Genomic DNA, 288,358 nt, shown 5'->3' with positions numbered 1-288,358 from the left:
GATTCTGGCTTTCTTGGCTGGACCGAAGAACCAGAAGGCTGCTCCCGGCGTCCTTCTTGCTTCCACTCCAGGTATCTGCAAAGAGGTGGCAGAGAGAGGAGAGCGCGGCAACGCCAAGACTAAAGCTCCTGCTCAGGGAGGACTCGGTGACTCCTTTCCCCCGCCCCCGACACGTTCTGCCTCTGGAAACACGAGTAATCTTTCGGCTTTCTTGCTGTCTGGGGTTGTGAAATTTTCTTGCTTTGGAACCCTACTTCCCGTTCATTATTCCTGGCACTGCTTGCACAGGCCTGTCAGTATTCGCCGCATGTGGGGATGATGGGGCGGCAGCTGGCGGCTGCCTCTCCCCTGCTTTCCTCTTTTTTCCCTTTTAAGTCTGGGATCCGAGGCCCTTCACCTCCTGCAGCCTCAAACAAGCCAGGGTAAGAAATGCATCCTGTTTCTGAATTACGAAGACCACTGAAACATCTGTTAAACACCCACCATCAGCAAATCACATCTGCGCTGCGCACCTGCCCGGACTTTAGGAAACTACTGGGGAAGCACGGAGGGAGCTTGCCGCAGCCTGCATCCGCTTCCTGGTGCTCTTCGGAGGAAAGGAAGGGGAAAGGTAGTGGTGAGTTTTCTCCTGCTAGACAGATAACGTTTTGGACTGTTACTTGCACAGAAACAAGAAGTTTTCGTCTTCAACAGACAAAACCCTTCCAAGGGGTGCTCTTAGGGGCAGTTGGAAGGGGCTGTTTTCAGGGCTACGAGCATAGCAGTGGACTGGCCTGACAGCCAAAGTAATCCTTGTTTGTGCAGTTGCAGCAGAGGGAATTAGTGACTTTTTTTTTTTTTTTTTGAAACGTTGGCTTCAGTTGTCCTACATAACATTTAAGCCACACAGCACAGAGTCCCTTTGTCCAGCTTGTGCTAGAACCTGCATGTAGCTAAGGTACAACTGCTCTTTCTCTTGCAAATAGTTTCTCAATTATAAAATAGATGTTCAGTTCCATGGTTTAGCAATTTCAAATTGCATAAACTTCGGCGTAAGTCCTGTATCTGACAGGATTCCAGAAACAGGCGGTAATGTAAGTGTCACTCATGAACATAGAATCCAAGAACCATAGAATCATGTAGGTTGGAAAAGACTCTTAAGACCACCAAGTCCGGCCGTTAACCTAACACCACCAGGTCCACCATGGATGTACCGCAGACACCGGGGTTTGTTCCTTGCATACGTGGTGCACCCTGCCTTCCTAATAGTGGTGCTCGTTCTGCGGATCACAGGGACACGCTTTGATCTCTAAAGGAACAGGCGAGAAAGGCTGGTATTATTGGGATTTCGTTAGCACAGACATATCCTTTGCAAGTGAGTATGGAAAGGCAACGTATCCTCATAGGGAAGGCAAGCTATAAAGCTTCAGCTCCATTTAATTGCCACCAGTTCACTTGCACCTGCCAAAGCCGAGGTGCAACAGCAGCGGTTTGCTTCCTCAAGCGGCTGCTGCTCCCGTGCAAAGCGACAGTCCCAGCAAGGACTCCAGTTTTGCGCTAATCCCATGCACAGCTTTCAGAGCAAGAGGATAGGTTTTCACTTCTGCTGTTTAGGATCCTGCTCTTTGATCACAGGAAGTTAAATGTGCTGTCTGGCAGGAATCGTGCACGCCTCTAAAGAAAACATAACCAGAGCTCTAATTGCCCAATAATGGCTTATATTAACTACGTAACTGTGGCTGATCATTGGGGTTTGTATGTACTTGAAGGGTGTTTGTAGCTCTGCGTACTTTGACCTTGTTTCTGGTGTGACAGACTATCATACTCACCAAACGCAGGCTATCCCGTGAGAGTGAGAAGCAAGCGCTGCCAGACTCCATCCTGTGCCATGTCCAGCTGCACCAAATCAAGTTTCCGGCTTCAAATTCAGATGGAAGCTCTGTAAAACTACAGGCCATGTCCTTTCTTCCTTGCAGCAACCAAGATGCAGGCAAGCCTCTGGACAGCTGACTCGTATTTGCTTTGAAGAAGACAATCAAGTGAAAACCAGCATGTCTGCATTTAATCTAATTGTGCCTAACTGTGCACAGCCTTTTCTTTGTACAGCGTCCCTCAGGCTAATTTTCAACCCCTGCACAACTGGCACTAGCGATGCTTCAAGGCATCATCTAATCTACTACATCGCAATCCGCCTGGATTACCCCTGAGCCCAGCAGACAGCGTCCTATCCACTGCCTGGTTTTCTCAGGCACCAGCCCCAGGACGTTTAAGGCCTGGCAGGGGAGGCCTGATCCCTCTCGCTGCCTGTCTTGCAGAAGCCTTGTGTCAGCGTGGGTCTGGTCGTGAGCTGCCTGCCTTCTGCTGGGTCACTGGAGAAGTCAGGGCTTTCCCTCAGTACGCGTCTTCCTGAGCCCTCACCTGGGCAAGTGACCAGGCTCTGAACCTGGCTGAACCTCAGGCTTCTAGTCAAGGAGCAGAAGCCTCTTTTTGTTTTGGAACCATTGCACTTGGGGAGCTCGTAGTGCACACCGGCCAAATTAACTTGGTTTTCACATGCTGGAGGAGAAAAATGTGTCTATCTATCTTGAACACAGCCAGAGAGACCCACTCTGAGACACATAAGCAGAAGATGGCGGGGGGCGGAGCTGCCATTCCAGAGCAAGTCCTTGCCATGACTAGGCTGAAACACTGGACACGGAGTTCATTCAGTGTGTGGTTGGCCGCACAAGGTGACCAGTGGGCAGACCCCGTCCCCTTGTGCCTTCTGCCCCTCTGTACAAGGCAACACGCTGTGGCGGGGAGCAGAGGCTGAGCCCCGCGACATAGGGAGGCTCCTGGGGGGTGCAGAGGCCATGTGAGAGGGGACGGCTTGGGCTGAGCAGACACGAATCAGGTTCTCCATGCCATGTGGCCGGGCAGCAAGTCTCTCAAGGCACAATGGCTCTCGAGGCAATAGCTTCCCAGCCAACTGACAGGCAAAGCTCCAGGACTTCTTGCCAAAGGATCTTCTGGATGCGTAACATTTACATGGGTTTGAGGCAAGTCTGGACAACACTGAGGTTTGTTAAATAGGTAACGCCGGTATGTAGCCTAGGACGAGCTAGAAATTATGGGAGGCCAGAAGAGTACTTGGAGTATCCTAAATACCTGCTCTGGCCTTATGCTTTCGTTGCCACCTTTTATGGACAGTGTTGGACACAGGACACTCAGGTGAACAGCTGGTCGGACCGAGTACAGCCCTTTTTATTGTTGACCCTCCTTTTCCTGTCTGTATGTTGGTCTCCTTCCTTAGGCTCAGTTTGTAAGACTCAGACATCCCTAATAGGGTCAGGCTAAATATTAAGTGTGTGTCACCTGCCTTACTTTGTGGACCCAACTGCACAGGTTTGCAGCCAGCGCTCCCGCTGCAATACATGGACACCACTTCCACTGAACTTGTTTTTCCCTTCTTTTAAACAAAGCAGACCACGTAGTCCAAAGAAACAGACTTTACTTTTTCCAGAAGCATTTCATCAAATATCTGTGTGGAGCAGCAGGACCTAAAGTCTTGCCTGGGCTCGGCACAACCCTGCTGGCATTTCCTAGCGGCGGGCCAAGACCGGGCTCGGTCATGGCAGGGTGGCAGAGGAGCGCAGCATCTGCAAGACGGTACTACAAGAAACACACTGACCAGACTGAGCGTTTTTTCAAGGGAACAGCGTGATCAAAGGAAGGTTTAAATATGCAGCCTAGAAGAGCTGTCTGGATCAACAGAATCAGTCTGGGGAAGGGATGACTTGAAAGGGGACACACAAGAGAAATTAGTAAAACAAAGAGGAAGGCACTAGGTAAGAAGGGATGTGATTAGATAGGACAACGCTGCCAACTCAGCTAAAATAGTAATGAGGTCACAGTTTGGAAAAAGAACTGGCAAGCCTGGACTGTGATTGATAGTAGATTCGGTGAGAGACACTGCAGCAGGAGGGCCGGAGCTATGAGGGGGAGCCTTGCCGGGTAAAACCAGTAAAACCAGCGCCTTCACTGTGCCTGCACTGGGGCTTCAGTGGCTGGCTTCTCAAATGACTGCTTGTGTCCACAGAGAAGGGTGTTTATGAAGTCTTTAATCCCAAATGTTTGCTCTTTTCAGGAAAAAGACATATTTCACTTCATGAGGATTAAATGCAGAGATTGCTAACAGAAATGTGAAGATTTCAGGAATGGAAACCCCTTCTACTAATATCCCCCATGATTTTACAAGGCGCAAATTAGTACATCTGCAGGTAACTCCTGCAATGACTGAAAAAAGCAATACTAAGCTACAGGAGGCATCGCACTCGTAGGCTCTCGTCCTGCTGGGGGACTTCAACCACCCCAACGTCTGCTGGAAAAGCAGCATGGGGAGCTGTAGGCAATCCAGGAGACTCCTGGAGTGCGTGGAGGATAAATTCCTGTGCCAGGTAACAGACAACCCTACCAGAGGGGATGCCATACTGGACCTGTGGGTCACCAATGCATGTGAGCTAACTGGCAACGTCAAGATTGGAGGCAGCCTGGGCTGCACTGGTGGAGTTCACAGTCCTGAGGGATATGGGACAGGACCCTGAATTTTAGGAAAGCAAACCTCCAGCTCTTCACAGCATTAGTCAACAGGACCCCCTGTGAAACTGCCCTCAGGGACAAGGGAGCTGAACAGAGCTGGCAGATCTTTAAGGATGCCTTCCATGGAGTGCAAGAGCTCTCGATCTCCAGGTGTAAGAAATCAGGAAAGGAGGGCAAGAGTCCGGCATTGATGAGTCAAGACCTGATTGAACTAAAGGGCAAGAAGGAAACGCGCAGGCAGTGGAAGCAGGGACAGGTATCCTGGGATGAGTACTTGGTTGTGTAGGGATGGGGTCAGAAGGGCTAAGGTTTGGCTGGAGCTGAACTTGGCAAGGGACACAAAGAATAACAAGGGCTTCTACAGGTAAGTCAGCCAGAAAAGGAAGTTCAAAGAAAGCGTAATCCCCTTGATCAGCAAGACTGGCAAATTGGTAACAATGAATGAGGAGAAAGCTGAGATACTCAACAACTTCTTTGTGTCAGTCTTCACTGGCAGTGTCTCTTCCCACACCTCTCGAGGGGATGGACTGCAAGACGGGGACTGGAAGAGCAAGGTCCCTCCCATTGGACGACAAGATCAGGTTCGAGACCACCTAAGGAACCTGAACGTGCACAAGTCTATGGGACCTGATGAGATGCATCCAGGAGCCCTGAGGGAACTGGCTGATGTAGTTGCCAAGCCACTCTCCATGATATTTGAAAAGTCCTGGCAGTCAGGTGAAGTCCTTGGAGACTGGAAAGAGGGAAACATTGCACCCATTTTTAAAAAGGGTAGTAAGGAGGACCCTGGGAACTACCAACCTGTCAGCCTCACCTCTGTGCCTGGGAAGATGATGGGACAGATCCTCCTAGAAGCTATGCTTCTAGGCAGATGGAGGGCAGGGAGGTGAGTTGAGACAGCCAGCATGGCATCACCAAGGGCAAGTTCTGCCTGATGAACCTAGTGGCCTTCTATGATGGAGTGACCACATCTGTAAGGCCTTTGACACTGTCCCCCACAACACTCCTCTCTTCAAATTGGAGAGGTATGGATTTGATGGGTTGACTGTTTGGTGGATGAAGAATTGGTTGGATGGTCACATCCAGAGGGTAGTGGTCAATGGCTCAATGTCCAGATGGAGATCAGTGATGAGTGGTGTCCCTCAGGGGTCCGTATTGAGACCAGTGCTCTTTAGTATCTTCATCAACGACATAGACGGAGGGATCAGCTGCACCCTCAGCAAGTTTGCAGATGACACCAAGCTGAGTGGTGCGGTTGACACGCCTGAGGGACGGGATGCCATTCAGAGGAACCTTGGACATGTTCCAGAAGTGGGCCCATGTGAACCTCATGAGGTTCAACACGGCCAGGTGCAGGATCTTGCACCTGGGTCAGGGCAAGCCCCAGTATCAATACAGGTTGGGGAATGAAGAGATTGAGAGCAGCCCTGCTGAGAAGGACTTGGGGGTACTGGTGGATGAAAACCTGGACATAAGCCGGCAATGTGCGCTTGCAGCTCAGAAAGCCAACAGTATCCTGGGACGCATCAAAAGCGGTGTGGCCAGCAGATCGAGGGAGGTGATTCTGCCCCTCTACTCCACTCTGGTGAGACCCCACCTGGAGTCCCGCATCCAGCTCTGGAGCCCTCAGCACAGGGAAGACATGGACCTGTTGGAGCAGGTCCAGAGGAGGGCCACAACAATGATCAGAGGGATGGAACACCTCTCCTGTGAGGACAGGCTGAGGGAGTTGGGGTTGTTCAGCCTGGAGAAGAGAAGGCTCTAGGGAGACCTTATTGCAGCCTCCCACTACTTAAAGGGGGCCTATGAGGAAGATGGGGACAGACTTTTTAGCAGGGCCTGTAGCAATAGGATAAGGGGTAATGGTTTTAAACTAAAAGAGGGCAGATTCAGTCTAGATGTGAGGAAGAAAATTTTTCCAATGAGGGTGGTGAAATACTTGTTGCCCAGAGAGGTGGTAGATGCCTCATCCCTGGAAACATTCAAGGTCAGGTTGGACGGGGCTCTGAGCAACCTGATCTAGTTGAAGATGTCCCTGCTCATGGCAGGGGGGGTTGGACTAGATGACCTTAAAAGTCCCCTTCCAACCCAAGGTTTCTATGATTCTGTGATTCGATGCCCTGTCATACTTCCAACGACACTTTTCTTTTCCTTCTCCTCCTCTTCCTATTCCTCCTCCTCCTCCTCCATGCCCTCCCTTCAGCCTCAACCTCTAGTTTCCTTGGAAATGGTCACCCATTCCTGAGGCTTCAGTAGCCAAAAAGCAAACAGCTGGGAAACAGCAGGGAGAATATGCCATGCATGAGCCAGCTCTGCAGGGCACTGTGCCTTCCAGGTAGACACAGGACCCTTCCTTGCCAGGGGATGTGGAAACGCTGAGGGCTGGGACTGCACAGCCAGTGGTGGCCTGAAGAGAGATGCTGCAGCCTCCTGCTGCTCAGTGCTGAAGAGAGATACAGCCCCTTAGCTGCGGCCATCTTAGATTATGATTGCCCTGATGGAAAAAATACCAACTTGATATAACCAACTTAAAAATAGAGAAGCTGTAAGAGTCTGGAGAGCTGTGGCGTGTGCCACCCCAGACAGTCTCCTATTAATACCAACAGCAGCAACCGTCAGCTAGCTGACCAGGCAGCCGAACTGCAGAGCACAGGAATCGGCTCCAGCTGATGCTCGGTCCTACCCATTGCAAAGCTTGCTCTGAGTAACTGGTGGTTTTATTTTACTCCACATTTATTACCTTGAGTTAAGGGTTAAGATTGAATCAGTTTGCAACAGCATGTCCTGCTACCATTTATTTTTTCTGGGTGTGGGCTTCAGGAAAAACCCAAGACGACAAGGTATGCATTAAAACAGGCAGTGTTCTGGAAACCCTAATTCAGTAGTGCAGAGTAATCCACTAAAAGCTACTCAGCAGTTTCTAGCATTACGATCCATCTCCATGATCTGAAAAGAGGTGACGCCGACAATCTGTGCATTAACAGGTAGCCTCAGACATTTCTATCATCGCTGCTGCAATCTCTCTTCCTCACACCCTTCTGCCCACCGTCTGCTGGAGCCACTGACTGCCAGCGCTAGGACCCTCAGTCAGTTTTCGCTGTCAGTACTTATGCGTGTTGACTTCAAAAAACCTGCTCCTTGCACAGCAGCCTTTTGACCCTGAGACCTGAACGGAGCAAGGTTTCACCCAGATTTTTTCCCATTACCTTTTTGTAGTTGCCCACAAGGTTCCTGCCTTGCTTAAGCAAAGGAAGAGCTGCCAAAAGACAGGTGAAAGGGGATGTGCTGACCAGAATTGCCCATTTAACTGCCCGCTGTCCTCCAGACATGCAAGCCTGCGGTGCAAACCCTGCTGTAAGTCCTGGGGAACGTGCACTGCACTGCACTTTTTTTGTGGTGCTCAGACGTGTGTGATAACCTTTCCCTGCTTCCTGTGTCATGTCTTCACGCAACCGTAACCTGTGGTGCAAGCTGCCGTGAACGCAGGGTCGCCTGCAAGACCGAACGGAAAAACCAAACCAGAACACTGTGGCCAAGGCCGGGGGGGGGAAGTGGGAGGTGGGAGTTAGCAAGGGGAGACATTATCTAGTTTGGTTTTCCCTAAGGAAAATACTCATAAGTTTTTAATAGTTTTAAGTCCTTCGGAGTGTCCAGTTTGTGCCTTGGTTAAATGTGGGAGGCACTGCTCCTCATCAGCAAGCCTGCTCTGAGCACTACGGGTGCTGTGTGCGTGAGGTGGCTTGTTCATAAACCCTCTAGCAGCAAGCAGCTTTACCAAGAAGTTGCTTATAATGATTTATTTTTTGTGAGGCAGCTTTCCAAATCAAATTTGAAGAAATAGTTGCTTTCCGGACAGAGGAGCTCCTTCACAAAGGACAAAACTCCTGGCATTGGACGGTCTCTTCCTGAGCCCCGTTTGCTGTCCATTAGGTGACCACTCAGTTTTACTTCGTTGATGTGAGCAGCAAAAAGCATCTGGTCTGTGCTCTAAAGGAGGATCTTCCCTATCACCCGTGTTTGAGCAGGAGGGGAGTGCTAACACATCAGTCCTTCAGGGATTGGAAGGGTTTGCTTCAGGAACTCCAACCACTAGGTTTTCAAAACATTGAGTATGGTGGCATTTGAAGCTAGCTAAAACTCGGGTTGAAGACAGGTCTTTTACTGTACTTCCAAGAGTGTGTTTAACCCTCCCTCGTCGGAAGAAATGCTTTACAAAACTTGTGGCTGGCTCGATTACATGCTATTGATTTTATTCCCAGACCTGATGTGGAACAGCTGCAAACATCAACAAAGTGAGCGAGCAACATGTAAATTTTTTTGTTAATGCTCAAAGTCTTGAAGCCAGATGTTTGAGCAGCAGCAGAGGGAAAAATGAGTTCAGTTTCCTGGCAGGGATGTAAGCCTTTGTGTCACGGGATCTTCTCCAGTCCTTTGAGCCATCATTTGTACAGTTTTCTCTAGAGCTTGTCTCAAAACAAACAGGAGCACCTGTAAGCTGAGGAATGGCTGTCACATGGAGGAAACCAGAGCAGATAAAAAGGGCTGACCAAGCATGCTGGCTTCAGCAGATATGCAGACTGTCTGGGCTGGAGGCTCCACACCCAAGCAAATGAGCCCTGTTGAAGTTCAGCATCACCACCTAGGTTGCTTCCCTGGTACTCGCTTCCCCAGGAGACCAGTCTTCCCCGCGATGGGCTCTCCTTGGCAAGCACAGCAAGGGACAGCCAGCTGCGGCACAGGTCACAGGCAGAAAGGACAGCTTCTACTTGGCAAAGCTGTGCCTCGGCAGACTCCCAGTTTCTCCAGCAGTACGCCACTTTGGAGCTAGGAGGCTGGATGTCCAGATGTATTTGGGGACTTCAGGATAATCTTGGCTAATTTTTGAAATATTTGTAAGAATTAGGTGTTTCAGAGCGGGGGGCTGCCAAAGCCAGCTGCAGAAAACTTTTCTTTACAGCCTAGAGACCCTTAAATTTGTGGTCAGAATACAGTGTCTTTTGCTACTGTGTTTTATAGTGAGGTTCCTGCTGCTGAAGAGAGAGAACAAATTCTTCTCTCAAGAGAGCCAAGCAAAGACCATCGTTCCCCCCACCCCCATGAGAGGGGCAGGGGTGCAGCCATCACTGCCCCATGTCTACTCCGGCACACAGCAGTGGACGAGTAGCTGCCCAGCTCAGGGTTTGGTCTCCCTGCTGTCTTTGAGAGTGCCTCTGTGCTACGTCAGGGGTGAGACCCTCCTTATCTTCCCATGGTGGCTATTAGTAGCAGAACTCTTTGATGTGGAGATTGTCTGAGAAGGAAAATGCATGTTTAGTTGTCCTAATGGGCAAGGCATTCACATCCAAAGCTGCAGGTCTCAGTCCCAGCTCCCAGTGCCGTTTCTGTGCTGGGAAGCAAACACGCCTTCCCAATCCCTTCTCAAAAAATTTGGCATCAGCAGATGCTGCATGCCGAGCACCTCCAGAAGGGAGGACGTGGAAGGCTGTGTATTGCAGGCTTGGTGTGTTTGGGATGAGCATGGGTCTGCAGGCTAATCCTCAGGCTGAAGAAGACCCGTGTTTTGAGTAGTCCCAGAAGCAGAAGCTGGTGAACCTGGAGAGCTTTAATTTGAACGTGCGTAGGCATTTACATTTTCAAAAACCTGCAGGGTTAGTTAGCGGCTGAGCAGGAATCCTGCAGAGCACAAATCCGGATTTGGGTATTTAAATCCCCCATAACCTTTCTGTTTGCCAGAGCAAAAGTAACTTCAAATGTATTTTGAGAATAGAGCTTCCCAAACGTGCAGCAAAGGCTGCTAACTCTAGCTTTCATGTTCACTAACTGGAACAGGCTTTATCAAAACACATCATGTTGGTCTGAGAGCCTTCGGTTTACCCTGATGGATTTTCTCCCCGAGGGCTTTTATACCCAGACACTTGAGCAAAGTGACCAAATTGCCCCTATGCAATCAGTAGTACTTCAAGGCTAAATACACTTAGCAAATAGGAAAAATTTAGGTTTTCAACTTGGGCTCAAAGCAATCTGACACCTTGTTATTAACCAGCTTTTCCCACGCTTGAATGAGCCTCCTCTCTCCAGCAAAGACACATTTCCAACCCAGTCCCAAGCTAGCTAATTTCAGCCTCAAACAAAAACATGGGAGGCCACTCAGCAAAGTGAATGGAGGGGAGAGGAAGCTTTTCCTTCAGCTTGTAGCATGCTCACCTCTTCTAATGCCAGCTGTACTTTCAAAAGCAGAATGTAAATTTTACCTTAGCCTGCTCTGTTGTAAACTGATAAATTATAGTCATTATGCAACCAAAGTAATTTCACATTGCAAAAATACGTGTTTACAAACACTTCCTATCCAAAGAGAAACAGAAGGCGTAGCTATAAAAGAAGCCCAGAGACCAACATTCGTAGCAGCTCTTAAGGCCAAAAATGTCTCTAACTGGGGACACAAGCCACCACTGCACTAACCATTAAACCAAAAGGTCTTTGCTAACCTAATAAATCACTGTAAGACTTGGTAGATAACCCGGCTTCTGCTAGGGTGGCATTGAAAAGAGTGTTAGTCTGTAGGCATTGGTGTATTTGACCTCACTTCAAACTGGGGACAATGTCCTCTGAAGCTTTGGCTAGAAAACAACATGGTATTTGTCTTCTACATTCTTCAAAGTTACTTGTCAGCTTTGAGGTTATCATTTTACCTCATCTGGTATAGAGCAAATGTAATACCACCGCTTTTGAACAAGCTGTAAGATGGAAAAAAATAGCTTGTAGACTTCTGCTGCTTATGAGCTTTTCTCCACAAAGACCCGCGTACAGCAGGACAACAGAAGGGCCTGTCTACTGCAGATGGCATTGTCTCTAGCCACCAGATCACAAACTGTAAATCTCTAGGAGAAATCTCTACATGGTTTTTTTTATTTTTAATTTTATTTACAGTCTGTGGAAACTCACATACTGCAAAAGTTCAGAAGAGAGCATTTGTCAGACTCAGACAAGGTCCCTTTGTGTACTTCATGGTTGCTTTTTAATTTGTGCAGAGACTTGGCATGTCTTCAACACAAGGATGATTTATTCACAGTGGCTCAATAACACTAACTTCAGACAAATTCTTCTGGTTCACGGTTGTTTGGTTTGGTTTTGTGGCTGGAGCATCTGTATACTCCCAGTATGTGGGAAAGGTCCCAATTGCCTGATAATTTGAATGCTCCTAGGCTAAAAACTTTGAAAACTTCCTTGTAAAACAGACTGAATTGGGAGCCGTTTTGTCCAGTCTCTTCCACTCCTCTCCCTTCCCTTTTTGAAGGGCTCATTTAAAAACAAGCAAACAAACAAAAAGGAATGCTGCCCAAGAAATGCAGGGTGTTTTCTTAATTGCCTCACTTGGAAGCTATCTGTCTTTACCTGTGCTGTAGCCAGAAATTACTTCCAATTTACACGCTCCAATGCCTGAAAACTTCCACAGGCAAGGGCTGTAGTTGTGTCACCCAAGTATAACCGCTCACTGGAGATCCACTCTGCCCCGATGTCCACCAAAGCGTGAAGAACACCAGCTGACCCCTTTGCTACTGCCTTTAAGCTTGCTGCTCTTGCACGAGTAATTTCAAGTAAGCGGTGAACGCAAATCACCAGCGTCGAGGTGAAAGCTGGCAACACAGTTGCTGTGCTTTCTAGATTTAAAAGCTTGAGGACTTGCAGTCACTTGTAAGTTTAGTGTGACCAGCCACGAGCGAAAGCATGAAGGAAGGCTGCAGTGATGTTTTGTTTTCAAACCATTGCTAGACAAAGGTGCCGGAGTGGGAGGCGATCCCGGAGTGATGATGAGTCCCAATGTGGGTATGATCATTCTCCCCTTTATTGAGCAAAATGCACAGCTTTTATAGGTTAACATACTGTCCACGCGCCAGACATCACCCCCCATTGGTTACAAGCATCTGATCACGCGCTGTCCACGCGCCCCTCACACAGTCAGGATTCGCTGCTTGCAGGTGTCCCTGTTTTTCTTGCTTCTTCTTAGCTGTTTACCACAGCTCCCTCTTCTCAAGGCCGAACCGTGCAGATATCCAGCTGTTTACCAGCTTCTCAATGCTGCAGCTCCTTCTCCTTAAGGTCGAGCCGTGCAGCTCAATACCACAGCTCCTTCTCCTTAAGGTCGAGCTGTGCAGCTCAACACCACAGCTCCTTCTCCTTAAGGTCAAGCCGTGCAGAGTGATCCCAACATCTCCCCCTTTTTGTTTTTGTATAAACAAAACCTGATGGATCATTTGCAACCCAAGGACTGTGAGGAAGATGGACCCTCTGTACATTCTTGTATCATTCTGTGCTGTGAACTCAGCCCAGCAGTTGGTAGGTGCCAGCTTTACGTGGGCGTCCCCACGGAGGCAACGATGGCCTTGCCGTACACCGGCCCACTGCCCTTCAGGAAATCCCGGTATTACACATTTGTAGAGGAACGAGTTTCGACACACGTGGCCAGCGAGTGTTGGAACTCACCTCAGTTGTCACCTTTTAACACAGGGAGCCTATGGCGTATGCGCCCGCAGGCCCGACGTGCTGCACGCGCCACAGCCATCCCGTCTGTTGGTTCGTAGGCTTTGTTCACACGGCATTTTTTCATAACCCAGCAGTCACATATCAACTTATGCTTAAGTCAATAGCAGAATATTACAAAGCAAAACAATTCTAGCTGTACTACTTCTATTGATATAAACTACTCCTAGTGATAGAAAAAAGGTACTTGTATAAGGCTATGAAGACCAATATTATATTTTACCAAAGCATTTGTAGTTATAGAACACTTTGCCTCAAAAGCTTTCTACGTTCATCTCATGATACCGCAAATTTCAGTGTGATTTACCCCTACATTTTCTTTTGGCTGAGGTGGCATCCAGATTGCAATGACACCTGATAGTGTCAAGATGTGTCCGACGATGACGATGGTGACTGTTTCACCCATGGTTTTATCCATTTTGCGGGTACCCAACAAGTTCCAGAATCTGTAATGACACAAGCATAACCTCATCCCCAGGTTAGCAGTTGAAAAGGTCCTTTCTCCTTCCGCAAAGAATTTAACACATATAGGCTTTATTCAAACGTTCTTAGGGTAATGTGGTAGCTTCTCCCCCTTTTTGTTTTGAGCGTGTTTATCTAACAAAGCTCATTCATTGGGTGTGTAAGATACTCGTTTGAGTTATTAGCTAGCCAAGCATTCTTTACTACCTTTTGAACCATTCCTTGTATACAATGCAATAAACATGGTACAATAAGCATTAGTATTAAGATAACAAGTCCTATAACAACTGCCCCTTTTACTAAGTCTTGTAACCATCCGCTTAGGCCCAAACTTGACAGCCATGATTCGAGGCCTAGTGAACTTGTCTGTAACCTGTCCATTAAGTCCTTCAATTTTCGCAATTGTTGAGTTACCAACTGTGACGTATCTGTTAAATTCATACAACACATGCCATCAAACTCCTCACACCTGTGCCCTTGGGCCAAAAGTAGGAAGTCGATAGCTGCCCTATTTTGCAATGTCACATACCTTATTGAGTCAGTTTCCATTAACAAAGCACTGAGTGCTGCAGAAGTAGCATTGGTTTGTTTCGCTAGCCAACATCCCAATTTATTTAAAGTAGTTAAACCTTGGGCAGCAGCAACCCCAGGGGCAAGGAAAGAGGCTAGTATGGTTTCGTCCGCAGTCCAAAAATCCAATTGGTCATTGCACCCTTCCTGATATTTTCGAATCTGTCGTCTTATTCTATGCCGTCGGGTAAGGTTCAATATCATATAAGTGTTGGGAGTTAGCAATGTCAGGCGCTCCAATGTGCAAGGACCACCTCTCAAACGGGAGGGAACACCTTGCTATGCACGATCACCACAAATCAGAAATATTCCTTTAGGGAGTCTTATTGGGACAAATAGTAGAGCACGAGATGTTGCTCGTTGTATAATTACACCAATTGGTAGCATTCTGAAAAACGGCCAACGTGGGGCTTACATCCTGTGACCTGGTATCGTCCTGTCCTGTATAGGGGCTGTAATGCATCCTAAAATATCCAACTCCTGCGGTTCCAACAACTCCTGTGGTCCGTGTGCCACCCATCTGTCCCTAAGGGCAGACCAACCAAGCATGTTGTAAACGGATTCTCAGCAGTGGATATAGATAAGCAAAGGTGGCCTTGGCCCGTTTGATTAGCTAGTGTAACCCAGATATTTTTTCTTGGTTGAACGGAAAACCACGCCTGAACCTGGCATATCAAACACGTGACTATCAAACTCACTAACAACTTTCTTCCCCTTGTGGAGAGAGGTGCGCTCGCCATGGTCGAAGCCATCGACTTGGAACCCATCTCACTCCTCTATCTGTAAGAATACAAGCATAGCCTTGACCAGTCATTTTTAACTCTGCAGGTCCTTTCCATTCTCCAGTGACCACATCTTTATACTGTACTAAAATTCTTTCCCCAGTCTGGGACACCCCAGATCGTAGACTTGAAGCATGAATCACCATTGGAGGGTCTTCCCTGTCTCCCGTAATAATTTAACACATAAACCGCCTTTGCAAGTCGTTCTGTCATGTCCAGCACGCTTTCCCCTTTTTGTTTTTGCAAAAGCGCTTTCAATGTTTGATGCGCCCGCTCCACGATAGCTTGCCCTGTAGGGGAATGCGGAATCCCTGTAATATGTCGAATGCCCCAAAGCTGACAGAAGTGGGAAAAATTTCGAGACACATACGCAGGCCCATTATCCGTTTTTAACTGTAAAGGAACTCCTAAGGCCATACTAGCAGCATGCATATGCTTGATAACATGTCGCGCTGTTTCTCCGCCTTGTGCGGTAGCCCAAATGGCATGCGAAAAGGTGTCTATCGAGACATGGACATATTTCATTCTCCCAAATTCTGGAACATGTGTCACATCCATCTGCCATAACTGTAACGATTGGAGCCCTCTGGGATTGACCCCTATACCAATGCCCATCCCTGCTTTCTGGCAGCTGGGACAAGACTGGACAAAGCCCCTAGCATCAGTTACGGGAATATGGAACTGTTTTGCCAACGTCTTTGCTGACTGATGAAAAAAGTCATGTGACAGCCTAGCTTGTTCAAATGTTTTTACCGCAGGTGCGGTCCAGGCTGGAGCTACGAGGTGATCAGCGTGGGCATTTCCTATGGCTAAGCCCCCACAGTGCTGATGTCTACGAACGTGCGTAATAAAATATGGCTGCTGTCGTTGGTTTAAATACCTCAACAGCTGCAGCAATAAGGAATATAATACCGGATTTTTGACTGCTTTAACCATGCCATGTTCAAGTCGTTGTACCGTGCCCACCACATATTGAGAATCCGAGACAACATTAACAGCCTCTTGAGACCATTTTTCGAATACCCAAAGGACTGCCCGAAGTTCCATAGTTTGTAAAGAATCTCCACATACACCAGGTAACAGTTGATGTTTCCATTCGTCATTTTCCTGCCAAATGACAGCCGCTCTATGGGATTTGCGTCCTGCGTCGGTAAAGACTGTCATCCCGTTCACTGGGGTCTCCGATCGCATAGGCATTTCTTCAAACTGTTGATTAGCCAACAGTGACAACAATCTATCGGACGGATAGCTATTTGTAACGCGTCCTAAAAAATCAGAGACTGCGATCTGAAACTCCAGAGAACTGGCCAACAACCAATCTAAGTATTTTTGAGATACAGGAACATAAATTATTACGGGTTCTAATCCAGATATTTCTACAATTCTTTGTCTTCCCTTAATAATGAGTTGTGCAAATAATTCATATCTAGTGACCACTGTTTTTCTGGGTTGATAGGAGAGAAAAACCCATTCCAATACTTTCAAACTGTTTGCCGTATTTCCTAACTGCATGATCAATCCTAGTGGATATTGCCGTTCCCCTCCTGAATTAACTATCATAAGCGAGATACTCTCAGTAGGTGAACATCTGTGAGCATAGGCTGTTGCTATCTTCTCAGTAATTTTCTGCAACTCGTGCAGTTGACGTCGCTCTGGAGCCTCCACCGAAGACCCCAGGAGCGGCATCAATGGCCTCAGATCATCATTAGTAATTCCGCAAATATTGCAAACCCACTGTATATCCCCCATTATTTTTTGGACATCAGAAAGATTTTCTCTTTTCAAATTAATCTTTATTTTTTGTGGGCGGACCGCTCCCCTGGTAATAATCCAGCCCAAATATTGCCATGGTCCCTTCTTTTGAATTTTTTCCGGCGCTATTTTTAAACCCAGTTTTCCTAAATCATGCTCTAAGTGCTGTAGAATATGGTCTGTATTCAATTGTGTCCCTGCTATTAATATATCATCCATATAGTGATACATTATTAAATCTGAATACTTTCTCTGCACCGGCTCTAGAGCCCATGCCACAAATGTCTGACACATCGTAGGTGAATTTTTCGTTCCTTGCGGTAACACTACCCAATGATACCTCTTTGCTGGTTCTCCTTTATTTACTGATGGTACCATAAAGGCAAACTTCTCTGCATCCTCAGCTACTAAGGGAATGGTAAAAAAGCAGTTGAAATATATTCTTTGATTCCCTGCAAAAGAAATGATACATTTGTGACAATAATTACAACGACATAGAACAAAGCCACAACACCGTTTTACAACTATGGCATATTGAAGTTCCTGCTCTTGACCATCCAGGGAGAGCCGCTGAGACGGTCAACGAGCCGTCATTCCCCATACAAAAGAGTGAAAGCGTCAGCTGGCGGTACATTGGAGTTGACTGCGTCCATGGGACGTGTGACAGGATCTTCTGGTCTTACTGCCGGCCGTACCGACCTGGCTGGTAGCCACTTCGCTCCATTCCCTCCCCCTCTGCCAAGGCCCCGTGTCTCATGCCTCACCAGTGTTGGGCAGGGTCGTATCTCGACTTGGGGGAAGGATGGCCCCAGGCAGCCCTCTCCTGTTGCAGCACGGGCGACCAGTGCTCATGATCCGGGTCAGGAGGCAGGGGCCAAGGAGGACTCGCCACCTCCGTTGGTTGCGTTAGCGAGGGGGGCGGGCGGGGGTCGCTCGTTCTTATCATCCCCAGCTCGGCCTCCCTTCTCTCCCGGGGCTGTGGCAGCGGCAGCTGCCGCCCCGCCGTCCGCTCTGATTTTATCACCTTTATAGAGTCTCCGACTAATCGCCAGGTTGTTAACACTTTCGCAGCCGTATGATCCTCTTTAGAGGCTGCCTCAAACACCAATTTCCCTGCTTTCTCCCAGGTAGGTAACTCAAAAGCTGTTGCAGAGTCTGCTGCTAGCCCCTGGCTCTTCAAAACAGTCTCCAATAGCAATCGCCACGTTGTTGCTAGCTCCACTGCTTGCCCATCTTCTTTCGAGACTCACCCCATTGATCTTTCACATGGGCATACAGGGGAACATTGAGTACATTGTTCTGGGCAACGTTGTCCCGTCTTGCCCTCACATACATCATCGTAGATCTGTTTCTCTGACTTATCTAATGCAGCCGGTTCACCCGGTGCATCTGGCACCTCAGGAGGTGCAGTCAGAGTCGCTGAGGGTCCTGGACCCTCTGACTCGGTTAAGAAGGGATTGGTTGAAGGCGGCTTAACAGCCTCCTCCATAGCAGCTGCAGCTTTTCTCTCTGCCTTTAAGGCTTTTAATGTGGTTAATATCAACTTCCATGCCGTCACTAACTCTGCAGCGGTTTTATCTCCGTTCCCAATATGTTCCTATAACATTTTTCCTATCTTCTCCCACGTCTCTGCCTTAAACGCCACAGACGGATCGGGGGGGTACCCTTTTCGGCACCAAATTGGAAGCCTTCTAAGTGTATATTCATCATATTTCAGTCCTCTCTTAGAGAGCAGATGTGGCAGGAGTCTGACCATCGCCCCTTCTTCATGCGATGCGTTCTGCCTTTAGTTCTTTTAATGTCTCTAGGATCAACCTCCAGAGTGTCAGAAACTTTACACTGTCTTTGTTGCCTGTGCTGACTTCCTCCCACAGTGCTGCGCCAATTCCTTCCCAGATCGGATCTCAAAAGCCTCATTTACTGAGGGAATTAGTCCTTTTTGCCGCACCCATACCAATAATCTTTTTAGGCCGGCTTCCTCATACTGTTCACCTCTCTTGCAGAGGATATGTTGGAGGAGCTTAACCACTGCTTCTTCCTCTTTTGTTAGCGTGGACCCCATCTCCTCCCCAGCCGCTCACCTGATGAGGGTGAGATTCCAACAGTTTCCTCGGTTGCGCGAGCGACTTCCAGGCACCGGGGCAGTGCCTGCTATGGCTGGCTTCCGCACCCCCTTTGCTGTCTCTGCTGTCTTGCTTGAACACCAACAACTTCCGCTTTTTCTGGAGAAGGTGACATTCTCGACGAAAGCGGGGAGCATAGATTATCTGGCTCTTTCGTCCCCGAATCCTGCTCAACTTTATCACGCAACTCAGCTACAGTCTTACACGTAGACCCCGTCACCCCTTTCACAGCAGGTAGCCCAAAGAACCGCGCGATCGGCCCCGCCTTGGCTTCCCCGTTTTTCGCTTTCTCTGGCATCAGACCTGGAGTTAGCATCTGAGCAGCCGCACATGCAACTTCTCGTTCCGCTTTCATAGCCTTTAAAGTTTCTATCACGTCTCTCCACAGTTCTCTCACAGACTTTATTTCCTTTTCCAGCTTTTCATCTCCTTCAATAAGCTTCTGCCACATTTGTTCTCCTAACTCTCGCCACTCCGTTATCGAAAACAATGTGTGAGCGTCTTTAAAATGTCCCAAGTGCTGTCCTAATTTAATCAGCTTAGTAAGCTGTTTCACCGTTGTCTCGATCCCTCTCTTAGAGAGTATACTTGCGAGCAACGAAGCAGCTGCGTCACTCTCCATGATGGCAGCTCACCCTCTGGGAGGCAGTTAGCTAGACTGCTCCGTATCTGTCCCCACGCTTGAGGATTACAGTACCTCTCCCAGTTGCTTGTTTCCCACTCCCCTTCTCTCGCTGCGCTTACCGCAGTCACGAAGAATTGTAGCACGTAACCATCCTCTGCTACCAGATGCCGGAGTGGGAGGCGATCCCGGAGTAATGATGAGTCCCAATGTGGGTATGATCATTCTCCCCTTTATTGAGCAAAATGCACAGCTTTTATAGGTTAACATACTGTCCACGCGCCAGACATCACCCCCCATTGGTTACAGGCATCTGATCACGCGCTGTCCACGCGCCCCTCACACAGTCAGGATTCGCTGCTTGCGGGTGTCCCTGTTTTTCTTGCTTCTTCTTAGCTGTTTACCACAGCTCCCTCTTCTCAAGGCCGAGCCGTGCAGATATCCAGCTGTTTACCAGCTTCTCAATGCCGCAGCTCCTTCTCCTTAAGGTCGAGCCGTGCAGCTCAATACCACAGCTCCTTCTCCTTAAGGTCAAGCCGTGCAGAGTGATCCCAACACAAAGGCATTTGGAAGGTGAGGGTTTTGAAAGCCTCCCTGGAAGAGGTTTTAAGAGGTAGGAAGCTAATGTAACTAAGCAATGGGGTTTTTTAACGGTGTAGTCCTTCAGTGTTAAAATTTAACGCAGGCAAACTCCACCACAAGGGTGCAATGGTAAAGGCAGGCTTCGCTGCAAGTGGCAGAAAGCTTTAATTTGCTGCTCTTATTCTAAGGGGTCAGACAATGATCTTTACATCAGTACACCAAAGGAAATAATTTGAACATAATTAACTTGAGCCAGCACTGAAACTCTTGGGAACATGGCAGTGTTCAGTGCAAGGGGGGTTTTAACTTGCTCTTTATCAGGGATGCAATATTACTGTTTGAATTAAGACGAGTCTTAATTAAAACTTGACCTAAGTGAGAATACAGTTGGGTTAATAATATTATGTTTGCTCAGACTGTAGTTCTAGTATACTTTTAGAGTGGAGAAGGACTAAACTATTGTTTTACTAAGGATTAAACTTATTTTTATAAATGCTGTGCAACTTCTCCATTGCTTATACCTGGTTCTCACATTCTTGTTTCAGTAATTGTTTTTTTTTGAGCATGTGTTATAAATCCACCTTATTGACATTAAGCTTTGTTCAATTAGTAAATGGGTTATATTATACTTGTATACCTTTTCCGATAGGCTGTAGAGATAGCTGTTTTGGGTTTTTTTTTAAATTATTCTTATTTAAAAACAAATGCACGAAACACTAAAGCAAAAATCCCTACAGCAAGACTTTTGAGACACGAGTTAAGGAGAAGCTTAGAAATTAAGTGCATTCACATGGATCCTGAGAGACTGACAGCTGGATGCAATATTTGAAAAACAGTACTTTCACCTGGGACTATCAAATTAGAATATATTTTGGTAGTTCAGATGAAACTCATCTCCTTTTGTCTGACTGAAAGGACCATGCTGGATGCTATGCCTCCTCCCAACGTCTTTAGAGTATGGCCCTTCATTCCACAAAACCCAGGCTAGTTTTTTTGAATGTTGCCTGATTTTTCCAATGCAAGAAGAGACAAGAGGAGGGAGTTTGGTTGTGTAGCTGCTTCCGAAAGAAGCCATTTGCAGCTTCGGAGCAGATACCGATTCCCTCCTCCCACGTGCAGTCAGTTCCCCCTTTGCAAACTGCAACTGCAAACTGCAACCATCTCCTCTGCAAGGCTCTGTGGAAAAAAAAAAAAACCCAAAAAAGCCCCAAAGCAGAGCCAGTAGCCCGAAAATGGCTTTATCTTTTTTTCAGGGTGTTAGGTGCTGGAGGTGCTGCTCTCGGGTTCCAGTCGCCCTGGAGGCCAGCCTGCAGCCCGCGGCACAGAGGGTGGCCTTGCAGAGCGCACCCACCTGGTGGCCCCACAGAGCCACCGGCACCTGATCCAACACCCACCCAGTCGAGAGATGAGGGTGTAACGCCCAAATTATCTGTATTCACAGACCAAAAACTGAAACCTGAGGGAAAGATTATATTTTCCCCAGAATTAGCTATTTAACAGATCAAGTAACCTTACAATTTATGGTGTCTAGGTGCAACCACTTGAAAATCAAGCCATCTATCCAGGTGCCACATCTTTTTCACAGTAGCATGCAAATGTCTCCTACAGTTTTGGGGCAGTATCTTGCCGAATTGGCCGCTTCTGCTTCTCTCCTGCTCATTGAACCAAAAAAGGTAGCCTTTTGTGTATTTTGGCAAGGGGGTGAAGGAAGAAGCAGATGAGAGTTTTTCTATATGGATCGAGATGACCCAAAATGAAAGCAGTTGTGCAAGTAGCCAACTCCGAGGTCTGTTCCCCTGACCTGTGCTGCTCACACACACCAGCGTGCTGCATGTGGCCCTGGGAAGGAGCACACAGCGTGTCCCAACTAAAGCTGGCTAGTCCCGTTGGACCTACTCAAGCATACACTCTTCTTTTTTTTTTTTTTTCCCCCCTCAACTTACAAAACATTTCCCCCTCCAAAAAGCTCTGTGCCCCTTCCCTGCACCTAACTCTTTCAAGCAGCTCTCTCCCCTTGCAGGCGACTTCCAAAAAATCCCCTCTGCAGCCTGTTAGGCATAATTGCTCTTGCTCTGAATCATCGCTCCCGTGCAGAAAAAAGCATAAGCTGGAGTGTGTGGGCACTCCCACCCCTGTGGCACCTGGAGGAGGGCAGTTAGGGTAAGTCCCTCCAGGTGTGGTGTGTGTGGTTGCCTGCTGCTGCCGGGAGCAGGGCGGGCTCAGCTCTGAAAATCCTGGTCAAGGCGAGGCTGAATTTGCCAAACGGACTGGTAAAAGGCAGAAAAGCAGAGTGCGACTGCAAATCAGAAACCGAGCAGTTTTGTGCAATTAAAACAAAGGTGAGGCTGGCCTGAGTTTAGCCTTCTGGCTGCTGGTGGGAAGGTGCTGGGGTGCTGCCTAGGCTGGACGTGGTGTTTTGGTGGGCTGGGGCTGTGACGTGGCCGTGTTGGCATTGCCTTGGCAACGATGAGAAAGCCCTGCTCTGGAGGCTGCTTTACAAATGGCTGCTTGTGGCAGCAGGACATCTGGAAACCACGTGAAAGCTGCAGATGGTGGAAATACGGTGCGTGGGAAGCATGTGAATTGCTCAGTAAGCCTCTAGGAACTGTGATGGAAACTCCTACGTGGTAGAGATCTTCCTTGGGTGTCTTGGGAAGGCACTTATCATCAGAGTCCAAGCTAGAGCTTACCCTCACGCAAAAAATATCAACGTTATTTCTGGATAGGGAGATTGAGTCACCTTTCAATTTTAGGTAAATCTGATGGGCTGTTTGTGTGATGGAGAAATGGGAATGGAATGGTATTTGTTGGTCATGTAATACCATCCTCTACAGCAGGTATAACTATAGCATCAAGTCTTGTTGACAAAGCAATCTCACCTGGAATTTAGAAGCTATTTTACTACTTGAAAATTGTCACAGTAAATGTGATTCCTTCCTCAGAATATTAGGAGGTATGTGAGCCAACATAATTTGAGCTTTTTGTTTTGTCTCGTTTTCCCCCAGTTTTTAGACAGTGATGGAGAAAAAGACAAATCCTGTAACTTAAAATTAGATTAATCCACCCCCCAATTAATATTTCCTGTTTAAGGTTGAATCATTTAGGTTGAAGTCCCCTAAATTAATCCAATACTGCCAGTCTACCACAAATTTCATTCTCAGTATGAATTGTGCTGCGAACTCAGAATGTTCTATGCTTTAGTCCTGGTATTTGTTTAAATTTGTTTCATTTTCCTTTGCACTAGTTGTCCTTCTACTAGTTGTTCTAGTAGAATCTGGACCCAAGAACACTTCCATGGCAGTCTTCTACTCAAACCTGCAATAGGTTTGAGAACCAGCTGTAATTCCCAGGTGAGGGGAATGGGAAGACAAGCATCTGTAACTGGCAAGTCTGTACCACAGAGGCTGAAGTCTAGCATGTTTTCTTCTGCAGTCCTGATCTCTGACTGAAGGTGAGTCATTCTGGTAATGATTCAATATTGTGTCACAAATCATAGAAAAGTCTAGATCGAAGACCTCCTTATGCGGTATAACTGAGGCTTTGGGTGGCCAAAAGATTGGCACCTCTTGAAGATGCTGGAGAATGGAATTAGTGCAGCAACTGTTTCTGCAGGCATTACCTCTCACCTCTTTGACAAGAAGAGTTAAGCAGGGCAGTTCTCCTAAAAAGGTGGTTTGTGCCTTTCCTCCAAAGGGGGAAGAAAAATCTCCTTGTGTGGTCTCTCATTATGTGACGTGGAGAAGGAACAGCTGAAGTGTTGTCTATGTAATCTCTGTAACATTTAGAAGCAACTGATGTTCGTTATTTTCCTTATAGATACACTCCTTTACCTTGGTTTACTTCCTGTAGCACCTGCTGGGAAATGTAATGTTTTAGACACATGTAGTAAGTATTCTGATTAACCAGCTAAGAGAGGTTTTTCAAGCTCTGTTGGCCACTTCCCAGTTCCCAGATTTTGCAGGAAGTCAGCATTTTCTCCTGCTGATGACTTGACAAGAGTGTATCCCCACGCCTTCCTGGTGGGGCCTGAAAGCGGAAATAAAATCAGTTGCCGGGTTTGCAGTTTCTCTCTTCAGAGAGGACGAGAAGAAACAATGGGGAGAGAAAGCTAATCTGTTAAGAGGAAAGATTGGCGCTCCAAATGAGGGAACACCAGCAGGAGAAGTTTGTGGGGAAGGACTGTTTTCCAGAAGCCTTCACCGGGTGTTTTGAGAGAGGAGGTTGGCTCACGCGGTGACAGCGAGTGTGTAATAACACCCAGGACTGTCTTCTGTCAGAGGTCCATCAAATTCCCGAGAGTCCTGCACTTGGTTTCTTACTGCTGACAATGTACAAAACTATCTGGTGTTTTGAGGAAGAAACGGTCACATGATGGAGGAGGAGGAGGCAGGGGAACAGACAAGGGGATTAAAATGAACGTGCAAGCTAGTCTGTGTGCTTTTTGATAAGTTGATTTAAAAAAAAAAAAAGGTAAACTTAAAATCCTGCAAGGAAACTGCTGCCTTTCATACCCAAGTCTTATTTTCAGATATGTTATCCATTAGCAATAAAATAAATCCATGTGTTAACTACAAACATCTTTGGGGTGAATGCACGTCTGGCAAGGTAGTGTTCAAACCCCATCCTGTCTGACTGACCTGTGTGGCTGGCTTGAACTTCAGAAGTGGATTACAGGAAGCTGTGACCACTTTTCTGCCTCAAAAAGTATCGTTATAGACTGCGGCTGGGGCTTAGGTTCACTTTCAGAATGAACTGTCACATTTTACGTCTATGTTGGGACGATAGTCCCAACCGGGTGTTGAGAGAAGAACTCATCTTTTTAGGCAGTATTTTTGTATGAAAAATATAAATAGAGAGAGTAAGGAAGCTGACACCCAAGTACTGATTTGGGGGTAGTTATGCCACGAAGAGACGTGATGTTGCTATGTGGCTTCTTCCACGACTTTTGGCTACGTATCCATTTCACTTATCAAAAAAACCACTTTTGTCCAAAAGCCGGTTGGCCAAAATGACAAAACTATACAAAGCCAGCAGTCACTTCTACCCTCCTGTGACTCAAGGTAAAACGTCATTTTCACATATTTAAAGTAGCACATGCTAATGTATGGATGGACAGTCTGCATAAATTCATGGAAAGCTAAGTCACACCAGGAAAGCACAAGTCAAATTATTTAAAATCTATTTCTCAACCCTGCAACAGAGGTTTTGCAATGCACAAGTACACTAAGCGACCATTGTAGGCTGCGAGCTAGAATATTGTGGGAAACCAGTTGGGGTTGTAAGGAAATTGTATGGTGTTGCAGTAACATGGGCCCAGAGACTAACACATCTAGCCACTCGAAAAGCACCAGGTAACTTCTGATCGTAGATAGCAGGAACTGTGTTTTGTTATCCTTGAGACCACACAAATACGCCCATGGCTGTAGCTTATCTCTACTTCACCTCTCTGGACGCTGGATGTCCTGTTTATTTTAACCTGGTGTTTTTCTACTTTTCTCAATATGCAGACTCCTGAAGAATGATCCAGTGGAGATGTGGACCCAGTATACTGGGTTTAAACCTACTGACAAGGCATGGCTCTTTCCAGTCATGTTTCACATGGCTTGCTCAGAAGTAGCCCTTGGCCACCTAGCAATCTACTACAGAAAATTCTTATCATCTCCTTTTGGAATAATCAACGGTTTGGCTAATAAGAAATCTCTTTGGATCACCTAGCCGATGGGATACAATTATTCCACTTGGAGAAGAAGGACACATGGAAAGCGCTTTTGTTTGGAATGCAATGCCCTTCCCAGACTGTAACTTGAAGGGAGACCACCGATGTTGATGTTAACAAGGCTGCCACAGGCACTGACAAGATTTTTTTTTTGTTTGTTTCTTAAAACTAGTTTTATATGATATGGTTAATAATATTAGAAGGGCTTCAAGTTGCCTGATTGGTTCATGGGCAAGGGACTGTCCATTTTAAGAAATTACTGTAGTTTTAAGAAATTACTCCTTCTCTACAGTAAGCTACGTACATATCTGAAAGCTCCAGACTCCCTCCGTGTACCCCCACTCAATTCTAATGATGTTGAAGAGGAAGGGACTCCCAAGTTCTTCCAGTGCAAGTTTAGTCATAGGAGGATCTAGCTCTGTTCTGAATGAAACTGTAGGTTTTCAGGAACAAATGCGTATAAAGTGGCTGTAAATATATTAAGGCTAGGAATTAATTCAAGAAGTATCTTACTATGGAAAGGGTAAGTTTTTTGGAACAGCCTTTCAGCAGTGACATCAAGTTTCATACAGCTCATCTAGTAACTCTTCCTTTTTTCCACAGCACTTTAGTAATTTAGCCAAATGGTTAACCTGGCTTGTTGTTTTCAAAGTAAATAAAAGTAAACAGTAAGTGATAATAAATATTTTTAACTAACATGTTCTTTGTTAATTACCTATCCAGTCTTTGAAAGCTGGAAAAAAAGCAGTCCCCTAGTGATTTAGGAAATGAGGGCATTCTAAATTTATTTCGTCTCACGATTTTCTGTACTTACTGAAGCCTGTGCCATGACAGACTCAGCTTGTCTGCAGGTGTGCATAACACAGACCTGTGGTGGGAAAAGCTTTGGTTGCATCAGTCGCTCCCTGGAAGAAAGTTAGCACTGGATTTGCATCTTGATAAATCAGGTAGATAGTTTTGTTGAGTGGGAAAGTACATGTTAAGGCAGTTATGAGAAAGCCCCTTTAAGTTATAGCTCTGCAAATCCCTTTTCTTTCCTTGTAAACATGTTCCTTTTCTTTGATGCTCTGCGGAGTTGTACAAGAAACCCTTTGGAAGACTCTTTGGTCCTTAGATTGTTCTGTGAACTTGAAGCTCTTCTTGGATTAGAGAATCTTCCTGGGAAGATACCACCTGATGGTGGTGTGGGAGTTCATCTGCCTGCGAGTAGATTGCATGCCTGAGGCTTTGTGACCACTTTGTTCCAAAAATGACATGTTTATAAAGAAATGAGGTACGTAACCACTTCACTCAGTTTTCTTCCGGTGGGAAGTTGACTTGCAGGCCTGGTTTTTTTCCTACGCCTTGGTCAAGGAACAAACAAATAAAAGTTCACAGAAAGAGCTATCTTTATTACTGCTATGTCTAAAATAGAGAAATGTATGGGTTTTTATTTGATCAGTCATTTCAATCTCTCCAAGCTACCATTATGGCTTTATCTGAAAGCCTGTAAAAATAAAAATATCTGAGATGAAAATAACACTCCCTCATTCTAACACCATGGAGTGTGTCAGTACATATTTGGCACAGCCCCTGAGGCTGTATCAACAACAATCCAAAATAGGCTGCTGCAAAAGGCGAATCATAAAAATAAGCGGTGTTTAGTGTCTTGTCCTGTATCCTCTGAGGCTCCTGACGTGCACTGGCTGAAGTATAATCTACAATGCTCATAAGTTAAAATAGTGGACGTTAGAGGTTGTGCAGTGACTGTCAAGGTCGAAGTCAGTTCTGCAAAAGAAACGCATTAAATCCTTTTTCTGTTAAACTTTTTTACAAAACCTGATAGCAAAGAGCAACTTTTTGGTTCTTTTTCAGATGTACTGCATAGATTTCAAGCTTCTTCTGATACACAGTAGTAAAATATGTACATATAGGGTTTGTGGTAGAAGAGCATTTTGCAGTCTCTTGGTGTGAATATGCATAACTTCATCAAAATAAACAAGGTATATGTTATTCTCAGACCTAAGGGACTTGGTTTTAGGAAAGATGGTTTTAAACAACCTGCCTTAAAGACTACATTAATACTTAAAGATTTATTTCTCCTCTGGGCAGACCACCCTAAAATGCACTTTTTCAGCCTGTTTGTTTTGAGGTTCAACATGTGCCTTCACAAGGTAGTTTTTCATATGCCATGCAGAACGGTAACACCTTTGAACAACAAAGAGACAACCGGGGGTCTGCAGGACTGAACAGCAGGCAGCACTGACACCACTGCAGGTAAAGCATACCACCAGGATAATCCCCTTCTTTTTTATTTTTTTAACTTTTAAAATTTCTCCGGAGGCACCAGATGGCAGCATTTTCCCTCACTCACTCCGAGCGTGATCTCATCCTCTTGGATTCACTCCTGGACCAAAACCGCACAAGGACCCCAGCTGAACTGCACCTTCTCTGTCGCCCCTTGCTCCTTTTCCCACTTCCATTGGACGTGCGGAGTCACATTGAGGTGGCCTGAACACAATCCAGGCCCTTGAAATCATGGTTTGCCCTTTGCCTGTGCAGATCCGAAAGTCCAAAAGAATCATTAGCATACAGCCATGTAAGAATTTAGACCCAGTGAATATGGCTCTGAGCTCTCAACTTTCCATATCCTCAAAATATTAAGTAGCATGCAGTTTATTTTATTTTCTTTTTTAAACTACCCGCTCTTTCCCACGTACATGCATGCACAGTGTAATTCTTGTTTACAAGCAAGATTTGTGTGTGTTCTTTTCTATCAACACTTCATTCTTTGAATCCTGTAATAGTATTTCATTGTACACCAGTTATGTATGACTAGTTATGTGTGACTAGGCTTGTAACCTCTGTAGGTCCTGCACAAATAATCCAAGGCAGGGCAGGGATTTTGAGAACTTAACTTTGCAAGCTATGGTTCCTTTTACCGCTACAGATGTGGCCTAAAGCTTTGTGGGCTGGGAATTCTGTTGTCGCGCCATCCTCTGTTCTGCTTCTTCCCCTCATCCTCATGTCCTTGCTTATAAATCCAATGCTGCTGTATCAGTGGTTTTGCCATAGAAGAAAAAATCCCACATTATGTTCAGCTGTACCAAACTATTCATAAATCGTCCGTTTTGAACTCTGAACCTGCAGCACTGGGATGCAAATGTTTATTTACTTGAACTATGTGACTAACATCAACACACAGCAGAAGAAAGGCTATTTATCTAAAAGGGGGTTGGACTGCTGGGCCCCAGAGGGTGAAGGAGGAGTAGTCCTGGCTGCTGCTTTCTTCAACTGTTACTCCACCGAGTTGCTGGTGTTTCTGCTGTGGTGACTCTGTTAATGCTTTACAAATGCTATGAGCTCAGCAGTAGACTATTTGTGGATTGTTTAATTTATTAACTTCTGACAAGCAGCCCATTATTTTTCTGAAAAACATATGTGACAAGGGGTATTATTTTTTTAATTTTTCAAATTTCAGCCAAATTCAACATAAGTGTCACAGGACAGGGACACAAGAACCTCCACAACTCCACCCTTCCTCTTATTTAATACCAAAAGTTATCTACAAACAAGCAGGAAGGAGGGAGGGAAGAGCACTTCTCAAAGGAATTCATAAGAATCTTGTATGATGAAAACGTTAGGCTGTGTAAATTTGGAAAACAGTGTTATTTTCTAAAAAAAAAAAAAAGGCTAAAATTCCCTCAGTTTTCTTTCACTTTCTTGTAGCAATTTCTTTCCAGTTCTGGATTTGCCTGTACTTTGATATTAGCTAATATATGCAAACAGGGCAGATGTAGCCCAAGATGTAGGAAATAAATGCAATGGGAGTATGCTAGCATCTCACCCGAAAGCCACGCGGCATGGCACCACTGAAAGACAATTGTGTTGGGTTTGCCTTACCTTCTAATAAAGGAGGCAAAGAATTTTAGATATATCTATCTCCATGGTTTTTAATGATTGATGCAATCCCAGTTGCTTTGCAAAGTGGAAGAAAAATTAACTGTAAATACTTTCTTTTGTCTAATTATAGCACTGTAATTACTAACTACACCTTCTCTGAGAAAGATAAGCAGGTACCCAAGATGAGATTTGCAAGAGGAGAGGAGATGTTGAGAAGGTAGAAAGAGTGGCTGGTGTCACTCCATATGGATCATTACAGCTTGCCATTATTTCTTTTGGAACTGTGACAACCGACTGAAACAGGGGGACTATAAATAGGAATGCAATGAGCATTAACTGTGCAAGAAGAAAAAAGTGATATAACTTGGCACACAGCAAAACTTGTATCTGGCATACAGCTGTCTGTGCAACTCCCACTGCCATCCTGGAGGATTTTTGTGATTTCCCACTAAGTTTACCTCTACCAGTAAAGAATTAGGAACAGCACCATCTCTGTAAGCTTTGATTCTTACTCGGTAGAGCTGGCTAAGATAGATCTTGTTAATCCTTTACATATGAAAGATGCAAGTATCCTCCTGCACATGAATTACAGCGAGAAGATTTGTTTGTTTTGTGAAGTGTAGCTGCTATGTACCATTCACAGACTGCATCTTGCACAGTAAGGGAAATGACAGTAGGAACACGCTGATGAAATCAGTGCTTCCCCTTGCTGCAGTCTAGAATGAAAATAGACCAAACGGGGACAAACTCTGCCTAGTAGCCTGCACTGGTTTCGCTGCTAGACTGGCATGGCTTACTAACCAAGGAGAATGCACCTGTAAAAGTTCAGGTGCGCCACGAAACGAGCATATTGGCTTTGAATGGACCGAGATACAGACCTCGGTTATTTTGTAGCACAAACACATTCTCCACCGACTTTGTGCTTAAGCCTTCAGGGGCAAATTATTTCAGTATGGTGTGTGATAGAATGTAACTCAACACACTTCTCTGTGTATACATTACTCCAGATATATACAAAACACTGTGAGTGCCCTCAAAAGGCATCCCCTGCAAGGAAATCCATAGTTTCATGTTTTGACCGTCCTCATTTTACCTTCGTATTCTTCTAACATTTCTCATATGGCCTTAGCTGTAGACAACCCTATTTTTTTTTTTTTTTCCATAGCAGACAGTGACTATTACTTCTGTTAGCATGTGCTGTGGGAAGATGAGGCTGCAAACAACAGTTGGGGAAGAGGTTAAAATGCTATGTGTCCAAAAAGTGGGGTAAAGTAGGCATTTAGTTAGGAAGGACAAAAGATACACATGGCATAAATTTTATTTCCCGAGGACACAAGAATACCAACTGTCTAAGAGCTTCTGCCACTGATCATATTACAATTGCTGTGATGGGAGTATGGCTGACATACTGTGCGTGATTTCTCTCTATACCTAATGTTCACCGATTATTCTGCACAGAAAGAAATACAGGTATTGCAAAGGACCAGTCAGCCCCATTCCAACCCAAAATATAGCCTGGGCTGTACTCCTGAGTTGGGCTAAAACTTGCTCCTGATCATACAGTGAGTTTAGGGAGGTCTGAAGACACCTTTATCAAGTAAAGGTTGTGTAGGCAAGCAGGTAATAAACTTGTCCTTGTTCATTTTGTTTTTCAGTTGAGAGAAGTAGGGTTGGTTTGTTCGGAGTTACGCTTTTGTCTTCAGTGAGTGCTCCTTAGCAGCTGAACTAGAATTAGCCTCACCTCAAACGTCCATGAGTCTTAAGCAGAGACTGCCTCCACCTAAACAGGAATGGGACGATTTCCGCTGCCAGCTGAACAGCAGTACATCAGCCAGTAAAAGCATTAAGTGGATTTATGTGTTTGATGCTAATGGCTGGAGAAGGAAGACTGGACAAATGGTGTTTACTCCATTTATGCTCAAGTACAACAGTGTACATGGCTTCATTTAATAAGACCCCTACCAGAAGCATGAGGCAATGGTGCTGGTTCCTGGTGCTTGTGATAATTTGTCCATGAAACACAGAGGTCTCGGATGGTTTGCATATTGTTTATTGCAGTTTTACCCCTGCAGCCAGATTTTCCAAACTGCTATTTAGTCTTTTCAGTGAAGATTTCAGAAGGGATTTTGTAAATGAAAAAATATCCAAACAAAACTGCTAGGGTGTGAATGGCTGTTAGCAGCTGATTTCTTGAAGGACGTAAATTTATAAGTGACTGGAAAAAGGCAGAAGGGTGTCTGGTCACGCACGTGCGGACACACCTTTGCACTGTTCCCCAGGAGTACCTGAAGCCTGCCCCAGGGTCGCAGTGACCCTCTGCGCTGTGCCCAGCATGGGGCTAAACTGACACTTTGTCCTGCTGACAAAAAGGAGTCCTTCGGCCGTTGGGAATTTAACTGAACTTCTGGCTTAATTAGGAAAAGAGTAGCTATCTCTGCGTTTAAACATTTGGATCGTACGGATGAGATTGGTTGGCCGACACAGATGCACAGTCCTCTTTGCAGTCGATACTAGGGATATCCAGCGGACTTTTCCTAAATGTCGAAAAAGCTAAGGGAAAGCACCTCAACCCCAACTCCAAGGTGGCTTTGCTCCTGCATTGACCTGCGTTTCCTTCCCCCCATCCCACATGCAGGCTCCTGGCTGGGACCGCTTCTCCGCTCGGCAGGCTGGGTAGCGTGTCAGCTGCTCGGGCCCGTGGTGTGGGGGCTGGTGGCGGGGACAGAGGGGAGAAGACACCGGCTTTCAGCGCCGGAGGAGCGGGAGTCCTGGCAGAGAACGGGGAGAAACCAAACCCATCAGGTGTCTGCCCTCTAAAAAGTAAGATAAGTGTAAAAAGCCCCAGAACTAAGAAGGGGCCTGTGCGTCTGTTGAGCCGACCTCGCTCTGGGCGAGGAGAGGAGCCCCTCGGCGCCCTGCCTTCCCGCTGAGGGGAGGGGGCGGCGGGCCGGTGCCTGAGGGACTGCTCCCGCGGCCCGCCATTACGCACCGGCTCTCCTCAGGCGGCCTCGCCGGGCCGCGGGAGCGGCGGCGACCGCAGCCAGCCGGGAGGAGGAGGAGGAGGAGCGGAGGGAGGAGGCAGCGCTGGCAGCCGGGCGGGGAGGGGGCACTCGGCGCCGCGGAGGAGGAGGACTAAGATGGCCACCAGCCGCCGCGGGGAGCGGCCCCGCTCCCGCCGCCCCGCCTCGCGCGGCCCCCTCAGCCCGGCCCGGCCTTGATGGGGCCGGAACGACCCCAGCGCCCGGACGCTGCAGCGGCGGCGGCGCCTCCCGCCGGAGCCCGCCCGGGCCGCAGCGGGGGAGCCGCCCTCCCGGCCCGGCCCGCACCGCCCGGCCGCGGCCACCCCGTCGCGTAACCCTGCCCCCCGCGCCGAGCCGTGCCCGCGGAAAGGAGCGGAGAGAGAAGAGAGGAGACGAGAGGAGAGGGAGAGGCCGCCTGCTGCCCCCTTCCCGGCCCGGCGGGCCGGGCCGGGCACAGCGGCACCGACGGAGACCCCCCCCGCCAGCCGCCTCCCGGTGAGTGTCTGGCGGCGGTGCCCGCCGCTCCCCGGGCCCCGGCGCTTTGTTGCACCGCCGCCGGGCCCGGCCGCGCCGCGGGGAGACCCGCCGCCGCCCCGCGGGCCCGGCGCGGGAGGCTGCGGCCCCGGTCCCTGCCGGAGTGCTGGCCCAGCTTGGCTTGTCCCGGCCGCAGGCCGCGGCGGCCGCCCCGCTCCCTGGGGATGCCGTGCGGGCGGCCGCCTCCCTCTGCCGCCGCCGGGTTGGAGGAGGGGGCGGCGGCGCAGGTGCCGCGGGTGATGGATCATTGTCACTGCGCGGGCAACAGCCCCCTCCCCCCGGCCTTTTAATGCTTTATTTCAGCGGCCGCTCTCTTGCCGCGGCCCCCGGGGCCGGGCTGCGAGGGGTGGCCAGGATCTGTGCCGGGGCCCCGGCCTGGCGTGGCCGTGGTGAGGCGAGCCCGAAGGGGACGGCGGAGCCCCGCGGGCGCTGTGGCGGCGCTGGGCCGCTCCGGCGGCCTTTGTTGTGGCTGGGGAGGACGGTTTTCCGACGGGAGCCCCGGCGGGGTTGGAGGTGGGGGGCCACCGGCCCCAGTCCTTGGGTGCCCGGGAGGGCCGTTGGGGAGCCGGGCTGCGCGGGGGGGCCGCCCGCCGCCCCGGGCTAGCGCGGGGAGTGAGCCCGCCTCGCAGGCGGGGAGGCGGGTTGCTTCCCCACCCCCCCTTTTTTTTTTTAATTTTTTATGTAGTTAATTATTTTGACGGGAGTCCTCGAGCTATCGACCCCATGGTGCGGCAGGGACATCCAAATGAACGTAGCCAGCGGGTTTCTCCTCCTTGCGTCCCCGGGGACGGGGAGGTTTTGGCTCCCGCGGGGTCTGGAGCATGGCGTGCGGGGATTTGCGGGGGTGCTGAGGTACCTGCTGCTTGTCTTCGACGTGGTTTTTGCCCTGCAGTTCTGGGAGGTGATCTGCATAGATGAAGAGTTTTGCACAGAGGCCAGTCAGTAGTGCTGAGTGCTGAGAGCCTGTGTGTGATGTTCACCTTGAAAGATTAGTACCATTATTTGTAGCTGTGCTTATGTACAGCTGCAAAGAGAGAGACTTACGGAAGAAATGTTGCAGAGGACTAAACAGATGTGTTGTGACCAGTGGTTTCATGAATAATCTAACTAAATTTCTTGCTTAGTAAGAGTAACTTCCAGGATTTCAGTGTAGACCTATGACTCTGGCCTTCTTTTAATGATTGAATTTTGGTTATTTGGCAGTGTAGGTTTGTGGCAAGGTCTGTGCATGTCCATGTATTGGACCATGAAATTTTACCATGGAAAACAAATAGTAGGTTTCCTCTTGAGAAAAGTAAATTTTGCATGTTGTAGCAAACAGCTAAATCATAAACTGCACCAGAGCTGTGTTGCTACCTGGTGCCTGTGCGTGCCCCTGTGCCCGCTTATGGCTATACAGCTACGTGATGTTCCTGAGGTCACAGACTCCCATGGATCCAGGCTGGTTCTGCAGAGAGCCAGCTTGGTTGCATACTTAGCCTACTTCAAGATACTGCTAGCTTGTCACCAAAATGTGCTATGTCAAGAAACTGTATCGTTTGTGTGAACTGGCGTTTGCTGTGTTTCATTCCTCCTATGCAATGTTGGTAGATTCACAGCATTTGCAAATACAAAACTTAACTACTGTATGAATTGGTCAATCGCAGTAAGCCAGCCAAATCCTTCTCCATGCTTTTAGGTTATAGGCAGGCATGTTTATGAAGCAGAATGCATTGGGTGCTGGAAATGTGCACCCATGTTAATATGGCATTGTGCCTTTGCTTCATGATACGGGTCAAGAAGTGCTGGTAATCTAACTTTGGCTGCATATTTGGACTACAAGTGGGTATTTCCACACTATGTGGTGTGGGTCTGTTGAGCTCACTTGGAGCCAGCTCTGGAATATTCAGCACCGCTGGTAGCAACATGCTTTGGGTAGAAGAATGCCTCCAACATCAGTGGTGGTAGACTAGAGATCAGTGAATGGTATTCTTCAGTTTGCTATGTGTTTGCTAGGAACTGGACATGTTTGCTTGCTTTACCCATTTGCCGGGCAGTTTTATGCTGCTAGACTTGAAATGAAAATGTAGTATGTTTTGGGTTATATGCTTAAAATTACATTGCAGCTCTTAGCAAGCTGATTATCATCTATTGGATTCAAATTGAAGAAAGTTAAGCACAATGCTGCTGTGATTTTTTTAATATCTTCAGCACCCATTTAAAAATGAATTACAACATTTCTATATGAAGGTTTAAGTAAGGGTTAGTATGTCCAGTTGATTTGTTTATTTGCAGTTTGGTGCATCAAGATCAGCTACTTGATAGTATTGTGTGGTATCAGTACTATGGGAAAGGAACTCTTTCAAAACAGCAATAGGAAGATGCTAAGTAACAAAATTATAATAATTCTTAGTATTTTCAACCTGCATATAACAAATTTAGTTCAGAAGGCTGCATTATCTTGTTGCATCTTGTTACATGAATTGTCTGAGAAGCTATGCTAACAGCCAGCTGGGTAGGTATGAAAGCCTTGGTATTTAGCTCTGGTTTACTGGAGCTAAACTGCCAGAAGAAGTATCCAAGGTGAGCAGGTCTTCAGGATGCACTGACGTGTGTTGCTGTTAGAGGAATTCAGCAATGCATTTCACATCTGCCGGTCTTGCAGAAAACTATGAAATAGTTACAGTAACTGTTCAGTTGGATTTTTTAGCATACGGAAAACTTCTGGGATGCTTCATATGCAGACTATGTGGTGAGTGTGGGCAGATGTTCTGCTTACCCTTTGAAATACTCAGGACTGTCATGTGATTGTTTGGAAACTTTGGTGTTGGAACATGGTGTTTCACTTCCCAAATGTTGATGTTAACTGTTGTGTGGCATTCGGTTGTGGGGATTTACTTGGGTTTCTGAAGATGTGCTAAGCTGAAGAATGTAAAGAAAAGCAAGTAGTTCCTTCTCTGATGGTTAAATTGCTGAAAGACTGATCTGCTGATGTTGATTAGCAGTTTCGTTCATGTTCATAAGTGATTTCAAGTTCCTGTTGCAAAACAGTGGAAATACTGTTTTAGCAGTGGCCTTTGGTTTGCAGGACTTCCTGCTATAAGGAAGTCTTGTATGATTTGTCCAAAATAAACAGATTTTGGAGAGGGCGGATATGGTATGCTGTGAGAAACCATACATCTTAGTCACAATTTACCCCCTACTGCTTGTCTTTCTGATAATTAGAACTGTGGAAGTCTGTTCTTATGATATGTTACTGGAATGAAACTTTCATTTTGAAATGGGAAATAGAATCTTTTGTCAATCCATAGCACAATTTTTGGATATGTGAAGCTTTTAACTTCGCTGTTGTCCTCCTTGATTCTTTTGTTGTTGGTGGTGGTGTTGCTAATTGTAGTAGTACAGAATTTAAAATGCTCAAGTTGTAACAAATACTTACACTCTTCTTTGAGTTATTGGCAATGATGATTGTTTGTAAAAATACTTTTTTTTTGTTACTTATGTGTCCTGAGGGACCTACAACTTGAGTTATAACCGTAAGCCTTCACGCACCCTTTAGCGCTGAAGGGACAGAGACGCGCTGACGTAAGATTGGCACGTCTCCTGGAACAGCTCACTTCTTTAACCTTGTAATTTGGTTTTCAGTTTTCATCTTGTAACGAACAGTTTCACTCTTGTATATCTCCTGTTATCTTTTATTGGAGACTTTACATCCTGCTGCTGGGCTGTTCTCACCTTGTCCAGGCTGGGTAGGAGAAGACAGGACACAATTAAAGGCCCCAATGCACGTTTGTTTTAACCAGCTGTCCTGCAGACAGTATAGAAAATGTTGCCATATCCTGTATTACTGTTTGCACTTTCATTGCCAAAGCTTCTGATGTTAGTACAGAATTCTGCTAACGGCTTCTAACATTTTAACTGAAGTCACTGGTGCGGCCATGAGAGCAGTATCTTGGCTCAGGTGATAGCACTGCAAACTTTGCAAGACTGAATATGCGTTATTGGTGACCTGGCCTTGAGAGCGTCTGTTTGGCAAGCAACCCGTGTTTTGTGATGCAGTATTGCAAGCTTTTGCTTGTTGGTCGCATTCCCTGTTCTTCTGTGATACTACATGTAAGTGTGTACAGCACCTTTCATTTTTTTGATAGTGGAAGGTAACACAGTACCTACAGACGCTTTGTGTTTGGGTCACCCATCAGATGATGGAGATGATTATTTAAGCAAAGTTAGATGGTCTGTAGCACAGTTGTTGTGTATCTTGCTTGATCTTTATGCTAATACTGTCTCAGAGCTCAACAGGTGCAGGAGGAATAGGAAATACTGTATAAAACTGCAGAGTTAGTATAGTGGAGCATTTTCTGACTCCAAGTGGCTTGTTTAAACCCTCTATGTTGATTTGATACTCACCTGTAATTAAAAGGAATTTTTGTATGAATGGTGAAGAGGGAACAATCTTGAGCTAATTTGATTGTAGATACATGCCTGTGAAGTGTTTAAATACGTAACTGTAAGGGTTGCAGGAACTCGGCTTTTCTACGTGGTCTTTAAGGTAGCTGAAGGGTATTGCGGAATTTTTGGTTATTCCCCATGCTCCTTGCCCAGCTCAACATACCTCCTTTTTCATGAGGGTTTGTCAGAATGTACCAAAGGTTGCGAGTTACTCAACTGAAATAGGATTTCACATATTGGGCACCTTTTTCTTCCTCTCTGTATCTAGATGTTGCTACAAAAAGGGACTTGATGACTGCGGTGAGGACTAGATAGCAGCAGCCTGGTGAGGAGGCCATGGCTTTGGTCTCAGGTGCTGGTGTCACTGTTAGGGGAACTGGCTTAGACTTGCTAGGAGCTCTTGGCTGGTGCTGAGGCTTTCAAACAGGTGTGAAGTGCAGCTTTGTCCAGTAGCTGCAAAGAATGGAGAATAGGTCTTGATCCTTTTTTATTTGCTTGGCTCTAAATGTGCAGGAGGTGGTGTTTTTTCTTTCCCTTAAGTCTGTTGTGAGTAAAGATGACAGACATGTTTTGTTTTTTCCCATGAACAACTCTGGGGCAAAATTTTCTGATTTCTGTTCTGTGTGAAAATGTGCAGTTGACATAATATTTGAGAATTCTGCTGATGTTTTTGGAATTTTGAATAACAACAGGGGATCTTATTGGCTTTTTTTTTATGGTGTGGTGGTTTCTTTTTTCTCTCACCTGTTGAGCAAAGCTGTGTGTCTGTGGTGAGATTTGGGAAGAAAACTGTTTGACGATTCTTTGGAATTGGATTATTCCAGTGACAGCTACATGTCATCTTTTGGGATCTTTCCCTTTAAAGAGAAAATGGTTTTGACTGCTTTGCTGGTTTTGGTGTTTCATCAATGTCCTGTCATGGATTTCTGCCTGTCTTAAGCATGTGACTTCTAATGGTTCTGTCGTATTGCAGAATAGGAACAGATTTGCAGAACTTACTTTTTTCACATGTGCAATAGTATCTTCTAAAATTTCAAAAGCAATGGAACAATGTTATGCTAGGAGAGAGTGAATTGTGCAGCAGAAATGAAGAATAATGGATGTTGAATGGTACAAAGGCACATAACTTCATATTCTTGGGCAAATATTAAGAAATGTAGGAGAAAGATAAGATGGATATATCTGAATTATAACAATCAGATACACGTCAGAAGAATGTTTAGTTCTTATACCTTCAGAAATATTGTTATTTCCATGTCATGCATTTTATTACAATACTACAAGGAAAAAAAAGCTTTGAGCAGGTTGGCTAACTTAATGTACAGACAATAATAAATTTGAAAACATATGGAAGAAGTGCGTTCTCCAGATGGCTTATTTCATCCCTTTCTCTCTTGCTCTAGAGAAATTGTGTATTACACTGGAAGTATGTCAGAGTTAAGCTCGTACTTTTTCAAGTTGGGTGGGTATTCATCAGTTACATGCCCAACTTAAGCTTCTTATTCCAAGACACGTATCTTAGAGAAGGCAGACCCTTTATAGTTGGCTGTTGCCTACTTTTTTCCAGCAACCTTTTCTACCAACTTCCTAGTTGGTGAAAGAAATTATTCCCTCTCTTGAATCATCCATTTTCTTTCTAATGGCCATGCCAGCTTTGATTTTTGGATGTGCATTTGAGGCTTTGCAGTGAAGGGTTTCAGACCAGGGTGGGAGTTACCAAAATCAATGCTTAACTTAAAGGAGCTGCATCAGATAAACATGTGGAGAAAAGCAAAACCTTTGGAGATGACAGTTTGGTAGCGATGAGATATACACGTGGCTAGAAAGGGAAGATATTCCCACATATTCCTTAGATGTTTTTAGGGTCCTTCATTTTTGGAACGGCGTGGCTTTAGGGAGAATGTGGATCAGGAGCTCTTGAGAGAAATGTTCATCTGAGTTTCTGTTTCACTACTGGTTTTGTCAGAGGTATCACCATGCATTGGTTATTAGAGAGTAGCTCTACCTGTATTGTCTTGCTGTTACTTTTCTCAATATCATTCTGTCAGGTGGCATGTGGGTGCAAGTGAACCATGTTTTATTTTCTTACACTACCAGATGATTTATTATTTTCAAATGAAGACATGGTAAAAGTCTCAGTATAATTCAAAGTAGGGTGGTTTGATTTGTGTAAACTAGTAGCTGATGGGATGTTGCTTCAGAAAGTGGACTGTATTTGAATGCCATGGTGTTAAATAGAGAAAGAAAATCTTAACTCACAGTTAAGCTATAATAAAAAGAGGGGATTTGTATACCAGGGGCTTCCTAAAGTTTGTGTTTGGTTACTTGGCACTGTAAGTGTATCCTTTTTTGTATAATTTGAGTTTAGGGGAATAGAAAGAGAAATTGCAGGGCTACAAAAATGCTTAGGGTGTCCAGAAGGTGCACTGTTTAAAAGAAAGAAAGAAAAAAAAAAAAAAGCACACAGAGAGAATGCATGCGCTTTTTCATTAAAAATGAGACAAAAATATCAACTTGGCATGGTAACAAAACTTTTAAAAGAGTTTTCAAGTGCTTGGATGATGGATAATCCCAAAAGGGAGAAAGACTGTTCAGAATGCCTTAGGAAGGGTAAAGATTGTTAAGAAGGTTAATCACATAGAAGTGCACTTGGCATAATCAGCCTCAGCTTCAGTTTATTAGGCTGGCGTGGAGTATTGGCATTTGAGTTGTTCATAGTAGGTGGACTATACTAGTGGAAGCTTCCCCTCCCCGCTTTGGCTGGATGATGTGGAGCTTCAGTGGCAATACTAGTTGAAGCGGTTCCTGCACCCAAACTGTGGAGAGCAGGGGGCAAGTGCTGCATGGAATTACTGCAGCAAGCTCAGAAATGATCCTTAATTTTTGAAAAAAGGAACAAAGCAGTTGTCTGAGCACAGCTGGGAATTCCCAGCTCCTTCAGGTTTAATACTATAAGCCTGTGTGTCTATCAAAGTTGTCTTGTTGTAGGACCAGGGCCTTACTGTTCTGACAGTGGAAGAAACTTACAGGACTTTGGGTTTTCCTGTGCGTGTTTGTTTTAATGCCACGAGCTTTTGAATCTCCTTTGAATGGAGTAGGGTGGGCTTTAGTGCTCTGACTTTGCAAGAGGAGAGAAGAATGCAGGCTGATGATAATAGCACTGCTATCTACTGGTTTTGCACTAAGATTTACCACCTCTGTAGCATTCAGAGTGTCATTGATGGTCTTAGGACTTGTCTCTGCAGTTGTGTTCTTGCCAAGACTTATTTACTTCTAATAGGGTTTTATGGAGGTCCTTGGGTATTCATGTGAGAGCCAGGGATGGGGTCAAGGCCTTGCTTTGCATTTGCGTGAATGCACAGAGTACAGAATGTATCGCATGGTAGAATGACAGACAAAGCAGATAACGAGTGTGTTTCTTAATGTAAAAGTTGAGCCTTTTGATGTTTTCAGGGTTGCTAACCTAAGAGTTGAAAAGTCATGGTGCAGGCCCTCAACTGCGAGATTGACTCAAGTTATGGCTTTTAAAGCATTAAAAGAATGAAATAAATGGATTTCCTTTTTGATTTTTTTTTTTTGAGCCTTGAGCATACAGTTGTCAAATTTTTCCCACAACTGTGAGGGCTGCAACGTTTTTGGAATTTTCACATGGCAAAATGCTTGGAGTTGGGATGCCACGAGTATGATGAGATTGAGAAGAATGTGGTCAGAGCTGGCAATACTCTGGTATTCCTGTCTGATAAAGTGACTGAAGAGTAGTGAAATTTATTTTATTTGGGAGTTTCTTTACACTGACAGAAGAAAGGATGCACCTCTTAACAGGCAGAAGTAAACATTCTTTATAAGCAGTCGTGTGGAATAGGCATATAAACAGTTTTGGTATTGTATCACAAATTAAATGCTAATACTTGAGTCAGTAGCAGTTGAGCAGTGAGCCACAATAGAAATGTAAAAACAAAGTCTCTGTGGATATGATCTAAGAGGATGCTAATTTGCTTGTTAATTAGGTTTGCAAAAGTTTCTTTTTCACAGTTCTGAGCGGTGAGGATAAGCTAGTGAAGAATATTTAATTTAGGTTTTGAGTGAGTCATGAAGTAACCAGGGAGTATCTCTTCAAGCTTTTCATTATTAGCAAGTGTAAAGGTACAATAGCAACACTTCTTACTTTGACCATAGTAACTTCTGGAGACAGAAATATTTTGCTTTTAGTTCCTTACCAGGAACATAACCGTGTTCCTAGCAGTGTTGGATTGATGGGGGGAGGCTTCCTTGCTCTCTGTTTGAAATCCCTTACAATTTCACTGGTGATGTCCCTGTACTTAGGGAGATGGGAGTCTGGATTTGCTATACTAGTATCTGGATTTTTTTTTTTTTTTTTTTTTTTTTTTTCTAGTTACTTGCACAGTTTCTTGGTATGAATTGGAATAACCTACTGATTGGTTAAACCACCTAAAGCTATAACCTATTTTTATTTCAGTAAAGCATGTGTGTGTGTGTATGTATCTATGCTTCAAATACACATGTTGGTCTGAACGTTTGGGGTTTTTTGTTTTTTTGTTGTTTTTTTTTTATAAATGGAAGCAGAAGAGGTATGTGTATTGCAGTATACTTGCAAAAATGTTTTTTTTTTCTAGCTATAAGTGTATTTAAATTGTTATCTTTATAAAAGGCGATCAATATAGTTGAAGTAGATTGAGTAGAAAATATACCAAGGTGAGGGTTTAGCTTCTTCTGGCACAGTCAGAATAAATTTGAAAGATGAAAATTCTCCTCTTTCCTGCCCACTTTCTTTTCCATCATTCTTTGAGGAATGAAGTTGAACTTGCAACTTGAGTAAGGACAGACATTTAAAATGGAAATATAATAGCACAACACATGAGAATAAGCGTATCTAAATTGCTTAAAAAAAAAAAAGGGATACCATCGTTAATAGGTGTTCATGTTGTGTGGAGTTACTTCAGGTCTGTCTTGTTGCATTAAGCTGAGGGTTGTGGTGATGAAGTCAAGATCCTTAGAAGACCTGCTTATTGTCTGCCTTCTGTAGTACTCCTCTCAATGCTGCCTTTGAGTAGGAAAGTGGAGCACCTGAAACACTGGGGTCATGGTCAATTGAAATATGTCTCTTGACTTTGGTTCATTTCCAAATAGCTCCACATTAAGTTACCAGAGAAGCTAACCAGCCTGTGAATCCATATGATGGAGAGCCAAATGTTCTGTGTCCAGAAACCAAGTCTCTTTTTCTCTCTATTGTTTATAAGAGGATGAAGGTTACTTCTAGGAACTTTCTTGAAATACGGTGTCTTTAGAACTCTTTCTGGGAATAGTTGTAATAAGTTACACAGGATTTGGCTACAGTCTCAGACTGTTCTGGTGTCTATGTGGTGAGAGAGGGATGGATGGATGTCACAGCCTGCCTCTGTAAGCTTATTCTTAAAAGTGTGCTTAAAGAGGCATGGTGAACTTCTTGCCACTTCCAAAGATGCATTTAAAAATTATTTTATGTCTTGGGCTTTGTCCAAAATGCCCAGCAAAACCAGATGTTTTTAGCAGTCCTATTTTGTCATGTATTCTAAAATTGATTTCTCTGATAAAGGCTCTTTGGTACCTGTGGGTATCAGGACCATGTTGAAGGGTTTATTCTGGCGCTTAATGATGGGGCAAGACTTGGGTTCAACAGAATAACTGCTGCTGTCCTTGAATACTTATTTTTATAATGTGTTGGGAGGAAGAAATCTTAAAATTCAAGTTCATCTAGGACAGTCTGAATGCATCAGAGAAATTTTGGTTAGAAGGTACATCTAGTCATGTTTGAAGCAGGACATTTGCTAGGACGTTTTAGTTGGGAGCATGGGGTTTGGAGGCATGACTTCACAGGAAGACATAAGAGGTGGTGGGTTTGGGATGAGCTTTTTATGTGCTTTAGGTAGCAAATGGAGACACATGAATCTTTCCGGTGCACTGTGAAGCACTGTGGCACTTGAGCAGAGGGCGATTTGTTTTGTTTTGTTTTTTTTTTTCCTTTTATTTTTTTGATGTGAAGCTGAAGATAGTAAGATCATTTTGTTATTTGATGGGATATGGAAGTACTGGATATTTTACTATAACTGTTTTCCACCATTGGTCTTATAACTTGCTCTATTAGACTTCTGCTGCATTTGCTTTTGGAGAGGTGGGCAGCGGTGAGTAGCATTAGCGGCTGTGAGGTCCTGGCAGTGGCTAATGTAAACCTCGGTGGAAAGTTAGCACAGCATGTGGAAGGCTCCTACCTCTGCCGAGGAGAAAGTGGGCTGCTTTGGTGAATTTAAACAAATTAATTATAAACAATAAGTGTTCTTTGACCCTTTTCTTTGCTCAGGGTGTATGTTCAAGGAAATGACTCTGTAGTTAATTGGGCGGAGGGGGGTAGGAGTTCTATCAGGAACACCCTGACTTGATTGAAAGTTTAGTATTAACTTGGAACACAGAAAGAACATTGGTCAGAAGTCACACTTTCTTGTTAAAGCATTAAATAACTTTTGTGAAGAAGTCTCTGAATACCCCAGGTTTTTAGAAGAACTGCATTGCTTGGGATTAAATGGATGGTCCTGCTATTTAAAGGAAAAAAAAGTCGTGGTAGGTGCACAGTATTGTGTTTTCTTGTTAATGTATGAAACTCGCCTTGAGTAGTTTTCAGTTTGTTTCAGGAAGATAGCTTTATCTACATGAATGGAAAATAGAGTCCTGATGAAGACTTATTACTTGTCTGTTATTTTCTCATCAATACAAGTATTGCTACCATTTCTTTAGACTGAGCAAGAGGTATTTGTCAGATATCTTGAAGAATCTTGTAGAATTGTTTTGCCAGGAATACTTGACCTATTTCTTTTTCCCTTTTTGTTAATGACTACTTCTATGGCTGTGGCCAGTTTGACAGTTAACAAGTAAAATCTACCAATAAAAAGTAAAACCAGCAAAATAGATCCGCTTCCCTCCTCTCCCAGTTTCTTTGGTAACAGCAATTACGTATTTTTATAGGAAAGAACAAAAAAGCAGTCTGGCAAGCAAGTCATAAAGATTTTGTTTGGACCAGTTCACTGTGACTCTGTTAGGCTAAAAAATAAATTTTCTGTTGTCCTTCAGCTGTCTCATCAGGTGCTGTTAGAATAACGCTTAGGCTGAACTGTATCGAGAGAGAAGAATGGCACTTGATTGCTATACTGTTCAAAAATACACACTTCTAGGCTTTGCAAATTAGGGCAATAATATAGGGAGGTATGTGGAGCACGGGTCTTGCTGTTGTTCGTGACCTGTTGGGCAGCCGTGAGTCTGATGCTGGCCAACCCCAGAAGATTCACAGGCTGGAGGAAGGACAGTTTTTGTGGCTGATAGGTGAAATCACTTGCCCCTAGGGGAAGCTTCTGCTGAAGTGACTGGTCTCCTCAACACGTGAGGGTTTATAGTTGTGTTTAAAACACTGTTTGTTGGAAGTATGGCAGTGTTCATTGTGTCCAGTGGAGGAATAATGCTTTTCTTTAATTATATCAAATTCAGTAAAAGTGATAGTGAGTTTCATTACATGAGTTTCTTCTTATTTATCCTTGCTGCTTTCTGCTTATTTTTAGTGTCTTCCCCTTGCTTATTTATGGACTTTATGTGTTTATGTGTATTGCCATTCCTTATTTCTCTCTTAGAGAAAGAAAGAGGTGTTCTCACCCTCCCTTTCTTTTTTTCATTGCTATGCTTAGGTGTTTTGATATTGGTAAGCTTCTCACTATTCTTTATACCGTTTGTAATGAGTGTTCCTGAGATGGGATTTCTAAGACTTAACAGAGTATTTTGAACAGGGCTGGGAAGAAGATGATGGCAAAACTTTATTGTGAGCTGGAGGCTTGTACTAAAAATAAAATACTGTCTCAAAATTTATACCTCTTAATAGGTTATTCTTATTTTCTGCTGTTAGTTGTGCAAGGTCGTGTTGGTTCTTCTTGAAGAATAGCTAGCCTTAATTTTTTTTTTTTTTTTTCTCAATAAGAAGGCATGGAAAAGGAGGAGGAGAGTAAGAGAAGGGGACAGAGAACATGGATGTTTCAGAGTGGGATCTGAAAAACATGTACTGGAGCAGTATGATTACAGTGCCTGACATCTTTTCACTCTCTGTTGTGTCCTTTCTTAGTTAAAAACAAGTCTTTTGAAGAATCTGGTACTTCAGTGGTGATCTTTGGATGATTGTAATGGTTTTTACAGTAAGAAATTACTATCCTTCCACGTAAGCAGTGACACATCACTGCATTGGTTGCAGTATCTTTTAGTTGAATGCAAGTGTCTCTCTTAGAAAGATGTCCCATGTAATGAATGGCTCTGAGTTAGGGGGAAATCTTACATGGTTAGTAGTCTGTTCTCCTGGCCAATTATCACGCTTCTGCAAATAAAAATCTCTTAGACTGAAAGTGAGTTTACTTACTCATGTAAGTAACAATGCATGTTGTGATACAATTATCTACTAGGTCAAAGAGCCCTGTGCTATGTAAATATGATCTGCATACAGAGAAGATGACCCAGTCTCTTTTTAACTTTCTCTTGACCTTCAGTAATAAATTTAGCTTTCAGTGATAAATAAAATATAATTAAGTGATTGGTAGTAATTATTTGTATTCTAGTTGTCCTCTTGATCTTAAGATCCTTTAAGAAGAATGACCTTTAGATGTCTCAGGGTAGTCTGTTGGCATTCTGGTATACGGAGTAATATTTCTTGCCTGCTTTTAAACTCTCCTGTCCTTCCCCACCCATCTCCCCCAACTTGAGGGTGCCTCCCACTGCATCCATGGGTCATGTTGCTGTGGGCTTGTTGGTTGTCCTTTTGGAATTTGTACTTTATGTACTCCAATCCCTTCTTCTGACTCTGGTTCCTAGCATGTAACCATACATTTGACAGTACTAAAATGGATGACACCTGACCTTAGTACCAGGGAAAATTATGGAGCGGTTCATCTTGAGGGCGCTCACAGGGCATGTGCAGGACAACCAAGGGATCAGGCCCAGCCAGCATGGATTCATGAAAGGCAGGTCCTGCTTGACCAACCTGATCTCCTTCTGTGACCAGGTGACCCCCTTAGTAGATGAGGGAAAGGCGCTGGATGTTGTCTACATGGGCTTTAGTAAAGCCTTTGACAGCATCTCCCACAGCATTCTTCTAGAGAAACTGGCGGCTTGTGGCTTAGACAGGTGTACTCTTTGCTGGGTAAAGAACTGGCTGGATGGCTGAGCTCAGAGAGTCATGGTGAATGGCGTTAAATCCGGCTGGTGGCCTGTCACAAGCAGTGTTCCCCAGGGCTCTATTCTGGGGCTGGTCTTGTTCAATATCTTTATTGATGATCTGGATGAGAGGCTCGAGTGCTCCCTGAAGTTAAGTTTGCAGATGACACCAAGTTGGGTGGGAGTGTTGATCTGCTGGAGGGTAGGAGGGCTCTGCAGAGGGATCTGGACAGGCTGCATCTATGGGCTGAGGCCAACTGTATGAAGTTTAACAAGGCCAAGCGTTGGGTCCTGCACTTGGGTCAGAACAACCCCATGCGACGCTACAGGCTTGGGGAGGAGTGGCTGGAGAGCTGCCCGGTGGAAAAGGACCTGGGGGTGCTGGTTGACAGCTGGCTGAATATGAGCCGGCAGTGTGCCCAGGTGGCCAAGAAGGCCAACAGCATCCTGGCCTGTATCAGAAATGGTGTGGCCAGCAGGAGTAGGGAAGTGATTGTGCCCCTGTACTCAGCACTGGTGAGGCCACACATCGAATCCTGTGTTCAGTTTTGGACACCTCACTACAAGGAGGATGCTGAGGTGCTGGAGCGTGTCCAGAGAAGGGCAACAAAGCTGTTGAGGAGTCTGGAGCACAAGTCTTATGAGGGGCGGCTGAGGGAACTGGGGTTGTTTAGTCTGGAGAAGAGGAGGCTGAGGGGAGACCTTATAGCTCTCTACAACTACCTGAAAGGGGTTGTGGCGAGGTGGGTGTTGGTCTCTTCTGGCAAGTAACTAGCAATAGGACAAGAGGAAATGTCCTCAAGTTGTGCCAGGGGAGGTTTAGACTAGATATTAGGAAAAATTTCTTGATGGATAGAGTGGTCAAGCATTGGAACAAGCTGCCCAGGGAGGTGGTGGAGTCAGTGTCACTGGAAGTATTCGAAAAACATGTAGACGTGGCACTTCAGGACATGGTTTAGTGGGCATGGTGGTGTTGGGTTGATGGTTGGACTTGATGATCTTAAAGGTCTTTTCCAACCTTAATGATTCTGTGATTCTGTGAAGCTGCCTTGTCTACAAAGAGATCCAGGCAGTGGTGTCAGTCAGCGGTTACCATGTATCCCCCCTGTACGTACATCCATGTGCATGAATTATTGGCTTCTTGGTAATATATTGGTTGCATTAGCTGGTGTACCTTTAATGTGATTAAAGCGAAGTTGCTGAGCTAAAGGTATCAGTTTAATGATGCTGAACAGCACATACCAGCTATGGTAGTGAATGAGTATATTCATGTGAGGAGACCACATTTATCTCAAAATGATGAATTTAATAATGTGAATGAGATAGCAAATATAAATGTGAAAGATGACTGGAAAATCTGAACTAATATAGCTTGTCTAAACAACATTACCATGATAACTTAGAATTCAGTCTCAAAATGGCAGAAATTTCATTACTCTACCCAGTAGGTAGGGGCTTGGAGGGGCTTTTTTTTTTTTCTTTGTTTGTTTCTTGTGGTTTTTTTGGTTGTTGTTTTGGTGTGTGTTTTTTTTTTGTGTGGTGGTGTTTTTGTTGTTGGGTGGGTTTTTTTGTTGTTTTTTCCCCAATAGTTTAAGCATGTCAGAGGGTTTCAGAATATGAGGTCCTCACAATACTGAACCAGTTTGTTTCTCTTTGGCTTCCACTATGTTGGCTGTGTTGTCAACAGGGCAGGTGAAGACAAAGCAGTCCCATTTGTGCCATGGTAGTCCTTGGAAGACCATTTCTCTTCTGAGCTTTCTAGATAAACTATCCTGCTGGATCTACAAGCCTAAGAAAACTGTTGCAGTCATCATGCAGTACTCTTTTCTCATCCTCTTTCAGTTTAGGAAATAGCAGTAGTCATTCTACCTTGGACGTAGACAGAGCTTTTGTCCCTGCTCTTTAATTGGAGGAAAAAGTTTGGGGATTTGTAGAGGGAATATTTGTTTTCCACCTCTGACGCCGTTTGCTCTTCAGTCACCCTGAGTTTTTATTCCTAGTCTTCATTTCCTCCCTCCTTCCTTCCCTCTCGCTGGTTAGTGGTGCCCTGCCCTCTTGTTACTAGTCCCTTTTTGGGCACCTCTTGCTGGATGGTAGGATTCTTCCTTTGAGTGTCACCACTGCTTGATAAAGGAGGAGGTGCTGTTTGAATGTACACGCTACATTATCAACATCATTATAACAGTTTCAGCTGCTTCCGAGTGGTATGCTGACAAGTCTGGCCAGGCAGACGGAAGGAATGTGTCAGCTTGCCACAAGTTAGAGAACCCAGGTTAGTGACCCATCCCCGTTTCACAGTTAGTGTTTCTTTTGCAGTGTCTGTTGTTGTAAGTCTGGCATATGTGCTACTGTTGCTCCTGGGAGCGGTTAAATGAAACAAATGCATTATTTCGCTTTGCTTTTTTGGTTTGTTTTGATATTCTGCTCTTGCAAAAAGCTCCACTTATGAGACTGAGCAAGGGAGAGAGAGTATGTGTGTGCCCTGGTTCGCCAGAGCATTCGTTTATCCTTTCTGCTGGTTTTGGGGGGTCTTTTTTTGTGTGTCATAATCTCAATTGTATGTCCTTCCTGATCTGCCCTTGAAAGAAAATTCGTCTTTCAAAATTGTTTTGTGGACTTTCTATAGGTCCATTGCTGATGTAGTCTGCTGAGCTTTGGTTTCCAAATGCTTTGGATTTATGCCAAAATATTGCTTGGAAAAAGATTGCTGCAGAGAATGCCTCCAGTGTCCTCCTGGAAATGCTTCAGGGCAGTGGAGAAACCACAGATAGTAGCATGGGGCTGATACACTCAGACCCTTTTCAAAACTTGCCCCCCTCTCATGTGTCCCTTTTTTTTTAAAAATATCAAGATCTTTTTAATTATCACTAAAAATCAAAAGGAGAACACACTGAAGACTAAATAGAATTTTTTTTTCCTTAATTCCTTCTGATCATTTCAGTTCATCTAAACCCAAGATATCATTGACATTCCAAATATTATTGCTTTTTTTAGACTTGCTGTTATTTTTCTTTCAGTGTATACAGGCACAGGTAATTTGGGATCAGCATAATTGTTTCCATTTCAGAGAATCTGGATTGACTCCCTTTTGTCCATAAGTTTGGCTGTCAGTGAGTTAAAGGACTTCAGTTATATGTAAGATACGTAAATCCTAATTTTGTTTGTCTGTGTTAGTTTCTTAAATCATCTTGACTGGGATAATGTAAGGATGAGTTTGTTTCTTTTGCTGGGCAGGGCAGTAGTTGATAAAACTTGCCAAGTTTAGGAAATAGTATGTTCATGTTTGTGTTCTTTTTAGGGCAAAACACAGTAAGCTTTGGGATTTCCTAGAGCATGCTACTCACAAAGCAGGCAAAAGCCTTTTCATGGTATAAAGGGAAAAACAAATGACAGTTATTTTCATTACTTTATGCTATTGCTGCTTTAATTTTTTTGACCTCTTCCCAAACTAAGCTTTAGGGTTAGGGTTATGAAGCAGGAATAATCAGATTTGGACACATGCATTTGATGCAACCACTTCTAATGGTTTAAGTAAATAGGTTTTCAGGACTCGTGTGTCCACAAAACTGTAGTCTGTCTTACATTTTGCATCTCCTTCATGTCTTCTGGATGTATCTCCTTTTTTTTCTCCTGCATCCAGAACTCACCCGCTCCATTTTGTAATTTTTCCATGTTGCTGAAAATAACTTTGCTTATCATCACTCTTCCTTTTTTTACTTATTTAATTTTTCTCTTTCCTTCTAGTTTGTTCCTTTCTCTCTTCCCCCTTTGAAGAAAGAGATATTTTTTAATTTAATTGGGAAGATTTTTCAGGACCCAGAATGAGTCTCAATTATATTTGCAGAGCCTAAAGACAGATTATCTGGATGTAAAAAGCGTAGTGGCTTAGGAGGAGTTTTGAAGTATGTCTAAGTTAGTTGTCTGTCTATCCTTCCTTGAAAACAACATTGTTACAGACCTGAAGTATTTTATAGCGGATAGTGGGTGACTGAGTTAAAAGAAACTGCTCGTCAACTGAGCCATGCAGCAGGCAGAGTTCACCTCTAAGCGTGTGGACCCAGCTGTCCAAAATCAAGATAGATGTGTAGGATGCCCTTGTAGCCCTGGGGAGGAAATAATTGCCTTTTGCAGGTACTTGATTCCCATTACCTTAGATGCTGGTTTGAAGATCATACTCCCAGAGAGCTGTTTAATCAGAAATCATCAACTACAGAGCAACCCTAGACACCTAAACAATGAGTCAGTGAAGTTGATTATCTTTTAGATGTGTAAATTTACCAATAAAATACATATTTTTATGTAAACCATTTCCTTGTGCATTAGAAAGTGGTTAGCACAGTTAGTAGCATTGGAAGCTTGTCAGTGAGCTTGCTGACTTGCTTAGTTTTTAGCATTTAGATATCTATCTTGTAAGTAAATTTATGAACAGTGACAGATTTTGCATGTTGGAGTCCTGGAGCACTTCATGCTTGTGGCTTTTGTCCTTCTCCTCCTTCCTTAGCGCCAAAACCAAAAAGAATGGGTGGAGGGATGCAATTGTCAGATCTTCTTGTCTTCCCCACAAGGGCATTAGTCCCTTGATCCACAATAGCTGTTCCAGTTGCACTCGGATTAGTGTACAGTAGTGTCTTAAGGGTGGGCTGGAGTTTCTTTACTCTTTGAATGTGTAAAATGGCTCCCCTGACTCCTGCCTGAGTCCTGAACGTGAGAATTATTCACAGTATTTGCCAGAGAGCCAGGAGGGGAGTGAGGGGACTGGTGATGAAGTTGGTCTAAGGGGCACTTGGTGCGGAGCAGGTCATTAATCAAACTTCTGAGTTGTTGCAGAAGCATTAGGAAAGTTAAGTGGCTTATTTAATTCAGAGCTGAGACATTAAGGATAAAGCTATGCTGCTTTGTAGCATATTCACAATAAGGGGCTTTAAGGATTGGATTATTGCTATCTGCAGCAATCCCTAATATGAAAAAAAAAAAAAAGTGGAGTTTGAAATGTGTTTCTCTCCTGGTAGGGTGGTTGCTAGTGAAATGTTGCTGTGACCTTGCCACTGCTTCTGAAATTGTGACTGGTCAAGACAATCTGCTGCAGGTGTAGTGACAGCAAGAGGCTAGTTTGGCAGAATAGCATCTGTATCATTTTCTTGAGGCAAGTTCAGGGCTGATGAGTTAAGCAGAGAAGAGTGGGCATTTCTGCAACTGCTGGTCCCTGAATATCTTGGATATGCAGAATCAATGTTGTGGCCAGCATATTCATTTGTGCAGGCTTTCAGGTTAGAAGCTTCTCCCTTTCCCTTGACTAGAGATGGTTCCGTTCTCATCTGTCTACTTACCCAGGAGCTGACAAGCTGGAGTGGTGGCTTATGGGGAATATAGGTTAGGTGACTCCCTCTCTTCTTAGATTGATCTGTGCTTCCACTGCAATACAGATCCTGGTATTTCCACTTCTCTTCAATGGGAACTGCTGATTCCTGCAATTGTTGCTGGAAGTGGCCTGTGCTGAGCACGGGGTAATGCTTGGAGTAGTAGGGGTGAGCAGAAGAGTGAGTGTTTGTTCTGTCTTTGCACAATCCATGAATTTTGCAATATTCTGGACACTAGCTAGGAAATAACAACAGGGCATAAAATGGCCATGATGGCCATCTTAGCGTCATTGTTGTGGCTTTTTATTTTTTCTGAAGTGCCACAGGGCCTCTGAGTTTTATCTGGATGGCTTTCAGGGTTTGGCAGCGATGACATGTACTTCCACATCCTAAGAAATTCAGGAATATTGCTGCATCGTGTCTTTGCTGACTCTGCAATGCAGCAGCATTGGGCTGTGAGCCCAAATCACAGTGGGAAGATACAAATCTTCTGGCCCAGAGGTAAGAAGAACCAAATGGACAAGACTTAGAGCAGAAAAGAGATAATCATAGAGAAATGCAAATTTTAGATGAGGAGGTAAAACTTTTGTTCTTTTGGTCCAAGTCCTTAACAAGAGGGCTATAATTAGGCTCGAATTATCTTTATGGATTCAGTGCTGGCAAGCAAAAATTCAACCGCCTCTTAATCAGCATGCAGTATCTTTGCGGTCTTTCACGCTTGAGTCAAACCTCACTTTCACTCTTTGTGCAATGCCACATTGTACAGGTCTGCATAATACATAACCACTCAGGAAAACCTCTTTCCCGCTTGTTCCTCGTAGGTTGATTTGTCTTCATTTCTCTTATGAACAATTTGCCAGTTCTGCTGTAAGTATCTGCAAAATATCCAATTACAGAATTAGAATTGTGTTAGTGTTTGGGATTTTTCTGTAGTTCATGATTCCAGTTCAAATGTCATGATAGCCACAGATTTCACCAAAGTTTTGCAGCAGCAGGAGAGGTCATGTTTCATGCAATTTAGCCTTAGAGAGAGCTTTCTCCAATGTGAACATGTCTTCTGAGAGCAGGACTGGAAAAGCCAGGTGGTAAATTCTTGTGGCTTGGCACTGGCATTAGGACATGTTGCTTTTAGGGGAAATAAGATGTTTTTAGTAAGGGTTAACATAGAATTTAATGTTTTATATTCCAGTAAGCTAAGAAGTAATGTTTGAAGCTACAGAGGTCCTTCTCTTTAGTATGATTTAACACGTGGTATTTCATTTATTAGTTGCTGTGTGCTAAAAGGACTTTTTTGTTGCTTGTTTGTTTTCCTAATGAAGAGAAGGGTGGACATTGTATAACTTCTCAGGCAGCAGCGATTATGCAACTGATCCTGTTATTGTGGAGCTGAAGTCCTTCCTAGTCCCTGAGCACCAGCTGCTTCTGTTCTGGTTGCTGCTTTTTTTTTTTTTTTCTTTTTTTTTCTTCCCCCCTGCCCCCCTGCTTCATTTGTGAACAAGTTATTTTCTTTCCTGTGTTGCTATTTCCTTCTCCCTCCAATGCCAGTGAGACAGTGGCTCATTTTTGTTTATTCTTCAATTCAGTATGTTGCAAAATCAAACTGCCCTTGTATGTCATGCAAAATATGAAATGTATAGAGAAATGAATTTTTTTCAGGAGAAGTAGAATTGCTTGATACTTTATGGGTATATAAGAAAAGGCATTTACTTGGATCTAAATGAAATGTTATTGCCAATGGCCTTTGAAGCTAAGGTCAAAAGTTACAAGTTCATGTTCTCATGATACTAGGAGCATGTAAAAAGCTGTTTGTTTGGGGTTTTTTTCTTCCTTCAAAGGATGGGCCTGAGAAATTTTTATTCTCTTCCCACCCTCCTCTCACCCTACCAGGGATCACATAAAATACAGTACTCCTGTGTCTAAGATGAGGTAGTTGTAAATCTCATACTTTTACAGCTAAGTGATCTCACTGCAGTGTAATAAAGGCAGCTGATGTAAAAATGCTGTACATCTTACCCTATTCACACTTCATTTTCAGTTCACAGTTTCATGTCATGCTGTTTCCATTTCAGGTTACGTGGCTTCCCGTGAGGTTAAGCCACTGTAGACAGGCTGTTTTGATTTGTGATAAACATTCGGAAACCTGCCTGTACAATACTGGGTGATGGAACGAGAGACAGTAGCCTTTAGACTGTAACACTGTTCTCTGCTTACAGATGAACTGAGTATACCATATACTGAGTCCCAATAGAGAAGAAATAATAGTTGATCTGTGATACCATGCTGTTTGCTACATTGCTTGTGTTTCCATGTCAAATGTGATCTGTGTCAGTCATAAATAGACTGTAGTGCTAAGTGTCCTATACTGGGAAATACATTGGAGATAAGGGTTAAAGGTCCTTATTTAATTTGTAAGTCTTATGCTAAACAAGTTCTAGGGAATGCAAAGGATGCTGCGGGACGTGCCAGCTTTTGGAGGACCCTCCAGAAATACAAGCTGCAGTGCCCTGTACCCAGACACTTACCATGTAGAGGGCTGTGAAGATTTGGTTGGACTTGATGATCTTAAAGGTCTTTTCCAACTTCAATGGTTCTGTGATTCTGTAATGCATTTTCTTGCTCACTGTGTCTGTACTGTGGATCAGGTGTTTGGGGAGGTTGGAATTTTTTTTAGGATTTGTAAAGGTGCTGTCATTTGTAAGAAATTGTGGTCCTTTTGGTCTGAGCTATTTTTGTTGGAATTTCTTTTCCTTCAGTGACAATATGCCTCAGTCTGCTTTAGATAGACCAGGCTTGCGGAAGACGTTCTCTTTTGCAACTGAAAGACTGCATGTTTAACGTGTATACTTCAGTCCTGTCTATTCATACCTCTACCCCCCCTGAATTTCTCGTGGCAGGAACATTGAGTTCTGGCTTAGAAGATACTGTGTTTCTCAAGTATAGCCTCTCCCAGCTGTGCATGGTCAATCCATTTTTGATAGCCATGTTTGTCACTCAGTTATTTAATTATTTCCATTGCTGTTGAAGACTCTGCTAGAGTTCATACCTCAGCCCCGAAGTTCTGGCACTAAGAATGTAGTTGTACTTTATCAGAGCTCCTGATAGTGGGGGAGCCGAGAAAGTAATGATGAGGAGAGAAGGATTGTAAAGATTTTTCTGGAAAAATACCCCAAACCCAACAAAACAGCTAGATATCATGGCTGGCTTTTTGTCACCACAGTGGTGGGGATGCCCTGGTCTAATGTAGTGTTCCCAAAAGTAATGCTTGTGTAAGACCCATAACTTAATTGAAAATTTTGAAATAGCTCTTCAGAGCTTCTCAGCTGAGGTGTTCTGTGGTCCTAATTCCAGAGTTCTTCTCAGTGACCTGGGAACTTCCCAAAAGCCACAGAAATCTGGCTTGGAGAACTGTCATCTCTGGTCATGAAATAGATGTGGGTTTGTGGGTTTTTTTTGGGGGGTGGGGATATTTTGGGGTGTTTAAATAAAGGAATGGAAGGAATTTGGAAATTGGTCTGTAACTTAGTAGCTAACTTGTAAAAGGTCAGAGAAGACCTGCCTCAAAACATTTAGTTTGGAAAACATGTTATGACCCAGCATAAAGCATCTTTCTGAGGTTTGTGTATGCAGTATTTCCAGGAACCAAAGCAAACACTTGAAGGACAGTGATATTGCAGTAAAGACACATGGTTTAACCTGGACTTGAGAGTAAGTGAGATGCTTTTTGAAATACTAACCTGTTAGTTAAGGAATTTTCCCAAGAACTTACTTGAATTTCAAAACAATAGTGATTCTTTAAAAACATACAGTGGAGTGATTTGTAAGGAATCTCTGTCTGGTCTGCTGCAGGGAGAAAGGTGATTATTTGAATCTGTGTGTTCCTGGAGTGTTTATTATTTGCATCTATGTCTCTGCTTTGCAGTTGATTCATTTAGCATTATGCGATACCATCCTCGAGAAGGATTTAACCACTTTTTAGCAGTTTCAGTTGAATACATGCATAACTTAGTGTGTACAACTACTCCGGTTGTAGTGGTGTGTTTGACAAGGTCCGATATGGATTAGTAACTTAGAAGGCTTTTTTTCTTACTACTGGTTTCCAAAATACTCACCAGCTGAGCCAGAAATCTTAGAAATTGAATGATTTAGGAGGAAGATGTTTCCTTGCTGCTTTGGAGAATATTTTTTTTTCTTTTTAAATCTGGTGGTTTATCTTCCAAGTTGTAGTTGCCTAAATCTCCCCTTTTCTTTTTGAGCCTTAGTGCACTGTTGAATTTGGTTATTGCAGCATTTGTCTTCTGTTGAAGGCCATGGAAAGTGATAATTTTACATATGCTTCTACCAAGTTGCACGTAAGAGTTGGTACCAATTTACAATGGTGTTAGGAACACACTGGCAATGAACAACAGCTCAAGTTCAGTAATACTCTTGAAGAATTTCTTGATCAGTCTGTAATGTCTCTCCTATTAAATGCTGTTTGAATTTTCTACTTAACTAACTACAAAGAACGTATCCATGAAATGTTAATCCTCTTTAAAAGAGAGCTCAAACTAATCTGTCCATCGCACCTTTATTCTTACAAGAGTAAATCTCAACTGTGTTACCGAGTAAGGAGAGACTTGAGAAGAATTTTAATCAAGGATGGTACTTGATCACACTATTTAAAGGCTGTTTACACTTCAAATCTTGATCAGGAAGAGAACCAAGGTGGTGATGTTTCATTGCAAAGAAGGCAAAATATTATTGCCGAAATTGGTCTCTTTAAAGAAACTAACTCCACCTTGAGATCTCATGACAGACTTGCAATATGAAAATCTGTGGTGTTTGGAAGTTGAAAAGCATGCAGGTCTAGTACCTTGGTTAAGCTTTAAAAAAAAAAAAAAGCGAAATCCCTAGAAATTAGGAAGTTGGTGACATCAAAAAGACAAGCCATTCAGTTTAATGTATGGTGTTTCCTGATTCTGTGATACCTTTCTTGATCTCTGTTTAAATAAATACCAATTTATAAACGTGATTATTCTGGTACCTTGTGGTGTTCAACAGTGCTCCTTGTTTCATCATAGCAAACCTTCTGATTGTGTTGTGAAAAGCCCAATTCCTTCAAAATAACACCACATAAACTTTGGTTTATTATGATTATTTTAATAATATGGGCAGCAAACCAAATGTGACATTTCTTGATAGAATTGGTAGGAATCTACAGTCATCAAATTATGGTTAGCTACTGTCTTTAACGGTATTTATCAAACTAACTCTAAGGACACTTTTTTCCCCTGAAAAATAAATCTGAATAGAAATAAACAACAGTTTAGATAGTGTTAACAGACAGCTTTTATACTTCATGAGTTTTTAGCTTGCTTTTTACTTCATGTTCACTTATTTTTGATGTAGTAGAATGGTAATAAAATTCTATAGTATTGGGTTGGGGTTTTCTTTTCTTCATTATGGACTTTTTTTTTTGTATGCTTTGGTTGTGGCACAAATAATTTTAGCCAGAATCATGGTTTTTTTTCTGATTTACCCTGATATTTCTAGTGCAGAATTTTTGAGAACTTTTAACTTTGCAGTAGGAAAAATAATTGTGACCAACTTAAATTGCATTTAGTAGAAGAGTAGTAGGATTTTTTCATTTGGTAAATACTTCAGACAGAAAATAGAGGAAGAAATTGTGAAGGAATTATGTTGTTGGTGGCTCACAGGCAGAGGAAGAAGAGATTCTTCAAACTATATTTGGACCAAGTTGAGTAAGGATGTGTTAAGGGGAAGGAAGGATCAAGCTGTATCATCAAGTAGCTACTATATTCCTCTTCCTGAATGTTGTCCTGTCTCCCTCCCTCAGCAAAAAAACCAAAACCAAACCAAACACCTCCCTCCCGCAAAAACTCAAAATAAAAGTTCAGATGAAAACTTAAATTTCATGTATATGCAAACTCAATAACTACAAATCCGTTAGAAATAGTTACTAATAAAGATACGATTCTGTGCCTACGGTAACAGGGAGAACTGGATGACTGTGGAAAATGAGTTAAAATTATGATCTGTTGATGCTTTTCTCTTAAGATATCTCTTCATGGTTGACCTTACAGACCACTCAAATAATGAGGTTACTGGATGACTGAAGAGACATCATAATTTCATGTTGGCAAGTGACATTTCCCTGACTTAAGTCATTCAGTGTCTTTTTTTTTTTTTCCCCCCTGTGTTTTAAAACTTACCTGTTTGGAATGGTCTGGATCTGAAACTTGCTTCCTACTGAGTCTTTCTTACAGATCTTGTGCTTTGAAGGGAAGGCTTTAATTCACCCATGGTTTTTTGTGTAATACATGTCTGAAGTCTTGGCAGGACAAGTTCTCTTTGTGTGGAATACATGCTTGGACAGAAAGAAAAGGTTGAAAACTAAATCTGTTATCTGCATTCATCTACTTTCAATTTCTTAAAGTACATCAAGTTACACTGTTCATTAGAGGATAAAAATGGTTATTATTTAGTGGTCTGAATCTCATCCAAGTTAATAATGATCAGGAGTGTGTATTATGAGATATCTTTGTTGGCCTAGGATCTCTCTGATCTCTCTCGGATCTAACATCTCAAAACAAAGGAAAGAAAAATGCTGAATGAACTGAAGAATGAAGGGATTGGGGAAGACACTAAGGAAAGTAGGTTTGAATTTTGAATGTGGTTTAACAGCACGAGATCCACTGTGTGGAAATATTTTAAATATGCGCATGATGAAAATTTAGCTCTCGTGCCTGAACAAATTAAAGCCCATGAGTGTTCCGTTGAGCTCTCCCAGTTGCCAAGTCAAGTCCTTTTGAGAAACTTAGGCTAGTGTGTTTCATGTGCTGAGTGCTACTTTCTGGAAAAGGAGAAAGAAGCAGATGGTCATAATTTTTGTGGATGACTTTGAGTGATTCCATTTAGACACTTACTTCTTTTTAGGACTTGATCCGCAGTCCCTTAGATTCCTTTTGGCTCAAGAAAAAGGAAAAATCAAGTAGCTTAGTATATTAAGTGCCAATGATGAGCCACATGGTGAGGTCTGACCCCCCCAAATGGCTGTGGGAGCTAGTCTTCTGTTCACCTTGGGTATCACTAAATGAAAAGATGACTTTTTACTTTGGGAACTCTTTGATTTCACACTGCATGCTGAAACAGTTATTGGGGTATTAAGTATTGGCTTAGTCTGTTGGTGTTTGTTGGGAATTTTTAAAATTTTATTTCTAACGTGTTAAGCAGGTCAAGACAGGAAAGGTTTGTTTCAAAATGAGATCCCTGGCAGCTGCCAAGGAGGCAGAAGCCAAAGCTGCAAGGGTTTTGCAGGCAGTCTGCAGAATGACCTCTTCAACAGAGCCTGAGTCCCAGGAACATGGTAAATAATCTTGGACAATATTTAGAAGGTCTCTCTCCTATCAAGATGGTGGCAGTAGTTCAATGAATTTCTTTGTTTCCAGGTAGTTACTGGAATAAGGCATCATCTCATTTACCACCAGTATCCGGTAAACTGTGCAGTAAAATAGAGAGTTATGGAAATTGTTGTCTTAATGTTCCTTTTCTAACATGCCTCGTTACTTCAGTTAAGTTAGAAATTACTTGGATTTGGAGAGAGCTGTCTGAGTATATGCTAGCCTTGCAAACTCGGGGAGTATGAACAGCTGGTTACAGATGGGAGTTTGAGGAGCTGAGTAAAAAGACTTCTGTGAGATGAGAATCGGAATTCTGCAGCAGTCTTCTGAGAGGTGAAGATTGGCAAATTGTGGTGAGGTGGGTAGTGCCGCAACAGCTACAGAAATGTTTTGTAGCTGTACGTGTGCTTTGGAAACAGAGTCTGGGAGCTGAAGATTCCTGGTGTAGCGTGTGATGGAATAAATTCATAAACCTTTATTGTTAGGATTTATGTATATCATCACCTTCCACTTATTCAGTTGCTACATGGAACAGAATCTTTAGGATATACATAAACATTTAAATATATACCAATCTGTACTTTTGGTGGTCAGGCTGCCTATTGCCTTAACTCTGTCTGAGCTGGCAAAATTCTCTAACAAAAAGAGATGTGACCCAGAGACCTTCTGAGAACAGTAATATTTATAGCGGAGAGGAAGCAATTTCTTGGAATACATGCGCTTCAAGTCCAAGGTCACTGACAGAAAAGAGTTCTGGTAGAACAGAAACAGATAGCCGGCAGCCGCCTCTGCAAATCTGTTTCTTAGCCCTGAGAATACCTGGGCACCAAGCAGGGCCGCAGCACACAGCCTAAAAACGGTGTGCTTAGCCCAGGGCAGGAGGACTGGTGGGAAACATGTGCAGCCTGGATAGTTACCTGGAGGGCTGCTTCCTCTTTGCCTGCTGCCCTAATTTTCCTTTTACTCAACACAGACTGAGCAAGTGGCTGGGTGCTGCCCATGTTGCGAAGCCTTGTTCTAGGCTTTTGGGTGAGGACACTGTTGAGGAGATGCATGTAGGCTAGAGCTGCTGGCCAGGAAGCACAGCTATGTCTCCATTATCTTTGAGGCAATTTCTCCATGTTGCAGGTGGACAAAAAACACAGATTCACAGATGCAAGAGCTAACTTGATACAAGGTCAGCTCTTGCTCGTATGAAAATGTTACCTGAAGTACAGCACTATGCAAATAGCTCTGCTGTTGTCAAAGGCAGCTCACCAGGGCAGCTGCTTTTGGGCAGTACCCTGGACTTGACTCCAGGTAGGACCACCAAAATATTTCCATGGCATGATTCTCTGTGAACCTTGTTAAGGAAGGGGTGTTAGTGCAGGTCAAAATGTTGCCCTCACACTGGGGGTGCTGGAGGAAAACTTGTCAGAGGATTCATGTGCTGCAGGATGTGACAGCTGGAATGGCTCTTAAGGAACCTGCTTGGATCTTCTAGGGCTGGACGCAACTCAAATACAAAAGATTCTGCTAGTCAGGAGGTCTGTATCCTTGGGAGGGCCTGTCTTCTGCCCAATATGTCCTGTAGTATGTCTGCTTTCTGCTCTCTTCCTCCTGTTTTTCATTTACTGCAGACTTAATGACTGTTATTCTGGCCCGCAAGCAGATGCCTGGAGACAAAACTATGTCCACTGGTGGAAAGGTTACCTTCCCTGTTGTAAAGTAGCAGAATGGGCAGGAAGCTGAAGGCTGTTGATCAGAGTTAAAGAATCCATACAGTTGAGAGATTTGGGAAAGCAGAGCAGTAAGTCAACCGGCTTTGCACATTAAATGTTGGAATGGGACGCTTGGATTAAGACTCACTCTGTATGTGACGGTGGGGAAGATAACCTCTCAGGATCTCTCAGGTAGGAAGAAACCTCGGCAGGCCTGTAGTCCAACCTCCTGCTTGCAGTTGGACCAGCTGTGAGATGGGACCAAGCTGCACTGGGCTTGATCCTGTTGTGTCTTGAAAACCTCCAAGGCTGGAGACAGCACAGCTCCTCTGGGGCCCATCCAGTGCCTCTCTGTCCTCAGTGGAAAAATGCTTCTCTTTATATGCAGTCTGAACCTCTCTTACATCAATTTATGCCTGTTATCTTTCATCCTCCCACCATGCAGTGCTGTGAAAAGCTTGGCTTTATCTTCGGTTTGCCAATAGCCTGTGGCACCTTTTAATATAGGTCAGCCTTCAGTCCTTGCTAGGAAATTGTAACTTTGTAATTAATGAAAGTAAATAAAAATGAATATGAGCCTGGAATTAATGACAGGAATAGCATAGTGATATATCGATTAGGTTACGCAATATAACATCAGTGAGTATAGCTATATTGAGCAAGCTAGCATATAGGCACTAATTAACATGGAAAAAAATCTTTATTTACTTTTGAATGTATTATATGGAACAACTTACACAATTCTCTTTATAAAGGAATGTCGTGGTTTAGCTGAAACCAGGACAAGGAAACAAGTAACTGTCCCCCCATTACCAAGGCAATTGAACATAGTACTTAAAATTGTGGTTCAAGCCTCCAAATATCATAAAGGTTGCTGATCTGTTGTTAGGAGTACCAGAGCATCTGTCTTCCAGGGAGGTATCTGACCTTTGGATTTCAGAATTTTAGATACCAGTGATTTAGATAATAAGGATTTGTCTCTGCATCCAGAGGGTTTTATTAATTTCTGTGGAGAGCTAAAGGATTAGCAAGGCATTAGCTTACTGAAATAAACAGAAAACCCCTCTCTAGTTTTTGTTTCTGATTTGGTGAAGCAAAATGTTACCTGTGTTCACAAAGGTTTATTTTATTCTTTCATAAATAAAATAATAGCTTGTATCAACTATACAGACTCACTATTTGAATGTGTATTTGATCTGAATAAGAGCTCTGTCTTGATTTTTGATCAGCTTGTAAAGTGTGTACATGGTCACTAATCTTTATATTAGAAGAGATGACCACTGTAGAAAACTTGACTATCCTTATCCTCTTGGAGATGCACAGGGATAAGATGAGAGACACTGGACCCAGGCAGAAACAAAGTAGATTACAACTAGGATAAAAAATTTACACCGTGAATGTAGTCAAACACTGAAGTTGGTTTCTCAAAAAGGCAATGGGTTTTCCATCTTTGGAGATGCTCAGAACTTGCCTAGACCTCTGAGCAACCTGATCTAAGCTAACCCTGTGCTGAGCAAAGTTTAGGCCACGTGACCTTCATAGATGCCTTCCAGCCTTTATCGTTCTGTACTTACATGTAAACAACATCCAGTATTTCCATGATAGGAATGCTAGTGCTGTAACATTAAGACACAATTACTTAATTTGCAAACCTCTACCTAAAAAGATAATGCTTCTTATTGAGCGATTTAATTAATGAAATTTTATGTCACAGGTGACCTGCAAGTCAGTTCAGCATATCTATGTAGGGAACATCTTAAGTTTAATGCTGACAGATTGGGATTTATTTCCAATAGCAGAAGACTCTTTATGAGTGACTGTGGATTAATGCATCCTTGGCAAAGACTTTTGTAAATTCAGGATTGAGTACAGTAGATGAGAATATTCTGAAGACAACTTGAAATAAATTTTACTAATCTATTTAAATGTACATGGTTTTGATGGTTCATTTGGAGGGGGAATTAGCATTTATTTCCACTTGGAGCATCAACTTATAATAGTAGATATTATCAAAGCATGCAAATTTAATTAGGAAGTAATTAAAGAGCAAAGTAACATCAAGTGTGTGCAACAATTTTCTTGTTCCTTTTTCAGTCTAATTTTGGCCTTGACTTAACATAAATGCACAGTTTATGGAGCACTTCTTTCCAGTGGCATAGAAATCAGGGGTTGCATGAAGTCTTCAGGACTCTTCCAAATGACTGCGGTCAAGACTTGGGCTCTCCGACAGAGCTTGCGTGCAGTAAATGAGACTGTATTTATTTCCTTGATTTCATTGTCTTGCTTTAAAAAAGCTTGAGTTGTTGATGTTAAACTTTCCTTGCTTTTAAATTCTACCCAGCGCCAAATTGTTGAAGCTCTTTTTTGGTGTTCTGCCTCTTTGTGTATAGGATGCTTCTAGAGGAGACGTGAATGCAGCTGCAGCTTAAGCAGTTTCTCTAGGGTGATGTGTCTTTCTATTGTACCTGGCTGGCACTTTGTATATATATCTTCTCGGTGCTTTGCTATGTGGAGAAGAATCTGGCTGAAATGCAACCGATTAAAGACTAGAATTTTTCAGTAAGAAGGGACTGTTGTCTGGAAGTCATAGAAGTGCATGATGCCTGAGATATCATCTGTCAATGGTTCTGTAGTTTGATTGCTTTTAGCTCTTGGATGACTTCAGTGGAAAGGGGCAACATATAAGAGTTGTATCTAGTCAGGTAGCTGTAATGATCTGTCATTATGACCCCTTTCATGAGGATCCTCCCCTTTGCTGTTGCTCGTGAAGGCATGTACGTTTTGAGGGTTGGCATGGGACTTAACATATTGTCTCACAGAGTAGGATATCTCTCCCTCCCCCCCGCTTTTTTTCCCTCGTCTCTAAAGATAGTTAGTTGTTGGGAATATAAAATAAAGCATTCACATTGTTTTAGCTTGGTTATAATTGGGATTGCCCACTCAAACATAGTGTCTATCATTATGTGTGAGAAGTTTCATCTGGTTAAAGTGCTTATCTGTTCTTACGCATTTCTGGAGCTTGGAGGCAAGATATCATCTGTGCAGAATTTCATGCCCTGAATTGTGCTTTTTTAAAAAATAGTCATAAAGCAGAGACATTTGTAATTGAGATCACTACATATAAGATCTTCCCCCTCCATGTCCAGAAAGTTGTGTTTAACATGTGGTGGTGTTTCCTGCCCACCCCCCAGCTGGTATCATCTTTCTAGCATTGCTTGCTTTCCAGGCTGTGTTACACTTGCTCTTGGGGACAGTAAGAACACAGAATTATGGATGGTCATATTCTGTTTTAAGTTGAAGAGGGATGGAATAATAGTTGGTGTAAATTTTTTAAGCAGTCTGTGGTGCCAAGTGTCATTAGACTTCTGTGTGTCATTTTTGCTGTTTTCTACTGTGAACCTCTGGGGTCGATCTATGAGAAGGTGAAGTGTGTGCCTTAATGCATTTCCTTCTTCATCTTTCTTGAGTATGAGGAGGTTAATGGAGTCTTCGCTTGGAAGTCATTCATTTGGAAGTATGACAAGAATGCCAATAGTTGGATTTAAAAACAAAAAGCAAAGGAATCCAGTAATACCTGTGAGGAGAAGAATGTACCCAGGTTGCTGGAGTTGTGAACTTTATTGAAGAAAACAGATGTGGTAGTTTTACTTGTCCCTGTATTCCAGTTTACGATGCTAAGAGCTTCATTTAGCAGAAGTAGTGAAAATAAGCAACAGTAAAGAGAGAGGGCTTTGGAGGGAGCCAGAAACTGAAGTACTCTACCTGATTTTTTTTTCTGTGGTGTTTTTTTTTTTAAAACAAATGAGGCTGACACTTCTGTGGGCTTTCAAAGTCTTTTCTTTATCAGAGGGAAACATCTGGATCTTTCAACCTGATCTTACTGTTAAAATAGCTGTAGGTACTCAGACAAGGTATTGCCCACATTTGTATTCCTCCTCTCAAATTCTGTGTATGGCAGAAATATAGTTACCTCACTTATTTCTCATCACTGTAGACAGTGTGAATTCTGATAGCAGAATTCAGCTCCTGCTGGTGATATATGGTCCTGACCTCTTGCTTCACCTGGCTAAAGATCTGCTTTGTCTTCATGTCCTTTGTAGTGCATCTGAAAGTGCACCAGTCATCTAGAGAATGTGTGCTAAGCACACATCTCTCTTAGAAAAGGCAGAAATTGGTCTTGGGTCATGTGATGTTTATGATTTCTTTCTATTAGAAGCAGGATTTTATCTCTATTGGACATGGAGTAAGCACTAGCACTCAATTACTAGTAAGCTAGTACTAAACTACATAATTCCTAGCAGCAACTCTTTTGGCCTTTGACATCAACACCTTATTCAGCTTCCACTGATGTGTGTTTTGTTTCTATGTAATATCGTCTTCAACTTCTCTCTGATATAACATGTAAGTGAGTTTTGTAACTTTGCAAAATATGGAAACAGATAGGAAGATGTCTGGGTAGGTCTGAATAGGTTTCTGCTGAATACCTGTGGTGTATAGCACAGAAGAAACCTGATGCTATTTTAGGGCTTTTATTTTTTAATATTCTGATGGCACTGCTATAGTATGTGTAAACTTGATAAACATAGTTTATCCACAGACAAATACTTGCAAAATATCTTAAATGAGGGAAATACAGCTAAGTTGGAAGTCTCCATAGCATTTGTATTGCTTTTTCAGAAATGAGGCATACAGAAAACCAGATTTTATGGTGTTACTTTATCAATTTGTTTCTTTGCAGGAACCAAGTAGTTTGTGACTGATGAGAGTTGTTTTTCAGCACTTTTTGTGGGATGTCTGGTGAGGGAAGCAATCAAATTCTATTTGATTTGTTAAACTCTAGAAACAGTGCCTAGAAGGACTGAGATATTCAGTCAGAATAAAAATAGAGACCTAACTAAAACTCCTGGTGGAATATGGGATGCAGGAGTGCAAATGTTTTATGTTACAGCAAACCAATTATTTAAATGACAAGGACAAAGGAGTAATGGCAGCTAAGAAAAATTAAATCACACATACAGAGTATTAGAAATTGATTTAAACTTATCAGCATCAATTCTGAAGGAGAATGTTTGGATAAGCATTAGTCATTAACAAAAATATGTTTATAATAAAAAAGTGCATTTGTTATAAAATATATGCTGACCCAATGTATTATGCAGTTAAAAAAGCCAAAAGCTTTTATTCACCTGATGGAAAAATATTTTTTATAATCTTACATAATTACACAAGCTACATAAATAAACTTTTCAAGAAATGCCTGTAGATTGGGACTTGTCTGAAAAAGAAAATCTTTGTTAAACTTGATAGTAACTGCTATGAAGTGTTGCTTATGTTTTTATTGGTCGAGCTCAAGCTGGCCACCCTAATACTATGTTTTGAAGAAACAGTTGCAAATGACATGTTCTAACTCTTTGAACCAAAGGAAGCCCTTCAGTGCAGCAGGGAGCTTTATGTAAGCCGTGGGTGGGGGTGTTTTTTGGTGACTGAAACTTGTTTTCTGAATGACACTTGATTTCTGGAAAATAATAGATGTGGCTGCTGCCAGAGTTCAGTGGTGGGTCATGAAAATGAAGTGACTCAGAGCAGGGAGCCGGCAGCGTGGCTTCTCAGTTGTGCTGGTGTCTGCTGAATCACACACTGCCTGTATGTGCATCAGTGCAGATTTATTCTGGTGGATGAGAAATCATGAAGGTATTTGTTTTGCACAGCAAGTGGAAACATGGGAACTCTTTGTTATATTTGTTACTTGTCATTTACTTTTTCGTGAGGTAATTGCCACTTGATATGCTTTTGAAATGGTCATGAGAAGACACCTAACGTGAAATGGTTCTTCACTATGCTTCTCTTCCATTATGGGGTTCAGCAGCCTCTGGAGAGTGTGGGATCTGCAAATGGGAAAGCCATTAGCCAGAGAGCAGGGTGCCACATATCTTCTTACTGTGTGTGTGGAAAGGTGCAGTCTGATTCAGGGTGAATTTGTGTTCGATCCCGATTAAGCAGGAGATAACCAGCTGCCCCCTTGGCATTGACCAGAAGGGATTCTCCTTTCTCAGAACTTCAGCAGGTTTTTGTCCGAGCATAGCATAGTTGAAGGACATACGTACACTAGCTGCCGTTTCTGCCTGGGATGCTTCTGAGCCTTCACTAGGTTGGGGATGCGAGGACACTGGCATTGCTTGAACTGTCCTGGGTGCCTCCAGAGTTTTTCTGTTTGTGACCAGTGGGTTCAAAACTAAGCTATTTTGTTACATAGCTTAGTTATAGTTCTTTGGAGGATGTCAGTCTTCAGATACTCAAGGTTGAAAACTTCGTCCTTTCTCTCATTGCTATAGTATAAATGGGGTGTGCTGTTGGCTTTGCAGCCACTTTTGATAACTTAGCTGATGACCACAGGGAGGATTTAAGCTTGGGCAGTACTAAAGATTAGTTGATGTAAGTGAGGTAGGAGTGATTTATTTTTGGCACTAAGGCATTTAGTTCTTGTTAACTATGTTTAAACAGCACCTCCTGCTGTGTTAATTGGTTTTGAGACTGCAAGTCAAAAAAACTCATTTTTTGAGTTGATGAAGCTCATTTTTTGAGCTTTTGATGAAGTATTTCTCAAGCCATTGTGACCCTAACAAACTTAAAATATGGAAGTAGGATAAATGTAAGGGAATCAAGACTTAGAGACAAGGCATTCCAAGTGTGCTGTGGGAATATAGATAAACTAGATGGTTCAGGTCCCAAAAGACTCAGCTGGAGGCATGGTTCCTTAGTTCTCCCACAACATTCATTCTTTTTACTGCACCTAGTTTCTGTTAGACCAAGTAAATAATGCATATGAAAGAGGGTTGCAAGCTGTCTTCAAGGTTTCACTTTGTAACGGTGTTTTTTTACAATTTTAGCTGAAGAAGATGCTGATACTACCCTTTGATTTCTGCTCAAGAAAACTTGTGGGTTTTGAGTACTTGTAGTGTAACTGGGCATTTGAGCTTTGCAAATATAGTAAGTGTTAATTACGTTTGGCTTAATGGCCGTCTGATCTGATTTGGCACCCATTGTCTGTATTTAAAAATAAAAATCTATCATTTTGAACTATTGAATTATCGTTCTCTAGAACTACCTGAAAGGGGGTTGTGGTGAGGTGGGTGTGGGTCTCTTCTCCCAAGTAAGTAGTGATAGGACAAGACGAAATGGCCTCAAGTTGTGCCAGAGGAGGTTTAGACTGGATATTGGGAAAAATCTCTTTACGGAGAGAGTGGTCAAGCATTGGAACAGGCTGCCCAGGGAGGTGCTGGGCTCATCATCACTGGAAGTGTTGAAAAAACATGTGGACATGGCACTTCAGGACATGGTTTAGTGTGCATGGTGGTGTTGGGTTGATGGTTGCACTTGGTGATCTTAAAGGTCTTTTCCAACCTTAGTGATTCTGTGAACCTGAGTTTGTGATCTAATAAAGTTCTTAAGAGTGAAACGCAGTAGAAGGTAGCAGAAACTACAAATCCCTATTTGTGTTGAGGTTTACTGCCAAACTAGTCCCAGTAACTGTTCCTATGACAAAAGGACCATTTATTTATCCTCTTAGTTTAAATATTTACTTGCTTCTGTAGAGGTAAAAATAAAAGTACTTGCCCTACTTCTTGCTTTTCTGAGTTTTGTGGTCCAATTTCTACTGCTTTACACGCTGTGCACTCACACAGTATTTGGTACCAACTACTGCCTGCTTATTTTTCCCCATGAACAGTTGCACGACTATGAGATGAAAGTGAGGGGAGATGATATGGATAGAAGTGGAGGATGAAGGCCTTCCATGGGCATGTCGTGCCAAATAAGGCGAGGATACTGTAGGGTGGTTCTCTGGGCTTGATTCTGCTTGGCAGCGTGTGCCTGTGGTCTCTCACCCAGGCCTGGTATGAACCTGGACTCTCGCACTGGCAAAGCAGCATCTAAGATGCTGCATCAAGTGATGGGCATCGATGCAGCGACACGTGTGAGGCTGGATTCTAGAATATCTGCTGGCCTGAGTTTATCTAGTTTATTTTAGTTATGGTGACCACTGCGGGTGGGTTGCTGGAGCTAATCTCCTGAGAAGATAATTGTAAGCGGATGCTGTGTGGCCTGTGGGTAGGAGAGGTAGGTGAGTTGAAGTAGCGAAGGTGCTGTTGAGAATGCTAGTGGGGTGAGCGCATGAAGTGCCAGTGTGGATGGATCCCTCTGGAAACTGAACTCATTAGCCCGTCATCCTGTGTGGTGGGGGAAAGTTGGTGTATTTTTAGAGTTTGTTGCTCAGATGCCTTTACAATTTCCTAGATTAAAATAGGAGTATTCTTTCTAAAAGCAGGCTTCACTCAACAAGCAAGGGTCCTGAGCCTTGCAACGAAATAAACACAGTTTAAAAACTCCTGAGAGTCCCAAATGGTGTGCCTTGTTAATTGACTTCCCTTCCCTGTCATAGGACTAGCAGAGGGTTTTATGGTCATGGAGGGTGGAGTTAGAAGAGAACTTCTTGCTTTAGCTATTAACGCTGAACTCCAGCACTTGCCAGCAAGTTACTTAAGTTTTTAGTGCATGCAACAACATTGTAACAAAAAGTTTTATTGTTATTAAGTGCTGCAACATCTTTCTGAGAAAGTTGGTTGCATTAGTGCTGCCATTCTCACAAAGCCTTTCTAAAGTACCTGATATTGTGCTGCTTTTTTTGACCTGTGTCGATTTCCCCCCTGCTAAAATCTTCCCTGCTCCTTTTAATGTACAAAATAATAAAACAACAAATGATGTGAACTGTATTATAAAGTTTCATAGTTGCTTTGGGTATGCTTGTGCTGTGTAGTGCACTGTACTGTGGGAACACCTGAACTACTAGTGCGGAATGGGGCTGACTGGGAATCAGAAGTAAAATAATGGTCTGCCATCTCATGGCTAATTAACCAAGGTGCAGCATTTCACGAAGGTACCTAGTTGTTTGCCAGGCCCAACAGTGAATAGTGCTGTTTTTGCTGCCTCTGCCACCTGCCTTGGGTTAGTGGGAGGATCTCGTCGTGATGGATTCATGGAGTCATGCTGAAGTGAGCGCAGACTCAGTGCCCCTTGTTGGCTTCTGTGTGTCCACTTGTAAATTCCAAGATAAGCATTTTACAGCTCTGAAAAAAGAGGCAGAAAAAACTAGGGGAGAGGCCAGGGAAAGCTAGGTGCTTTCAGTAGCTTCACAGTTCGGTTGGGGTCAATGCAACTTAGTTCTTATTCCCCTTCTGTAATAATGAGGAATCACTTAGTTCCTTGTAGAGATGCTTTTGCTGATCACAGGCTGTCGGTGCATTAATTACTGTGCTTGTGCATTATAGTAACTCTTTTAGCAGTTCACGTGCTCTCAGTGAGTATCATTTAATTGGGAAGATAATGCTTGTTTAAGCTGAATGCTCTGTGTTGATTTCTAGTTTACTACAGCGTCTTTCCCAGGAGCTATTTAAAAGATTTTTTTTTTAGGTTTGTGAAAGTCCAGTTGCCATAGGAGTGACTGCTCTTCCATTTCAAAATGGCAAAGCTCTGTGATATTTTTTTTTTTTTTATTGTCACATGTATATTCTAACCTGTTTCCCTTTTACTTTACCTAGTGGAAGAACAGCTTTGGTGTTGAAGAGAAACCTCAGAAAGGAATGGACCCTGTTCTCTTGAAGCTGTTTGCCCTGATCCAAGGAATGCTGTAGAGGTTGGTGATGCGGATGCTTAAGAGCTTTTGTTGAAATTGCCTTTTGATTGTAATTGGCACACTCTTCAATAAATTCTGTGTGTAGCAGTTCATTTGCCTGTCACAGAAAGAGAATTAATTCAGGCACTGTCAGAACACTGTCAGTTTAAAATTGCTCAACCCAAACAAAATTTAAGGGTTTGTTTATCTGTGTGGATGCTATAGAAATACATAACTGGGTGGTCACAGAAAGTTGTGTGGTGCGATGCAAGCTGCATTAAACTTGGAGGTTTTAATTGATACGCTTCAAAAAAAAAAAAGCGAGAATGATCATAATACATGAGATCATAATACATGATTTTTTTTAGTTTTTCAAGTCTCAGATTTTTACCTTGAGAGAATAATACTCCTGCTCTTCAGTAGAATGACAGTCTGGGTGAGGTTCATTCTGTATCCACACAAAGGTAATGTTATCTCTACTTTTGCCCTGAGTGACTTGTATTTCAGTTTTATATCCTAGTTTCTTTGGTTTATGTACAAGCTGGGTAGACTGCTTGCTGTGAGTGTCTTTTCCAATAGCTATACAGTCCTGCTACAAATACTATGGTCTACAAGAGGCATCCTCTTGCAAGCAGAATATTCAACCTAGTTTACTTTCACATTTCTTGTAATGCTAAAGAGGATTAAATGGATTTATCACCTGATGGATTTTTTTTTTTTCCTTAACTAGTGAAGTCAAAAAAGCTTGTATAACTATCACATTCAGTAATGCTTTGCTTTGCTGATGCAAAATGAATGTAGCAAGTAAAATTTGTTGGGGAAGGGGAGGTAGGCGTGTTGAAGTGCTCCTAAGCAAGTAAGGTGAATTTCAGTAGGAGCAGTTGAGTTAAAATCTATTAAACCTGTCTGGTTACTGTAAAGGACGACTAATGTCTGTTAGCTTACTTTAAAAGCATAGATGCATATGGTATGGCTACTGAAAAATAATGTACAAGCTTTGCTAGGACACCCTTTAATATATAAAGCCTTTTGGAGCAAAAAGAAAAAAAAACACAGTGGAAAAAATGCTGCAGCATGTCACAGACACAGAAAGTGAAGAGGTGACCCAGTGGAAAAAGACCTGTTAGTACAAGGAAGTGCTAGTTGGCCTTGCTCTTTGAGGCTACAGCTTAACCACTGTTCTTGTAACTGGTGCCATTTCTTATGGAGAGCTTTAGTTATTCATATGTTCTCACCATATTTATCTTACCTGGTATAAAATGGAGAGTTGCAAAATGTTCAATGGGAGGCATCATTTCTAATTTAATAAAAGCACACAGAAAGACAAAAACCCCAAAACACATCCTTCCATATGAAATCCTGCATTCCAACGTCAATGCTTTCATTTTTGCTCTGTGCTGCTGCTTTAGTTTCCAGTGCTTTATTAATTAATAATAATAAAAATCTGTCCACAAGGGCGTCCGACAGAAATATGCCTTTTCTTACTTCCATAGAAAATACCTTGCTCCCTTCAACATATTGTGTTGAGATTTTTTTTTTTTTTAATGTATTCTGCTTTATGGAGAATAAAAAAAAGATTAAAGGCTCATCTCTCTTGTTAGCCTCCCTCTTGACTTAGTAAAAGCACTTAGTTTCAAGCAGACTGAATGCAGACTGTTTTGTGAATCTGTGAAGACTTTCTTCTTAGTGTCATGATCTGCTGTTCAGATACTTATGTAGGAAATCCTTCCTTGGTACTGTGTACATCCTGTTCTTCCAGTTCTGAGGACATGCAAGAACTGGCAGAGCTTATTAGCTTGGGGTTACTGCTGCTGTGGTTATATTCCTTTCAGACCTGAGCCTGCTATATTTGATTCAGTCAGGCTCTCTGTGGGGCCACGTTGAGGTTCTTTCCAGCTGTGGCATGACTTACCTGCAGCTGCAATGGATAATAGTAAAAGTTGTGATGTGGTACATAAACACATAGAAGATAATGAGATAAGGGAAGACAGCCAACCAACGTGAATTTGTCAGGGAGAAAATTATGTCAAGCTGATTATTTTGCTTCCTTGACAGATGAATTGGATTACTGCATAAGGGAGGGAAGGGATAGAAGTGATACAACTTGAAGTGTATAAGGTTTTGAAGGGTTTTCTTTTGAATTTAATACATGTAGTGATTTTTTTTTTTTAAATGGGATCATCTTTAAATCACTGTACTGCATGAGCTAAATTTATTAAAAATGGTTCAGTGGAGCAGTTAACAGGGATTTAGGATCACCTGGAAAGGCATTTAAAATAGGCTTCCTTACTAGCTTTGCCATGCCTGGATTTGTCAATAATGGCATCCGTGATTTAGATGATTGAGTGGAGTCTACTTACAAAATGCACAGATGATGTAAGTTTGGGAGTAGGCAGTATGGACACCACAAAGGGTTTATATTAAGGTGTTTGACTTTGTAATTGGGGTAAGCTAAGTGTTTGTGTGTGTTCGTTTGACCTGACTCACCCAATGTTTATTTGTTATACCAGGTAACTCTGTGTATATAGCTTAAGTACATCGAGCTTGCTGAGTTGGATGGCCTCTTCCAACACTCCCTTGTTTGTGGTACTTTTCTATCCTTCAGTAAAAATACAGCACTGAAAGCTAGTACTTGAATGGAAGTGGTTGTTACATTAAAAAATGGCATATCTGGATTTGAGATTTCGGGACACAGCTGCGTTACACCTGTTGAAGGTTAGCAACACTCTTGGAAAGTCCCAAGACTTTCTGGTGCCGGAGGTCCAGAAGGTCAGGCAGAGTAGAAGCCTGCAGGAGCAGCTGCCTAGCAGTGCCACCTCCCTGCCTTTCCGCTGATGGCATAGCAACAGATCCAGTTAGGCACCTAACACCAGGGTCTCTCTGTTTGGTCTCCGTCATGCAGCTAACGCAGCTTGTCTGGACTCTGAAAGCAGGCTGCTCCTGCAGCCCCCCTTCTCCTTCCGCATTTCTGTGTGCACAGCCCGAAACATACGCTGCTGTCAGAGTGGCTGTTTCAGGTTCAGGAAGGATGGAGGGGCAGGGAGGGTGGGAGGAGCAGTGCTTGAGGTGTTCGTGATGTAGATTATTGTTTGGCTTGAAGATGTACATGAGGGAAAAATAACTCCTGTATCCTTTTTGCTAGGTTGCTGGAGGAGTTATCAGTGCTTCCCTCAGCACCTCAAGCCTTTTTCCTCGCAGGACTTTGCCCTGATGTTGTAGTTCCTTTAGTATGCCACAGAGAGAAAATGAATGAGTAGGGAGGAGTGACCATATTTTTTTAAGAGCCTTTCTGGAATAAGATACGAAACATGGCAATAATTGTCATCTGGGATGGTGCTAGAGAAGTCTGTCATACTGCTTTGTTTTAAGCTCCCTGTGATAGAAAGGGGTGTTTGCATGCCGTGCTTTTGCATACACGGTACACTTCCCATAGCTGTCAGGTTACTCTGTAAGATTTATTTGCTGACTCCCTTAGAGGTAAGCACTAATATGTCACACTGGGCCAATTTTTGATAGCGATAGATTAATGCCTGAAACTCCCTTTGACATGTTCCCTTCCATTGGTGATGCAAGAGTCTCTTATGGATGTGAAACACAGTGAGGGGAAAAAATTACCTCTACTGAGGTTAATTCTGTGGAGGTGCTGCTCTCTGGTTCTGTAATCCCTATGGCTGTTCTCCTGAGTTTTTGGAGTATGGCTCTCGCTCTTTTGTATCCTAGCAAATGTTTTTCTAGGAAAGCCTCAAATTAAGTTGATAATAGATACAATTTAGCAGCAGAGACCTGGTGCACCAGTGGTGTCATTGGAATAGCAAGAATGCTGTGAATGTTTTGTGCCCCATCTTATGTCCCAAATAGAGGGTACTGGAAGAGCTACTACTGATAAGTGATAGCCTGTGAAACGCAAGCCCTAGGCAGTTCCTTGGAAAGACTCTAGGTCCCATGAATTGAAACAAACTGGAGGCACAGTAAAACTTAGTTTTAGAACTTTATCTTGTTTGAGTATAGCTTCAAAAAACTACCTGGAAGAAATCTCAAAGGCATGTTCCTGTAGATGTAGGAATAACTGTTAAAAGTACTCGAAGATGAAACTGTGATGTGCAGCAATTTTTAAGTGAGGCAATAGCAATGGAGAAGCGGACTGCTGTCTGGCTGTATTGCAGTAAGGGTTTGTTAGAAATACTGCTTACTCTTCAGTGTTGCTAAAAGGTGACCTTTTTTTTTTTTTTTTACTTTTTTTAAAAAAAGACAGATAAAAAAGTCACCCCTGTAATACCCATGTGAGAGAAGTGCTAGCAAGAGGCTACTGCTCTCTGCTTTGTTTCATGGTTCAGGATGATAAAACTTTTTTACACCGGAGTGCATCTTTGCTAATAAGTTGACTTTATTGCTTTGGTGCAATTTGTCAGAGTTGAAACAGTGACTCTTTTGAATGCCATTTCTTGAACTTGATAACAAGAGTGAAGTTGGCACTGTGACTGTGCGGTTACTCTTGTGCTGAAGGCTGTTGTTACCGGGATAGGTTGTGGGAATGTGTGTTTCAGTGCATATACATTTTATGTAATACATAACAGTGATTGAATAAATCCCTTTACTTCAGGTACCTGGATATTACTATCCCTCTGAGCTTTGTGTAAATTACTTGGCTTTTAGAGCATCCTTTCTTTGTGCAAATAACAGCTGTTATCAAACAAGTTGATGTAAAAAGCCCAAACACCTTCCTATTTCTCTCACTCCTTATTCCCAGATTGAGCAACCTGGAGTGCGTACTTGAGGGAATATCTGCAAATTCTGACAGAGAAGTAAAATCAAATTAAAGAAAACAATGTATGGTAAAAATGTAAAGGAATATATGGACGTATGAAAGAAGAAGCCTTTGCTGTGGTACTGTTGTGATTAAATCCTAGCATTGAGCATTTATTTACCTAATTTTTTAATGTGTTTTTGTTTGGCAATATATTGCTATTTTCACTTCATTTATTGCATTGTGTTTGTCTTAAAAATAAATAAGAGTAGTTACCCTCATTCTGTTCATTGCTTAGTGTCAAAGCTTAAAAGGGACACAAAACTAGAGAGCAGGCGTTGAAAAATTTTTGTCACTTGTGGAGAGCAAGTTCTGTCCCCAGGTTCTTCGCATCTAGAAATGGCCAAGCACTCTACTCTGCAGGATGTCCAAGTGAGTCCATATACTTTCACCTTTCACGGGTGCACTGCAGAAGACAGGACTTGTAATAAATTAGTAGTACGTAATTTCTGTAGCTGTAAATGACATTGCAGCACATTTAATGTATAATTACTGTTGGTTTGGGGTTTTTTTTGCTTGTTGATGTGAGTTTTTCCTTCAGCAAGGAAGAATATTTCCTTAGTGGGTATATATGCAAAAGAATCCAAGGGGAGAATGGGAGTAAACTCTGCTTCAGTAGTTGTGCTTTTGCTACGTGGATGTTCAGGCTCTTTTCTGGTATAAATTTAGTTAAAAAGTAGTGACCCTTTTTATTTTTCTTGAGTTGTTTGAGCACCCTTCTGTGGCACTGGGAGAATTTTTTTCAGAGAGCTGCAGCTTCGATTCTAACTTGTTTTCTGTACCTTTGGTTATTACTGGAGAAAGGGGCTGGTATGGTGGTGAGACATAACATGCAAGTAACCATAGTTGTTATTAATGGATTTCCTTGGGAAATCCTACCACTTCTGAATAGTAGTTGTTGTTGTTGGTGGTGTTATTAAAACAAAACAAAACACCTGGCAGTGTTGATCTGAACCAGCTGTTACACATTGTACGGTGCTGTGCATGAAAATAGCATTGCAAGCTAGAATAGTAAACACTATTAAAAAAAGAAAAAAAAAAAGGCAGAAAATTTAAAGTTAGGAAAACGCACATTGCATCTGATCTAGATTCTGATAAGAAGTGTCTCTTGCTCCTTTTATTTTTCCAGAATAAGTAGTTCTATTGTAACTGAAATTTAAACTTTACTTTTTCTATGGGATAAGAAAAGCAGGAGAAAATGTCACCTTGCAAATTCACTTGTAAGCTGTGATACACCATTCTCATTTGCAGTGACTGTGATGCAGACCAGATATCTTTTTACTCAAGCATACAGTTTTTTTGTCTTATTCTGCTGCTTGTGATTTTAATTGATTTTTGTAAAGCGGCTGTATCAGTTACTGTGGCCTGGATGTTGTAAGGCAGAAGTCCCTTCCCCTCAGCTTCACGGTTCCTCCTCTTCCCGCATCCTTGTGCTCGCCGGGAGGGACCAGCTGCGCCCCACAATCAAACGAGCCTGGGCACTGGTACAGCCGGCGCTGGGGGATGGTGGCGCAAAGCTCGGGAGGTCCGCCTGACTGCCAGAAGGATGTTTACTAACGATGGGCTGGCATTGGCTTGTAGGCAGAGGAGCTTGCTGTCTCCGATCAGTACTATCTTACAAGGAGAGGATTTGAAAACTAAGATGCTTGCACTGAACTTCAAGAATTCGAGGTAGGATGAGACATAACGAATACAAACTACTGGTGTTTCTTTGCATGATAATTTTTCCCCTGTAGGCTAACATTTAATTAGATGACTAGCTTCTGTGGAGTTGTACTTCTTGTTGTCAGACTCTTGTGGAGTTGTACTTGCTGTTATAAAGAGAAACTGAACCAAATGACAAGCTGAGATTTAGTCAAAATGTAGTGGTATTTTGAATAATGTACGTAATGTAACTGTGCATAATTTTCTGTGTTTAGGATGTTGGCTGTACAGAAATAAGTGAAAGAATAGGTAGATTGGATTCATCATTCCACTTAAGGAAGAAATTAATTGCTTTTAGTTTGTCATGTGCGTAGTTTTCAAAATACAGCTAATACAAGCCTGTTCATGAGTGCAGTAGTTCTGCTGTAAAGCAAGCTTTTATAGACTTGTAGTAGACAATGTTAATGGAAATATAAAGAAGTTGGAGAAGAACCCATCATATTAAAATAGTAATTTGTCTGTCTCTGAATGCTATAGGCTTCATTTTTTCTCTCTGAATAAGAGAAGCTCACTTGTTGGGGATTTTTAGCTGTCGTATTTAATCTTGCAGTATACTGCATAGACTTCTGTCAAGTAAGCATTTATTCACTGTGAAATATATGTTTCATTTTGGCATTATTGCCAAGCAGGGGTAGAACATGGGTAATGAAGAGGAAAACAGAAATATTTTTGAAAGTAGTTATGATAAATAATATATACACCAACCCCATTACTGGCAATAAAAAGTAAGGTAAATAAGCATGGGGTTTTGAAAATGTGGCAGCTTTGTCCCTGTATGAGAGATTCCAACTTTAATGTCCAAGAATATCTGCACCCACTCCAGTCATTTAATGAGCGTGCTAGTGAACACCAGAAAAAAAAAATCAGCAGTACTAAATACTTGATTGAAGACTGGGGAGAACTGGAAGAATGCATTTGTTTGAGCAATTAATACTCCTTTAAAAGTCTGCAGTTTTAGACAGCTTGTAGGTTTGTGTTTGTGTTTTCTTTTTTGTTTGGGGTGGGTGGTTGTGTTTTTTTCCTTTTTCCTGTTTAATCCTTTATCTGACACATTCACTGCTAGTGACGGAAGTCTTGTGGCTCTGATGGGGTACTTCTAAATCAGAAGAGCTGTATCCTGCCTTGGTTCTGTCCCAGTCTTCCTCTGCAAGCCTGGTAGCCCTCTTGACAGACTCTACCCGGTCATCTGGGAGCAGCAGTGTCTCTTGTGTGTTAGTGGCAAGCTAGAGCTGTTTTCTGTAAGGAAAGATTCACAATAAGCTATTTTTTGTCTTTACTCTTCACTCCATGTGAGGCTGCTGAGAAGTGTCTCCATGTGCAATGTGAGGAGGCTGTTTCCAAAGCCAGGACTGAGAGCTCAAGGTGAAGTCTAGCTATGCCTGAAGTCCTCAGGGCACAATGTGGTGTTTGAAGGCTGAAGACTATCATCCCCAGAGGATCTTCTGCCAGCCAACAGAGAGGGGGCAGGGGAGGAGCAGAAGAGAGGGAAGCTGAGGAGAAAAGACAGTGGTTTTCCCCCATTGTTACAATACTTTAGTTACATGAAACATAGGAATCTTTACTGTTCTTCCCAGTGGCAATGCATCTGCTGGAGCAGCAAAGCTGGTGAAGGGTCTACAGCAAAAATCCTATGAGGAACAGCTGAGGGAACTGGGGCGGTTTGGCCTGAAGGTCCTCTCTACTACCTGGAGGTTGTAGTGAGGTGGATGTCAGTCTCTTTTCCCAAGTAACAAGTGATAGAATCAGAGGAAATGGCCTCAAGTTATGCTGGGGAGGTTTAGATTGGTTATTAGGAAAAATTTCTTCACCTAAGGGGTTGTCAAGCATGGGAACAGGCTGCCCAGGGTTGTATTTAAAAGGTATTTAGAAGACATGTAGATGTGGTGCTTGGGGACGTAGTTTAGTGGTGGACTTGGCAGTGTTATGTTAGGTTTACGGTTGGACTCGATCATCTTAAAGGTCTTTTCCAACTTAAATGATTCTATGATTTTATGCTGTATGGTATGTAGCGCTTGGTTCCAGTGGAGCTCAATGGATGTCTTTGGACTGTCCTAGTTTCAACATAGGGGAATCCCATCTAAGAAAAGTCAGTTCAAGAGTAGTCCATTAAAATGCCATTGGCCACGGTGCCCAGCTTCCCCATGGTGTTTATAGAAGGACCTTTGCCTGGAGGGGTGTAGGGGGTGGTCAAGTTCAGCAGCTTCCTGTTGGGTACAGACACACAGTGGAATAATGCAGTAGCTGGAAGAAGTTCCTTACTGTTTAAAAGGCAGTAGTGATGTGTAAGCAGGTATTCCTACTGCATTTCCATACATCTCTGGTCTGAATTACTAATTACAAGGTCTTGGGCTGTTTTGTTTTGTTTTGCTTCACACTTAGGAGTGCTATGAACATGCAACTTAAAAGAGGTTGTGATCATTCACCCTTAATGTGCTTCCTATTGCTTCAGAAATAAACAAGCATTTGTGTCCAGGGTTTAATGCTGATTTTAATGCTGATACGCTGCTGTTTCTGTTGTGCTCTTTCTGACTAGATGGTAGCAGAGAGAGGAATTTTGTTACATCAGCCAAAGATGTGCTGGTAGGATCATTTTGTTGTTTTTCTTATCCAGGTTTTTAGAAGCAAGGGCAGCTCTATGGAGACAAATTTTATGCATGACAGGTTTCTACTTACTGCTCCTTCATATGTAAAATTCCTAAAGGCAGAAGAAACATTTTACGTGGCTGGAGAAAATTCACGCCTTAGATTGCTGCTGGGAAGAAAAAACAATACCACCACCACCACAACAAATGGGGACCCGCTTTGCATAATACCATGCTCCTTTTAAAAAAAATCTGGTGACTTTTTTAGCTAAATGTTAGAACTGTGCTTAGACTTACTATTGTCATTACTGAACATGCTGTTTGGGATTACTGTGTTTAGTGCATGGCCGTACTGCTTAGGTGTAACAGCCTGTCCACTGTTCCGAGTTCACAGGTTTCCTTCCCCATCTCACACACCACCACTCCCCCTTCCCCTTGCTTGGAAAGGCAAACAGACCAAAGCACTCTTCCCCTTGCCTAATAACGGCTCATTGTTTCGTTGTTGATTCTAGTAGAACTTCTCTAGGAAGGCTTTTTTTACTTCGCTGTTTACTGCTCATGCAAGAGCCACCCTCTGGAACAGGGTTTTTTTTCCCTATGCCTTTGTTGATGTCTGCATGCTGACCAAGCACACACTTGTTTCTTCAGATCCCAGATTAGTTTGCTTGTTTATTTGTTATTTTGCCTGCCCCCCCGCCCCCCCCCCCTTTTTTTTTTCCCCAGGGGCTTCTTAGCAGCATTTTCTCTCCTGAATGGCATGGTATAGTCATTGCCATGCAGTTCAGGTTGGCAAAGTAAAATTTCAGTTCTACTCTATTCCCAACGTGCTGTAACTGGCATTCTGTTTGTTCAGTTAATGCAAATCAGTTTATTCAGGCCTTCTGCAAACAAAAAAACCCAAGAAAGGCAGCATTCAAAGATGCTCAAGATACTTCATCATGGAACATAGCAAGAACTCATTAATTAGAATTTTCTCTCCAAAATATTGAGGAAGCAAATAGCCCATTCTGTTTTGGTTTGTTTTTTTTAACCAGTTGTTACCTGTCTCTATAGTATTCATCAAACTTTTCCTGACACTGCATAGATTAGTTGGTTTGTAAATTTTCGCTGTAATATTCTGAATCTGAATATTCTATTGATTTTTTCCCTTTCAGATGATTTTGCTGAGGTGCAGATGTTTCTGAGATGTTCAGTTCTTCCAGTGTGTGTTCAAAACTAGAACGATGTTTCAATACTTACTTTCCTCCAGTGTGTTTCAGCTGTAGATGTTAATAGCAGTACTGAGGTTTGCAGGGTAATTTGAGTTTGCTTTTCTATTGTCTTGCCAGCTAGCACGTGTGAATGGGGATCATTGACACCTGCAAGACTGTCCAGTTACAAAACTCCAGATTAGTGTTAATCTGGTAAATTTTAGTTTCCAAAAATAATCTGCTGTGTTTATTATGTGTGCAGACTGAGAATACTGAAAACCAGAACTTTTATTCTCTCAGTCTGAAACTTAACTTACTAGGCACTATTTTCCTATAAATGATTCTTCCAAAAATACACATCTGTGGAGAAATTTCTCCTATTTTTGTCGTTATCTTTTGTGTCTGTGCTCTAGTCAATTTACGCTTTCCTTCTCTGCCTGTCAGGGTTTTTGCATTGCACACATTTTTGTCTCCTCAGTTAGTACATTTCTCTTGTAAATAGTGTCCTTTGCGTTCCTTGAAGGAGAGGAGGAATTGTACACCCAGAACTAGTACAGACTTTGTTGCAGTCGGGTCTGGATTGCCGGTTTGACACTGGACAGGTCAGAGGAGTGGAAACAATGCCATAGTAGTATGATTGCACAAGCATGAGCAAATAGCTTCTCGGAGCCTCAATGTCTATGAACGAACCACCTGAACATGCTAATGCAGGTCTTTCTTTTCTAACATAATACCTATATAGAGCCACTGCTTTGATCTTTACTGTAACCGATGATTAGGGCTAATGAAACATGGTAAGTTGTGGGGTTTTTTTTTTTCCCCTGGAGCGACCATTCCTCATCTCCTAAAGCAGAAATGCTTCTTTTGCACATGAAAAGTTTTATTTGGTCCTCAGCCCTGCAATGGCAATATATTTTGCCTTGCACAAACTATTTAAAACCTTCTTCTGGCATAAATACTACCTTTTTTTTCCCCAAACTAAGGAGATGCCATAGAGCAAACAGTTTGAAGTATGGATTTTCAGACTTCCTTCATGTCTAGTAAATCCAAACTGGTTTTTGGAGATCTGTGTTTATGTGCAGATAAAGACTTTGCATTGAAATTCACAGATGAAGCTGTTAGAACCCAGCAGTTAAATGTGGATTTTGGGTAGCCTTAAAGATGGACTGTATTTCTTGGTCTCTACTGTTATAGGTACCTCAAAGATGAGGTTTTCAGCACCTCTTAGTTGGACATTGATGCAATATTTATTACATGCTATTTGTCTTCTGAAATGTGAAAATTAATTGTGAAACTTTTTCAAAAGCCACTTTGAAACAAGTGGTAGATGTATCTTTTCAAGTGCTTACAAAAGCAGAATTACCTTTTGGTTCTCGGGGTAGTGTGTGGTAGTTCAAGTGGAAATGAGAATTTGTCTTTCATTTTAGTTGAAAAAAATGTAGAGTAAAAATGCAAAGGCAGAAACCTTAAATGAATATGTGTGGTCAGTCTAAATAGCCTTTATCTGAGCTTTCTGAGAGTTTGATTTGTGGGCATTTGCATTTCTTTAGCTTGATTATCAGTTTATTATTGAGCTGAAAAATGGGAGTCCTTAAGTTTTATTAAAAGTTTGCTTAAAGAAGAGCAGTTCTGAGAATTGTGTTGGTGCTGGTGACAGATCCTAGTGTGTACTAAATAAAGATGTAGGAAGCCAAAAATTGCATTCTAGATGCTATGTGGACAGTTTTGCTCCTGCTAGGAAAAGACGGCACACGTGCTTGCTTCCTCGTGCACTGTCTCTTCTTTGCTCTCTGTAAAACTGACCTGTAGCTTCTTCCTGTTTGATAAAGCGAGGAGTTCTGAGCACCATACCTAAATATGTATGAACAATGGTTTTAGTTACATCCTTTACCTCCATATGTGCATCAGTAGTCCTTCATGCTAGGTAATGGTCGTTCTGTGCTATTGCACCAAAAAATACAGTTGAAGTAGGCTCTTCAGTTGCAAGGGCATAATGGATGTTGGGTCTGCACTTGAGATCTTAAAGTTGTCTGTGCTTTTTGTGTACAGAAATAGAAGCGAAGAAAATTGATGCAACTTGAACTGTGGTTTGAAGAAGTAGTACATATTGTTTTCAGCTGTGGTAGGATTTAATACTTTGTTTTATGGTCATTATGTTTCAGAGGTGGTGGAAGAAATGTTTGTACCTTGGAAATATTTTATTGAAGTACTGGAAGTAATTTGGGGAAATACGATTCTGTGGTTATTAATTAAAGAATTAGAAAATGCAGTGGTGGGGTTATCTTCTAGGCATAAGTTATATATTAGTAAGTCAGGAAAAAATAGGCTATATGCAGAAGTAAAAAGCAGTATGTTATTGTCTTATTTGAACAAAATGAGGTGCGAAAACTTGATATAACTGAAGTTCATTTTCATTTAAGTTAATACTAAAGAAGAAATACATGCATTATTATTCGTTAGTGAGGCAGCTTTCCTCCATCGCTGCAGCATAGGTCAAAAGTATCACTGTTATTTAATTGTTGTCCTTTTTCACTGAATATAAAACATTAACCTTCAAGAGGATACAAACCACAGGAACTCTTCTCTATCAGCACTTGCTATTATGTGTCATTATCATGAATAATTTGTGTGAAATGGACTTAAAAAGAAGACTGATAGTCCTTGTTTTATATCTGCATCTTTCTCACTAACCAGTTACTTAAGTTCCTCATATTTGTTGAAGTATTAAGAATTTTCATTTGCAGTGATGTCAAGGCATTAAGGTCAGACTGAGCATAAGAATAGCATTTCTAATGTTGCAAGTAACAAAGGGATTGTATCTTTAAATACCCATCTGATTCGAGTTCAGAGAACAGGAAAAACATGTCCTGAATTAGGATAGCAATCCTTTTTTTCTTCTTTTTCCCCTCTTCCCTTTCCCTTTTTTTTTTTGAGACCTTAAAGCAAAAAACAACTGCATTGACTTCTCCAGTTTGGACACCACCTGTGTAGTGAGAGACAGAGACCTCTAAGCATCTCTTCAACCTGTAGAAACAAAACAGTATTTCCTTAGTTTGGCCTCTGCATTTAAGTTTATCTTAAAAAGGGAAGGTTAAACTTACAGGTGATAATATAAAGTTCCTTGAGATAAGTTTTAAAATATTTCAGTGCAAAGGGGAAAAAAAATAAATAACCAAAACACAAAACCCACAACCCTGAAATAGTCGTGTGACCTGGCAAACCCTTGCCTGCACACCTTCCTTAATTAATATTACTTTGCAATACAAAAATTGGAGTGCGAGTTGATAGTGTTTTCCTGTTGGGAGGATTTCTCAATGAAATAGTTCCTGTTTTAACCAGATGACTAGCTGTTTAACAAGAGGAAAACTTAGTGCAGGAATAGGCATTTTTATTACTGAGTCAGCACACTGGTTTTGCTCCCGGTCCTGCTTTACAGGGACGAGGTGATATGCCCCAAATGAGCACATGCTGTTTAAGTCTGTCAGGGAGAGCTGATGGCTTCCTTTTCAGCAACACAGCTTCCTTGTACATGGTTGTCTTTGTGTGTAAGTAGTTGGTTTTTGTTTGGTGGTGGTGGAACAGGAGGAAGTAGTTGTGTTCCTCACTTCCCCTCCTGCTGATGTTTTTGCCTACAAAGAGAATTTATTATTCCTGTTCAGTTCTAAGGACAAATGGATGTGTATCTAGCCTGTAACAGCTCTTTATTGTTTCTTTTGAAGGCCAAAAAAAGGTCCTTTTTAATAGTGCATATGATCATCTTTGGAATGTTAAGATTTCCTACCCATGTAGTTAATACTAAAATCAGGAAAGAAACAACAGATGTAGCGTGGAGGGAAATAACAGGTGTGGAATTTACTGATTGTAATGGACTTCTGAGATTCATTGTAGTAATGAGACATCTTAAGTTTCATTTTCCTGAGCTGGTTGGGATGGAGATGTGTGCTGGCGTCCCATTATAACCTCCAAAGAAAGAAATTGATTCCTGTTTCACTGCTAAGCTGCTGATGTAATACCAATATAGTGCCTGGAGATTGTAATTACAAAGCAGATAATTACCTAGCTGCTTATTTAAATAACACGCTTTTGGAACTAGATGCACAGCTTGGTCCTATAATAGCTATTGTGAAAATGTGTGTTTCATGCAGCTTCTGTCTGCCTGCTTTTTTTTCTTCACAAATGTTTTGATAGCTCTAGTAGTATTACCCATACATTATCATACCCTAACTTGTGTTAATGATTATGTGTGCATGTTACATTTTTCTCCCAGTGTCTGTCTTTGAGCTTTGTAAGTTGCTGGCGTTTTATGTAATATAATTTATGATCCTTTGTCCAACAGCTTCCATTAACAGTAGAAAACACTTCAAAATATTACTTTAAAGGCTAGAAGTTACCTCTTGCAGTAACTCCAGTGAAACTTCTTGAGAATCCCATGGGTTCATCTTCTAGGACTCACATTTAAATTTAACAGAAAAGTGAAGAACTTGATGAATGGGTTTATATCAGAGCTGCTCAAATGTGTCAACTCTGTTTATGCTTACGTGTAAATGTGCAGCCATCTGACAGCCAGTGGAAGAAAACGAAGGGGTTGTTTAAGGATGCTCATGCAGTGCATTTATGGCTTGCTTCATTTGTCTCTGCATGGAGACTTTTCTACTTCTACTACTAGGAGAAAAACAGCAGTGTGTTTTACAAGAGCAACGTTTTTACTGTTGCTGTCTTTGTGCATGTTTGAAATCTACTTGTCAAAAGTCTTAATTAAGTTTTGGTCCATACAGAGCATGATGATGTGCAACTGCCATTAATTCACCTTTTTAGCTCAAGTAGTGGCAGATGAGTGCAGTGGGTCGAACTGCTTCAACCATATGCCTGTCACTGTGAGGCTGCATTGTAGAGCTTCTGCTTACTTGGTTTGCTCTTTCTTTCTATCTAAAAAAGCCAAAGACTCAACAGCTGGAGAGTCCAACTCAAAGATTCCCTATGAGGAGTGTGCCTGCTTGGACCTGTTGGGTGAAGTAACTTGTCAGGGCTGTGTAGTAAAGAATGTGTGGCTGCACTGGTCTGTACGTACAGGAAGAGGGGACACAAGGCAGGGAAGAGCCTTCTCTGCTGAGAACCAGCTTCAGTCTTTGCCTTTTCCACAGAACTCCTCATGGGGTTTTCAGAGTTGCTTTCTAATTGCATCCTTTGTGTACTGGGTGTCTAGCTTCGAGATCGAAAGCTGATGGGGGGAAGGACATCAACTGGTCTCTAAGGGGTGCAGCGCAAGCAAGCAGAGAGATTCAAGCATTACAAGATGCCGTGTAGGATTAGCTACTCTCCAAAGTTTCTTAAACTAGATATCCAGATTATTAGCACCAATTTTAGTGTAAGGGGTATGCGTCTGTTCATTGTGTGTATATTGAGGCTGTTAACATGCCCATGCTGTGGCGCAGATTTATGGACGTTGATTTAATAGCTGTGAGGCATTCTGATCTGGCAGTGATGAGTGGGACAGAAGAACCCATGAGGAAATGCATCGCACTGTGTGCAGAGCAGGCTTTCAGTCTGGGTTGAGTAACCTATGTGTAGCATCACACTTGGAGGGTTGAAGTAACAAAATATAAGCAGTGGCTCACGAAGCGAGGGCTGTGTCCAGCCCAACTGCTGAGAGAGGCAGGAGGCTCTTTGGGGGACGATGGGAAGTGAGCGTGCAATTAAAGACTGTGCTGTAATGCATGCGCAGAGCCAGGCCAAATTTAAGCTCTACAAGTGATTACAAGGCAGGTATTCCCTACCTTGTGAGTTTCCTTCTCTTAAGGTTCTTTTGCTGTTTAGGGTGCTTGATTGTCATGTTCTATAAGCATACAGTTGTGAAGAGGTGACTTTGGTTGTTACTGAAAATACTGGAATCCTTTCATTTTTGGCATTAAGGAGACTGCTAGGCTTTAATGCTGAGTTCAAGTCATGTGTGGTGGTCACAGCTGACTGTGAAGACATGCAGATGCTTTCACTTAGAATAGGAAGGTAATTTCTTTTAGACTTTTTTTGTTTGTCGTAAGAGGTCTAGGTGTACTGCTTTCTCTTTTGCAGGCCTAAGCTTAAACAAAAAACCTCGGTCAAAATGTTTATATAGACCATAGTAGCAACATACGACTGTCCTTTTACTCAGTGAACATGTGTAATGTTCTGGTGTTGTATTTCTAATGTACAGTTCCTCTGAATTTTTTTTCTTAATAGATGAGGTTAAACATCTCAATGTTTTCTTAGGATAAGTAAGTTCTGGTACTGAGATTCACAATGAGGAAGCTTTTGCCCACTGTAAACCATGAATAATCCTTCTTACATGTCTAAGATTTGGGCCTAATGCTGGAATTCCCAGAGCCCGCAGCTATCTTCCTTGTATTTCCATAGATAATCTGTGCTATGGTAGTAAGAAAAAATATCACTGTATTTGGACTGGCAAAAATAAGTTGGAGAAACTCTTTCAGGTTTCACATACAATATATTTTGGATGATGTTGCATGGAACCCATGCTAGCCTTTTTTCTAGTAGGACAGAGACAGAGTAGGACTCAACTCTGGAATAATTCCACAAATACTATCTACTCTACTTGAAATTAATACACTGCATACATTTGAGTTGATCTGCAATGTAATCAAGGGTAGACTTTACATGATTCTGAAGACTGAGAATGAGCAGAAAATACTGCCAGAAAAAGGTGATCCAGAGGGCAGATAACATCCTCAAAGAAAAGCAGCATATATTGCAAAGATCTCCATGTGTAAATGTCAGTGTTACTCTCCCCATCTTCACTTTGTACAGTGCAACATGGACTCCATATCTGTGAAGAACATCAAAGTGAATGCTTCATGGTAGGGGATATTCCCAAAGCAGTGTCTTCTAGGAACATTTTTTTGAGAGTTGTAGGGCCCTCTTTGGGACAGAAATCTGAAATTCCATGGCATTGTGGTGTTTAGGTGTGGTGTTTAGTTTTTGGGTTGGGTTTTACTTTTTTTTGGGGGGGAGGCGAGTGCTAGAGTTCCAACTAGATTAAGTACACATGTGGAATATATAAATTTTCTAGTGTCTTTTGTGTTACTTGGACATTATTTACACCATATTACACCCATTCTCCCCTCCTCTCTGCCCTGCCTCTTATACTGAGGTTGAATACGTGATTGTACTGGGGAGTAGGCAGGAGGGACCGTGACTGTGTTGAGAAAGTGAGGACTACTTTAATTGTTCTCTGCGTTTGTCATCCCTCTGGGGTAAAACTGCCCCAGTTGTCGTAAATGGATCGCATCTTGGAGACATCATCCCAGTAGGCTCCTGTTACACTGGGAAAACAGCATATAGCGTTTATTTGAACTTCTCTGACTATAAGAAAATTGTAAGATCTAGAACTACAACTGTGTGGCTGAAACAGTGCAAATTCCTATTCCTGGTGTGCGCTTAGGCTGAATGAAGCAATGTGATTTAAAAGAAAAATTGGCTGTGCTAGCAGAAGTCTACAGCAGTGGTGGATTCCATGACAACATGTGTTTTGTGTGTTGGATTTAGTGAATTGTAAAAAGAAATTTTAAATAAGATTTTATTAAAAGAAAATACAGACTTATGCTGCTTAGGCAGTGAAGTTTTGGCTCGTTGAGCTCAAATGTGGTATTCTGTTTTGCATTTTGGTTAGTTTACGTGTTACTACAGAGAGAGAAGAGTTCCCAAACTGAAGAGTTTGGGAAAAGGTGTGAGTTTCGAGAGGAAACACCTCCAGAAACTGTGCTGTTTCATTTTTAACTGCATGAATCATGCAGATTTGAAGTCTGTTACCTGTGTTATTTCTTATGGATAATCCACCAAAAAAGATACTCAATTCTGTCTTATTCTTTCTCAAATGTGAAAAACTAATGCAAATTTCAAGCGTGGGCTGACAGTTGCTAGCTTGTACATGAACTTAGCTTTTTTGATGACTTCTTGTTTCATAAATTGATTTATTGCATTGTACCAAAACGTTTGTTAGCATCAGTTCCAAATTTTCTTGCACATTAGTAAAATGCTGTTTTATGAACACATTCCAGGCTAGAGACTGTTAATGCTTCTTACTAGGGGTTAATTATCTTAAGTTTTAAAAGTGTAGTCGTTTTTTGTAGCTGGTGTTGTTATGCTGGCATTAGCACACAGCTGCTGTCCTTCCACACTACTTAATCTCTGGGTTTGAGTTCTTCAGTAATGGGCATTTTCCCTCCATTACTGTAATCACAGCACCTTTGGAACTAGCACTTCTCCTTTTAATAATTGACCTTTTATGGTAACCTCTCTTTTTGATAATTTAAGTAATTAAGTTCTTTACGTTTCTTGCTGTGAGGCATTTTCTACTCTTGAATAATTTCTATAGCTGTATATAAACTGACCTTTGCCTTTAAGCGATGAGAAGTAGACATTACAATTTTGTGGAGTATTTCATTGTTGGTCTCCTTAACTTCATGCATGGAGCTGAAACTGTTTCCCTGTTTTCCTCCTTACTCCTCCCCTTACTTGACTGTGGTTTTGGAAATAGTTCCTTTTGCCACAATGTCCAATTGGATACGTCTGTTGAGGAATTTATTTACTCTGACCTGCTCAACTCTTGTGCAAGGTCCTGCATGATAGACTGCAGTCTCCAGATCAGAAGATTTGGTCCATGTTGTTTTGAAGACTAATACAGGACTAAATACAGATGCTATGTCATATCCATGAGGTGTTTTAAAACATGTGGGCATCAATGACATGGTAAAAGCAGAACCTGAGCAAGATCAAGCAGGACTTTCAGAGCCCTTGGGGGCACGAGTGAAGAGGACAGGGGCCCAAGTGATCTTCTACTTTACCTTGCCAGTCAGAGGGAGGGGTGCAGCCTTCATGGCTGGCGTCGTCACCAAGGTTTTAGCTTCCATGATCACGGGATATTCTTTGATGAATACAGATTACTGGGGAGAGATGGGATCCACCTACCTAGAAGAGGAAGAAGAATCTTTGGGGTGGATTGGCTGACTTAGTGAATTATGCTTTAAACTTATGAACTTGGGGGGTGGGGTCTAAAGCTGGGACACTTGCGTGCTCATAAGCAGCGGGGTGGATGAGTGCACCTACCAGAGTAGTGATGAACATGCCAACCCTCCAAAAACGTGAGAGGGTTGATAGTCAAACTGAAATGCTTCTAGACCAATGCACACAGCAATGGGTAGCAACCAGGAAGAGCTGGAAAGCTGTCGTCTGACCACTATCACTGAAACTTGGTGGGATGAATCATGTGGTTGGAGCACTGTAATTGGTGGCTAGAAACTGTTCAGGAGGGACAGGCAAGTAAGGAAATGTGGGGCTCTTGCGCTCTACATTGAAAAATTGATTGATTGCACAGTGCTTTTTTTGAAACACAGCACTGCACAAGTTGAGAGCTTATGGGTGAAAATTAGAGATGAAGCCAGCAAAGGAAACCTTGTGGCCGGTGTTTACTACAGACTGCATTTCAAGGAAAGGACACTGATGAAGCATTCTGACTTCAACCATAGGAAGCATCCCTTTCAGGCCCTGATTCTGCTAGAGGACTTCAGCCACCCTAACATCCACTGGAAAAGATGATCTTTAAAGTTCCCTTCCAACACAAACCATTCTGTGATTCTAAAACAAGTTTCCTGTGCTTCATGAGGGAGAAGACTGAGGTGTTCTTTGGCAGACCAGACAGATGAACAGTAGCTCCATTGGATAGCCTTGTCTATTAGCCCCTCCCCAGGGCTCGGTTCTGGGGCTGGTCTTGTTCAATATCTTTATAGATGATCTAGATGAGGGAATCGAGTGCTCCCTCAGTAAGTTTGCAGATGACACCAAGTTGGGTGGAAGTGTTGATCTGCTGGAGGGTAGGAGGGCTCTGCAGAGGCATCTGGACAGGCTGGATCGATGGGCCGAGGTCAACTGTATGAGGTTTAATAAGGCCAAGTGCAGGGTCCTGCACTTTGGCCACAACAACCCCACGCAACGCTACAGGCTTGGGGAGGAGTGGCTGGAGAGCTGCCCAGTGGAAAAGGACCTGGGGGTGCTGGTTGACAGCCGGCTGAATATGAGCCGGCAGTGTGCCCAGGTGGCCAAGAAGGCCAACAGCGTCCTGGCCTGTATCAGAAATAGTGTGGCCAGCAGGAGTAGGGAAGTGATTGTGCCCCTGTACTCAGCACTGGTGAGGCCGCACCTTGAATCCTGTGTTCAGTTTTGGGCCCCTCACTACAAAAGGATGCTGAGGTGCTGGAGCGTGTCCAGAGAAGGGCAACAAAGCTGTTGAGGAGTCTGGAGCACAAGTCTTATGAGGGGTGGCTGAGGGAACTGGGGTTGTTTAGTCTGGAGAAGAGGAGGCTGAGGGGAGACCTTATCGCTCTCTACAACTACCTGAAAGGGGGTTGTGGCGACGAGGGCGCTGGTCTCTTCTCCCAAGTAACCAGCGATAGGACAAGAGGAAATGGCCTCAAGTTGCGCCAGGGGAGGTTTAGATTGGATATTAAGAAAAATTTCTTCACTGAGAGGGTGGTCAGGCATTGGAACAGGCTGCCCAGGGAGGTGGTGGAGTCGCCATCTCTGGATGTGTTCAAAAAACGTGTGGATGTGGCGCTTCAAGACATGGTTTAGGGAACATGGTGATGCTGGATTAATGGTTGGACTTGATGATCTTGAAGGTCCTTTCCAACCTAGTGATTCTGTGATTTGCCATAGGAAAGTCAAGAAAAAAATTAAGCATGCCTCTGTGTGATAAAGCCAATATCTGAGAGAGTTTGAAGGTCTTGTTTGGTTAGATTTTAAAGTACATAACTGGTACTAATTTTATTCTAGAATTATTTTAAGACTACTTTGTGATACGTAGATAACACTGCTGTAAATGCTGTGGAATGTGCACCAAAGAATCATAAAAATCATCTAATAAAACGTACCAAAGTGTTTTGTGGTGTTTGAAGCCTCATCAATCGTGCTTTCTGCTGAAGAGTATCGGATGTTTTCCTGTTTCAAGTTGTTGGCTTTAAATTCTCCAGGCATGTACTGATCAATTCCTAGCATATAAAATTAGCTAATGCTCTTAGCTGCAGTGTGGTACTTATTGTGAGAGAGGGTGCTATATATTTAAAGGCTTTGATGGAATAATGCCTCAATCTGTTGTACTCAGTAAGTTCATTTTCCTTTCTGAACAGGATACAAGGGAGTTTCAAGAAGTCAGTCAAGATGAATATGGTGAAGAGGATCATGGGCCGGCCACGGCAGGAGGAGTGTAGCCCCCAGGATAATGCACTGGGCTTGATGCATCTGCGTCGCCTCTTCACAGAGCTCTGTCATCCTCCACGGCACATGACCCAGAAAGAACAAGAAGAAAAACTTTACATGATGTTGCCAGTGTTTAACAGGGTAAGCTAGAGAATCTGCAAGAGGTGTTTTCTTCATGTGAATTGACTGCTCATATTTCGTATTCCCAAGACCTTTAGTTCTAGCACAACAGAACCTTTTCTTCTGGTAGCATCCTTTCAGTTTTCCCCTTTTCCTTGCATAGTGTTGTGTTAGTGGGTAAACTTGCCGTTGGAGATTTCCTTCTATTATCACTTTTTCTGAAGTGCAATCCACAGTTGCATGTAGACTGTCACAGAGCTTTTCTGCAGAGGTTGCTGTTATTACAGAGTCATCTGATTTCCAACCTAAACTTACCTGAAGCAAGTTTATACCCACTTGTTTTTGTGACAGCACTGTCCTTGAGTCTAAATAATTCTTCTCCCTTCTTTGCATTTATTGTACTGATGCATATTTAGAGATAACAATCATAACATCTCCTGTCAGACTTGGCTTTGCTAGGCTATATGAGCTGAAAAATTTTAATCTCCAAATTATCTATATTCTCATTACCTTTGTAGCCCTTTTCCTAAGTACTGAGTTCGAATCTCTCTTCTTGGACAAGGGGGATTTTGAACAAGCAATCTGTAGGGAAGATGTAATAGCCACTTGTACAGTGCCATTTGTATTTCACTATTCCTTTGTATTCAGACACTGAGATTTTGTTTGGAGGCAGGACTGTGACAACTGTCACTGGAATTACTAGGAGATAAATGCTCCTGGTGTCTTATGTCAGTCTACTAGGTAGTATACTTTAGTGGATAGATCCCCTACATGTCCTTCTGTTGCCCTAGGTCTTATTCCTAGTTCTACTGGTAACCTGTTGTGTGAGTCTGGAAGAAGTAAGCTCAGTTCATCTGCTTGGATTTGTATGCCCTTTAGTTATGGACTTTCTTAATTTGTTTTTACAAATTAGCACAGTGGACTCTTAATCTTGGCTTGAGCCCGTGAAGGTTATTTTGATGCATTTATGCTTGGAAATCTCCCTCTGGTGGTTACAGATGGCTGATGCTTCTGTAAAAGGGAATGTACCCACTATAGTTGCTTCAGCACTTTGTTGTTATCTGCAGGCAGAGAAGAAATTCTTTGCAGTAGTTAGTTACAGTAGCATTGTATCTATAGGAATTGCAATTGGTGATATAACTGGGTTTAAGAAAAACAAGTGCAGCAATGTATGTCCCATTTCTATGCAGGAGTCTTTCCTTAGACTTTTGTTAGACTTCAGAGATAAAAAGAACAGTTAAGTTTTTTAATTTCTCTGTTGTTTCTCCATCTTCTCTTTTCCTTTTTTCTTTCTTACAACACTTTTTTTTTTCTTCTTTACATTGCTGGCTTTGTCATAATTCTCGGTCCCTCCACTTGATCCTAGTTTAGTTGCATCATGTCTTTGCACCATTTGTTTTCTCTTACTGTCCTTCATTCAGCTCGTGTGTGGAAGCATTCTGAAAAATGAATCGGTAGCCCCAAGTTTTCTTCTTAATCCGTCAAAATCAGCTGTTGCCTAACTGGTCTCAGGTACCATTTAGATTTCTTGAAAAGATGAATGGTTTCTGTGATTTCCGTCTGTATGACTATATCTTGGCTACTCTTTTCTCCTAGATTCCAGTTTTTTTCCCTTGTTTATCATAGGTTTTTCCTCCTCCAGGTTCCCCATGTCTCTCTTCTGTGCTTTACAGAATCCATCTAATTTTGCAGATGAACTCTTTTCACTTCTCTAAGTCCTATACAGTCTTCTGTTTTGTTCTTTACTGAGGTGAACTTGGCGCTGAAGACACACATTCTTCTGTGCTTGCCAAATGTTTTGCTTTTGGATCCTACCTGTGGTTGTCTCTCTTCCTCTTCCTTCTTGGTTCCTTGTTTGGTTTTAACAACACCATCCTCAAAGGAATGGGCCCGTGTGACCCTTATGAGGTTCACTGAGGCCAAGTGCAGGGTCTTGCACCTGGGTTGGGGCAACCCCCCTGGTATCAATACAGGCTGTGGAATGAAGTGATTGAGAGCAGCCCTCCCAAGAAGGACTCGGGGCTACTGGTGGATGAAAAGCTGTACAGGAGCTGGTGATGTGTGCTCACAGCCCAGAAGGCCAACTGTATCCTTGGCTGCATCAAAAGCAGCGTGGCCAGCAAGTTGAGGGAGGTGATTCTGTCCCTTTACTCCGCTCTGGTGAGACCCCACCTGGAGTCCTGTGTCCAGCTCTGGAGCCCTCAGCGCACAGGAAAGTCATGGACCTGTTGGAGCAGGTCCAGAGGAGGGCCACAAAAATGATCAGAGGGATGCAACACCTCTCCTATGAGGACAGGCTGAGGGATTTGGGTTTGTTCAGCCTGGAGAAGAGAAGGCTCTGGGGAGACCTTATTGCAGCCTTCCAGTACTTAAAGGGGGCTTATGAAAAAGATGGGGACAGGCTTTTTATCAGGGCCTGTTGCAATAGGACATGGGGTAATGGTTTTAAACTAAAGAGGGTAGATTTCGACTAGATACAAGGAAGAAATTTTTCCCAATGAGGGTGGTGAAACCCTGGCACAGGTTGCCCAGAGGGGTGGTAGATGCTCCATCCCTGGAAACGTTCAAGGACAGGTTGGATGGGGCTCTGAGCAAGCTGATTTAGTTGAAGCTGTCCCTGCTTATTGCAGGGGGGTTGGACTAGATGACCTTGAAAGGTCCCTTCCAACCCAAAGATTCTATGATCTAGAGTGAGGAAGGTAAGTCTGCTTCCCAGAGGCATCCAAGTGGCCAGCAACAGGCAGCCAGCTAAAGAACCAGTATATGCAGGAGCTCCTTTGAGGCTGTCTTGCTTAACCATGTATGAGGTTTTGGTGTGGTTTTTTTTTCTTTTTTCTCTCTCTCTCTCTCTCTCTCTCCAGAAGTATCTGAAGTTTTGTGTGAAATGCAATTCCATTTTCTTTCTGATGTTTTGAGGATTATTAATCAGCAAATCCAGAGGAGCTAAAGCATTCTTAACTTTTGTTCATAGGTACAGCATGCCTCAAATGTGCTGTAGTTTAAACTGTCTTGCTAGTTCTGGTAGTGAATGGGTTTACAGACCATTTCTGTGTACAGACATCTCTGTTTCCTCGTTTTTCAGGGAGACTTATGAAACAATGAATCACATAGTAATGAAAAGCTAAATTGGTGCATAATTAACAAAAGATTAGCCCTCTGGAAGAGTACTCAAAAGGCTCCTTTCAGAGTTCAATGTGTTCATGGAAGCATTGCTCTACCGGCATGGTAGTAATGCTTTTGCAGTATATGAAAAAAGTGGATGGAATGAATAAGAGGCAAGTTTTGAATAAGTGGTACATTGTTTACATTTTCTTGAACCAGCCTTATTTTTACTTATTAAAAAGATGATTTACTGGTAAAAATGCTTCATATCCAATTCCTGGTTTTTACTACTACCTTTAGTCAAGGAGTATATCAATATCCAGTACATCTGCTTGTTCTACATAGTGCAAATTTTGTTTTGGGGCAACTAATTAAAAACCAGTTCATCTCAGTCAACCTTTTACTGCAACTTTGAGCTCTCTGCATTTCCTGGGATCTGCTGACAACTCTAGGCAAGCTCAGGAGAGATAAAAGGGATATTAGTTTTTCTTCTTTCCTTGGTCTGAATGAAAGAGGTTTAAACAGTTAAAGATGACAAGATGCTCTGCCAATGTGTGCTCTAGTCTACATAATCTTGCTTAGGTTATACCAGTGAACACACAAAACTCGAGGCCCTCTTAACTTCTTGTAGCCTTGTAGAAGTTAGAGGCTCTCAGATGAACTGGGAGCTGATGCAGACAACTGCAAAAGGACGCCTTGTGAAAAGCTTAGGGAAACTTAGATTGTCTGTACTGGGAATGTTGTGTATTCTGTAATCCAAATGAGAGGTGTTTTTCTTGGTCTGCCTAAAACAGTTGTTTGCCTGTAACATCTGGGCTCCTGTTTGCTTTCTTTATTGATAATAGTCATTGAAACTTCCTGTATGAGAAATGGTTTTGGTGAAAAATATTTTTATTGTGAGGAAACTGAGTGTTCAATTTCAATGTTGTATTTCTGGCTCCGTTTCATCATGACTTTGCAATGCAAGTAGGCTGGAAAAATATTTTTGGCTGTTCTGTAATGTGCCAGAGTAACTGATACTAAGGAGAATCAGAAGTCAAACTTAGGCAAAGGTAATTCTGTCTTCTGCCTTTTAAGTTTTCTTCAGTAACATTTAGGTTCCAAGGTAAGTCGGTACTGCAATTATCTTGCATCCCTGTTGGCTGTAATATTGTGGATTTCACTGGATGTTCCTAGAATCAAGAGTGACCTCAGTCAAGCGTGTCAGCAGCTCGGCTACAATAGTATAACTGGGCCACCCAGGGAAAGGAGACGAGGGTGAAACAGCTGTTGAGTCCAAATCAATTGTACTGCTGTAGATCACATCCTCTTTCTAAGAGGCAAATATAACATGTTGAACTAAAGTTTTATTAGAAAAATACTGTGATCTGTTATGCTTCCTGGCTCATTGGTGACACTCCTGCAGGTTACGTAGATAGCCACCAGGGAGAAAAATGTAAATGAGCAGAGAAGTGTTGAGACAGTTCAGGTGTTTAGCAAGCTATTGTTTTTTTCATCACGGACACAAGTGATGATACCAGAAATCTGACTGAATGCTTTGTTTGGTAATGAATATCATGGTTTTACTGTGACCATTTTAGCGCAAGGTTTACATCAGAAGTGTGGATGCAGAGTCCTTTTTGTGTGCTGTCTTGAATGGAAAGTAAATTACCTCAGCAACTAACTAATCCATTTTGAGATTATGTCATCTTCCATAGCTTAATGCAATACCACAGAGTTAACTAATTTCTTCTTGTTAAATGTGATTCAATAAATGGCTTAATAACCAAATTAATCCTTACGCATAAAGAATAAGTTACTAGAATTAAGTGAAAATTTATTAAAAAAAAATCCCTAGTAACTACTGCTGTTATGGTCATGAGGATCTCAAGAGAGGAGAGTAAGGCTTTGGGATGCCAGCAACGTTGGGAGGCTTCCTGGTATCATCAGTTTATCGAGGGAAGACTTAACAGAGCAGTTCTACTTGCTAGTCCCTTCTAGAAGATTTTACACACATTGTTCTGTACATGCAGTTCACCCCTGTGGGATGTTTAGGTCCAGCAGACTCTAAAGGAGCTGCTCTTAAAAACAGAACTCCTGTTCGGGAATTTGCTCTGGTATCTAGTCTTTATGCTATTATGTGTCACCTGTCTTTTGGGTCACTGTGGGGTTTTCACCTTGCAAGAAAACCTGTGATTCCCTTTTCTCCCTTCATTCATCAGATCTTACCTCCTTGAATGATGACTTAATTCCAACTATGAATATATCTTAGAGCATGCACTGTGAAATCAGTACAGTGATGAATACTACAGCAGGAGAACAAAAACTTGTAATCTGCATAGTAATACTTCTCCTTTGCGAAGGAAGGTGGTAGTTCATAGTGACCCTTGTAAACTGAATGACTTTTTGATGCATCTGTTTTTCTCTTGTTTTAGGTGTTCGGAAATGCTCCTCCAAGTACAATGACAGAAAAATTTTCTGACCTCCTGCAGTTTACTACTCAAGTGTCACGGTTGATGGTGACTGAAATTCGACGGCGAGCATCGAATAAGTCCACAGGTATTGTATGGAGCACAAGTTTGGGCTTTGAGGTGTGCATCATGAATTTTAGATCAGTCAGAATACTATGAGCTGCCACCCACAGCAACTGTGCAGGTTCAGAAATTGAAGTCTTTGCAGCAAAAATGCATTGTCTTTGGTCTGAGAGAGAAGAAGAAGACTAGAGTTTTTTTTCCTGGGTTATGGGGAGAGCTGAGTTCCACAGACTTGACAACACATCAAAGGGAGAGGAGTGAGCTAAGTTGCATCATGTACTGTTAGAAGCAGACCAAGAACATGCATGTGGACAGCTGATGTATGTTGCCTGAGGTGCCTGTTGGTGGTGTGTCTTGTCTCTCGGATATGCTAACATTCCAAAAACATGCATTTTAAATTAGCTGTTGGCCTGGAAGCTAGTAAGATGTGAAAGTACAGCAAGTGCCACATTGGGACTAACACCGCTGTGGTGGATTGATCTCAGCTGGACACCAGGTGCCCACCAAATTGCTCTATCACTTCCCTCCTCAGCAGGACAGGGTCTGTAGGGGGAAATAAGATGGAAAAAACCCTCGTGGGTCAAGATAAAGGCAATTTAATGAAGCAAAAGCAAAGGCCATGCATGGGAGCAAAGGAGAACAAAAGATTTACTCTCTACTTCCCATCAGCAGGTAATTTCCAGCCACTTCCCAGAAAGTAGGGCTTCAGTACATGTAGCAGTTGCTCTGGAAGACAAGTGTTGTAGTAACAAATGCTCCTCACCCCCTCCTCCTTAATCTTGTCTGCTCAGCAGTAAAAGCTGTTATAAGGTATGGAATATCCCTTTGGCCAGTTTGGGTCAGCTGTCCTGGCTGTGTCCCCTCTCAAGATCTTGCCCACCCTCAGCCTATTGGTGAGGGGGGAATGGTGGAGAGACAGCCTTGATGCTGTGTGAGCACTGCCCAGCAGTAGCCAAAACACTGGTGTGTTATCAACACCCTTCTAGCTACCAATACAAAGCACAGCACTATGAGGACTGCTGTGGGGAAAATTAACTCCATCTCAGCCAGACCCAATACAACCACCAGCCCTAGAAAAATGTTAGTAGACCAGTGTCGTGGTTTTGTCTGGGATAGAGTTAATTTTCTTCCTAATAGCTGGTATAGTGCTGTGTTGTGGATTTAGTGTGATGATAATGTTGATGACACACTGATGTTTTTAATTGTTGGTAAGTAGTTTTAGTGCTTATACTAATGCAAGGACTTTTCAGCTTCCTATGCTCTGCCAGCGGGGAGGTGCACAAGAAGCTGGGAGGGGGCATAACCAGGACAGCTGACCCAGACTGGCCAAAAGGATATTCCCTCCTATATAAAGTCATGCTCAGTATATACACCTGGAGTTGCCTGGGGAGGCGGGTATTGCTGCTTGGGGACGGGCTATCGATCACTGGGTAGTGAGCAATTATTGCATTGTGCATCACTTGGTTTTGGTGGTATTATTATTATTATTTCTCCTTCTTCCTTTGCTGTCCTATTAAACAACCTCAACCTGCGTATTCTCCGCCCCCCCCCTCCCCCCCCCCCCCCCCCATTTTCTCCCCATCCCACCTGGAGAGGGGGTGGTGATCAAGTAGCTGTGTGGTGCTTGGTTGCCAGTTGGGGCTAAACCATGACAATCTCTCTTTTGCTCTGTTTATTAAATGCCAGGGTGAAATTTGCTTCTGTTGAACCCTGAATGTGTCAGAACCTGATCACATATTGCGAGTTGCTTAACTGAGGACAAAGTGCCAAGAAGGCATGTTTCACTAGCTTTCCTCTTTGATTTCCTCTTCTGAAGAGGAGCGCTTCCGAGAAGTATCAGGTTTTTTGTCTATGAGAGAATTTTAAGATCTGTGCTGGCTTCTCAGTTTGGATTTGGTGGTAAATAAGGAAATAGCAGGCTGGAAAAGGCTGTGCAAATTATTACGCATGAAGTCAGGAGTCAAAAACTGTGCCAATTACAATTTCTTTCCATTTTAAGTAGAGTGACTAACAGTGAAACATTCCAGATGGCTAAACAGATACCATAGACAAAACCTGTTCTCTATGGGTAAACAAGCGCAAAATGTCTTTTCTTTCGGTATTTAGGGGAAATGAATGTCCAACAGCCATGCTGGCAGAATGGTGGTGTTTGACCTCTTTTTCTGGGGAACAGCTGTTATGCCTGCTAGTGAGTTGGATTCTGCTAAGAATGGCTATTTTTGTGTGTTTGTTACTTAAGCTATACCTCTGCTTGTTGCTGCAAAATAATCCAGTTGTCACCCGTACCACAGAAGTCAGAGATTTTGTTGGTGGTGGTTTTTGGGGGTTTCCTGGTTTTCTACTCCACTTGGAAACTTAACCACAGTGACTTAAAAGACAATTTGGTACCCCTCTAAGCTTTAATGTAATGAGTAACAATGTTTTTGTTAAAACAGAAAGCAGTAACTTTCCTCTGTTATCAAGATTGCGATTAACTTCGGTCAGTAAACCCTTTTCAGACCTCACGTCAGAAGGCCTGATAGGTCCAGCTGCATTGTAACTAGGGAGTTGCAGTTTGCTCTCCAGAAATGACCAGTTAACAAGTTGGTAAAACTTACAGTTTGCAGACTTCTGTGTTAAACTGCTTAGAGCTAGTTAAATACATTTCCTACAATAATTGAAAAAACTAATAGAAATTCTTGGCTTTTTAGAATATGCTAATATAATATTGTGTCTATGGGTTGTGAAGGCTCTTGCTTTTTTCTTTTGAACTTCCATTCTTGTTGTGTACCAAACGAAAAGATACAGCATATCTTTTATAGCTATTAGCAAATAATTATCTCCTAGCATGTTTTTAAAAGTGAAAAACTTCTGTAACAACTATATGCAGGAAATGTCTTTGGTAATATCCAACTGCAAATTCCTGACAGTGTGAAGGGCTCTGTTTAAGTCAACAAAACTGTTGAGCTTGTTTGAGAGACAAGCTTTCCATACAAACATTATCAAAAGTCAACTTCAGGTAGTTAACGAAAGGGAAGAAATTTATAAGAACTTGCTTTCTATCTATAAAGAGATAAATGCGTTGGCAGTATTTTACAGTTGGGAATGTGGTATGATTAAATCTTACCTGTTGGTGTGTTAGGTGTTTTTCTTTGTTTGTGTATTTGTTTGTTTTTCGCCTCCATCTCATAATGGAGCACAAGGCAGGTTTTTTCATCAGGTCTTTGAATATTTATGCTAATATCTATGTGAGTAATGCCTGCCATTGTGGAGGCATATCTCAGTTATTCTTGGCAGACTGTAGTAGTTTTCTCAGAACGGCATTTTGTGATTCAATAGTAACAGTGCCAGCACCCTATCATAAGTAGTTTCTGAACATTGACATTGTAGTTGTGTTCAACTACAGTCTCGGCTGTCTTGTTTCCCCCGTATGGATGTAATCTTGGAGTAAGAAAAACGAAGCATTTAAAATTGAGTTAAATTATCTTGTACGTTTAAGTCTTTGCTGTACAACAGTGATAATTTGCAGGTGACAGCAGTAACCGTATCTATGAGGATTAGTGCATGGTTTACCTTGCCCTGGGGTATCTAGTCTGTTTTAGAAGATGGGGGGTCATGGTTGAGATAGAGATTTGAGATTTTTATATGCCAAATTTTCCACAAATAAATCGAATTTCATGCCTGAATGTATCAACAAGTTGTGGTACTACTATGCTAAAATACATGCTCAAACATCTATTTCTAGCGTAGTCTCAGTTCCAAAATGAACCTTTCTTTTGGGAGCAAGTGCATCTGGCTCAGGGCTGAAGAAGATAGGCTTCTTACAAAAGGGGCAAGGACAGCTGGAATCTTGGTATAATAAATGTGGCTACTAATGGCTACTTTGGCTATTGATGCTGGAGGGGATGCAACACTTTTATTTCATGTATTTTTCAAAAGACATACCCTGGATGCAGTCTGTTCCTCTGTAATTTTGTAAATATTTCAACAGCATGTCCTAGAGTGTTTGGTACATCATCTTAAGATAAGTATACGGCAGGGAAGGCTGGTTCAGGCAATCCCTCTGGTATAGACAGCGGGATTTGTGTGCCATTTCAAGGTGACTAGCTGGGCTGATGCACGGTGGAGTGTGGTCCCTGAAGTCCTCTGTGTGGAGATGGCTGGTCTGCAGGTATGCAGGAGAGATTCTTCCTCTGTGCCACAGGTGCCATGAGCTGAATAGCCTGGGACCTTTTGGTTTGTCATTTTAGTGAGTACCTGTACCTTGTCCATTAAAAATCCCAACTACTGAATACTTTCACATTGAAAACTTAAAGGTAAGTACATAAAGTTGTTCTCTCAGGATCAATCTGTGAGCCCGTGTAACCAAGCGGTGGGTTCCTGACTGTGGTCACTAACAAACAGAAAACAAGAAACAGGGCAAGTACAGAGTACACCTCTCTCACTCTTAAAAGCTTCTCATATTTCAACAATTGAGGGTGTGCAAATCTGTGATTTGGTACCTTGTAGTGGTTATTCCATGTTTACTAAAATTGGTTTCTAACTCAGGCTTATGTTGTCTGCATCTCAAACGCACCAAATGACATACTGACAGCTCCCATTATTTAATGCATTAGGATGTATATACACACTTGGTTAACACTTAGTGATGGGCAGTCCTACAATCTGGAAGGTCCTTCCCAAGTCAGAATATGAGTAAGTGGTTGTGCAGACAATCTGTGAAACCCATGCAGACGGGTAGAAAATTGAAGAATGAGAAAGCAAAACGGTTCATCACAGGGCTGGAACATTTTAACTGCCTTTCAAACTCAATTTCAAAAGTTTTGTTGTTTTTTTTTTTTTTTAATGATTTCATGTGTGGTAGTCTGTGTACATCACTGTTTTATGCACCTTTTGAATTTAATTTAGCTGTGTCTTGCTTTGTTGATATCAGTCAACGTTTCATTCCATAATTGCAACATTTTCTGTATGTATTTGTCTCAGTATTTACTATTTAATGCTATATTTATTTTTCCCATACCTCTAGACTGTTCATCTAACCCCTCCTACCTCCAGAAACAACTTTTTCAGTTACTGTTAATATCCTCTGAATGTTGTGGTGGTTTGGGTTTTTGGGTTGTTTTGGATTTTTTTTCTTGGTTTTGGGGGGTGGTGGTTTTGGGTTTTTTTTTTTCTTCCCCATTCCCTTTCTTTTTCTTCTTAATTTCACTTGTTTACTCCAATTGTTTCACCAGTGAAATGCCTTTAACCTCTTTCGGCATTTCTCTAACAGATCTGCTGAAAGGCTGTCATTATCTCAGCTTCAAACTGCTTTGGGAGACCAAATTGATAAGCATTCATCATTATAATGTTTAACCATTGCAGAAAACCACATCAGTGGTTTGTATTTGGTCTCTGACAATGCCTACCCTTATTCCATTCTTTTAAAAATTCTGCTGATCTGCAAACTCTTTTATTGTTAATTTTTATTGCAGTTTACCTACTTCAGCAGCACTAATTTTATGTTTGTCTTACATAAGAGTTAGTGTTATTTCTTCAAGTGCATCTCACATTTGGGTAAGTTATTGATGGTAGTTAAAGGAAGCGTCTTCTCTTCTACAAATAAGCAGCCTTTCAGGCTCCTCCCGTAATGAAGTCTGAAGTTTTCCTGGTAGTGTTACTTGTAGTGTCTGCTTCTCTTTGAAGACAGGATCTTTCTCACTAAAATAAGTGGACTTAGGGGCTGCTTTCAGACTTTTTTGGTATGTTAGTTAACTTTTCTTCTGTTGAGAAGCGAGTATGTTGGAAATGATCTCACATGTTGTGACTACACGTCATGTTTTTTTCATATTATATATATATGTTTTTCTTGTCCTGTGAGTGACTTTGCTTTACAGAGGTGATTCTGTTTTGAATTTATTGAAATTGCTCTGAAAGGGAAGCAGTGTCCGATCAGCTACTCATCAGGATTCAGTTCTGATCAGTGACTGCTATATCCTGTTACTTTTGGTTAACCTTCTATTTATTTTTTATGCTCTTTACCAGATCTTATGCAAGGCAAGTGTAGTGCAATATAGTGCCTTTCCAAGGGATCCTAGAAAGCCCTTTCTTTTATCAGCTGGGTTAGTGAGGCTATATGCTGGCACAGTTGAGTCGTTCATCTTTGGATGAGCAGCCCGCCATTTCTGCACACCGCAAAGGCAGCAGCTGCTTCGTATCTGCAGCTTGTGACAACAGCACTGCACTGTTCCTCATGATTGAAGGAAGACTTTTTGCCATCCCATTTTTGTTCGGGTTGATACCTCTCTCTTACTGTTTGGGCAATTGGAATGATTCATATTCTTTAACTCTAGGCATCTGACTATCTGTCCAGGCATTCCCCGCAAGAAGCAGTAGACACTTCTTGAAGGCTCGATTAGAGAAGGGGTCCCTGACTTCGGCTTGCTCCCCCTGCCACACCCACCTATACCTTCCATTCCCTCCCACCCCCTTTGGCATATGCATAGATATTTTTTCACTAATATTCCACTCTAGGATAAGAATAAGCTATACAAAAGTCTGATGACACTATTATATGCTGTTTATGGTCCTAGAACAACTAACTAAAAGCTTCATGTACTGAATTAATGCTATGGTTATAGACAATAATGGTTGTAATACAGTGCTGCTTTTTGGTAGCAATCTGAATGGATCTAATCCCATTGCTTTCCATCTGCTGCTCTTCTGAAGTCCAGGACACAAAGCACCCCTGTCATCTCTTACATCAGAAGTCATTTCATATGTTTTATTCTACCAAGCCTCTATCCCATATATACTGAATTAATGCTGAAAAATCTGACTACTGTGTAATAACAGCATAATCACATAATTGTGGTCATACTTAGGTGTACATGCTTGCACAGTTGTCTAGATATGTATGCTTACATATTATCTTACAGGTTTTTCGCTTTGCTCTTTTACTGTTTTTACTAGCTAGCATATCCCAATCCTAGATTTAATGGTTTGCTCTGCAGAAGTTGAAGGGCTGAGGATATCTGGGTGGGGCACATAGAGGATGTTATATTAAAAAGATGACTTGAGCACTTCAAAACCAGGGAAAAGGTACAAAAAATAAATTAGGACTAGTACTGATGATAGAAATTAATCTTAAATGATAGTGCTATCAAATTTGCTCAGAGCAGATGACAAGAGAACTTCTTCCTGCACTTAAAATGCTGTCTATGCTTTAGGTAGTGCTTAATTAAGACTGACAGTTTTGAAATTGCTATTTATAGTGTTGAACTGCTATGCTATTTAGGATGCCAGCAGCATGACAACTTTTTCAGAAGCATATACTTAACCCCTGAGTCTCGCTTTCAAAGATGACCAAAAGAGCCCCTGTTCCACAGGTGGCTTTTGGAGACTATGCCCGAAGGAGGCTGTGCACACCCTGTTTGGTACCAGTCATACCTGCTTACAGTCAGAGACTGATCACCCAGCTCTGTCATCAGATAGAAAGAGAATGAGCCTACTAAGTCGCACCTAACCTGGGCTGGTGGAGCACTGTCATTGTAGAAGCAGCGCATGCTGTAGACACGCTTGACACTCAGAATTTAGGAAAGTGGCTTTGGCCAGGAATTCTGGCATTTTGTGTATGCCTCTAGTGTAGGAACTATGGCTATGGCATGGCCGTTGTGCTTTCTAAGTTGGTCTGCTCATACACCCAACCACCTGGCCAATGTTTCGCACTGATGGTTTTGGAAGACAAAGTGCGCACCAGGTACTTTGGGTCAACATGCTGGGAAGTTGCTGCATGTCCACATTTGTGTGAGTTTTAAAAATTGCCTTACCTTTCACCTTGGTATTTCAAGCTTTATTTTATCTCAGTCAGTCTCATGCAGGGATTTGGTAGGTGCCTTCCCCCACTTCAGCACCATAATTGGAAGAGCCAGTGATTTGTACAAAAACCTGTTATGGGAATAAGGCTGCAAACTAAAAACCTGGGAAAATAGCCGCTGCACAAATTAAGCAGATCTGGATTTCTACCTTAAATATCTCTCTCTCTTTTTTCTAGGATTATTTCTAGGGTTTCTAGGCTTTAGGGAAAAAATACATCCTCTTTGCACTGGATGGGATTGAAACTGTCACCAGCATGGGTGACATGATATCCCCCTGAGTGAGACATCAAATAGACTTTTTTGCATGTGTGAGAAAATCATAGAATATGACATCTCTTGTCTGACCTCCTGCTCACAGCTGGACCAGCTATGAGATGGCACCAGGTTGCACAGGGCTCAGTCCTGTTGTGCCTTGAAAATCTCCAAGGTGGGAGACAGCACAGCCTCTCTGGGCCCCGTTTCAGTGCATCTCTGTCCTCGGGGTGGGGGGGAAATTTCTCCTTATATGTAGTCTGAACCTCTTTAGATTTAAGCCTGTTATCTCTCACCCTCCAGCATGCAGTGCTGTGAAAAGCTGGGCTCTGACTTCTCAGTATCTCCCTGCACTGTGGACACTGGGGCTGCTCTTTGGTGCCCCTGAGGCTGTCCCCTCTCCTGGCTGAGAAAGCCCTGGTTGCTCAGCCTCTCCTATAGGGTTGGTGCTGTAGCCTGCCAGACATCTTGGTGGCCCTTGGTTGAACTCCTGTTGGTCATTGTCTTCCCTGTATTGTGTTGGGACCGAAACTGGACACAGCATTCCACACATGATCTGAGTGTTGTGTGGAGGGGGATGATCACTTCTCTTGATCTACCAGCTGTCCTGCTGTTGATAAGTGTTTCTTTACACCTTGATTTTTGTTACATTGGTTCACCAGTACCCATAGTGGATGATGCTTTTGGCTTTGTATGGTGGTAATCTCTCCTGGGAAAAGTTAGTGTTAAGAATGTAGAGCAAACAACTGTGTTCATTTTCCAGGATCATTTGTTTCATAGGTTTACTAGTCCGGCTCAGCATACAGTCTGGTGTTCCAGAAAATTATCTTTTCAGTGTAGTCAATGCTAGAAGTTTGATAAGTGCTTTGCCATATAAAATGTGTTTGCAACAAACTCCTTCACAGGTATGTGCTGGGGAATCTTGACAGCAGATGAAGCAAACAAACCAAGATTAAAATCAGATTTTTCTTCAGTTGCTGATTTATTCCTCTGTTACTAATTCCTTTGTAATGCCTTTTTTAAGCAATATTAAGCACCCTCCTTTTCTGCCCTATCTGACACTAAAAGCAGTGAAGATGTTTGATATACAGTTATTAATGAAAAATGGTTTTAGATTTCCCTTAAGGGTAATGAAGAATAGTCATGACTGGCATTATAGATTTCTTAACATAAGTGTGTATTCAGACAGCAGTGAAATAGGATTGCATTTTCTGTTGATTTATTTATTCTGTTGATTTATTTATTGAGGCTGATAACTTGTTTACTAGGCTGAATATTTATCTTTGGCTCTGACTAATACAGAATAGTATCTGATTCCAGAAGTGGTCCCTGGATCATAAGGATTAGCCATAAGTTATTAGCGTTTTCATTTTCCAAAAAATAATAGAATCATAAAGTCATGGAATACCAGGTTGGAAGGGACCTCAAGGATCATCTGGTCCAATGTTTCTCGGCAAAAAAATATGGGATCTTAGTCTTAATTTTACTTTTTGTTCCTGTTTTTTATCCCTTTTGTCTTTCTGCACCTCTCCTTCCCTCCAGTTTTTCACATTATCCTCCGAACTGTTGTTTCAGTGCAGTGCTTTTTTTCAGAAATTGAATATCAGCTTTTCCCACTGAGACTACTAAGTGATGGTGACTTCATGTATTTGGAAAGGAGTTTATTGTGTTTGATAAAGCCAAAATACTCAAACAAAAGTAGCTGCATGTTACTGAAATCTGCTGGTTTAAAAGATGATGCATGACCTAAAAGTGTGCTTTTTGCAGCCTTGCTAGTGTCAAAGGCAAGTGCGTGTGGAAGACTGGAATGTGTGTCTGGAGAGTGTAGGCCTAAGCCTAGTCATTTTTTCAAGTAGTGCTGCAGAGGTGAATTCATGCTCAGCGCTCAGGACTGTTGAGAGGACGTGTTCCCTTCTGCAGACTATCAGATTGAATTCTTACTGCATTTTTTTAACTGCTCCCCTACAGAGGCTGCAAGTCGTGCCATAGTCCAGTTTCTGGAGGTCAATCAAAGTGAAGAAGCAAGTAGAGGTTGGATGCTACTCACCACAATCAATTTACTAGCTTCATCAGGACAGGTTAGTCTTAAACAGAAAGGCTAGAAATAAATTGTGGGGTGGGAGAGACAAAAGCAATAATGAGCTGCATGAACACACCCTAAAAGATATAACTATATTCTGCTTTTCTATGTTAAGATTATTTTTCTGTTATGCTGCCACAGAACATCTGCTTTAGCTCCTTGTAGTTTTGGTTGCCTGAAAAAATCATCATTTCTGAACTTTAATTTTTAATGTTCCTTTGAATTATGCATGCAACTTTCATTGTTCCCCAGAGGCTTCTCTTGCATGCTGCTGCTTAGTGCCCTATGAGATGCATGTCACATACAGTACCTAAATCACTTGGACTTTGAACTCGGGCTCCCCATTCAAGGAGGGCAGCAGCACTTGTGAAAAGTGAAGCTGGCAGCAGTGATGAATGGGTGATACTGTGAATCTTTGCTGCCTCTGGTTTTGGTGCTGCCTTCCATCAGAGTGCCAATCGCTGGCAATGTACTGGACAGCTGTGTGGTTTGTTCTTTCTGCTCTAATCTGCCTTTATAATTCAGCACATCAACTTCTCTGTGTTTAGTATGTCACCAGCCTCCACCCCAAACTTGTCTTTTCTTCCCACTGATGCTTTCATGTTTTCTACTACGCTGCTCCTTATGCGTGCTTATACCTTCTTGCCAAGTGAGTGCATGAATTGAATAGTCCTCCTCCCACTCCCATTTCTACTGCTACAAAGAATAGATAGCTAATGAGGGCTTGGCTGAAGGTCTTGTAATTAACTTGTAAGCTTCTGTTGGCAGAGACTGTCAGTTTTTGTTTCTGTCCTGTGCAGTGACTGCTTCAAACTGTGGCTGTTAGATGCTGTTGTCACGTAAATAAATTATGATCCTGTTTTTAAGGTTACTGTTTAGGTAGGCATTCAAGAATATATGGTTAAATCTGTACTGCCGCATGGACACCTCACCAAAGGTGTGAGAAAGAAAAACCAGCATTTGAGTCAACTGCATTACAGGACCATCACTTTTTGAGTATAGTGATATGCTGAACTGTTGTTTTTTTTTTTTTTCCTCTGTTTTCTTTTTCCCCAGAAAACTGTGGACTGCATGACTACAATGTCAGTGCCTTCCACACTTGTTAAATGTCTATATCTGTTTTTTGACCTTCCACATGTGCCTGAGGTAGTTGGAGGAGCACAGAATGAACTACCTCTCGCAGAGCGCCGAGCGCTACTACAGAAAGTCTTTGTACAGGTAAGAAAGGTAAAATAGGTCATGGAATTTGCAAGAGGAAGGGAAATGGTTTCATGTGAGAAAAGTCCAGAAACTTTTCACTTGAACCAGGTTTTGATCTTCCTTGATTCTTCGCAAACTGATGGCTCACAGTAAGATGGATTTTCCTACAAGCACCGTTGAGGTTAAATTTCTACTCCCCCTGTGCTTATTGTCATTGTCATGTCTCTCCTCCACAAAAATGCATGCAACTCATTTGTGCAGCTGCTTAAAAGGAGCAATATGTTGACTAGCATTCTGTTGTAATCTAGTTGGTGCTGCTCTTTGGTATCTTTGCCCTTTGCTGATTGAAATAGACGTAGTAAAAACCATTAGTATTGATAATAATCTATGAATTAATTTAACTATTTCCTCTTTAATTAAGGAAATAAATCCTGAATATGGAACTAAATAATTTAAATATGGGAATGAGCCATCTGAGCTTGCGGTCACTATTACAATAATCCCCCAGATTTCCCAGGGAGACTAGGACTCCATCTGACCTGCTCCTGCTTTCTGAAGTTTCAATTGGAGATCTTTCAAAGAAATTCCCATACATTCTCCTGGTGAAACTTCAGAAGGAGCTAACAGTTACTGTTAGAAAGGGGTTGATGATAATACTGCTAGTTTCCATGTGAAAATTGGACACATCTCTATGTAGCGTCATTGTAGCCACTTATGCAGAACCGTGGAGGTCTTTCAGCAATCACATCCTTCAGGGGTTTGAAGGCAGTGTTAAGATTTAGAAGTATAACACCTGAGAGGCATTTTGGTGCCTGCAACAAAAATACAGACAGAGCCTTGTTCCCACAATTACTAGCCACAGTGTCTGCCCAGTAACAGTCACTATGTGAGAACATACCCATTTTCCTCTTTTTTTTTTTTTTTTTTTTTTGTCTTATTACTACAGGCTATCTTCCAAAGCAGAAATCATGGTGTGCTGTGAGCTATCTTTCAGAAAATGCTTTGCTGTGTTTCAGTCAACAGAGTTAATAAATGATCAGTGTTACCACATAGAGTATCCTCCAGTATACTATAGCTCAGATCTTTTCTGTCCCTCTTCAAGGGCTGTAAGGTGGTGCTCTCAAATGAGCTGTCTGGGATGGGTGAGGTTTCAGATAGCTTCCAAACCTACTCTGGACACAGACTGCCTTGCAGTCTTCCTACAGTTTTCTGAGAGGGAGCCTCAGAAGGGAGCCTTGTCACAAGACAAAACATGGACATCAGTTGTCCTCAAAACATGCAGAAAAGGGAGTGCAACATAGTAAATTTGGTTGCCTGTCTGCATTTTGTTTTGGTTAAGGTAAGCTGGAAATTCAGATCCAGGTAGGTCTACAGTGTTGCTGTGTCTTTTCCTGCCGTACTGTTTTGGCTGTTTTCATTTTGCCAAGATGGTATGGATGCTGCTCTGCCAACAACATATCCATAGCCTTCCTCCTGCATTAGGAAGGGACACAACAGTTTTGCTTTGCAGAGACTCTGCCCCACTGCAGCATTTAGAGCTGTAAATTATGTAACAGGCAGATTCTCCAAGAATGGAATAAGCTGGTATCCATACAAGTATGCTGTGTCAGCCTAAGAGATTTAAACTCTGCTGCTAATCTTTTGCTAGTCTTTTTAAACTGAACTGGGACTTAAAATAACCATGTCTTGCATAACCAGGTGTTTAATTCAAATTACAGAAGCAACATGCAAAGGGAAAACAGAGCATTGCCTTTTTTTTAATGTGTATGGTAAATGGAAAAATATTTTTCTTTTTGCTATGTCTACACAAATGATCAGGGTATTAATGATAGATGTTTAATGACTTACTGTTTCAGATCCTAGTAAAATTGTGCAGTTTTGTGTCCCCGGCGGAAGAACTGGCTCAAAAGGATGATCTCCAGCTTCTATTCAGTGCAATAACCTCATGGTGCCCTCCCTATAATCTGCCTTGGAGGAAGAGTGCAGGGGAAGTACTAATGACCATATCGCGTCATGGCCTTAGTGTCAATGTAGTGAAATACATTCATGGTATGTGTCTTTATCCAATATTATTTGTTGGTTTTTTCTGTTGTTCTTTAACAACAGAAAACTTAGTTAGGAAATAGGCATGAAAATAATAGATCAAGGAAAAAGCTTACAGGCTTTTTGTTTTTGACATGTAGGCATTTACACACAGGTAAAATTTCAGAGGACTTGTATAGTGAGAGAAGCGTTTGTAGCTGAGTCTGCCTCATCCATATTTCAAGTTAACATTGGAGGTCGGAGTTTCCCCTCATGTCTTGGTGTAGAGTTTATGCTAACCAAAAGGAAAGGCTTTCAGCAGCTTCAGTGACTGCCTGTATTGAAAAGTAGTCACTGGGAAGATGTATAGGTTTGTCACTTTTGCTGCGAGCATTAATTCTTAATGGGAGTTAGTTGTTTTCTGTCCTGAGTTTGCATTAGCAGCAGCAGCTCCTCGCAGAGGCATGAGGCAAGCTAGCACTGTCCTGTTTACAGCTGCTTGTTTGGGTACCACTCTAGCTGGCAATAAAAGTGCAGAGACATCTGAGGAAGCCACAGGAGGAGGAACCAGCTCCATGTGTTCTGCTGACGTAATTTGAGCTATTAGAAACCCGTGTAGTAAATACTGGTGCATTACGTAAACCAGGGAGAGCTAATTTGGGTGTGCTGGGAGAGGGTTCTTCCTCCCAGATGTCTTGCTTTTGCGGGAAGAGGCTGGGTTGGACTGTTACAACCGCCACTGATTTGCAATGTACTCTCCATTATCCAGGGCATCGCGTGCTGGCATACCCTGATAACAGCAAAACCTGAGTAATAGAGGTTCTAGGAAGTCCTTGAGAGAGCATGGCATATAGGCACAAACACTTGAGTGTGAACCTCCAAGTGCCTATTGATGGCATGTTGGAACAGTCAGCTGGCTTCCTCTTCTGTGGTCCAGCCCAGCTTCCCTGGGGGGTCCCCAGCCTAAGGATGTTGTCCCTAGGGCCTGGCCCAAGGAGACTCTCCTTTGCCTGGCTGAGACCCAAGCCTCTGCCCAAAGGAGGCAGTCTGTCGGTACCAGTGCTCTTAAGAAGCTTAGTGTAGCCTGTCCTAGAGCCTGTGCCACAATGTTGTGTGGAGCTTCTGGGACACAGCTGGAAAGATCCTGGTGGCTGGGTTTGCAGCCCCTGTGTTTTCCCTGTTGGCTGGCTGACTAGATTGCTGACTGTTGAGCCAGCCTGCCTTACATCTGCCAGGCCCTTGTCTTCCCTACCTTGTCACACAGTTTACAGATTGCAAGGTTTGTGCACCCTGAAGGCCAAAATAAAATAATCTCATGGGCTTAATCCAGTTTGCAAGCCACCAAATGACTGAAGCAGCCAGAATCATTCAATTTTATCTCCTGTCCTTTTTTGAGACAAATAGCATCCTGACTGTTTCAGGCATGGAAACTGTAGCATACAGGGGTATTTCTGCAGCTGGTTACAGATTTTGGTAGCACTTTATTCATCATGTATCTTTACAAGGGACTGGTCATGGTCTGCTTAGCAAGGGCAGCTGCCAAGCTGGTTCACCGCAAAGAATTTGTGAGAGCAAAGTGAGGTGAAAACCAGTGATGGAGAGGATATTAGCTGCCTGGCAGAAGCTTTGCGTATGAAATACTCATGTTGCATTAATTTAAAACTGCATGGGTGTTTAGATATGTAGGATTTGAGGTACGAAATTTGATAGAATATGTTTCTAATATTATATTTAGGGCTTTTAGACTGTAGGAACATATGGAAGCATTTGTAGTTTTTAAATTGGAATGACTGTTGAAGTGAACTAACATCCTTATCATACGTTTTAGCAGTGTACACCTACTGGAAAAAAAGAAACCCACAGTTTCTTCACACCCTGGAAAGCAAGTAATTACAAGGCTCCACAAAACTATTGTGACAGTTTATGAAATACGTCATCCTGCTCCCACATACTTCACAGAAAATTTCAGTCTGTGTTTTTTCTTGTGCGAGCAGCACGTTTTCCAATTCCAGTCAGAAAGATGTGAATGTACAGTATCACTTGGAAGCATAGAATAGTCATCAGTTAAGTATTTTCAGATAGGATTTAAAAGGTGATAGGTATTTTGCCTGCATCTGTAAAAGCCTTCTGATAGGTGTTTGATGAGTGTAGAAGGTGTATGTGTATATGTGAAAACATTTTGAAGCTCAACAAAGAAAATAACCGAGTTTTGACTGTGTCGTTTGGTGTATTTCAGCTGCTACCATTGTCGCTTCTGTATGTGCTTGATCCATGGAGGAGCGAGGCTGGAGTATCAAAAGATGTGCTAGGCTCTTTGAAATAAAATCTTAAAAAGAAAACAAGTCAGCACTCCCTCTCACTTGTTTATAAAAAAAAAGTAAACTTGCCTTAAGAGGCTCATCTCATGTTCAGGAAAAGTTAAGACATGTTACCTTATGCAGAGGAGCAGCTTTGCACTATCTCATGCTTTGATTTCATCTCTGGGAGATTTTGTTATCAGTCTAGCTAGAAAGATTTGCACTTGTCTCATGCATGCTGTGAAGTAAAAATAGCAGATACCTGAAGGGAGCATCTTGAAAACAGGAGTACAACCTAAAATCTGACTATAGATTGGGGGAAACTTTTTGCATCTGACCAATGAACTGTGCATGAGAGGTGTGCAGAACGAGAGCAGCTGTCTCTCTTTGATCAGGATTTATTGGGCAAGCAAATATGTCAGCCAAAGAAATGCTAACCGGAGTAGCAATAAGAAGACATGGTGTAAAGGGTTATGTGCAGGGTTTTACATAAAATCAGTAACAGTTTAAGCCAGTGCTTTGTATAACCTTGTGTTTTAAAAGAAAAAAAGATGTTTTAGAATTATCTACAGTTGCCATATTTGTCTTTTGCTTCTGCTGAGTTTTCTGGTCAAGTTTTTTAGGTAAAAAACAATATTTGTCTAGACAGTCTCTTCCTTACAACAGTAAAGATCATAAAAGGGAGGAAGGGATTGGCAAAAAGAGGTTAGGGTTCAGATCCAAAGCCACTTGAGAATCCCACTTGTCTTCAAGTGCTCTGTGATACATACATACACTAAATGTTATGTGATAAGAGGTAGTTAAATGTTATGTTATTGCTGTGATTCTTGTACTAGTTATGCTTCTTGCTGTGATTAATGTTGGTAAAATCCTAAATTTCTCAATTGCAATTCTTTTCAGAAAAGGAATGTTTGTCCACGTGTGTTCAGAACATGCAACAGTCTGATGACCTTTCTCCCCTAGAAATAGTTGAGATGTTTGCTGGACTTTCTTGTTTTCTCAAAGATTCCAGTGATGTATCCCAAACGTTGTTGGATGATTTTAGGATATGGCAAGGATACAATTTCCTGTGTGACCTCCTCCTCAGGTATGCAAAAGTGCTTGAAGTAATGCAGACGGATCACTCTGAGTGTCGTCTGAAAAGATTTCTTAATAAAGAATAGGTGAATAGGTTTGAACAAATAAGTGATTATAGGTTATTATGAAATGAAAATATTAGGACCAAAACATGAAAATATGTGCTTCTCTCCATTTATGAAACTGCAGTGTTTAACTTGTTATTCATCAGTACTGTTTTAATACTAAATGTTTCTGTATGTGCTAAGAAAGCAGATGCTTAAAAACAGTTGGTACTAAAAATTTAGAATGAATTCAAAAAATAAAATTTTCACTGCAACTAGTGATTTTTGGGTTTGGCTGGGGTTTTTTAGTGTGTGTGTTGGTTTTTTTAACATATTATCATAATGAAAAATCGTGTATGTAGATGTAACTTAATACTGAAGTCATACTACATAATATTGAAGAGACATTTTTGTGCATGATCTCTAATAAGAGTGCTAGAGAGAACTCTCATGTTACTAGAGAATCAGTGTATAGATGTATTTTTTTTAATTTGTATTTTTTATTAAAGGTGCTGCTAACCTGCTAATGCATCACAAAATATGGTAAAGAAAATGCCTGCCCAAACAAAACTTGGATGTATGATCCATCCATGATTTTATTTCTTTTCATGAAAGAAACCTCATTCTTTTCTTTCTTAGTCAGCAAATTAGTGTGTGCTGCTCTATTTGTGTAAAATCTATGGTCAGACTGTGTTGCTTTGTTTGGATATAAAGTCTGAAGAAGCATGCTTAGCTGATAAAATATATATAGGTGTGTTTTACAAATCCAAGACAGAAAATGGGAAATTATGTCTGAGTGTACGCTTTATAAAATATACTCTGGTCAAAGATGCTTAGAAACAGTGCTATAATAGCCATTAATGAGAAGTGTTAATGTTGTTATCTCCCTCATTCAAACCATTCATTTTGGATGCTAGGATGCTAGGTTTTGGCACTCAAATATTTGAGCTAAATTTTCTACTACATAGTATGTTTTGGAGCTTTTGTTTGTTTGTTTTCAATGGATACCAGACATAGACACGGTATTTGAAATTCTTAATCACAGTTAAAATTATTCATAAATTATCTTTAGTGACACAAAAGCTAAAACACCTGTTAAAGAATTGTTACTCTTCCTGTAGCGTAAATGGTGTTTTTGAGTATGTTATGATTACTAATGTATTCCCATTCAAAGCAACGTAATTCAAGCTCAGCTGTTGTCCAGAAGCTGTCAGCCAGAGTTTAGGTGGAATTTGAGGGGAACACGCCATCACTAGCAATTTCATTTTCAGGTACAAAAGCAATCCCCTGCAGATCAAGCGTTTTCAACAAATGCTTATCTGCGCTTGCTCATCCTTTAAATCAAAAAATGGGATCCCTGACAGAGGTATAGGAAGACTAGAGGTTTGCATGTCTGATTAAAGGAAAGCACCTGGGTTCTTCAGCTGACATCAATAAAGGTTAAAGGCATAGGAATGCATTATTCTCACTTCTTTCTGCGGTGGCTCTAGAAAACTTGCTAAGACTCTTGCAGAAATACCTGGGATAATGTGAACAGTGCACACCAAAGTGTGGTGTATTTGTTAGCAATTTGTGTATTGTAGGGGAGATGGCTCAAAACAACTGCTGTTTTGATGGTCATATCTCTTGCTTTTTTTGGTAAGTTTTAGTTTATTTGATCTTCAAATCAAAACATAGTTTCTTTCAAAAAACTATCATCTTGGACAAACCTATGTATCAGTCGGTGATGAACAACAGTAATGTGTTCTCTCTGGACCTGTTCTGGCTCAAACCTACTGACAGAGGCTTGTTCAGCTTTATGGCACTATTGTGGAGATGACTTTTGTGTGAGGGTATGCCCCCCATCTTGACATGGGGCATCAAGCTGCAAAGAAGAAAGGCTTTGGAGATGGTAATGCAGAAGGACGTGTAAAGAAGGTGACTTAAGAATTGCAGGAGGTCTGTGAGGGACAAAGAAGCGAGTATGTCATTTCACCTTGATGTGAAAGGACGAGGCATGTGGAGGATTAGTAGAATGGCAATAGGTGAGGTAAATGCTTCTGTAATGGCTATTTGAAGGAGGTTCAGCCACATGTCTGAGAAGAAGATGGAGGATGCAGAGCGAACTGCTTCTGAGGGCTCCCATGGTCACTTGTCAGCAAGAAGGAAAATACAGGTCACATTGCATGAGCCGCTAGGAGATTGTGGTCCCCAGCTTCCTCCAAAGATCTATAGAGACTGTAAAGTTAGTAAGTAATTAACCGTGGTTTAATTTTTGGTGAAGTAGAAGGAAAGTAAGGATTGTTTTAGGGTTTGGAGTCAGTTTTTAAGATTCAGTCTGATGGTGTGTTGCTGGTGGGAAACAGTGGTTGGAATGGGATATTAGTATTTCCATCCTCTTACGTTCAAAGGTAAGGGTCTGTAGTTCTAATGAAGATGCTTCATTGTGTGCTTCTAAGTGTTAGGCTTCTCCCAAGATTCTGTTTCATTAGTATAAAATATTAACTCTCAAAGTGGCAGATATGATCTAGCAAGTTAATTATAGATTTATTTAATGACAGACTATCTAGGTATTTTCCTGTCCAATGGCTTCATATTTGTAAGAGGATTTTAAGAGTAATTTTCATGTCTGTGCTGCTTTTTAGCAGACTGCTGAGTTCAAAGGAAGATTTATGAGGTGAATTTCTATGGCAAATAAATGTATGCTCTCGTAAATCCAATATTTGACTGACTTAATAGTATGAAATATGAATAGAGAACATGTAAAATACTGCAGGAACAGGGCAGTAAAAGTGTGGTTTCTGAAATAATAGAGTAAAATGGAAGAGATACTGTGTTAAAGTGATTTGAGTTAAAATAAACTAGTGCTGCTAACTTGATCTATTGTATTTTCTTTAGATTAGAACAGGCAAAAGAGGCTGAATCTAAGGATGCTTTGAAGGACTTAGTTAATTTGATAACTTCCTTAACAACATATGGTGTCAATGAATTAAAGCCAGCTGGTGTTACTACTGGAGTACCTTTCTTACTACCTGGATTTGCAGTCCCACAGCCTGCAGGAAAAGGTGAGTGCTTTCTTTCTCCCTCTGGTGTGTTTTTTTTCTTTGTTTAATGTTAACAACAAAATACAGAGAAGCTGTATACTACACAAACCATTTGCAATTGAGTCTAGGTTCTTTTACTAAGATTGCTTATCAAATACTTAGTTCTGTTGTCCTCAAAGGTTCTATTTTGGGGTTGGTACCCAAAGAAGAAAGTGTAGGGCTTTTGTCTTTGAGAACTAAAGGCTGAGTCAAACATCTCTCTCTGCAAAGCTGACAGTTTCTACGTGGACATTTTAAGAGATTATCATAATGGAGAGATGCACTGATTTGATTTATGATGTTTTAAGCTGCTCTTACTAAACTGATGTGAAAGGCTGATATGCTGGTTTGGTTTTTGTTTGGTTGGTTGGGGTTTTTTGGCCAAATTTGCTTTTTGTTAGCTTTTGTCAGCTTAGGCAAGTGTAACTTGTGAGCTGAAATCTGTTGTTTCATCACCAGTGTTCACAGAATGGTGAAATCTGTGGTGTGTTTGCAGCCCCAGTCAATTATGATAGGGAGATAAGGTTGAGGAAGTCTGAGGGGAGAAAAGGTTTTGTGAAAATAAACTTATTTTTCACATCCTGTGTATAAACTTAAAATTCAGGTAAGTCTTGTATGTAACTAAGGAATTGGGAGTTTAATAGTGACTGTGGAGCTAGTTTGTTACTTGAATGTTTTATAGGATTTAGTAATACCGGGGTATTAGGAAATTTTTTGTGATAGAGACTCATTTACAGATTTATAGGCTAATGGATTTACTGTCACTGTTTCTCTTGTATATCTTGGTTCCTTGGACAATGACTTCCTTTCTCTGGTATTGAGGGAGTTCATTGTTCATGGGAATTGTTTTCCCTTTGCACTAAATAGAGAAATAAGGTGATAGTCACAATCAGAGCTTAATTTCTCCATGTTTTGATAATAACATACTAATTTTTGCTTAAGCTAATTGGTTTTTCTGGTTCAACAGCATGAGGGAACCATGGCCTATTGAAATCTCCAAAGGAATTCTTTTATTTAATTTTCTGGTATTTGTCACGACATCTCTAAGTTCTTTTTACCTGCTTTTTCATTATATAGGCAAGCTGTCTTTTTAGGAAGACCATATTAGTTTGTTTTCTTAATTGCTTCTATTTAAATCCTTTTAGTTCTTGAACTCTGAAGAGATGGTTAAGGTTTGGTTTCTTCAGGGGTCCTCAAAATACTCAGAGATAATTTATTAATCTGCTTGATTGCCTGGAACAACTGTTGATACTAAATTAGAATAGAAATAGTTGTATCTGTCACTACCTATGTTCCTGTCACATTTAATAAGCTCTAAATCCCCTTTTCAACATTTTTCATTGTACAGAAAGCATGTAAAAAGTGTCCTTTTAGAAACAAATGAGTGTGACCTGTAATATAACATTAATATTTTTCCAGTATGTGAAATTGTTCCATGTTAATTTTCAAGGAAGTTTCCTGTTGCCTTCTGGAGATCCTGGCAGGGAAGGCAGTGAGGCTAGACGTGGAGATAATTGAATTTACTTTTAAATTGGACAGCTTAGTTTATAAACAATGAAGAGAGTAGCATTTCACAGAGCAGATGTAATATATTGGAATTCTTTATTTATGAAAGGGTTTTTAAAGCAGGCTAACAGTTTGCTTATAGCTTCTTTGAAAATAAGATTTTATTGTTGGAGCATCCTAAATGCTTTGTTTAGAACGTGTTTCAAGTTCTCACTCTTGATTGTTTATTTTTTAAAATTATTTTCATTGTTGGTATTTTTCTGTATGGTGGGGTTTGTCCTCTGTGAGTTGTACTGTTCCTATAGAAGTTAAAAATGTTGGCTTTGAGGTAACTTTTTAGTAGAGTAAGAATAATATCTGCCCATAGAAAATTCTGGGGGCCACAGGGAGCACTCATAAATGATGCTAAATGAATGAGGTTTTATTCAACTTGAAAGTATTAATAAGAAGAAATTTGACTGAGCTTTTAAATATGTGAAGTCTTTGTGTGCTAATATTATACCTACCTTATGCTTTACAACTTTTTACCTTGGTTTTAATTCCGTAATCATTAACAGTAAGGACCCTGCCAAAGTTTTCTTATTCCCAGGGCTGATTCCAAAAGCCAGCCCCATGCCACCTTCTGATACCAGTATGGTCATTCATGCTAGTTAATCCAGACCTGAGCAAGAGTAGTCTCTCTATGGAAGGCAGGCAACTGGTGGCCTTGCGCTACCCCGTGGAGTTTCTTCTTGCAGACGATTGCCAAAGAGCGGAAGCAAGAGGATAATTTGGAGGCCATGCACATTGTCTAGCTTTGAACCTGGCTGACAAGGATTTGTTATTGCTTATTGCTCTGAGTGAGGGGATCCAGATGGTTGTTGCTCTAAACTTAGCCTGCCCAATGCTTGTAGAGGGCAGAGTTGTATTCTGCATTATGGAATACAGAACATGTTACTGTTGCTGTAATGAGTTTTCTTACAGCCTGGGTAGATGACAGTCAGGCTTTGTTTGGCTCTAGCTATATCCCATTGCGCATTTTAACAATAGGTCAGCTTACTTGCCTATTTTAAAGAAATAATTTTTCATTTAGCTGCTTTTGTAATCACTTAATTTCAAAGGTGAAGCTGCCATCGTAATGAACAGTAGGTTGTAGGATTTGCAATGTAAGTGATTGTGCAGAGGCTGTTTTGAAAAGTCAGTTTTAATAAATTTTTTTATTGTATGTGACATATACTGTTATTTTATTCACGCTTATTAAAATGCATGGATCATTATTAATAATTGCACTCATTGTTTATGACAATTAAGAACGTTCTTTTTCCTTTTTTCTCCCATCCCACTTTGTTTCCTGATTTAGGTCACAGTGTGAGGAATATTCAAGCATTTTCAGTCCTCCAGAATGCATTTTTGAGAGCAAAAACCAACTATCTAGCACAAATCATCCTTGATGCCATCACAAATATTTATATGGCAGACAATGCCAACTACTTCATTTTGGAATCACAGCACACATTATCTCAGTTTGCAGAGAAAATTCCTAAGCTTCCAGAAGTGCAGACCAAATACTTTGAGATGCTGGAATTTGTTGTCTTCAGCTTGAATTACATACCCTGTAAAGAACTGATCAGTGTGAGCATCCTTTTAAAATCCAGCACTTCTTTTCAGTGTAGCATCATTGCCATGAAGACACTCCTTAAGTTCACCCGTCATGACTACATCTTTAAGGATGTCTTCAGGGAAGTGGGACTTCTGGAGGTGATGGTAAATCTTCTTCATAAATATGCAGCCCTTCTTAAAGATCCCACTCAGGCACTGAATGATCAAGGTAGAGTGTACTCTTCCATTTTACTAATACGTGTCTTTTTTTGGCTGAAAATGGTGAAGGCTAGCACTTAAGAGGAGGAACAAGAGAGCCTGAACATGTATTTCAAGGGCTGAGTTCTGCCAGGGGCTGCTGTGCCATCTTAAAAGCTCATTGGAATTGTTTCTCTCTTAATGTCTTGCAAGAAGCCTGAGGCAAGCTTAAATGAAAGATGCTGTATGAAGGCAAAATAGTAGGAGTTCATATTTTCCTTTATAAATTTTTTTTGATGTATTGGTTTAATATTTGTTACTTAACATGAAAACAGCAAGTGAAGGAGCAATACATAGTATCTATACTCTTCCTCACAAGAGGTACTTGTGCATTTCATTGCATTTAGCCCCAGTTTTGAAAAAAATACTATAGTATGCATCTCTGAGCTCTTAATAGGAGTACATATTCAAGTTTGCAGAATTTTTTTTGTAAATTGGGTCTACTAGTTTGTTCAGTGTAATATATTCCTCAATGATCTGAGTGAGATCAATTGCACCCTCAGTAAGTTTGCAGATGACACCAAGTTGGGTGGGAGTGTTGATCTACTTGAGGGAAGGAAGACTTGGCAGAGGGATCTGGACAGGCTGGATCGATGGGCCGATGCCAACTGTATGAGGTTCAACAAGGCTCAGTGCGGGGTCCTGCACTTGGGTCACAACAACCCCATGCAATGCTACAGGCTTGGGGAAGAGTGGCTGGAGAGCTGCCTGGTGGAAAAGGACCTGGGGGTGTTGGTCAACAGCCGGCTGATTATGAGCTGTCAGTGTGCCCAGGTGGCCAAGAAGACCAATAGCATCATGGCTTGTATCAGAAATAGTGTGGCCAGCAGGAGGAGGGAAGTGATTGTACCCCTGTACTCAGCACTGGTGAGGCCGCACCTCAAATCCTGTGTTCAGTTTTGGGCCCCTTCACTACCCCCGGTATCAGTACAGGCTGGGGATGAAAGGATTGAGAGCAGCCCTGCCAAGAAAGACTTGGGAGTACTGGTGGATGGAAAGCTGGACAGGAGCTGACAATGTGCGCTCGCAGCCCCGAAGGCCAACTGTATCCTGGGCTGCATCAAAAGAAGCGTGGCCAGCAAGTTGAGGGAGGTGATGCTGCCTCTCTGCCTTGCTCTAGTGAGACCCCAGCTGGAGTACTGTGTCCAGCTCTGGAGCCCTCAGCGCACAGGAAAGACATGGACCTGTTGGAGTGGGTCTGGAGGAGGGACACAAAAATGATCAAAGGGGTGGAGCACCTCTCCTATGAGGACAGGCTGAGAGAGTTGGGGTTGTTCACAGCCTGGAGAAGAGAAGGCTCTGGGGAGACCTTACTGCAGCCTTCCAGTACTTAAAGGGGTTTTATGAGAAAGATGGGGACAGACTTTTTAGCAGGGCCTATTGCGATAGGACAAGGGGTAACAGTTTTAAACTAAAAGAAGGCAGATTCAGACTAGATATAAGGAAGAAATTTTTCACGACAAGGATGGTGAAACCCTGACACAGATTGCCCAGAGGGGTGGTAGATTGCCCCATCCCTGGAAACATTCAATGCAAGGTTGGATGGGGCTCTGAGCAAGCTGATCTAGTTGAAGATGTCCCAGCTCATTTCTGGGGGCTTGGACTAGATGATCTTTAAAGGTCCCTTCCAACACAAACATTCTATGATTCTATGGTTTAGTGGTGGACTTGGCAGTGTTAGGTTAATGGTTGGATTTTATGATCTTACGGTTCTTTTCCAACTGAAATGATTCCATGATTCTACATTTTTCTAAGAGTGTTTTTTTTTTTTTTTAAAAAGAAGTTATCTCTAGAATTGAACATCTCAGAGATAAGCTACCTTGCCACTTAGCCTGTGAAGCAGGTGCTGCCAAGTGCCCTATGTGCATATGTACATACACACACAGAGATTTTTTTTTAACGTTCTTTATTCAAACTACAATCAAGCTAGTGTGCATCAGTGACACTTTTTAATCATAATTGTTGGACATTTCACCTGGGTATATTGTCTGAAGCTTCATTAGTGAGTGGTAGCTGTTGATTAGAGTTAGAAAGCTTTGTTGTAAGCAACTCCATTGAAAAACACATCAATTCTAATGTTCTTCTAAATAAATGAACCAAGATTCCATCTGATTAGGGTGCTACCTGGGTGCACATGGCCTTGTGTTGTGACTTGCTTCTTATTAGAGTTGTTTAAAAAAAGTGGTTTTCTTCTGGAGTGTTAATCTGTGTTTAAGATGCCACTTGCAGTGTTGGTTTGTCTGTTACACCTGTTGAATCATCAACATATTTACTGTAATTATGTGTATGTAGTTTTCTGCTTTTGCGTGGAATTTCCCTTTTCAAGTACTGAATACTGAACAAGAATAGATCCTGTTAAGTCTTCAACTGTTGTTTGGTTCAAGAAACAACAGTTGGGGATGTGAAACTACACATACAGCTGCAGTGTCAGCCACTGAGCTCACAGTGCTCAAAAGATTCTTCTTAAATTCTTGTCTTTATAAATTCACTTTTTGAATGATTCGTAGTTAAGGTTTCCCAGGAATGCATGTGTAGACTAAATCTTAATTTGCTTTGGAATATGGTTAAGTTGCATGTTCTCTGGGGAAGCAAAGAAAATAGAAGTGTTGGTGGAAAGTACTAAGAAGCATCTTAGAAAAGAGTGATTTTCACAATGTCTTTGGCTTCTGAAATTGTTTTTTAGGGGATTCAAGAAACAGTTCATTTGAGGACCAAAAGCAGCTGGCTTTATTGGTTATGGAGACCTTGACAGTACTACTACAAGGATCAAACACAAATGCAGGTAAGTAGAGAGACCACTGTCAAAATATTTATTAAAAAGCAACTCAGAAAGTCATGCCTGAAAGCAAAGTAGTCTTGACTTTCTGTCTTCGGGCAAGTAATCAAACACACTGAAATACACTTTTTCTTTTGCTGAGTTTTTCCAGAAGAGAGAATAGGCAGCATAAACTAGAGCACAAAAAATAAAGGAGTACAAGATAGTGTTTCTTTTTAACTTGAGTTTCTTTGCTGTTGTTTACCTGAAGGCAACCACCACACCCCATCACTCTCCACCAATACTATAATAATTTGTAGCTGGTCTGGTAACACAGGTGGCATATAAAAAAATTTAAGCATATAATTAGGCATGTAGTTTGCTGTTGGCAGTCACGTCTACTTAAATGTGATTAATAATGCTTGTATCTTTAGTGAAAGATGTCTTTTAATTTTTAAAGCCATATTCCCAGTCAGTACATATAAATAGGGCTCTGTTATGAGTGTCCTTTTCTAAATCAGGCAGGTTTATATTATGCGTCATTAGCCACGGCTTCGTGACATCAAAATAGACAGTATGTGTATCTCATAGTAAAAGCTGTCTCTGAGAGCTTGAAATAACAGATTGAGAAAGGGTGATAACTGTTTCTGTTTATTGTAACAGGTGTGTTTTTATGATTGCATTTAGACCATTTTGTCGGGTTGCTTATGAGAAAGCTGTGGATGACACTGCCAGCAGCTTTGCCACTTCCCTTTTGTCCACCAAGCTACCTCTCCTGTCAATGGAAAGGAAAAAAACACAATCTTTGATTTGCTAGATGAAGCTGTTCAACGATGAACTGAGAAGCAAGTGAATTAGGCTGAAATAAGGAGGTTTTAGAGAGGAACTGGTATAGATTACAGATTAGGTGTATGAATCAATTAGAGACTTGTACATTTATCACTCAGCTTTAGTTTTGCCATGTAAGAAAAGGCAGAATTAGAAACAAGTCAAGGAGTGACATGAAGGTACATGTGGAGGCTTCCATATAAGGAGAAATATGGGGGGGGCTATGATCGAACCCAAAACCAAAAAACCTCAGGATTATTTGATTTCTAAGGATGAACGAGAGGAGGTGCTGTAAGTATATGATGATAACATCTCTGAAGGACTGGAACTGCCTCATATTTTAGAAGCAGTAGGTCTTGGTTCACAGGATTGGACTACATGTACCTGTGTGTCATCAGGCTCTGTGGTAGCTGAGCCTTGCTCCTGTGAGACATGGATATGATCTAACTGTGGTAGCATCCACCTGACTTAAGACAAATCCTTGGCTGCTGCTAAGTGGTATTCCCGACCTCACCTAGGAAGCTTGAAGTACCTTGTTGCTACTTCTTGGTACTGAGTTAATGTCTGAGTATGCACCAGAGAAACAATAGAGGGTAAGCGTAAAATGCTTCAGGGCTGTTGGATGACCCAACAGGTTTTGTTTCTGAGGACTCCTGGATTGTTCAAGGGCCTTGTTTCATTAGTAGCTCACCAAGGAGTATGACATTGCTGTACAGAAGAAGTTAAGAAACCATTTCTCAAAGAAGTTGTGGTTGCTGTCTGTGCAGCATGTGTGGCACTGTATCCAGAGGCCAGCAGAGGTTTTAGGTCATCACAGAGATACATAAATAGGTATTATGCAGCCTTGCAGTGCTTCATACTACACTGAAAGCTTGGTTTCAGATCTTAAACCAGTATCTGTGATAAGGATTCCTGCATATTGCATAACTGATAACCAAATTTAAAACAAGAAATTTGAGTGTCCAGACCCAGACAAGTTCACTGGGTAGTCAAGAATCTAGACTGAGAGTGGGAGAAGTATAAAATGTTACTTCAGTCTCACTGAAAACAAGACACCTGACCACTGAGATGTACTTTGCCTGTAAAGGGATGCAACCAGTTTAACTGTCTCAGGGTCTGGGGCCTCTCCTTTTGCCTTGTCCAAGTCCATATCTCATCCAAAGAATGTCAGAGAAAGCAGGAGGCAGGAAATTGGAAATGGATAGTGGGACTAAGGTTTGTATATGTACATTAGAGTTGTCCTGACTAGCTTGTTAATCCTGAACTTGGTCATTTAAACTGCTCTTTTAGTTTATGGTCACAAGGAAGATGGTGCAGTAATGCAGCATTGATCCATTTCCCTACTCTGTTTTCAGTAATCAGTATAGGGCAGTACTGTAGGTGCTGACACTGTACTAATCATGTTATATGTGCCATATATATTCCAGTCTGGTTTTTATGATGTTTTCAGAATCAGTTTTCATTTAATTTTCAGTTAATATTGCACATGTGTTCTTCTGAGTGTCCAGCTTGAGAACCATTATTTGACTTAAGATTTATCTCTACAGAGATAGGTCTTGCCACAAGAAAAGTTCTGCAGAATCTTACAAACCTTGTAGATAGACCAAATCACTTCTCAACCATTACTCCTAGTTTGCTCCTCTTGTCCAGAAGCAGCTTGGCAATGAACTAAACATAATATAAACACTATCCTGTAACCAAAACAGCATATAGCCTTCACTAAAGATGGAGGGTTTGCTATATTTTTTTCTTTGTTTCATCTTGTGACTCTTTAAGCTCTAGCATGAAAAGAATAACTACTGTTGGAGTAACAGAATTACTGAGGAAATTCTTAGAATCATAGAATAGTTTGGGTTGGAAGGGACCTTTAAAGGTCATTGAGACCAATCCCCCTGCAATGAGCAGGGACATCTTCAACTACTGCCTGCAAGAACTGACCTGCATCCTTGTACTCGACACCTTCAGTGAGAAATATTGTCGGGAGAATATTGTTCAGGTTCTATGTTTATTTGTGGTAGGAGAGGAAAAATAGTAGTAAGTCATTAAACATCCATAGGGCTAAAACCCTGCCATACAATCTGCAGAAATGAAAATAAACACCTTTCATGTTTTGTTGTTGTCATTATTTGTTACTGATTTTATTTCTCATACTCCTTATTGATTTATCCCCACCCCTCCCTTTGAGTAGGTATTTTCAGGGAATTTGGTGGTGCAAGATGCGTGCACAACATAGTAAAGTATCCCCAGTGCCGACAGCATGCGCTGATGATCATCCAGCAGTTGGTGTTATCACCTAGTGGAGAAGATGATATGGGCACTTTGTTGGGACTGATGCACTCGGCTCCACCTACGGAACTGCAGCTGAAAACGGACATCTTAAGGGTAAATGATATACCGCTCAGGACTCTTGCTCCTAAGCCACTTTTTTAAAAAAGGAAACACAGAAGGGGATTGGATTGGATGGATGGTATTTAGTTACTGAATGTGGATCATCTCTGGAGTTGAAATGTGTACACTTGATGCATGGGTTTTGTGTTCTTCCATCTATCCATAGCAGGTTTCAGAATCGGAGATGAAGGCTAGTAGGTATGTGTTTTTAGCATCATCACTTGTAATCAGCCTCAGTGGATAGGAAATGAGGTTCTACAGTTATGACAATCTTCCCTGGTGGAGTATTATTCAGTTAAAAATAATGAGAATACATGGGAGGGAAAAAGCAAGCATGTAACATGTAAGTTTATTTTCAGTGCTGACTTGCATTTACCTGTGGCAGGCCTACTTTATTTTACTAATTTAGTAGTTATAAATGCTGAATTAGTTAATCTAAATGTAAATTGTAGTGACCATAGTAAAAGATAAAGTCAAAGAACTTGCTTAAGCAAAATGGTGGAAAGGTAGGAAAGTAAAGCTGCGAGTGGAGGAGGAAGAGAGAAGACTTTCGTCTGTTCTCTGTCGTATTAGGTTTTTTGGCTGCTAGTCTAGACCCACAATTTCTTCTCAGAATAGCTAATGTTATTTTTGTAAATTGACATAAGACTGTTATTTTAGGGTAGAAAAGCTAAGGCAAATAGTAACAAGTAAATTAAGTCTTAATGGAAAGAACTCTAACGTCTAGGTTCATCTCTGTTAGAAGGAGCTGTAATATTTCTCTGGTGGATGAGCAGCTTCATATTATTTCAAAAGACAGAAAGGAGAGCTAGGAATAAAAAAATTCATTTGATATATTTTGTCTATCAAGGTCTTCAGTCATTTTTGAGCATGTCTCACTCACCATACTTAAGGGGAGAGAAAGGATATTGCAGTTCCTCACTGGATTTAACATCCAAAGTCAGGGTTTCTGTCCTTCATGTGATCTGTTGTATTTGTCTTCCATCGGTGCTGTTTTCAGAAGTTTTGGTTATGGAACTAACAGCCCAGAATGTTGCAGGGATGTGTCTCTTACCGTTTATCCAGGTTTGGCAGGGATTAAGATACTGCCTTCAAAGGAATGACAGTGTAACTATTTCACTACCCATCTTCTGAGTGCTTAAAAAAAAACCCCGCATGATTCTGAAGAAGTAAACTCTTGATCATAAAAGATTCCTCCTGCCCCCTAGCCTATTTTTCTGTATCAGTAGCATTTTTCTGTTTGTGATGCTTCGTGTAAAGAGACTTTTTCTTCTACGTTCTGTTTTCATATGTGGGTCAAACTTCCCATGCTTTTGTTTGGGTGGATGGGCTTCCCCCCCCTCTGATTTCACAGATAAATGAATATTATTCTCTAGTACCTAGATTCATGTAGTTTATGCTGTTTAGACTGCAGCTTTGTATTTGTTCAGCAGGTAAGGTTTTATCCATTTTTGTTTCTCTTTCAGGCTTATTTTTGTACAGTAACTCTTAAAATCAAGTTTCACTCAATTCAGAGATTATGGATCTCATTGTAGAGGAAGGCCAAAACTCAGTGGGTTTTTTGGGCTAATTCTTTGCTGCTGCTGCTGTTATCTTTGAGTGCTGTTGTAGCTTCGTAGCTGCCAGGTGCTTATGTGTTGTAGATTTCTGGGAGACCTGCTGTTAGGATGCTCCAAGGTTTAGATTTGTCATTGCTACAGGCAGTTGTTTACTTGCTCTTGTTTGAAATTGTTTGTGAAGTATGATGACAGAGTAGATTCCTTTCTAATAGTTAGACTTGTTGCCTTATCACTAAGGGGATTTTGGGTTCTGTTCTAGGCTTGGTCAAGTCTTTTCTGTTGGCAGGTTCATTTATCTCAGTATCTTATTTCTAAATTAGGAGCAATGCTTTACTTTTTCCCACACTCTTTTTATTTTGTAAGCTTTTAAGGATGGGGACTCTTGCAGTACAAACTTGATCTTTGGAGACTTAAAGCATTACCAAATTCTGACAGATGACATGAGGTTTTTGCTAGGATATAAACAAAAACATTCCTACCTTTTTTTCAAGCTGTTTGTAATGCTGCTGCTTTTTTTCCTTCTTTGTTTTGATTGTTTGTTTTGTCCATAGGCCCTACTCTCGGTGCTGAGAGAAAGTCACCGCACAAGAACTGTTTTTAGAAAAGTTGGTGGATTTGTGTATGTCACATCTTTACTTGTTGCTATGGAAAGATCTTTGTGCTCGCCGCCTAAGAATGGCTGGGAGAAAGTAAACCAGAATCAAGTGTTCGAACTGCTTCACACTGTGTTCTGCACATTGACTGCAGCAATGCGCTACGAGCCAGCCAACTCTCATTTCTTCAAAACAGAGATCCAGTATGAAAAACTGGCAGATGCTGTTCGATTACTTGGCTGCTTCTCAGACTTGAGAAAAATAAGTCCCTTGAATGTCTTCCCTTCAAATACACAACTGTTTCAAAGACTTCTGGAGGATGACCTAATATCCCTGGATTCTGTGTCACCTATGCTAAGACACTGCAGTAAACTTTTTATTTACCTCTACAAGGTAGCAACAGATTCTTTTGACAGGTACGAACTTTGCCTTTTTTTTTTTTCTCCCCACCCCAGTGTTCCCCAAAATAGTTTTTTTCAGATATGTTCACTGCAAGCTTTTGTATTTCATTTTAATCTATTTCTTTGTTCCTTCACTCCAGTGAGAGGAATATAAGGTGCCAGCATCTGACCAAATATTGACTTAGCTTGCTGGTGTTCTCCAGGGTATGCAGTGTTATCTCTGATGTTGAATGTTTTTGTCATGGCAGCAATTAAGATAGAGCTGTCAGTTTATGGTTATATTTGATGTGTTGAAGCAACCTGTTGGTTGATAGTCAGACTGTCAGGTTGCTTTATCATACAGAATTACTAGATTTTTAGGCTTTTGTTAAGTCAAATGAAAAATTGGTTGTTGAACATTACATCTTAAGTTCATGTTTCCTTTGATACAGGACTTCAAGTACTTAGATAATATCATGATGACTTTAGAATCATAGAATCATTTAGATTGGAAGAGGCTTTTAAGGTTACGGAGTCCAACTGTAAACCTAACACTGCCACGTCCACCACTAAACCATGTCCCTAAGCACCACATCTACACATCTTTTAAATACCTCCAGGGATGGTCACTCAACCACTTCCCTGGGCAGCCTGTTCCAATGCTTGACAATCCTTTTGGTGAAGAAATTTTTTGTAATACCCCATCTAAACTTCCCTGGTGCTGCTTGAGGCCATTTCCTCTTGTTATATCATTTGCTGCTTGGAGACCAACATCCACCTCGCTACAACCTCCTTTCACGCAGTTGTAGAGAGTGATAAGGTCTTCCCTGAGCCTCCTTTTCTCCAGGCTAAACACATCTTGGTTTAGATGGATTGGCATGTTCTTTAAAATTCTAGCTAGTCTGTAAATTATTGTTTTTTAAATTTAACTGAGACACTCCCAGAGTTAAACAACTTGAACTTAAACTATACTTAAATTATATTTGAGATTTGAAATGGACAGTGAAGTCTTAAAGTTGATTCAAAATGACAGCAAAACTTACTGAGGTGTTGAAGATTGGCTTGTCTGAAAGTAGTTGTTATGCATAATTTAAGGTACGAAAAAGTAAACCACAGACCTAAGCTTCGTATCTGGGACCTTGGAGCTGCTGCACCCCAGTTACTTAATGCATGTGACCCTGTTTTTCTAAGACGGGCCACCTGGTTAGTCAAACACATGGTCTGATTTTCCAAGTGTTGAAGGTATGTCTGTGTATGTTGAGATGTTAATAGAGCTGCCAGTTGGTCAGGCTTTCTTAAACTAGGTGACTAGTAAAGTATAAATCATGTTTTTGTTAGTGAAAATTTTGCCTCCAAGGCAGCAAATCTTTATGTTTTTATCTTGTTTAAAAACAAACACCCCCCCACCCAACTCCAAAAAAACAAACCCAAAAGCCAAGCACACAAATCAATTTACCTGATCTCATTTTGAAGTATGATTAAACCATTTACATAGGGGGAGGAAAATGTGTGTTAAGAATCTGTTGCATGTACTGTAGAAGTTATAACACTAGCTAACAGTTGAGTATGAGGAATCAATGGGGTAAGTAAATCCCATCATTAAGTTCTTTTTTTTTTTTTTCTGTCATCTTCAGTGACTGCATTCTCCCTTCTTTCTTAAAGTTGCTGATGATCATTCTTTGTAAAGTTTACATTGATTTTATTTCTTACCTGTGTTGGTTATACTTAATTCCCTCAGACTTTACTTTCCTCTGTCAATTTCCACTGTTTAACATTGAAGGATGTACTGTTCTGCTAGCATGGTCATATCAATAAACCTCTGTGGAGTAATGAACAAGCACTGCAGAGCCATACCATAAAACAAGCATATGCTTTGCATGTCCGTGTGTTTACCTGATGCGTGTTATTCAGTAGTGTCCTTTGTCATCCATGTTGTTTCTGAAGAATGGATCCTAGTAAAAATTTTATTGGCACTTTTGTAAAACTAACGAGCTTATGGCCTCTGGTTTCTTCTCTAACCTCTCTGTCCTACCCCTGTCTGTTTTGTCTGTAGTCGTGCAGAACAGATCCCTCCTTGCCTGACAAATGAGACTTCTCTCCCCTCTCCCTGGGGTACGCCAGCTTTGTCCAGGAAAAGGTACTGACCCTTTAAAGAGAAGTTAATCTCTCTTCTGATTTCTCTCTCACTGTTGTGTTTCTTAGTTCTTGTTTGTTTGGTTGTTTTTTTCTCTCAAGTTGCTTTTTTTTTTTTTTTTTTTTTTTTGAGGTGTGCATTTTCACTTGTGTATTTACTGGATAAACTCAATGCAAAGGTGTTTCCTAGTGAATCCTAGGTAGAGATGCTAATGCGTGGGACTAGAGATGTCTCCAGACTCCTGAGGCACTTCAAAGTTAAGTTCGTCATTCAAAAACAAATAAGGTCTAGTATAAAAAAAAGATCTAAGGGAGGTATAAATGACGCTCTCAGGAGCAGTTCAAAGAAGTTCAGACTGTGCTAGTAGATCAATTAATACAGCAGTATTTCTTTTTTCTTTACTTATTTTTCAAGAAAAGATACTTTCAGTAGGAAGGTGGATGGCTTGGTAAGGTGCTCATTTGTTAGTAATTGTACATGATAAAAACTAAAGAATGAACCTGTTGGTACGTGACTGCAAAGTGATGTAGAGGCATGCTAAATTAAAAGGTTTGGAAAGAAAGCACGAACGGCACAATTCAGAAATCTTAGCACCCATTCCCCCCCTGCTCCCACCCAAGCTGCTGTCTTTTTTTATGCATCTTAGCGTCTGGTAGATTTTTTTTTTTTTTTTTTTAAGAAAAAATAAAGTTGTCTGATTCAACAACAGTGTGACTTACAGGCCTGTGCAAACGATGAAAAGGAGATTTTTTCCCGGAGTCCCCAGGGAAGGGGGCAAACGTTTGTTCTCTGAAGATGCAGGTTTGGCAGAGATTTGCTTTTGAAGGCTAAAAAGACATTTGAAAAATGAGGTGCAGGTGCCACTTGTGGAATATAAGGTCATTTTTTCTTGGTGTTCGGCTTAAAATATGCCATCAAGTTTCATGTTTGGAATGTAAAATATTTGCAAAGGGAAACAACAAAAGCTGCTTTTGCAAACTGCCTTGAAAGGAGATGTTTGTACTCGAGCAGGTTAGTAAAGAGAAGCCTTTTTCTGTCTTGCTGAGTGATGTTACCCAAGTCATACCTGGGTATTCTGCAGGGTCTGGCTTGGACAAGGCCACTTTCCTGATAATCCAGAACCTCTTAGGCTGTTATTTCCTTTCTTTTCTAACACGGAGGCATTTAGGGACAAACGTAGCAGCTGCAGTTCACAGAGAAAAAAACCTTAGCTGCCAAACTCCTTTCCCTCTCATTTACTCTGAAGAAACTTGAAAGAAAGCAGCGTTTCCTGTGGAGGCTTTTTATGGCTTTGGCCCCGATATTAACCTCTAGCATTATTGTGTGCTCTTTCCTGTACTACACCTTGCTGTTCTCCCAAGTGTAACTGGCATGGCTGCTCAGGTTCACTGAATTACTCAAATGCACAGGTATGCAAAAGCTTGCAGCAGAACACGTGCGATGCCTGCTAAACAGGAGCTGATTCCAGGGTGTAATGAATGAAAGAGTGCCAGATGGGTAGTTGATGCAGCCTGGTAATTAAAATATAAATATATGTATATATGAATAGCTATGTTAGGCTTCCTTTGTTTTTTTTAGTACTGAAAATGCAAGCAGATATTTGAAAACCGTGTCATGTAAGGCTAGGTAAAGATTGGATAGCTTGAAAAGTCAGTATCCCTGTGGGGGATTTGGTCAGTACAGAACCCTGTTTCATGTTTGGAATGTAAAATATTTGCAAAGGGAAACAACAAAAGCTGCTTTTGCAAACTGCCTTGAAAGGAGATGTTGCCCTTCGGGCAATTCAGGTAAGCACCTGTATAGTATGGGGGTACTTGCTGAGGTAAAGGAGTGTGTTTGACATGGATCTTCACAAACAAAAAAGGCCTTTGGGTGATAACAAGATGTATAAGACTCAAGGCAAAAGTGGATGGAAAAAATGATCATGCTTGGCCTGTGTGACTTTTCAGATCCTTTCTGTAAAAGCATGTTTTCAAGTAAAAAACAGACAGGGCTAGGCTTTTCAACAAGTCTGTTTGAGCAGCTGTCTGCTTTCTCACGGTTGTTCAGCATAGTGTTTGTCATTCCTAGTGAATTCAGTGGCAGTAGCTGGGATCTTCCTACTTTCAAAAGCAAGCAACTTGGGATTTTTAGTCCAATATTTCTAGATTTTCTTTTTTGTTCTCTCTTTAAATGTCAGATACAGTCATTTTCTGTTGAAGCTGACTCTTCTGAGAGAAGTGTTTGCTCTTATTGTTTTCTGTCTCCTTTACTTCGCTTCCCTGGGATCTCTCTTGTTGCTGTGGCCTGATTTTCTGCCTTTGGACTTGTAAGACAAGTGCCTGAGCGAGAGCTCTGTGTTGTTTCACTAAAAGAGCAAGCAGATGCTATGTACACAAATAATTCCTATAAACAAAAATAATACGGTTCTGGTTTTGATACACATGATCTAGAATTGGTTCTGGATACATAGGCTGATATTCTCTCTCTGACATGTCTGCCACTTCTCAAATCTGTATTACCCTGAAGGGTAGTGCCCTCCAAGTGTTATACTTTATGTAAACAGAGTAGGTAGGATTCCTCCAGCACATGCATTGGGATGGCAGTACCTAGATGTTCTCCCTGTTACCTGGAATACATTGTTCTTCCACCCCTCCTCTATAATTTGAATCAAGAGCTACAGCTTTGCCAGTTGTTTGATTGCTGTAAATTTTGGCAGAAAAAAACTTACCTAGACAGGGTGGGGTTTTTTTGTGGATTGGTTTTTCGTTTTTTTTAGTTTTGTTTTTTTGAGGATGCTTTGGGCCTGACACCGTGAAGTAGAGAATAGAATGTAACTTTGACTTTAAAATACTTTTAGACATTGTTTATACAAAGTTTGGATGGTGATTGGTCTTGGGGAATGTTATGCAGAGGGTTTATCTGCTATAAATCTTAACTTACTTCTTTCCAGATGAAAATGGTATTATAATTCTCATCAAGAGTTGTAATTAATTATGTAACTTGTTTGATTTTTCTCTTCAGGTTTATTTTTTGTTAAATTAGACAAATCTATATGTCATCTTCACACGCTGCCTTTTTCCTTTGTCCACTTCTTCCTTTCTTTTCCCTTAAAGGGATCATATAAAGAATGTATAAGCATGCCTCAATTTATTGCAGGTTCTGTACTGACCCATAGACCTGTAACATTTGATGAATACTTTGGCAGGATTTTGTAGGATCTATTTTCTTCTACCTGCCTAGAGAAATCTTTTTGACCTGATGTTGGGTTTTTTTCATTGTTTTGATACAAGTACTCCTTATATGGAAAAACTAAATATAGAACGTGTATTAAAATTATGTGAAAAACTTTCAGTAATATATCCTTGCAGAACATAACTTTGATTTAAATTGCTAACAGAAATGCAAATTGCCTAGTCTTGACTGTATCCTCATTTCAGTTTGTTGTATCTAATGTTGAAATCCAGGCCATTTGAGGCCAGGATCACATGCTTGTTCGTGAATCATACTGAGCAGTGGCTCTCCCTGTACTACCATGTTATGACCTCACAGTTTACCTAATGAGGTGAATGTGATAGTGCAGATCAGGATGCTTAGAAGTAAAATTTGTGCTTAAAAGTGGACGGAAGCTTGATCTTCAAGAACGTCTTGGGGAGTGGAATTTCACTAGACTAAAGAGCATTCTTAAATACAAATTTAAATACAAAAATACGCTCGAGGTGACACTGGGAAGAGGTAGCAGTTTTCTCCTTCAGATGAAGAGCAGTGCTGTTAGGATGCATGAGAAACAATTGCCCGTGTTTCAATTTCTGCATTAAGACAGAGAAAAGCGTTGAGATAACATCTCTCTATGATAGTATTACCAGTTGTTCAGCTGTTCTTAATTCCATTTAATTTTAAAAGAGACAAAAGTAAAAAAAAAAAAAAAAGTAGAAAGTATAAGTAGCCTTCCTCTACCTGCCAGACGTTTCAGTTAGTGAGTCTGCTAGAGAACTTTAGGAAATTGATCATTAGAGAGTTTGTAAAAACACTAGAAAAACTGATTTGGGCAGATTTTTTTTCCCTGGATCAGACTAAAGCAGCTTAATGTAAAACTAAATTGCTGTAGTAATCATGGAAAGGCTGTGAGCATATGGACTGCTGGCACAAGTGTACACCGAGACCAAGTTTCTTTCCTGTAGGCTAATTAGAGATTGCCAAGAGTTTTGTGATAGCTCATTTTATAATCAGTTGTTAATGAAAAGCCAATGGGGAGAGACATATTCAAAGCTGAATTTGTCCCCCAAAACAGAAGCAGTAGTATCTTGCATGCTGCTGTTGCTGTGTGCTGCCACTGCAACTAGAATGAAAAGAAGGAGGTGATAAAGGTAACCTTTAAGTTCTTCAAACTGCGTAGCATGTGGGGAAAAGACTTCTGAATTCAAGCATAGTCGAGAAATTGAGAGCCTTCCAGGTTGTGTTTGGGGAAACATGTCCAACAGGTTTGAGAAGAGGAAAGCGCTTGATCTGTCTGAGGGAAGAGAAAGGACAGGGGACTAACATCTATAAGCTGGTTCAACTTTACAGCTGTTTGAAAAATGCAAAGCTTATAAGAGATGAGTGTTGTAACCATGGGATGTTTTCTGTCCTGCAGGCACGCATATCATTCTGTTTCAACACCTCCTGTTTGCTCTCAGAAAAACATAGCTGATGTGAAACTCCAAACAGGACCCACATCCATACAAAGCTCTGATGCTGTTGTTATCCACCCTGGTGCTATGCTCGCAATGCTGGATCTTCTGGCCTCTGTTGGATCAGCTACACACCCCGAGGTAGGGAAAAAAATTCTGCTGTCTTAAGCTTTGACAGTGACTGGGAAAAAGGATGGCTATGGGAAATAGGAAAACCGATGATGTCATCTTGTTTTGTGCTAAGAAACTAATACATTTCACAGACTAATCAAGTTGAATAACTGTAGAGGTGTAGAGGTCTGATAAAAATTGTTCTATTCCATTGGCTTTGTTTTGCTTCTCTCTTTCAAACTTGTGGCAACAATGTAAATTTAAAGAAATGTCTGAAGTGGCTATTAGATAAGTCTCCAAGCATTGTAATTAATTCATGTTTTCCCTGTAGTATCAGGTTTTGACACATAGTACAAGGAGGACATGGGATTGGATATTATAGCTTGGTGTACGTGCTGTTTGAAATAGCTGGAATATGTTCTAGTTCCAGAATTGTACTTCCTGCTTTGTACAATTCCCAAACCAAAACCTCTACTGATGGTTTGTATATGGAGGATTTGTTGGACATTTTTTGTTTGAGATGTCTTCCCTGAAGAAGACTGTTTATTTAAAAAAAAAAAAAGTTCCAAAAGCTTACAGGAATTACTAGACTTGATTCCTCTTTCTTGTCCTGTACCAGTGATGACTGTAGCAACTTTCTGTCTTCAGGGAATTAATTTGGCAGTTATGTTGCATATATCTAGACGATGATGATGGGGAGCAGAATGAAGCCCCATAATCCAGGGGGAAGGCGTTCATGACTTGCTACACCACTTAGACACACACAAGTCTATGGGGCCAGATGGGATCTATCCAAGGATACTGAGGGAGCTGGTGCTCACCAAGCCACTCACTAAGCCAGTTTCAATCATTTATCAGCAGTCCTGGCTAACCAAGAAGGTCCCAGTTGATTGGAGGTTAGCATATGTGACACCCATCTACAAGAAGGGCCAGAACGGGGATCTGGAGAACTACAGGCCTGCCTGTCAGTCTGACCTCAGTGCTGGGGAAGGTTGTGGAGTAGATCATCCTGAGTGCCATCACGCAGCATGTACAAGACAACCAGGTGATCAGGCCCAGTCAGCATGGGTTTATGAAAGGCACATTCTGTGTGACAAGCCTGATCTCCTATGACAAGGTGACCCACTTAGTGGACAAGGCAAAGGCTGTGGATGTTGTCTACCTGGACTTCAGTAAAGCCTTTGACACCATTTCCCACAGCATTCTCCTGGAGAAACTGGCTGCTCATGGCTTGCATGGGTATACCCATTGCTGGGTGAAAAACTGGCTGGATGGCCAAGCCCAGAGAGTTGTGGTGAATGGAGTTAAATCCAGTTGATGGCCGGTCACAACTGCTGTACCCCAGGGCTGAGTATTGGGGCCAGTTCTGTTTAATATCTGTCTCGGTGATCTGGATAAGGGGATCAAGTGCACCCTCAGTAAGTCTGCAGATGACACCAAGTTGGGTGGGGGTGTTGATCTGCTCAAGGGCAGGAAGGCTCTGCAGAGGGATCTGGACAGGCTGGATCGACGGGCTGACGCCAACTGTATGAGGTTCAACAAGGCTCAGTGCTGGGTCCTGCACTTGGATCACAACAACCCCATGCAACGCTACAGGCTTGGGGAGGAGTGGCTGGAGAGCTGCCTGGTGGAAAAAGGACCTGGAGGTGTTGGTTGACAACCAGCTGAATGTGAGCCGGCAGTGTGCCGAGGTGGCCAAGAAGGCCAACAGCGTCCTGGCCTGTGTCAGAAACAGTGTGGCCAGCAGGAGGAGGGAAGTGATTGTACCCCTGTACTCAGCACTGGTAAGGCTGCACCTCGAATACTGTGTTCAGTTTTTGGGCCCCTCGCTAGAAGAAGGACACTGAGGTACTGGAGCATTTCCAAAGGGCAGCAAAACTGGTGAAGGTCTCAAGCACAAGTCCTATGAGAAGCAGCTGAGGGAACTGGGGTTGTTTAGCCTGGAGAAAAGGAGGCTCAGGGGAGACCTGATTGCTCTCTAGAACCACCTGAAACAAGGTTGTGGTGAGGTGGGTGTCAGTCTCTCTTCCCAAGTAACAGGTGTTAGAATGAAACAGCCTCCAGTTGTACCAGGGGAGGTTTAGATTGGGTATTAGGAAAAAATTCTTCACTCAAAGCGTTGTCAAGCATTGGAACAGGCTGCCCAGGGAAATGGTGGAATTGCCATCCCTGGAGGTACTTAACAGACATGTAGATGTGGTGCTTATGGATATGGTTTAGTGGTGGACTTGGCAGTGCTAGGTTAATGGTTGGACCTGATGATCTTAAAGGCCTTTTCCAACTCAAATGGTTCTGTGATTCTGTGTTAAGTTACTAGGAATAGCGTAGCAGTCGCAAAAATAAAAGTTCTTAGTACGGTCTAAGCATGTAGAACTTCTAAGCTGACGAACTTCTAAACTGACTTCACTTCTGGTGAAAAGGAGAGGTTAGTTTAACCATCCCTACCTGAATTACTTTTCTTTACAGTGGTCCTGATAATCCTTCATATAACTTACTATCCTTTTTCATAAAGAGATGGAAGTGTTTCTTCACACACACACACACACACATGTGCACACACCTCCAACACACACACACACATATATTTAAGTATACGTTGTTTTGTGTATTTATTGCTAATGGTAGTTTCTTTTTCATTATTGTGTATGGGGGCTTTCTTTTATTTGCCTTCTCAGTTTGCACCTTCTGAAGTTGAGTGCCCCTCTTTTTTTCAGCATGCGCTGGATCTCCAGCTGGCGGTGGCCAATATCCTGCAATCTCTAGTGCACACGGAGAGAAACCAGCAAGTCATGTGTGAAGCTGGGCTCCATGCACGACTTCTACAAAGATGCAGCGCTGCTCTGGCTGATGAGGACCACTCACTGCATCCGCCTCTCCAAAGGATGTTTGAAAGGCTGGCCTCCCAGGCGCTGCAGCCGATGGTGCTGAGGTCAGAAAGATAGCATTGAAGTCCGGTTGAGCTGGGCCCTGCTGCCTTGCGCTGTCACTGGCTGTCTGTAACTGGCTTGGATTGGCAGAGAGCATAAGTGACCTTGTGTGGTAGTGATCGCACAGGATCCTATTTTATTTCACATCAGATAGACTGTCTTGCTTCTGTTAATCAGCATGCAACCCTGGAGATGCTGGGAATTGGAGAGTGGGGGGAGGAGGGAGAAGTGGGGAGCGGGGAAATCGGTTTGGCATTTTTCACAGGGATTGTACTGAAATTAAATGCTTGCTTCCTTCCTGCAAATCTTGAGAGACTATCAAAAATGCCATTCCTGGATAGATCCTCAGGAAGAGGAAACATGCTGGTTTTAAAAGCAGCACTGCCATACAATAGGATGGATTCCTAGACTTTTCTGTGCAATGTGAAATACCTCAGATCCGGAGAGCTTCAGGCTAGCAGTTTTCTTCAGCAGTTTAGTTTGTGTGAAGGAAATGCAGGAATGCGATACAAGTTGACCAGAAAAATCTGCGGATGCATAGCTTTAAAAAGCTGATCTTTCTGCATACTAATGCAAATATGTTTGTACTATGCTAGCACTAGGAAAGCAAGCTTGAAAAAGTTTATGAGCATATTTTGAACCATTTGTTAAATACCCACACAATTGTATGATGCTTTGGATTGCTTGCTAGATTCTGGGGAGACCTTCTTGCAGCCTTTCAGTATTAAAAGGGGGCTTATAAGAACAATAGAGAGAGACTTCTTACCAGGGCCTGTAGTGACAGGACCAGGAGCAAAGGTTTTAAACTAAAAGAGGGTGGATTTAGATTAGACATAAGGAAGACAGTTTTTACAGTGAGGATAGTAAGATATTGGAAGAGGTTGCCCAGAGAAGCTGTGGATACCCCATCATTGGAAACATTCAAGGTCAAATTGGATGGGGCTTTGAGCAACCAGATATAGTGAAAGATGTCACAGCCCACAGTGGAGGGGTTGGACTAGATGATCTTTAAAGGTTCCTTCCAACCCAAACCATTCTATGATTCTGTGATCTCAGCTGGAATAAGGAACTTCATTGCATTATCTCCTATGGACCACTGACTGGCTGACCTGCAGCCAGGACAGCTGGTTGGTTCATTTCAGTGGCATGTAGCCATGTCAGAAATGATTCTGCAAGGTGCATGCTTGCTGGTAGTTGCATTGCAGGGACTTAAGCTTTGCTAAGCATAGATACTGGTAGCCTAGGTAGCTATAGATATAGATGCTGTAGTTATCTATAGATAACAGATGTTGATAGCTGGGAAACTATCCCCTAGCCAAGTAGGCCACACAGATAAAACAAAGCTGAGGTCACTTACTCACTTCAGCCTGTGGCCTGCCTTTCCGGATGAGTTCAGCTTGCTGCATGTGTATCAGTGAGCATTGTGATGTTCTCCTACAGGATGCGGCAGTCTCCTGCCAAATCTTTGGAATCCAGAGAAGGGAATTAGGAGCTATGTCAAAATTGTTTATTCATTAAAATTATGTCAACTTTTGAGAGCATGTGTTCAAAACTTAAATGTTTCAAATGGACCAAATGTGTTTCTTGTAATTATTAGTTTTAGTAACATCAGCTTATTTATTTTCTTAGTTAAAAGTTATGTTTATTACAAGTAATCACTGTATTTTTAAAATGGTATTAGATTTGGTGCCATTCTAGGCAAACAAATAGACAAAATTATTTGTAAATTTTTTATTCTCTCTCTTAGGGAGTTTTTACGCTTGGGAAATCCTTTGAATTGCGGAGCTTGGGACAAAAAGCTGTTGAAACAGTACCGAGTGCACAAACCCAGTTCACTGAGTTTTGAACCGGAAATGAGAAGTAGGTGCTGAAGTGCTAGAAGTTCATGTAAAGAATGCTTCACTGACATCCCCCAATTGCATACTTATATAAAATTTGTAGATAAGCATCCAGAAAAACCTAACTTCATCCCTGGTTTGTATGAATGTGAAATGTCAAAACAGTTTGATTGGAGAAAGTTCTAAAAGCAGAAGGAACATAGTACTTGGTATTTATTTTATATCCAGTGAGGTAATTATAATTTTTTATTTTCTGAACAGTAACTATTAAATATGATAGTAGTTTACTTTCAAATCTTGAATAGATCCTGAGTTTGTAGTTATTTAACAGTAAAAGGAAAAATCCTTTTCTTGCTTTCACATGCACATCTTCTGTCATTAAACCTATGTAGCGTGTCTCATGGGTTCGGTAAGGCGTCAGATAAAATAACTGAAATTCCTATACTTAAGCATAATTCCATTTATTTCAGCTAGACTCAATAACCTGGCTCATCATAAGCATCACTAGTAATGAGAAAGAAATAAAAAGAATCAAAAAGGAAAAAAACTACCATTTACCTGATTTGACAGAATCTCAATCTAATAATTTTTTCTTTTATAAAGGGGTAGAATTTGGAGTTGGAACACCCACTGTTCATTCTTTAAAGCTCAGCAGTCCCTTTTTAACTGTTCATTAATTTTTCATGGTAAATATTTACAATGGTTTTACTCATTGCTTGCTTTCAATGTTTACTTTCCTAGTGTATTAAAATTGAAATCTTTAATAGTATGTGGTAAACGTGTTGAATTATGAGCGCATAGTAACTTAAAAGTTTCCAAAAAAAAGGACAGACTTACATCAGCTTTAGAAAAAAAAGGAGGGGGTGGGGACAGACAACAGCCCAACAACACAGTTTCAGTTTTAGTCTTGGAATTAACATTGATGGAAGGTATTCACAATATGTTCTGACAGGATATTCACTAGATTGTAGATACACATACGTATGTGTATACGGTGGAAATTTTCATTATACCTTTGTGTGGTATCCTGTCATGGAAGCTCATCCATCTGATAGAATACTTCATAAAGCAATTACACGTCAGCTCTAATTATCACTCTGGAAAATTACATCTGTTTTCCAGCCCTTTCCCCAGGTAAATTGCACTGAATGTCTGTAACTGATGGATTCCTCCAGCCAATCCAAACCTCTCCTCTACGTGCCCTCTTTCCTATTATTATCCATAAGTTGTAGAGCTTGGGAACAGCTGTTTGTGTAGTATAGGAGAGTCTCAGTAAATGGTAATACAAAGAAATTATTGATAAGTTTCTAAAGCACGTGATATTTATTTCTAGGTGTTAAGTCAGTCATCATATGGCCAGTTCTAACACATAGTTAAAAATATCTTAGTTGAAATGTTTGAATTATTTAAAAAGAACTAGAAAGTGTCCTGGATAGTACTGAATTACAAGCATTAAATAATGAAATAAATAAAATAACATGAATTCATATTATGTCATCAGGTTCAGTACACTTAAAAAGAGGAGAGAAGGAGAGATGCAACTTATCTCTTGGCCAGTGCTTGGTTTGTTTGTTTGTTTGTTTATTTTAATAAGGTGGTATCATGAGGGAAAGTAAACAATGAAAAGTGTGTTGTTTTTTTTTTTAAGCTAGGAAAGAGAAGGCAATGCTAGTCTCCTGAATACAGGAAGCTATCATGTTAAATTTCCTAAGCTAAGGTTATTGAGCCTTTCTGCTTATTGAGAGCTATAAGACTTTTAGCTCAGAGTTACTGCATCTGAAAAACATGAAGCAGAGTTTTACCTGTCTGTTAAGTTGGGTAGCAGGAATGCCCCTGAAATGGAGCCTCTGCGAAAGGGACACTTTCCCAACATTAGGTAATGGGATGGCCTCTTGGCCCAAGTTTCTGGCTTTACTGCAGACTTTCTGTAATACCTAGTACAATTTCTGTAATTATTTCTGTAATATCGAGCACAAGATGCTCGGCTCTTTGTCTCAGTTCAGCGTTTTTATAATGAGAGCAATACTTCCCAACTCATAATCTTCGAAGAGGCTGAACTAGTCAACAATGATTGACAATCCAGCTATTGCAGTGGAAGCAGTACTTGAAAAGTCCAAATAAATAGCCTGAAAATGCCTCCCTTTTGCAATGCTGTGTTGTTTCTTGGCTTCTACTGTAGATAGCATGGTTACCTCAATGGAAGGTCTGGGTTCTGACAGCGTCTTCAGTTTGCATGAAGACAGCCACTATCGGATAAGCAGGAGCCTGCTCAAACCAGCAGAAGGGAGCACAGTACCCCTGACGAGAGTGAAGTGTTTGGTCTCCATGACAACCCCACATGATATCAGGCTTCACGGATCATCGGTTACACCGGCATTCATTGAGTTTGACACATCTCTTGAAGGGTTCGGGTAAGGTCCTACAGTGCTTTCAAATAACATGGGGCACAGTGCAATGTTTTCTTACTTTCTTCTTTCAAAGAAATACTTGTGGTTTTTCATGGACTTTGCAAACCAGAAACAAATGAATTCTTTAAAGAAAAGAAAGCAATACTTCAAGCCACATAAGTTTCCACTCTGTCATTCATTAATGCCTTGAAACCAAATGCTTGCTTGCTGTGTGTGAAAGTGGAAGTAGGTATGTACCTAAACAATGATAGTACCCTCTCAGTTCTGGATTTCACGTGGCTTTTAAAACAAAGGAATGCCAACATACCCTTGCAAAAACTCATTACTTGCTAGGATTTATGTGCAACATTTGAATGGCCCAAATGCTCTGAAACCCACTTAAAATTGCTGAAGAACTTGGAAATGCAGAAGTGGGCAAATCAGAAATACAAGTAAAGCAGAGAAGGCAGCTATGTTGAGTCCAAGTAACTGGAAAAAACTGATTACTAACTGGAGGTGTAGCCTCAATATAATACTTAACTCATTTTTTTCTTTTAGCACCCAGTATCACCTTCACTTTTTTTCTCCCTAATTAAACAGCTGCTGAGTGAGGCCCTTTATGAGGATCATGTAATGTGATTTAAGTTGACTGTTCAGAAGATGAAAACATGACATCATTCTCAGCATCTGTCTGAGAATGTGGCTTCCACTGAGGAAGTGGCTTGTCTTTTTGGTTATAAAATGGAATAGAAAAACCTCAAAACACTCATTTTGTTCTGTGTTAATGGGTAAATATCTCAAAATTGCTATAAAAATTCAGACCAATAATATAATGAAATATTCCTTAACTGCGTGTGGACTGGTCCATAGGCAGAGACTTGCAAATAGGCTGAAAGCCAGTATCTCAGAGAGGGCAGTGAACATTTTTGAGGAGGAGGAGGAGAAAGTATATAATAAGAACTGTAATCAAAAGGAAGATAGTAGTGATCAGAACCATGGACTGCTGTTGCTTTCAAGATAGGTGGTCAAGTTAACTCTTTAATAGCTTACGTGAGAACAAAATAACTGTCCGGCAATTCAGCTACAGTATACTTAAACTATCCAGCTCAAGTGTAAATGTCAAAAAAATGATGATTCTTAAGCAAGTGGAAGAGCTGTCATTTTGTCTCCAGCAGGACACTGTATACAAACTGGAAGCTGAACTCCTCTGGGGGTTCAGTCCACCTCAGGTAGGCTGGTCACTGAAACTGTCTGGGCTCTTAAAATCTTTTAGTACCAAAGGGAGATACTCCTTATATCGGTTTCCATTGTGTTGACAACATTGGTGTCTCTTGTAAGGACCAAATGTAGCTAATTTGGTGAAATATGACATTACTGTGAGAGTGTACATACTTAAAATTAAGAACACCATAGTATGCAATTATCAGATCCTTTGAATATTTAGCTAATCCAGCCTCTTTGAGAGTCCAGAACATCTCAAAGGCTGCACTGAGTTATGGTTGCCCATCAGGGAGCATGTTATGCTATGGAGCCACATGGACATAAGTTTCGGCTCCTTTGCACCAAAGACATATGCTGCCAAAGCTGTTTGCACTAGAGGTAATTTAGCCTCACAAGGAGAAATCTTGAGAATTCATTTCTACTTTTCATGAATTCATACAGTCAAGGAGAGTGATGGCATGCTTATGGTGTATTTTTCCTAGGCTATGTTTTGTTTGTATTGAACTCCGGTTATGTTGACTTGCATAAACTCTAGTGTGTTACTGGTCTTCTGTTTAATAGCTGCCTGTTCTTGCCAAGTTTGGCTCCCCATAATGCACCTACAAATAATGCTGTTACCACAGGACTTATTGACGGTGCGGTTGTCAGTGGAATTGGAACTGGTAAGTACTTGACTATGACTGTTAGCAGTGTTTTGTATCTGGTGTTTAGTTCTCTTTTACATTTCTTTGTTAGCCATGAAGTGATAGTGTGGTATCGGACATTGTACGCTCATAATTGAGAACTTCCTGTGTCTTTTTTTGTGTATGTGTTCCTGTTGCTTTTTGCCCCCAAGTCAGTGAAAAGCAATATAAAATACAAATGTGTGATTTCTTTAAAATACAAGGCTGTCAGCAGAAGGTTAAACTGTAATCAAGAGAAGCATATGAATAATGAACCTGGATACCTTAAGAACAAGTTGAGGTAGTAGTGTGAAGAGCATGGGAAATGTGGAATGAATTGTCATACTGTATTTGTGGCTTTGTTCTGCTGAATTCTTGACTGAATTTATTACAGGTGTAGTTACACACATCATCACAAAATTCCCATCTAAATTGTTTGCTATCCCTTATACTTGTTCACTGTAGTCTGTTCATTGACCATGATCATTTAGTTAAAAAAGGTGTTAAGTCTAAAAACTAACTTGAAGGTTTACTGCAATAAGATGAAATTAGTGTTAGACAGCACTCGAAGTCTGTGAGCTCTTTGTTGTTCTGCGGGAAGATGCCAGGAGGTGAAATGGAGTCAGGTGTATGTGATGGAGAGATCTCCAACAAAGACTCCTTCAAGGAGTCACACTTATGGAAGAATCATCTCATCATGATATTAGCAGTTTCTGAGGGCCTGATCCATTTCTACTTTTGTTGTCTAGGGAAGTGAAGCTGGGCTGTTCTGAACAAGCACAGCTTCAGAGTTTGGTTTTAGAATAGGAGGGAATAGTGTGCAATTCTTCCTTTACTTTGTTTTGAAAGAAACACCTCTGAGCTAGCTTTATGTGGCTTCTCCAAGCTTGAGTCAGAAATGAAAGGAGTAACATTGAAGTCCATGAAGGAAAAATTTGAGAAAGCACAGCTGGTATCAACTGAGATGATATGAAAAAAGGAACAGGAACAAGTAGTTACCCTAAGTACTAGCTGCTTCAGCTATATAATGGGCTTTCATTTTTGTTTTTAGGTGAAAGATTTTTCCCACCGCCATCTGGTTTAAGCTATTCAACTTGGTTTTGTATTGAACATTTTAGTACACCTCCTAATAACCATCCTGTGAGACTTCTTACTGTGGTGCGGCGTGCAAACTCCTCGGAGCAGCATTATGTATGCCTTGCCATTGTTCTCTCAGCAAAAGACCGGTCACTGATTGTTTCAACTAAAGAAGAATTGCTTCAAAACTATGGTAAGAGTTGTGTCATGTCATCAGCAATCCTGACAATATTATGGGGATGCAACAGCAAATTTATTTTGAACCTAGTATCTAAAGAATTGTGTGTGATGAAACTTCAGTTGCAGCTTTACCAGCTCCTAATGTGTTTTGACGGTGGAAAAATGCAAAATGTAAACATTCATGTAGAAATTAAGGAGTTTTTATAATGTCCAAAAAAGATTCGATATCTGCATATAAAGAAAAATTTTTGCCAAACCGCTTATTATTATAGATTTGAAGGAGAGGTTATATCACTGGTTTTGGAAGATTTTTGCCTTTTATTTGTCTTGTCTTGTTCATTTTAGACATCATCTCTTGAGGTGCACGTTAACTGTCTTTGCTTCCAAGAAGTTTGGAAATAGTAAACTAACAGGTTGTGAAGGCTTTTTCACTCTGGATAGTCCCAACACTAGAGGGCTATTTGAAGGCGATCAGTCATTCACTTCATGTTTTAATGCTCTGATCAGTTTTCAGAAAGAGTCTGTAGCTTCATTCAGAATCTGTGATCAAAGGTGGAATTGCAGGCAGTGCAGTGAAGATCTAAGTGAAGCTGGTGAGGCCAGTGAATTTGCTAGAGAGAGCTGTTGGTGTGGTCAGGGGCTTCAGGCTTAGCCATCTCCTGTCTCCTGCCTTGTTCTCCATCAGAACCTCCAAAAATGATGAGTTTTGACAGGCCATTTATGCACTGTGGCTGTGGAAGAGCTGAGAGGAGCAGGGCAGCCCCCTGCATATGTTTCAGGCTTAGCTCTTTACCAGACCAACATGCTGGGTTACAAGTGGTTATTAAAAATCTGTTCCTGCTTCTTTCTTTCCCTTTGAGTAGCATGCATTAATAAAGAATTTATACAACTGTTGTTACTAACGTAAAAAACCAAACCTACCACAACAACCAAAAACCCTAACACTAACAGCAAAGGAGACTGTTACAGAATATTCCTTAATTTCATGACAAGTGGACGTTCACATCTGCAGTCGATTCTCTTAGTAGAAGTGAGGTTCAAAACGTAAAACTTGAGAGCTGAAGAACCGTAGTATAAGGAAGGATATAAACCTCTTAAATTACAAAGATATTGACGGTATTTTCTTTCTCAGAAGACCAAATTCTTCTAAGAGAGAATTAAGTAGGTTTATCTTCATATTGTCGTGGTTTAGCCCCAGCCGACAACTAAGCACCACGCAGCCGCTCGCTCACTCCCCCTCCCGCAGTGGGACGGGGGAGAGAATTGGGAAAAAAAAACTCATGGGTTGAGATAAACACGGTTTAATAGGACAGAAAGAAAGAAGGGAACAACAATGATAATACCAACACAGGAATGTACAAGAACAAGTGATGCCCAGTACAGCAATTGCTCACCACCCCGTGATCGACAGCCCGTCCCCGAGCAGCGATTTCCGCCCCCCGGCCAGCTCCAGTTTATGTACTGGGCGTGACGTTGTATGGTAGGGAATATCTCTTTGGCCAGCCTGGGTCAGCTGTCCCGGCTGTGTCCCCTCCCAGCTCCCCGTGCACCCCCAGCCTGCTCGCTGGCAGGCCAGTGCAAGAAGCTGGACTGTCCTTGACTGCTCAGCAACAACCCAAAACATCAGCACATTATCAACAATTTCTCACCCCAAATCCAAAACACAGTCTCACACTAGCTTCTGTGAAGAAAACCAGCTCTATCCTGGCTGAAACCAGGACACATATTAATTGTGTTAGCCTGCACTGGAGCTATAGATGGTATGTTTTTATTTTGTAAGCCTCTATTATCTAACTCTTTAAAGAGATTGGATTTGAAGAGGCTTTGTCAGAGAAGATCTGAAGGTCTCTGACTACAAAGACTGTTTTTTAATTGAATGGGATACTTTGCTTTACTGGGTTGCCAACCTGTTGTGACTAAGTCATAGTTGGTGGTGTACCATCAAGTGCTGAGCAGGTAAGTACCTGAAGAACTGAGATGGCAGGCCCGCCAGCGCGGGGACTGGAAGTGCTGATGGTGTGTGGTAAGAATAAGTGGAGTGTTTTAAGGATCCTTCTTGTGAATGAGAATTGTGCTCAAAGGTATTTGGCTGAGAAAAAGAGATTATTTTTGTATCTGAAAGTTAGTTCCAAGTACTCTGCTTTTATCATTTTTTTTCTTGTGCAATTTCTAAAGAAATGAGTGTTCTCCCTGTGCAGGCGGCTGTTGAGGTAAGAGGATTAGTGGTTTCTTTTCCTTCAATACGAAAGAATGAAGAGAGATCTGAGAAGCTCCTGTTTTCTGTTGAAGTGTTCCCTGGTAGAGAATTTTCGAGCTTTGTCTTTGGGGGGGTGGGATGGAGGGGCAGGCTTTCAAGTAGAGTGTGGGTCATTCTGCTTTGCGATGGAGAAGCTAATATACCTGCAAACTGATCATGCCCTCTGGTGTGAAGTCAAAGGATGCCTTTTAGAAAAATTAAAAAATTGTGTGCTGAGAACTAAAATGTATTTCAACATTCATGAGAAGAGAATTCAGCACCCATTAGTGAAGAAAGACTGGGAAATGCTTGAAGAATATAGGTGGGTGAATTGGGGATGGGTGATCAGCAGCTTGTGATTGGTTTGCAGCCCCTGTGGAGAGGCGGGGAGTGGGTTCTCCTGGCTGTGTGTCTGGACAGTAGGCATTGGTGTCCAACTCTACTCTCTGTTGGTGCAAGGGTGGCCGGTGGGGCCACGGGTGCAGCTCAACTCGCTGCACAGTGGCTGGGGCTGGTGTCGGGTCAGCAGCCTTACAACCCAGGCTTCACTGCTGATACAGTGAAGGGAAGGCAAGGGCAACTCGCTGTGGTTACAGTACTGAAATGGAACGGACAAGATGTTGTGAAGTCTTTGTTTTGACTTGGGCAGAAATGTCTCAGCCCTGAGATACTCCTTCAGTTAGCAGCACTTCAGAAAATTAATTTTCCATAGAACTATAAAAAGGGAAGAAGAGATGCCAGCTGTGGTGAGGCTTGAGTTATGAGTACCACTGGTCTGTGCTCGATGTACGTCTTGCTAGCCAGACATCATATTTGCAGCTTTTATTAAGGAAAAAACATCTCAGGCTTTCAACCTCACCTTTAACTTCACTTATGCTTTGTAATTTAGCATGATTCTGACACAGATGCTTTGAAAGGCAATCCTTTACTTGTATCTTCTTTTGTCTATGACCTAATTGTTTAAGCAAGATAGTGGCAAGCCTATACTGGGTATCTGTGGCCAGGTGCTGCGGGGGCACAGGGAGGCTTCTGTGGGAAGAAACCAGGGCTGTCCTGTGCCAGACATGGTGGGGTCTGGACAGCTCTGCAGCAGAGCCCCTGCAGGACACAGCTGAGCTCAGCAGCCAGGCTGGTGGCACCTCTGAGAAAACACATTAGAGACAGCGAAACGCTGCATGGAGTGAGGTGTAAGGGAAAAAAAATGTGTAAGAAAGTGCTCTGTGGACATGAACGTGAGAGCAGAAAGAGGGAAAGGGGGCCTTCCAGGCATCGGAGCAGAGATCTCCTGTGACCCCTGGAGAAGACCACACCGGAGCAGGTAGTGGGGTCTGTGGAAGAGACCATGGTGGAGCAGGGAAAACTGTGAGGAGAAAGTCCAGGAAGTATGGTTATCTTCTCCATAGTATGAGAAAGGTGAAAAATAGCTCTGTAGGTTTGGAGAGGCATCTATTTTTTCTTGCTGACTACTGCTGTAAAAACCTTTTTAGAGAAACAACAACAAAAAAGTCTTTCTGTGACCTGCATAGTGGCATGAAAAAGTTAGTGCCATTCCAGCTAAAATTTCAAAGCTGGAGGGTAGAAGGGAAGAAGTAAAACACAGCTGTTAGAAGTCTGAAAGTATCCTGAGAATTTTCTTAGAGAAGAATTAAGGCAAAGGAAGAACAGACCCATTGTTGATACTACCAAAACTACACTGGTTTGTTAATGTGCAAGTATCTAATGACGTTCAGCCTGTCAAATTGTGACAATTTGATCTGAATACTTTCTCAAAAATTCTGATTCCATTATTTCAGTTCTTGTATTTGGAAGTCTAAAGTCATATCTTGTTAATCATATGACTTCATTCATATCTTGTTAATTGTATTTTTTTGTCACATCGTCAACTACATGTTTTCTAAAATTTTGGCATTAATGTATTGCTTTATTGTTTCACATAAAGTCTAATGACATAAGCTTAAAACAGGCAAATAACATTTCTACTGGTGCTCACTAACTGGTACTTTCCCTTTAGTTGATGACTTCAGTGAGGAATCGTCATTTTATGAAATTCTTCCTTGTTGTGCCCGTTTTCGCTGTGGTGACCTCATTGTGGAAGGCCAGTGGCATCACCTAGTTCTGGTCATGAGTAAAGGCATGCTAAAGAACAGCACAGCTGCGCTCTACCTTGATGGACAACTTATTAACACAGTTAAGGTAAAATCTTTAAATCCTCATTTTTTACTGGTATGAGTGATTCTCTCTCTGTGCATATATATATGTGAAAAAAAAAAACCCCACAAACTCACAACCCACACACAAGAAGAACAACAAAAGAAAACAACCCAAACAAACAAAACCCCAAAACCAATCTCCCCTTCCCCCTAAAAATCAAAAACCAAACCTAAAATGAGGCCCTTGCAAAAAGGGGTCTTTGCTCACTACACAGCTCAGACCCAGCCCTAGTCCTGTTAAGAGGAGAAGGTAATGAATACTTTCTCAGGCATGACCAATAGTAACTTTAAAGTGAAGTGGACATGTTGCATTGAATGTATGGCAAGTGGGGTTAAGACTATGCTGCTGACTAGATTAATAAGAAGGATGATAAAAAGCTGAAGGTGACTAATCCCAGGACCACGTAGCAGATCTAACTTTGAATAATAGGGAGATTACAGAGTAAACAGCTTTGCCAATTTAGCCATGTTTTTCCTTTCCCAACCCTCTTGCTACCCCAGAAATAGTATCTCCTCAGTGATAGCCACTGAGTTGTCCAGCATTGTGATTGTAGATGAAACACATTTAGTTGTAAAGGTCAATATTTTCGTGTTAGGTGGAAGAAAGGAGGAGACTGAAAGCATAGAGCACTGAAGAGCACTGTAAACCTGTGCACTGAGCACAAAGTATTCCTGACCTGTAACTGATAACCAAAGAGCATTTGGCACCTGGCAGGCATGGGCCTTCAAGGGAGTAAGCTAAGCCTTGTGTGGAGTGCAAATTAGCTAGCATTAATGCGCTGCTATAGGTAAAAATATTTTAACTTTCAAAGTTTACCTTTTGGTATTCCGTTTGCAGAAAGCGGACTATAGTAACTTTACTTGTTACGCTAATAGCTGTAATACATGAGTATGTATCTGGCCATATGTGACTACATTCAATAGCTGGTAACAGAATTTTTACAAGGTGGATAGAAAATGCCTGTGAGATTGTTACTGCCATTATATATAGACCAGCATTTTTTTTGCATATTTGTTTTATTGTCATCTGAAAATCTTATCAAATTGAGTTCATCACGTTCGAAACAGTATAATTACCAAAGACATGTGTTCATTGGCTGAAGAAGGAGAATCAGCACAAGGTTATGAGATCATCTTATTGCTTTTGCAAAAAATAATAATGACCGTTATAAAGCACCATGCGTTTAGAAGCAAGATGCACCCTTGTTTTTTAGCAGTTTTAAGCACAGAACTCGCATGTTCTCATCCTGTGGTTCCATACACACCTTCATCTTTTGAAAGTCACTTAACTTCTGATCTTTGCATTTACCTTCTGGTTAATGTTCTTCACTGACTTTTGCTGTATGGTATCAGAATACCATGCATTACATATCAACCATTTGGTATGTCCCCTGGTTTGCAAATAGCTTTCCTGAATTTCTGATTGGCCTACTTTCTTTTCACAGTACCCATGCTCTCTCGATAACATCACCATGTTTTTCTCCCTTACAGCTTCACTATATTCATAGTAGCCCTAGTGGGTCTGGTTCTGCCAATCCACCTGTGGTCAGCACTGTTTATGCCTACATTGGCACACCACCCGCACAGCGCCAGCTCTCTTCATTAGCATGGCGTTTGGGCCCTACACATTTCCTGGAGGAAGTTTTGCCCGCCCCAGGTGTTAGCACCATTTATGAGCTGGGACCAAATTACGTCGGAAGCTTTCAAGCGGTATACATACCGTGTAAGTACAACTCAAATGGCAGCCAGTAACTTGGCCTGGGTGTAGTGGAATCTTTTGTGTGCATATTGGCAGAAGAGGTGAGGAAGGAGAGTATGTGGTAGCAGAGCAGAAAAACTAGCTGTTCATGGGAAGAAGATTAGTAGCTGTTATTGAAGAGGATGATAGAAATCCAAATTACTGTTTTAGCATACTTCTGGTAGTTCTTTTACTGAGATACAATAGAAATGCTTGTATTCCTCACTTCGATTTTAAACCAGTTAGAAATGCTTGAAGCTGTCATTATTCATACTGTATATTATTTTTCTGCAGAAAGTGAAATTGGAAAGGCATTTTAACTTGCCAGTTTCTAGTGATAGAACTTATTTGCAAATCTGCAGTGTGATCTGTACTTTAAACACAGCTGTGGAAATGTCATTGTTTATAGGGCCTAAATAGGTCAACTGAGAAAAAAAAATCAGAGAGGGAGGGACTGTGGTGCAGCAGATAGTCTTTAAGCATTCGTTGTGAACAAATACAGGCAATTCTGTTAGATTTTTTTTTTTTTTTTAAGTGATCTTGTTTGGAATTGAGGGGAGTGCAACACAAAAAAGATGTGAATAACCTTGTTAGACATGTGTGTCTGTAACCCTGTCTTTAACTATTCAGACAATAGAGTCTCCATTAGTTCTGGTAAGATGAACTGTCACTAGCAAGATTTTCCTGTTCAGTAGAGCTCCCTCTCTTTCTGTGCAGTTAGAGTATCTCTTCACTAACATCAGTATTACGTCAGAAGATGCTTATTGCCTTACCTGGCTATCACAGTACTTTTCAGTGAAACATAAATAAAAATGGGGAATATACCAAGTCATCTTGTCCTTGCATTGTCATTCCCCATAAGGACCATAATGCTCTCTGGCTCTTCTGGAGAGAAACTGTCAGAAGGAGGTAGTGAGTGATGGGAGTGGTAGGAAAACAAAAGTACGTACAGGAAGTGCACAGAGCCCTACTTTTCATGGTGAGAGCTTTCCCTAGAGTGATGACAGCCCCCCCACCCCCCAACGTAGATGATGTTCAGGCTGTGAAAGAACAAAGTATAACGAAAAAGAAGGAAGCTTTCCTCACCCATCTCGAGTGACAAAACTTTAGAGAATTGAATTCTGTCATCTACATATCTGTGTCACGTACTTGCTTTTTTGACAACTAGACAAACCTGACAAGCAACTCTGGATTTAGGTATCTGCTAGTCAATTATAATTTCTCCTGGAAGGTATTTTGACTGGTGCTGTGCAAGTTTTAAATATTGAATTAGCCAAAGCAAATCCGTGAATGTGAATTTTTTCATTCACTTCTGAGAACTAAAGATCTTTCTGACTTTACGCTAAGGCTATGTTCACCAGGAAGCCCACATTAACTTAAAAGAATTATTTATTTCTTAACATACTGACTTTTCCCAGTGTGACGGTGTATTTCTCCCATATAATCTTTGCTCGGTTTGTTGTATTTCAGGAGTGGTCTGCACCAGAACAAAGGGCATGTTTCTGTTTGGGGCTAAGCTTCTGTTCATGTCATGTGCGCTGTGCCAAACCCTAAGGAGTTTGATTGGGGGGGCAGTATGAAGCTCTGTATCTTACTCTTTTATCTTGGCCTCTTTTTCCAAAAATGCTTGTTTTTCCTTAGTGTAAGGAAATGATTATTTGTGGCAATCCTGGAGAAGGGAAGAGCCCTTGCAGTCTTCCGCTGTTTTCCTTTACAGGGAAATTGTGTCTGACTTGCCATTTGCCCATGCAATGCTTCTTTTGGAAGTTTTGTCCCTGTTTTCAGTGAGTAATATTGCCATCTTCTGAGAGTCTGTCCTGTGTCTAAACAAAATTAAAAACCTGATACTCTTACATCTTGGAAAGACCCCTCAGAGAGCAGTTGCTAGTTCAGGAGAAGGAATTCCTTTGTATGTGTACTGAAATGAAGGAATGTTCTCAGGGCATCCGTGTGAGCAGAGGATCCAATGAAGGTTTCATTTATGGGGAGACCAAGACTTCTGAAACTTTCTCAAGTGAGACTTGACAGAGACTTGACCCTGGTTCAAAAAATTAGGTAGATACCCGGCTTCTCATTTGTTTCAGCGTTAGGTGAGGAGCTTTCATGCCTTTTTAATTCTGTTAATGTGTTTCACTGGAGTTGCAGACATCTTTTGACCTGGAATGAAGATACAGAAGTGAATCTCTATGTTGAGCTTTCAGGTGCTGAGTTTTGCACGCTTCCTCTGAGCATTGTAGACAGCTGTCAATCATAGTGTTTGCAGTGCCTCGCAAGAAGCATCCACTTGCGAAGCAGTGGGTACAAAATATTAGATAGAGTTATTTATTCTCTTCAGTGCCTGGGCCTTTATTCAGTCTTGCATCTCTTGTACCATTCTCTAAGGCAGTTTTCCTAGCAAACCGTTGTAAAAAACCTGTTGTCACAGGCAAAGATGCAGTTGTACCAAATCCTCCTCTGGTTTTTGATTACTTTGTTTTTCTTCAGGAGGGAAGGGGACAGCCCTTAGGCTCTATGCAAATTGACTACAGGAATAATGTTGCCTTCCAAAAATTCAGATGAGGAAGCACCCCATTTTCTATTGCTTGGCCAAGCCACAGGGGGCCAGTTGCCATTATGGGTTAATATCGTAGACCTTCTTGAAAGGAAATGTTTGCTGTGCGTTTTTTATCTTAAATAGCAGATTTATTCCACGACTCATATGCTATCAAGCTACTCTTTGGTACAGCGAGCAAGTATGCCAAGACAATATCAGATTTCAGCTATTTGTAAAATCTTTCTTCTATACCTATTCTACAATATAATTTGCTTAAGATTTTACACTTAAAACTGAAAGACAATGGTATTACTGAAATGAACTTTTATTTTGCTTTTAAGGCAAAGATTCAAAGTCTGAAGGAATCAACCCATCTCCGGTATCTTTAGTACCAGAAGAGAAGGTCTCTTTTGGTCTCTATGCCCTGTCAGTTTCTTCATTTACAGTGGCAAAAATAAGGAAAGTTTACAACAAGTTGGATAGTAAAGCTATTGCCAAACAGGTATGTTGGGAAATGAGTTGGTTAATGTGTACTACTTGTTTGTTCCTTTCTTTTAACTTCCTTCAATGAAATTTGCTCAATGCAACCAGGAACAATAATGTACCTGTCAGAAGAGTTGCCCATAATCACTTTCATTTAAAAAAAAAAAAAATTGAGGGAGATTGTACTCCTAGGTCTTATTCGTGTTCTTGAAATTACTAGTAACTATGTATCTTAGCACCTTCTGGAGGTATTTTGGCTTTTTAGGTGGTGATTGTAATCCTGTTGCAAAACAGTTAAGATTATATCGTTGAACAATATTTCTACTGTTGCAGATGAACAAAGCTGATCCTTAGTCCTCTGACTATGATTCAGATTTGGACAACAGAATATCAGTTTACATTTTCTTCAAAGTACATTAAAAGTCAGTGAATTATTTCTACAAAGGACCGTCTATGAAGACAGCCTGAGAGAGTTGGGGTTGTTCAGCCTGAAGAAGAGAAGGCTCTGGGGAGACCTTACTGCAGCCTTTCAATACATACAGGGGGCTTATAAGAGCAACGGAGAGAGACTTTTTACCTGCATGTGTAGTGACAGGACAAGGGGCAAGGGTTTCAAACTGAAAGAACGTGGATTTAGATTGGGCATAAGGACAAAACTTTTTATAATGAGGGCGGTGAGATACTGGAAGAGGCTGCCCAGAGAAGCTGTGAATGCCCCATCCCTGGAAGTATTCAAGGTCAGGCTGGATGGCACTTTGAGCAACCTGATTTAGTGGAAGATGTCCCAGCCCACAAGAGGGGGATTGCACTAGATAATCTTTATAGATACCTTTCAATCCAAACCATTCTATGATTTGGTGGAATTATTTTTAAAGTTAGATTAATCTTCTTTAAACTTTGGAGATTTCTTTTTACTTTAAAGAATGCTTTAATGACTCTAGCATGGTTCTATTTTGTTACATGTTACTCGGTCTTTATCACAGGAGGAAAATACACAAGTTATGTTCAGACTTACATAAAAAAAACCTCTTCCCTTTTGCTTTTTTTCTTGTTTTGTTCAGCTGGCGATTTCTTCTCATGAAAATGCCACACCTGTGAAGCTGCTACATAACTCAGCAGGGCATTTGAATGGACCAGCACGCTCCATTGGTGCAGCTTTGATAGGGTATTTGGGTAAGTTGAGTACTTGAGGATTAAATCAATTTTAAACATGATCAATTACTTGTCAGTAAGAACTAAGGTCTAGAAGAGAAATCATGCGATTGATGAATGTTAATGGTATATTGTTAAATTTATTTAGCATTTTTATATTTTATGAACATTCTATTATCTTTTTTCTTTTTTACTAACATGGGATGCTTGTTTCAGTTTATATGAGTTATCACTGTGCAGTTTATATTAGTTATCATTATGAAAATATACTTAATTACTTACCCTGGGTCATAAACTATTTTCCAGTGCAATATTTCCCTCACCGCCTCTTCTGAGGTATCATAGTTCTTCTAGTGATATTGTTTCATAATTCAAGCAATGCTAGAATGCCTATTACTTGCATGTATTCACAGTGATCTCCTACAAGAATTAGACTTGATTTGATTTTAATTTATTTTCTCTGCCTATGCTCAGGAGTAAGAACATTTGTCCCGAAGCCCGTTGCCACTACTCTGCAGTACATTGGTGGAGCTGCTGCTATTTTGGGACTTGTAGCCATGGCATCAGATGTAGAAGGGTTGTATGCAGCTGTGAAGGCCTTGGTCTGCGTGGTAAAGAGCAATCCACTAGCCAGCAAAGAAATGGAAAGAATAAGAGGTTATCAGGTATGTAAGAAATGTCTTAAAACAGACCAGGCTGATTGAATTTCACTGTCCTAGCAGTTTCTGTGGAAATTCCTTGTTGTGTTGTGGTAACCTGAGTTTCTGCTTTTAAGTTTACTGAGCTCTTGGCTAATGAACATAGATGAGTTACTTAGAATGGCTTTTAAAGGAGATAGTGGAAAGTTTTGCTAAGCAGCCGTGCACGTTTAGCAGCTTTGCTGAAACTAACCCTTCATTAATAGCAAGGAAGAGCACAACTAAGGCACTTCGATGATTCTTTTCCCATGATTGTGAACCCACCCACACAAGCCCAGGAGCTTCTGTCTCCATATCTGCCAGCAAGAGGGGAGGATAGGGACACAAGAAGAAAACTGAACAAGTGGACTCCTAGAATTACCATTTTGAGGAGACTTGTACAGACTTCGTAGTTAGTGATGCTGTTTGCTTTCAAGCTGAAGACTTAATTCTCCATTAGGGTGGGGAAAGTGCAATCAGTTATGCAGAAGGATTGGTTGACTGACTTGAAAAGATCTTCACATGACCAAAGCAATTTGTGTTTCTCATGAAGTCTGCTTTACTGAAACAGAAAATTTGTGCTGTGGTTTGGGCAGCATATTTACAAACCTTTTAATGTTAATGGTTAGTATAGTTAGGTCAAAACATGTTACTCTGTGTAGCCTGATGCAGACCTTGCCTTACTTTGACCAAAGAAATCTAGACAGTGTCCTCCTTGCACCATAAGCCATCAGTGGATCACCACATATGACCTTACATTCCACTTGTATTGACCTCAGCAAATAGCACAGTTTGAGATTCCCAGAAATGTGTATTTCTTTAGTAATGTTTCAAGGAGGATAATGAAGCTGAACAGGCCAGTATGTTGAGCGTTTAACAAGTTTGCATCAGAAGACAAGAAATAGCAATAGTACATCTGGCAATTTGTTCTTCCCCAACCCAGATTATAAGAAGTTAGTGCAGAAATTAGGACTGAAAGGATGACATCTGTGGTGATTCTTAGGGCAACAAAGGGTAGCAAGAAAAAAGAAAGACTCATTCAAATTTAAGTTGTCATGGCTACTTTTCTTCAGTGCCAGAATACCTCTCATTTGTGCACGCAGTACTCTAGGGGTGCTATGTTTAAGTCTGACGTGTCCACGGTTGCTGTCCAGGAGCACAGCTATCTGAGAATGTATGGTGTGCTGTCTTAAACTGTGACTACCGGAGAGCTGAGGTGTGTGTCTGTGTTGTGCCTAATCGTCAGGGCCTGCAGTGGTCTACAGTGCAGAACAGATGTTTTATGAGCAGGAGGGTGTCCTGGATGTGCCCCTTTCCTAATCAGCCATAATGCCACTTTCAAGCTTTTTCATCAAGAGTATCAACTATCAGACATACTTCAAGGGCCTTCTCAAAATGGACGTTTCATCCATGCTTCTTTATGCTTACACAATATTCATAGGCTAATTTCTTTTCTGTTTACTTGTTCAAGTTGCTGGCAATGCTGTTGAAGAAGAAACGATCCCTTCTGAACAGCCACATACTCCATCTGACCTTTTCCTTGGTGGGAACTGTCGATAGTGGGCACGAGACCTCCATTATTCCAAATTCTGCTGCTTTCCAGGATCTGCTCTGTGATTTTGAAGTATGTAAAGCTGCACAGAAAAGTGATGATGATACTGGATAGTGATTGAGTCAGGTGCTGATAGCATACCTTGAATATTGAACAACAGCAAACTAGGTTGTTATCCTGAGAACTTAATATTTCGTATATAGTACAGTAAAGCAGCTGAGAAGCAAGATTATTGGCAACTTTTCCTGCTGAAATGGCTTGAATCACTGTAGGAACAATGAATAGGTACCACAGTTGTTTCTGCTTCTTTTTTTCTAAAAAACATGTTTTGTAGCTTTCTGTTCCACAGCCATTTCTTTTAATCTGTGTGTTCTACTGCAGTACATATATCGAGGCATGAAAAATGTGCCAAAAACAACAGCAGGAGGTAAACTTTCAACATAGCACATAGGAATCATTTTATCATACGTTTCCTGCAAAGTTAATAGTAAGGCAGTTAAAATTCTGCTTGCACAACCTATGAAATATTTAAATGTTGTTGTGTTAAACTAAGGAAGCAGAAAAGTAAAAGGTAGTAGAAAAGTTCAGAAGGAAATGCTAGTGTAATTGAGGCTGATAAACAGTGTTATATGATGCGTAGAACTCGTCGTTTAGTGTTTACTTCTTGGGCATTATCTGTACCTGACACAGACTGAGTAAAAGTATTCTGATTCAGGTATGCTAAAATAAATAAATTAATAAGTAAACTACTACCACTACTGATCCAGCTATAAGATACTGATTTAATAGCATAAGTCCATCTTGCACAAATGGCTTAATGGAGTTACCAATTTCCGTTTTTCAGATGTCTATTTGAGTATTTCAAAGCACTCCTGGAAACTTTATTTAAGGGTCTTGTCTGTGAAAAAACTCCTGCTGCTCACTATAACCTTTATTTTAATAAAATCAGCTGGCCTTTTTCAAGAGCTTAAAGGTCTTCAATGCACCCAGCCAGCCCCCCTTGTCAAGATCAACAAAACACTATAATTGCAGCATTAAAAAAGTGGAAATGAAAAGAGTAAACCTGAGCCTCTTAATGGGAATCTAATTTTTTTCCTCTTTTTTTTTTGAGGCATAATATTAAAACTAGAAATAAGTTTGTGCTGTGTCTAAACAAATTCTTCAGTATCATGTAACTAATTGTTCTTTAACAAACCTTTTAAATTACAATAATGCTTCCTTTGTGCTCACAAAATTAAACATAGACTTAATAGAAACTATTACAACTATAAGAGGTAATATTTGTGGTAGAGGTCTTAAGGTAGATGAACTGTTTCGCAGGGAAGAGTGTGAATCACAGCCCAGTTCCTTGTATAGTGAGGCATGAATACTCTTCCCCCCCCACCCCCCCGCCAAGGAGCCAATTAAGAAATTTCATCAATGGTATATAGTTACTCAGACAGCAGCTACTGTACAAAAGACCCAATTTCATATTTAGTTCGTGTCTGTCTGCTTTTTTTTTCTTTCCTGAAGACCAAGAACAGTTGGAGAACAAATACGCTTAAGAAACTAAAAGAATTTTTTAAAAAAGCACATAATAGGTCTGTGAGTCACTAAGAAGAAACTTTCCAAAAGCCTCAGTTTTAGGCTTTTAAAAAAAATATTTATTTTATTTCTGTATTCAGAAATCAGTGCCCCAAACACTTCATTTAAATTGGATAAATTAGATGTTCTTACTCTTATGCTAAACAGGGAAATTAAAATGTTTGTTCTGATGGTTTTATTTAAAATTAGAAGAAGAGCAAAAGCTAGAAAACTTTTCATTTAAGCCATTTTTATATGCCAGAGCACAAGTATTAATTATGTTTGGTTCAACAGCAAGTCAATTTTCAGATTTGCAGCTATAACTGTGAGCTTTCTGGCTTTTATATCTTTTGTTACTTCTATTGATTGAACAATTGTTGGGGTTTTTTTTTGTAGAGGATCTAAATAATTTAAAACTGTGTGCAGGAAATGCTGGGTAAAAACAAAGCAAAACAAAAAAATCAGGGGAGACCTTGAGTTCAATCTTTGCAGATGATAGGAGGTTAATTTTACAAAGAAAAAATCTTCACTTAAGCCAAATTTAACACGGCATTTCTCATCAGTCTTGTAAAGCCAAATTTAACATGGCATTTCTCATCAGCCTTGTAAACCCCAATAACTCCTTTAGAATCATTGCACCATCTGTTTAAAGAAAAATTCCACATAGTGTGTAACTTTTTTGTCTAGAACTCCTTTAAAAAGTTTTCAGCATCATATACTATATATACATGTGTTTGTTACCAACGTGTGTTTCTTTAGACTTCGCTAGTATATTTAATACTTATCTGAAGTTGAAGAATAAACCATTGAGGACCTTGCAATGAGCTTTTGAGCTCAATGGCCAGGTAAATAGTCATGTAGGCAAACAGTTTTAATCTCTTCAAGCCTTTTATATAACTTTGATCTACTAATGTCAGTTTTTAATCTTCAAGTGGATTTGTGTACAAAACTTATCATTGTTTATTCTGTATTTCAGGTCTGGCTTCATGCACCCTATGAGCTTCATCTGTCATTATTTGAGCACTTCATAGAGCTTCTCACTGAGTCTAGGTATGAGCTAATGCCAGCCTAGTAATGAGACTTACAGGATTAGGTGATATGTAGAGGATGCTCCAATTTTAAATTGCCACCTCCTTCCTTTCCTTCTTCCAGTGAAGCGGCAAAGAATGCTAAGTTAATGAGAGAATTCCAACTGATCCCAAGACTGCTCTTGACTCTTCGAGATATGTCTCTGTCCCAGCCTACTATTGCTGCGATTAGTAATGTGCTGAGCTTTCTGCTTCAAGGCTTCCCTAGCAGCTATGATTTGCTCAGGTAGCCCACATCTATGATAATTCTGGCTTTTGTGTTTTTATGATGTTGGTGATCTTGGCCAAAAAGTTGTAATGGTAGTACTGCTGTGGAATAAGTAACGTGAAATGATCATATACTGACTTTTTTCCTGTAAGAAGCAAGTGAACTAGACATAGGCAATAATTTTGTTAATACCTTGATTTGCATATTAAATTCAGCTTGTATCTAAACAGGTACGACTGAGTGATTAAACTGGCTTAATGTTCTGTGGGTGAAAAGCAAAGGTGCTATATTGCAGCTCCCTTGTTCACGTGAAGCACTGAGCACTTTTCTTAAATACCACTGAATATTACTGAAGATGGAGTATAATGATACTTCTAGTTAAAATGCAGTTTTGATTACTTTCCCACATGAAAGGGTTTTTTTGGTTCAAGATTTTGTTCTTAATCATCACTGTGTACAAAAATATTTAAGGCTGTCAGATATAATACTATTAATTTTGACTGATGAAAGTTAACATAAATAATTGCAGTTCATATGTACAGGAGTATTTGAAATGTTTTTAAGTAAGTTCAACTCCTTGAAAACTTTTCTCATCTTCTGTTTCATTATAATGGAAATGGGTAAAATATTGCAGGACTTGGGGGTTCTTTGCATACGAGTGGTCATGTTTTCAGCTTTTCACTTTAAGTACAATTAAAGGTGTCAGAAGCATCAAGCTGAACATCTTACCTGTCTTTGTTTTAATTATGCAGGACAAAAAATTATTCAAGAATAAAACTGTTGATTTTGTGCTTAAATGGTGACGGAACAGATTGTAGAATGCTTATCTGAGTGTGTCTTGTTCTCCTTTATGGAAATAAAAATTTAAAATATTGTATAACTTGGGAAAAGTTATACTAGCTAGGGATCATTTCAGATTAGTTCCAGGGGAAAGCGGAATATATTGCATCTCCTTTCTTTGAGTAGAACATCATCATCTTGTCTTAGAAAACCATAACCTTGTTTACACCAGCTCAAGCTACAGGCATAAATGTTACACCAGAGTTGAGTAATCACTGTTTTTGATGTAATACTTGTTCAGCTGTAGTGGTTTGAGAATAATGTTTTGTTATCCTTTCTTTAACTTGTGGTGTTCCTTTTAGTGGGACTTGGTGGTATCTCCCAGTTTCCTTTCTTGAATCCTAGCATTTTCAGGGTTCCTTACCTGCAGACTTGTCTGCAAAGATTCCATTAATTACTACACGTTGATTTGGTTTTTGGCTAGTAACTTTAGATGGAGACTGTTTTCCTCAATCTTCAGACATGAGAAAGTTGATGTTTTTGGGTACTGTCCTCTCACTAGTGTTATGGTTTTATATTTAAGGTGAATTATTTATAGACGAGAGTGCATCTGTCATATCAACGAATGATTTTTTTTTTTTATATACATCAAGGTTTGGACAGTTCATCTCTTCCACTTTACCTACATTTGCAGTCTGTGAGAAGTTTGTGGTCATGGAAATAAACAATGAAGAAAAGCTTGACAGTGGTAAGTGATGGCATGGCTCAGAAGCAGTAGAAGAGAAATATTTTGTGATCTCTTCTATGCTTAAATACTTAAAATATAGAAATAGTGTCATTAACAACATTGTAATTTTGTTATAACCTGGCTGCCAGTTAGTTGTGGTACTTAAGGTTTCGGTATTGCATGCAAAGCAGTGCAAAACCCGTGTTTTTTTGTTTCATTTTCCTTCATTTAAAACTGCATGGTTTTGTCCTGCTTCCTTCACTTGCTACTTCAAATCAGCTGTGCACCTCTGCTGCTTCGTGGGGTGAGAAAAAAAGACATAAAGAGATTACTAAGTGCATCTACCCTCCAGGTGTGGAGGAAGTGAAAGAATTAACAAAGACAGTCTAGGGTTTTTTTTAACGGAAGAAAAAAAAGTTTCTTTACTGTCCTTCAAGAATGCTTATATTGAATTGTGTTGACACCATTTCTACCCTTGTTTTCCTAAAGAAAAAAGGCCTATGCAATTGTATTTTTGATCAGTCTCCCTGAACAGAAATGTTTTAGCCCCACAGTGGATGTCACCCAAATAAATAGAAGGAGGTGCCCAGAGATCTTATTCTTCTGCATCTCTTGGGAGTATACTGGTGCACAGGGACAAGTGAGAGAGAAGTGTTTCTGCTTTACGGTTAACTTTATTACTCTAGTTTCCCAAAGAACAAGGTTTAAGGCAGTCTGAACATTCATCATCATCCCCCTGTGCCTTTCCTGTACCTTCTGAATACTTTTGCTTATTGCTGTCTCAAAGATGATTAAATTCAAGCTTTTTAGTGGAAAAAGTGGGAGTGGGTATTGCAGAGAGATCCAGATTGATGTTCTCGCTACAGGCCAGCCATGGCTTTTTTTTCCCAGGCTAACCACAACCTGAGCTGTTTTTTGCCTACCTGGGGGATTGAAGGACCTTGGGGAGAAATTCAGGCTGTGGCAGGAACAAAGAGAGAAGCTTTTGAGGCAAAGAGCATGAAATTTTTAGGTTACTGGCCTTCAGCACTTCTGCCGTAGAAGATGCTTTGTGTTTATGTCTGACTTGTGCACAAAACCTTGGCTCAGAAAGTGGTCATTTATCTGTCTTCATTTTTGCACGTCATCTCAAGTTGCAATTCTCTATTTTTTTTAAATAATCTGAAAATGTGGTCCTCTTTTGACAGAATATGGTACAATAAGAGGGATTTACAAAAAAACTCTAAAGCTAGCCCTGAGCTGCCTGTATTGGCTTGTTTTGCAGTAAGTGTGTTTTGCAACTGATGATGAGTTTGGGGATCTGTCAAAAGAAAAGGAAACTAATTTTTCTCCCCGCTTGTTAGAGAGTTGGGAAATATCAGGTTCTTTCCTTGGGAATTCCCCCTCCCCCACGATTGCATAATGCAAAACTTATTCAATTACTGTGTTGGGGCTCTGTGTGTTTGTTTTTATGTCTCTACTTGCCAGGAGTGACTAGCTTAGCTAATTTGGACCACCTCAGTTTAGATTTTTGTCTGAGAAGCTACGATTCTCTTTTGCCCATTCTATGTGTTCCACTAAAACTCTCTTACCTAAGGAGATCCTTACTTTCAAGTTGGTTGTGGTTGTGTCTTGCACTTCTGGATGCAGTTATAGCCAGCCTTTTGATTGTACTGGTAAAGCTAAAGTGATGGACCACAGTGGGGTTCGGTTTTTGTTAGTTTGTAGTATGAGTTTCCTGTATTAAAGCAGAGAAAACTAAGACCTCGTGTGTCTGTGTGTGTCTGTGTGTCTCTCCTTTGTGCTGGGCGTAAGTTAATCCAAGGATTTTAGGTATTCCCAACATGGCATCATTTTGTTCCTGGAAACCTGGAAAATTCTCAAATACTGAAAGGCTTATGTAAATGTCACTGTGGACATTATCAGGTAGTACACACCCATCCAGTGACCCTTTTAGTCACGGCACCCTCCTGAACCTATCAGTTTGCCTAAATATGGGTTCAGTTTGAAAAGTCCAACTGACCTTGCACACACTTATGATTTACACACTTATGCACTCATTTTTGTTGACACCTTCTAAAATATATTCTACTCATTCCACTACATGATGGTCATATGGGAGCAAGTCCCTAGTTCCCAAAAAAGCAATATACCGTGTACACATATACCACTTGTGCCATTTTTGTAAAATGCTTTATTTTATCCAAAGTTACAGTGAATGTTGTACAAGTAGCTCAAAACATACTTTCAGAGCCTACATCTGATGTCCCTGCTCATTGTGGGGGGCTTGGACTAGATGACCTTTAAAGGTCCCTTCCAACCCAAACTATCCTATGATTCTAAGAGTCAAACTGACCAAATGCTGTGTGATGATGATAATGGAGCACCAAGCATTTCTCAGCAGTGTATAGCAGGCTGCCTGCACTTTAGCATGGCTTTCTCTTGACCTTAGTGCGATCCAGTTGTGTTTGGTTGTGTATGAAATTTATGAATAGCCTTTAAAATATCCAAGTTCCAAAAGCCTAATTTTGACTTTTTTTTGTTTAATCGTGTACTTGATGTTTAGGAACAGAGGATGATTTTGGAGGACTTGTTTCAGCTAATCTTATTCTACTGCGGAACAGGCTTTTAGATATCCTTCTGAAACTTCTGTATACATCTAAAGAAAAGACAACCGTTAATTTGCAGTAAGTACAAAAAAACTTGATGTAGAGAAAGGATATTATTTTTTTCATTTCAAGAGGGAGAATTATACAGCCCTAATTTGATTCACTAGTTGAATTGCATAATTTTATAGGAATTATTGAATGATTCATGCAGATGTCACTGAATTAGCTTTGGGTATGCTAGCAGAAATGGAATGCATGATTATTGAGTTGTATGCTGTCAACTATGGTAACAGGAATGATAGTACTAAGCAGATGCTGGTGTAACTAAGACACATAATTCAGCTATTGCATTAACTGTTTTTCGTTTTGAATCCTTAAAAAAAGAAGTTTAAGACCATGGTTGACAACATTAGGAGAAACTTACGCTTTCTTAGGAACAACAGAAGGAAATATCAGCAGGAGAGGAAAATACAAAGTAGATTTGGGACGAGATCGCTTGCTCTTTACTGTTACTTCATGGAAGTAAAATAGCATTTTTTAAATTGTTAATTTTAAAACTTTGAGGGACAGAGGATCACAAGTGAGTAGGATGCAGCAGGAACAAGTGTGGATGTCTGGCTAATTTGATTTTTAAAGTTTTGTTATCTGGAGAGCCAGTTCTTTAACCCTCTGCTCTCCTTGCATACTACTTCGTGCTGTTTTCTCATAACATCATGCATTGCTATAGAGAAAACAACCTGTCAAAACAGAAAACATTTTAGAGAACAGGGATGGTCAACTTTTCATTTGGTTAAGATCAAGTGGCTTCAGTAGGGGTTATTGTTAGGACTGTTGACCCTACACTGCCCCTTAGTTCCTTAAAATTGCATGTGAGGGACATGATATTATAGCTTAATGAGGTACTAGAATTATAGAATGTGTTGGAGAAGAGACTTTGAAACACTGTCAAATTAAACCTTGACAAAATATAACTTCCAAGCAACTGCCTGGCAGGCTGTGTTGAGTCTGTTGGAGACTCTCTGTGGGTGTATGGCACATATACATTATATAATGATTGACTGAGCTTTGATTGACAGACAACCCGAGCCTGTTTGAGCTTTTCAGGGAAAAAAAAAAAAAAAGGGGAAAATAATGACCATAATCTTTCAAATATTCCCAAGCAACTCTTCACTTAGTAAAATAAATAAATAAATACCCCCCCCCCAACCCACAGCCTTCATTTTTTAATACCAGTTTATTAAAAAGGCTTGTGAAAACTCACTACCTATGTATGGCTCAACAAAAAGTATTTGGAAATTGTAATTTGTGGATGGTTAGAGTTCATTATTCCACATTTGTTATCAAAAGCAGCAATTGGAAAAATCTTGTGCAATGGAATAGACCCAGTGCTGTATTTAGTCTTCCCTTTCTGGTAAACAAATAAACTGTACATGTTCCAGTTAACAAGATTTGGTGAGCAACATTTCTTGTTGTGTAGTAAACTTACCGAAGAATGCAGTTAATTCTTCAATAGATCTGAATTTTCTACAATCTTGATGTTTGCCCATAGTGGAGGACACTGATTTTTGCTATCTAGTAGGAGACTAAATACTGTAAAATGTGACTTTTTTTTTTTTTTTTTACTTTTTTTTTTCTTCCTCTCTTTAATTAGGGCTTGTGAAGAACTGGTCAAGACACTGGGTTTTGATTGGATTATGATGTTTATGGAAGAACATCTGCATTCCACCACGGTCACAGCAGCTATGCGAATTCTTGTGGTCCTGTTGAGTAATCAGTCCATCCTTATCAAATTTAAAGAGGGTCTCAGTGGTGGAGGCTGGCTCGATCAGACGGATTCTGTCTTGACCAATAAGATTGGTACTGTGCTAGGTATGGCACCTCAGCCCTCTCATGACTGAAGGATTGTGTGGGAGCGCGTGTGCGTATGTCTCGAGGTGGGGATGATTATGAATACTGTCCAGCAGATGCATCCTTTCTGTTACTGCCGTCTGTGCTGCGATCAGATGCCTCTGCACTTCATTTTTCTTACACCTAAGAGTTAGATTGTCTAAGCAAAAGGGAGTAGTTTTACAAAACTGCCCTTCAATTGACATTGCACAGATTTCATTGTAGTTCAGTTTTACCTCATCTGCACAAAGCCTGCGTAGCTAATCAATTACCATTATGGTAAGGTTAAGTATGTCGCATGGGCAGGCACATCTGAGCTAGATGCAAAGGCAGCATAGTGTAGCACCTTATGTACGCAGGAAATAAAGATTCAGTAAAATTTACTCCTTTGTTTACATTTATTAGTTAGAGTATCATGCGGTGTTGCATCTGAGCTGCTTTGCCTAGTGGGTTCTGTACCAATTAGATGTACCAGTTTGGATTTTTGCTATCTTGGGAATTTCTGTGTTCCATGGTATCATCTCAGCCTTTCTTTTCCTCTTCCCTTTCCTGTGTTGTTCTGCACACATGCGCACTTGCACTGTCCCTCTTATTAAAGACTTTATTTGTGGGTTCTTAAAGGTTCATTTATACAGGTTATCAGACCTTTCCGTTACTCTGCGTGTTCTAGAATTCAGCGTATAAGGCTTTAGTGCTACAAGACCCATTTTGAGTATCTCCAAGCTGTCTGAAATGCATCTCCAAGTGTCTGCACAGGCTTGACATCCATTATTTCAGACAGGTGTAGTGGCCCTTTCCCATGGGCCTGGGTTTTTTAGTCAAAATAAGAGAGTGCTTTTCAGATGAATGTCCATTCAGACCCTGATGCAAACCCATTGACATTAAATGGGAATCTTTCACAAGCTTGAGTAGGCTTTAGATCAGGGTGGTGGTATTAATAGTACTTCCAACTTAATTGTTGTTCTTAAAATGACTATACAAGGAGCCACCTCTCTGTGTTGCAGCAGTTTGTGATGTTTCTGCACTAAAGATTTTTCTGGATTGGTTTATTATAAGGAAATAATTGTGAAGTGTTGTTGAAGCGATCTTACTTCAGGAAGACAGCTTTTCCTGAAATGAAAATATAAAGTCCATTTTTTTCAGCTTTGTCTCTTAGAAATCTATCAGAGTATCTTATGCTATCTTCTTGTTTTTTGCAAAAATAAAACTGTCTAGGAAGTCTATTTACAGTGGTTTCTTATAATATATCCCTCAGGATATTCAAGTAGGAACAGAGGGTGGTTCTTTGCATTATTAATGAATTAGGAAAGTTAAGAAAAACAGGTTTTCTAAAACTATATTACACGTGCAAACATTTATTGTTAACATCCTGTAGCATCTGTTGCTTGACTAATTCTGATTAAGGTCCTGTATTTTATAAAAGAAACAATTTTTGCATATGCCTTAACATATGCCTTGCATGTATGTACCTTGGTATTTTAGGGGATTGACTGTTGTTTATTCAGTATCCGCTTTAAATGTTCAGTAAGATAAAAATTTTCTTCGGTCACAAAATGAGATTTTGATTTATGATCACATTTGGAGAGCATTTGTAGAGTTTTCCTATTTTTCTTCTTTTAGTATCACTTTAATTGAACCAAGCTTGACTCTGACCAAACAGATACTTTTAAACTTGTGTCTCATCAAATGATACTGACAGATTATTTAATTTTCATAACCTGTGTCTTTTAATAAATTTCAACACATTGGCTCCAAAATTTCTCATGAAATCAGATCCGAACCATTTTTCTTAAAGAATACTGATGGAATTCCTGCAACTTTGAAGCAAAATTTCATTAGTCTGATACCTGGTAGATGTTTTCTGTTTAAAAAGTCAGTTTCTGGTGGAAAGAATGTCTGTATTAGAGCCTCAGAAAAACACACTGATCTGTGGCAGTGTCAGAAGAATGGCTCACTGTCTGTGCTGATGTGAAGACTGAACTGTCTTCCTGCCTCCTCCTCTACTTGAAAATAAGCGCTTCTGCCACCCTGATGTAATTTTTTTCTTTTTTTTTTTTAATAGGAAAATGAAATACCTAGGTAGAGCAGGGTCACAAAATGTGAGTTTTGTGCCTCTGGCAGCACTTAAGATAAAATAAGAGCATTTAATGTTTCATACCAGCTGATTAATCAGTAACAAAACAGCTGAAACAAGATGCCCCTGAGACATCTTTGGAAACAAATTAAGCACCCATCAACTTAAATGGTCCATGGGATTGCTGCTTGTTAATATAAATCTGTAACTGAGATTAAGCTGATACTTCCCTTAGCCAGAGAAATATCTTTTTTCAGAAGCTTGGGTGTTTTAAAAGTCTGAAACTGTGATCATGGTCAGAAAATGGATCTGTGTGTTTATGCGGTAGCATTAAGCAGTCTGTATGGAGCAGTGTCATCTATGTGGTACAGGAAGGCAATAATTTCCTTTTTTTTTTTTTTAATTGATTAAAACAATTAGACATCTGAAGCAGAATTATGTAATATGTGTGTGATTATCTGTATGTACATATTCATTTTTTACAGCATGAATTTCTGAGGAGGTACCCTCTCAAGGTCACTCCTTGAGTAAGAGTGAGCGTCACAGGCATTTCCCTATTAACATTGTTGGCTTTTTGTATTTTTTTTCATCTTAGGGTTCAACGTCGGCAGGAGCGCTGGTGGCAGATCGACGGTCCGGGAGATTAACCGGGATGCTTGTCACTTCCCAGGCTTTCCCATTCTGCAGTCGCTTCTCCCGAAGCACACTAACGTACCTGCGCTCTATTTCCTCCTCATGGCCCTTTTCCTGCAGCAGCCAGTCACTGAACTGCCTGAAAACCTGCAGGTCAGTGCACCTGTCATCAGCAGCCGATGTAATCAGGGTTGCCAGGTAGGGATTATCTAGCAAGATGTAAATGTAATTCTGTCTGTCGTGAAAGAAAATAATGGATTAACCAGGCCCCCTCCTTCTTCTCCGCAGCTGACGGACAGTCATGATGTGGTGTTTAGTGCTGAGCTGTTTGGGGTGGGATGACAAGGTACGGTGGGAGTATGTGGTAGGCAGCCTGTTGTGACATAGCTGTCGCTAGTGTCTCTCTGGTCTGTTTTGGGGTCAAAGGAGAAGCAGATCCCTGGTTTGAGCTGGCATGGTGTGGGCATTGAAGGGGGCATAATTTTTTGCTTGTTTTATTGTTTTTGTTCAGTTTTTTTTTTTTAAGAACTAGGGAGTTGCTGTGTTAAAGGGAGTTCACAAGGTTACAGACAAAACAAGGTAGCTTTTATTTCAGAAAATCTCTGTGGTTTTGTAGGGGATCATCTCAGCTGTTGCTGGAAAACGTTTATTGTTCTTATTTGGAGCAGGTTGATTTTGGACTTGTTTTAATTGTGTATAAATGGGTGGATATTATATGATCTACAACAGAGTCCTAGGAATCCTTAGTATAGTGCTTTATGGAGAAAAGCCACACTCCAGATAGACAAGGTGCCTGTTTAGAATGGATGCAGTGCTAATATTTATTTATCAGTGGGAACTAGAATGTAAACATTTCAGACCAGGAGGTATTCTGCCAGCCTGTTTTCTCAAGAGGAACACTTAACATTCAGCACTGTGCTACAGTGAAGTAGAGTCATGAAGCTCACGTCCTGCTTACAGTACTGAAGTACGGCACTATTAAATCAAAACTATATTCAACTATTTAAAATATTTAGCAGTAGCACTCTTCATGCTAGAGATGGACACTTCGTCCTTTTTTATTTTTTAATTGATTTAATTCCTTTGGACTTGCTGGAAAATGCGACTTTGTTTTCTTTTTTTTTTTTTTTTTTTTTCCTCCTATGAGACACCATGTGGTTTTTACTGATAGAGATGAGTAAAGTAAACTGAGGTGATTGTGCAGCACTTGTGCTGACAGGTCTCTTGTTTCAAAACACTTAAATACTTTTGAGAAGGTAAGAGTTGCAGTTATGATAGCCCCTGGTTAGAAGGCATTTTCTTCAGTGACACATGACCTTCACATGAAGCTTTTAGGGATAAAATTTGGAGGATGTGAAACAATTCATTTTTTAGATACTGCCGAATGAGCTTATTGTAGATATAATAAAAAGCAGTATCAAATAGCTCAGGAGAAAGGGATTATTTCATGTCTTCTTTCTTCTCTTTCACCTCTTACAGTTTGATTTAGACTCTATTTGGACATTCATATTTGGAGTTCCTGCCTCCTGTGGCACAGTTACCTCTTCAATACACAGTGTTTGCACAGAAGCTGCCTTCTTGTTACTGGGAATGCTGAGGAGCATGCTGAATTCCGTAAGCATAAAAAATTTTCCTCGTATTTGAATGTACAGAATTGTTTGAGTTTGCCATGTGGTCAAAAGCCAAATTAGAAAAGTTGAGGTTTTGTTAGTATCATGACAAACGCAGCTGTGAGTTAAGCTTATAATACTTGGGCGAAAACCATCATTGTCAGTGCGTTATTATATCTTACTTTATTCTTCCGTATCTGTAGAAATATTAGTTGCCACAAAATCAATGCTGCTTTTTTGCAAAAAGGCTTGGCTTTGTGTTTTGCTGCAATTAAAACAAGAAAGCAGAAGGATAAAATGCCCTTGGCAGAGATCCTTGAATTTCTTTCCCGATTAACATCGTGAGGGAATGTTTGAGACTCTATATCCCATCTGCTCAGAGCTATGCGAGTTGCAGATTTTGTGCATGAATCTTCCACATGCAGAGAGGTTCCCTGAATATTAATAGCCACATGCTGGAAGAAATGAATTTACTGCCAGAAAAATGTATTATCTTCTCATCTTTGAATCTAATGTCAAGAATAGTGAAAGTTGGTTTCTCAGTGGGAAAATTTTGTATTTCCTTGGAGCCAGAGTGTGTTATCTGATGCAAATTACCTCATGGAACGTTTGAAAAGCAGCACCTTTTCAGTTGTTGCCTGTTTGGTCTTCATGTGTTTGCGAGATGCTCTGAGAAGCATTTCTTGCATGCCTCTCCATGTTACCATGTTCTGAATGTCTTCTGGATGTGTGTACTGGTTACGTGTTTGTGACCTGCTGCGGTACACATTCCTGTTGTCAGGTGTTCTGTCTCTTGCTGGTGACCTGTTCTGTCATGTGTTCGGTCCTCATCTGTTTGGACACATTTGTGACATGCTCAGACACATGTGCTATCTCTTGCCTTGCTTTCTTGTGCTGTGTCATCAGGTGTATGTTCAGCTGTGCCATCACATTTTGGGTTGACACGAATCAGGTCATGTTGACCAACATGTTTTGAATCATTACATGTTAGAACACGTGTTTTGTCTTATGATCAGTCATGTGTTGTAAATGTGGTCAGTCTCCTGTTTGTGATGTGCTCAAACACATGCGTGGGCATGGGTTACTGTCATGTGTTAGGCTGCCATGTGTTACTGCTGTGGGTTTATCAGCTGTTCAGTCATGTGTCTGGTTGCATTTCATCATGTGGTTGCAACTTGTTCCAGCCTGTTTTATCAGGGCATGACATGTCCTATTGTAGTGCTTGTCATGTTCAGCTACACGCTTCTCATGCATTTATGATATGGTGACATGCAGCCCTGTGTTCAGTCACATATTTGAGATGGCCTGAACACATGTTCTCATGGCATGTTCTGTTGTTCCCTGTTGCAGGCACATAGTTTGGACTTGTGGTTAAGTATTTGTTAGAAGTTGGTGGCTTGTTAAATCATCACACATTCTGGAGGCAATATTAGCCATATGTTTGGTCACATGTTCATCATCTGGTGACATGCTCAGACACGTGTTCTGTCACATTGGGTCAGGTTTGTCACATATTGGTGATGTGCTTGGTGATGGCACATGGTGATGACATTTTCTGTCACTTATTTGATCAGGTATTAGATCACGTGTTCAGACACTGTGTCTTCAGTCATGTGTTCTAGACATGTTTGGTCATGTGTTCTGGCAAGTGCTCCAACATACATTTACCGTGCTCAGGATGTATTTTTCATACTTGGTCATGTGCTCGGCCACATGTTCAAGTCACTTATTTCTGCTCTGCTTGAACAAGCGCTTGTCCACGTGGTTGGTCACACTTGGCCTCATCTTTGATCACATGTTTCATTGCATGTTTGACAATGTGTTTGATTGCATATTTGACCCTATGTGGCTCCTTTCCGAAATGAGCATTCTGCAACTAGTGCTATCTGTGCTAATGTGCTCTTTGTTTTTCAACCCAGCCTTGGCAGTCAGAGGAAGAAGGCTCTTGGCTTCGAGAGTATCCTGTCACCTTGATGCAGTTCTTTAGATATTTGTATCACAATGTGCCGGACCTCATTTCCTTGTGGATGAGTCCAGAGTTCCTGTGTGCGCTGGCAGCAACAGTATTTCCTTTCAACATACGACCTTACTCTGAGATGGTAGGAAATCCAACTAGTTAGCTGTTTCATTTTTCTCCTGAATGTTACTTTTGAGGATTTATCACATAACAGTCGTTCAAAGATAAAGATCTACTTACCCTGTAAGAAAGAGGTCATTGTAAAGGCTGGGATGGTGGTTTTGTACTTTGGGTTTGGAACTGAAAGAAGTTCAACTGAGGGGCAGTTGCTGTGCAGTGACACCTGAAACTGCATTTTAGGGGGAATGTACACGGTTTATTTTTTTTCTAGTAGACCATTATTTGCAATCATATGAACAGTGTTAGCTCAGAGTTACAAAAGCAAAAGAGCCTGAGTCAGCCTATACTTTCTGCCCTCTGCTCTGGAGGATGTGATAAAATTTAGTACTTCTTTTTCCTCCCACTTTCCACTTCTATTGCAGCTTAACCACAAAACAGCATTCTTGTATTACCTGGAACTATGGAGTTCAAGCCGGGAGAGGGTGTGAATTCAACTTTGCTCGCATTGCTGCCTGAAGTGTTCTTTGAGCTTAGTGTCCTTTACAAATGATACTATTTCTAGAATATGAATGGAAAGGAAGCAACCAGTTATTGTTAGCCAGTGTCTAAAAGTAAATTTACTAAGAACATGGAAGGATAGTTAGGCTACAGGTTGGCAAGCGCTAGAACTAAGGAAATTATGATAAAATACTTCAGGAAATACATACCAGTGGCACGCTATCTTTTTGTTGTCAATAAAAGTGGGAGATCAGTGTTTTAAAGGTGCGTGCTGATGAGTCTCTCAAAGATAGTTTATTTTGCTTTTAAGTTATACTTACACTTGAAGTAGATGCTAGGAGCGCTCAGAAAAAAAAGTGCCACTTATAAACTGGTAATGTTGATTTGGCATTCACCTGTATAGAGTTTTTAGAGGAGCCTTGTATCTCTTAGTAGACTTTACTTTAACTGCTAGGTCTCTTGAAACTTTGTGTAGCTGCCTGACAACTTGAGCTCTTTGCTGTTTGAGGGCTCTCTTGATTCCAAATTGGTTTACTTCTCCAGCATTTCCCTCTGCCTGAATGTGTAGAACTAATCAATCCCTTGTGAAATAGATGAATAACAGCCAGGTTCCTGCACCAAAACAATACAAGCCAAATTGAGAGAGAATTCTTAACTGATCTTTCAGCCTTTCTGAGATTGCTATTAAAACCAGAGAGAGTACACATTCACGCTTCTCTTAATTCCTTGGGAAAACTCTCCTACTGAAGCAGACCAAATGTTCAAAACATTTGGTTACTTCACATGTAAGCTGGTGATGCGATAAGTCTGTTGAGGGAAATCATATTGTCTCCTCTTGCATTTGGAGGAGGGCATTACATAAAAACAATCAGTCTTTTGGACTCGACAGATTTCATTACTGTTTGCGCTTTCGTTACAGTCCTCTTTAAGAGCTAGCCCCTCAAAGTTCTTGTTCATCAGAAACAGGAAAGCTGTAGAGATTTTTTTTTTTTAAGAGAGGTTTTGGGAAACTGGCTTACCCATAACTGCACTCTAATAATAAGTATCATATTAAAAAAAGAAAAGGCTCAGTTCCTTTTTTTGTTTTCTGTCGTGTAAACTTGGTAGACTTTTTTAGTTGGCTTCTGTCTTGATTTTAACTGCTTTAGTTAAAAACTTTTTCAAAACTTGTATTTTTTGCAATGAGAAAATTTATTTTTGCAAAGTATGTAGAAATTGCCCAAGTACTTCTTGTTGCTAAGTGAATGTGAAATGTGATCTCTATCTTACGTAACTTATGCCAGTCTTCACTGATTATTGTTTGCCTTGGGAATCAGAAACTAGAATTTGGATGTTTCTCCTGTTGTGTATTAGGGATCTGATCCTGAACATAATCTTGTAAGAAGGCTTTTTAAGAAGCAAAATGTGAAGTGAATAGCTTTAGAAAGAAAAGTAAAGAATAGAGTAGCGGGAAGACTGCTGTTAGTTTAATATGCTGTTTTCCACAGGTCACTGATCTTGATGATGACGTTGGATCCCCAGCTGAAGAGTTTAAAGCCTTTGCAGCTGATTCTGGCATGAACAGGAGCCAGTCAGAATACTGCAATGTTGGCACCAAGACATACCTAACCAACCATCCTGCCAAGAAGTTTGTGTTTGACTTCATGCGTGTGCTGATAATTGATAACTTATGTCTCACACCAGCCAGCAAACAGACTCCACTGGTAGATCTTCTGCTAGAGGTACAGTTTCTTTGTGTTTTGTGTTTTGTTTTTATTATTTGAACTTACTGGGACATTTTATTCCCTAAAATGCTTTCCTCTACTTACCTTTCGAAGTATCTCAGGTGCTTGAGCTGACAGTCTGCATGCTGGTTTTCTTTTTTTCTTCCTATGCTCTGTTCTCCGCTCTACATCGCAGCCCTACTACTGCTTTTGTTTGTGGGCTCCTTAACTTTCATTTGGCCGGTGAAATGGCTCTGTTAGTAGCTGGGCACGCTGTGTCAATGTTTCATTTCTATTTTGTCCTCACTTTAGAGCAGCCATAATCTTGTTTGGCATCTTAGCCAATGACTCCTTCTGTCTGGAAACACAGTGGATTACAACACTAGATGTTCAACAGTGCAGCATGAGAAGTTGTAGCTTTCTTCAAGTTTTATTTTTGTGGAGTATGATTCATTTGTTAAACACCTTTCAGACCATGACAGCTGTATTGGCTATATTGAAAATATAAAATCCCTGCAAGTCCCTGCAGAAATATAAACGTTTTGTTTCTTTTTTATTCATGTTAGCTAAAATGAAGTGGCAAGACGTATGGCGCCGTATGCTATAAAAATTCACAAAATAACTGTGTTATCTTCTTGTAAATTATCTTTTAAAGTTCATGACATCTGCAGAAAGCATCCTCCTGTTAATGGTGAGGCAGGGAATGAGGAGTTCAGTTACTGTTTAACTGCCCACACCTTCTTCAGACACTGTATTGTGAAATGTTCAGTTCATGTCAATTCACATTCTCCCTTGACCTACCTGTTTGTTACCTCATCTGTGTGTTGCTGAGTCTCCCTGATTTTTTTTTTTTTTGATAGCTGTAGGAATTTTGGACCATGCTTGTGTATTTCCTAACAAATTCCTGGGGCAGTTGGGCATCTCTTTGCTGTCACAAAGTAAAAAATGAATTGTCAGGAGATGCAGTTATATGCAAACATCAGGAAGCATATTTGAGGCCGTGTTCAATTGGTTGCAGTTGCCCTACTGCTGTTTTAATCTCTTATCCTTACTGGCCCTTTGGCATAAACAGAGAATTGGGTATGTACACACTGCTGAACTGTTACAGGGCGAGACAAAGCAGGTTGACTTAATGTTATGTTGCTTTCTAGGACTGTTTAAGTGGTTCATTCATTTAGGTGTGATTATGTATGCATTGAATAACACAAGGCACTAAAATGATTTTCCCCTTTAAGTGCAAAGGAAATTAGAACGGTTTAGCACATCTATCTATTATATGACTATACCAAGGCTGCTGTAGTAATATGCAGAACCCCACACAGAAGTGATGATCAACTTACATGTTTGATCTGTCCTATTTACTCGTTCTTACTCAAGGAGATGACTGAGTGAACTGAGGACATCACAGTTTAACTATATGTTTAGTTAAGAGATTTGTGCACCTTTTTTTGGAATGCGTTCTTTTCCAGCTCCTATTATGGCAGAAGGTAAATTTACTGGATTTAAGTAGGAGTAATGCCTATTCTTAAGCCTGCATACAGACAATATATACTCGAAGTGCATTATTAAATTTTTAAATAAAGCCAAGGCTTTTTACTTGAGATGAAGTTAGGAGGAAAAAAAACCTAGTTCACGAGAGCTGAGAAAAGAGAAATTCACCTAGAACACCCTCCCCCTCCCTCTTTTTGCTCACTCAGAGATATTAATTATCTTAACATCGTATTTCTTTTATCAGGCTTCCCCTGAAAGATCAACACGAACACAGCAGAAGGAGTTTCAGACATACGTTTTGGATGGAGTGATGGACCATTTACTTGCAGCTGATGTTTTACTGGGTAATATAACAAAGTTCAGTTATCAGTCTATGGATTTGAGTAAAAGGTTTTGATTATTTAACTTTTTCTTTATTAGTGTCCTGGTTTGTTACAACTGTATTGTCTTTATTCTTTTCCTTTCCTTTGGTGTGTAAATGGTGTTGCTGTGATTTGCATGTTCCCACACTATCTTGATTGTGCCAAAGCTGTAAAATAGATTATTCAAAAAACTATATGGCATGAATCTTTTGGATATGTAAGCCAGACAAATTGCAATTACATCAAAAACAACTGAAACTGGATCTTGCATCATCTCTCTTGTCCTTCTTGCCTTGGTAGAGGATCTGGAGCTCTTGTCAATTTATCACTGGTGGGACTTTGTTTTTTAAAAGTTAACTTTGTTTCCATTTCCTCCTACTCTAGTTTTATTAGGAATGCAGCACCTCAGAAAAAAAACCTCTGGGATTAGCACTCCATTGATCCAGTTAATAAATGGACAGGAAGAGAATTAGAAGCTTGTAACTTGGGTGTTAGTAGGGTAGGCTGTCACACCAGAACATGGGTTTAGATGATCATGAAGAGGCCTATAAGAATATCACTGCTCAGGTGCCCAGTCAGGTTTCATGGTGGCCTGCTGGACTGCTCAGGAGCTCTAGGTCTGCTCTGTTTCCATCCTAGCTGTCATGGGGCAGCAGGCATTTCTGTTCAAAAGTGCTTGTAAGGCTCTCCCTTTCTTGCCACAGCAATGACTTGTCTTTCTCTGGGTGCAGTGCATTAATAAAATAAATCCAGAATCATGTTACATGAAGCTTTGGGCCAGGTTCTCAGAAGAGTCTCCTGCCCTTACAAGTACTTCTGTGCAACCCAAGAGCAGGACTTTGGTTTCCCCAGGCATTCCTTCTTCAAGGTTTTGCCAGCTTCCTCTGGGTGCAATGCTATCAGTTGCTTAATGCACAGATGAGGCAACAGGTGAAATATGTAGCTGAACCTCCAGCAAAATCAACACCACTGATGTTTGGTTTGTTTGTTTGTTTTTAATGTAAGCACTTGCACTTTTCAAGCTTCTTTTAATATAGCTGGACTGACATCTACGTACATACAGACGCATGCAGCTGATGCCCATTGACTCTCAGTTTTATTAAGCGAAGAACAGCGAGGGAGAAGTAATGTTAGCTGATATCACTTCTCATCTCAAGGTGTTTAAAAGCATTCTGTTCCTTCTGAAAAAGCAAATGTATAGTTTAAAAAAGCTGCAGGTGGTTCTGCACACATGCAGCTGCAGTTGAAAAAGGGGATCACACATAAATATGATGCCTTGGGATCACAAGAGTACCATTTTTTCTGCACTCTTTCTGCCCCAGCCTCCCTTTTTTAGGTCTTTGTCACTGTTGATTTCAAATGTTCGCTTACCACTAAAGATCATTGTAGGGAAGTCATGAGGTTTTAGCTTTTTCTTTGACTGAGTCTTTTTCTCTTTTACAGAAGTCTAGAAAGCCCAGGCTAATGTGAATGTATTTATGCAGATGTGGTTTTTCTGATAAATGAAGAGAATTGGGTTTTTTTATTACTTAGGTGAAGATGCATCTCTGCCTATAACAAGTGGAGGAAGCTACCAAGTGCTGGTGAACAATGTCTTTTATTTTACACAGCGTGTGGTAGATAAGCTCTGGCAGGGCATGTTCAACAAAGAATCCAAACTTCTTGTGGACTTCATAATACAGCTCATTGCACAGGTAACAGCGTTATTCTATTAACCTGCTTGCAAAAACATTTTCGCAGGTTATGTTAAAATCCATGGAGTAAGGTTGCTGAGCAACCCACTAGTGAGGCATGTCAGATAAGCATAGAAGTATGCTTTTCTTCCCCAGGTTTCCTCTTCACTGAGCTTTCCTAGCATATCTTGCCAGTGTGGAGTGCTTTTAATATGGGGCAGTTGAATAAAAACTGCTTTCAGATTACATTATTTTTTAGAAATCCTCCACAATAGATGTTGTGGTTTAACCCAGCAGGTAGCTGAAACAACCACACAGCCGTTCACTCACCTCCCTCCCTAGCAGGATCAGGGAGAGAATCAGAAAAAAGATAGAACTCATGAAGAGATAAAGACAGTTTAATAGGACAGGGAAAAAAAAAAAGATAAAAGAATATACAAAAGAACTGATGCACAGCACCTACTGACCGATGCCCAGTTAGTTCCTGAGTCATGGCACCTCCCCAGCCAACTCCCCCAGTTTATATACTGAGCATGATGTCGTATGGTATAGAATATCCCTTCGGCCAGTTTGGGTCAGCTGTCCTGGCTGTGTCCCCTCCCAGCTTCCTGTGCACCCCCCACCTTCTCACTGGCAGGCCAGAGCATGGGAGGCTGAAAATTCCCTGACTGCTTAGCAACAACTAAAAACATCAGTATTTTATCAACATTATTTTCACCCCAAATCCAAAACACAGCACTATACCAGCTATCAGGAAGGAAATGGACCCTATCCCAGTTGAAACCAGGACAATAAACAACAAAATTTATCTCACATGATTTTTGTGAAGCTTCCTAAATTTACCTTGACATTTTTGGGAAGCCTCCTCATGCACTTTTATTGGAGATTGTTAGAAGACTTTTACTGTTAGAAATCAGCAGCGTCTTTATAGATATTATAACTGTATCATCATGTATTAATGTCATTTCTGTCCTTGAAATTAATGGAATTGACGGTTTTGGTAAAATACCTATTTTGAAAAATGAGCATTGGTCAATTCAAGGGAATACTGTGTGCCAGTAAATTGATTTTCTGCTACTATCGGATAATGGTTGTTGGGGTTTTGGGTTTGTTTTTTTTTACTTTTACAGTCAAAAAGAAGATCTCAGGGACTATCGCTGGATGCTATTTATCACTGCCTGAACAGGACCATCTTGTATCAGTTCTCAAGGGCACACAAAACTGTTCCTCAGCAAGTGGCTCTCCTTGATTCCCTAAGGGTCCTCACTGTGAACAGAAACTTAATTTTGGGACCTGGAAATCACGATCAAGAGTTCATCAGCTGCCTAGCTCACTGCTTGATTAATCTGCACGTGGGAAGGTAAGTATCTCAGACAGAAGTTCATTCCAGAACCAGGGCTGTGAAGTATTAAAATGATCTGCTCTCTCTCAGCAATGACATTCACCTTGCAAATAAGTCAGCAAATTCTGGATAACTGCTTGTAACTTTCCAGCCAGTGAAATGCAAGCAAGCTTAAATGATGAAACAGAATTAGGTTTGAAGAGCCCAAGTGTAGAGAACATTATTACCTCCTTTTACAGAGGTGTTTTAAAATACTGACACAAGTGCTTATCAAACCATTTTGTTGTTATGCTTTGATAATTTGAAATGTTTTCAAGGTAGAAGGAAACGCTGGTGCTAAGTAATTAATAGTCAAAGAGGTCTGTCACTAGATTTATTGTCTATTGAATCATTTCATACAAATTCTGTATCCTAGTACTTGGATGTATAGCATTCAATAAGTCCGGTCAGGCATTAAATCTGATGCCTGTGACCAATGCTGTAGACACTCACTTTTCTGCATTGCTGCAAATGCCTGCCTGGCATTTTCATTTTTTCTTTCCAAAAACATGTACAGCTTGTGTTGCATCCAAAGACACTTGGGAAGAACCCTAATGTTCTCGATTTGTGACTTCAGTTGTTTTGCATTTCTTCAAATCTAGCAACGTCAGTGTCCATGGCGTGTCATTTTTCATAAAGCTTAAGTTCAGTTTGTGACCACAGATTATCAGAACTCAAGTGGACAGAAGTGAAGGTACATTGCTGTGGTAGCACATATTAATCTTTGTGATACTGTCACAGGGAATCAAATGCTTTAGCTTCTTCGTTTCTTTTCTTCTGGTTGTTGTTAATTCATGTTGTATTTGTAGCAACGTTGATGGGTTTGGATTGGAAGCAGAAGCCAGGATGACAACTTGGCATATTATGATCCCCTCTGATATAGAACCAGATGGAGTCTACAATCAAGATGTCAGCGAAGGTAATCTGAGAGTGACAAAGCCACAGATGTCTGCTAATGCCAATTCTGTATTGTTATCACTGATCTTTCACTCCAGTTACTCTTAGGGCTGGGGGGGGGGTGTATATAAAAATATATTAAAAATAGATGAAAAAATGCTTAGAAATACAGAGACAGACATATCCAAGATAAGTTATTGTTTTGTTAAAATATCAAGAGCTCTTCATTGTTTTCTGGACACGCTCCAGAATTAGAAATACTGCTTTACATGCACTGAGTTGAATGCAATGGAAATAAGTCATACTAAGTGTGCACCATGGTTTTGTGTCAGCTGAATCTTTCATGAGCATAGGTAAGAAATAATTGGCATAAGCTGTAAAATTATTATTCAGTGGCATCCTCAGGATCTTTCACTCAAAGGAAGTTTATGAACTACCTGTGGAAGAAAGGATTCAGTGATTACTTTTTTTTCTTACATGTATATATTTAATATTTATGCAGGTGTGTACTTATGCACACAATCATATGTAAAAATATTAAAGCATAATGTATGTATTGCCTTGTATAGCTGTTCATAGACATATACTTCTATAAGATTTTTTTAATCTCATTTTGTCAATAGATGGATGTGGGAGAAGAATCACAACTAATCAGAGCCCATGTTTCAGATTCACAGAGAAAAAATTGCCAAAATTAACCATTAAATACTTTCTGATAGCATATAAATGGCAAAAAAAGATAGTCTGGCCAAAGGCATTTCACAAGTCATGCAAGAGGGGAAGAAACTAGAGTATAATTGCAGAAATTATTCAGTTCACTACTGTAAAAATACCAATTCTGTAAGCACTGTAGAGACCTTGCTGTTTGTGATTTTGTACCTATGCAGGTCGCCAGCTTCTTTTAAAAGCCATAAACAGAGTGTGGACAGAGCTGATCCATAGTAAAAAACAGGTTTTAGAAGAAGTTTTCAAAGTGACGCTACCTGTCAATGATCGTGGCCAAGTGGATATAACTGTTGCAAGACCCTTTATTGAGGAAGCAAGTTTAAAGTGTTGGCAAAATCATTTGGGTAAGTGTAACTGAGGACTTTTCTGTCCTGAATGGTAGATTTGTCTGAAGTGAACCATATGAACTAGATGGTTTAATACAGGCTTAGCTTTTGTGTAGTGGTAAGTACTATAAACTTTCACTGTTTAACATCTCTCATTCAGAATATGGACCATATATAGGATATACTTACATTCCACTGCACACAGGACCTTTATTCACTGTCAGTGGTCTCAGCAATGTCCTATGGTTGTGATCAGCATGCACCAAATAGCATATTGTGGATTACAGTGTTGGAGTCATTTAGTTCCTTCCAAGGAACACTTGGTTTGGGATGACCTGTGTCACCATTCTTAGGATTTGATGTTCCAGACCCCTCTTGAGCATGTCTGGGTGCAGCCTGCAAACTCTCTGTCCGATGATAGGATTGTAAATGTGTGACTGAGCAGTCCTCCTCTAGCAGCAGTGATGCTATGACTTCTCCTTGGCTGGGAAATCTGTGCAGCCTAGGAAGCAGCTTTGCAGGAAAAGGACCTTGGAATCCCGGTGGGCGAGAAGTTAAGCACGAGTTACCTCTGTGGCCGTGTAAAAAAGAAGGTCAACTGCTGCTGGATTGAAATAGTGAGAGTTTAGGCAGCAGATAATAAAATTCCATAGACACGACTCCTTTGATGATTACCCAGCTCTAAAGTAATTGAGGCTAACCTGGATGTACAGAAAGCATTTTTGGAAACTTTGGAATACTTGTTTTTGCAGTCTCTGTATTTCTCTAGAATGTATTTTCTCTAGAAATGTGTTTTGTCCCTGGCTGATGTTTGCTCAAGTTTCCAGTATCTCACTGACAGTCAGTATGTTTGCAGCAATGTTCTGAGTAGAGTGAATGATCTTTGGAGAAATTATTGCTATAAGAAAGTAGTAGCGGTTGTCGTGGTTTAGCCCCAGCCAGCAACTAAGCCCCACGCAGCTGCTCGCTCACTCCCCCACAGTGGAACGGGGGAGAGAATTGGAAGAGTAAAAGTGAGGAAATTAATGGTCTGACATAAAGACAGTTTAATAGGTAAAGCAAAAGCCGTGCACACAAGCAAAGCAAAACAAGGAATCCATTCACCACTCCCCATGGGAGGCACGTGTTCGGCCATTTCCAGGAAAGCAGGGCTGCATCACACGTAGTGGTTTCTTGGGAAGACAGACGCCATAACTTCAAACATCCCTCCACCCCGTCCTCCTTCTTCGTCCCAGCTTTATATACTGAGCATGGCGTCATATGGTATGGAATATCCCTTTGGCCAGCCTGGGTCAGCTGTCCTGGCTGTGTCCCCTCCCAGCTCCCCGTGCACCCCCAGCCTGCTCACTGGCAGGCCAGCACCAGAAGCTGGACTTTCCTTGACTACTTAGCAACAACTCAAAACATCAACATGTTATCAACATTTTCTCATCCCAAATCCAAAACGTAGCAAAAAGTGCTCCCAACACTTCCTCTTTTTTTTTCAGCTCATGAGAAGAAATGCATCAGTAGAGGGGAGGCTTTGGTTCCAACCACACAGTCCAAACTTTCACGAGTTAGCAGTGGGTTCGGTCTCTCTAAACTGACCGGTTCCAGGAGAAACCGCAAGGAGAGTGGCCTCAATAAACACAATCTCTCTACACAGGTAATTTCTGTCAGTTAATAACACGCAATCTAAAATGCAGCAATGTATGTTCAGAGTTTGCGGTAAGTATCCCAATGTAAGGAATCCTGTGGTGTGTGAAATGATATTTGGTGTTTGGTTTTCCCCTTTTTGAATATTCAGACTGGGCATCTTGCTTCTGCATGTCCTAATCTAGTAGATGCACCTGCATATCTGTAACATTAAGCCAAGAGTTAAACTCTTTGTTGTTGGTGAGGCTGCTCAGGTGCTTCTGGTTACATATAAGCTTTATTGCTTTGCTAGTCTGGGTCTTAAGTTCAGTTTGCAATACCACTCTGAAATGGAAGCTGTGAGACAGATGCTTGTCCTTTCTTCCATTCTGCCCCCAACATTATGTGGTTTCGGAACATTCTTATATGAATGTATATGTATCATGACTAAACAAACATTTCTTTGCACTGTTTTTATTGTGCTACAGAGAAGAGTTCAGCAAAGCAATAGGTGATGGTAGAACTGGACATTTGCTTTACAAATCTGCTTGCTTGGGAAAAAAAAAAAAAAAAATTTAAAAAGTTAGACCAGAGTAGCACAGCAGTAGTGCTCTCAGTAGGACAGTACTTGGTGGGACATTGCAAGGATTTAGTATGAATTATTTGGGCAGTTGAAAAAAAAGGTAAGAGGAGTGTTTGAAAGTTTTGGGGGATTGAGTTCTTACTGTATTTAGCACTTGAAACACTGGGGAGATGTTGGATCAAGGGGGGCAGCTGTATTCCTGCCACAAGGAAATGTGTAACTCAGGAGTTTGTGTCCTGTGAGAAAATACGTTGCCAGTTCTCTTACTGGTCTGAAAATTATTGAGTGGCTTTGATAAAATGAAGAATTCTCAGTGCTGTCAGTCCTTTTCCTGGTGAGCAGGCATACATGTTAAAATGAAAAGGAAGAAACTTGCAAACTGAGCTGACGGGAACCGTTGCTAGCTGTGTCAGCAGAGGGAGCAATAACTGAAAACAGGTATATTCCAGTACAGAGTGAGGAGTGTTGGGAGTCTTGAGGATTTCAAACAAACTAGGCAGCATCCACAAAATACTACTTAAATGGAAACAGGGAAAAGTAGTAATATTTGTGAGTGCCAATCTTTGGCTGTTTGGGAATGTTCTGAACTGTTCGTCATGTGTTTGGAAATGTGTGCCAGTTTCTTTTAAAGAATATTCCTATACATGAATATACTGACTTAAAAAAAAAAAAAAAAAGAAAGAAAACAAAACCCCAAACAAAACAAAACCTTAAGTATTGTTGTATAGAGTAGTTTGAAATTCATCATCTAAGTTTTTTGGGGTTTTTTGTTTGTTGTTTTTTTTTAAGAAACTAGTCTTTGTGAGCAAATTCAGTAAGGTGATGTATTCATAGGCTTTTCATTCAAACAAAACCTGATTTGCCAAAAAGTCATTCTGTCCTCTCACCTTTGTATTAGGAAATTTCCCAGTGGATGTTTACTCACATTGCAGTGGTTCGGGACCTGGTCGATATGCAGTATAAGGAGTATCAGGAGGTATGTCTCAGCAGATTAATTACCTGACACTGATAATTTGACCTGTTAGGTTATACTGTTCCTGCTTCTCAGTATGGGGCTTGTAAAATATTAGATTGTCATTGGTCAAATGCTTGAATGTTTAGATACAGTTGTTATTTTTAAGCATTTTTTAAATGCAATCAAAGAAACTGATGAGGAAACTAATTTTCATCTGGTTGTAGACGAAAACTCTTGTACAATATTACATGCTAAATCTAATTTTTTTTCCAAGAAGCTTAAGTAGTCTTTCCTTAGAAATGTTAAAAAAAAAGAGTTGGATTGGAAATATGCTAGAATATGCTGTCTTTCTAAAACATTGTACAAAAATGTAAGAGAAGATGTGGAGAAGCATTGTGTACAAACACTACTTTTATAGTAACACAAAGAAAATTTTATGGTACTGTTCCCAAGTCATGCAGCAATAAGTGGCTGCTCTGTGCCTTCCAGAATGAAATCATTGCACCTTGCAGTTTCTTCCAAACATCCTCAAAGACCTTTGGTTCAAACTAGTTGCTGAGCTTCATGCTCTAAATCTTAAGAAATCAGCTTTCAAGAGAAACAAGTCATTGAAAGCAATTAGTTAAAACAAACAACCAACTTTGCTTCATTTTACTTCTTTTTCCAGTGTAAATACAAGCAGGCAAGGCCTCCAAGACGATTTTTTTTGTTTTATTCTTAAAATCCTTTTTCAAAGAGAGTGGATTAGTGTTACATTTCTTTCATATTTGCCATTTAGAAATACATTCAATTAATGATACAAACCAAAAGCAGAGCTTTTATTCTCTTTTCTTTCCTTTTTTGTTGAGAAGATTACAATATGAACCCTGCTTTTCTGGTAACTGACACCAGAAATCTCATTAAGGCATACTAGAAAATGCTACTAGAATTATGAATGATTCCACATTTTTCTGTAATGTGTGCTTACATCAGACACAGGCTTAAAAGCATCACTCCTGATGCATATACAAATGTCTTTGTATTCAGCGTCAGCAGAACGCGTTAAAATATGTGACAGAAGAGTGGTCTCAAATTGAATACGAGTTACTACGAGAGCGAGGTCTGTGGGGTCCCCCCATTGGCTCCCATCTTGACAAGTGGATGTTGGAGATGACTGAGGGTCCCTGCAGAATGAGGAAGAAGATGGTGCGAAATGACATGTTTTACATTCAGTATCCCTACATGCCTGAAGCTGAGCAAGAAACAAATTTGCTGGTAAGTATTCAAGATTTTGTGATGAGTAATTTTATGCCCTGTTGTAAAATCCTTTTTTTTTTTTTTTTATAAGTTCCTCTTAAGAAACATGTTTTACACTGCTGCTATTACTTAGTGTTCTGTCTGTACGTCCTGAATGGTTGGTAAGGTCCAGTTGTTTTTCATAGTGTGTTTAGGGAAGGGACTGAACCACTTGGCTCAAAACTAATTGAGCTTGAAGGCTAGCAATTGCAACATAAGATAAGGTGTGCTTGCATCAGTTAAGTGATCATGCCAGTGAACAGCAGAGGCATCTTCATAAGCCTCTAGAGGCTGAGAAGTACCGTAACTATGTGAGGTTTCAGTCTGAGTTCTCAACCTTATGCTAGATAATGTGGTAAACAGTGATCGGGGGGGGGGGGGGGGAAGAAGAAAAAAAAAAAGAAAAAACCAAATGGGCTCAAACAGGCTACGAGCCTTTGTTTGGGTCTGTTTGTGAACTGTACTTTCATTTGTCTGCAAACAGGAACATGGGCTGTGTAGCAGAAATGCACGCGGCCTTTGAAAGCTTGGCAGCTAGTTCATGTTAGTTTTGGAACACCGTTTTTAAGAAATGGAGCAGTCTTGTGTCTTTTTAGGCATGCACGTATGCATGCAGGAGTTTTTTCTTCAAAGTACTTAAGACAAGCAAACAAAAAATAGCGTACAACCAGTTTTAAACCATTAGATATATTTGTTTACTTGCAATCTGACTCACAATAGCTGTAGTGACAGTCTAATTCACATGAAGTGGAGAACATGCCATCATATGTTCTTCTCAAAAGTGTTCCTTCTCTGATGCTTATATAATTGATGCCCTGTTTTCAGTCTGACTTCACAAGTAGACTTCCTGAGACAGCTGATGATACCATTCCTCAAAAGGTAAAGAAACAAGTACACTGACGTGAGAGAATGTAAAATAAATACAACTTTTTTTCTTCCTGCATGTTAGGCAATCTTAACAAGGCTTCTACGTTTGGCTTTCAACTTGCTCTTTCAGTAAATATTTCCAGGCCTAAAGGTGTTTTCAGTAATCGTGTTAGAAGACGTTATTGTGCTCTCAACCTTCACCTAATAAAACTTTCTGTAGATCTTACCTTCTTCGCTGCACACTAACAGGCTGTGTTGGGCTGTGCTCTCACTGTTCTCACTGTGTGAAGTGTTGTGGCTTTGGGATCTGAACTAATGGTCGGTGGAACATGTTTAGTAATGGGCAACATGATCGCTTGGAAGCACTTACTGGGAAAGTAAGTGTTTCTTTCTAAGAGAAGATCTGGTGAGCAGTTTTTCTCCTTTTTGGTTGTAACGGGCTGCAACAGGCCTAATTTTGTTCAAGGCCAGATTAATTTTGTCTTAGCTGACTCAGCTCCTCATTTTTATTATTAATGAAATATACACATCTTTAAAAAATATGAATCCTGCCTTGAAAAGAACAGACTTGTTTGGAAGTGGCTGCTCTGCAAGTATTTCAGTATTAGGCTGCTTCTCTGCTGAATTTCATTTGCAGTCTTGCCCATCACTAAGTACAGTGTGTAGTGTGCGTTCACTCATTTTGAATTACAGTCAACAGTAAACTAATACATATAAATGAAAGTAATTCTATTATACAGAATATCTAATATAAATTGTTACTGTTTTCCTTTCTTCATGTTAGCAGTGCTAGTTGGGATTTCTCTTTGTAGGCTATAAATAAGTTGTTTCCACAGAGGTTTTAAGCATCATTTAAGTAGTATTTTTGTGGTCATAAGGAGTGAACACTTAGTTGAACATAAATGAACAAATCGGATCACAGTGCCTTAAATAATAAATCAGTGACCTGAAATAATAAATCTCCCTGTTGCTGATCTTAATCTCTTTGTCATCCTAAGCATCCACTTGTAATAAAGCTAGTTTGATTTTATGGGTCATTTAGTTTCCCACTATACTATTATACAGATGAACAACAACAACAACAAAAGAATCACATTTTATGTATTTTCAGTTATTACTGCAAAAGCGGACAAGGGAAAATCTTGACTGAAATGGCAGTGATACTCTACATTGAACTGGATTTATAATATTTTGTAATTATCCCAACATAGTTTTGAAATTCATCAGAAATAATGCTAAAAAAGAAGTATTTGTGATGGAGAACTGAACACATTCACAAAGCTTTCTAGAGTTTGAGGGTGGGGTTAAACAGTAGTCAACACAGTAAATAGCAAAGAGAAGAAAGTTTTCGACTGCAGTATAAAATAAATGGGTTTTCATCCATCCATGTGCATCATGAATGTATTTTAATTTCAGAAGGGTTCTTGGCTCTTTAATACCTCTTTTGTCTTCGTCTGTGTCTCCTGTGATCATTCTGACATATTTATTGTCCTCATTTAGTTCTTCTACTTCAAATGTTGCCTCCATAATAGTGAGGAACGTTCTTAGCTTGACATAACGTAAGAATTAGGTGGGGCATAGGACAGACAGAGGTAAAAAAAAAAACAACCCAACCCTCAAAAAACCTTCAAAAAAAACAACGCCAAACAAACAAAACCCCACCAAACAACAACAAACACCATCACCATAATGAAACATATTATAATCCATTGTCATCACCCAAAGGTACAAACGGTGCTCCAAGAATTACTTTGGTTAAATGGATACTCTTGTGCCAGTCTCCTGACCACAAACCATCAGACTCTTTACTAAAAAAGAAACAACTCAATTAATTAGGAATTTCTGAACCCTAACACCAGTCCCTGGCTGCTTTTAGTTCATATCAACTACCACATATCTGTATCTTTCCTTGAGGTAATTTTTTATTCAAACTATTGCCTAGCAAAGAAGTCAGCTAGCTAACAAATAAGCTGCATATGTTGTAGGGAATTATGAAATATGATACAGTGGCCATCTGATCTACCAATTTTAAGCTCAAGTATCCCAGACTTTTGTGACAGTTCATAAAATACTGGCCACACTTCTTATTTCCCATGTTGTAGGTTTATCTGCAGGCATTTCTGCAATCCTGTTATTTCCTGAGTGGCTGAATAGCTCCCTTTCAAATTAGCTGACAGATTACATCTACTGAAGTCTCTTGTTTCTGTATGTGTTCATGTATGACTGAGCACGCACAAAACACTTGATGGGCATGCACTGTGCTGCACAACAGTATTCCTGAAACACGTTCACTGAAGCGAGTGAGGAGTTGACTGACCAAGCAATTTCTTCAATTATTTCCAAGAAACCTGCTCGTTACCGAAGAGCTATAAGTTATGACAGTAAGGAGTACTACATGCGCCTGGCTTCTGGAAACCCTGCAGTCTTTCAGGATGCTATAGAAGAGAATACAGTGGGTGAAACAACTCAGCAGGAGCCAGAGCATGGGGAGGACACTATTGCAAGAGTCAAAGGTTTGATTGTTTGTTCTGTCTTGAACTGTTTTCTTTAAATTTATCTGCCTTTGTATCTTTTCATGCAGTTTGCATTAAGATAAGCATAAGGATCCTGTAGGACTCTTATTTTTCTGTCTTGGAATTGGATCAGTAATTTCAAAGTTCTGTAGGTTTTGCGAAATGAATTTTTTTGTGTGTCAGATTTTTATTTATCTATCTCTATTCTTCTTTTCCAGGCCTGGTGAAGCCTCCACTGAAACGATCTCGCTCTGCTCCTGATGGAGGAGATGATGAGAACCAGGACCAATCACAGGATCAAATTGTTGAGGGGAGTTCGATTGATGAAGAGGAGAAGACTGACAATACAACTTTGCTTCGACTTCTCGAAGAAGGAGAGAAGGTACTGTGTACTTCAAACAGACTAAGCACTTACTATATTGGAATCTCTGCATTACATGTTGCAAGCATGAATAAATGTCCTAAATACATTCCCTGATCTTCAGCTGAATTTGCTTAATATTTCATCCACTTCTTCCTTGAAGCCAAATGTGTGTTATGGTTCAAAGAGATCCTGAGCTGAAAACCCTGTACTGGAAACAGTCTTTTTCTTTCCTTCTGCCTGCTAGGGAAAAAAGAACCTGTCCTGAAATGAACGCTGCGAGCTATCCTATGCTTGGATTATTAAGCCTGTTGGCTTAATGAGTCCAGACGGAAAATATATGTTGAAAATATAAATACTGAACCTGGCAGACTGTCTATAATTAATTGTTCCCTTCATTAGAATGAAAAACCTTGATAACTTTATCCCCAAGAACAGCGTTGAATGACTGTGCTGCATATTTGGTATTTCAGACTTTGTCTGTCTAAAGTATACCAGTAAATACATTTGTGATCATAGTTGAGTGGGCTACAGGTTCTAAAATATGCTCAAGAGGCATGGTGTGAGTGGATAAGTTGGTAAATATATAAATCTATATCATACGGAGGAGGCTTTATTTAACTCCCTTCCCAATTGCTAATTGCAGGCATTAAGTATATCTCTGATTAAGGGGGAAAATAGCAGAATTTTTCTTGTATCTACAAGTGATAAAACAGTGTCTGGGGCTTGCTCTAATAAAGCAACGATCTGAGCCTGAGCTCATTAACCTGCTTTCACTAACTGTCTGCTTTTCATTACAGATTCAGCATATGTACCGCTGTGCTCGGGTTCAGGGCCTTGACACCAGCGAAGGGCTGCTTCTCTTTGGGAAAGAACACTTTTATGTCATTGATGGATTTACCATGACAGCCACTAGAGAAATACGTGATATTGAGACACTGCCTCCAAAGTGAGTAGATTAATAGAGAGTTTCCTCAACCTTTAATAGCTGAACAAGAAGTATTTAATGAGAGGAGTCAACTCCAAAATAATGTCAGATTCAGAAAGACCTCAGGAGCAGTTTCCTCTGTGCTCACAAATTGCTTAATGTAGTATGTGAAAATCAGCTGTTTCTATAACTGAACTCTCATATGAATTAAGAAAATAAGTCTTTTAACTTATCATCTTTTTAATCACTTCTCTCTTGTCTGTTTATGCTCATTTACAGGATGCATGAGCCAATTATACCGAGGGGAGCAAGGCAAGGTCCAAGTCAACTCAAAAGAACATGCAGTATTTTTGCGTATGAAGATATCAAGGAAGTACATAAAAGGAGATATCTTTTGCAGGTAACTTGAACACTGTATTTGCATTGAGGAGCAAACTTTGTAATTTTTTGACAATGTTATAATTTTTAAAAGGCACAATAAATACATAACTGATGGGTGTTTGGAAAGTGAAGTTACTCAATGTCTTGAAATTGAAGTGCTTATTTGGGCATTCTTGGTTTTGGACAATTGGCTTACCATGGTTTAGTTTATTTGGTGTATTAGTGAATCTTAGTGTTCCAAAAATAAAACGTCTGTCTGCGCTAAGCAAAGTCAGCTTCACCATAATTTGGTGTCAGATGTAGCACAGTATGACTAAACTGGTGTACACCTGACCTTTGGAGATGATGAGTAAATGTGTTAGTGTTGACATGGATTTGTCCTCTCTGTTTTCAGCCAATTGCAATTGAAGTTTTCTCAGGAGACGGACGGAACTATCTTCTAGCTTTCCAAAAAGGGGTTAGAAACAAAGTTTATCAAAGGTATTGTAAAATAAGTTAGAACATTTAATCTGAATGGTTGCAAATGTCTGTGTTGAGCCACATTTGAGCCTACAGTGACCTAACAACCAGAAGCAGGTTGCAAGAGTGACGGGTGGTAGGCAGTGGGTGACCTGAGAGCAGCGTAGTGCTGCACAGAACAACTACCAGGAAGCACTAATGAAGCGCCGGTGCCTGCATGTGGAACTTGCGGTATGCATTCTGTGAGAAAAGGGCCATTCCAGTTTTGTTGAAGCAGTTATGTAGCTGCTCAAAATGAAGTCTGTAACTGTACTAAACGCACTTTAAGGAGTAGACATGCCACGGACAGAAACACTGATCTTAATCTCCTTTTAACTGCTGATGCAGGTTTTTGGCTGTGGTGCCATCTCTAACTGACAGTTCGGAGTCAGTGTCTGGGCAGAGACCAAACACCAGCGTAGAGCAAGGGTAGGTGATTCTGTTCCTCACAAGCTCTATAGCTCATCAGTTTCACATAAATGGTGCTTGCGTTAAGGTCAGGATTCACTGGAGAGTACTGCAACCTCTATTTAAAATTGGGCATTACCAAAATAAAAAACTAGTGTTGTTGTGCTCCAGTTATTTTAAACGTACTAATATCATTGGCAGCATTGGTATATCTTCTTACTAATTCTTAATAAATGGATTAACATTATGCATATACTGATACATTCTGAAAGGAATTGGAATGCCAAAGCTATCAGATTTGTCATAGTTGTTAAAGATATTTTCCTCATAGCACCCTGTTAGATACATTTGTACTTGCACTGAATTGTATAATTAACATGCATAATTTTAACAGTCTGTGTTTAGAAATAAAAAAAGACACTGCTAAAGCAAAAAGGAACAAAGCCTTGTTTTTCTGATGTTACAATTTTCAAGTTTTAATCTTAGAATGTTGGATTGTATTGTGAAGATGTAACCCAGATCTTACTACTAAGTCAGAAAATGCATTTCCTTCTTCCCACTAGGTCTGGCTTGCTTAGCACTTTAGTGGGAGAAAAATCTGTTACTCAAAGATGGGAAGTAAGTATGAAAACTTTGAGGTTTGTTTGTTTTTTTTTTTTATTAAATTCCACATTTTGTAGTGATACGTAATTAAGCAGTGCACGTAAGTTGCATCCTCTTACTCAAACAGGTGGAATATACTACTATAGAAAGTATGTCTCAGCATTTTAGTTTGTATTATTTCATGATTTCATCATCAAATAGGAAATGGTTTTACTGTTGACAATCCAAGGGGAGGGACTGTGGTAAAAGTAGAATGAGCATTGTAATACTGAATTGAGTTTTGTATGTTTGGGGAGAGTTGAACACCTTGACAGTGTGGCAGCATAGACATTTGATTGTTGTGAAGTGAACACTTTACAGTGCTGTTATCTGTCTTCCCTAAGAGAGGAGAAATCAGTAACTTCCAGTACCTGATGCACTTAAACACTTTGGCGGGCAGATCCTATAATGATCTCATGCAGTACCCTGTCTTTCCCTGGATCCTCGCAGACTACGATTCAGAGGTAAATACAGTATCTTGTAAGCCTTGTCAGTAATCTTTTATGTGTTGGAGGTTTTGCAGGTATTACAGCTGGCTCATACAGCCTTGGTAAAACCAAGGCTTATCTTTATCACCAGTTGTTTGATCGGGTATTACAGCTGGCTCATACAGCCTTGGTAAAACCAAGGCTTATCTTTATCACCAGTTGCTTGATTTAATCTATTTGTGATGTTCCTCCCACTTATCAGTGGGTAGGATATTAAAGGTTCTTGGCTGTTCCTTGTGGGCAGGTCCTTGCCTGCGCTGATTTTACAGATGTTATTGGACTGTGCACAGGTGAGGGACCAGGATACATACCTTGTTCTAAGGCAGTTGCCTCTCTATGTTGCAACAGTTCCTGTAAGTCTTTGCATTAACTTTCTACTGAATATCCTGAAGGACGTTATGCCCACAGAGAAAGCATGCTTGTCCAGATGACTCTGGCAGGGGTTGCCAGGAAACCTGGCCCCACAGTGAAGAATTTGCTTTTATTAAAAATGAAACATCCTATTAATGCTTTTGTGGGTAGCTGTTGCTACCAGCCAGCCATAACATACAATATTGTTAAGGTGCATGTCGAGTATTCAAGAACAGAATTAGGGGGGATTGGGGAACAGGATAAGGGAGCAGGGCAAAAATTATCTGGAGCCCAGATGTGACTTAAAAAGCACCGACTCTCTTAGATCAGACTGAAGGACTGTTTTAAGCATATCCAACATTGCACTTGCTCTGTGTGTAGAAAACAAAGATGACAGCCTTAGGAGGTATGCAGTGTTAAATATGGTAATCAGCAGTGTTGAAAGGGTTGGTTTGGTTTTGATTATTGTTTTGGTTTGTTTTTTTTATAAAGTTGGTGGCTGTTTTATTTTTAAAGGAACTGGATCTTACTAATCCCAAGACATTCAGAAACCTGGCCAAGCCCATGGGAGCTCAAACAGAAGACAGGTTAGCCCAGTACAAGAAGCGATACAAAGACTGGGAAGATCCCAATGGTAAGTAATGATTCATCCTGCTAGAAGAGCAGAGGAACATGTGCCTGTCACATGTTGGGAGGGAGTCACGGATTTTTATTTTACAGGTCAAGAGGTCTGGATGTGGATATGCAGAGCTCTACTGTGTGTTTTAGTGACTCTCCAACAAATACTAAATTAGAGCAAAGGGGCATTGGTTTTCTTGCTATGTTGCTTGTTTTAAATCCAAATGACAGCTTTTGTTTATATGTAAAAATAAAGACAAAACAGTTGCACATTCAGAACAGTTTAACATTGTCTAAAGGCTAGAATGGGCAGGCCCATGAAGCACACAACCAGCTGTCTCTACTAATACAGTTTGAGTGCTGCTACAAGAAAATAATTTGTACAAAGGAATGGGAATACTTTTGCATTAGCAGTACTCTAGCTTTTTCATTTCTTACCTTAATGCATAGTTTTTTCTCAAGGAAACATTTTCTTAGCTAAAAAAACCCATAAACCAAAACTCAGAATGAGATGCAATTAAATTATGTATTTTTTATTTTTAGAGCTTCCTTATATATTCCTTATACAAATAAAAATGTGTTTGGCAAGGCAGCTATTATGATACGTTTCTTCTTGTGTGCTTTTATTGAAGACAGAAGCCTGTTTACTGCAGTGCTGTTCTGTATCAAACAACAGCAGGTGGCAAAGACGATCGTTTTTAGGCATGAATCAGTATGTTCTAAGTGGTATTTATGCAGACTTTTTGCTAGGAAATTAAGAAAGTAAAAGCTGTACAAAATCTGTAGCCAACAATTCTGAGATGTATTTCTGCCCAAGCCTTTAGTTCCACAGTAACTAATAAGAGTAAAAGTAAAGAAACATAATGTTTCTTCAGTAGAAATCACCATAGCTGCGCTGCAACATTCAAAGTAGTTAAAAAATGACTACCATTCAGTATTGCTCTGCAGAAGTCCATTGAATTAGGGCTACTGGACTGCAGCCAAAACTCAAGTGGTGGCTGTCACAAAACTTGCAGTTTCTCTAGAATGAAAATTACAAACTCCAATTTTAAATGTGTCCAAGGCTACAGAGTAATTAAAATGCATCAATACATAATTCTTTCTTTTTTCCAGTTACTACTGATTCTGTCACCTAACTGCTTTATTTGTTCTATGTTTATGATTTTTAATCTTTCGCAGGGGAAACTCCAGCTTACCACTATGGGACCCACTATTCATCAGCCATGATAGTGGCTTCCTATCTTGTCCGGATGGAACCTTTTACTCAGATTTTCTTACGACTACAGGTAAAAATGACATTACCTTACTTTGTGTTTCTTTCCTGCTGTACATTTGCGACCTAAGTGAAAAATACAGTCAATCAGCTTTGTTTTCATCAAATATGGTAGAAGAAATATTTTTTGCTGAGTTATTACTGCCTGGGAGATTTTTGATGTTTCTTTATAAAATACGTAATGGAATTCACATTTTTTTTCTTGTAGTTTTGAAGATTTTTTTTTTTTAAATGTATGCATAACAAAATACCAGCAGGCAAAACCCAAAGCACGTTCTATTGTGAAAAATACTTTGCTCATCATGCTCATCTGTTGTTGAAAGAATCACATGCCGGTTGTTTAGTTCTGTGCTGGAGTTGTTGAAAGATTGTTATTTTAAACCAATATGACTATCCAAAGAGCCATTTTAGTACCAGGTGTTAAAACAAACAAACGTTTGCAAAGCCTGGAATTGTTTGCCAGTTTGATGGGTTTGTAACATTACATGTCAGATATTTTCCTAGACAGAAGCCATCAGGCAAAAAGACCTGTGTTTCTCTGGAAGAGACTAAACTTTGAAATAGGGCTAGATGACTCCCTTAAAATTCGGTGTATCAGTATCTCAGAGCTTTATGTTTACTATTATAGTGTACCAAAAAGTAATGCAGCTGTTGAAATCCATTGTGTTAGAGGAAGAAACATGCTATGTTCTGTAGCATCTTTATTACGCAGAGGATATTCTGATTTGCCGCCTTGGCAAAATCTGCTGTGCTGAGAGGTACTTTGATGCGGATGTGCTTCTCGTTCTGTCCCACAGGGCGGTCACTTTGACCTGGCTGACCGAATGTTTCACAGCGTACGGGAGGCTTGGTTTTCAGCATCGAAGCACAACATGGCAGACGTGAAGGAGCTTATCCCAGAGTTCTTCTACCTCCCCGAGTTCCTGCTCAATTCCAACAATTTTGACCTCGGTAAGCAGAAGGAACTTGATAGCATTGCTATGGGTGCGAGAGCAGTGCCAGACAGTCCGACATAAGAAAATTGTCTCATAATACAGGCAGAAAAAGATCTATTTAACCACATTAAGAAAATGATAGATGACTTGCATGTTCTGACATGAAAGCACAAGCAGGACTACTTCTGGTATTTACTGATACCACATGTTTATTCAGAATTATATTTGAAAGTCTGAATGATTCAGAACTCATTGTTTCATTGGGAAGTGTGTAGCAGGAATTCTTATTCCTCTGTGATACCTCAGATTTTTTTTTTCTAATTTTTTTTTTCAGATTAAGATATTAAGATATTTTCTCAAGCAGTGAGTGTTCATTTTAAGCAGCTAATGCAAATTTTATTCTGAGAATTACTGAACAAGATACTGAAATACCCAAAAAGGACTTTTGTTTGGGGTGGTGTGTTTTAGTTGATTTTTTTTTTTTTTTTTTTTTTTTACGAGTTCAAAATGCACAGATAATCGTGTTTCACTTGGAGTTTCTCTGGTTTGCATTTTTCTCTATGTAACTTGCTACTCCATGATGGTGTTCACCATCTTTTTTGTATATTTTTTTAAGCTTTGGAAAATCTGTTTGATGGTCTTCACTTTTAGAACTTCCTCTTGAAGTATTCCTAAAGGTTTTGTGGAAATGTCACAGTTAGCTTTTTGTAAGAATGATTACTCAACGAGAATCAAATTTCACACCTATTGGCCATAGGAGATACATGTTCCTTAGTATATTTGTCACTCTTAACAGTGGCATTCAGCTCTTGTTTTCTGAGCTCTGTGCTGTGAATCTACTAGCAATAATAAAGATTAATCAAGTCGTAGGTTTTAACAGCCTCAAATCCTTTATTCAAAATATATTGTAAGAGATTGGAAGTACAACCTTACAAAAACAAAAGCAAAACCAAAAAAGCACTGCACAGAACCTCTCCCAAGTATATTTCATGCAGAAGGATGTGGCCATTACCGAAAAAATGTTGAGGTCTTGTCTACTTAGCTCCATAACTGATAATTTTGGACTGTGACCGTTGGAGTCCTAGAAATTCCTCATTGAGCATTTGGAACAACAGTAGAAAAGGTTTTGTCATGAACAAATTGTCAAACACTGTGTGATACTTCTGATTGTGTTAATTTCTAGCATTCCTGCTCCACTTCCCCCCAGATAAAAAGAGAGGAAGATTCAAAGTCTGGTGATGCCAGCAATGTTTCTGTTGGAGCAATGTACTTAGTACTTGTGTACCCCTGTGAACTTGGAAATTTGTTGGTGTTCCTCTGAGCTAATAGGAATTGTGAAATTATCTGGCAAAACAAGAATATAATTGGGAAGTCTTAACACATACATTTTTAGTAATCGCAACATGCCACCATTTAATGTTCAGACTGGGAAGGGGCTCTCTGGGACCCAGATAAATGTATGTGGCCAGACGGTGCCAAGGGGAATCACAATGTCCTTGGGTGTGAAGCTTGTGGGGGATACCAGTTAGCTCTTCACTGTTAGGAAATTAATATTTAGCCTGTGCTCCTGTGATGCATAGACATTCTCATGGGTAAAACAAGAATTCCGTTCGTACTGGGATTTATTTTCTTCAAAACATACTGAATTGACATGATATTGCTCTATATACACTAAACAGATGCCAAATACAGGAAAATCTGTCCTCTCTTAAATTGGCGCTAGCACATTTATTCCAATTTTCCTCATAGAATAAGTAAGTTGAAAAGAGGTAATAAAATTAACCTTGCTGTGCTGATACCTCTGGGTGCAAAATGGACAGCTGCTATGATAGCGGTTCCTGGTAGCAGGATTGGCCACTTAGGTGCGAGGTAAACTGGCAGAACAAGATTCTGGTTGTGCAATGATTGCAGGCGGCTATTTTACAAGCCTTTGTGTTCATTAACTTTCATGCACTGCAGTGGGTCTTTCCCAAAATGGGGAGAGAAAAGCAAAAAATTACTTAAATAGAAAAATAACGAATGATTCATGGAATAATTTGGGTTGGAAAGGACCTTAAAGATCATCTAGTTCCAACCCCCCTGCCACGGGCAGGAACACCTTCCACTAGACCAGGTTGCTCAAAGCCTGGCCTTGAACACTTCTCTGGGCAACCTGTGCCAGTGTTTCACCACCCTCATAGTGAAGAATTTCTTCCTTATATCTAATCTAAATTTACCTTCTTTCAGTTTAAAGCCATTACTTCTGGTCCCATAACTGCATGCCCTTGTAAAAAGTCCCTCTTCAGCTTTCCTATAGGCCCCCTTTAGGTACTGGAAGGCTGCTATAAGGTCTCCCCGGAGCCTTCTCTTCTCCAGGCTGAACAATCCCAACTTCCTCAGCCTGTCTCCATAGGGAAGGTGCTCCAGCCTCTGATTATCTTTGTGGCCCTCTCTCTGAACCGTCTCAAACAGCTCCATGTCCTTCTTATGCTGGGGGCCCCAGAGCTGAACCCAGGACTCCAGGTGGGGTCTCACCAGAGCAGAGCAGAGGGGCAGAATCACCTCCCTCGACCTGCTGGCCACGCTGCTTTTGATGCAGCCCAGGATACTGTTGGCTTTCTGGCCTGCAAGCACACATTGTCAGGTCGTGTTGAGCATCAGAATAATCATGTTCCAAGAGGACTTGATGGGGAAGCATAAAGGTTTTGAGTTCACACGGTACATTATGAAGTTGTGAAGACTGAGGAGGAGGAGGAACTTAATCAATGCCCCTAGCTAGAAGGGTAATTTTAGTTTTGAAGAGCGTAGAAACACTATCATCATCTTCAAAAGTCTTGGCAAGGAATGTTTGAATTCTCCATCCTGCAAGCAATCTTACATGAACAACTGAGGCAGAATTTTTCACATTCTGTTGCCTGACATTTAAAAACAACACAATGTTTTAAAGAAAAGACTGAAATGTCTTGCTTTATGAAGGAAAGATGTTAGAATTTGATTTTTTAAATAATTTTTTTTCACCATTGCTGTTGCAGTGCAGTTTCAAGTGCTTCTGTCCAAATTTTTTTCTTTTTTTTAATAGGTTGCAAACAAAATGGCACTAAACTTGGTGATGTAATACTACCCCCATGGGCAAAAGGAGATCCTCGTGAATTTATCAGAGTTCATCGGGAGGTAATTTGCATTTTAATAATGACAATAGAAAATGTCAGTTGGGACTTTCCACTGCATACTAATCTAAGCTCCATTCGTGCAGTCACAGCAACTAGCCAGTCCGTGAGTTCTGGGTTGATGGCTAATTGTTGCAAAGGTCTGTAGAGCTGGTGTTTCCTTCCCTTCTGTTTTGGCTAGGGAGTACATTGAACCAAGACTTGCTTTAATGAAAAGGTTTATCAAAACGTAACAAGAATATGTCTAAATATATATCATGTTTTTCTTTATGGCAGGTGCAGTAGACTCAACTGAATACCAATACGGCTAGTTTTAATGCATGCCCTTTGAATTTCAGGCTCTGGAATGTGACTTTGTGAGTGCACATCTGCATGAGTGGATTGACTTAATCTTTGGCTACAAACAGCAAGGTCCTGCTGCAGTAGAAGCTGTCAATGTCTTCCACCATCTCTTCTATGAGGGGCAAGTGGACATATATAACATCAATGATCCGTTAAAAGAGACAGCCACCATAGGATTCATTAATAACTTTGGACAGATACCAAAGCAGGTATACCCTTCGTAGAATTCTTATTTGCTAGATGACACTGAAATTGAAATGTATTAATATAGAACAGGAAAGTGTTTTAGGAGTGAGACTTCCTGGGAGTGTTTTTCCATCAATATTCTTCCAATGATGTGAAATCATTTACATTTCCATCATAAATGCAACAAAAATCAACTTTGGACTTTGCTTGTGAGATTGCAAGTATCTTTTTTTCCGTTTGCACCCTTAAAATAAAAGTGAAATGAATTATGGTTCAATTCTAAAAGTCAGCATAAAAAAATAAGTGTGTTCCTGCTGCAAAGTTGGGGGGAGCAGTGAAAGTAATGGCTAGTGTTTAGGTATTTTAAGTTAATCCTGTAATAACATAATTTCTATAATAATTTATACTTCCTTTTTATACACCAGTCTCTTGGTGTTCTGCAGGGCTTGGCCACATCTTTTATTTGAAGAATTTGTTGGGAAAAAACTCCTCAAAATTTAAATGAAGGTGGCTGACTTTTGTAGGACAGCTATATAGACACATTTTTTGTGCAGCTTTAAAGTTTATCTTCTCTTTAAGAGATTACACAAAATTATTAAATATAAAATCTTACTGTGTGGGTTTTTAGGGTTGGGGGGGGGTTGAGGGTTTCTTTCTTTCCCTATTTTTTTTTTTTTTTTAATTTGGCATTTCTTTAGGGTTTTTTTGCTGCCCAGTGAAACTTTTAAATGTCACTTGTGAATTTTTCCAGTCCTAGATCTGATGGAAACGACAGATACCTTCAGCAATTCACTGCTGAACCCAACTCACATGTTGGGAACTCTAGACTACAGCAGCACATAATGTTTCAGGACAGTTACAGGATATTTCTTGTGGGGACCCACTAATAGCTGTCTGTCTCATTGCTTGGAAGGAAGGCTAGGAACTGCTCATCAGTGGCTGCTTTTCTCCTTTTCCCCTTTTCCTTCCTCGCTCTCTCTCAATAATCTAGATATGTGGTGGCTGTGGGGTTTTATTCTATTCAGTAATAATCAGTCACTGGGTTGTGATGATAATCAGACATGGCCCAGATAAAGACCAGGGCTGAGGGCAGGGCAATGGAAGAGCATTGCAGTTCAGTCCAAAGGTCTGCCTGGATCTTCAAACGCCTGTTAGGTACAAACCTATGATGAGATCTACCAGAAATCACATGGTGCTTTGCTACAGGAAATGGGCAGACGGCAATAAACTCGGGAAAGTCAAAACTCCTTCCTTAAGTCATTTTTGGTGGTGAGTGCTCTTGGAGCACATTTTCATGTAACTGTAGAGTTTTCCTATGACCCGCTGTGACTTTCCACAGGGGATCTAGGGCAAGCTATCTCAGTGGCGTGGCTGCTGTGCACTTTTTCACTCCTTTGCTGCATGGAAATGCAACATGAGGACTACATCATCTTTATCTCATCTCTTCCACCAGCAATGCCCCTGTTAGTTCTGTTTCCCATTTTGAAAAGTTGTGCTGCAAAACCTTCCAGAGCTGGTGCTGCATTTGGAAGAGGGCTCTCACAGACTCTGTGAAGGTCCCAAGGTGCCACAGCCTAGGGGCACAGAGCAGAATGAATAAGCAAGAGGAATGGTCACTCAAAAGGAGAAAGGAAGTGTTTTTTTTTCTTGCTGGAACTGGCATTTTTTGAGATCAGTTGTCCATATGAACATTGTATGATGTGCCTTCTCTCTCCATCTTCTCATAGCCCAGCCAGATGGGAAGCATGCTGTAGTTCAGGGAGAGCTGTGGCACATAGGCCTGTTGTTACTCTTCATAGCCAGAGTGTAGGTGCAAGCAGTAGAAACGTGTGTGCATGCTCATAGTTCAGCTACCTCAGGCTTATGTGTGTTCCCTCTGCTTTGGATAGGCAAACAGATAATAACACATCTCAAATGGCTGTAAGGAAAATAACTTTCAGTCTTAGAATTTCAGTTCTTCTTTCAGTGCTGTAACAGCCTCTCTGCGAAAGAGTAATCAAAATCTTACAAAATATCACTCAATGTTTATATTTGTCATTTACATATGATAATACATAGTATCTACCATCCAGGATGTTTATTATGTGTTTATGACATGATAAACCTTACTGTGCGTCATTGATGATCACAGCTTATTAGAAGGGGTGATCGGCTTGTTTAACACTGAGATACCAGGACTGGTCACTGAAGCAGTAAAATGGGAATTCAACCACTCGTAATGAAAAGCTAGGCAGAAGATAATCGGGTGCTAAGATGCATTTCTTGTGCGTGATTATTATATGTGGTCCAGTTACATGCCCACCCGTGCTGTCACTCCATTCATAGCCTGGCCACCTCCAAATGTGTGAGCTGCTGTTTGTGGGATATAGTTTGTTTCAAAGCCAAAAATTAGTTTTCAGTTTGTCCCAGGTTAGAATTTAATACCACGTTATGCATCAACTTTGGGATTTTTGCTTGCTTTTGCAACTGGAGGTAGCTTTAAAAATACTTTGCCCATTATATCCTTGTTGGATTTTGTATTATTTGTTAAGTCTTATTGAAATGGTTGCCACAAGTTATTAGTGAATACTGAGAACAGTTAAGTAACATTTGCTGACCTGCAGAATTTTTAGAAGCTAAAGTGGATGTACTGATGATCTTTTTAAGCTTGTGCTCTTGTAAACGTGTAATTTTTTTATGATGATTGATTTCTTGATGAATTTTAGCTCTTTAAAAAACCACACCCACCAAAGCGTGTTAGAAGCCGACTGAATGGAGAGGCTGTGGGAACCTCTGTGCCCCCCGGTTCCACAAGTGACAAGATTTTTTTCCATCATCTGGACAACCTGCGGCCATCTCTTGCCCCAGTGAAAGGTAAACTGTAAAACCACAGTAATTATTCCTGTTTCTTTGCCAGAGCATTCAGAGTTTCAGCAAGGTCATCCTTTTTCATGTTTTGCTCAGTTCTAATGTTCTTAATGCCTGTACTTTTGTGAGAAGGACAAATTTAAAATATCCTAATGCTGTGATATTATGTTCTTTGCTACATTAAAGTGTACTTGGGAAACACCAAATCTGTGCTGGTTTAATAGAACTTTTTTTTTTAATAGAGGGGTAAAATTGGGCCCAAGCACCTCTTCAAAGTTTTAATTTAACAATTTAATTAAAGTTTTAGTTTAACAATTTAATAATTTAATTTAAGCAATTATTTTAATTGTTTCTGGGCCTGCGATAGCCTCAATTTTTGTGATTTGCATAGCAGAAGGATTCTTTATCTCAGTGCCAAGAAATACTGAGAAACGTTGGCAGCTGCACTGAGAGGAAAAAAGGTGGGTTTTGACTTCATATCTGACATTGGACTGAACAAAAGTTAATTGTCTGTGAGGCAGGTAAATGCTATACAGCGATTTCTTTCTTAGTTGATTAAATGAATGAGAATAGAGAAGGATGTACTATTAGAGAGGACATAGCAGGGCTGCACTCTAAGATATCTAGACTAAAATATAATCTAAAAAATAAATCTCTGTTTGCAAAGTTTGGGGAAAAACAGGTAGGACACCACGGGCTGTAGGCAGCAATGTAGCCTGTGGGAACACTTGGCCAAGATGCTGGAATCAATACCAAAAACTTATTTTTACTTGTGCCAAAAATGGTAAAATCACTTTTAATGGTCACAGACATCTTGTCTGAAGAACGCTTTGTGCAGCATCACAGGTGGGATCAGAGCTACCTGTGATCTTTGGGGTGTTGTTGCTGCTACTGATGGTGCTTAGCCCTGCATTCGTTAGGAACGTAGCAGAAGTTGCCATTGCTGCAGTTGAAACAAAGATTTGTATAACATAGCCAATACAGGGATCCTGCTTTTGCAGAGCATCAGTTACTTAATGGGAACAGATAGTATTTGTCTGTGTTGGCTATAAATCATAACCCCATCTTCCTTTTTAGAGCTTAAGGAGCCTGTGGGACAGATCGTGTGTACTGATAAAGGCATTTTGGCAGTAGAACAGAATAAAGTTCTCATCCCACCTACATGGAATAAAACTTTTGCTTGGGGCTATGCAGACCTCAGCTGTAGACTGGGTACCTACGAGTCGGACAAGGTTTGTAATCTGAAATTTGTTTCAGTGCTGAATGTACTAAAAGCAATCAGTACTCAATAGTGGGAAAAAACCTAACAATGGAAATTTATTTCACATGTGAATAAAATATTTTTGTATTGCATGTTTTATTGCTCCCTGTCTGGTGGTCTTTATCAGAACGCTGGCAGAATGACATAAACCAATTAATAATTTTTTACCAGGTCTGCAAAACATGAATGAATTAAATCTATGCAGTTAAAGCTCATCTCTTGTGTTCTCTCGGGAGGCATCTCATGGCAGAGGCTGGAATTGCTTGTTTGAGAAAAAACTGCATAAGGGGTAGCAGTGATATCTTAATTACTTAATGGTCCAGCAGGCAGGGTGGCACTTTTATCCTACCAAACAGTAATCCTGCAAGTAATTCTTCTTTGTTTTCTTTATTTTTAGGCAGTAATTGTTTATGAATGTTTGTCAGAATGGGGTCAGATACTGTGTGCCATTTGCCCCAACCCCAAACTAGTTATCACTGGAGGAACAAGCACAGCAGTGTGTGTGTGGGAAATGGGCATCTCCAAAGAAAAAGCTAAAGCTCTAACGCTGAAACAGGTAAAACACATTAAAGATGCCTTCTACATAAATTATGTTATAAGATCAAAGGAATTATGAAAGGGACATTGCTCACATAGTAAGCTTTGGAACCATGAGTCCAGCAGACCTTTGGAGAACTAAGTAGTCGAGGTACTGATCTGCACTGAAAGTGTGCAAAATGCATCTTTAAAATGGCATAATTTTTAAGAATCGTTGATCACCAGGAGCTTTTTAGAGAGATGGGGAATTTGGTAGTGATGTTAACAAAATTATACAGGTGAGTTTTGTGAAATCATCTGCTTTATTGTAGCGTTGTATGTAAAATACCCCCGTCTGAAAACTCTTGGGGAGGGCAGTAAAGGAGACTGTCTTAAAGGTTCATTTTAATTTTTAAATTTTTTAATTACTTTTTTCTTTTAAAATGTGTATATTTAAATTACACTTCTGTGCAAAACTTTGGCCTTTCTGGCAGGGATATTTGTGGAGCAGAGTATACTTGTTCAGAATCACCTTTAAAGTGTTCTTGCTTTGTTAATTCAAAACGTCAGCCTTTAATCTAACAAATGAACACCCGTGCTTTAAAGTCAGTTGCAGTTAAGTGCAGAGTAAGTCTTGTGAGTTTACTAAAAAAAAAAAAAAAAAAAAACCACAAAAAACCCCCAACCCAAACCCACAAAACCCACCCACAAACAAAACAAACCCACCCTACCCCAACTACCTCAAAATATTCTAGAAGCTGTGTGTCATTGATACAGGTAACTAGATTAAGTGTTACTGTTCCTGTTAGCATCTTAATAGCAGGACTTTTTCCTGGAGGAAAGCTTCCACTCAAACTTAAGAAACTGAGAGAACTGTTAAATAACTGTGCCTGTGCAGTCTCCAACAACTGTCCAAAACTGTGTTTCTAAAGCATTTTACTTAGGAACAGTGCAAGATAAAACACTGTATCTTGAATTTCAGGGCAGCATATTGAAGGCCGTTTACTGTACTTTAGCCGAAGATTTGTAACGGAGTAAGCTGCAATAATCTGACTGTATTCCAGACTCCTGTTCAATGGTTAGGTTAAATCTAAAATGTAAAAGCAGGGTCTAATACAAGTAGATGCTTGTAATTTTTTCCTCCTTCCAATTGACTTTGCCTTTTTGGTTGCAACTCTTTCTTGTCTCTCTTATCCTTTTTCAAACATCAACAGAAGTTTATATAGGAGCCATTTTATATTTACAAAGAATTTATCTTTTCAGAATGTAATTTCAAGTGCAGCCTGGAACACATACTGAGCCTATAAATAGGCTACTGATGCAGATGAGGATTCAGAATGGGTTGGAAATTTATTTTGGGGGTTTTTTTGTTTGGGGTTTTTTTTTTGTTTTGATTTTTTTTTTCAGTAGAAGCCTATGTAACATTAGACCCTTGAAATTTGGTTTTGTGAGAGTACTTTTTAAATGGAAGAAATGCTACTCCTATCATTTCCAATTACGAAAGCAGTTGCCATCGGAATATTTGTAAATCAGTTGCATCTTTTGATAGGATATTCACGTGTACGTTATCTGAATCTTTTCAGATAAGTGGGTTTAATGTAGTCATTTTTGAGCTCTCTCCTGACTGCAGCTTGTTCCCCATTACTTTATTTTGCAGGCATTACTGGGTCATACTGACACTGTCACATGCTTAACAGCATCACTAGCTTATCACATAATTGTGAGTGGATCACGGGATCGTACCTGCATCATCTGGGATTTGAATAAACTCTCGTTTTTAACACAGCTTCGAGGTCACAGGGCTCCAGTTTCAGCACTCTGTATAAATGAATTAACGGTAAGAACCAAATACCATTCACCAATGTGCTGTGGAAACAGTAGCAAAGTCACAAATTTTTAAACTGAAGAAAAACAAAATAGGGTCTTCTGTTGGTTTGGCAAAATTTGTATAGCTCACCTGAAAACTAATTAGCTAGTTTAGGGAATGATTTGCATCTTTTGTCCAGAAATGCATGTGGGTTTATTCCATGCAGGGTGGCTTAAGCTTGGAAGGGCTTATTAACAGCGCTGGCAGCAGTATAGCTAGTGTGGTGTTCAAAGTGGGTTGTCAAACCTGACACAGGAGCTAAGAAAAGAATTTGATATGTGACCTTGTTTGACTTCTGTTCTCTTATGCTTAATTTAAAGGAAGCAGAGGATACCTTGGATGAAGTTGCAGTGACAGTTGTAGCAGAAACAAACATATCCTAAAAGCTTGTGGCCCTGGTGGTCTTATAAGTTACAGGTTACCATTTATCGAGCTCCCATGCATGTCAAGGAATTTTCCTGAGTTGAAACTTTATGTAGCTGTGTTGCAACTGGAGCAGATGTAGTGGCTGAAATCATTTTGAAGACAAAATGGGACTGTATTGTAAGGAAGAGGTAGCAAGAGGCACAGTTTATTAGCCGCTAGTAGTCTGGTGGTTGTAGTGTTGCCAGTGCTTTAGGTTGCAGATCCCATTTCCATCTGCACTAGTTTGGACCATCTCTTGCTCTTTTCCCAATAAGGAAGCAAGGTGATACATGTTTGTGAAAAAGAGCAGAGTCAACATGAGCAGAGCCTTTGAAAACTGAGAAGGGAAGGTACTGAAAATACCCTGTTGGATTGTTACACTACAAAAAGTGGAGGAATTGGCCTACTCATTGTATGATGTAAATACAACAAATAGGTTGCTACAAAGTCTGGTTTTCTATGTACAATTTAAAAAAAAAAAAAAGCATGTCATCCTGAAGTTTTGTTTAGGTGGCCAACCTCAGTTTGAATAGAGCTTCCTGAAAAGTGCCAGCCTTGATGGCTGAACCTGGCTTATAAATGAACCTGGCTTAGATTTTTGCTGAAGAATGAAATACTGAGGTGTTATTTCTCTTTGCAGGGGGATATCGTATCATGTGCTGGCACTTACATCCATGTATGGAGCATTAATGGCAGCCCTACCGCAAGCGTAAACACTTTCACTGGCCGAAGCCAGCAAATCATGTGTTGCTTTGTGTCAGAGATGAATGAGTGGGATACCCAGAACGTCATAGTAACGGGACATTCGGATGGAGTTGTCCGGGTAAGTACCAGGAACCACTGCTTGGAAAAATAAGCTTATGCCTTAGTAGTAGTAGTTAGAGAAGTCATGTCTATCCAACACAGTGTCCTGCCAGTACCAAAAGCAGTCCTGCTATACTTGGGTGCTCCACCTGAACAATTAGTCCTGCAGGAAGGAGGGAGTCCAGGTTGGGTAGATGATGCAGGCTGCTTTTGGCGCTGGAACCAGCTGTGCCATTTCTGCACATGGTGGTGCACTGTATCCTGTCCACAAGTTAGATGGACATTGAAGATTTATGGAAAACTCTCTCACTGAGCTGACACTCCTATGCAGTCTTTTGGTTTTCTTTCTCCTTTTTGATGCACCCTTTCTAATGTGGTAACTAGCAATAGTCAGCAGTGTACGTTTTTCTTCCTACTCTATTTTCGTCCCTTTTTGGTCACCATCTTTCATGCCTAGAGATTGTAGTTTTCATTAACCATTTTTGTTCTACATACCTTAATACAATTCATTTTGCTGCCTAGAAAGAAAAGAGGAACTTAGTGGCATCTCTGATCTGTGTGCCAGCACAAGACTTGTTCACCTGTGATTCAGGCATGAACACAGATGTCCTCTTACAGTATCTAGCACCGACAACAAGGCTTAGTATGGAGATGTGACCTGCCCCTTCCGCTACTAGTGCAAACACATAGTTCTAATAAGCCATCTTAACTCTAGAAGTAGCTCAGAAGAAAATTAAGAGTTCAGTACATGCCACTTTGCTTATCCCCTGTCCCTCCAGTTCTGGCGGATGGAGTTTTTGCAAGTACCAGAAACACCAGCTCCAGAGCCTGTGGAGATGCTTGAAATGCAAGAGGATTGTCAGGAAGCACAAATAGGTACGTATCCTGACAAGTGTTTTGTATTTGCCTTTTAGCTGATCTTTGCTATACATAGGTAAAATCCTGTGGCTATACAGTGCATAATGGAAGATGGGGATTTTCTCTTAAAAGACAACAGACATCCAATGGGCATAATAAATAGAGTAGCTGAGTTCTTTGTTCACCACCTTGCTTTTGGTAGTTTCATACTGCTATGAGTAAGAAAAAATCATGCCCATCATAGCTTTTTTTGTGTGAAGATTGAACTTTTGTGGTGGTTGTTTCTGCTATCAGTGAAGGATGCTACCATTGTCCAGAAGCTAGATATTTTTTTATTTTGAAATGGAATTATAGCGTAACAGCAGAGCTAAAAAATCTACTGATGGAACAGCATGCTGTTTAGACAAGCCATGCTGGCAATATCATTTTCCCCTGTTGGAAGAATTTGGTCTGTGCTTGATGGGTGTTTCTTTTAGCCATCTCATCTTCCTCTTGTCCTCTTCATATCAAAGATATTATCTAGATTTGGATCTGGATCACGTAGTACTCATTAATAATTATTATATAAATACAGCTCTTTTTTTTTTCAGTGTCACTAGGAATATAAATATCTTTGGTAATTGCTTTTTTATATTAACAAAACCTGTTATTACAAATCTGCATCATGTTTCTCAGTCAACCGGACTGTGCTTACTGTGTAAGTTTTGTGGAAAGGCAGCAGGATTTGGTTTTGCTAACTTAGAGCATTTTTGAAAATTTTACTTATTGTGCCTACCATAGCCTACCTCAGAGAGACTATCGTAGGAAATAGCTTCAGCTAAAGAGTGCTGTTTTCTGACAGAGCAGTGCAAAAAAGATGAATAATGTGGTTCCTGGCAGGAGCTGAATCTCTGCAAAGGCTTTGAGATGCCTGCATGCAGTTTACCTCTAGTTATGCTGTGATGGTACCTGTTGGGTTGTAGGTAGTGCTGCAGCAGCAGAATAGGGATAAAAGCTCAGGCTATAAGCAGCCTTGCTAACAACATCTTCTCTCCTGTTGGGTGAATCCAGGGCAGGAAGCCCACGAAGAGGACAGCAGTGACTCCGAGGCGGATGATCCATGCCTAGGCCAGGACACAAAACTGCAAGAGAGCCAAAGTCAACCAAGCAGCACCAGCCACAGGCCTAGGTCATCATCAAATAGAGCAGCGGCAGCGTGGTCGGCAGACAGTGGCTCTGATGACTCTAGGCGTTGGTCAGACCAGCTCAGCTTGGATGAGAAAGATGGCTTTATCTTTGTGAATTATTCAGAGGGACAAGCAAAAATGCATCCCCATGCTCAGGTTAACCACCCGCACCCCAGCTATGCTGAAGCACGCCACTACAGCAAGCTTAAACCAGGTAAAAGAAATTGGGCACACTTCCTCTGTCAGATAAATGTGCTGTCAGCACTGACCCATGAGGCAGTCTCTCTCTGTCTGTGCAGCTTTGAGCAGGGTTGGCTGATAAATTCCAGAATGGTCAGTGAAGAGAAAACTGTGCATGCAAAGATTACGTGTTTTTCAGGCTTTTCCTGAGAAGCTGTGGTCACTTTACCCCAGTCAGCAGCTAAACCGCTCGCTCACCGCCACCACCACAACCCCCTGCAGCGGGATGGTGGAGAGAACAGAAAGAGCCAAAGCAAGGGAACTCGCGAGTCAAGATAAGGATAGTCTAGTAAGCAAAGGAAAGAGAAAGACAAAACAAGTGATGCAAAGTCACTCGCCCCCTCCTGCAAGCAGATGACCAGACAGTCTCTGAGCACATGGCTGCCTACCCCAAAAACCCCTCCTCTCAGTTTTATTGCTGAGCATGATGTTATACAGTGTGGAATATCCCTTTGGTCAATTTGAACCAGCTGTTCAGCTTGTGTCCCCTCCCAACTTATCGCGCACCTCCAAACTCCAGATGAGGGGCAGGAGGCAGAGCAGAGTGGGGAAAAAAAAGAAAACCATGACACCCTGTAAGTAGTGCTGAACAACAGCCAAAACACTGGTATGTCATCAAAACTGTTAGTTTAGTATGAGCTTTTATGAAGAAAATTAATGACAGCTGGAAATCTGAGTCTTGACTTTAAAAGAAATTAAATAAAATAAAAAATGAAGCTATCCCAGTCCTGTCAGGCTTTGGTACAGGGCTTCCCCATGTATGTCACCATTCCCTGCAGCTTCCAAATGGACTTAGAGAAATCGGAGGCTCTGTGCATTGTTTTCTATCCTCTGCTTTCTTGCATGCATTGGAGAGCAGTTGAGAAATGAGGTTTTGCTGAGTGATATTTGACTGAGAGTTATCTCTGGGGGGAGATTCTTTTTTTCTACAAAGTCACACACACAGGTATGTTGGGGGAGGAAGGAACAAAAATGCAAACAAGCAAATTTCTTTTTTCCCTTCCTACTTCCCACTCATTTCTAGGATACAGATGGGAGCGTCAGTTGGTGTTTAGAAGCAAACTAACTATGCACACGGCATTTGATCGCAAAGACAACGCACATCCAGCAGAAATCACCGCGCTTGGCATCTCTAAGTGAGTAGCTTGCAAGCAGTTGCTTAAAACTTTTTTTCAGTCTTGTCAGCGGGAAGCTGACAGCCATTGTTCTTTTAGTAACACTGTTTTGTGGTGCTTCTGATTAGGGCAGTCTTGTTCAAGGACCAAGATTAAAAAAAAATACTAAAATCAGTAGACTTATTCAGCTGCATTATGTTACGTAGAGTGTTGCTATAGCTCCGTTTGTCAGTCAGACCAGGCAAATTTGCGCATTAGTTACTATGCCAGTAGTTTAACACATTACATATTCTGACGTGTAACATCGGTGTTACTGTGCCAGGGTTGTTGCAGGAATGCTTTTGCTTTTTTCTTGCAGGGATCACAGCAGAATTCTTATTGGGGATGGTCGAGGCAGAGTGTTCAGCTGGTCTGTAAGCGATCAGCCTGGCCGATCTGCAGCTGATCACTGGGTGAAGGACGAGGGGGGAGACAGCTGTTCGGGTTGCGCAGTCCGTTTTTCACTCACTGAGAGGCGACACCATTGCAGGAACTGTGGACAGCTCTTCTGCCAGAAGTAAGCCAGCCAACAGTCTCCTTTGGGCTCTTTTCCATACAGAATTTTAGGCTGGGTAAAGCTGTTGCATACCAGGAACTCTGCTGAAAGACTGAGGTTTCCCTTACCAAAACAGAACTGATGCAGAAAAAACATCAAAACTCTCAAAACCTTTAGGGAGGAATTAGAAAAGACAGACCAGCCCTGTATAAATCCAGTTAGCAAGACAGGTATCAGGAGAGAATGAAATCTGCTTGCAGCTTTGAAAAACCTCCCTGTTGCCCACCTGGAACCATTCTAGACAAATGAACTTAGCGAAGAAGAAAAAAAAAAAAAGCAAACACCACAACACAAAAAAACCCCAACCAGCAGACTTCTTTTGCAGCAACTAGTTGTTCTTGTCAGTCTACAAGCAACCTGGTCAAAATGTAAAACCATGTGCAGGACCGTAAGGATGCTGATTTAGGAGGCAGTAGCATGCAGCCTCAGACAGGAAAATGTATGACACAGAGGACGTATGTGAGCTCCCCTTACCCAGGAACTGAGGTGTGAGTCTCTTCTCTGGTCCACTGGGTCAGAGACTATGTTTCTAGTTTCATCTCTGTAGCTATATTTTGAGCCTAAACAACGGGTGACAACAGCCGTTTTTAAGCCACATCTTACGCAGCATTATTGCATTGATTCTGTGGTGACCATACAAGTTAAATTCTGCTTCTGCCACACTGCATTGCATTTCTTTGTCAAGATAAATTTGGACAGTTTTCTGGTATTTGAAGTCATGATGATAATTTCCACACCTGGATAGAAAATGGCCAGGTCAGGAGAGGACCTGTGTTCACAGCAATGTTTGTTTTCCTCTACAGGTGCAGTAGGTTTCAGTCCGAAATCAAGCGTCTGAAGATTTCATCACCAGTCAGAGTCTGCCAGAACTGCTTCTACAACCTGCAGCATGAGCGGGGTTCAGAGGAGGGGCCCAGAAATTGATGGAGTCCTGGCAAATGGAGACCCCATCCAGCCCCACCATCACGCCAGGAGTTAGAGTATTGTGCAGTGATCAGAAGGGATTAGAATATTGTCTGTTTACACTTAAGTTTATACTGAGTTTTAAGCACTAAAACTAAAAAGGGATCATTGAATTGATTTGTGTTGACAGAAGGTAAATGAGGCTAGCGGCATAATTAAGTGAAGAGCAAGACCCAAGACATGATTAATAACTACAAATCCAATAGAACTGTCAACCCCTAAACCTATGTTGACGTGGCTATCGAGAAAATCCTCACTTATCCTAAACACCTGTTCTTGTCTTGTTTTTGTAGAGCTAGTCATCTTTACTTGGGGGGGAGGGAGGGGAAGGCTTTTTAGAAGATAGTTGTAAATCTGCCTTCTTCGCAAGCAACTGTGTATATTGTAAATAGGTATAATGGCCTTTTTATCTAAATATGAACTTAACTGCCTGTTACATGGGACTTCAGATTAACCACTATACTTTGTGTGGCATCTTTATCTCATCTATCAATTTAAATACGAATGTTTTAAAAAAAACAAAAAAACAACAAAAAACCACAAAACTCAAAGGCATTATGCATATTTCTGTTTAAAATCCAGTCTGTGCATGTTTGTTCTTTCAGTTGCCCACAGTATCTTAATTTTAGTAAGGCTATCATAGAATTACATGGATTTTTTCAAAAGAAAACATTTTTGAGAATAGGACTTGGAGTATTTTATTCTAGCTGTAAGATAACCAGGAACTAAATTGTACACTTGTGTTGCATTTTATACCAAACTATTTACCACCTCAGTGTTGTTCATATTTAATAAGGCCTCTTTTATACATATGTCAGAGCTGCAGTTTTCTTAATTACTTAATGTTCATTAGCAGCTGATTCATGCAGTGCAAGAACCAGCTTTTACCTTCTTTAGTCAATAGCAATTGGCTTGCATATAGGTACAGAATGAATTCCTTGTGCATAAAACTTAACTGCTGTCGTCCTGTAGCTTGTTTGCAAAAAACCTTTTGGAACAATAAGCATTGCTCTAAAACAGGGTGATATTAGTCATGTCAGAAATGCTTCTAAGAGCTATCTTCGTGTTTCAGCACATGGCATTAACTCGAGGACAGCAGTAGATTTCCATTATGGTTTTTAAGTTCCAATATGAATTTAATTGCAGTATTTTTTTACTACTCTGTCATTTATTTTGCACTACATGTGGGATGAAGTAGAGACACTGATATCCACTGGGATTGGAACATGTGCATCGGATGGGCCCATGGACTTAATTTCTGAATGAGGTCTTGCCAGTGGGTTTGTGATTGCGGGGGGCAGGTTGCTGTTTGGTTTGGTTTGGTTTTTTAAAGTATGTGTATATATTTTGTAAATGGGTGACAAACTGATCTAGATCTAGGTATATTCACAATGGATTCTTTAAATTAGAGGTAAGGATATGACCTCAAACCAAGAGAAGACAGGTGGCCCTGCTTTTGCTCTTCTAGTACTTCAGTGAGTGTCTTCACTTGAGACGATGACATTATCCTTCACTTGGAATGATTTGGGCAGACTCTGGTCCTGGGACAGCACATGGTTAAAACTGTCACTGTTGGAACTGCACCATCGAAAATGCCAGACCCGCTGTGGTGGTGTGAGCTCCTTCCAGAAGGTCCTTGGCACTGTGGGGGCACACCTGTCTTCTCTTGATTTGAGCTTCTAGCGGTGAATAATTTGTTAATCCTGACCACTTACTATTTACCCTGGTATCACATGTTTATGCACTGAAAGTTAAATATGTATTTTGATACATGTTTGTTTATTATGTATGTGCTGGTCTGTAAAATGAGCTATATTCCTGTTTTGGTATGTATACTAGGTCCCCAAATGAACAGAAAGGCTTCTCTAGAGCCCTTGCACACTGTTGAGTAAACGCAGGTTTGTTGAGATTAGCTGACCCAAATAGATCCCTTTGGATCCAAAGAGCGATGACCAAGTAGCCACGCTGCATGGCTACCCTGATAGACTTGTCCCTAAAAACAAGAAGAGGTCCTCAGTAAGCATGTGCGGAGCACTGAAATTTCTGTGTTCAGCTGTTCTCTCTAGTGTTGCCTTCACCCTTCCCAAAATGATGCGAAACCAGCATAGTCCAGAAGACAGGCTAGTGGCCTTAACGTTTTCCATTTGAAGAAAAGGCTATTTTAACAACTCTTAAATGCCTTTGAGTCCACAGAGTTTTCTTCCCCTTGCCTCCAGATTCCAAATCAAAACCAAATTTAAGTAAGTCTTCTTTTCTACAGACTGGAACTTGTACAGCCACATAATAAAACCCTAATAAAAACAAGGTTTATGACAATAACGCTGATATAATCTAAGCACTAAAGCAAGCAGTTGGCATATAGTACTAACACAGGGTCACATGAAGATAGTGGGCTGTCAGTGAAGAGGTAGTCAACTGTGTTCAGCTACAGAAGCACGTTGTATGGGTGGTGGTCTACACTTTCGATGTTTGGCAGCGTACTAAAAAAATCAAAGTCATTATTCCTTACAAATTCTGTAGTATAGGGGTTAGTCCGAATTTACATTTTGCAAACAAATCACCACAGCCCTCTGACTTAAGTCTTTGGTTGCGCTGTTCCAAAAACCACTTTCTTGCTTGTAGGAGGTGGAGGGGAAAAAACACACCTGCTCATATTTTCTCTGGCAGCTGGTGCTGTGGGCAACTGTTTTGTTCACTTGGGAGTGGGTTTTTTTTCCCATTTCTTTCAAGCTTCTAATGCAAATACTTGCTTTGTTTTCCATGTAAAAATCTGTTGAGCAAAAATATACTCATGTACACTAACATTAGTAGATTGTATTCTCTGCAAGTACCTCACATGTCTTCTCCTGCCTTGTTCTTTGTAGTATACTTATTCATGTACTCTTAACATTCGTATGTAGTGTGCAACTGTAATGTCATGCTTATGAGAGGGGGTTGGCTGCCTCCAGCCAACATTCATCAGTTCAATAGCAAAACACTTTAGATAAGTTATTTTGCACTTTCTTATGTATAAAATTGGTAGAAACTTATATTTGCTTTGTATCATTTAAAGACTCCTTTTGTTTCAGTAAATGAACTGTGTATAAAATATTTATGCAGTTAAAACTGTTTTTAGAAAGTATTTTTAATTTCAGCAAGTTTGGTTACTTGTTGCATGACTATTAACACAGCTGACTTTTTGTGTCAGTGCAATGTATATTTTTTTTGTCCTGTTATTAACTTGTAAGCCCTAGTTAAATGGCCATTTATTTGTACAGCATCAGGAGTAAATTGAAGATAACTGGCTAAGACTGGAGTGTGGAATTTTGTACTATATTGCAGAATCCAATATCTGTTTTTTGGTGGTTACGTAAAAGGCCTGACGATTTACTATCTAGTGTGCAATCTGTGATATCTGAATGTTCATTGTATATTTGTCTCCAATGCAAAAAGGTAGAGTAACACAATTACAACAATACATGATTAAATGCAATAGTTCAGGTACTGAAGTATTTTTTTCATTTCAAATAAATACCTGCTATTTACCACCAAAAAGCTGTTTTGCATTTGTTGGAAAGACATTTGCAGCTGAATAAATGTTTTTAACATGGGAGTGGTAACTAATGAGTAACGTATTTCTGTATGGTCAAGAGGAGTAAATTTCTATTACTTGTTATGGTTTTCCTTTCTGAACATGAGTACAGTCATCCACAATGATGTGGTGTGAAATCGTGTGTCTTTGTTTATTCTTTTTGCTTTATAAGTGTCATTGTAGAGGGTGAAGCCAGCAGGATTTGACAGTGTGTAGAAGAATAGGCTGTACCAATATAGAGAAAGCAGACAGAAAAGGATGATTTAAGTCATGTGCGATAAGGACACTGGAAGAGAGGGAAGTATCAAAATCCAATTTAAATCGTCTTCCCCAAGGAGAGAATGACTACAAGAGCAGAACTTGACCTTATCTGGTGAGAAAGAGCCTAAGATCCCCAAATGTTGAAATATTTTACTAATTCTTCATTACATTTTTATACCCTTTTCTAATCTGGTAATGCTAAAGAACATGGGATTTCATGTTGGCAGTTAATTACGTGCCAACACTTGTGGCTAACAGTTTTTCTCTAGCTAAAACCAGGCTTTGATGCAGTTGGGCCTACCCTGTTCCTTGTCTGATGAGCACCAGAACTGATACTGCATTCTTGGTATTTGATAGTAAGTTATTTCTCTGGCTGTCAAGGAAAGGAAGGTTCTACTGATGAACTCAACTGTCTGCTTACTGCATTTAACAGTAACTCCTTCTGTGAACTCTTTGGAGGTTTTAGTTATATTTAAGTGTGCTCTCAAGCAGCAGTTACAGAAGGAACTTCCATGGCCTTCCTAAGCCATATCTTGGTTATATAGCACTGGTAATGTCCGTGTTTCCTAGGTTCAAGTATTTCTTACTCGGAGATTTCCATATTTGAAATCTTTTACATACACTGAAAAAAATGTTTTTTCTTTAACAGTTCCAGGGGAGTTACTGTACTTCTCAGCACACCTGCAGACACTTGACAGCTGCAGCCCGGTGTGCCCTTCTGCTGTCACGGAGCAGGTCACGAATGAATTTCATCAAAGCATTTTGATCCAGTAAAGCCAGTAAACCATGCCGCCTGTGGGGCGCAGGGTCTGGCATCGCTGCCCACTCTTTGTGGGGAGAGATGCCCTCCTAACAGTAGCTCTGGGCTGGTCTGTGCAGCTGGATCGTTCAGTATGCAGTGTTTCAACCTCATTTTCCTGCGGGCAAAATACGAATTAGCCCCCTTCTTTGATTTGGGCCATACTAAGTTAGCTAACTTGTGCTTGCCGTGGTACAGCGTTTTGAATGACGTAAAGAACTTGCCAATTAGTGTCACGTCCTGCCTACAGCGTGCACTGAAGCGCCTTGTCTCCACAGCTTGTGAAGTCCCATGGAGGGCATCGCTCGGCTTCGGGAAGGTGAGCCAGCCTCACAGGGTGGTTTTGTGGCCCTCGTGCCCTCAGCACCCCAACGTGTGCATGCTCCTCTCCACCTCTACCAGCCTGTGGCGTGTTGAAAAACTCCCTTCCGCTGGTCTCCAAGAAGCCCGCCTTGTTGAAACAAACAAAAAAACCCACATTGCCCTTTGAGTTTTCCAAGCAGTTTGTGGAGCCAGAGGCTGAGCGCCATGGCCGGAGCCCGGCAGGCAGGGCTGCGCCGCTGCTGCTGGCACCCCCCGGGCACGGTGGAGCGTGGAGGTGCTGGGAGCAAGCATGGGAAAGCAGTGGGGGCCACAGCCCTGACAGACCTTGGACTGGGAAAGTGCAGTCCCGTCCCTGCCCCATGGAGCACAGCCTTCGGTGTTGGCGTTAAAATAGTGCTGTTTAGAGTCGCTGTTTGCAAATCGGGTGTTGGGAGAGTGAGTTCAGCTCCTTTCTGTCCAGACAAACAGAAGGGTGATTAATTGGGAAAGCCATTGCCTTTTGTGAGGTTCCTGCGCTAAACCTGGGTCTGGCAGAAGGATGAATGGTGCCCTGTGAAATTTATGGCAGCTCAAATGTCAGTGGTGGAGCCGTAAAATCTCCAATAGCTGTCAGACAGGCCAGCAGCCAGTTCTGGAGTGAAACAAGGCAGTCGGCGAGTGACAGGGCAGCTCACTGCAAGTGCGCCAGCCTTTAACTCTGGATCCACCACAGCTCCTGCCGGGCAGAAGCACCTCCTGGGGCAGGGTATTCAATTTAGCATCCAAAACAAACAGCCAGGTCTTCCAGTGCATCTGTTGGGTGTGCCTGTTGTAACACGGAAGGTCTGTAGCTGTCTGGTTTCAAAGGGGGAGCTAACATGAACTAAAAAATGGGGCATTTCGTTCTGTGCTAGTGCCATAGCCCAGTCCATTGTTACCAAATTTGTGGCCAATTTGCTGTGACCAAATTGCCTTTCATCACAGTTGTGATGACTTTGACAGCTCAGAAAGGTGATGTTTGGAGCCCGCTTTCTAGGCTCCAAGTGTTTTGTGCTGTATACCGATGTAAAAATGCGTATGTTATTTTTAAAGAATTACTGGCAGTGAACCACATCTGTCTCCATGTCAGGACACGGTGTTGATTCACTGGTGAGGTTAGCGTGCCACGCAATGTAGAGAGGAGGACAGGGTACACGCACACAGAAACAGGACTGGCGCCTTAGGAACCAACTCCTACCCTGTCTTCCTAGGAGAGTTGAGTGAGGTTGCACTGGGTGTGTGGCTGGCCCCAAAAAAGCAGAATTTGTAAGAAATGGGACCAAAACTTAAACACGGCCATTGATGAACATACGCACAATCATGCCTGCTCAAGAGTCCGCCGCAGCCCCTGGCATGCTGCCCCAGCTGAGGGCGCCTGTGCTGCGGGGTGGGCAGGCCAGCAGGAGATGCAACATAAGTTTTTCTAAGTGTCATGGTCTAGGAAAAGCTGTGAAGTTGTCACTGCTTGGAAGGGAATGACCAAAAAACTGTAATGATGACATTAAATATATAAAGGGTAAACCAGGCTGCCAAGAGCCAGTGGTAGCTCAAATCCAGACTGTTTTGCAGGTGCTGGGCTTTCAGCTGTCCCACCAGCACCTTCCCCCAGGAGGAGGGACTGCTCCCTCACCACTTCTGGTGCCACTGTGGCCTGTGCTGCCTACTCTGCTCTGCCGGGCAGAGCTGCAGGGAAGTTAAAGCGCTGCAGCGTTGAGCAAGAGTGAAGATAACCTCTGGGCAAGAGTATGTTACAAATGTAAATACTGATGTATGGTTTGTGTGTGTGCACACAGAGCAAGGCTCTTGCCCAACAGCAGTGACGAAAACGCTGTGTAATCAGCTGCGACCCATGCCCGGCGCAGGTAGGCTGCGGCGGGTGTTGACACAAGCTGTCCTCAGCTCCAGGAAAAGCTTCCAGCCCTTCCCGGGGGGCCAGGTTCTGTGCGTGCCCCACGTGGGAGCAAGGACTGCTTTTGTGAAAGCTTGGCTGCTCTCCCACGACCATCCTGATGAAGTTGGGCAGGGATCCACCGCGGTGCTGCTGGGACTCAGCCACCCTCCTCCTCTCCCGCAGGTGTGCATGAACCAGGTCCCAGGAAGGCTCATTGCAGGACAAATGCTCCGACTGCCGAGTAACCTGGGAGCCACTTCCCAGCTACTGTGAAAGGGCAGGCGTGAGGCAAAGCTCTCCAGCGGGATTCCCGACACACTACCCAAGCTCTTAAAATTCACCTACCTGAGCAGCGAGTACCATATGCCTACCACCACGGGACAGGTGCGTACATCTAAGAGCTGATCTGCTCCAAACTGAGCTGAGAACTGTATTGGCAACAAAGGGTAGCAAAACCGTCCTCGCTTTAGTCCTGAAAGGAAGGGCTGGGGCTCAGCTGTGCAAAACTGCTAGGACTTCACTGAAGTCAAGGCTGCTCCTTTCAAGGAAGAGTAAAAGTAGGTTTGAGTTCAGTTGTAAAAGCAGTAACAATTAAAAGTAATAGTGATCTCAGGGTTATTTCCCTGGATGAGTTAAAACCCTCGGCTGTTACTTTCTCCTTATTTCTTTTAGGATAACTGAAAAGTCTTGAATCCAAGCAGAAGCCAAAATACATTCTTTTATTGAGGAGGCCCAATTTGTTTCTTTCCACTGTGTCACAAGATGACATCGCTCACCAGGACAACTACCCAGGGTGCTTTCCTGCTTCGCAAAAGAATTAAGTTTGTAAGTCGGACTTGTTTTAGAGAGAGCTTTCTGATTTCCTGGTGTTGTAATATATCAAAACATAAAAGACAAAACTGCAAGTCAGAACACGTGGCCCTGATGCAGCAAAGCCCATGGACGCTGACGGCACACGCTGACGGAGATAGAAGGTACTTTGCACTGGTTATCACTGGGTGAACGTCTTTGTAGGCAAAGCCTTGGTTATCAGAAGCTTTTTATAGCAAGTGCTAAGGCCCAGGGCTACCGTGACAGTTGTGACAGAGCTTGAGAAGCAGAAACTTTTCCGGTAGCTTGAAATACAGTTGAAGAAGAAAAATCCACTTGTAGTGACACAACTCTAGAAGCCAATTCTTTATTAAAAGATCTTTTAGGCATTCCAGTACAGACTTCTCTGCTCCACTGTAGCTTTGAGTTGATGAAGACGAACAAACATTTAAAAAAAAAAAAGGGGGGCAGCAAAATGGACACCTCCATAAAATTGAGAAGTATATGAATTATGGACACTGATTACACCAAACATAAACATCAGTTCAGAGAGGAATTACACACAGTCCTAAAGCAAACTATGTAATGAATGTATGCAATTGCACTTAAGTCTGTAGAAAGTTATGACACAAGAAAGCTGCCTGAGCACTCGATATCCAGGGTCAAGAAGACACCCCACTGGATATCTCCGCATTGAGAACAGCAGCTTTGGAACCAAGGAGTACCCGGAGTGTTGCTATACCATACGCTGGGCTCGTTGGGTGACTGACCAATGGATCTAGGAGTGCCCAACTGAATTTATTTAAGAAAAATTAATATTCAATCAGTTTCACTGGTATCTGTTGTTTTGTGCTTCTCCCTTAGCTAGAAATTCCAATGCCTTTGACCACAGGAGATCCGTCTGCTGAGACAGAAAAGGTGATCCCATACCCTGATCCTGTGGAAGTCGGCAGAAATCCTGCGGTGAGTCCAAGCTCCTCACAACTGTCATTTCCCCCAAGTATGTAAAAAGCAGTGAAATTGCTGATTTCTCTCCACATCCCCATTCTCAACCACAAACTATGCTCTGTGATTATTCTCCAACCCTGAGCTTTTCAACCCAAAGGGACTGATTGTATTGAGGACCCTGCATTAAACTAACTGTTGCACTTCATCTGCCTTTCAATCTCTTGCACTTGCCTTCCAGAGGCACTAGCTCTCTTAAATCAAGGCTGCAAATGACATTTCAGTGAGTTCCCTCTACAAAGCATGAAACCTCCCTTTCCAGGTGGTGGAGAGGACATGCTGGAACTCCAGCTGCAGCGTCAACACCTCTCCTAGTAAATCCTCCAGCACCAGGAGGCCGCCCTGTGCCTTCTATACCCTCACATTAAAAATGAGTATCTAGCTGGACAGCATTTTTTGCCTTTCTGCACCCACAACCCACACTCCTGCAGTGCCTGTACAGTGAGAGATACCACTGCTCCAGGGGGAGTGTTCAGGCAAGAAAATGCTCTTACCAGATCCAATGGAGTTCAGAATCCACCCCTAAAAGGCAGGAAAAAAGCAAACACTGTTATGGTTTGCTCAGTAGGTCACCCTTAATGTTCAGTTCAGTCTGCAATAAACAAAAAATATCATTCTTTTTGTTGAAAGACAGATGCGTGGGAAAAACAGGGAGCTAGAGAGCAAACTGAGATTCATTTCATTCAAAGTGTAAGATACCTCCGGTGATCCTTCAGTTATAAACCTCTCTGATAGGCAACTGCTGTTGTTAGGACAATTTGCTCTTTGTCCTCAAGTTGAAAGGAGCTCTCTGCTAGGCAAGAGGATTTTGCTGGTCCATGGGGTGTAAAGCTGTTTGCTTGCAGAGCTGCTATAGGAGGCTTACTGACTAGATAAAAAAACTAGAAGTACAGCTTCATCAGAGCAGAACAGTACCTAGCTCTGGTGGAGAACCCTATGCCAAGAGGTCTGCTGGCTGGACATTACCGCAGCACTGCTAATTTAATCCCCTGGTACCACTACAACAAACCACTTCCATTTCCCCCAGCATGGCTTTACTCCACCGACTTCATAGTCCGTGCATGCCAAACTCAGTGCCATACACCTGTGTCCCACTCATGAATGTGTTGGCAAAACTCATTCTGCCAACACAGTATCAGCATCAAAACAGCCCCAAAACTGAAAGGCAAGGGGAGGGACTTGTTCTAATGACTCTTCAGTGAGAAGTGTCAAACAATGAAAAACCCATCACCCAGGAAATTGCAGGTTTCTCCTGACTTCTTGGAGAAAAACAAGGTTTGGTGCAGTTGCCGCTACATTTTAGGGGAGTTCACTATCATCTTGGTAAGAAAAAGCAATATTGTGGTTCAGGAGGCAGAGACCAACGGTCCTGGTAATGGAGTGTTTCTACAAAAAGCTACGCTTTTCAAGCTAGCACTGAAGAGTCTTGCCATGTGCATCATGAAGTAAGGAGTCCACACAAACCAGTGTGAATGTACCTCTGTTCTTAATGGAAGGAGGAACAGGCAGACTACCGGGCCACTTGGCAAAGCATTTCATCTTCATTTGTAGCTCGCTTACTTCAGAATGAGATGCAGAAAACTAGAGTGAACAGGCAGGGAATAACCTGTGCGTAAGAAATGCATCTCTCTAATCCCTGGTCAGTTACTGATTTGCTTTTGCTTGAACCAAAATGGCTCATATCTTAGTTTTATGTATGTGCTAATTTATTTGTGAAATTTATTGGTAGCTATAGAAAGTGCCTGTTAAATACTGCTAAGCTTTCAACTTCAATACAATTAAGTGGTTCCACAGGTAAACCACACTGCATGCTAAATTCTTTCCCTCATCCATTTTCAGGCACTGCATTTCCATGACAGGAGACATCCCTTCACCGCAGTATGCAATTCTGAAGTTAGCCTAGCTTTGAGCAGGAGGCTAGGCTAGTTGATACCCAGAAGTCCTTTCCAATCTAAGTTTTTCTGTGATTGTATAAAGGCAGTAATAGCAATTGCCAATACATCTTTATCTAACCATCTTCTATTTTGCAAAGCTTTGTCTTATCCCTTCCGTTATAAGATTTAAAAGAAGTTATGGATGGATCCCTCCTCTGAGAGAATAACTAACTACTCTGTTGGAAGAAATAAAAGCCTCCAACCACTTCTGTTCTTATGAAATCAGGCAACCAGATAGGGATAAAACAAAAAATGCCCTAAAACCTCCAATGAGAAGGGAAAGTGTCATTTCATGTTACATCTGGGTCAACATTTAGAAACTGCTCTAACTGCCAGGTCATTCCTCAGAGCACCTGCTCTTCACTTGCAGTGTTTTTCATTAGCAGCTCACATTTAATACCATGTCTTCAGCTTGCCAAGTATCCAGCACTGCTCAAAAAACACCGATGTGTACTTGTCACGAACACCCCCGGCACCCTTGCTATTCTGCCTGGATAGATGGCTAGCCAGCCCAACAAAGTGAACGGATCAGCGTCGATGGAGCTTGTCCAAAGCCCTGCAGCACAGCTCAAGCCTGTCTGACACTTGATACCAAAGCCACCCTCACAGCAACTCCCTCTCCAGAGCTTGACTCTAACCCTGTGCCCAGAGTAAGACTGCTGCATGCAGTGGTTAACCGTTTGCCAGCAACTATTGGACTTGTTGTTTTAGCAGGTCACTTTGGCAGGAGAAAGGCTGTCAGCTGTTCACGCAGCAGCACAAACCAGTCGTAACCACGTTCCTGGGGGAGCTCTCTGAACCTCTGTCAGGTGCGACCTCTCCTCAAGTGCTCAGGAGAGGCTGCGTTTTGCCGTTTTTGCCACAAACGGGTTGTGGGAATCTTCAAACTTGCTGCAGACTGAGAACCCACTCTCGCTGGTAAAAACTAAAAGTGCCCCTCTGCCTCAGGTAAGCAAGGCTGAGCCCAGAACCATGACCAGCAAACATTCTGACCTTGGGTGAAGACTGTACCCCAACCCTGGGGAAAATCTGGGGAGAGAGAAGGGATTATTATTGTGAACCAGTGATGCACTTGTTACAGAGGCCTGGGCAACAGCATCCAATACAACAGAGATTTACATATACCAACTCAGAAGCTTTTCGTACATAGAAATTGAATATACACATTATATACACCATGTAATACACCAAGTGATGGGACAAAAACAGCGTACTCTCGAAACACTTAGTACGTAATTCTGTCAGTACAATACTGTGCTCTGCTGGGTGCGGCTAGGCTTTTGACCAGAGGCAAGGAAAAACACGTGGAATGACTGCCTAAGGTGTAAGCCTGGGCTAAAAGGAGAGGGCTAAAAGTAACGAAGATGTGTACTTCCCACTGGAAAAAGAGTATCAGGCCAGGCATCTCAGAAATATTTTTTCCTTATTGCAAGGTGATTCAGTATCAGGCAACTTCTCTTCCCCTGTTTTGTTTTAACAATTGTGCTGTTGGAAGCATCCACAGAATGACAAATACTGTGGCAAGCGTGAAAAGAGCCCAGTTCTCCTCTGCCCGTATTTTGTTGCAGCAGGGTGACTTGAAGGCCACAGGAGCTGCACACCTGATGTGAAGCAGAGGAAGGAGGAGGTCAAAAGGAGGAGGTCTGAACGAGGCAGGCTGGGACAGACCTTCACCTGCTGCCAACACATCACCTGCAGTCCATCTCACAGTAGCAATACAAGCTTGCTCAGAGCTCTGGCCCCCTGAGCCTCACAGGACACAGACTCCCCCCGGAAAGGAAAGTGGAAACAATTCCTTTACGTATAAAACTACCTTCTGGTGTCTGAGTATCTGACACCTACTAGAAACTATACCCAAAACGTATTAAAATTACCTTACATTATTACAATGCTCTCTCCTTTCTCTAGCTTGCTTGCTTTGGGCTTTTTACAGCTCCCTGTATACCACAAAGAGATGCAGGAGATATGACTAACTGAAAGAAACCTTCAGCAAAGGGCAGGAGAATCCTCATATATTTATGAAGAAATAAACCCTCCTGTCTTACACATCCAAAGAATCTTGATTAGTAAACTCTTTGAAATTAGCTGGTTTTCTTTCCTTAAAGGAAAAAAAAAAAAGAAATTCAAGTTGATGAGAGTCTGGGTATCAAAAACATGCAGCTTTTTCCCTCCTCTGTGCTCCTGTCAAGCACTGGCACACCAAAGAGAAGACAGTGCAAGGGGCTGCTGCGTGGTCCATAGAGACCGTACAGGCTTTGGACCCAATGGAGAAACGTTCCCATCTGTCCAACAGCACATGGCTCCAGCGTGTTTAGTCTCCTTGGAGCTAGAGGATCACGGATGATGGAGGTGAGAGTATAATGCCCTGCAAAGCAGCACTGTCTCAGAAGTTGTTCAGCTACACCAAATGCCACTGGCATCAGAACCTAAACTCTCCTGCAACTTCTTCCTTATTTTTCACCCTCTTCTCCTAAAGCACAGGAGGTTTGGGTGCTGCAGCAGAGGAAGACAACAAACTTGCTTTTTGCCTACCTAAGAACACTGTGCGTTTGTTCCCCCGTGTATTAACGTACAAAGAAGCCAGCATGTGGCTCAGAGACTCAGACTGATGCAGCCGCCCAGTAACTAAGAGTCCTGGGTAGTACAAGTAGGTATGAAATAATTGTGCAACACCTCCAGCCTTAGGTGAAAGCCCAGAGCCTCGTCTATGTGAACAAAGTGATGTGCAGAGCTGCTGGGACTACAAACCCAAAGAAATAGCTGCCTCAATGCCAACTGGAATAAATAAACGCAGCAAAATGCGAACAGCCATAAGCAACAACGGGGCATTACGCACCAAGGGAACAGTGGCATCTTCTATAACACTGGGAACAGAAGAGATGGACAAGACATTGAGTCAACGTATGAACAGATGGATGTGTTCTCCTGTAGCACACTGTGTCCAGATCATGGCAGGAAAAAATAGCCGTGGCAGGTCTTCACGCCCACCTCCCGCTGGAAGCAAAACTGCGGCTGAAGGAGAAGTTGATCTCACCGTTTTTATACTTTCCCCATGCTCCAAATGGCACTATGACAACTGTGCTGTTGTCTTCAGTGCCGAATTGCATTGCCTGAGAGAAGAAACAAATTGTCAGCATCATCATCTTGCTTGGAAAAGGAAAAAAGTGTCTGGCTCCACATGGGACGCCATGCCCTGAGGCCTAAAACTTCCTTGCCCCTTCCCAGCCCTGATGCTGCATTCTGGTATGCCCCAGAGCTTTGCACAGGCTATACCACCATCCAGAACCCTGGTGAGAAACTGGGCATTTCTGCCTATGCTGATGACATATTCAGCACAGAACAAACTGCAGTTATGGTCCCACGCAGTTCAGTGGATCAGGAGCTAAGTAACTTAATTGAAATGATGCCCAGCAAGGATGTGGCAAGACCCATCCTTGGATTACCGAATGTCTCAACCAGCATACTTCAATTCACTTGAATGTGTGGCTGTATACTTGGCGTTTTTTAAAAACAAACTAAACAAGAAACAACAACAAGCATTTGGTGCAAAGAGAAGCCCTGGCATTACCTGCTCAGTAACAACATGGGCAGCTTCAGCAGGATCATGGCACTGGTTAATGAAGTCACAGATCTCTTGGCTGTTCACCATGAAGTTAATACCATCTGTAGTAAGGACCAAGAAGCTGTCGTCTGCATGATGCAGCTGCAATAAAGGCACACAGTATGCACAAGGATGGAGCAAGTGCTGCAAGGCAAAGTAGCTGCCTTCATTTTTTTTTTTTTTTTTACACTCTGTTACAAAGTACTTTTTCTGGGGGTGCTCATGCTCTCCTGCTTTCTGTGCAAGCACTAACTGGAACCCCCAACCCTTGGCTAGCCAAAGGCTTCCCCTTGAATTCTCGAGCACATCCATCAGCCACAGACTGTGCTCCCTGTACTGGAGGAGAGTGTCTTAAGGTGCTTCCAGTTCTAGGAAGCTGCCCTCTGACTACACTGAGGCCAAAAGACCAGATCCATACATTACTGATTAAACAAAATGCTTCCTTAAACTGAGGATTTCAAGGGAGACATGATAGCACTGTGGTCATCTCCCTAAACCTCACAGGCCTAGTGGGTGGCGTTTAATTAGGACCAACTGAATTTAAGTTCCCCGGCCCTGGGAGGTGCATTGGGGAAAAGTATGAAACAGAATATGAGCTGAGAGGAGAGCCTCCCTGCAAAAGTGAAGGCAACTGTGCTGAATATCTCCTGGGTGGTTAATTTGTTTTCCGGACAACTACAGAGCTATGGTAAGATGTATGCAACTGTCCTTTCCTCCTCCCTTCCTCCCAAGTCTGCAAAACTCCATGTATTCTACTTTTTTCAATGGCAGCCCATCCATATCCCACCTAGTCTTCAGTGATGGTTTTATATCAGCATTAACCTCAAAATTACTCATTTGACCACAAGCCCCAAACAGACTAGCATCTTTGTATTTCAGTAATGGATATCACTTATTACCTTTCTTCCCCGATCCTATATTGTATTGTGATAAATGGGATTTAGAAGTTGATCTGGCTGAATTTAGTATCAGAGGCAGATTCTTTTCTGTGCTGTTAGTGTTAATCTGAAATGACTTAGAGTTGGTCTCTGGTTACTTCACCACCAATAAAAATCAACGCTTGGCCATCAGGCTTCACATGGACGCATGTCGTGTGGGTACCGCCACCTGCATCAAATATCTATGATGCCCTTTAGTCCGAATGTTGCTGTCCCTATTAACCAGGCCTTTTTTTACCTGAACCCTTTTTGTTTCTGGCTGGGCTATCACACCACTGTTTTTAAGATCCAAATCTCCTATGCTCCGTGTCATTGCAAGTCTACCATTCACATGAGGTTGTCCCAAACTGTTCCAGGCAACGAAGCCACCGCACTTCCTAATCCTGTCCAGAGGCACAAAAGAAAAAGTGAATTATGAGTTACTGCTTCACACCATTACCCCGTCTCTATTTGCAATTTCTGTCACTAGCTACTGATGCGGAATGGGGTACGGAAGACCTAAGCTGTGAGACTGAGGGTTGGCTTTTACTGTTTGAAGGGCTCCATGAAAGGATGTGTCTTGGCGGGCCGAGTCCTGACCTGGGAACCATAGTGCATTTCTTCAGGTCTTGGCTCTAACTTGGCAGTTTTGGACAAGTCTGAACCATGTGGTCCCGGCTCTGTGCCAAGTCCTAATTACGCTGATCTTACTGCTGAGACAGTTTATGTTCATGCACGGCTTCCCACATCCACGGTCCTCTAAGTGGAACCAAATGAATTAACTGGAGCTGTGCTGCTTTCTGCCAGCTCAGAGGTGGTCTCGGGGCATTATGTTCAACTCTCTGCTTTCTTCCAGGCCCAACCCAGCAGCAGAACACAAGCACATCCTGACCGAGGCCATCCCCTGGGAAGTCACATCATCAGCCAACAGGTACCTTTCCTTCTCCTCCTTTCTTTCTGGAGTATGGTCAATGGTGAGTTTCATGGCCTTTCCCTTTCGACACAGCAGAGCACGACTGTCTCCCACACTTGCCACAACCAGCTCAATACCGTCCCGGAGCAGAGCCACTGTTGCAGTGGTCCCAGAGTTCATCAGAGTTGCTATAAATGTCATATCAGAGAGAGGTTTTAGCACTGCCTCGAAGCATGGGACCATTTATAACAGCAATAGTTTTAATTGATAAAATGAAGACAACTTGTGCTCTACATTACATTACCAGTAACTGCTTTTAAGTTTAAACTAAATCTACATATACAAAAAAAATACAGCAGACATGCATGCATGTAGGACTGGGGGGAAAGAGAGGAAGTGGAAAGGATAAGTACTTCTGTGCAACAACATGGCTCCATGCAAAGAGGGCAAGTGGAATAAAAGCTGTACTAGGTACAGTGGCTTCCTTTCAGCTTGTAGCAAATAGTTTTTCTGTCCCACTAGCTCACCTCAAGTTACAGGGTTATCATCCTTATCCCTGGGCACAGACTGCACAGGTAGCCCACCATAAAGCTCATGGCTCTTCCCTTCTCTTAGGTGGTGAAGTGGGCAATTGAGTAATAGTAATTGTAGCTCCACATAGTTTGCCAGAAGAGTGATCTCAGAGATCACTAGATCGCTCCTTTACCTCACTCTGTGGTGTCCTCCCACTGCTGTCAGAATTGTTACAGTCTCCCTCTGTTTCCCCCAGCCGAAGCGTTCAGCCAGCAGCCTGCTGGCTTTTTTCAGGAAGGGATGCTGCTCCTTTCAGACCCTGTCAACTTGCTGGAGGTCCCAGCGCAAAGGTGAAGCTGGATTCTGCCTTGCCTTGTTCCTGCAAACCGATGCAGTCAGCTGGCAGCAGCCTTCTGCTCTCCGGGCAATCTGCCCTGGGCACCGGTGGGATCACTTGACAGGGGTGTACAGTGACTGCCTAGAGAGCAGAACAGAGCCCTAGCTGCTGTCTTCCCTCTCTTACAGGTAAAGCAGTGACCTGAGCTGACTCACTGTGTTGGATTAACTGGCGCAAGTAAATCTGAGGGCTTCTCATTTCAATTTCTACAACGCTCTGGAAAAAAAAGAAGTGCTTGAAAAGGAGAAATGTGAGTCTGCCTATTTCAGAAAAGATCTGCAGTTTTATCTGTGGTGAAGGAAATGCCAGTACAACTGTCCAGCTTTGCTTTTTTGTTTGCTTTTTGAAAGGAGCAGTCCCTAATTTTACAGTTAGTACCTTCCCTTCCTGCAAATTATGCAAAGGTAACACAGTAAGAGGTGCCTGGAAAGCAGTAACTCCTGCCAACTTGAGCTATTACTGTAAAATGTCTGGCCAGGACAAGCTATTGCCCACAACACATTTGCATTCACTGCCAGTGCAAATCCCCTTGAAAGGCCCTCTGTAGGTCTCCTGCATTCTGGGATTTTCCAGTTTTTCCAGGTTTTAAAAGCAAGCCAATTCGAGAGCGGTTTTAGGCTAACTTGGGAATGAGAATCTCCAGTTATACTCCTGTTTTCACATTACTAACAGTTGAACTTTCCACCAACACTTCTCCAGAGCTCAGCTAGAACTATGTGCAATCCTACCTCTGGCCCTGCAGCCCTGACCCTGGGGAGGCAGGACAGATCTGAGACAGGACTGCGCATCTGAGCCGGAGGAATGCCAGCCAGCCCCATCTCTGACCAGCTGCCAGCCGACTGGCACGACCGCCTACGTACTACGGAGACAGAAATGCGAGTGCTCTGAGATCTCGGCGACCTCCTTCCCCAGCCCTGCGAGGTCTCAGCACCCCGTAAGTAAAGCAGGGTTGGGAGTTAACTGAAGTACGCAAAGCCCTGAAAGATGCATTGAGCCTTGTTGTGCAGCGAAAGCAGCAAGTTGATGAATCAAAAAAACCTCACAAAACAGTCTGAACTAAGCTTGTGTTATTATTTAAAACAGGTATTATTACTGCAGTGAGGACTTGGTTTAGCTATACACTTAACACATCAATCGTGAACATCAGCCATGGTGACCTAGGTCAAATCTTGGACTACGTTATGGCTGCCATGCAGGCTACGATATTATTTAGATGCTGGTAGCTGCTGACTATTTAGGTAAGCACTGACATCCTGTTTCTAATTTGAAGCAAGGACTAGTACAGTGCAGGCTCACTTTGAGGCACATTATGAAAGTAAGATGCTAACAAGTACCAGTGCGATTAGAAATTTTAGTAGAACCAGTAAAATACCTGTTTTAGCCAACAGTTAAAAGAAGTGAAATGAAGAACCTATGTAAAACTACCTTTTTATTTCACAGAAAATACATTTTATTTAGACGTTAAAATTAATGTACAACTGCCTCTACTCTCCCATTTCATTCCTTGGTTTTGGAACTATGCTGACAAACATAAGCAGTTTCTGAAAAAGTTATGATCTGTAGTCTTTAATTCACTAATGACTGGAAACATTTGGACAGTCAGGTGAATCTGCATCTGTCACGTGCAAACTCTCAAAGACAAAAGAGTCACTATCACAAAATCAAGGGATGGTACTAAAGAACAAGTCAAGATGTCCAGAATTGCGGTAATGGTCATAGTGACTTGACCTTTATATACGATTATTAGTTAAACAGCACTCCTAGAAAAATAAATGCTACTCATGCTCTCTTCCCTGGAACCAGTTCATGATCTGGGTAGGGATGCAAGAACATAGATGTAGCTAGACTACACGCATTATATGATTTCTAGCACAGCTCGAAAACACAGGAATGATGATGGGATAATATTTCTAATGCTTTACGACAACTGCTGCTAGGTTATTTAATAATATCAAAATATGTTGCATCGGCATATATATTGGTTTTAACAATTAAAGAGTTTATTTTGTTTTCCTAACAATATCACTATAAAACTAAGATCTTTCAATAGGTTCTTAACACTCACTGGACAACTTCTACTGCAAGTCATCTCAACTAATGTGACAAAGAGGATGTGGGAACCTTCCAGTAGTCCAGGCTAGGAACCGCCGGACTCCTTCACCTGGGACAAAATTAAGCAGATCTCTCTTTCCACTGAAGCCCAGCATATAGTGTCCAGGGCCTCCAGTTCTAGAGCTGCTGACCAGGTACAGTGTCTGCCACAAATAACACGCACACAGAGGCAAATAGGAAATTCACCCAGGGACTTTGTTCAAACAAAATAAACCTGCAACACTGGAGATGAAAGAATAAGGGCTGCAGAACAGGGGAAGTAGTCACTCTTGGGTTTGCCTGCACTATCTTTTGCAGGTTGTATAGGAAGTACTTGAGGCTTACACACGCATCTTTGGCCACAGATAAATCAGCCTTTGTATCTCTGGGGAATTGCCACTGTTCTCCCCTTCTCGCTAAAACTGTGTGACAAAACCAGTTCAAATTCAGCCAAAGTAAAAGCTATTTTTTTTTTTTTCTGTGGAGGTCAGTTACCAACCAACAAATCAACCAAAGAATTGTATCAATGCTAGAGGGCCAGCTGTCTCATATATGGCAAGAGTGGCCACTCTGAAGAACTTCTTCAGTACAGAATATGGCCCAATCTGTTTCCTCAAGGTAATTTATTTTTTTATGTGTATATATATGTATTTCTATATAACACGAAAATGGGGAGTTCAAACCAGTGCCAACTAAAATGAGGCCACTTAAAAGGCACTGAATAGAGGTATATGAATCATTCTGATCCCATATCTGGGAAAATATGCAAAATAAACACCCCTTTAATACTGTCATTAGTATATTCTAATTTGATTAGGTAATAATCAGGGCCCTTGGATAAAAAGTCTGCTTTTGTAACATTGATGGATTTATGAAATATTTAAGTACAATTTCTGCAGCTCTCCCTTTTCCTCAGTGTTGCAGGTTAACATATTCAAAGAAATAAAAATCATATGTTTGGTAACTTAAAAAACCAAAACCAAACCCCACTACTTTTTAAATGTAGTTATTTTTAAATAACTTTTGCCGTTTGCTCAGCATAATAAAATTCCAGGAGTGCCTTTCAAACATACATACATCAGTTAATACCTGGCTATGTTTTAACAAGATGGCTATTCCAGAAGTGAGTGGCCAATGTGATTAGAGTTGGATGCACTGAACATGGAGGTCGATGGAAGACTCCCTGTTGTTTAGTAGTGGATTGCAGTGAGCAGAAACAGTAGCAGTACCTTGTAGGACTGCATTAGGCCAGGAGAGGGTATGTCTTACATGTCTCCAGAGAGATGCTCAAGCACATGATTCACTTCCTTATTTCTGTCCTTGCTAAGCAAAGCTATTCAGTTTTTACATTTCAGTTTTTATGGCTGGTCAAAAATATCAGAAAATTCTGTCTATCTGTGTTAACAGTTGTCCCTGTTATATTTGTATAATGATGTATAATGTGTATAATGATGTATAATGTATATAATGACATATTTGTTGGACGTGAGCTTCCCTTATTCTGTCCTACAGCTAAGGTTAGCAGTGATTTAAAAGTGACTGGATATGTGGGGAAGTGAATGAAAATGCATTTTTGAAGAGATCTCAAAGACCATGCTTAAGGATTCAGGCATATCTCTAAGCTGTTAATGATTAGAAAGGATTTAGCTGGAGGAGAGATTATCCCAGATCTGCCTACAGCAAGTTTCTTATGCTTTTCTGTGAAACAACAGGTACAGATCACTGTCAGAGGGGATACTGGACCAGTCTCCAGCGGGCCAGTACAGCACTACAACAGCACCAGTGAACTGCATGCCAGACACAGTAGCAGTACCTAGAACACATACATATATCTTTTTTTTATTGAAAGCTCACAGAAACTATTATGCTATATATTTTCCATCTATAATTTCGAATATTGTGTAATTGTAAAGTGACCTACAAAGGGCTATGCCCTTGAAGACATAGCTAGGTGCTCCAACAAGGCAAATCTCTAGTCCTGTTAAATTTGTGCCATGATATGAGATTTTTACCCCTTAAATAGTACTATAAACAATGCGTCAAACAAAACCCATGCAATTTTGGCTACAGGGTTTTGTCCCAGGACTTATATTCCTCCAGGCACACACTTTCAAAGCTGGTCGTGTGTTAGTAAAGACCTGGACATCCTGAACATGCACTGTTTGGTGGGGTTTTTTTGCAGATCTATTGAAAGGAGTGAACCCTGGCAGGGTCATCTACTGAAACAAGACTAAGCTATTATTTTCCATTTTGTCATCTATGGCCACATTCCAGACAGAGGTCAGTCTTGGGGAGCATCCAGTGTATCCCAGAAACCCAGTGTTACACAACCAGCCACCATTTTCAAGATACTTTAGCATACTTGACTGTCACATCTAGAATAGCCACAATTAATCAGAAATTTTGCTGGCAAACGGAATCACTTTGAAAGTAGGCTTCTAACAAGGATACATGCCAAGCATTGAAATTTTATATAACTTTCAAAACAGCAGCAACAACAAAAATATCCACACCAAGCAGTCAACATCATATTGAATTATTTTAACAACAGATATGCAAGAAGTTCAATTTGTTCAGAAATCCACAGTTGTCTCTGCGCCCTGTTACTCCACTCTTTGCCTTATAGTTCGCTTTTCAGCTGGGCAACCAGTCAAGAGCACTGGGCACTTTTAGATCCCACTGGCTCCTGCAAGAGCTTGCAAGTGCTCAGCCTACCTGAGAAACACTGAGTGGTTGCCAGAGTGTGGCCTCTGTGGATGTTTGACAACAATTTTGCCCTCTATTTTGCCTGACCTCAAGCTTTTTTAATGAAGAGGGTCTGTCCAGTATCTTGGTAACTGTTACATAAGTTTGCTGGCATTTGCATTATATTTCACTAAGCAGCACCTGTTAAGTTACATGAAAAAAATCCTATAAGCAGTTCCAAAATGCTCAGCTTGCTGCACAACTGGAATGTCAAATATTGTTGTTATCCAGTTCCATTAAGTCTCATGTACAAAATGCTATCATCAGAAACCATTTTCAGAATAACAGAATAATATATCAAGTACAGTTCCCAATCCTTCTCCTCAAGGAGCTGCTCTGACACTTCACAGAAGTCACTTCAATGAGCCAAACCAAGAGCTGCCCTAGTAACAAAGTGGCAGGGAGGGGGGCGAATATAACAGATCTTCATGTTAGTGAAAACGAAAGGTCCCGATCCAGGGAAGCACACAGGCCTGTATTCAGATGATTTCTTGAATTTGAGCTTTTAAGAAAATGTATTTGCAAGGAGGCTCTTGGGTAAAAAGCACATCTGCTCTACTGATGTGTCTCTCATGAGTGCAGTTTAAACTCACCCTGTAGGTCAAAAGTGACTCTGGACCTTTTTACCACATCATTATTTTTTAAATGATTTCAATATTAAAAAAAAAAAAAAAGGATATAATGGGGAAAATTAGCTTTATAGATTTAATTCCCCTTTTTTAAGGGCTGCATTTCAGGACTTAAAGACTTTTTTTCCTAACATCCCTGATACCTTAGCTTGTAAGAGGAAAGCTGTATATCCCTCACAGTGCTGCAACAGTCAGGCTACCTGTCCTGACAGGAAATACTTGAGCCTATCGAGATTCATCTAGCAGTTAAAGTGCAGGAAGCCACTTCGTTACTTGATTGTATTCGTTCATTGTTTAAGAAAAGTAGCTTGAGAATACATTAACAATTCTGTCCCTAGAGGGCTTGTTCTTTTCAAGTCTTTCTTGGAGAGAAAACTTTTACAGTTTCTGTTCATCATTTTGCCAGCACCTGTACCAGCCCTGGGACAGGGGTTATGTTTGTTTGGTTTTTTTTGTTGTGGGTTTGTTTGGTTTTTATTGGGTTTGTTTTGTGGTGTTTTTTTTTTTTAAGACCTGGCTAAACTGACTCTTAAAATTGTATCTCATGGCTGAGGAAACTCCTGTGACAGAACTGGGACCTCTATCTCCCTTCCCAAGTTACTCTCTATAAGCACCAGTTGCTGGAATTTCAGATGCACTTAGTCTCTAGACATATACACAAGAACTTGATTAACAGCCAGGACTAAGGAGTCTAAAAGGGCTGGTGCGAGCTTTACCCACAGCCTTACCACAGCCAACCTTGTTTTCCTCTTCACTGCTTTTTTCCCTTTCACACTCAGCTACTCCTGTGATTCTGTTTGTGCAGAACCAATATCAATTGTATTAATTTTGGCTTACATTCCTCCTCAGGTGCAGCAGAGAGAAAGGGGAACTTTTGACACTACTGCTTTTAACCCACAGGAATAACAGCTTAAAAAAAAAAAAAAAAAAACAGAAACAAACAAACACCAAAAACACCAATTTAAAAAAAAAATCCCCCCCCCGACATCTTACACAGTGAAGTTACGCTCTTTGCAAATCTAAGTCACTGTCTGCTAACTTGACAAACGCTCTACTTGACAGAATCACATTGAAAGAAATTCATTGATGATTATGGTTACATTCAGATAAATAACTGCCCCAGTAAATTTGATTTAGACTTTTTATAGCTGTTTCATTTTAAGGAGATAAAGCATAATTGTTGCATTTGCAGTAGGTGATCAGAACAAAATCCTATGTTAAATAAAACAAGCATTTTTCAAGCATTTTTCTGGACATTTTACTAAAAAACTACTGAATAATTAGGAAAAACCCTATTCTCCACACTCATATGAGTAGAATATTTTTTTTACCTACCATCAGCAGACAGATGAGCATGCCTCTCATATGCTTTGTTTATTTCTAGAAAAGCTTTGTTCAAAACATTTTCCAAGTTCTCTTCCTGAGCAAGAAATTCTCTGGAAACAAACAAGCAAACAAAAAATTAAACTTCTTTCCAAGAAATATACATCTTGATCAATCTCTTCCATAGTCTTATCTCCTCCCTGTATGCATTGAATAATACTAGATTTCAATGAAAAGGTATTAGGACTTTACTAATGACCTGCTCTGGAAGCATAATCCTGCAATTTTGCAAATAGATAAAATTATTCTTCCAACACCCAGGGATGTGACACAGAGATACAGAAGAGTGTAAGCAAGCGAGCTGTAGGTCAATGACCACAGTGAGCCCATCTGAAAACAGTTGATTCACACTCTGTGTTCCCAGTCCTGTCCTGGAAGGTGGGTACAATCCTTGTCTTTCCGGGCTTGCTCAATAGGGCAGGCACCATACAAATGAAGTAGTTCATAGCATGTCCATTGTAATGGACTGCTCCAGTCCAGTGCTCCTGCTGTCCCATTGGGCTAGGTGGCTATATAACCTAGGAAGGTTAGTGACAGTGTATGACCCACCAGTTCGCTGTCAGTCCTAAGGAAGGAATCTCTACTGTCATTCATATGACACGCATTCACTTGATGCACACTTACTTAATATATTTTTCCATGTACTTATCACAGAAGTCTGCTGCTGCTGCCCCACCATGTCCATCATATACTGCAAAGTATAGGACATCCTCCGTCAACTGGGCATAATCAAACCGGTCTTCATTTTCCTTACGCTTCCCGATATGACTAGCGCAGCCCACGTTGGCCAGGCTGACTTTTGGAATCGGCTTCCCATACTTTATGCTTGGTGGGAGGAGAATAGGTTCATCAATGCGATTATCCCAGATGCCAAAGGTGTCCCATGTGGTAGGTCGCCCGCTCCCATCTGAATCGAAGCGGGAAGCACGGCGCTCGGAGGTGGAGCTGTAGCAAGCAGCTGTCGGACGCTTCTCGTCTTGCAAGAGGCGGGACGTCAGCACAGCTCTCCTTCTAACTTGATACCCTCCGTTTCGTACCAAATTAATTAAAGTAGCTGTTGACATAACTTGTCTTCACAGAGATTCGCAGGAATAAAAGATCAGTAATAGAAGATACGCAGCTGCTGGAATGTCTTCGAGAACAGAGAGAAAACTGATCAGGAAACAAGAAGCACAGGAAGGGGAATTTTCAGTTACATCATTCAGGAAACAATGTCACCCTCAGAGCCCGCTAATCATGCGTAGCACAGCACTGCCTAGAAGAAACTACAGAGGGATCTGCATGACTCGCCGAGAAACAATCCTACACAGACCAGCCCGCATCTAATGGGGAGTACTGCAGATAGATCAAGGCAAGGCATTTCTGCTGGTCACCTGCATAATGATACCCTGAATTTTCAAAGGTTGAAAAGGTTGTGATGGAGCAAATGAGAGTGATAATGACTTTACTGCATGTCAGCTACAATATGAATATGTGAAAATATGAGGTAAGGTCATGAAAATGAGCTGATCGTGCATGCTCTTCAACCAATTGCTGAAACAGCTGTACTGTGGCTCCTGGGGAGAGGGTAGGAGAAATATATTTGCTTAGATTTTAAAGAATTTTTTCACCTGCACATGATATTCTGTTCTGTCACAGTTAATGAGGATTTGAACAATACTTTTTAACACAGACCTGTGAAGTGAATTGTGATTTTCTTAGGCTACCTAAGAATGCTCACTGAGAGTATATCCATGGACATACACAACTGCACACACAAACTTCCTCCAGTAAAACCCCATGCAGCAGTTGTTTGCTGTTTTGTCTACCCTGAAGTTCTCTGCCACCTAACCCTGAAATGGGGCCCCTTGGCTAACACAGGCAAGTAAGATCTTCTACTGGCTTCTCAGATCTCTTTTCCAGCACAGATAAATTAAACTGACCACTTGGCTCAGCACAGATAAAAATTCACCAGTGATGATTCATCTAGCATGCTGAAAAAATGTAGAAAGATTGGCTTATTTAACCTATTACGGAATAACACAAAACTTGATGAAAGTCCAAGAGGCTGTGATGCAGTTTGTAGTAACTCCACATTGTTGCACCACAGTAATTTGAACTGGACCATCAGATCACTGTAACTAACCACACTAAATTTTAAGTGAGGGATTTCGAATTTAATTGCTGGAAGTTTACCGAGAGCAAAATTTCAAGTGAAAGGTATTATATGCTATAGTAAAGGAATTAAAAATATGCAAGCTCATGGCGAATGCCAAAAAAAAAAAAAAAAAAGACAGCAGGGTGGTGTGACATAATCAAGCAGCAAAGAGCAACACATGTACCCCAGAGACACTGTAATTCCGGGCTGGACTGCCTTGCCGTTGTACTTTCCCCATGCCAATCACAATTGCATCTGTAGATTTGATATATTTGTTAAGACTACTTTTTAAAATTACTAGACAAAGTCCGGGTGCTTGCAAAAACACACAGACAAAGGTAACTTAGTAAGTGGTTGCTTTAGTAGAAAAATGTCTGTGACAGGAGTTTTCTGGACACCTCCATTAAACTTGTCATTCACAGCTCAAAGCAGGTTGCTTTAGATGCTCTTGGTTTACCTTTCATGCAATTCTTAGATGAAGAAAGGTTTCTTTACTTAGCACTTACTTAGAGAGTGACTGTCAGCTTGGTAAAAGGCCAAACGTGCCATCATTGCACCAGATGACTGTGAGCTAGGCCACCAGGTGAGTGGAATTGACCACTTGGCATTTTAAGATCTTTCCATTTTATTGCGGGGTGACAGCAACATCACGTCCTTACTTCAGTATATTTACAGGTATTTGAAAATTGATTTACTTTCCTGAGTTGCTTTTTCTTTTCTGTTACCCTTGACTCATAACAACAGTATGCTAACTTCCTTCTGTGAAACACAGCACGACCAAACTGAAAGCCCGCCAATTAACAAAACCCACACTTGCTTTCACTTCTGTCAGCTTGAAAGGAGAACATGAAATGTTAGCTATATTTAGATTTCCCGGTATCCACAGCATGAATCAGAAGATTAATACAAAATCCCAAGATAATTAATGCAAACTCAACGCTTAAAAGGCGCTTTTTTTTTCTTCCCCAGGCAAGTATAAATGCTGATGACTGTTTGGCTTTTCAAGTGTCTCTGCAAGTCAGGAGTAGGAACCTGATCTTTAGTTTCTGTGATGTAAATAGTTATGCTTTCTGCTGCACATATAACAGTCTGTGCTTTCCTAACTGATACGTCTGCAAGCAGAGGGCAAGCCTATCAGGGCAAAACAAGACCGAGGTCTTGGAAAGGGGGGCATTGGTGTTAAAGCCAAAGTCCAAGGCAGGCAGTTGTAGATGGAAACCTGTTTTGAGGTTCTCCATCTGATTCTGGTCACCTGTACACATTTAACTTAAAGAAATGGTTCCTGCAGTTAGCCAGGGAAATACAATGCTTAAAGCAAATTAAGTGAGTGATTAAACTGTAGCTCAACACGCATGGTGCTCCCTTCACAGGCTGGCTGCTTCTTGGCAGATGGAAATTTTCCAGATTGTGAGAAGGGGGAAAAAAAGCAACCCGGACGACAGCGAAGGCATGCCCGATGCCCCAGGGGATTGAACGCATTTAAAAAGGAATTTAAAACTCTGAACACGCTTAAGTGCACTTCCCTTGCATGCTTTCCAAACCCCACAGATGTGGGCAGTACCGTACGTTGCTGTGTGTTAAGCTCGTCTTAAATCAGAGGGTGTTTTTTTTTTTTAATCTTTGACAATATAATCTCACCCCCTGTCTGGATAATAAACTGCGTAGATAGCAGCAATTTTTAAGAGGTTTCTGCTGGTATTTGCTAATTACGAATTAGTACACGACCGAGCTACGATGGGTTTATGCTATGTATGCAAACGCTGAGCAGTTACGTTAGGCAGCGCCGCGCGAGCCACTGAGGAAAGCCTGCTGTAACCAGCAGAGAGCTCCCCCCGCCTGCGAGCCCCTCCATGGCGGGAGAGGAGCTGCTCCCGCTTCTCCGCGGCCGCGCCTGTGCGCGCCCGGAGGGACTGCGGCCCCGGCCGCCGCGGGCGGAGGAGGCAAGGCAGAGGGGCCAGGAAGGCAGGCAAGCCCCGGCCCTGCGCACCAGCCATCGCCCGGAGACCGACGGTGCCCGTTTGTTCCCTCCCGCCCGCTGCTCCCACCGGGCCGCGCTCGCGCTCGCCAGCTGCCGGCCGTGCCCCGCCGAGGCTCGCGAGACTGCACCTGCCGCCGCCGGCGGAAGGGACGGGCGCCGGTAAGCGGCTCGCTGCGCCCGCCGCGCGGCCCGGCCCCAGCCGCCGCCCATCCCGCTCCCCTCACCGAAATGGAGCGAGTGGAGGGAGAAGTTTCTGAGCCCTGGCTACCCGCCCCGCTCCCCTGCCGCACCCCCACCCCAGGCAGACTCGGCCGTGAAGGGGCGCCGGCGCTAAACGTCGGCGCGGGCCGCCGGGCTGCCTCGGGGGCAGCGGCCTTTACCTCCTTCCGCGCCCAGGCAGCCGGCGGCGGCGGCGGGGAGCTGCGCCCCAGCGATGCGAGAGCGGCACCTCCCCCGAGCAAGGCTGCAAGCAGCGCGCGCCCCGCGCCCGCCCGCTGCCTTTTCCACTGGCACCGCCCCTCCGGCCCGTCGGGCCAATCGGACGGCGGCCGGGGCCGTGCCGCAGCAGCCCTGCCCCCCGCCGTCCCCAATGGCGACTGCCGCGGCGGCCGAGCCTCCCCCACCGCCCCTGCCCCGCCCGCCTCGCGCCCGGCCGTTGGCCGTGACGGGCGGCCGAGAACCGCCAGGGGCCCGGGGGGGCGGTGCCGCCGGGCCCGGCAGGGGCGGCCGGCAGCCGGCGGGGCGGGGGGAGCAAGGCCGCAGGGCGGCTCTTGCCGCGGGCGTTGTGGCGGCCCCGCGCCTGCCTTGCTGCCGCGCCACTGCTTTCCGGCCGTGGCGGCGGCGGCTCTTGCTCGTCTCCGTCCTCCCCCCTGGCAGGAGCGAGGGACCGGAGGAGGAGGAGGAGGAGGGAGACCGGTACGGCCTTGGCCGAGGCGAAGGCGTCGGGCCCGTAGCGCTGCCCCGGCGGTGTTCCCCACAGCCCCGGTCTGCGCTCCGCCGCCTCTCTGGCCCCGCGGAGCCAGGCTCGGCCGGGTGGGAAGCGCGATCGCAGGGCCGTGCCGGCGGTGCCTATCGCTACCGCACGTGGGCTTCTCGGGGGGGGCTTTCGAGGAAAGGTTATGTTGTTACGGAAAGATAGGGCGACAGATGCAAAATACAGTCGAGTGTGCTGCTCTGTGGGAAAAAAAAAGCCCAGTCCCGCTGCCGCCTCCTCATTTGACCTGTGTCCAAAGGGCAGTTTAAAGAGACAAGTTGCATGGCGCTGTGGCACTGACACGGTCTTTGATCTTTGACGCCATCCAGCAAATCGGATGACTCTTAATTACAAAAGCCTCCGAAACACACCTTCCCATTGACATGACGCTGTCCACCGGAGACCAGAATACTTGAAATGGAAACCCGAAGCAAAAAAATGTAAGCTGACGTAGTTTCCGTAGGAGCTTAAGGACATCACTGTCCAGTTTATCCCAGATATTCATGAGGTAAGGAAGTCTTTGGTTTTGGTTTGTTTGTTGTTTGTTTTTTTTTTTTAATTTCAAGAGCATTAGCTCCTCTAACTTTTCTTTCTGATTATCTTTGACATTACCTTATAAAAAGCCCTTTAAAATGTGATAATGGACCTGCAGTTTATAGACTGACTGATGATTTCATTTTCCTAACTCAGGACCTCACAAAGGCACTAATATTTCAGGAAACCAAGTTCTTTGGTCTCCTGACTGTGAGTACAGATTCTTAAAAACTTGGATCTGTGTATCTGTATCTAGTGCTGTTATGAAGTGGCACCCTTAATCTGTTAAAGCTGCCATTAATATTTATAATGCGCTGCAATGTCATCTTCACTGTGTTCTGTACAAAGCTTGATGTCAGCTGTCTCCCTTCAGTATTCAGTAGGGGACAGCTAAGCAGTCCTAGTGCCCACTGCACAATGTGCCTTGACTGCAAAATCCATCGGCTTCTGGCTTCCCAGCAACAGAAAAGCAGCAAGAAAACCCTTGTGAGCTATGTAGAGCTCTCACTGTACTGCTCTACATATAGAAGAAGGGGTTAGGTAAGCATGGTAGTACCTACCAGATTGTTCTGGTTTACAGATGTGTGGTGTCCCACTCAACATTTAAAATGAAATTTGACCTTGTGAGCCTTTTGGGGATAGCAACACTGTCATCTGTCACTGCAGGTTGTTCCCTGGTTCCCATTTGTCCTCAGTGAGACAAAGGAAAAAGAATTCTCCCTGGAAACCAGTTCTCCTGGCATTGGGCGAAGAGCGGCAGTTCTCCTGAGCAGAAGTGATCCATACAGAAGTATATCCAAACTAGCATGGTGATTTACCAAGAAGGAAAATGGGTTGTTACCCTGTAAATCAGGTGTTGCTGTTTACAGAGCGGTACCAGCAGGGGCTTCACAGAAGCATCAGGGACCTATATGATATTAGGCACAAGTGCTGAGAGACAATGCTGAGAGACAATTTCTGCCCTTGATAGCTTGCAGTGAAAGCCAGCACAGAAATTACAAATGTTTCACGATGAGCCTTTATGTGCAGTGGACCTACTCTTGTATTTACAGGGTTTTGGAAGGTATGTGGGAGGCAGCTGAAGGGACAGAAGCAGGAATTTGAGGTGGCAGGAAAAAAGAGGCAGCAGGCGTATGAAGAGCTTTGTGAGAAGGCAGCAGGCCTGAAGATGAGGCCAGGTCACACTGTCAAGGATCCGTAGGGGAATAGGTGGGGGTGGGGAGGATAGGCTACAGTGCAGCACCTCGTGCTTTCAGGGACCTCTGACAGCACTCAGAGAACAGGAGGCAAAAAAATTCAGAAATAGGAAGGGCAGGAACTTGTACTATGCAACGTTTTTTTTTTACTGCAAACAGTTAATTTGGACTTTCCCCTTGCATTTTTTTCCCTAAAGGATGAGTTAAGTTTTCTAGATTCCATCTCTTCTACACAAGGAATTTCTGCTCCTGCAAGATTATCTTTCTCGCTCTTTTCTGTCTTACAGCTTCTGGTTTTGTTTCTCCATGGTGTTCCTGACCCTTCCCTCCCCTACTGCCCATTCTGTTTTATTTTGTTCGCCTTTTCCTTCACAATTTGCTCTTTTTTTTCTGTGATGATTTCTTTCCTGCTGAGCGAAACCTTATTTGGGACCTCTGTCCCTTGGCTTGGGAGCCAAATTTAAGCTCAGGTGCTTGCCTGAACTATACTGTAGGTATGCCCATGCCTGGCCGTGTACCTTGCTGATCCTGTGCTTCCCTGGCTGATGTAACTTCCTGTCTTGACCTTGAGCCTGTGTTGTCTCTGTGGTCAGGCTTGGTGGTCCTTGGACCATGGCTGACCCCTGTTGCTGCCACCAGCTGGCCTGGCTCTCCTTGTTCAGGTGCCATGGGCTGTCAGTGAGCTCCCTGCCTGCCTCACTGTCACCCTTATCCCCAGGCTGCCTGTCCTGGTGGAGCAGCCATGCTTCTCCTTGCTGACAAGGACTGCACACAGTCCTCAGGGTGTGGGTGAAAAGCTGCTTCCTTCTTCCAGGGAAGTGCGCCTTTTGGCATTCTTGCCCTTACGTAAGTAATAATAGTGTTAACATCAAAACATGACTAAGAAAACTAATAAGCATTCTGATTAGAAACAAGAAATAGAAAAGTGAAATTGTATTATTTTTGGCACTGTTCAAATGATGTGCAATGCCTAATTCTCGAACTCATGCTCTATACTTTTACAGGTGATGTGACATCCCTTGTTACTCAACAAGTTGCTGTCTCATTTGGGACCCATGGCTTGCACAGAGACAGAAATCATTCTGAAATGGGATAGTTATGGTGCAACTTGAGCAGATTCACAGGAGCACCCAGATCAAACTGCTGGCTCTAAACCAGTTCTCATTTGTAGGAAAGACGGGAGTCAGCTGCATATATGTTGCCACAGATCTCCTCTCAATTCAGACCACATGGCTTGCTTCTGTCCTGGTAAAGATGGAAAATAAACTCCTGTATCTAAACACTGTACACTTTCTGGGAAGGTCATATCAAAAGCATACCTAGAGGATTAGCTGTAAGTCATTAAAACAAAAGTCAGGTTTCTGTACTTAGCGATCCCAGGTGTGGTGGATTAATCTTGGCTGGCCAGGTGCCCACCATGCCGCTCTATCATTCCCTTCCTCAGCCAGCAGTGCCAGCACTGCTCAGCAGTTAGCCAAAACCTGGTGTGTTTTCAACACCGCTGTAGCTACAAATACAAAGCACAGGACTATGAGGTCTACTATGGGGAAAGCTAGACCAAATACACCGTGGTTTCTGAAAAGACCATACATTAAAAAACCCCCCAAAAACAGTTGCTTTGTTTATCCTGAAACCTTAAATGGCTTTTGAGTATTCAGGCAGTTTATCTGGAAACAGAAAAATATTTTTGCTGAGCTTTTTGTGCCCCTAGTGAAGAATCTGTACTCTTAAATGCAGGAAAAATTGAGTTAAAACAGAATATTCCTAGTCCTTTGCCTTGTGCCTTTGGCATTCTCCATTTATAGCATTTTAGCTGTGCAAATTGAATTTGTCCTTGAACTTGAACCATTGTGACGTAGCATAAGTTAGAAGTTGTGATACTTCAAAACATTAGGATGTCAGACACGGTAACTCTGTATTTGAAATATGTGGTTGAAAAATCTGATCTCTGGAATGGCTGCGCAGTAGCACAACCAATTTCATTTCAGTGATGTGACTTCAGTTTTACAAAGATAATATCCCAGATCAGAATTCAGTCCTCTGTCTGCTAAGAGGAACCACAAGCATATTTTTATCTTAATGATTAAAGAATATTCCTCATGACCTTTGAAGAGCTGTTGTAATTTGACAGCAGGAAATTATTCTGGCTTTTGAATATGTGGCAAATATTCTAAAGCAGGCTTTTAAGTGGTTTCCTTAGCAACTACTCTTCATTAGAGATCGACGCGTGCTAGTAAGTATCATGCTGGGTTTGGATCAGCTTTGTAATATTAAAGACACTTGTCTAAAACACTGCCAGGTCATGCGCAATTCCTTGCTGTCCAACAGCCCGGGAGTGTAGAGGGAAGCTTGTCGCCTGCCAGACTTTTTTCCAGACATGCTAGGACACACCTCTTGGTGGTGAGCTTGCATAGGCGCCCTGATGGGTGGAGGAGATAGCCCTGCTCACTATTGGCTGCTCTCTCATCCAGCAACTCTGAGGAATGGGGAGTTTTATTTCTCATTCATGTACCCCTCTGCCCCCCACCCCAAGAAAATGCTAGTGACTTGCGATTCCCTTAAAAGAGGTATCAAGCACATCCCTTAACTGAGCACAGCTCCTATTCTTATTTTTGTCTTTTATCTCAAGTGTCAAGGGCATCAGATAATTTATCCTTTTATCCCGTATTCAGTGTTTACAATCAACAGGAATGTAAAGCCATTAGCAGGGTTATTGGTGGAGAATCCAGGAGGTATCATTAATGTAAAGAAGCACCTCTTCTGCTCCAAAGCTTTACAGTTATTTATTTATTCTAATTTGGATTGCCTTCCCTATTTACTATAGACATCTGGGATTTAAGGCAGCTTTAGCAGAACCGACCTGAGAACCTTACAGAAAACAAACTCTGCTCAGGGTAAATGTGTTTAACAGTGATTCTAATGGGGGGCATTCCCCTGGCATTTGTCATCAGCCCTGTGAGAGCCTGATCGAATGCCCCAGCAGCACTGGGGTCTCTGGGGCAGATTCTCTCTCTGGCTGGAAGGTCAGAGCTTGTTCTTGCTGCGGTAGAGTAAAAAGGAGTAAGAGTCATTTTCTCCTGATGCATTCTCACTTCATGCCTTTGTTATCTGGGGATTTTGTTCCTGCAAAGCCTCTATGTGAGCCTTCTCTCTAAAACTGTTCAGGGGCACAGAAGCAGACCTAGCATAGCATGAGAAAGCTGCCTGCCATGCCCTCAGGCATGCCATGCTGAGTACAGCGAGTTCTTTCACTCTACCCTGGCACCCAGGAGGTCTGGGTTTCTGTGTGCGGTGGGAAATGCCAAATGCTACTGATAGAACCCTAAATTAATTAATTGGGGTGTTGCTTTGAGAGACAGGCAGCTTCTCTGGCTTCTGTGCCTGAGCTAAAATTGGAGCAAGTATTCAAGAGGGAAGAAGAGGGACTGCCAGTGCCCACATCTCTGACAATCACTGCATTGTTGGTCTGAAATAGCCCATGTCTGTTGACCTTCAGAGCTAGGCTGCAGTGGTCTTTTTCGGGTGACTTGGAAAATAGGGTGGTTAAGGTGAGGTAATCCCTGAGAAGCATCCTTAAGGAGTAAGATTATTCTGATATTTGTGTTTGTTCAGGTAAGCCTGCTCTGCATATCAGTAGGAATATCTTCTTGCTTGGCCATGCTTTTCTTTTTGTAACTCTCAAGAGAAAGGCGTTTCTAGACCTTACACAGAAAGTGCGTGCTTACCTCAGCGGTAAATTAATCCTGCTTCTGCCTTTTCACCTGATCTCTTCAGCACAAAGAAAGGAATAATATTGTCAGAATCTGAAGGAAAAGGCTTGTTTAGTTTTCAGGGCAACAGAATACAGGGAGAGGAAAGAGATAATATTTGCATTTAGCTTCATTCAAGGAGTGGAGGTGCCATGGTTACACGGTTAAATGTCACACTGTGCTTACTCTGCTTGCATCTATTCACCTGAGCAGGACTAGCTATCTAGGACAATATTTAGGAATATTATTTGAATATTTTCAAGACCAAGTAAAGGGTAATTCAGAAGCCAGTTTTGAAAACAGTTACACATACAATAGTAAGTATTGATGAAAACAAAAATGAAGAATGGTTCCTTAATTCTTGGCTCTACTGTGGCAAGAGGGGGCAGAGCTTACCTGTTTTTTGCATCTAGCTAAGGGAATGCAATTTCAAGGAGGTAAGCACATCCTGATTCAGTCTGTCACATACTGTATTCTAAATCTGTGCAAGCCTGGACCAGATATAGTCCTGGGTGAATACCAAAACCAAGAAGGATGTTATCTGATCGGTTGCTTATCTGATCGGTTGGGAAAACCTAGGTGAACAGGAGTGTTCCCTCACAGGTTCTCATGGGTCCTAACTCCATGCGCCTTGGGTCTCTACTCCTGGAGACCCTTGTGAGCTCTTGGGCCTGTTCTGTCTTCACCTTCCAGGTGAGTCATTTTGTGCAGTTGCATCTGCATATGATTATGTTCTCTCTCTCATTTGGGGTTTCAGGTTGCCCCCAGTCTGTATTTAAGATCTCATCTTTTTCTATACCACCATGAAACAACTGTCTTTCTAATATGGCTTAATCCATGTATTGAAATAAGCAAAAACGTGTTTTATGCTCGGTGTCATAAATAAGAAAATGCATGAATGGGTTGGCCCACATTCAGGTCAGATCTTGGAGAAGTGTAGGATGTGTGGAAGTGCAACAATTCTTTAGCGAAACGCAGTACTCTCAGGCACTTCCAGTGTATCTATCTTGCTCAAGTGTAAGTATAGCACTTTTATTTAGTGCTTGAGTCCACAAGCCATGATGCTTCTTCAACAATGTACATCCATGGGGAATTAAGGACACTTAATACCTCCTCTTTTTTCCCAGAACTTTCTTGGGAGGTGGGGGCTGGTGGGAGTCATCTCGTATCAATAAAATCAATGGGGATTTTATTACTGACACCAGTGAGGTTTTTACTGTAGAACAGAACTAGCCAAGATGCTCCATGAAAGTACATTTAAAATTTATTAAATCTCCCCCCTCTCTGGCCCCATTTCCTTCCTCCCCGAGATCATTATGCTCCGGCTGTGCTTGCACAGAATTCCCTCTTACACACAGCAGAGTGCATTGCTGTTGCTCCCTGCCATCACCACTGTTGTTTGAGGATTTACAAGGTCTGTTTTTAAATGCCCTTGCAACAAACAGAAACATGTACACATGCTGCTTCTGTCTTAATAGCTGTCAATCCTAAATCACTGTGTGATTAGGATTGTGAATAGATGCTAGAGTGCACCTTCTCCAATATGCTGCTTTAGGTCTGGGCTGAAACTGCAGAGCCGAAGCGGAGGATCCTTTACATATGCTGCTGCGTCTCTAAACAGAGACTGGGCAGCTGAGAAGGAGACTCAGCCGTTCTGCAAGACATCTCTGCAGGGGCTGATAACCAGTACTCCACAGGCACACAGGAGACATGGACCCTGGGTCTTCATTTCAGGGGAGCCAAGACCAGAAGGCCAGCTGTTAGGGTCACCATTAGTACTCTGTTCAAGGTAAGTTGAGTTGTCTGCTGTTTCTGCAAGATTTACACCTCCTCTTCTCCACAGGCGCCTTTTGTCTCTTTTTGCTTGGCCTCCGTGCTGTCTGAGGCCTCCACTTACCACAGCAGTCACAATGTACCTTTTCTGAATTCAGTGTATTACTGCGTGAGCCTTTTGGAAAAGCAGCAGTTTTAGACTGTCTTTTAACTAACAACTTATTTTAAATGGCATGTTATTAAACGTTGCTTATCACTTGTTGACCACATAGGAACACTCGACCTTTGCACAAACTACATTCAAAATATTTGACAAAGTCATACAAAATATTGTCCTTATTTCTTACTGGAAGTTCTAAAACATCCCACTAGAAACAACATAAGGGAGATTATGGAAACTAACAGGACTCCAGTGTGACCTGCACAGTAAAATGTCACTTAATGTAGACAGTATGGTACCATCTTCTTTCAATTAATGCTTTGATGTCGTAAGGCTGGAATAAAGAAAAGGCAGAATGCCCAGTACAACACCATATACAGCAGCAGCAAATTTAATTTGTTTGTCTCAAAGGGCGAGGTAATGCACTTAAGTAATTCTGTAGCGCAGCAAAGTTGAATTTCACAGACCTCAGTCTATGACAGTAAGAGATCAGGACATGAGCCACCTGTTGCAGATGGCCCAGCTTCTTGTTGGGCACTTTCCCAACATGTATAAATCGGGGAGGCGGGTGTCAGTTACAGATGGACAATCCAGCTGACAGGACAGACCTTCAGTGCTTCGAACACAAACACAATGAGTAGCTGAAACATATCTGATAGCTTTATGTCTGTGCATATATCTACATAATAATAGGAAACTGATTCAACTGAATATAATATCCAACCAATGAAAGCACAAGCAGCTTCAACAAATGTTCACAGTATAACTTTCAAGACTTTAAGACTCATCCATATACCTGAATTCCATTTCTCACTTACTTACTCTCTGACAAAACAGCATATTCCAGAAAGATCCGCTGTTAGTAAACTGTAGAAAAGAATCAGGGAAACATAACCTCCAGCAACATTTTATGATGATGATTTGTAAGCTGGTGTTTTGATTTATACCTCAATAGAGATTTAATTGCATGACATCAAGAAAACCTGTCTGTCGTGTTGTGCAGGTGTTTATCTGGAATGACTAGATTGCTGTGGAGATTTTCAGGTAATTTACCCACTTGGTTTTATTTGCAGGCTTGATGGGTGAAAATGTTACTGCTTCATTCTCACATTATGTCTCTTCTCAGGTGCTAAAGGAGAGTAAGGTTGCTTAGGACATTGCAGTTAGGGGTCCTCCTTGCACCTTCTTCTCAAGAATTGTGGCCTTTCACAGAACCAGGCTTAGAAGTACAAATGCAGGGCCATGGTGGCATCGAGTCAGCTTTTCATCATGTGCCTCCCTACCCGCTCAGCAAGTGCTCCCTGGCTAACCTGAAGGCTGGTCTCATTTTACCAAAATGAGACTGCCGGGTTTACCTCCGGTCTGAGGGCAAAGCAGTGCTACAGCTACCCACTTCATGCCTTTGGACAACACCAGCTCGGTGCCCACCTCTTTAAATGTGCTGCAATCAAAATCGCAGTTTATGGGAAGTATTTTATGGGAAGACTGTTAGAAGACAAAAGTGCCTTGACAAGGAAGAAAGCAAAAAAACACCCAAAGGCCAGACTAAGGGGTATATGAGTATCTGCAGCTCGTTCACACACCAGGCAATACCAAAAGCTGGGGCTGAGAGGGCAAATGGACTGCAAAGTTATTCTAATGCCCTTTCCCTGAATCACCACATGGGCAACAGTCCGTCTCCCCACAGAGCTATCCTCCCTTATGCACTTGTCTGTACAGGAGAGTCATCGCCTGCTCTGTTGGAAACATATTTTTGTAAATGCATTCCTTACTGACAAAAATACTTTTGTGTCTTGCTGCTAGTCATCAGTACCGATTCTGAAAACAACAGTTCTTCTAAGATGTGTGCCTGCTCTTCTGCCTTCCTTGTTCCCAGCGAGAATCCAAAGGGTGCATTAAATATAACCTCAGACTCTGGTACAGAAATAAACCATGTAACATGACCTGCATGTCAGTTAAATAAGTCACATTGCAATTTCTATTGCACTGATTCATATTAGAAAGTATTTTCCTTTTATTGAAAAGATTCTGCGAATGCAAACTCCATGAAGAAAAAGAGCACAAAGCACAAGTACCGGCCAAGTCCTGCTGAGACTCTCTGCAGCCTGTGAGTGACAGATGAGTTTTTTGCTCTTGTGTCCCATGCCTCACCAGGGTTGTGGTTTCCACCCCCTGGCAGCTCTCATAGGGATCAGCTATACAGTGCCACAGGAGCCAACATTTTTAAATTCCTTGCTCCAATTTGGTCTCTGAGGGAAACCCCCAGGGTGGTGCTGGAGCAGTGCTGCCCCCAGGCAGGAGTAGTTCAGGTATCTGGGTTCTCTCAGTATCCCACTCTCAGACAACTCTGCCTCAGCAAAACCTATACTTCAGGTCTCTACCCATGCAAGAGCAATCATTCGACTTTGCTACCACCCCAAGCAAGGTGGCTCTACCAGCGACTGTAAAGAAGCAGAGGTATTCCTGTCCACTGGGTCACCCAAATGCAGTAGGCAGGCTGCTTCACACCGCACTCTCTGCCTGTCCTACAGGGACAGACAGACCAAGTCAGGTAGCAAAACACATGAGGTTGGCTCAAGGTTTGCTGAAAACTCCTGGGTGAGCCAAGTCCAAAAGGGATTCCTCAGAGAGCAGCACAGAGACCTAAGGGAGTCAGAGACTGCCTGCTCACTCTTACCTGTGTGACTTGATTTTTTTGAGGCACTCAAACATTTTTACTTCCTTGGGGTTTCTGTGCGAAGAGATGATGTCTGGCATTCGCTGACACTGCCAGCTGCTGCTTCACTGAACTGGGATTCATTTCATTATCAGTTTTGCAAGCCTGGGGACAAGCGGTATTGTGCATTGACCTGCTCCTGCTGCTTTTCAGGTGCGGCAGAAACATCCCTGATGTTCAGCAGCGGTGCTTTTTGGTGGCATCAGAGCCTTGGACCACTGCCTGGGTAAGTAAGGGCCAGCCCAGTCAGGGGAGTTGTTTGCCTTTGAGTTTGTCTAGTGCTCGAGACTGATATTCTTCTCTGTGATATTTTGATGTAAACATTTGACTTCATAGAAGTGCAGTATTGTTTTCCTTCAGAGCAGCTGGAGATGGTGCGAGTCCTCCCGGAGGGGAGTCAGATCACAGTTTCTCCTCAGCATAGTTGCCTGCTGCAAAACCACAAGAGGGTAAAGTCTGTAATTTGCAGTATTTCTGCTCCATCTCTTAAAGAAGGAATTACTCAAACTCATTAAAAAATGTTACAAACGTAAAAGTATCTAGCTCACAGGCCATTTCACTTCCTGCTCTCATAACCTAGACTCTTTGTTTCTTTTAAATGCTAACACCACTAGGTGACCACTTGTGAATTTTTTCTTTTTCATGGGACATGCATACAGAAAGCCCAGCTAACAATGATTTCTGCCAAAAGGTTTGAAATAAAATCCTGGCTTTGGTAGTAAAGCATTTTTTGTCACTCTATAAAAATCAAAAATGTTTAAAAAGTCACAGAATCCACAGTTGCTGTAACAAACCCCAAGTACTGCTAATCATAGCAGTACTGAGCTTTTAATACTAAAATATCTCTGTAAGATAGGTTGGGAAGGAAGGGGTATGTTACCTGTATATGCCGAGATGGTGCGTTGTGTTACATGCTCCCGAGTTTCTCACTTGTTTTTTGTTTCACAAATTACAGATGCATTCCAGCTTTTGTCTGCCTCTTCACAGAGAAACTGGAAGTCTTTTTCAAAGAGACATTTTAATCGCATGGAAATTATTGGACTCACTACAAGGGGCAAATAGTTCAAACCTGTGGCCTGTATCATGCAGGCGTTTTGGGTCTACCTTGAACAACCCATGGATAGCCAGAGAGGGAGCCCATTTCCTAGTCCAACAGTGGCTTCAGTTGAACTGCAACTCAGTAACGGAAGTGGAAAAAATGCATTTGCAGCATTTGCCATGTTCTTAGCCCTTATGCCTCCTAGGTAGGAAACTTACTCATGGTCTGTATGTCTTGCTGTGTTTTCAGCATGAGTTTGCATGCCCTGCATTAAGCCAAACGAACAGCTCGGTGCTGTGCCATGCCCCATGAAGAAAAGTACTGCTTTCTGGCTAGAGATGCAAATGACTGTGCTGGGAAGTGACATGCTGATGTTGAGCTGAGTAGCCCTTTCAGCATTACAAAGCCTGTCTGGGCAAATAAACACCAGTCAAGCCACCTACAAAATGGGGTTGACTGCTTGGGCATTTCTGTACCACACGGGCTCTGGACTTCCCTGCAAGAGCCTCCGAGACTGATGCAGGCTGATGGCATATGGTCTGGAAACAGACCTGCTGAGAAAGAGGGGGGTTGTGCACTGGCTGTTGGTTGCTGACCGGATCACGCTCACACTGGAGAAAACAGGCCAGGAGAAAGACATGCTGATGCCATCATGCCTCCAGATAAATGTCTCTATACGGGTGGACCAGGCTAGGTCTTCCTCTTCAGACTATAAAAAGATTTCCTGGCCTGAAGAAATGAGGCATTTCACTCCACACAGACATGCTGAGATGGGCCGTTAGGGGTCATTAATACACCCCTACCAGTAGTTTTTATTTTAATAATATGTAGTACTGGTACCTACCACTTGTAGTTCTTTTCCATCTTTTTTTTATAGATTAAGTTGAAAAAGGTTTCCTTCTCTGGACCCCAGGCCCAAAGCTGTCTTCACAGGCATGAGGAGGCTGGAATACTGTGTCAATCCCTGGGGATGTATGTTTGGACCCAGAAGCACAGGTCCCTGCATCACACAGAGTACAGTAGCAAGTACCGGTGAGTGCAAGATGGTGTTTCACCCAGGAAGAAGCTACTTGAAGGTCAGCTGTTGCATGGTGATCTCTGTGCGCAGATTTTGTGGTCTATGTGAGGCACACGCAGGGTCTGCATCCCAACACAGCTGGCTCAGGAAGACAAGAGAAAGCTGCAAGAAGCCTAAAAAAGTTGCTTGGATGGAACATAGATGCCCCGTCCCTGGAAACATTCAAGGTCAGGTTGGACGGGGCTCTGAGCAACCTGGTCTAGTTGAAGATGTCCCTGCTCATTGCAGGGGGGGCTGGACTAGATGACCTTTAAAGGTCCCTTCCAAACCATTCTATGATTCTATGATGTTGCGCTGCCCACTTTATGGAAGAAAGGTGGAGAGCAAAACTCCCCAGTGAAACAACATTGTAGCACCCCTGCAGCATTGTGGTCTGCTTCTGTAGCAAGCAGCAGTTTATAAAGCACTTGATACTCTAGTAACAGAAATTTTTCAACACCTTAGATGGAAAAGGGACTAAGACTGTAAAAGTAAGTTGACTTAAATATCTCAGAGTAATTACCATGCAAGAACTGCATTTAGCACTGTAACAATTGTCTGCCTTGCTCAGGTATTCTGAAGGAAAAATGAAATAGCGAAGCACTGCTTTCCTGCAGTGCCTCCCTAGTATGCCAGAGCAAGCTTTCTCCATAATTTCTTAATGTAGGATGAAAAACAGCATCTTTCTTTCTGAGAAAACAGGCTGTATTCATTTCCCTTAATGTTGTCCAGCAAGGCTGCCTGTAGTGTACTTCAACTACGTGGCCACTGTGAAACCTGTGACTCAAGACACTCCATTCCTTTCGCCTCCTGTCTTGGCCTTGGATTCCTGAAGTTTTTGCTGTCCCGAGGAGGTGATGAAATGATGCTGACATTTAATGTCCTGCGGTGGGGTGCTGGGATGAGCTCCATGCGTCAGTTCTGAACTGTAACGCACTTCTCCAAGTAAGGTTGGTGCGGGACAACTTAGAGGCTGTGGCAGTTTCCACTGTTGCTGTTAACGACCAGATTCTGACAACTGTCCTCACAGGGCCCAGCGGTGAGAGCGAGCAAGGCCAGCAGCGCGACAGGGAGACGCCCGATCCGGCAGCTGTCAGTAATGGCTGGGCCCCGACCGGGGCTGTTTCCTGGGCCCAGCGGCGCCGGGGCTGCGGCTGCACCGAGGGAGGTGAGAGTGGCAGGGCGGCACCTGAGCCGCGCACATTCCGGGCAGGGGGGAGAAGCGTCCTGAGGGCGTGGCCCGCGGCCGGTTTTGGGGTGACCGGGGCAAGGGGGTGGGGCCTGGGGCCGGTGGCCCGGCAGCGCGATCGACCGGCCCGGGGAAAACCGCGAGAAGCGCGGGGGGGTCGGTGGGGCCGTGGCGGAGGCCGCGGCAGAGGGGAACGGTGTCCCGGCAGGGTCAGAGAGCAGGGAAGGCTGCGTCCCGCGGCATGCCAGGAGACGTGGTCCTTGGGGCGCGGAGCTTCCGGGCGGCCATGATGGCTGCCGGGGCATGCCGGGAGGTGTAGTTTTACGGCACTTGGCTGCCGGGTGGCCGTCTTGGTCTCGGACGCGTGCGGCGGGTCGTAGTCTTTGCTACCGCCGTGGCCCCGGGTGTAGTTTTGTTGCCGGTTTCGTGTGATTTCCCGCGGCCTCCCCACTGCGCCCCTGCCCCGAGAAGCAGCTAGGCCGCGCCCGAGCGCGCATGCGCGGTGGCGCTCCCCTTCCCCCTCCGCTGCCTCTTGTCCACCTAAAAGCGGTACTAGGAGGCGGGTGGGGGGGTGTGGGTGGTGCCGCGCATGCGCGGTGGCGCGCGCCCTTTCGCTCACTGCTGCCGCCTGGCGACGGAAATGCGGTATTACGGGTGGGGCGCCGCGCATGCGCGGAGGTACCGCTGTACAGCATTGCCGTTACCGCCGGACGGAAACGTGGAGCACGGCGGCGCCTGCAAGAGACGCCGCCCTCCTCGTTGCTGCCTCCCAGTAAGGAAACGGCGCCGCCGCCGCCGCACGTGCGCGGTGTCGGCGGCTGCTCGCTGCCGGCGCTTGGGCGGGCACAGCGCGGGACGTCAGCGCCGGTACCCAGCCCGGGCAAGCGCCGCCCGCCCGCTGCTCGCTGCTGCCGCACGGTGGCCGAAACGCGGCGCTGCAGCGCCGCTGCCTCGCTGCCGCCGCCTGGTGGCGGAAAGGCGGCACTGCGGCAGGGAGTTTCTCGTCCTGTGTCGTCTCTTCTACAGCTCCCTGTCTGGGTGTCTTAATTCGTAGAATCACAGAATGATTTCGGTTAGGAAAGACTTTTATGATCATCGAGACCAACCATTAACCTAGTGCTGCTAAGTCCACCACTAAACCATGTCCCTAAGCAGCACATTTACATGTCTTTTAAATGCCTCCAGGGATGGTGACTCCACCACTGCCCTGGGCAGCCCGTTCCAATGCTTGACAGCCCTTTAGATGAAGAAATTTTTCCTAATATCCAGTCTAAACCTCCCCTGGTGCAACTTGAGGACATTTTCTCTGTTCTATCACTAGTTATGTGGGAGAAGAGACCAACACCCACCTCACCACAACCCCCTTTCAGGTAATTGTAGAGAGTCTCCCCTCAGCCTCCTCTTCTCCAGATTGAACAACCCCAGCTCTCTCAGCTGCTACTCTCGTGCTCTAGACCCTTCACCAGCTTTGTTGCCTTTTTGGACGCACTCTAGCACCTCAGTGTCTTTCTTGTAGTGAGGGGCCCACAACTGAACACAGTATTCGAGGTGCGGCCTCACCAGTGCTGAGTACAGGGGCACGATCACTTCCCTCCTCCTGCTGGCCATGCTATTTCTGATACAGGCCAGGATGCTGTTGGCCTTCTTGGCCACCTGGGCACACTGCTGGCTCATGTTCAGCCGGCTGTCAACCAGCACCCCCAGGTCCTTTTCCACCAGGCAGCTCTCCAGCCACTCCTCCCCAAGCCTGTAGCGTTGCATGGGGTTGTTGTGACCCAAGTGCAGGACCTGGCACTGAGCCTTGTTGAACCTCATACAATTGACCTCAGCCCATCCATCCAGCCTGTCCAGATACCCCTGCAGAGCCTTCCTGATCTCGAGCAGATAACACTTCCACCCAATTTGATGTCATCTGCAAACTTATTGAGGGATCACTCAATCCTCTCGTCCAGATCATTGATGAATTCTTCCTGCTATGTCTTGTCACCTGTCACTTTAAAAATTTTCTTTCAACATCTCCCTCTATGTGGTCCAATATCCCCAGTTTTTAAGTCTTGTCTATGTTTCTTGTACCCTCTTGCTTTTTAAATTTTTCTGTGCTTCTGTATTGGGTTTATGTCTCAAGGTTTTGGTAGCCGTGGTGCTGCAGGGGTGGCTTCTGTAAGGAGACACAAGGAGCTGCTCCCATGGTGGATGGAGTCATTCCAGCCGGCTGCAAGAGGGACCTGCTGCTGGCCAAAGCTGAGCTACAGTTCTCCAGGTGTTCTCCAGATGTGGCCTCACCAGTGCTGAGTAGAGGGGAAGGGTCATGAGACTTTGCTACTGCCCCAAGCAAGGTGGCTTCACCAGAGACTGTAAGAAACAGAGGTATTCCTGTCCACTGTCCCATCAGACTGGCACGTGAGGGAGATGCTTGGCAACTGGCAGGAGACAGAAGAAGAGGAGGTGAGCTGTGCAGCATGGTTCTTATGTCCATCTTGTAAAACAAAATAATTTCCTATGGCCAGAACTGGTCTGTACTGTGTTTGGAAGATACGTGGAAAGAAGTTCTCACTTTAATTATGAAGGTCTAGCATCTCTATTTGTCGTGGGAAAAGGGATTATTTGCCTCCTTATAAGGGGTTGCAACACCCACCTAGGCATAAATGTGGTTTCATGATTCAGAAGCCAGGACGTTTTATGTAGTTCTCTGTAAATCTTTGGAAATGTAGAGGAAGCAACATCTCCTGTCTTCTCCTCTGTCTTTCTCCATTTCCCATGAAACTGCTTAACCATTTTGAGATTTTGTGTTTACCATCTGTGGTGGGTTGACCTTGGCTGGATGCCAGGTGCCCACCAAAGCCACACTATCACTCCTCTCCTCAGCTGGACAGGGGAGAAAAAATATAACAAAAGACTCATGGGTTGAGATAAGGACAGGGAGAGATCAGTCAGGACAGAACAGACTCGACTTGGGGAAATTAATATAATTTATTGCCAATCAAAATCAGAGTAGGATAATGAGAAATAAAACCAAATCTTAAAATACCTTCCTCCACCCCTCCCTTCTTTCTGGGCTCAACTACGTTCCTGATTTCTCTACCTCCTCCCCCCCGAGCAGCACAGGGTGATAGGGAATGGGGGCTGTGGTCAGTTCATCACACGTTGTCTCTGCTGCTCCTTCCTCCTCAGGGAGAGGACGCCTCACACCCTGCCCCTGCTCCAGCGTGGGGTCCATTCCCATGGGAGACAGTTCTCCACAAACTTCTCCAACATCAGTCCTTCCCACGAGCTGCAGTTCTTCACGAACTGCTCCAGCCTGGGTCCCCCCACGGGTGCCATCCTTCAGGAACAGGCTGCTCCAGCCTGGGTCCTCCACGGGGTCACAAGTCCTGCCAGGATCCTGCTCCAGCGCGGGCTGCCCACGGGGTCATGGCCTCCTTCAGGCATCCCCCTGCTCCGGCGTGGGGCCCTCCCCATGCTACAGGTGGAGATCTGCTCCAGCGTGGAGCTCCATGGCTGCAGGGGCACAGCCGGCCTCGCCATGGGCTTCCCCAGGGGCTGCTGGGGAACCTCTGCTCCGGCGCCTGGAGCCCCTCCTGCCCCTCCTGCTGCCCTGGCCTGGGGGGCTGCAGGGCTGTTTGCACATATTCTCACTCTTCTTTCCAGCTGCAAAATGCTGCATGCCATTTTTTTCCCTGGTAGCCAGCTCTACCACCATGGCTGATGGGCTTGGCCTTGGCCAGTGGCGGATCTGTCTTGTAGCCAGCTGGCACTGGCTCTATCGGACACCAGGGAAGCTTCTAGCAGCTTCTCACAGAAGCCACCCCTGCAGCCCCCACCGCTACCAAAACCTTGCCACGCAAACCCAGTACGCCACCCAAAATTGCCCACCTTTGCAATCAGTTTCCTCATCATGAAGGGGTTTTGTAGTACCCTTTTCTACATAAGATAAGGGCAATGTGTGTGTCAGAAACTTGCCTGTTCTCAGCTTCCCTAAATCAAATCAGTCCCAACGATCTTTCTGCAGGTTCGAAGAAAGAAGTCACTATTCTTATCACACAGCGCAGCCGAAGTGAAGGGAACCTTTAAAGTCAAGGAGAGCAAAGAGCATACAGCTCAGTCAACACTTCAGGGTATGACTGTTTGGTTGTTTTTTTTTTTTAAAAAAGGGGGCATGAGAATCTTGTTTAGTCTAATCCTTTCACATTTCCAGTCTAAACAAAATGGATTTCTATTAATTCTATTTAAATGACTATCCTTTTAATAATACTTTCTTCTTGCTACATGTGTCAAAGATTTTTTTTTAAGTGTTCCTAAGAAATTTAACCTTGCAGTATCTTTTTTTTTAACCACCAGTGGAAACTAGCAGTTCCTACCAAAATGGACTCTTTTACAGAAACCTGCAGGTTGTTTTTTTTTTATACACAGAGCGTACAAACTATTATCAAATAATGAGCAGAAACCATGCTTTATTTAACATGTATTTTTTAACCCACCAAGAATAAAACCAAGAAATTTTCTACAAAAATCTGACTGTACTGTTGGGCCTTTCTTACTTTGGAAGATCTATCCAGTCAAATTATTTAAACATGTTTAACTTCTGGACATAAATTATTTTTAAGAATCCAAGCAAGACTACCAATTCATTTTAATAAAAGGAAAACTCAAGAGACCTCGCTAGCTTTTGTTGCTTTTGGGAACTGAGATTTTTTTTTTCTATCTAATATTTATGAATATATTGCACAACAAAATACGTATTCTTATATAACTTAGAACTGTTTTTGTATAACTTATGTATTCATGTTAATTCCTTCAGGAAGGAATTATCAGCATTTTAGTTAGTATCTAACTCAGGAAAATTATTCTTTCTAGATGTAAAAAAGCAATCTTCCCTTTTATTTTAATTGCCATAAAGCATACATAATACACATTATCCCCATAATACACACTCTCCCCAGATTTCCCTTTGCTTTTACCTTACAAGCAAAGTAAAACACAAGCTCTTTGTTTTAAATTCCCTTCTCCCCTTCTCAGATAACTCCTTCAACTGTTTTTGCACTTACAGTTTAGCAAATCTTATAGACAAGGTAAATCTGCAGAAATAACTTACGTAGCAAAAAAGCAAAACCAACTCTGTATCTTTGCACAGCACACTGATGGCCTGTTCCCACAGCAAATTCACTTAAGTTTCCTTTATACATAAAAGCCTCTAATTTAGGAAAAACATTTAGGTTTGTTCTGTATAACTCTCTGCTTTTGCCTACAACAAGAAGATGTTAAGGAACAGATTAATCAACCTGAATTTCATTTGGAGTGACATTAGTCAACAGTTCAGGTGTAATTTAGGCGGCAAAAATCAGGGTCTGTGCTTTGCCGGTCAGTGTTCATTTGTGATGAGTGTATGCTTTTTCATAGCACCGCTATAGCCTATTTAATGATTTCTGAGCTTTTGATTTTTCTTCAAATTCACATTATTTAGCTAGCTGTAAGTATTTACACCACGATCTAAGTCTAGATGCAGGCAGCCTTATGCTCATTGACAATATTTTCTTTATGTTCCATGAGAACCTCTGTGTTGTCCTATTTCCTCGTACGAATGCAGCTTTCTTCCTTCGTTAATTAAAAATACTTCGAATAGTTTGCATCCCACTGTAGCACAACATTATGGCATGACACGTAAATTACGAAGAAAAAAACCGCTGCTAGCATGGATCGCTTCCCAGCATTTGTAACAACAGGGCAGCACACTGCGTTTCCAGCCCCGCTCACGTCTTCTGCTTGCTGTAGCTGCAGCCTTTTGCTGTGGCTCTCCCCCTGCCCCAGCAGTGGGGAACGGGCCACATCTGCCCTCCTCCCAGAAAATCTCTGTTCATTTCCCGCTGCTGCTGCTGCTGCTTTGGAAGGTGGGTTGGAGACATTCTGCGCAGGCAGAGCCAAGACTCTAGGAGTACTCCGGTTGGAGGATTTTAAAGAGCAGAAAGTTGTTTTAGACAAAAATCATGGTCTCTTCTGTATAAGTACAATTAAATCTGGTCTCTGTAGGGAATAGAGACCAGATGTTATGTGCTGCCTCTTAATTTTTTACTTCTGCAAATTAAACAGGATGGGGGGACAGATAGTGCCTGTGCTCTGTAATCCTCTGCCCTTTTAGATCACACTTCAGTGGATTATTCAGACTTACCTGTTTGGGAACATTTCTGTGTAATGTATTTGCATTGCAAAAAATCTCTTCTCTCTACCTTTTTTTTTCCTGAGCAAATAATTTATTATCAAAGTTTTATTTATCTGTGTGTTTCTCAATTCTCTGATTTTTTTTTTCCCCAGTGTTTTGTAGAACAATCTGAAATTTATACATAAAACTGGTAATTTTCTGTCGGTAGTGAGTTTTCCTGAAACTGGGATATCATGCACTTTTTATACAAACTTGTTTTAGCTCATTATTATGCTTTACTTAAAGCTGTGATTCTTCTATAAAAGATTATTTTCTGAAAGTGCCCTAGTGAGGTGATTGAACATTTTCTGTATCAGTTATTTCCTACCAAATTTGCCAGTGATGCAGGTTAAAGCCTCTCTCCCTCTACTGCCAACTCAGCTATAGTTAATCATGCAATTTAGTCTGATGATAATTTATTCCAGCTAATGATGCATGAGATGTAAAAAGCCCAAAGGAGGAGTTCAGGGGACTGGAAATTAGGAGGGGAAAAATTCCCAAACCAAACATTCCCACCTTTTTTCCTTGCAAACTCAGCATATCTTATGCTGAAATTACTGAGACACCATGGAGCCCTGCTTTTTTTACAGTCTTTTGGTGGTGGAATCACACTTTAAATCATTCTGCAGAAGCATGACTTAGTTAACACTTCATTATGCTAGAAGATTTCCACTATGCTCTAGTTGGCAGAAAAATCTGACTTTTCTCATGCATTATATCCATCACCCACTTCAAATTAAGAAAATGTGGCTTTAAAAGTTTTTGTCTAAAAGGCATATGGATGAACGTCTATTTGCCCAATCATCAGTTCTACTAGGCAGATATTTTAAAAATATAAAAGGTCAGATGCCACAGTTAAATTAAGATATTTCTGTATTTTTTTTTTCCCCTTCAAAGAGTAAATATTTCACTGTAAAGCATTATTTGAAGAGTAACATGTTTCATCTCAAGGATCACGAATGGCTTGCAGTATAATTTTACAATGTGGCTAGTTAAATTAATTTAGTAAGTGGAGAACATGGTTATTTGCTCACATAAGGGTTTTCAAATTGTGATCTTCAGTCTACCAGCTCATAATAACTGGCGCATATGTGGTCCCAGGGCCAAATCATCCCTTTTACAACTTGCATTAAGATGGTGGGAGCCTCCAAAATATTTGAGGGTAGCAACTGGTATAGGAAATCTGGCAGTCATAATCTTAGTGGAAATTCTTTTTCAAAAAGCAGAAAATAGACTTATCACTAGAATAATACTATATCCAGTCCCCAGTGACATTCATATTCTTGTAACACTGGGATTCAGGCCTCTCAAAATGTGTGGATACTTACGGTTATTTTCTACATCTGAATCCCAAACATTTCACTCAATTTTTGCTCCTTTCTTTAAGCCAGACTCCGATTTGCAATATTTATAGATTCAAACAGTGAATGATAACAGCAACTGAATGATAACATATATTTTAATTTTGTATCCTTTTAAGATACAAACTTAAGTTGAAAAAAGATCCTTCCTGACACGGAAAAATACACTTGCCATTCTATTGGAAGGGTACTCAAAAGAATGGGGGAAAAACCCACCCATGGCATTGTCATCAAAACCAGTCCAGCTGCACTACCAGAACACGTAAACTTTTATTTCTGCACTTAGCCCTTCTTTTTTGGATCTCTTTCAGCTAAATATGATGTTCTAACTAAAGATACCTCAGTGCATTTCAGTAGGCATGGGCTTATGGAGAAAGACTTCTCAACTCTGGGCTCAGGTCTGTAATAACGTGATAATCTGACAAGGAAATTACAGAAATATTTTACAGGAAGTGCCATCAAGAAGTCATCTAGTCCACTTCCCTACTATAAATATTTTTAGACCCATTTATATAACTTGTTGAATAAAGAATGCAGTGAATGTTGTAGAAAATCCCTGCTACTCTCATACTGTGTATTTTTCATTATGCTAACACACAGGGGTTTTTTTCCTCTGATGTGACCGGGTATGGGAAAATATTTGTAAAGCTCTTTTTTTTATAACTACCAATGTTCAAAACGAGACAGATTTTAACAGTATTCTGAAGTACCTCTCCTTTCAAAATATCGCATTATACTTTTATAAACTGCCTATACACATAGAAAGAAACAACTAAAAGGTAGCTTCTGGTCTGTATTTCTTTAGAAAAACAATTTTAGCCTACATTAAATCAGTCTGTTAATCGATTCCATCTTTAAAATCCTCATGACAATGCAGATTCTGCTTTGAAAACTGACATCCCCTCCAAGAAAGAAACCCACATAGTGGTACATAAATTTCACACAATTTGAAAAGAAAGACTGCCAGAAATGAAACAGGAAGGATTACGTTTAAATTAGGTTCAATTCCTATTGAAGTCTAAGTTAAAATTCCAAGTAGCCTTTCAGATGGACGATGCCCTGAGCAAACTGGTCTAGCTTGGCCTGTACGACTCTTGACTCCATGAAGAACATAGAGTCACTGAGTAATTTAGGTCGGACAGGACCTCAGGAGGTCAATCTGCTTCAGCTTCCTGCTCAAAGCAGGTCTAACTTCAAAGTTTAGTCAGGTTGCTTAGGATCTTACGCATTCAGGTTTTTTACATTTTCAAGGCTGGGGACTCCACAGCCTCTCTGGGCAACATGTAACAACAGCATGTAACACCTAACCGCATCCCTGCCTGTCCACAATACTTCTACTGCGCAGCCCCGCACGCTTCCTTTTTGCATTTGAACTCAGGGGTTTCCTCTTCAGCCAGGCTGGCCGCCTGCTGCGTACGCCCGCTCTCCTGCCGATGGATAGATGGACTGTCCTCGTGCTTTCCGGGGGCTGGCCGCGAAGACTAACCGGCCCTTTGCCCTTCAGAGCACCCTCCCCTGAGATCCTGTCTGCCAGCTGCCCGAACAAGCTGACGTTCGGAGTTTTTAGTCTGCCACTGCTGCTTCCACTCTCTGCTACTGCTACTACCAGCTATCTTTGCTTTTGAGAAAAAAGAAATTTGTAAGGCAAGAGCCAGTAAAGTAGGTCTCAAACTGCGCAAAACTACTCAATTTTTAAAATTGCCAGCTTTGGATTAGAATTTTAGCTGCCGCATGGAATTACATCCAGTTGCCTTCAGGCTGCAAAGGTGGCATAAGCTTACTCCTTGTAAAGGAGAGAAAGGAGAGAAAAAGGTGAGGAAACAGTTGCCACTTTATGTCTGTGACTATGCTACGTGTGCTTATGAACTGGGAAAGAGGAAAAAGTGGCCAGCCAGCTTCAGAAAGAAATTCTCCATTCTTCTTTCTCTGTGCTTGAGACAAGGTTATGGGTCTTTATTTTTTGTCTGAATGTTTTTAGGCTGCCTTTGAATTTCTAATACCCTGAGATCTGTCAAGAGATGTGCTGGCCACTCCTTGAGTTGTAATACTCCCCGAGCGATTCTTTGCTAGCTTCTTCCACGGTGTTTCAGTGAGAGAGAGCAGATCCGTTTCCACCTTCCAAATGGAGTGCCCCAAAAGCTGTCGTCTGCTTTCTATCAGACCATGTGTCACGACATAATTCCAACGGCTTGTTCCTTTTGAACCCTCTCTCCCTCCACATAGGATACAGAATTGTCTTTCCTCCTCTCTTCACTGCGGGTTTGTGTGTCGCCTGCCTCTCCGCTTACCTCTAGAGGGGAAGGTTTCTAGAGGGAAGACTTGGCATGTAATGTAAAGAGATTTGGTTCTCAAACCAAGTGGTCAGTACTCCTCTGAAAACAAATGTGCTTTCCATCGCCATTGAAGGGTCTTTACAAAAAATTCTCCATATGTGTAAATCTACTCATCTCAGGATTTGAGGACACGTATTTTATTTTAAATTAAAGAAGAATTGGGCAACAAAAAAAATCCAAACGCTGAAATTGGCAGTGGTAAAACTGGCCTCTTATCAAATAGAACCTATTTGAACTTATGTAAGTGACTAGTAAAGCTTTTAAAACATATTCAGTATTTCAGCTATTTACATAAACTTTGACTACATATTATAGAATCTCTCCTATTGTGGTTCCCAGGTATAGCACAGTTATTTGAATTAATTCCTTGGGCAGTTCTTCAAAGGGTCAGTTTCCAATAGTTTCCCCATTACTGGCAGAGCCTGAAGGCACTGAAGAAATCCTGATGAAGAGAGCTGACCACATTGCATCAGAACTGATGCAACTTAACTGACTGACTTCTGCAGATCTACGTTCACTTGCAAGAGAACTAAGCTCTGGTCCTTGCGACAAAAGCAAAATGTCAGGGAGAAAAAGTCAGAGACAGGCCAGAAATTTCTGCTGGGTAGAATCAGTTATTTCAGCTCTTCACTTTAAACTTGAACTCAGTAATATTCTTCCGTACATTGTGGGTTTTCCACAGGGATCTCCCAGTTTGCTGAAGGAATAACCAGGCTTGAGAAGGAATGGTTGAATGTGGTATAGCAACATGTCAACCCCCTTTTTTCCACATTATAAATCCAGCTGCCTAGGAGGAAACCACCTCATGACTTGGAGCACTTTAGGACAAACATTAATAATAACAAATTCTAATTGGTCATTATTGCTTGAACAGAAAAGATCGGATTTCATTTTCACCAGGAGGAAATGAAAATGTCATGTACTGTAATATGACAAGCATGGAATTTACAGTAGTGATATGTACTTGTAATTACCTTTATATGTGTAAATGCACACAAAGCAGAACACCAGGGAGGCCGTTTTACAACAGATTTAATCAAGAGAACATCTACGTCTCCTCATAAACTTGCTTAACCAACTTTGAAAAAAGAATGGAGTTGATTAGACAGGTTAATGGGGTGATGTCTTTATAAATGACAGATGGCCACGTTAGAACAGAAAGTTGTTCACTCTCCATTTTTTATTTTTTTTTACTTCTGAGACTATTTTACTATTTTTTTACTTATGAAAGCATTGCTCATACATTTTTGATTAGCAGTGGTTCACTGAAAAAAAAAGCAATTTCCAATGAAACTGAACTTTTAACTGGATGGACGTTGTCATTATGCTTAAGTGGCAATAATCAAAACTAAAATACAAAATGAATTTTTTGGAATTCCAGGGCTTTATATACATCCTGACCTCCCCACATTGGCCTGCAAATGGAGAAAAGTGCTTACAGATTTGCAAGCTCATAAGAACATAACAAAGGAATGGAAACATGAGGAAGAAAGCTAGCTTTTTTATGATAAAGGGAACCCGTTAGTGGTGAATTTGACAGAGTAATTAAAAAATTAGAATTCAAAAAAGGTAAGAGCCTTAATTAAGAATAATGAAAAATATTATTATAGTGCAACATTAGCTATACTTGAAAAAAGAATGCACCTTGGACATAATGATTTTACCTCAGAGTTATCAAAGTGCAGAATGTGGAATAGCCTGGATTGTTAATCCTCCCTCGGATATATGAGGTACCTGGAAGTGGATCACACATACAGTGTTAGCCGAAGGCGGATTCACTAAGTTCCTATACAGATACCTCTGGTAGCGTGCTCTGGGCACCCTGGCCAGGCCTGAAGAGGAGGAAGCACAATTGCTGAAGTTGCTGTTGAAAGCCACCATCGCAGCAGCAGCTCTTGGCTCTTTCCTGGATGGCACGCTGCCTCGGCAATGGCCAGCGTGCCACCCCTGGCATGTGCCACGAGTTGTGAAGCTATAGCTAAGGACTTCCAGTGCCTATTCGGCTGTTAGATAATCACAGTTGTGCAATTATTTCTGCAACATTCTCCCATCTCTCTTCTTCTCTCATTTGAAACATGACCAGTCCTAAATTGACCAGAAATAAAGACAGACCTTCTACTCTTTTCCCCACCTCCTTTGGCATTTTTCACTGATCTGAAGTGTGAAGCTTCTTCATCTGATGCAGATTCTTGATTAAAACCATCGTATTGAACATCTCTCTAGCCTTCCAGATGTGAATTTGAAAACCAAAGTCTGCCAGGAATGTTTTCTCTTGAAAATTACTGTGTGAATTTGGGATTTATGAGAAGCGCTAGACTAAGTTTTGAAAAAACTCTGGGTCTTTGGGGCCTTTTTGCATTTATCAGGATTGTAATACCAGTATAGTTAAGCAATCCTTAAGTACACATGTGAAACTCTGCAGTAGATAGCAGTAACGAAAGATAATTCTAGATACTCAGTCAGGACAATGTGGCTGTAGCGTATCAGAGTCCGGCTCAGAATTTTTGCAAGCTTTCCAAGTGCTAGCATACTGCTGATTTTTTAAAATAAAGTACAATAGCATATCACGAGTTTAATTTCACTTATCTGTACATATGCAAGTCATTAGTTTCTGTAACAGTGGCTAGTCCTCATTAATAGAAACAGATCAGCTTATCTCTTAGGTAGGCGAGTAGGTGGCTGGCAGCTGCAGAGATGTAGTGGTCTAGCTTTTACCAGTAACTTTATAATCAACATTTTTGGGTGATAATTTGACATCGTATTTAAGTCGCCACACAACTCAATCGACTTGTCCCACAATTCACCTCTTATTAACATAAAGAAAATAAATTTCACACAGAGTATTCATCTAGGTAATAGCCGTGACTGGCTTTGTGTTCCCTACTGGCATTTCCGGCAGATTAATTTTTATAACGTCAGTAGCACCACTTATCAACGTATTACCATCTGGTCAGGTGTTACCAAACCAAGACGGATATAATGCCATGGACATTGTTTGCATCTACCTTTGCTCAATTAATTTCAGTTCAGTCAAGATTTTACCGTGTCCTAATACCACAGCCAACCGCTGCTGCCAAATTCCAGATTTTCTCTAGAGCTCCTATTTTCCCCAGAGTTAATTAGATGCTCACAGTATTTTGAGTTGGAGGTACAATTTTTTTGTTTTCAGTCGGTGCTAACTGGAGTAATTGGATCAGTGGTGGATCTCTGGTTTCATAAATGTAGTGGGGACAGGGTGTAAGGGATAATATAGAAAGGATTATGCCAAAAATTTGTATCTTCAGAAAATACAAACTTCCACAGAGCCTGATGCTTAACAGTAAGCTACTGTCTTCCAGCACCTGGCTGCCTTGCAAAGCAGTCAGTTTGAGTGCCTTGATATGCAAAATACCACAGCTAATCTATTCAGACAATCCTTGATTTAGTTTGATCTCTTAAAGTAAGTAAATATGTAAAAGAATGTTCCTCGGTACATGGCTATTACAATATTCTGATGAAAGGCACTGCAGTCTGGAAAAGCCTGGCAAATGCTGCAGTCTTCTAAATCTTTTCTTTCTGTTTTCATTCCATTCCTAACACTGATTCCCTTGATTCTTTACTGCTCTGGATGGACTGTCTCCCTGTACACCTCCTTGCCACTGATCCCTCTTTCTATTAAAATGGTCTCTTAGTCCCCATTCCTTTCACTTCCTGCTGTTCTGTTCTCTGTTTAATTCACCTCACTATTTTCATACAGTCCCTCCCCTTCCTTCCAGAACATGAAGATCACCTCCTCTTCCTTGTCCTGCTCATCCTCCTACACACAGCCCTATGAAATTTTCTCCCTCCAACAGAGCCTCCTCCCTCTGAATCCTGCACAAGCATCTCTTCAGGGGGAGCTATACCGAGAAGAAAATGAGATAAGAAAAAAGTATCTGTGACGGATTAAAATGAAAGTTAATTAGTAGTTATAGTATAAAAGTTTCAGGAGAGCAAAAATTAATACAGCATCCAAAATGTATAAAAGCTATTTAAAGGAAGAAAAAAAAATACAACATGAATTCTCAGAGACACTCCCCCCCCCCCCTTTTTTTTTTCTTGTGTAACTACCAGTTGCTGCATGGTCTCTGGGAAAGAATGACATGGCCAAAATCCTCAGGCTTGTCTGTTCTCATCTAACCGCTCTTACTTCAGTGTTGTGATCCAGAGAAGTTCTAAAAGCCAGAGGGAAATTACAGAGCTTATGTGTTCATCTCTAATCTTCATAGTTTTAACTATACAATAGAGCTGAAAGACTGAAGCATCACAATACATACCAACAGTGAGCTGTTTCCATTGTCATAATAATAACAACAATGATAGTTCAAGTTTTTGTAACTCATTCCTTTCTGTGATGTAGCACAGGCCCGTAACTGCATTTACGCCACAGATCTTAATCCACCCTCTGTGAGAAGCAATTTGTTGGGGATTTCAAAACATCCTCCAAGATCATACTAGAGTTTTATGCAGAAAACCTCTCACAATCCCTCTCAAAACTCTAATATGGAGTAATATCTCTTTTGCTTCTTTTGGACTCTTTGCATTCAACTCTTGCCTTTTAAATAGCAAAGCCGGGTTTGGCTGGGGAGTTTGAACAGTGGGTGAGAAATGGCTGCAGCGCAAGCCAGGTGTAAGGAGGTGGGTGGGTACAGCTGCTGCCGGGCTGGGACCAGCCGCTTCCGCAAGCTCACAGAAACCTTTGGGTCCAGCACAGCAAGGCAGGTAAGTGCAGGCTCAAGGCCACCTCCCTCCAGCAAACTCCACAAGCGTGCAGCTATATCTGGTCTGATGAATACGGCATTTAAACTCGGGGTTTCGGTGAATAGGGCCTTAGAGAAGAAACATGATTTGTAGTCCTTCTGTATGCTAAAGTCATATGCCTTTGTTTTGCTCAAACACAGCGTAGGGTCTACTAGCAAAGCAGAAAACAAAGTAATCATGTCTTACGGTGCTGCCAGAAACTGGATTCTTAGGAGGACTTTCACAACAACAATTACACCTTTTAGTACAAATGAGGGAGTGGAAAAAAGGCTAACAAAATAAGGGTGTATGACTCAAAAGGAAAAGTAAGGAGTGCTCATTAAAAATAGTGCACAATGAGTTGTTTCATAAGTTTATTCATAATTGCTGTGGTAAAAGTTCGTGTTTCCTTTGACGGAGATGAGATATTTCCTGACGTGGCTTGGACAGTGTAAGAAATTACACTGACATTTTGAAGACCCTTTCTAAGCTAAAGGAACCGAAGAAATGAGCTAAAGCAGCGTCTTCAGCTCAATACCAACATAATTTCCTTAGAGAATGGAAATGCATTTTCTAATGCCACCTAGCTGAGACTCATTAAGCATTCAGTTATTAATTCAATGCTTTAAAAAACACTGATAGCAGCAATCCACCAACCGTGAACACATGATGCAGACAAATTAAGAGCTATCCTAATTACACTTCTAAATGTAAAATTCACTGAGTAAAATTCACCATATGCATTTTAAAAAATGCATTACAAAAAAGTAAAATTCTACATTATAAAAATACACTGAAGTATATTTTAAAAATAAAATAATGTCATCTAACACATACTGCAAAAGCCTTCATACCTAATCAAAAGAAAACTTCCTCTTTAGGCAAGGCTAATCTTTCTTTTTGGGATTACATTGCTCTCTTAAAGTATTTTGTTCTCTGTAGAAACAGAGAGGACCTCTTATATTTAAGGTCAACAGTATTATCATAGAATCATAGAACAGTTTGGGTTGGAAGGGACCTTTTAATGTCATCTAGTCCAAACCCTCTGCCATGAGCAGGGACATCTTCAAGTAGATCAGGTTGCTCAGAGCCCCATCCAACCTGACCTGGAATGTTTCCAGGGATGAGGCATCTACCACCTCTCTGGGCAACCTGTGACAGGGTTTTACCACCCTTATTGGGAAAAATGTCTTCCTTGTATCTAGTCTAAATCTACCCTCTTTTAGCTTAAAAGCATCACCCCTTGTCCTATCGGAACAGGCCGTGCTAAAAAAATCTGTCCCCACCTTTCTCATAGGCCCCCTTGAAGTACTGGAGGGCTGCAGTAAGGTCTCCCCAGAGCCTTCTCTTCTCCAGGCTGAACAACCCCAACTGTCCCAGCCTGTCCTTACAGGAGAGATGTTCCATCCCTCTGATCATTTTTGTGGCCCTCCTCTGGACCTGCTCCAACAGGTCCACATCTTTCCTGTGCTGCGGGCTCCAGAACTGGACGCAGGACTCCAGGTGGGGTCTCACCAGAGCGGACTTGAGAGGTAGAATCCTCTCCCTCGACCTGCTGGCCACGCTGCTTTTGATGCAGCCCAGGATATGGTTGGCTTTCTGGGCTGCAAGCGCACATTGCCGGCTCACGTCCATTTTTTTCACCCACCAGGACCCCCAAGTCCTTCTCAGCAGGGCTGCTCTTGATTCCTTCGTCCCGCAGCCTGTGCTGATACAGGGGTTGCCCTGGTCCAGGTGCAGGACTGCCTGTACATTTCCTTCTTGCCCTTTAGTTTGCCCAGCTTGTCTCCACTCAGCCTTGCTAGTCTCTTGCCTTCCTTTCCTGATTTCTTACACCTGGGGATCGAGAGCTCTTGCACTCCATGGAAGGCATCCTGAAAGACCTGCCAGCTCTGTTCAGCTCCCTTGTCCCTGAGGGCAGTTTCCCAGCGGGTCCTGTTGACTCACTGCCTGAAGAGCTGGAAGGTTGCTTTCCTAAAATTCAGGGTCCTGACTTTACTCTTGGCCTGCCTCATATCCCTCAGGACTGCGAGCTCCCCAGTGCATGATCACTGCAGCCCAGGCTGCCTCCAATCTTGACGTTGCCAGTTAGCTCACATACATTGGTGACCCACAGGTCCAGTATGGCATCCCCTCTGGTAGGGCTGTCTGTTACCTGGCGCAGGAAGTTATCCTCCATGCACTCCAGGAGTCTCCTGGATTGCCCCCAGCTTGCTGTGCTGCTTTTCCAGCAGATGTCAGGGTGGCTGAAGTCCCCAGCAGGATGAGAGCCTACGAGTGTGATGCCTCCTGTAGCTGGAGTAGGAAGACTTCGTCAATAGACTCCCCTTGATTGGGCGGCCTGTAGTAGACACCAACCACAAGGTTCCCTTTGTTGTCTCAGTGTCTGTTTCTTACCCATAAAGCTTTCAACATGCTCATGACTGTTCTTCAGAGACATTTATAAGCAGATTTTTTATTTGCATTTTAATTTCTAGTCAAGGATTTTTAAGGCAGTTCTTCATCATAGAATCACAGAATCATTTAGGTTGGAAAAGACATTGAAGATCATCAAGTCCAAGTGTAAGCCTAGCACTGCCAAGTCCACCACAAAACCATATCCCTAAGCACCACATCTACATGTCTTTTGAATACCTCCAGGGATGGTGACTCAACCACTTCCCTGGGCAGCCTGTTCCAACACTTGACAACCCTTTTCCTTAATTTTTCCTAATTCCTTATTTTTCCTAATATCCAATCTAAACCTCCCTGGAGTGACTTGATGCCATTCCTTCTCATCCAATCCTCAAGATCAAGGAGCATTTTGTCATAAAAAGTTACAGAATTATATATTATTTCTTTTCCCTCATTTTGCTTAAAGGCCGAGTATTTAATTGCTAAAATGTACTTAATTAAAAACTTTTCCTGACATTGCTGGATGTCATGAGGCCCCCCCAAATCTCAATAAAAGCGAACACATCAGTTTAGTCGGACTGTGTAAACAGAAAGAAATAAGGAGTTGTTATGGACAGCTGCTTTCTTACCCTATATGTACTAAATGTTGGGTTTTATTACGTAAAAGACCTGATCCCTGAGCACCGCTCAGATTTAGCTGCAGCAATTAAAAAGGTTAATGATTCCAGCTGCCAAAAATTACTCTTCTTGCAACAGACACAATGAAGCTGGCAGTGGGTCTGCTCCTTAGGTGCTGTATTTGACTCCCGCCGCTAGCCATTAGTGCACATCGAAAAGATTCCTCCGAGTCTTCTCTCTCCTCAGCTGAACAGTCCCAGCCCTCTCAGCCTCTCCTCCTACACCAGATGCTTGAGTGTTTTTCACCATCTTTGTGGCCTGTCGCAGGACCAGTATGCCCATGTGTCTCTTGTACTGGGGAGCCCAGAATGGGACACAGCATCCCAGATGGGGTCTGATCGGTGATGAATAGAGGGCTAGGAAGATTTGAATAGAGCTTCTAAACCAGCACTCATGGTAATACTTTAAAAGGTTAGTTAAACATATAATAATAGTATATTTTTCTTAAAATCGAGTTTGGAGACTTTACTGGTACTTTCCATAAAATCTTACGGAGTTCATTCCCAGCCTTGGGTTTAAGTTCATTTTTAATCCATGCTTTGAGATTTTCTTTTGGCTTGTAAGATTGAGAGAAAACTTCCTGTCATTTTTTATTCCCCTAGCTCAACACTTCCAGTTTGATTGTGGAAGGCAGAACCAGCATTAGACTTGTAGCTGCACTTGGGAAGCTCAGGCCAAAGGATTAAGACAGGGTTTACTCCCAATTCTCAGCTATACTTTAAAATAGCTTTTATCTAACGTAGTCTATTTCTCCAAATCTTGGGTAGTGGGGTTTTGGCAACTACCATGGTTGCTGTAATACAAACCCAGCCCAAATGGAGAACAGATCACCTGGAGAATTGAACGTTGGTTTTACCTGGCTGAAAAATCAAATTAAAACAATTGTCTTTGGAACCGTAAACTGCCAGTCAGCTGAACACTACCTGCCTTGACTGACGCACATACCCGGCTGCCTTTAACCATCAAAACCAGTCAAGAAGTATTTATTTGTGTGTATGAAAACATAGGAAGATCTGACAGGATTCAATGTGACAGTGCTGTCTTTACTGGCAAACTGGGTTTGCTGGCTATTGGAGTATGCAGCTTGGATGAAAACATCTGAAACCCATTAAGCTGGATTTTAGCAATTAATTTTCTTTTATTTATTTTGTTTCTGATGTGATGTTAAAACAAAGAAGAAAGCAGAAGAAGATTAACAACAAATGTTGCATTCTATGCAGATAACAGGAGAGGCCACAAATAGAACTCATACTGCATGTCACTAGGTACAGAAAGAATTCCAAACATTATTTAATTTCTGCTTTTGCCTGGTGGCGGATAGCCTGATGAAGAGCTCAGAGATGAAGGCCAACTGTGTAGGCAGGCAGCTAAAACTGATGTGCAAAATATGTACTTGGCCAGTTTAGAGGCTCAAATAAAAATTCTATCTTCCTTACAAGAGGGAAGACAGTACTTTAAGAAACTACAGGTGACTCATAGAAAGACAGGGAAGCTCAAGCAATGGATGTGAGAAATCTAAAACATGCCTAAGAAACGCTGGCGTCAGGAAACTCTAAAGTGTCAAGATTACACAGCATGTGTATAACCACACAAGCTCACTGTAGCTTCATAGAGACTGAATGTGTCAGCATTACAGTTCTAAACATTTCTAATTCTGAGGAAGAAACTGCAGATGTTTGCTACTCAAATCAGAGATTATCATCTCTTCCTAATAACGTATGTATGTAACTAAGGGAGACGAGGAAAGAAAGGGGAAAAAAAACCCCCAGCTTACTCCTTTCTTAGGGCTTGGAAATTCAAACAGGAAAGCAGCCTTGAAATATTCTAGTCTTGACATACATTGTTAACGTTTATCTATAGAACATAAGAAAATTATGTAGGAAGGGAAAGGAACAAGAATTATAATGGAACGTGTTCCAGGGTGTTTTTTATTTTTTGCCCCAAAACCATGGGAAATTTGATACCAACACACATGAAATATGGCATTCCCAAATCAGGCCACAGACAAGTTAAAACATTGCTTACTAATAACATATCTAGTTAGAATCATATTTAATATTTAATTATTACAGTATTCTTTAGCATGCTTATCAGAAACATTGCACATCACTTCAGAAACCCATTTTCCAGAAAAACTGTGTTTTGATTTGTACCTTTTTTGTGTAAACACAGTCAGGGAGGTGTACATGCAAACAATTCTGTCCCAAACGTGGTGCAGTTTCAAGAATAAGGTGCAATTTTTATTTCCCAGACAAAACACTCGTTGGCTTCTTTGGAGTTTCACTGGAGTCAGATTTCAAACCACAGAAATTTTTACCCATTTAAAGATTCATTCCCTTTCCCTCCGCAGCAGCTTTTTATATCACAGAGGATGTTAAGCATATTTGTGAAGTGTTAAAATCTACATATAGTTATATTTTTTCCTATATCTATCTGTCTATCAGCAAGTTATGCCCACATCCCTGAATTGATCCTTCCTTTGGAAATCTTTGATGCTGTCATGTTGCTGCGATACTGTGTTAATAAAACTCATACACCTGCCTGTCTGTCAAACAGCTGGTACGAGATCCCGCAGCCCTTAGAAGGATGTATGATCCTTATTAACACAAGCAGTCTCGTCGAAAGTGCAGCATTGAAGGCTCCTTGAATGAAAAATTTGGAGGAGCAGACCCTCTTAATTCTTTATTACCAGATACTCGTATTAGTATCAGACAAATAATTTCATTTAAAAGGTGAAAAGGTTCCTTGCATCTGAGATAACATACACGCGCATTTGTAGTTGGAGTCACCCTAGAAGGAAGCAGAGAAAGGGCACCGATTCTCGTGCTTTACAACCACCAGAAAGCAGGACCCGCAGTTTTACGTGGAGGTTACCAGCGAGGTATTTGGCCAACCCTGTGCATGTGCGAACGTATGCACGCAACGGCAGGTACGGTTACTGCATCCAGAGACTGGTCGCTACGTTTGAAAACGTGACTCCCCTCTTTCGTAGCGTGCATCCAACTTGGTTTTGGATGCCATCTGATCGGCATTACTAGTTCACCTTCACAGCAGGTCCCGGCAGAGGCGGGACGGAGAGAGACGGGAGGAGGGCGATCTGAATGGCGGCAGGTGCTGCGGCAACGGCGCCCGGGGCGGCGCGGAGAAGCAGCGGTGCCCGGCCCCGAGACGCCCCTCCTGGCCCGGCCTTCCCCCCCGGCCGCAGGCGGACGCAGGCTCGCTCCGCGTTGTGCGACCGCCCCCGCCGCCTCCGCTCGTCCACGGCCTTCTGAGGGCCGGGTCGCCCCCGGCGCCCCGGCCGGGCAACGGCCGCCGCTCGCGCAGACCACGGCCGCTTGGCGGGAAATCCCCCTTTGCCCGCGGCGCCCCCCGGCCCGCCGCTGGGCGAGCGGAGGAGTTACCGCGGCCGCTTACCCGACAGTTACCCGCTGGAAATGGCCACCCCGCGGCGCGGGAGCCGGGCCGAGGAGGGCAGGCCGCGCCTCCGCCCGGGACGAGACCGCCCCACTTCGGGACACGGCCCCGCTGCCAAGCGGACGTTGGTACTCGGCGCGGGGGGGCTGAGGGGCGCCGGGTTTTAACATTGCCGCCCCCTTCGCTGGGACCGGGAGGGCGTTTTGGGCGGGGTGTGACACCAGCCCTCGGGCGGCTCGAGGGGGCCGCGTCGGGCGCCGGGCCGGGCCCTGTTGGGCTTTGACAGGAGCGTCTCTTCCCTCCAGGCTGCCGAGAAACCGAGCTGCCGAGAGGAGCCCCCTCCATGCCACCGACACCGGCCAGCCCGGGGCGTGCGGCCCGCGAAACGCCTCCTCGGGGGCAAGCCCTGGGGCGGCAGGAGCTGTAGCGGGAGCCGTTAAACCTCCTCTCCTGCCCCTGCAAAGGCGCTACCTGCCGTGGTAGCCTGCGGAGGGGGCGCAGCTACCTGCCGCCCGCTTGCCGCTTTCCTCCGGTTCGCGCGCAGCTACTTTTGTTCCTGCAGCCGGTTCTGCTGTTCGCTGTGGTTTCTTTTATTCTTAAAAAAAAAAAACCCAAAACCAAAAACACCCGAAAACACCAAACACAAACCCACCCCCCCAAAAGGAAAAGTGCCTCGGGAACGGTGGGCTTCAGACAGTCACAGAGCGGCCCGATAAAGTTTGGGGCAGGCTGCTGTGTGCAGCGCGGGGGCCAGCCGGGTCCCACGGGCTCCGGGCCCACGCAGGTGAGTAGCCGCGCCGAGGGCGCCCGCTGAGGAGGCAGGGCGGGGACGGAGCGCTCCCGCCTCGCCGGCGCTCCCGCGCCGTGCGCGCGGCCCCCGCCCCATTCTCTCCCGCCCTCGCCTCGCGCGGGCGCGTGCGCCGCTCACCTGGGCGCACCTGGGCGCACCTGGGCGTGCGCGAGCCGGCGGCGCCCGCCCCGCGCGGCGGCGGCCCGCCCTGCCCGCGCCCGGCCGCGCAGGCGCACGGCTCCTCGCCCGGCAGCGCTCCGGGTGCTCAGCGCTGTCATGGCGGCAGAGAGCGGCAGCGTCGGCAGGAAGAGATGGGGCTAATCGAGACCGCGGCGTGAAGCGGCAGCGGCTGAAACTTCAGGCGCTTTTCGGAGAGAGGGGCGGCCGGCGCTGCGCGGCCCGCCCTCCGCAGCCGGCGAGCGGGGCAGAGCAGCCGCCTCCCGGCCGCGGAGCCGGGCGTTCAGGGCAGCCCGCGCCCCCTCCGCGGCGGCGCCGGGCAGCGAGCGGTGAGTGCGAACTTGCGCGGCGGCGGGTCGCTGCACCTGTCCGCGCCGGCAGCCGTAGCGGCGGCGGTACGAGGGCAGGAGCAGCAGTACGCGGGAGACGAGGAGCCGGGCGGGAAGGAGGAGCGTATTCCCTTTAAAAAAAAAAAAAAAAAAAGAAAAGAAAAAAGGGAAAATTAAACCCCTCACGACCGTGTTCGGAGCGCGGCGCTCGCCGTGCGGCGGGGAAGCGAGGACTTCCGCGGGGAGAGGCGTGAGCGCTCCTGCGGCGGCCCTTGCCGCCTCCTCGGGGCGGGGTACGGGGGCCGCTGGCTGGAGGTGGGACCCCGGGGCTTGTGGGGAGCGCCTGATTTCTCCGCGAACTGAAAACTCTGTTTGTCCTTCAGGGCTGTAACTACCTGCCGGAGGGCAGAGAGCTGCTGACAGACGCCTCTTGCTGAGGCGGGAGCTGGGTCTCCGAGGGCGCGTCCTCCCTCCCTGCCTGCCTGCTTGCCTCCTTTCCCTGCCGGACGCGGGTTTCCTCAGGAGCCGGAGGGGAGGAGTGGGCCGCCGTTTACCTTCCCGGGAGCCCAAGCCGCTGCTTCTTCTCGCAGCGACCAGCGTGCCGCCGGCGTTTCAAGTCGCTACCTGAAGTGAACTAGCCATGGCGAGTGAAGACAGACAAGTTGTTCGGCCAACAGGTGATGATGGAGGAGGAGAAGGTAGTGGAGGAGGAGCGGGAAAAGAAGGAAATGCTGCTGAAGGGGGAAGTGTGCTGCAGCCTTTGAATCCAGGCGTCCCCATCCGAGGTATCAGGATGAAATTTGCTGTGCTGACAGGACTGGTGGAAGTTGGTGAAGTGTCCAACAGAGACATAGTTGAAACTGTGTTCAATCTGGTAAGTTGATTGCCTTTTTGGGCATGAGGGAAAAGAACAGCACATGCATGCGGATGAATCTCATGCTTTGTTGACGTTATTTTTCTGTCAATATTTTCTTACATGTTTACACTTTGACCATACTAGATTTCAGCTAGATTCTTTTTCCTTACGTATCACAAAAGCTGAAAATAAAGCATAGGAGCCTCTCTCTATATATTTAAACTTGAAGCAACTCTAAACAGCATCCTCCCTAGTTTGCCTCAGAGAAATTGTTGCTTTATTTAGAACTAAGAAGTGTATTGTTATGTTTAAACATTCAACTCAAGAAAGTTAAATGTTGATTTAGTAACTCAAAACAGTCATCAAAACACACACGTCGTTGTTTTAAGCCAAAACAACTTTTCCCATGAAGATGTTTATGTCCCTTTTTGCTTCCCATTTGCTTTGGAAGTAGGCAGAACTTTCATGTTCTGCCTACAGGCAATGGGGGTGTCAGGGAGCAGTTAATTTAGATGCTTTACTATGCTTATTGGGAAGAGTAGAATGTGGTTTCAATGTCCTTTTTTTATTAAAGAAGTAGGTAGTCAGCTGCTATTTTTTGAATACAGTATGGGTGTATTTAATACTTAATAATAGATCTCACTAAAAATTGAGAAGAATTCTTACTGTTGAAGCTGCAACCAATATGTGCTGTTGAACTTCTTGTGCTGTATTTAAAACAATTAGGCTAGTTGTTAGTGTTTGCTTGCTGAAGGACACCAAACATTAGGAGAAGTGTCTTTAAGTTCACAAAGATACTCTGCTATTATCAGAGGTCTCAAAACATCTCTAAAAATACTCATTGTTACTCCTGCTTCCTTTTAGTGAGCACCTTTGACTTTAAAACAGTGTGGTTTCTGACAAACCAGGAAGTGAGAGCATGTAATAGTATAAAGCTCGGTAACAAGGAAAGTTGATGCAAAAGGCATACTGTTTTTTAAATGCTGTTTGCATTGCAGTTATTTTGTTAGTAGTATTCTTTGCTACATGCAAGTTTTAATGGTCACTAAATATTTGTGTGCTGTGTATGTTTAATGTTTTTTGATGTTTACTTCTTGGGTTATAATAGACGTTTATTTTTTAATAATTTCATATTACCAGAATGTAATGTTCTAAACTGTTTGGATGAAAGTCTCAATACAGAGGAATTACAGTACTGGCAAAAATTAAGTGCCCATCAGACGTTTCATGGATGCTTCAAGTATGAGAAAGTGATTTAAGTTAGAGTCCATTTGACAAAACCCAGTGCTCAGATATATGGACATGAGGTTCAAAAGGAAATTCTGGTAAATAGTTTATGAATTAGGATACTTGTGTGAGGAGAAATTGTTCATGAGTGTGTGAAATTTTACTTTGTTTCTAGCGTGGTCTTTTTAGTGGTGTACTGGAGGTGTATCTTATGGCAGCAGTGGAAAGAGGTTCAGCAGAATAATTAAAAAATGTAAAAGCTCCTTGATCCTGGGATTCTTTTTCTGCTCTGTGTTGGACAAGAGAGGAACGATATTCATAGGATCCTTGATTTTTAGATTTAAGAGGTCTGAACAATTTGACCCGTGGGCTGCATTCTCCTGGACCTTCGTTTCCCAAACAGAAGTAGGGGAGAGTTTCTGGCCCTGGAAATGTTTGAAACTGTCTTCATTTTTTCTGCAAGTGAAACAACGTCCCTGAGCTCTCTGAGAAGATGCCCCAACCGTTCCAGCACACCTGCCTGTGATGTGGGAGGCTAAAGTTCATGTTGCTGCACCATATTATTTTATCAGAGCAGAAGTAGTCAGTTGATAGCTATCATGAAACAACCAATAGTTTGTTAGTAAGGACGCTTTACATGGATTATGTGAGAACAAAATCCAAATTTTGGGCAATATCAAAAAAAGTAGGTCTCTCCGTTTTTCTGAGTCCTGGGAAAACATCAGCTACCGGTGACTAATTTGGAAGGAGAAGATGTCTTCATATTCTGTGGTTTTATTAAAAGTACAATGCTTAAAAAATCAAACCAGGCAACAAACTAATAGGTTTTGTTATAGAAAGCACCTATTTTCTATTTTTTGTTTGTTTGGGTTTTTTTTTTTTTTGTAAAAACGGTTAAGCTGACTTTTTAGTATAGCTTTCTGGGATATGAGGTCTTCCTACAAAGCAGTACGCATCCATCTGTCATTGAGTTCTGCCTCCATTCAGTCATTATCTGTGACCTCTTCATTTTGTCGATTACTACCTCTGAAATCCCACGGGTCAGAATTTCAGGCATGTGAAGTATTGGTTAGCAATGGTGTACTTACTTTTCTGGGCATGTATGCAGAAAAGATTTAACTTTTATGTGAAGAAGTGATTCTTAGCTATGGCTTTTGTGGTAGTTTGTTTCCTGACAGCTTTTGGAGCGAGTTTACTCATGTGTGTGCAGGTTCAGTTGGGGTATGAAAATCGTGCTGTGATCTGTTGTTACTAACGGGGTTAAGCCAAACACATCCCCTCCTACTGGGTTTCATACAGTTTGGTGACTCATAACTGCACTACCTCAGTGGTGTTAGCAGAAATCAGCTAGCTTGCTTCTTGTACTTTGCAAGGAAGAGACGTCTGGTGTTTTTGGGGATTTTTTGATCACTGAAGTGAGACCTCTTTAGACCAAAGTGGAAGGAGGGCTGGGCAAATCTGTGTCAAAAGGTGTTTTTGCATACTTATTCTTCATAGCATAACCACCCTCAAATTTGAAGAGTTTATATTTTAAAAAGAGAGGTTAGCTGACCCAATTTTTATTTCTTGAGCAAACGTGTTGCTCTTAATTATGCTCTTCAAGTTTGCTGTAGCATATGGACGTTATGGTGAATTTCTTTGTGGTGGAGAGTCAAGAGAAGCCCAAAGTGCTGTCTTGATGTTCCTCATCTTTAAGGACTTAAGAAATGGTCATGCTTTATATGTGAAAGACTCAGAAGGTCAAAAAGCTAAGGAGCACAGTAGTTGACCTGCTGCTTATTAAAGAAATTTAAGCTTCTGTAGTCCTGATTACCTGAGCAACTAACTTGTTCAGTCCAGCAGTCTTAGATCTTGGAGCTGAGAACCGCCTATAACATTTTCTCTGTCCAGCACTGTAACAGTGCTTAGTGAGCTCACTCATAGCATACATCAAAAACCTAGTTGTCTCACTTTACTGTCTTTGGAAATTCTACTCTTAGAAAGATTCAGATTGATCTGCTTTGTTTTGGTCAGCATTCTCTGAGAACCTATTTTTCCAGGCCATGTTAGATACGGCCTATGTATTTCAGGACTTCTTAAAATTGAGAAGGAAAATACTGATTTTAAAGAAGCTGCTTATTCTGTGAAAAGCTTTGAAAGCACATTCTTCTGTTACTTTTCTGACAGGCAGTAAGCTAAACTGTGGGTATATATTGCTCATGCATTGTGAATTATATTTTTAATTGACTGTGGGCAGCAATAACTACTTGAATTTCCTTTGTATACAAATCAGGTGAATTCCTGTTCATTACTACATATCCCCCCCCCAGTTTATTAAAATAAAGAAACTCCTGGTAGGAGAAGATGGCACAATGGAAAAATTAATTATTTACAGTGGGATCTGTTACTAACTTAAAATAGCTATGTGTTTTTCATAGTGAAACAGAAAGATAAGTTGACATTCTACTAATGAAGAAACTTTCAGATAGAGTAGTAGAAATAATTCAGCAATTGGCAAAACTTAAACATAAAAAATTACAATACTGTGCAACTAGTGTCAAAGAAGATTTTTAGGATCTGAAGCTTTCAGGTGTAGGGAATGAATTCTGTTCTGAAGGCTATACAACCTGCATTGGAAATATAGGAGGTCCTGCAAAACCTCTTCTAGATTAATATTCTAGGTGGAGCTTCTGGTCTACTCAGTTCTAAATGGGCTTGTCTTATATGTCAATGTTGTCTTGTTTCCAAGTTATTGCAAGTTTCTTCTTTATACATAAAATTTAGGCTACTGGATATCCTTGTCTTTCAGTAGGTGAAGGGCTCTCTCTGACAAGTGTTTTGTCCATACTGAATGCTGTATGTGCAGGGGTTAACTATGATGCATTATGAGGCTTGCAGTGTGAAATGCATGTTCTGGCAAAATTCTGCTATGCTTCAAGCAGATGACTGTACAACTATTGTCTTTCTCTGTGGTGTTGGTATAATTCAGTTTGGGGACTTCATGCCAGAATTTATTCAGGTCTCAAGTCAACTAGTGTATAGAGACAACAGAGATTCTAGACTTTCTGTTCTTCTCTAAAGAAATGCCATGCCTTGCTCTAAGCCACTTTTGTTTTAAAAAGCTTTAGCACTTTAATTGTTCTATTGACTGTAATTAGCTTCAGTTATTTGTTTTGGTTCTTTTTTTTTTTCCCTCAGTCTGTGTTGCTAAGATTTTTTTACATTTTTTTTTTAAAATGTTCTGTCTCTTTTGTGAGTGCTTCTGGTTCTGTTCATGGATTATGAGGTCATCACCAAGAGTCCCTTAGTGACAAAGTGCAAATGAGAAGTTTTAGTTTTTATCACTTTTGGAGGAAAAATAATGGGATCTGAGGAGCAAAGACTAAAATTACTTCAGGTAATTCTTTTGTCACCTCTCTCACTTCTGCCAGACTTCACTAAAACCACAAACAAAAATGAATGTAATTTTTTGAAATTCTTACTGTTTGCTTTCCTTGTTTCTTATTTTTAAAGTAACCTTCTTCCCCAACCCCACTTGGCTTGTTTTATGGAACAAATCTCAGATAAATATCAGGACTGCCACTTGTTTGCCTTCGGCTCATGTGTGCTCTTTTTGCCATGTCTTCATTGCTGTGGTTTCTGCACTATAAACTATCGTTATTCATCTTGAAAACTAATGGCATTACCTGCTGATAGAACAGGTTTCTAATTTTGTATGAATGCTTCTGAAACACTAATACAATGGATTTTAAGTAGAAATTCCTCTTTTTTCATTCTGATCACAAATTTTTTGCATGTACTTTCTTGTAGAAAACCCCCAAAGTTAATGCTGGTAGAATTAAATGTATTACAGCAGTAAAAATAAATGCACCATAAATGTCTTCATAACAGTGCATTGTTTTTATTACCTTACTGTATGTTTTTAGAGAACGCTAGGATTTATTTTCTATATAAACTTAGCAACACTGATGACAAGTGAGAGCAACCACATAGTTTCTAGAACATCACTGAATATTGTGCATTTTTTAATATATGCAATCTTCCCTGTTAGGTTCCCAGTAAGTACACCCCTGGCTACAGTTACCCTAGTTCAGTCACTTCTGTCCATTTACAGTTGAGATGATAAGGTAAGCCTGTGGCTTTAGCTGAGTCAAGCTTGTAGTTTTTTAAAAAATAAAAATCATAGTAAATTGGACAATCAACTGTCTTAAGTGATCATCCGTGGTTTTACTCTTGGTGAATGAGTGGAATTCAGCAAAAGATCTTTAATGCTTCCAAATCTGTCTCAAGGTCTTTTTTATAAAATACATCACATGCAAACTTACTGATTGCTGGCCCATTCACAGTGAGAGGCTTGTACCCAGTTTCATGAATGAATTTACACTCCTTGATTCCAAGTCATCTTCATGGTGTTGAAGACATCTAATTTGGGATCTGGTAACAGTAAAAAATGATTTTGGTAAGTTTAGCTGACTGAATGAGGCTGAGAGATGTCTTTCACCAGACTTTATAGTTCAAAATTGTTGAGTAATTGGAGTCACTTAAACTTAAAATAAGAATTACAGATTTCCATCTTGTTGGAATGTATTCTGATTAGTTATGGATACACTTACTATTGAAGTGACATGTCTTGGGTTTTTTCAGGTGTTGATGCAACTTGGACATTACTTTGTAGTTAGTGGAAATATCGCCCTGCATAGTAAGTGTAGAAATTTAGGGAAATTCTGTGGTCAGTTGGGAAAGGCAGCATTACAAGGGACGTAGTAAGTGAGGTGGTAATGGCAGTCTTGAATTAGACATACTGATTATTTGGAAGAAAATTGTCTAGACTCTGAAGAGGAGCTGATTGGTACTTTGGCTGTGGTATCAACTCACTTCTGTGACTGCAACTTAAAACATTCTGTAGGATGACAAAATATTGAGGACAAAATCTTAAGACCACACAGGAAAATGTTCAGTTTTTGTCACTCTCCCTCTAACTGGCCTATTTTCATAGCTTCTCCTGATCAGTCTGAAGTTTCAAGTGTCTGTGAAAGCCTGTGAATGACATGTGCTCTGTTTTCCAGAAGTGTTGTCATCTTGTTTGGCCATTAGTAGGCTCTGTACAAACCTAAAATAAAGCTTAAAAAACCAAGGTTGAACCAGGCATTTACATATATCATGTCTTAATAATGCAATATTTGATAGACAAATTTTAATTAGCAGTCTGTTCTTCTAGGCCTGTTTAAAATGTGTTCATAGCATACTTCAGAATTCCCCTTTAGAGGAGAACACACCAGTTCAGCGACAGATTTTTCTAGTTGGTGTCCTGTAACAAAGGAGAGAGGGTCAGGTATCTATTGTGGTTGCTTTGCTCTAAATAGTATTTTGTATCACCTCTGTCAGAAAATACTGGGCTAGATGGACCATTGGCCTGACCCAGGACTGCTGATAGCACAGTAATGTAGTGGCCATATGGACAGAAAAGCATTTGCAGATTAGGGAGTAGAATGAAATTAGTCAAAAGCATCGGGGAATAGGTGGATGGCATGTCAAGGTTGCTACAAAGGCTGGACATTGCAAAGCTAGATAAAAATAGATGGTTATTCATGTCTGTTGAAAGAGATTATTGGAGGGATGAACCAAAGTGTGCAGATTCAAGAGGATTAAAGAGAAGTTTTTTGAAGTGGCTGTATTGGACAAATACTGGAGGTTGAAGAAAATCAGAGATGAGGTATTTGCTTAATTCTTTTTTTAAGGCAGTGTTCGTTTGGTGTGGTGTGCAGCACTCAATGGCTGGTGCATTCAAATGCTGAAGCTTGCTGAGAAGTGTCAGTCTTGAAAATCATCAAGTGTGATTTTTCTTTTTTGTGTGTGCTAAGATTTCAAGTCTGATCAAAGATAAAAATGAGCTTTCTCTGTGGCTCCTTTCACTATCTGTATATTTATTTGTTTTACCACCTATTGGGGAACCTGCAGTCATTCTGAACTGCATCCCACTTGACATGGTATTATGACTTTTAAATTACCAATTTACCTAGTAAAAAAAAAAAAGCATTTATAGTTTCTGTCTTTATGCAGTCATGAAGTCCTTTATGAATTTAAGGAGGAAGCTATAATCCATTGCACAGATTAAATAAACTCTAATTGGATATGAAATAGCTACTTGCTACCTTAGGTGTTTCTGTGTATAAACCCCTTTAAGACTGTTTTCTGTCAAATTCAGTCTTGCATGCATTAAATTTATGCATATCTTTTTAAAGAACTTCTATTTATTTTAAATGGGTCAATCTGGAAGAAAGTTTTTGTTCATAATCACTAATTACAATTAGCTAACTTTCTGCTGTTCAAGTGTCTTCCCCAGCCCCTAGAGGCCTTGCTGGCCTCTTCATAACATTTTGCATGATGGTTTTTGGTATTAGCTTGACCTAATTACTAATGTCCTAATTTAGATTACATTTCTGCTTTAACTGATTCTGGATTTTTCTATTAGACTTGGTATCATGCTAGAGCATATTGTCGCCTGTCCAAAAACTAGTTTGGTATTTTTTTTTTTCCCCCCTCTGGGAAACCTTCAGCCTTTGTCTGTCTGGAAGCTCTGGCCATTTGCCAGGAATCTGAGGGCTCTAAT

The 288,358-nt window shown here is 41.9% G+C and overlaps 3 protein-coding genes across 5 annotated transcripts in view; 2 read left to right on the top strand and 1 right to left on the bottom strand.

Moving 5' to 3' along the window:
• Nucleotides 1–92,408: 92,408 nt before the first annotated feature.
• Nucleotides 92,409–214,917, top strand: WDFY3 (WD repeat and FYVE domain containing 3; the record flags this gene model as incomplete). Its single annotated transcript, XM_081999315.1, has 65 exons — nucleotides 92,409–92,588; nucleotides 98,084–98,207; nucleotides 108,238–108,347; nucleotides 109,406–109,567; nucleotides 111,406–111,598; nucleotides 114,769–114,955; nucleotides 117,867–118,033; nucleotides 120,897–121,364; nucleotides 124,077–124,175; nucleotides 127,165–127,358; nucleotides 129,475–129,932; nucleotides 131,950–132,033; nucleotides 136,643–136,820; nucleotides 139,505–139,719; nucleotides 141,465–141,577; nucleotides 143,735–143,966; nucleotides 145,725–145,825; nucleotides 146,877–147,095; nucleotides 151,330–151,511; nucleotides 153,020–153,251; nucleotides 156,141–156,301; nucleotides 157,344–157,455; nucleotides 157,909–158,099; nucleotides 159,583–159,735; nucleotides 162,203–162,276; nucleotides 162,379–162,540; nucleotides 163,956–164,050; nucleotides 166,575–166,695; nucleotides 168,269–168,486; nucleotides 171,174–171,409; nucleotides 172,691–172,825; nucleotides 174,741–174,920; nucleotides 176,884–177,117; nucleotides 178,835–178,934; nucleotides 180,486–180,646; nucleotides 181,756–181,985; nucleotides 182,816–182,925; nucleotides 183,791–183,973; nucleotides 185,443–185,600; nucleotides 187,051–187,128; nucleotides 188,134–188,361; nucleotides 189,208–189,261; nucleotides 191,594–191,762; nucleotides 191,981–192,144; nucleotides 192,924–193,072; nucleotides 193,331–193,451; nucleotides 193,827–193,912; nucleotides 194,279–194,359; nucleotides 194,902–194,956; nucleotides 195,325–195,444; nucleotides 196,336–196,453; nucleotides 197,617–197,723; nucleotides 198,508–198,661; nucleotides 201,704–201,795; nucleotides 202,130–202,342; nucleotides 205,025–205,172; nucleotides 206,244–206,402; nucleotides 206,829–206,983; nucleotides 208,601–208,780; nucleotides 209,856–210,038; nucleotides 210,799–210,895; nucleotides 211,928–212,257; nucleotides 213,308–213,419; nucleotides 213,757–213,954; nucleotides 214,797–214,917. The coding sequence occupies 65 exons, from the start codon at nucleotides 92,409–92,411 to the stop codon at nucleotides 214,915–214,917; spliced, it is 10,584 nt and encodes a 3,527-aa protein (XP_081855441.1).
• Nucleotides 214,918–228,547: 13,630 nt separating this feature from the next.
• PPM1K (protein phosphatase, Mg2+/Mn2+ dependent 1K) lies at nucleotides 228,548–239,822 on the bottom strand (the record flags this gene model as incomplete). Its single annotated transcript, XM_081999128.1, has 6 exons — nucleotides 228,548–228,679; nucleotides 229,138–229,272; nucleotides 230,347–230,491; nucleotides 231,023–231,188; nucleotides 238,711–238,811; nucleotides 239,383–239,822. The coding sequence occupies 6 exons, from the start codon at nucleotides 239,820–239,822 to the stop codon at nucleotides 228,548–228,550; spliced, it is 1,119 nt and encodes a 372-aa protein (XP_081855254.1).
• A 39,608-nt stretch (nucleotides 239,823–279,430) lies between these two features.
• LRBA (LPS responsive beige-like anchor protein) overlaps nucleotides 279,431–288,358 on the top strand; it is a gene marked incomplete at its 3' end in the record, with an annotated part of 428,602 nt that continues 419,674 nt past the window's right edge. For all 3 annotated transcript variants that reach the window (XM_081999652.1, XM_081999651.1, XM_081999650.1), the window contains exon 1: nucleotides 279,431–280,560. In XM_081999652.1, the coding sequence (XP_081855778.1) occupies nucleotides 280,327–280,560 (234 nt within the window). In that variant the 5' untranslated portion in view covers nucleotides 279,431–280,326. The remainder of the gene's footprint in view (nucleotides 280,561–288,358) is intronic.

This window comes from Phaethon aethereus, assembly GCF_964289735.1.
Source record: "Phaethon aethereus genome assembly, chromosome: 4".
In the NCBI taxonomy this organism is placed as follows: Eukaryota; Metazoa; Chordata; class Aves; order Phaethontiformes; family Phaethontidae; genus Phaethon; species Phaethon aethereus.
This window is presented reverse-complemented; position numbering and strand designations above follow the sequence as displayed.